We start from the raw sequence: 207,249 nt of genomic DNA on the forward strand, positions 1-207,249 counted from the left end.
ATGGCAGAACATGGACATTTCTGTCTTGCAGGAAATCATGCACAGAACGAGCAGTATGGCTGGTGGCATTGTCATGCTGGAGGGTCATGTCAGGATGAGCCTGCAGGAAGAGTACAACATGAGGGAGGAGGATGTCTTCTCTGTAATGCACAGCATTGAGATTGCCTGCAATGACAACAAGCTCAGTCCGATGATGCTGTGACACCTCCCCAGACCATGACGGACCCTCCACCTCCAAATCGATCCCGCTCCAGAGTACAGGCCTTGGTGTAACGCTCATTCCTTCGACGATAAACGCAAATCTGACCATCCCCCCTGGTGAGACAAAACCGCAACTTGTCAGTGAAGAGCACTTTTTGCCAGTCCTGTCTGGTCCAGCGACGGTGGATTTGTTCCCATAGGAGACGTTGTTGCCGGTGATGTCTGGTGAGGACCTGCCTTACCACAGGCCTACAAGCCCTCAGTCCAGCCTCTCTCAGCCTATTGTGGACAGTCTGAGCATTGATGGAGGGATTGTGCATTCCTGGTGTAACTTGGGCAGTTGTTGTTGCCATCCTGTACCTGTCCTGCAGGTGTGATGTTCGGATGTACCGATCCTGTGCAGGTGTTGTTACACGTGGTCTGCCACTGCGAGGACCATCAGCTGTCCATCCTGTCTCCCTGTAGCACTGTCTTAGGCATCTCACAGTACGGACATTACAATTTATTGCCCTGGCCACATCTGCAGTCCTCATACCTCCTTGCAGCATGCCTAGGGCACGTTCACACAAATGAGCAGGGACCCTGGGCATCTTTCTTTTGGTGTTTTCAGAGTCAGTAGAAAGGGGGAAGTTTTCATAACTGTGACCTTAATTGCCTAACGTCTGTAAGCTGTTAGTGTCTTAACGACCATTCCACAGGTGCATGTTCATTAATTGTTTAAGGTTCATTGAACAAGCATGGGAAACAGTGTTTAAACCCTTTACAATGAAGATCTGTGAAGTTATTTGAATTTTTATGAATTATCTTTGAAAGACAGGGTCCTGAAAAAGGGACGTTTCTTTTGTTGCTGAGTTTATGACTGGAAGTTGTAAAGTTGAAAGTTGGTAGCATGCAGCTACAGTATTTGGAAGTTGCTCTCAAAACTCATTGTGCTATGGCTAATTAGCAACAAACATGTCTTGTGGTAGTGGGGGGGTCCTTTGGCCCTTTAGAGATTATTTTAGTATCCCATGAGGCCATCTTCCTGGAGGGGCATCCGCCACAGCTTTGACTAGAGGATAGACAATGGTCACTCCTCTCCATGATTCACCGTCTGCTAGCCTGAAAAATGTATTTTCATTTCAGATCTGGGACATGAAAAATAATACCCGAGCCAAGAATACACATTTTGTCTACACCTGGTTTAAACTCTGTTTCCAGCTGTCTTCTCATTCAGGTCCCATGGCGCCAGATTTAGACTGTAACGCTATTACCAGGGGAGCCTGCCTGGGTCTAATTGTGTTGTTTTCATATGCTGCCTGGCATCCTGAGGTGGACACCTGCAAAGATAAGAGATCTGTTGATAAGAGGTAATACAAGTAAAGATGAAGGTTTAAAGTGATTAAAGATTAAGATACATATCTAGAGACTGAGAAAGATACAGTACAGTCATTGGATTAGTCCGCTGTTACAAATCAATGACATTAACGTTCATGATTAGTTTCGAGGTAATTCATTTGGCTACGGACAATGACATAGTATCCAACATGTCTTTTTTAATTAAGCAATGTAATTAAATGGCCAATCAGAGCAATAGTGCTGTGAATTTGCATCTCTACTGAACAAACTGCACCTTTTCTTATTCAGACAGTTTTTAAGCAGCAGGTGAAGTTAAACAGTGAAGATATAGTGGATGATATCAGACTGGTGAATATATCTCAGAAGATGTATCTCAGGAATCTCTGTAATCTCTCTGACAGGAAAGGTCCCTGTGTGGGATGACATTTCCCTGTGGAACCTGCGGGGCCTTCACGGGTCCTGTATCACCGGGCGTCTCCTGATGACCTCACATGAGGTCATGATAAAGGAAATGGCTACAGGGCCCACCACCCCACCGTTTAAGGAATATCCCCCTTTCCTCTGGACACAATCATGCTGGAAACACAAAGATGGATCCTCTGTCAAGAGTTTTATCAAATCCTACTTTATTATAAGGTTATCCTGAAATGTTTGCTTTAATCTCGCAGCACACAGTTTTATGACTACATCTCAGCTTGGACTGAAAATGTCTCCCCCCACCACAGTAAAAAAAACACGCCTTTTCTTTATCCTGAGACAAATCTAGTTGGAGCAGACATAATAGCATGCAAAGCTTTGTTTATAGATTAGTCTATATTGTTCCTAAATACCACAATTACCAGCCGTAATTGATGGTTGATATGGGTGTGTGCCGCCGACATTAAACACCACTAAACCAATATATGGATCCCAGCCCAGACTTTATAAGTTGTGCTTTGGGGTCATTTTCCAATGGGCTCTATGAGTGGTGACTCGTGAATGCAGTACTGGCATCACGGTGAGAGAGACGCTAATGTAGAAAAAGTTCCAGCGCCTGCTCCTGCATTGCACATATGATCAGAGATACACTATGTGTGAAGACATAGGTTATTTTATAGAGGACTTGATAACAACAATATAAAGTCTGGCTCGGGGTAAATATCAATACCATTTATCTCAATAAGAGCGGCTTTGGTGAGGTTTTCATGTAGCCATAAAAAGCAGAAGATTGAGTTACACACGTGCAGTAACCTGCCCTTTCTTTGTAGTGGTGGCCTTGTGTGGGAGGATGGAGTGGGTGCATGGATGGGTGGGGTTGTTTGTATTGGGGGTGGGGAGGGATGCTGGGGTCAAGGTTTCCTGGAAGGGGTTGGATGGTAATGTGGACACACAACATATTTAATCTCCGGGCCCCCCCTCTCCACCACCTCCACTCCACCAACCCCTACTCAAAGCCCCTGGGGTCGTCCTTTATTCTTATTTATGAGCAATCGGACACTCTTCCAGCACTACCGCAACCACATCGATTCCTCAAGGTCGAAGAGGAGCTGAGCTGCTGTCGTTTGTATGTACAGTACTGTATGCATGAGCACACTTGAAAGGGGGATGGGAGGGGGGATAGACCTGCTAGGTGCCAGGTTGATGGGGGTTCCGTGAAGTTTCTTTCTGTCCACTAAAAGTGACAACTCATGGTGGGGGCATGTGGCATATGGCAGATCTATGGCAGATCAAGTCCAGGACGAGGCTTCCCCTGCAGGCTGCAGAGGCACAGAGATACACCCTGCCTGGAGTGAACTTCTGCCTGGTAAACACTGGGCGGTTGGTGCAGATTCTCTTCCTTCTGACATCTTTCTGGTGCAGAATCTCCTCCTCCTTCTGACCTCTTTCTGGTGCAGATTTTATCCTTCTAACCTCTTTCTGGTGCAGATTCACCTCTTTCTGGTGCAGATTCTCCTCCCCCTGACATCTTCCTGGTGCAGATTCTCCTCCCCCTGACATATTTCTGGTGCAGATGTTCCTCCTTCTGACTTCTTTCTGGTACAGATTCTCTCTTTCTGACCTCTTTCTGGTGCAAATTCTCCTCCTTCTGAACTCTTTCTGATGCAGATTCTCCTGCTCCTGACGTGTTTCTGGTGCAGAGTCTACTCCTTCTAACCTGCTTCTGGTGCAGATTCTCAATTTCTGACCTCTTTCTGGGGCAGTTTATCCTCCTTCTGACCTCCTTCTGGTGCAGACTCTCCTCCTAACCTCATTCTGGTACAGATTCTCCTCCTGATGTCTTTCTGGTGCAATTTTCCTCCTTCAAATGTCTTTCTGGTGCAGATTCTCCTGACGTCTTTCCGGTGCAGATTATCCTCCTCCTGACCTCATCTGGTGCAGATTATCTCCTTGTGACCTCTTTCTGGTTCAGATTCTCCTCCTGAAGTCTTTCTGGTGCATATTATCCTCCTGACCTCTTTCTGGTGCAGATTATCTCCTTCTGACCTCTTTTTGGTGCAAATTCTCCTCCTTCTGAACTCTTTCTGGTGCAGATTCTCCTCCTTCTGATCTTTTTCTGGTCCAGATTATCTCCTTCTGACCTCTTTTTGGAGCAGATTCTCCTCCTTCTGACCTCTTTCTGGTGCAGATTCTCCTCCTTCTGGTGCTGATTCTCTCCTTCTGACCCGTTTCTAGTGCAGGCTCTCCTCCTTCTGACCTCTTTCTGCTTCAGATTCTCCTCCTTCTGACCTCTTTCTGGTGCAGATTCTCCTCCTTCTGGTGCTGATTCTCTCCTTCTGACCTCTTTCTAGTGCAGGCTTTCCTCCTTCTGACCTCTTTCTGGTTCAGATTCTCCTCCTTCTGACCACTTTCTGGTGCAGATTATCCTACTTCTGAACTCCTCTGGTGCAGATTCTCCTCCTTCTGACCTCTTTCTGGTGCAGATTCTCTCTTTCTGACCTCTTTCTGGTGCAGATTCTCCTCCTTCTGAACTCCTCTGGTGCAGATTCTCCTCCTTCTGACCTCTTTCTTGTGCAGATTGTCTCCTTCTGACCTCTTTCTGGTGCAGATTCTCCTCCTGATCTCTTTCTATTGCAGATTCCCCTCTTTCTAGTGCAGATTCTCCTCCTAACCTCTTTCTGGTGCAGACTCTCCTGCTCCTGACATGTTTCTGGTGCAGAGTCTCCTCCTTCCAACCTGTTTCTGGTGCAGATTCTCAATTTCTGACCTCTTTCTGGGGCAGTTTCTCCTCCTTCTGATCTCTTTCTGGTGCAGATTTTCTCCTTCTAACCTCTTTCTGGTGCAGATTCACCTCTTTCTGGTGCAGATTCACTTCCTCCTGACTTCTTTCTGGTGAATATTCTTCTCCTTCTGACTTCTTTCTGGTGCAGATTCACTTCCTCCTGACGTCTTTCTGGTGAATATTCTTCTCCTTCTGACATCTTTCTGGTGCAGATTATCCTCCTACTGTATTAATTATGGTATTGGGATGGGAGGCTGGATTGTCCCATTTTACTCCCACCCATGACCTGCCTCTCTCTGCTCTGCCTCTCACTAATTCAGTTCCCATATGGTACACTGGCCCCTTGATCTGAGACATCCTGGCACAATGCAAATTACTTCCTTAGACATTCATATACTGTTTGTCACATGTTAGCTTGGTACACTATGAACTGGAGAACAAAAATACCATCAATCTATGAGGGAAACTTTAGTCCCCTCTTGAATAAATGACAAGCCTATGTCAGGGGTTAGAAGATGTGGGAAAATAAGACAGGAGGGACTGTGCTTCTAACCAGGCAAGGAGACACATCACCTGGGCAAGTCCCTGTCTACTGGCCCGAGAGTGGCCTGGATGGTGGGTGATGCAGAGGCCACACTGGGCAGAGGAGTTGCTCCTGAGGGTCTTAGTAATCTTCTGAGGGTCATGGCTTTCTGAAAACATCCCCTGCCTCTGACTCATCTTACCCCCATCCTCCCAACTACAGCTTCCCAGAAATATATTTTATTTCAGTCCCTGGTGACTTTTCTGAAGAGCGTCATCCCTCCCATGGAACTTTTAACCATTAAAGGTAAGAAGAAGGTCACCCTTAAACATTAAAGTTAAAGATCTCTAAATGACAGTAGTAACACTTGTATCATGAATGACGCAATAAAAATGGCCAACTTACCATAGCTAAGGAAAACACTCACAGAATAGTAGCGGAGCAATTTACCATCAAGCCCAGCTACATGTACTATTCCCTCATCACCTCCCTTTTCTTTATTTCTTTCTTGGCTCTTTATTCATCACTGAACATGTAGTTGCTGTTTCCCATATTTTCATTAAGTTACACTTTCTTCTGATTTGCCATGCATTCCACTCGAATGAATACTTCAACATGAAGCTGTAGATCAGATCATTATTCTTGGATGGGCTGTGGGGGCCTTTGTGCTGTTCAGTACCTCTGATTCTTTCTGACTGTGTCTGGGTCGTGGCCTGCTGGTAATGTTTTGTATTGTAGGGCTGGTAGCAGATGCATCTTGGGTCGCCTCTCTTTGAGGGCACCATAGATTCCTCAAAGCTCATCAATAAGCTAAGGACCCTGGGATAAACACCTCCCTCTGCATCTGGATCCTGGACTTCCTGACGGGCCGCCCCCCAGGTGGTAAGGGCAGGTAACAACACCTCCGCCATGCTGATCTTCAACACAGAGAACCCTCAGGGGTGCGTGCTCAGTCCCCTCCTGTACTCCCTGTTCACTCATGACTGCATGGCCAAGCATGACTCCAACACCATCATTAAGTTTGCTGACCACACAACAGTGGTAGGCCTGATCACCGACAATGATGAGACAGCCTATACGGAGGAGGTCAGACACCTGACCGTGTGGTGCAAGGACAACAACCTCCCCCTCAACGTGATCAAGACAAAGGAGATGATTGTGGACTACAGGAAAAGGAGGACCAAGCACGCCCCCATTCTCATCGACGGGGGCTGCAGTGGAGCAGGTTGAGAGCTTCTTGTTCCTTGGTGTCCACATCACCAACAAACTAACATGGTCCAAGCACACCAAGACAGTTGTGAAGAGGGCATGACAAAACCTATTCCCCGTCAGGAGACTGAAGATTTGGCATGGGTCCTCAGATCCTCAAAAGGTTTTACAGCTGCACCATCGAGAGCATCCTGACGGGTTGCATCACTGCCTGGTATGGCACCTGCTCAGCCTGCGACCACAAGGCACTACAGAGGATTGTGCGAATGGCCCAGTCAATCGCCTGGCCCAAGCTTCCTGCCTTCAAGGACCTCTATATCAGGCGGTGTCAGAGGAAGGCCCTAAGAATTGTCAAAGACTCCAGCCACCCTAGTCATAGACTGTTCTCTCTGCTACCAAACGGCAAGCGGTACCAAAGCGCCAAGTCTAGATCCAAGAGGCTTCTAAACAGCTTCTTCCCCCAGCCATAAGACTCCTGAACAGCTAATCAAATGGATACTCAGACTATTTGCATTGCCTCCCCCCCTCTTCTACGCTGCTGCTACTCTCTGTTATTATCAATGCATAGTCACTTTAATAACTCTACCTACATGTACATATTATCTCAATTACCTCGACACCGGTGTCCCCACACATTGACTCTGTACCGGTACCCCCTGTATATAGCTCCGCTATTGTTATTTACTGCTGCTCTTTAATTATTTGTTATCTCTTACTTTATTTTTTGGTATTTTCTTAAAACTTCATTATTGGTTAAGGGCTTTTAAGCAAGCATTTCTCTGTTGTATCCGGCGCATGTGACAAATAAAATTGCCATGATTTGATAAAGTCCACTGGAAAGAGAGGACATATGTACTTTATACATGTATACATAACAAGCATACTGTATGCCTGAATGTGTGTGTCTACACCAACAGCATCCTTCCTTTGCACCAGACCCCAACACACACACGCAAACACACACTTTCAACTGTGGCTGAATTCTGCTGTAACATGTTTCTATCTTTCTTCATTACAACCCAAAGCGGTTGACTAGCGCTCTGCTCTCCGTTTTCTAACTGATTCATGCTCGGCTTGCTGCACCAAAGAAATCACGGCTGGGCTGTTGAGCTGTGGCCATTGAATGAGTGTTGAGGGGATGTCAATGCATTGGTCAATAATTACAACTAACAGAGCAATTAAGAGCATCTATTAGGAGACAGGTCTCTAAGGTATTCATTGAGAGTGCATCTGTAACGAGGGTCGTACAAAGGGGACCAAGGCGTGGCGTGTAAAGTGCTCATATTTTACTTTAATGAAAACACTAAATCAGAAACAACAAAAACCACTGTCAACAGTTCCGTCAGGTTACAAGGAACAAAACAGAAAACAACTACCCACAAAACCCAAAGGAAAAAAGGCTGCCTAAGTATGGTTCCTAATCAGAGACAACGATAGACAGCTGCCTCTGGTTAGGAACCATACTCGGCCCAACACAAAGAAATACAACACGTAGAATGCCCACCCCGAACCCTGACCTAACCACATAGAGAAACAAACCCTCTCTCTCAGGTCAGGGCGTGACAGCATCATTCCATCAATCTAAACAAGCCCTAAATAATATTGAAAATGACAGAGTAAATCTCTTTTTCATGAACGTATCTAAAAAGCATGGCTCAGAAAGAAATGAATTGTTCCTCAGCTGGGAGGAGAGATAGCGCTTGCTGGCTGTAAATATGACTTAATTATAAAAAGGTCTCAATATCAGCAACTCCCTCTAGTGTTTAATTACTGAAGACAGAGTTCGACCCCTGCTCTGCTGATGGTGTGTGTGTGTGTGTGTGTGTGTGTGTGCACGTGTACTGCAGTAATGCAGATCGGGAATGGAAGAAGACCTTTTCAAGTGCTAGTCAAGAGCTTGTTTTTGGATCAAAGCCACTTAGTACATGAAGATACAACTTATACTCTCCTGAAGCTCCTTAGTGTATCTAGTGTATATTGTAGATTCAACACAAATATAGCATGCGCTTATACTGTCATCCAATAACAATACGTTATTGTTTACAGAATGCTCATGGATTGTACCAATCCCACTGGGATTTGATAACATGCTTCCATCAGCACTCTGTAAGTGTCAAGACTACTCAGCCATTCTAGCTCAGCTGTTGTGAATTTGTGGCAATCGCTACTTCATGTCTCTGGAAAGGTGATGATATCATTCCATGATGACATAGCTATGACCTCTGTGCCACACACACATAATGTGAGATGGGGTTGCTGAGGAGGGTACGCGTCTTGTCAGTTCCTGCTCGACTTGCTTTTTTATGGATATTTTTGCCTTAATTATTACTTTGTTTGCTCGGAATGTTCGTGCAAACTTTTCCGACGACGGACAAACATTTCCTACGACGGACAAACATTTCCTATGACCGACTAACATTTTCTACGACCGACAAACATTTCTGGATCATGAATCGGAAGCTAGACACATCTCTCAGCCTCCCAGATCTGGAATGCAACATTGGCTACTTTGTTCCCTGCACAGCGGGCTTACCTGATGCTCCTGGCCGAGATGACCTAAGGCTTCACCTCCACGAAGAAGAGGAAGGAAAGGGGGACTCCAAGCTGAAAAGACGGGCTACACGGTCTCCCCTCCTAGTATCCTGATAGCAAATGTCCAATCGCTGGAAAATAAACTTTGTGAACTCAGTGCAAGGCGTCACTACAGACCCTGGTTCGATCCCGAGCTGTATCACAACCGGCCGTGATTGGGAGTCCCATAGGGCGGTGCACAATTGGCCCAGCGTCGTCCGGGTTAGGGGAGGGTTTGGCCACAAGCAAACACCATGCGGGCTCTGTACAAGATCAATAGCCAGCAAGAATCCTCTCACCCGGAAGCGGTCTTTATTGTCACGGGTGACTTTAATCAAGCCCGTCTAAAACACATTTTCCCAATAATATCACCAACATGTATCCTGCCCCACAAGAGGATCCAGTGTGCTTGACCATGTATACACAAACATCCATGACGTATACAAAGCCATCCCCCACCCCCACTTCAGCCAATCCGATCACGTCTCTGTTCTTACAAGCAGCAACTCAAGAGGGAGCTACCAGAGAATAGTAAGGTGCTGGACAGAGGAGACAGACTCAATGCTGCAGGATTGTTTTCAGAAAACTGATTGGAATATGTTCAAAGATTCATCCACCTAAGACTCATTCATCAACATTGAGGAATATACATTGTCAGTCACAGGATTCATTAGGAAATGTGTTTATGATGTATAGTACCCACATCAAACTTGTTAGGGATCGGAGTGCGTAAACCTGTATTTTTTATTAGCATAGCATTTTTGTATATTTTCTATAGTTATGTTCTTGAAAATTTATCAATTTACCAACTTTTCACATATACTCTTTCCCTCTTGTGGACACCATCTAAATTACCTGAAGCTTCCTAGCTGAATGTGTGACCTTTCTCTTGCATTTCAAAGATGATAGTAGAAAAAAAATACAAACGGTTTCTGTTAATGTGTTATATTCTCCTACATTAATTTCACATTTAAACAAACTACAAAGTGTTACCTTTCAAATGTTAACAAGAGTATGAAAATCCTTGCTTCAATGCCTGAGCTACAGGCAGTTTTACATTTTAGGCAAACATTTAAAAAAGGGGCTGATCCTTAAAACCTCTTTGGGCTAGGGGGCAGTATTTTCATGTCCGGATGAAAAGCGTGCCCAAAGTAAACTGCCTGTTACTCAGGCCCAGAAGCTAGAATATGCATATGCATGATAGTATTGGATAGAAAACACTCTAAAGTTTCTAAAACTGTTCAAATAATGTCTGTGAGTAAAATAGAACTGATTTGGCAGGCGAAACCCCGAGCACAATCCATCCAGGGATTTTTTTTTTTAGGTAATTGTGTTTTCCAATGCTTTTCTATGGGAAACTGATTTATTAGGGCCCAAATTGCAGTTCCTATGGCTTCCACTAGATGTCAACAGTCTTTAGAAATTGTTCAATGTTTTTCTTTTGAGAAATGAAGAAGTTGTCCTATTCTTTCCATGTGTCACTCAGATGGACTCAAGTCTTTTGGTGCGCGTAAACAGGAGAGCGCTCCTCGTTATTTTTCTCCGGTATTGGAAACAGTTTATCCCGTCTTAAATTTGATCGATTATTTACATTTTAGGGTACCTGAGGTTGGATTAGAAACATTGTTTGAAATGTTTGAACCAAGTTTACAGGTAACTTATTAGATACTTTGTATTCATGTTGGGCGAGTTGGAACCGGTGTATTTCTGAATCAAACGCGCCAAATAAATTGACATTTTGGGGATATAAAGAAGGAATTTATCGAACAAAACGAAAATTCATGGTGTCACTGAGACATTCGGGATTGCAAAAAGATCTTCAAAGGTAAGGCATTTATTATATCGCTATTTCTGACTTTCGTGTCGCACCTGCCTGGTTGAAAAATGATTTTCATGTTTTTGTATGCGGGGCGCTGTCCTCAGATAATCGCATGGTGTGCTTTCGCCGTAAAGCCGTTTTGAAGTCTGACACAGCGGCTGGATTAACAAGAAGTTAAGCTTTATTTTGATGTATTACACTTGTATTTATATGAATGTTAAATATTCATATTTCTGTAGTTTGAATTTGGAGTTCTGCAATTTCACCGGATGCTGTCAAATCTATCCCGGTAACGGGATTCGAGCTTAAGGGATCCCTAAGAGGTTTTAAGAGGTTTTTAACAATCCGGACATACCGCAACCAAAAACACTGGATGAACTGAGATATCTGTAGAATTCTGAGTGCCCGTACGGAAGCATTCAGTGTCAGCAGAACGAACTCCAATGACTCGGTGGTCCGCGACGCATCCATGGCAAGCAGGTACGAGCTCCGAAAAACAATTAGTAATGCAAAAGACAATACATACTTAATCTTGAATTGATCTTTGAGAACTCAGACTTGCGAACCATGTGGCAAGGAATACAGACTATCACAGACTACAAAGGCAAATCCAGCTGTGTGGTGCCCACTGAAGCCTCCCTCCCAGATGAGCTTAGCACATTATATGCTCACTTCGAGGCAAACAATACCAAGCCATCCAAGAAGACTCTCACTGCTCTGCACAACCAGATGCTTTCGCTCTCCGAGGCTGACATGAGGAAAACTCTCAAAATAGTGAATACACACAAACCCTATATGGCATCCCTGGCCGTGTCCTTAAAGTTTGTGCTGATCAGCTGGCGGGCGTCTTCTCTGACATCTTCAACCTGTCCCTGTCCCAGGCTGTAATCCCCACCTGCTTTAAGAAGACAGTGCACAAGGAAAACAAGGTGACATGCCCAAATGACTATCGCCCCATCGCGCTCACCTCAGTCATCATGAAGTGCTTCGAGAGGCTGGTCATGACCCACATCGAGGCACACTGGATCCACTCCAATTTGTCTACCGCTCCAACAAATCCATGGAAGATGCCATTTCCATTGCTATTCATACAACCGTAACACATCTGAACAGGAGGAACACGTACAATATCTGAGAATGCTGTTCATTTACTACAGTTCAGCATTCAACGCTATTGTTCCCTCTAAGCTCGACACCAAGCTCAAAGCCCTGGGTCTGGACACCACACTCTGCAACTGGATCCTGGACTTTCTGATGGGCAGACCACAGGCTGTGAGGATTGGCAACAATTCCGCGTCAACACCTCATCAGCCCCCCCAGGGATTTGTCCTCAGTCCTCTGCTGTATTCTCTGTTCACCCACAAATGTGTGACTTTGCACGACAGCAACTCCATCATCTGGTTTGCTGACGACACCATGGTTGTAGGCCTGATAACCAACAACGACGAGTCAGTCTATAGGGAGGAGGTGAGTGAACTGGCATTGTGGTGTCATGACAACAACCTCTTCCTTAATGTCAGCTAAATAAAAGAGTTGATTGGTGACTTCAGGAAGCAGTGGAGGGAACATGCCATGATCCACAACAACGAGACAGCAGTAGAGAGAGTCAGCAGTTATAAGTTCCTCTGCGTCCACATAAGAGGACTTGACATGGACCAACAACACCACCACTCTTGTCAAGAGGGCGCCACAGTGTCTCTACTTCCTAAGGCAGCTGAAGAAATTCAATATGCCGCCCCGGGTCCTCTCCAAATACTACCGCTGCAACATTGAGAGCATCCTGACCAGTTGCATCACGGCCTGGTACGGGAATTTCTCTGTCCGCGAATGCAAGGCCCTCCAGGGGGTGTTGAAGATGGCCAAAGACATCACTGGGACCTTGCTCCCACCCATCCAGGGTTCTATGAACATTTAATGGAAAGACAAAGTAATGAAATTATATATGATGGAATATCAACAGGGGTACAGTGTGTGTCAGAGTCCGCAATAAAAAGACGTTGAGGGATAGGAAGCAATTTCAGTAATTAAAAGTTTAGCTAGCTAGTTTTATTGACAGCAATAACAATGCTAAAGGACTTAGTCACAGTTCAGGACTCGTAATGTGAGGAAAATGACTATAAACACACTGACGGTTGTTAAACCTGTGTGTAATTGGATTTTTAATCCGCTGTGTAAGCGCTCAATAAAGGTGCAAAACGAAGTTGAAAACGAAGTTGAATATAAATATGTCATGGAAACAATCAAGTCTTTCTGCTTTATGTAAAGGTATGTAAAGCTGGCACAACAATAGCTCTGCCGGGTGGTGGGAAAATCAGGCCCCAGTTTATGTTCCGAATTTAAACAACTAATTAGTGGTGTTTTAGAAGGAAAAAAAATCTATATCTTTCAGCTGTATGTAACACATACATTGGCCTGGACATGTATTGATCTTTGGAGAAATTACCAGAAAAGAAATCAATAGCTTTTACATGAATGCACAACAGGCAGTTTCAGCGCATGGAGGAGAGGAGAGAACTCTGAGAGAACTACTACACACACACACACACACACACACACGCACTCAAGCACACAAACACACACATACCACTGGAGTCCAGAGTAGCAGTAACCTGCTATGCCAGCTATAGGGTTGAACCCCTTAAACCAACCATTCACAATAGTAGTAGACTGACATTAAAAGTTGAGCCACTCCACTCCACTCCACACTGGCTGTGCTCCACTCTGTTCAGAATTAAGAGCCATGGATTAAACCGCAGGGATTTGATTTCTTTGTGAGAATTAGGGTTGACAGTGACTTAGGTTCACTGTGATACAGAAACATTAAAACTATCAAAATGCATTCTCTCTCTGTCACGCCCAGACTTTTTACCCGCCTGCCTGACCATTCTGCCTGCCTTGACCACAAGCATGTCTGCCACTCTGTACCTCCTGGGCTCTGATCTGGTTTTGACCTTTTTGCCTGTCCAAGACCATTCTCTTGCCTACCTCTTTGGATGATTAAACATTGTAAGACTCCAACCATCTGCATCTGGGTCTCGCTCTGTGCCTTGATACTCTTTCTCTGGTATTATCATTTATCCCTGTGTGACTTTATAGTAACTTCCACAGCAATCCAACCAGAGGCAGACTAGGGTTAGGGTTAAATTACATATTATTACTACTGACCAATTGTCAACCAGCCGGCCTTACGCACCAAAAGATCTACAGCTGCCAGCTGCTATGCCGAGTACCTGAATAATCTGCAGACCTCATCATAGAGCCAATCAAATGGCTGCTCTGGTGGAGTAACGTAGAAGTTGTCCCCCCACGGTCAAGCTTAGTATTGGGGGGTAAACTGATCCCAGATCTGTGTAAATTGGCATCTTCAATCTTAAGCACTGGGCAATAGGCTGTGGGTGTATAAGGGTGGGCAATGTGACAAGGCCTTGGGCATGGGAATGGGCACTGCCACCTGGATGGCACATCAAAGCCTCTTCAAACTTACAGTAATTATATAGTGTGTGTGCGTGTGCGTGTGTATGCATCTGCGCAGGTTTGCTCTGATAATACCAGCTTTGAGAGGGAGACACACACACAGCTGCCTATTAGTCAGTCCACTAAGGCCTGGTAGCCTGGTAGAAGCTGTCATAGGAAACCAATGTCAAAGCCCAGCTCAAAAACCAGGAGGTAAGTCACAATGAGCCATGGGGGCAGTCAGACATAAAGAAGAGAGGAGGGGGTGGTACAGAACAAGTGTCCCAGAAGGAGAGGGGGGGATGAAAAAGAGCCAGAAGTAGAGATGGACAGAGATCATGACCCTGTGGAGGGCTTGGGGTCAGGGCTGGGGGCCAGAGGTGAGCCAGCATGCCATGTCCTGTGCACAGGGGGAATGAACATCTCTGTCTCAGCCTTCACTAAGACTGACAACCGGCATGGCTGGGTTATGTAACAGCTGAATCAGTTTGCTTTCTTATCATGCCTCCCACAGTAAGATGATTGGGGTCTGGGCTCTCATGCTTGGCTGATAGACATTTAAAGTAGACACCTACTGTACTACACTATACTGTATCGTATCAAAGAATAGACTGAACATACCGTAGATATAGTTGACTCAAACATTCTAACAGTCTAAAATATATTTCATATATGCTCATTATTTGGTTGTGTTTAGGAAGGTCTTGGGTAACATCAGAATATTTCCCCCCCAAAAAAAATATTCAAAGAACACAATAGCATTTTCATCAGGTTATGTTACTGTAGGCTATCTGTTGCCACATGCTGAGGTGTTGAGTTCATGGAATTGTGTTTATTTTTGGAAAAGTTATATCTCTACACTATACTTGCTCTACGCTATATTTTTGCAACCAGGAAATGTCAGAGCATATTCTTTAAAACTGATTATAACACAATTTTTTACACCCGTGTGTTAAATTGTTGTATTTAGTCAAAGAAGGAGGGGTGCATGATTTTGAAAATGTTTTATTCATATTTAGAAAACCCTCTGATCTTCTAGTGTTAATAGATTTGATTAGTAAAACACAAACCCCTGATATAACCTGTCACACCAGCATTCACCTCATATCTTAATAGAACTCCAACCTATTCATAACTGCAGTGGTGGAAAAAGTACCCAATTGTCATACTTGAGTAAAAGTATGGATACCTTAATAGAAAGTTACTCAAGTAAAAGTGAAAGTCACCCAGTAAAATACTACTTGAGTAAAAGTCTAAAAGGCAAAGGGTGGCTATTTGAAGATTCTCAAAAATGAAATATATTCAGAATTGTTTAAACACTTTTTTGGTTACTACATGATTCCATATGTGTTATTTCATAGTTTTGATGTCTTCACTATTATTCTACAACATAGAAAAAAGTAAAAATAAAGAAAAACCCTTGAATGAGTAGGTGTGTCCAAACTTTTGACCAGTAGTGTATCTTGCCAACCTAGCTCCCTCTTGCATGTAACTATTTCCCACTCTGTGAGCTCTGCTACAGCGATCCACTTCTAAACACACACCAAAGCCTCTTATGTCTATGTGGCAGGCAGGGTCAGGCGCCAAGGTTATATATATTCTCTCTCTCTCTCTCTCTCTCTCTCTCTCTCTCTCTCTCTCTCTCTCTCTCTCTCTCTCTCTTTCTCTCTTCTCTCTCTCTCTCTCTCTCTCTCTCTCTCTCTCTCTCTCTCTCTCTCTCTCTCTCTCTTTCTCTCTTCTCTCTCTCTCTCTCTCTCTCTCTCTCTCTCTCTCTCTCGCTGCACCTCACACAAGCTGCACCTCACACAAGCTGCACCTCACACAAGCTGCACCACACACAAGCTGCACCTCACACACACACACACAAGCTGTACCTCACACACACACACACAAGCTGCACCTCACACACACACACAAGCTGCACCTCACACACACACACACAAGCTGCACCTCACACACACACACAAGCTGCACCTCACACACACACACAAGCTGCACCTCACACACACACACAAGCTGCACCTCACACACACACACAAGCTGCACCTCACACACACACAAGCTGCACCTCACACACAGGAGGACTGGACAGTTCAGAGGAGTGTTTGCCATTTGTTGTTGTCTTGTGAGGGGCCAACCTCCACCTGAGAGAGAGAAAATAAAGAACAATGAGCTTTACCCAATAATGGCTAGCCTATCACACGTTCCCCCCCCCAGTCCTTCATCAGATCAATCTATCCTCATTAAAAGCGTCAAGTCTCTCACTTCACCTCACCTGCTGCCATTATTAAATGGACATAGGATACCAGCGTGTGATCTATCCATCATACAGTGTGTGCCTGTGTCTCTCAGACAGCTGACCAGTGAGCAGCTCAAGGACTCCAACAGAGATGATGCATGGCTAGCAGTCTCATGGAACACATCAGCTACATGCACATCACCTCTGGGGAGATTGGTGGCCCCTACTGCCCCTACACATGAAGTGTGTGTGAGGTGTTCTTCATGAGGATCTCTTACTATAACCAGCCTGCTGGTATGCAGTCAATCTGACGAGCCAACACCCTGTCCTGCTGTGTTCACACTACTGTCGCTCTCCCTCCGTCTCTCTCCCTTCCACTCCCCTCCCTACCTCTCCCCACCATCTCTCTCTTTTTTTCCATCACTCTCCCTCTCTTACCCTTCTCTCGCAGCTCCTCCTGACCTCTCCCTCTCTCATCACCTTGTTCACTACTCTGAGGTTACTGCAGTAATCTGATAGTGTGTACGTGTGTGTGTGTCATCTTGCAAGTGCACAGCATGCATGTCGTTGTCAACAGTGTGTGCATGTAAGTTGACAGGGCCAGGTTGCAGGGGAGAATGATAATTAACAGCTTAAAGGTTGATGCAGGCCAATCAAAAAGCTGTTAGGCTCTACAGGGATCCTCTATGACAGGTAGATAGATACATGATGATGCAGTGGCTGCAGAGATTAGAATGACTGCTTTAGATCATTTTATACACAGTGTGTACAAATAAAGAGACAACATTTTGTTATAAGATAGGAGGTACAGTATATGAAGACAGGTTTTTTGTGATATTTTTTTGTGATATTTTGCTGCAGCAATTCTGGCAATTTGTGTGGCAATATGCAATGATTTTGTCAAATTTTTTGCTAAAATGCACAGGCGAGGGAAAAAGTTTGTTGACATGTGGCTTGATTGAACCATATTATGCGGAAATAGTGCTGTGATTGTTCAAATTTGCAAGCCCTCGCATAATATGCAGGGAATTGTTGATTTTGCAAAACAAAATTGCAATCGCGGAATCCTGGAGGGACTGGATATTGACGCTTTTGCGAATACAATACGTGGTTCTCTTTAGGTTGGTGCATGGTGATGTAAAGCCACTGTCTTCTTTTTTCTTTCATGTTTTCTTATGTTACTGAGAAACTGATGAGACCGTTGACAAACACCCTCTAATCCCAGCAACAGGGAATTGGATACAATTCTGTACACTAGTACAATATGTCAGATCTAAGACCTTGTTTTCCTAATAGGGCTATGCTAATTTCTCCATGACACAACCCTAAACCGTACTAAACCGTTGACATAAAGCTAGAGACCTAATGCGCTAATTTCCTACTCCTTCTCTCTAACCCATGGCTACAAGGGGGGCTTGACTTGAAATTAATAGTACCAAATCTGTGTTAATGACCCTAAAACCGCTAATAGGCTAACATTAATCCTCTCTAACTGCCCTCAGAGAAGCACTTCTCATATCTGGAAAGCTCTGAAAAATCTCTGTGAATGTTTTCTACATTACTGTAATCAAAACTTTAGGGAAGATTTAAAACCTCTTGGGGCTAGGCGGCAGTATTTTAACGGCCGGATGAAAAACGTACCCAATTTAAACAGGTTTCTACTCTGGCCCAGAAAATAGAATATGCACTGTTTGAATGGTGTCTGTGAGTATAACAGAACTCATATGGCAGGCAAAAACCTGAGAAAAATTGAATCAGGAAGTGGGAGAAATTAGAAATGTAGGTTTTCTTTTGAATCCCTTGAAAAACTACAGTGACATAGGATTTACGTTGCACCTCCTAACTCTTCCATTGGCTGTCAACAATCTTTAGGAACTAGTTTCATCCATCACCTGTTACTGGGCAGAAAATTGTGGCTCAGTCAATCACTGGCCAGTCTGAGGACAGGTGTCTTATGACGCGCGTGCACGTGACTTCGTTGTTTTTAATTTTTCTTCTGGGATGAATACCTATTGCCCGGTTGTACAATTATCGCAATTTTACGTAAAAAAATACCATAAAGGATTGATTGTTAACATCGTTTGACGTGTTTCTACAAACGGTAATGGAACTTTTGACCACTTCGTCTATGGATTTGCGTCCACGCCACATGGCATTGTAAAGTGTTCTCGATGGGTCAACAAAACGGACGTATTTGGACATAAATGATGGACTTTGCAGAACAAATGAACATTGAACAAATGAACATTGAACAAATGAACATTTCTTCACCCTTCAGAGTGCATTCCGCCGAAGATCAGCAAAGGTAAGAAAATATTTCGAACATATTTTTAGAGATTTGTCGACGCCGTGGTTGTAGGCTAACTGTATAGCTTAGCATTGAAGGCTAAGTTCTGTACTCAGAATATTGAACAATGTGCTTTTTCCCTAAAGTTATTTTGAAATCTGACAAAGTGGTTGCATAAAGGAGTAGATTATCTCTAATTCTTTAAATAATTGTTATACATTTTGTCAACGTTTATGAGTTCTTCTGTAAATGTATGTGCCTATTCACCGTAAGTTATGGGGAGAAAACATTTTCTGAACGTCACGCGCCAATGTAAAAATTGGGTTTTTGGATATAAATATGAACGAACAAAAAATGCATGTATTGTCTAACATGATGTCCTAGGAGTGTCATCTGATGAAGATTGTCAAAGGTTAGTGCTTAAGAATTATAGATACAGAACTCCTTTATGCAATCGCTATGTCCGATTTTAAATAGCTTTTCGGCAAAAGCACATTGTGCAATATTCTGAGTAGATAGCCCAGCCATCATGGCTAGCTATTTTGAACCCCACCAAGTTTGGCCCTCACCAAACTCCGATTTACTATTAGAAAAATTTGATTACCTTTGCTGTTCTTCGTCAGAATGCACTCCCAGGACTTCTACTTCAATAACAAATGTTGGTTTGGTTCAAAATAATCCATAGTTATGTTCAAATATCCTCTGTTTTGTTCGTGCGTTCAAGACACTATCCGAAGGGTGACGAAGGGTGACGCGCCCGACGCGTTTCGTGACAAAAAAATTCTAAATATTCCATTACCGTACTTCGAAGCATGTCAACCGCTGTTTAAAATCAATTTTTATGCGATTTTTCTCGTAAAAAAGCTATAATATTCCGACCGGGAAACCCTGTTTACGTTCAAAGACAGAGAAAATAAAAACATGGTGTCGCCTCATGCACGCGCCTCAGTCTCATTGTCCTCTGATCGACCACTATCCAAATGCGCTAATGTTTTTCAGCCAGGGGCTTCAAAGACATCATTCACCAGTTTGCCGCCTTCTGAGAGCCTATGGGAGCCGTAGGAAGTGTCACGTTACAGCAGAGATCCTCAGTTTTCAATAAAGAGAGTGTAGAAGCCCAAGAAATGGTCAGAGACGGCACTTCCTGTAAGGAATCTTCTCAGGTTTTTGCCTGCCATATGTGTTCTGTTATACTCACAGACACCATTCAAACAGTTTTAGAAACGTTAGGGTGTTTTCTATCCAAAGCCAATAATTATATGCATATTCTTGTTTCTGGGCAGTAGTAATAACCAGATTAAATCGGGTACGTTTTTTATCCGGCCGTGCAAATACTGCCCTCTATCCCCAACAGGTTAACACTTTTTTGGTTACTACATGATTCCATATGTGTTCTTTCATAGTTGTGATGTTTTCTCTATTATTCTACAATGTAGAAAATTGTACAAAATAAAGAATTACCCTTGAATGAGTAGGTGTCCAAACATTTGACTGGTACTGTATATATTTTTTAACTGTTATCTGAGGGAGTGGAAAATATAAGAGAAACATTTGTGATAAAAATAGATTTATGGCTCTCTTATTTATGATCCACTAATTCCCTTTATTTCAGATAAATGTGCATACTTGCATACTGTGATCCCCTACCTTTATACACAAGCACACCCTCTTCTGAAAGTCATCTAATACAGGGGGATAGTAAGGCAGAGGGGCAGCCCAGGCGTTCCTCTGCACAAGTTCCTCGTTAGATAAAGCACTGTAATTAAAATAATTAAACAGTCATTTCCCACTAATTGGTGTTTGTGCCTGTGAATGAGAACAGCCATGAGCCATCTCCTCTGAAGAGAGATACAAGGGTGATAGCACATCACCAACGTCCTTATTTACAACCACAGAGACGTTCTAACCATTTACTTTTAATGAGACAGCCAGTGGGAAATTAAAAACAAACACAATGTAGGTATAATACCATACTCATGACTATTTCAATTAGATATAGTGGGCTATTTCAGTCAGAGGAGGAAAATGCAGACATGCCCATATTGATATATATAGGGCAACCACAATACTTGTAAAATAATTGTTTCTAATTCAACGGAATGCAATGGAGCCTGGAGGGTAAGACTGCATAAACAGTTCTTCTTTCTTGCTAATTGGAGATGGAGATTCTGATAGTGGTTAGCACTCCACTTTACTTAGCTTGTCTCTGGTACTGAGAGGAGGAGAGGAAAAGGGCAATGTGTTATCCTTCCAATCTTGACTTTAACTTGTACTGAAAATATTTCATATTGTTTGCTGATAGAAGTAAACATATACAGGTCTCAACAATGTTAAAGCTATAGTCTCAATGTTCTCATCTCCTCTGGTTCATCTGCAGTGATCAGATTTTAGGTTAAAACCAGCCCAATGATAAGCATCTGCCGTATTGCTTACACCTGAAAATGCAGCTGGTTTTCATCCTCTAAGCCTTAACCCTTTATACAACAACTAATTTCAATTATAGATCAATGGGGTGTGTCAATCTGCCTGCGTATGTATGACTTACAAGTCCATAGGTAAAAGCATGGAAAAAGGTATCTGTGTTTGAATGTCAGACCTTCACCTTTTAAGCACAAATTCAACTAATCCTCCACTCTGACTATTGAAAAGGCAACTACGTACTCAACCCAAACAGACCTCATCCTCATATGAATAAATCTCTGAGACAGCCACTGACAGAGACTTGGCAGGGATCAGTGATGTCTAAGCACTGACAGCAGCAGTCATGTCTCAAGGGCCTGCCTAAATCCTGGAGCACAGAATTGCATAATGACTGATCTAAAGTCAGCACCCTCCACCCTGCAGCCCAGAGCTGCAAACACCCTGTGGGTGATCTAAAACTCAATGACTGATCTCAAATCAGTGCCTAGTGCGTCTGACACCCTATCCAACTCCAAGCTGACTCACTGGGGCTGTCACAGCAGTCTGTACACTAGCACTGCTCTGCCAAGGACACAGGAGCATGCAAACACACACACACACACACACACACACACACACACACACACACACACATGATCATGCACACAAACACACACATGCAAACACAGATGGGCTCTACGCAGGGCACTCCAGAGGGTGGTAAGGTCTGCACAACGCATCACTGGGGGCAAACTACCTGCCCTCCAGGACACCTACAGCACCCGATGTCACATGAAGGACAAAAGATCATCAAGGACAACAACCACCTGATCCACTACCTGTTCACCCCGCTACCATCCAGAAGGTGAGGTCAGTGCAGGTGCATCAAATCTGGAACAGAGACTGAAAAACAGCTTGTATCTCAAGGCGTTCAGACTGTTAAAAACAGTCAACACTAACACAGAGGCTGCTGCCTACATACAGACTTGATATCATTGGCCACTTTAATAAATGGATCACTAGTCACTTTAATAATGCCACTGTAATAATGTTTACATATCTTGCATTACTCATCTCATATGTATATACTGTATTCTATACTATCTACTGTATCTTAGTCTATGCCGCTCTGACATTGCTCATCCATATATTTATGTGTGTATTAGGTATATATTGTTATTGTATTCCTTTACTTAGATTTGTGTGTATTAGGTATTTGCTGTGGAATTGTTAGATATTACTTGTTAGATATTGCTACACTGTCACGCCCTGATCTGTTTCACCTGTCCTTGTGATTGTCTCCACCCCTGCAGGTGTCGCTTATTTTCCCCAGTGTATTTATCCCTGTGTTTCCTGTCTCTCTGCGCCAGTTCGTCTTGTATGTTAGTCAAGTCAACCAGCGTGTTTTTCCCATACTCCTTTTGCTATTCGCATTTTGATAGTCTTCCTGGTTTTGTCCCCTGCCTGACTCTGGACTACTTTCCTGCCTGCCTGATCATCCTTCCTGCCCGGACCTTGATTCTGCCTGCCCTTCGGTACCTTTTGGACTCTGATCTGGTTTTGACCTTTTTGCCTGTCCACGACCATTCTCTTGCCTTCCCCTATTGGATGAATAAATATTGTAAGACGCCAACCATCTGCCTTGTGTCATGATATACACTCGCAACAACATCTGCTAACCATGTGTATGTGACCGATTTGATTCGCGTGCACACACACACGTGCACACACAAATACACAGTTATCACCAAGGAGAACACGCTACCTGACCGCGGCAGTAAGTGCAGACACACTAACGTAGATAAACACACACACTGGTGTGAATGCCCTCTATGTGTAGAGTCAGATGTACACACCTATTACCTCCTAGAAACATGACCAAGGGGAAAACACCTCAGATAAACAAACACCACCTCACAGACCCATTACCAAGGGGAAGTCACAAACAAACTGTGACACTGACCACCCACCCTCTACCCTGGTCAGCAGTATATCCAGGTCATCATGGTTCCCTCGAAAACACACATTTTCACACAATCCACCTCTTCCCTCAAAAAGAGCGTGATTTGCTCTGGGCATATACAGCTCACATGTGCCAATGTGATGTTGACCTATGACACAGCATTTTTCTGACACCTTCCATCTCCGTAGGGTGCCAGGTCAGGTTTGGTATTTGGTGTATGTGACGACTCGTCCTGTCCTGCCACCCTCCCCTGCGTCAACACATCGTCAAGGTCACAAATCAGAGGGAGACATTTTGAAAGATTAAGGACTTGTTGGGAAAAGAGACATTTTTATCTCTAATAGCCATCTCCTGGCCACGGCTAAAGTTACAAGGTTATAAGGAAATTTGAGGCTGGATACTGTCCCTTTGATCGATAGAGACCAAACAGCCATCAGCCAGACTCATCATCTGTCTTCAACTCTACACGTTTCTCCCCAGAATTACAGAGCCGAGGGGCGTGAAAAAGGGAGGGAGAGGTGAACGAGGGAGAGAAAGAGAAAGAAAATTGGTAGAGAGAAAGAGACCACACTGGTCTTGTCTGACAGATGCCCACTCAGGCTCGTTCCAGGGAGGCGCAGTCTTAAGGTGACAGGGGTTGCCATGGTGAGCAAAATTGATAATGCTGTATGGCTACTCAGGACCAGCGGAGGAAATCCAGTCACGGAGTGATAAACCAGGAATAATCTGCCTGCCGGCTTTGTAGGAGATTGTTTTACTGCCATACTAGATTGTTTTCTAGGGGGAAGGAAGAGAGAGTGAGAGAGAGAGAGACTGAGAGAGAGAGAGACAGAGAGAGAGAGAGAGAGAAGGTGGCGGCACTGCAGGCATGGCTGCAGTACTGATGATTCCTCTCCTCCCTCTTCTTCTCCCCTCGTCTGGCACATCCCTCACTCCCTTAGCAGAGATTTTACGAAAACACACAGTCCAAAGTGGGGACATTGGCTCCAGTGTTAAGCATTCAAAGTGTAAACAGGTTTACAGGTACAGTGCATTCGGAAAATTTTCCGACCCGTTACATTTTTCCACATTTTGTTACGTTACAGCCTTATTCTAAAATGTATTAAATTATACCCCATAATGACAAAGCCAAAACAGGTTTTTAGAAAATGTTCTACCTGAAACATGACATTTAAATAAGTATTCAGACTCTTTACTCAGTACTTTGTTGAAGCACCTTTGGCAGTGATTACAGCCTTGAGTCTTCTTTGGTATGATGCTACAAGCTTGGCACACCTGTATTTGGGGAGTTTCTCCCATTCTTCTCCGCAGATACTCTCAAACTCTGTCAGGTTGGATGGGGAGCATAGCTGCATAGCTATTTTCAGGTCTCTCCAGAGATGTTCGATCGGGTTCAAGTCTGAGCTCTGGCTGGGCCACTCAAGGACATTCAGAGACTTGTCCCGAAGCCACTCCTGCATTGTCTTGGCTGTGTGCTAAGTGTCATTGTCCTGTTGGAAGGTGAACCTTCACCCTGAGCACTCTGGAGCAAGTTTTCATCAAGGATCTCTCTGTACTTTGATCCGTTCATTTTCCCTCGATCCTGCTAAAAAACATCCCCACAGCATGATGCTGTCACCACCATGCTTCACCGTAGGGATGGTGCCAGGTTTCCTCCAGACGTGACGCTTGGCATTCAGGCCAAAGAGTTCAAACTTGGTTTCATCAGACCAGAGAATCTTGTTTCTCATGGTTTGAGAGTCTTTAGGTGCCTTTAGGCGAACTCCAAGCGGGCTGTGCCTTTTACTGAGGAGTGTCTTCCGTCTGGCCACTCTACCATAAAGGCCTGATTGGTGGAGTGCTGCAGAGATGGTTGTCCTTCTGGAAGGTTTTGCCATCTCCACAGAGGAACTCTGGAGCTCTGTCCGAGTGACCATTGGGTTCTTGGTCACCTCCCTGGCCAAGGCTCCTCTCCCCCGATTGCTCAGTTTGGCCAGCTCTAGGAAGAGTCTTGGTGGTTCTGAACAATGATGAGGCCACTGTGTTCTTGGGGACCTTCAATGCTGCAGAATTTTGTTGGTCCCTTTCCCCAGATATGTGCCTTGACACAATCCTGTCTCGGAGATCTACGGACAATTCCTTTGACCTCATGGCTTGGTTCTTGCTCTGACATGCACTGTCAACTGTGGGACCTTATAAAGACAGGTGTGTCCCTTTTCAAATCATGTCCAATCAACTAAATTTACCACAGGTGGACTCCAATCAAGTTGTAGAAACATCTCAAGGTTGATCAATGGAAACAGGATGCACCTGAGCTCAATTTCGAGTCTCAAGGGTCTGAACACTTATGCAAAATAAGCTATTTCTGTTTCTTTAATTTTTTTCTGTTTTCTCTTTGTCGTTATGGGTTATTGTGTGTAGATTGCGGAGAATTTTTAAAAATTTTAGAATAAGGTTGTAACGTAACAAAATGTGGAAAAAGTCAAGGGGTCTGAATACTTTCCGAAGGCACTCTAGGTTCTTTATGAGGACCTGGGCTGAGGAGAAAATTGGGGACTCTATTCCCTCAGTAGTGGGAGGAGGAGCAGGCAGGCTGGTGGGGTGCAGTGCGGTAAGAAGTTATTAATTTAGGACTTACAGCAGCAGTCGGCTGCGGAGGTTAGACTTAAATGGAGCGAGGCCGTGCTACAGGGAGAGGCTTAATTGTTTGATTGATTGGTTTAAGCTGCGAGGCACATTTCTGAAGCCCTCTGCGCCGATCAGTGTGTGCCTCGCCAAACCCAGCAGCCTCCTTATTAGATTGGTAACATATATTACATACAGTATTGGCCACAAATCGAGTTACCTCCCTAATCTGTCATTAAAACAAATTATTCCAGGCTGTGATGCATCAGCAGTATCACTCCAGTCCAGGGAGGGAGGGAGGGAGGGAGGGAGGGAGGGAGGGAGGGAGGGAGGGAGGGAGGGAGGGAGGGAGGGAGGGAGGCGCTAATAGAGACACAGGAGAGACTGACAATTCGGCAGGGGAATGAGGGAGAGAGGGGGAGGGATGGAGGTCGGGAATTGGAATATGTGACAGCGAAGGTGAGGCAGGGAGGAGGAGAAGGAGAAGAAGGAGAAGGAGGAGAAGGAGGAGCAGGTGGAGCAGAGGGAGGGGGACACTCAGGGTTTTAATGGAAGACAAGAGAGGGAACAACACTGCAGATAGGAAATCAATGGTCCTCTCTCAGCAATTCACTGACTTGACCCCGAGAGAAGAAGAGTAGGAGAGAGAGGGGGAATGAGGGATGAAAGCGAAAGAGATGGGGGAGAACTGAGAAGAGAAAGAGACTGATTTAGAGAGAGTAGGGAGATGGAAGGGGGGTTGGGGAGAGGGATGGGCAGAGAAAAAAAAGACGGGACAGTAGGAAATGTGACAAGAGAGGAAAGGGGAAGTGAATGATCGGGATGGTTGAGAAAGCGCGATAGAGGGGGTAAGGAATAAAGGAGGGGAGGAAGAAGGAACGGAGTAGTGTAAGAAAAGAGAGAGAGGGATGTAAGAGAGATGTGAGATTCACGGCAGCCATATAAAGGTACCAGCTGGACTAGATGCAGGAAACATTGTAAAAAGGACAAAGACAAATTGAGGCAGGTGATTGGTTAAGGTCAGGATCACAGCTATACGCTATATTACTGTAGATTTACTGTGGAATCTGCTGGAAGCCATACAGGGAACAAAGACACTGAGACACATATAACATATACAGTCCATATGGGCCAAAATAAATATACGGTAGTCTTCTTCAGTTTTAAATCATAATTAGACCGTGTACATTTATTTGATCATACTTTTGAAATGTACAACAGCTCAATATAGGACAGCATTTCTGTGTAACTGGCTCCCAAAAACAGGAAAGATTGTAACGATTAAGTGAATGTTTTTATGCTGATAGAATGTGAAGGAGTGACTCTGCTAGTGTAAGTCAGAAGTGTGGATGATGCCGTAACAGTAGCTGGGCTGATAGAGACTGGGCTAGACGAGCCATGAGCTCCCGTCCCAGTGTTACTTAACACACCCACACATAGCCACAATCACACATCGGCCTATACATACTCACGTACGCACACATAGTCTATGCACACATAATTGCCTACGTTAATGCACACACACACGTGTGCTTAGAGATAACACACACAGGTAATTGCAATTAGTGCAGCAGGTGACTGAACAGCCCTATATGATTTCCCCATGTCTTAACATGCTTTATAAACTGGGAAAACAAACCGTGACCTCAGGAGGCAGAGAACCCAAGTCACTGGTTCTTTCAGAGTCCACCACCAAACTATGCCGTCGATTCCATTGATCCCCATGTAGCCACATACAACATTTGTGAGCATTAACATGTGTAAAACTGTTGACAAGAGAAGACTCCCCCTCTTCACACACACCTCAGAAGCCATTACATCAGAGAAGACGGCCTACCCCCACTCCCTATGACAGGTGTGTCTCCTTAACATGACCTCACAAAGATAACCTTACGTCAATACAAAATGTGAAAAAAAGCTTGTTGTACAATACTGTATGATGGAGCCTACTGTGACATGACAGTATGCTAGGGAAGGGAAGTTTCTTCTCTACAGCCTGGTGTTCTAGAAGGTTTTCTTCTCTACAGCCTGGTGTTCTAGAAGGTTTTCTTCTCTACAGCCTGGTGTTCTAGAAGGTCTTATTCTCTACAGCCTGGTGTTCTACAAGGTCTTCTCTACAGCCTGGTGTTTTACAAGGTCTTCTTCTCTACAGCCTGGTGTTCTAGAAGATCTTCTTCTCTATAGCCTGGTGTTCTAGAAGGTCTTTTTCTCTACAGCCTGGTGTTCTAGAAGGTCTTCTTCTCTACAGCCTGGTGTTCTAGAAGGTCTTCTTCTCTATATGTCACGCTCTGACCTAGGAGAGCTGTGTTTTCTCTGTTTAGCTAGGCCAGGGTGTGATAGGTGGGTGGGCATTCTATGTTGTGTGTTCTATGTTTTGGCCGGGTATGGTTTCCAATCAGAGGCAGGTGTCTATCGTTGTCTCTGATCGGAAGCCATACTTAGGCAGCCTGTTTTTCCTTTGTTGTTTGTGGGTAGTTGTTTTCCGTTTTGTCAGTGTACCTTACGGAACTGTTGTCAGTCGTTTTATTGTTTTGGTTCGAGTGTCTTCATTAACAGTTTAAATATGAGCACTATACACGCTGCGCTTTGGTCTACTCATTTCGACACCTGTGACACTATAGCCTGGTGTTCCAGAAGATATTCTTCTCTACAGCCTGGTGTTCTATAAAGTCTTCTCCTCTACTGCCTGGTGTTCTAGAAGATCTTCTTCTCTACAGCCTGGTGTTCTAGAGGGTTTTCTTCTCTACAGCCTGGTGTTCTAGAAAGTCTTCTTCTCTATAGCCTGGTGTTCTAGAAGGTCTTCTTCTCTACCGCCTGGTGTTCTAGAAGATATTCTTCTCTACAGCCTGGTGTTCTATAAAGTCTTCTTCTCTACAGCCTGGTGTTCTAGAAGATCTTCTTCTCTACAGCCTGGTGTTCTAGAAGATCTTCTTCTCTACAGCCTGGTGTTCTAGAAGATCTTCTTCTCTACAGCCTGGTGTTCTATAAAGTCTTCTTCTCTACAGCCTGGTGTTCTAGAAGATCTTCTTCTCTACAGCCTGGTGTTCTAGAAGGTCTTCTCTACAGCCTGGTGTTCTGTGCTGGGTGAGAACTCCACACAGGAGCCTTGTCCTCATTAAGGTCTTACACACATGCTAATTGGCCCCTTTCATAGACTTTTCTCCCCAGATACACTGCTGGCTTTGAAGTCTGGCCATGAAGGCAAACACACAAAAAACATTGTTCTTCAGAAATCACGACCAGGAGCGCTGGTGCACAAGCAGACACACACAAGCAAACACACACACTTGCTACAGTGCCCGCTGTTTAATGCCTCCCTTTTCCACCTGCACACCGGTAATCACTATGCGTCCCCTAACATTACCACACGCCCTCAATCCATCTCCTTAACCATGGCTGAGTCACTAGTGAAACATCAGAGGTGGAGCACACACCTCTGCAACCCAGTCATTACTCTGTTGCCTGCCTTGTGGGGTACAGAAGTTCCTAACCTAGTTTCAGAGGGGAAATAAAAACAACTCTTGGTTCAGACTCTTCACCCTGACTAAAAGAAGCATGGCTCTCAAAAAAAATCCACTTTTCAGCGGGAGAGAGAAACATTATCTCCCCACACAAACACATACTGTAAATCTCATTTATCTTAATTGCTGAAGACTATTGCACTCAATAACTAAAACCTGTCATAGACTGCTATTCTCTGTGTCACGGCGCTGCAGCAGACCATCTTTACTGAACAGACAGCTCAGAAAGCCCCGCTAAGTACTTACAATCTCTGACTGGGGTACAAAGTCATTCAGTTACATGCAAAATAAGCCACAACATTGTGGATATGAGGATATTTGTATGTGTGTGTGAGAGAGTGTTTGACATACACTGTACAGTATGTGTTCTGTTACAGTATAGGCATATACAAAATATATATTGTGTTCCATCCAACCAATCTATCCATCCATCCCAATAGCCTCTAGCTAAATATCTGTTGAAATATGTTGTCAAAGACTGACCAGCCTGGCCATACTGCCGTGGCGCTCCAGTGGTCACAGTGTTATTAGAATGGGCTGTGACATGGGGAGAGGTGAGGGATTAGGACTCCAACGACAGGAAGCTGCCATCCAGGCTGACAGTACATTAGGACATCTAGCTTCTAATACCCTCTCTGGCCTCTCTCTGTTGACCCAATGACACAACATAGCGGATATTACCACACTGCTCTTAGATTAAAAAGCTTCAAAGTCACTGTTATATTTACCACATTGACGCATTTGTTCACCTGCTGCCCCGGTTCTCATGCTAAAGTAATGTGTGAGAGTGAGGAGAGCTTTAAGGGCTAATGCCCAATGGAAAGCACCTGTTAGATCTGTATAAAGGGGGTAAAGCTGCCTGGATGTACAGGACACTACCATTGGGTATAGAGTGAACCGGCAAGATGGAAATGAATTCATTGCTTTGTGTTTGCATGCCGCAGTATGTCACTGCATTATGTAATCTCCACTTAGTGGTATGCCTGTAGGCTATGTTGTGTTCTGTAAATGTGTGGGTATTCTGTATAATCCATACGGGTGAATGTTTGTGTACATATGCAGGCTAGTATATGAGTGTTTGTTTATACTGCATCTAAAGTGCCTTCAGAAAGTATTTACACCAATTGACTTTTTCCACATTTTACAGACTGAATTTTTGTCACTAGCCTATACACAATATCCCATAATTGTATCAAATGAATTAAAAATGAAATGCTGAAATGTCTTCAGTCATTATGTATTCAACCCCTTTGTCATGGCAAGACTAAATAAGTTCAGGAGTAAAAATGTGCTTAACACGTGACATAATAAGTGGCATGGACTCACTCTGTGTGCAATAATAGTGGTTAACATGATTTTTGAATGACTACCTCATCTCTGTACCCCAAACATACAATTTTCTGTAAGGTCCCTCAGTCAAGCAGTGAATTTCAAACACAGATTCAACAACAAAGACCTGGGAGGGCATTGGTAGATGGGTTAAAAAAAAAAGCTGACATTGAATATCCCTTTGAGAACGGTGAAGTTATGAATTACACTTGGATGGTGTATCAATACACACAGTCACTACAAAGATACAGGTGTCCTTCCTAACTCAGTTGCTGGAGAGGAAGGAAACTGCTCAGGGATTTCACCATGAGGCCAATGGTGGCTTTAAAACATTTACAGAGTTTAATGTCTGTGATAGGAGAAAACTGAGCATGGATCAACATTGTAGTTACTCCACAATACTAACCTAATTGACAGAGCGAAAAGAAGGAAGCCTGTTCAGACTACAAATATTCCAAAACATGCATCCTGTTTGCTACAAGGCAGTAAAGTAATACTGCAAAACATGTGGCAAAGCAATTCACATTTCGTCATGAATACAAAGTGTTATGTTTGGTTCAAATACAACACACATTACTGAGTACCACTCTCCATATTTTCAAGAATAGTGGTGGCTGCATCATGTTATGGGTATGCTTGTAATCGTTAAGGACTGGAGAGTTTTTCTGGATAAAAAATGTACTGAATGGAGTTAAGCACAGACAAAATCCTAGAGGAAAACGTGGTTCAGTCTGCTTTCCACCAGACACTGGGAGATTAATTCAGCTTTTAGCAGGACAATATAAAACTCAAGGCTAAATCTACACTGGAGTTGCTTACTAAGAAGACAGTGAGTGGCCGAGTTACAGTTTTCACTTAAATCTGCTTGAAAATCTATGACAAGACCTGAAAATGGTTGGCTAGCATTGTTCAACAAATCATTTGACAGAGTTTGAAGAATTTTGAAAAGAATAATGGGCAAATTTTGCACAATCCATGTGTGGAAAGCTCTTAGAGACTTACCCAGGAAGCCTCACAGCTGTAATCACAGCCAAATGTGATTCTAACATGGGGGGGTTGAAAACGTATCTAATCAAGATACACTACCAAAAGTATGTGGACACCTGCTCATCGAACATCTCATTCCAAAATCATGGGCAATAATTATGGAGTTGGTACCCCCTTTGTTGCTATAACAGCCTCCACTCGTCTGGGAAGGCTTTACACTAGATGTTGGAACATTGCTGCGGGGACTTTCATTCTGCCACAAGAATATTAGTGAGGTCGGGCACTGATGTTGGGCAATTAGGCCTGGCTCGCAGTCGGCGTTCCAATTCATCACAAAGGTGTTCGATGGAGTTGAGGTCAGGGCTCTGTGCAGGCCAGTCAAGTTCTTCCACACTGATCTCGACAAACCATGTCTTGTCCAGACGTTTGTTGTTTTAGCTGCATTGCAGTCATCCCATGCAGTACCCATATCACTGGGGAAATTAAGATTAAAGGAGGCAACTGAATGCCTCAGGAAGTAATTCTACTGGTGGACATTGGGGGGCAAATTAAATCAGATGAAACCGTTGGTGTATGGGAGTTGACCTATAAATCTACAAGTGGGCTGCGCGTGGGCAGGGGAGTTGGAAGTGAAAATAATGGGGGCTAGGGAAGAAAATAAAATAAAGCTAGAAAAAGAAAGGGTTCAAGAGGATAAAAGTGAAAGACGGATAAAGAAACGAGGTTAAACAAACTCTCCCAGACGGCGAGGTCTCACACCACGTTTGCCCCCTGGCCCAGTTTTACCCAGGATCACCTGAGAGGGGGCCTAATCCACTTCCTGACACTGACATCATTCCTGCTCCTCCCCTGCCCCATGCAAATTAGATTTTTTATTTCAATATCATGACAAGTTGAAGGGGAACCACAGTCAGAGATGATCTCTCACGGCATGGTGTTCCGTGCATTCCATAGTTTTTTTTGTACGTTTTTTTTTCCCAATATAGAGCTTTTAAGTAACGAGTTAGAGAAAAAGAGAGGGAGAATTAGAGGGAGAGAGGGATAGACATAGTTAATAGAGCTAAATAATCCCATTGACACACGTAATTGGATGGCTTCAGCAGAACACAGAATGAGAGAAAGTCTTGTTGGAAACCTTTCTACCAGCTTTGCTCAGACTAGTCCTCCCACTGCTAGTCACCGGTTAGGTATGGGTTTTCAAATGGTTCTCCAGGGGTTCAAATTTACAGTTGAAGTTGGAAGTTTACATACACTTAGGTTGGAGTCATTAAAACTCGTTTTTCAACCACTCCACAAATTTCTTGTTAACAAACTATAGTGTTGGCAAGTCGGTTAGGAAATCTACTTTGTGCATGACACAAGTCATTTTTCCAACAATTGTTAACAGCCAGATTGTTTCACTTATAATTCACTGTATCACAATTCCAGTGGGTCAGAAGTTTACATACACTAATTTGACTGTGCCTTTAAACAGCTTGGAAAATTCCAGAAAATGATGTCACGGCTTTAGAAGCTTCTGATAGGCTAATTGACATCATTTGAGTCAATTGGAGGTGTACCTGTGGATGTATTTCAAGGCCTACCTCCAAACTCAGTGCCTCTTTGCTTGACATCATGGGAAAATCAAAAGAAATCAACCAATATCTCAGAAAAAAATTGTAGACCTCCACAAGTCTGGTTCATCCTTGGGAGCAATTTCCAAATGCCTGAAGGTGCCACGTTCATCTGTACAAACAATAGTACGCAAATATAAACTCCATGGGACCAAGCAGCCGTCATACCGCTCAGGAAGGAGACACGTTCTGTCTACTTGAGATGAACGTACTTTGATGCAAAAAGTGCAAATCAATCCCAGAACAACAGCAAAGGACCTTGTGAAGATGCTGGAGCAAACAGGTACAAAAGTATCTATATCCACAGTAAAACAAGTCCTATATCGACATAAGCTGAAAAGCTGCTCAGCAAGGAAGAAGCCACTGCTCCAAAACCGCCCTAAAAAAGCCAGACTACAGTTTGCAACTGCACATGGCGACAAAGATCATACTTTTTAGAGAAATGTCCTCTGGTCTGATGAAACAAAAATAGAACTGTTTGGCCATAATGACCATCGTTATGTTTGGAGGAAAAAGGGGGAGGCTTGCAAGCCGAAGAACACCATCCCAACCGTGAAGAACGGGGGTGGGCAGCATCATGATGTGGGGGTGCTTTGCTGCAGGAGGGACTGGTGCATGTCACAAAATAGATGGCATCATGAGGGAGGAAAATTATGAGGATATATTAAAGCAACATCTCAAGACATCAGTCAGGAAGTTAAAGCTTGGTCACAATGGGTCTTCCAAATGGACAATGACCCCAAGCATACTTCCAAAGTTGTGGCAAAATGGCTTGAGGACAACAAAGTCAAGGTATTGGAGTGGCCATCACAAAGCCCTGACCTCAATCCTATAGAGAATTTGTGGGCAGAACTGAAAAAGCGTGTGTGAGCAAGGAGGCCTACAAACCTGACTCGGTTACACCAGCTCTGTCAGGAGGAATGGGCCAAAATTCACCCAACTTATTGTAGGAAACTTGTGGAAGGCTACCCGAAACTTTTGACCCAAGTTAAACAATTTAAAGGCAATGCTACCAAATACTAATTGAGTATATGTAAACTTCTGACCCACTGGGAATGTGATGAAAGAAATAAAAGCTGAAATAAATCATTCTCTCTACTATTATTCTGACATTTCACATTCTTACAATAAAAGTGGTGATCCTAACTGACCTAAGACACAGAATTTTTACTAGGATTAAATGTCAGGAATTGCGAAAATGTATTTGGCTAAGGTGTATGTAAACTTTCGACTTCAACTGTAGGTTTAGCATAGCATAAATTCATAAACTCCACTCACATGCTGTTGCTCTTACACCATTAAGGAGATTGACAGACTCGCCTTTCCTCTCTAAAAATCACAGAGAGAATACATGAATCATAGCCTGGTTGCCAGTCTATTTAACTAACATTCCATTCCTTGTACTCCATGTCATGTGTCATCTCTTCCCTCTCTCTCTCTGGGTGCAGTGTCCCACCTCTCCCGCCATATCCCAGGAGCATCTGAATAGTCTAAAGTCCAATAGTCTCCATCTTCTTTCCCTGCACTGATGTGAAAGAAACAGACTGATGAAAGCAGCTTATGTAGGGATCCACCATACTGTTTTCACCTACCCCATACTTTGAGATCAGTACACATGAAGGAGATAATATATAATAATATATGCCATTTAGCAGATGCCTTAACCCAAAGGAATTTGTGTGCATACATTTTACATATGGGTGGTCCTGGGAATTGAACCCACTACCCTGGCACTACAAGCGCCATGCTCTACCAACTGAGCGACAAAGGACCACATGATGAGGAGAGGATGTACATTAGAATATGGAGATGCACCCCAGGGCTCTGACTCCCTGCCTGGGACACCACTGTTTCCACGTGCATGAGTGAACTGTATTACCCAGGGAGTTAGGAGAGAGCAAAGCACCAGGGACCCTACTGTACTACAGCCTACTAACCAACCAACCACAGCTCCACCAACCAGACACCGGCTTAGAGAGAGCAGACAGGCATAAGTCAAGGATTTAATTTCTCAATGACACTTTGTTGGGGAGCGCACCCAGATGGTTTCATTGGTTGAAACCAGTCTCAGTTTAAAAGACAAGGGGAAAACAGCCAACTGTAAACTGTGGCCGTTGTGCATAGTTGTGTTTCTCTGCTGCCATAGATAGAGACCATACTGCTGCCATTGAGATAGACCATACTGCTGCCATAGAGAGAGACAATCCTGCTGCCATAGAGAGAGACAATACTGCTGCCATAGAGAGAGAAAATACTGCTATCATAGAGAGAGACCATACTGCTTCCATAGAGTGAGACCATACTGCTGCCATAGAGAGAGACCATACTGCTTCCATAGAGAGATACCATACTGCTTCAATAGAGAGAGACCATACTGCTGCCATAGAGAGACCATACTTCTGACATAGAGAGAGACCATACTGCTGCCATAGAGAGACCATACTGCTGCCATATAGAGAGACCATACTGAGGGAGAGACCATAATGCTGCCATAGAGACCATAATGCTGCTCTAGAGAGCGACATAATGCTGCCATAGAGAGACTATACTGCTGCCATAGAGAAAGACAATTCTGCTGCCATAGAGAGAGAGACCATACTGCTACCATAGAGACAATACTTCTGCCATAGAGAGAGACAATAGTGCTGCCATAGAGACCATAATGCTGCCATAGAGAGACCATACTGCTGCCAAAGAGAAAAACAATACTGCTGCCATAGAGAAAGACAATACTGCTGCCATAGAGAGAGAAACAACATTGCTGCCATAGAGAGACAATACTGCTGCCATAGAGCGAGACAATACTGCTGCCATAGAGAGAGACAATACTGCTGCCATAGAGAGAGACAAAACTTGTGCCATAGAGAGAGACAATATTGCTGCCGTAGAGACCATACTGCTTCCATAGAGAGAGACCATACTTCTGCCAAAGAGAGAGACATTACTGCTGCCATAGAGACCATACTGCTGCCATAGAGACCATACTGCTGCCACAGAGAAAGACAATACTGCTGCCATAGAGAGAGAGACCATACTGCTGCCATAAAGAGACCATACTGCTGCCATAAAGAGACCATACTGCTGCCATAGAGAAAGACAATACTGCTGCCATAGAGAGAGAGACAACACTGCTCCATAGAGAGAGAACATACTGCTGCCATAAAGAGAGACCATAATACTTCCATAGAGAGAGACCATACTGCTGCCATAGAGAGAGACCATACTACTGCCATAGAGACAATACTGCTGCCATAGAGACCATACTACTGCCATAGAGAGACCATACTGCTGCCGTAGAGAAAGACAATACTGCTGCCATAGAGAGACCATACTGCTGCCGTAGAGAAAGACAATACTGCTGCCATAGAGAGAGAGACAACACTGCTTCCATAGAGAGAGACCATACTGCTGCCATAAAAAGAGACCATAATGCTTCCATAGAGAGAGACCATACTGCTGCCATAGAGAGAGACCATACTACTGCCATAGAGACAATACTGCTGCCATAGAGACCATACTGCTGCCATAGAGAGACCATACTGCTGCCGTAGAGAAAGACAATACTGCTGCCATAGAGAGAGACCATACTGCTGCCATAGAGAGAGAAAATACTGCTGCCATAGAGAGCGACCATACTGCTTCCGTAGAGCGAGACCATACTGCTGCCATAGAGAGAGACCATACTGCTTCCATAGAGAGATACCATACTGCTTCAATAGAGAGAGACCATACTGCTGCCATAGAGAGACCATACTTCTGACATAGAGAGAGACCATACTTCTGCCATAGAGAAATACCATACTGCTGCCATAGAGAGACCATACTGCTGCCATATAGAGAGACCATACTGAGAGAGAGACCATACTGCTGCCATAGAGACCATAATGCTGCTCTAGAGAGCGACATAATGCTGCCATAGAGAGACTATACTGCTGCCATAGAGAAAGACAATACTGCTGCCATAGAGAGAGAGACCATACTGCTACCATAGAGACAATACTTCTGCCATAGAGAGAGACAATAGTGCTGCCATAGAGACCATAATGCTGCAATAGAGAGACCATACTGCTGCCAAAGAGAAAAACAATACTGCTGCCATAGAGAAAGACAATACTGCTGCCATAGAGAGAGAAACAACACTGCTGCCATAGAGAGACAATACTTGTGCCATAGAGAGAGACAATATTGCTGCCGTAGAGACCATACTGCTTCCATAGAGAGAGACCATACTTCTGCCAAAGAGAGAGACATTACTGCTGCCATAGAGACCATACTGCTGCCATAGAGAAAGACAATACTGCTGTAATAGAGAGAGACCATACTGCTGCCGTAGAGAAAGACAATACTGCTGCCATAGAGAGAGACCATACTGCTGCCATAGAGAAAGACAATACTGCTGCCATAGAGAGAGAGACAACACTGCTTCCATAGAGAGAGACCATACTTCTGCCATAAAGAGAGACCATAATGTTTCCATAGAGAGAGACCATACTGCTGCCATAGAGAGAGACCATACTACTGCCATAGAGACAATACTGCTGCCATAGAGACCATACTGCTGCCATAGAGAGACCATACTGCTGTCGTAGAGAAAGACAATACTGCTGCCATAGAGAGAGACCATACTGCTTCAATAGAGAGAGACCATACTGCTACCATAGAGAGAGACCATACTGCTGCCATAGAGAGAGACCATACTGCTTCCATAGAGAGATACCATACTGCTTCAATAGAGAGAGACCATACTGCTGCCATAGAGAGATCATACTTCTGACATAGAGAGAGACCATACTTCTGCCATAGAGAAATACCATACTGCTGCCATGGAGAGACCATACTGCTGCCATATAGAGAGACCATACTGAGAGAGAGAGACCATACTGCTGCCATAGAGACCATAATGCTGCTCTAGAGAGCGATATAATGCTGCCATAGAGAGACTATACTGCTGCCATAGAGAAAGACAATACTGCTGCCATAGAGAGAGAGACCATACTGCTACCATAGAGACAATACTTCTGCCATAGAGAGAGACAATAGTGCTGCCATAGAGACCATAATGCTGCCATAGAGAGACCATACTGCTGCCAAAGAGAAAAACAATACTGCTGCCATAGAGAAAGACAATACTGCTGCCATAGAGCGAGACAATACTGCTGCCATAGAGAGAGACAATACTTGTGCCATAGAGAGAGACAATATTGCTGCCGTAGAGACCATACTGCTTCCATAGAGAGAGACCATACTGCTGCCATAGAGAGAGACATTACTGCTGCCATAGAGACCATACTGCTGCCATAGACAAAGACAATACTGCTGCCATAGAGAGAGAGACAACACTGCTGCCATAGAGAGAGACCATACTGCTGCCATAAAGCGAGACCATACTGCTGCCATAAAGAGACCATACTGCTGCCATAGAGAAAGACAATACTGCTGCCATAGAGAGAGAGACAACACTGCTTCCATAGAGAGAGACCATACTGCTGACATAAAGAGAGACCATAATGCTTCCATAGAGAGAGACCATACTTTTGCCATAGAGAGAGACCATACTACTGCCATAGAGACAATACTGCTGCCATAGAGACCATACTACTGCCATAGAGAGACCATACTGCTGCCGTAGAGAAAGACAATACTGCTGCCATAGAGAGAGAACATACTGCTGCCATAGAGAGAGACCATACTGCTTCCATAGAGAGATACATACTGCTTCCATAGAGAGATACATACTGCTTCAATAGAGAGAGACCATACTGCTACCATAGAGAGACCATACTGCTGCCATAGAGAGATACCTTACTGAGAGAGACACCATACTTCTGCCATAGAGAGAGACATTACTGCTGCCATAGAGACCATAGTGCTGCCATAGAGAGACCATACTGCTGCCATAGAGAAAGACAATACTGCTGCCATTGAGAGAGACCATAATGCTTCCATAGAGAGAGACCATACTACTGCCATAGAGACCATACTGCTGCCATAGAAAGACCATACTGCTGCCGTAGAGAAAGACAATACTGCTGCCATAGAGAGAGACCATACTGCTGCCATAGAGAGAGACCATACTGCTGCAATAGAGAGAGACCATACTGCTGCAATAGAGAGAGACAATACTGCTGCCACAGAGAGAGACAATACTGCTGCCACAGAGAGAGACAATACTGCTGCCACAGAGAGAGACAATACTGCTGCCATAGAGAGAGACAATACTGCTGCCATAGAAAAAGACAATACTGCTGCCATAGAAAAAGACAATACTGCTGCCATAGAGATAGACCATACTGCTGCCATAGAGAGAGACCATACTGCTGCCATAGAGAAAGACAATACTGCTGCCATAGAGAAAGACAATACTGCTGCCATAGAGAGACCATACTGCTGCCATAGAGAGAGACCATACTGCTGCCATAGAGAGAGACCATACTGCTGCCATAGAGAAAGACCATACTGCTGCACTTCCATGTGTAAGAAGGTATGTCATGTACATAGGTGGTGCTAAAAAGAGACATATACATTCTCACTGGCCAATGATGATAAATGACCATTGTGAACACGTCCGGAAATTGGATTTACAAAATAAGAAGGATTACTTTATATTGGACCACAGATCGATAGAACACCTGCTGGTTTAACATTCAACAGTGAGACTAGAAAGATAGAGAGAGATAGAAAAAGTTGAGACGGGGAGTTTGGGTTGAGAAGTCGTACTGCAGTGGGTTGAAGAAGAGACAGCTCAGCAGATCTGGCCACCCCGGGTAACTTTTAGATGCTGGCACCGAAGTGAGCAGCTGACGCTGTCTCCAGTCCGATCCAGAAGTTCAAGTGGGTTCCACTGCCAGGGCTGAGGTTGAGCGGCAGCGCCTCTCAGTGGTGGCTTGCGGAAGTGCTACCTCTTCCACATGGCCACTGTCGTACTAGTCGTCCCTATGTGTAGGACAAGAGACGAGGAGAGCAGTAAAGGAGGAGGAGGGCTGGAGTCCTACTGCAGCAAAAAGTGCTTGTATAAGAAGAGTATGATGAAAGCAGGCTTTATAGTTCCCTATTGCAGGTGGCTCAAGTATTGTTGCAGCTGGAACTAAAGCTGCAGTCTGAATACTCAGAAGGCCAACCTGGTCATTAATGAACAAATGCAAGGATCTTCACCTGTCTTTACCTTGTAACCTGTAGGGCAGAGATGAGAGAAGGCAATTAAGACTCTATTAATGAGGTTTAGCCCAAGGTCAATCTATGCATCACAGGTAGAGAGGCAGAGAGATGGAGAGAGATAGAGGAAGAGAAGAGCAGAACATGAGCTAGGAGACAGAGATGGGTCTTAATCAATGTGATTCATTCGTGCTAATTGTTTCCTGGAAGCAGCAGTGATACAGCTATCATTATTTGCTGATACACCTGGTTTGGCCGACACCTATCTGCCCCACAGATAAATCTCCATTGTCAATACAGAGACAGATGTAGAGACAAGACACACTCTGCTACTGCAAACTCCTGTTACCTCAAGGCCTGGTTCATCCATCCCTCCCATAGCTTAATCCTCCAGTGATATTATGAAATATTAACAAGGCTGTGGTTGATGCATCAAAGACAAATGGCAAGTGACAGATTTAAGTTATGAATTCTCCCTCTGCATATTCCAGCTCAATTTAGTCTGTTCACGTTGCCTGCACTGCAAAACTGTGGGGTGTCGACTGAATATCAAATATCCAGGCAGCTCATACTTAGAGTTGATCGATTTAGAGGCATTTTTCTTTTAGTTTGAATATCCTTTACAAAGAAATAAGGTATTCAAAGGCACTGTCTGAGTATACGGTCAGGAACACACACAAGTATGGAAACACACATAGCACAGTGAAACCCACAAAGTTGATGAGACACAAACGCAAGCACTTATGCAACCCACACGGCTGGCCAAATGTAATCAGTGCTCTCACCTCTGGCAGTGGATCAATGTAAACAGAGGCTGACTGAGGCACACCGATCTATCTAAGGACGACTAATGACCAGCCATCCGTCACACACCACCAGAAGCTATTGAGAGGTGTGTGTAGACAAGGAGCCAATCAGTATCCGTTTGTCCATACTGCAGGTACCACAGTGGTCTATGTTTGTCCACACAGACACACACACTCAATAGCTTGTGGTGGTGTGTGACAGTTTGGCTGGTCATTAGTCATCCTTACATAGACAATGGTCCATAGTTAAAGGATCAGCTGGACTAAATCTCCACTGCTTTTTTATGGCCAATTCATTTATTACAGACACACACACTACATGTGAATATACACCCCTTCAAATTAGTGGATTTGGCTATATTTCAGCCACATCTGTTACTGACAGGTGTATAAAATCGAGCACACAGCCATGCAATCTCCATAAACAAACATTGGCAGTAGATTGCCTTACTGAAGAGCTCAGTGACTGTCAACGTGGCACCGTTATAAGATGCCACCTTTCCAACATGTCAGTTTATCAGACTTCTGCCCTGCTAGAGCCGCCCCAGTCAACTGTAAGTGCTGTTATTGTGAAGTGGAAACGTCTAGGAGCAACAACGGCTCAGCCGATAAGTGGTAGGCCACACAAGCTCACAGAACGGGACCACTGAGTGCTGAAGCAAGTAGCGCGTAAAAATCTTATGTCCTCAGTTGCAAAACTCACTACTAAAACTCACTGCTGTCAGCAGAAGAACTGTTCGTCGGAAGCTTGATGAAATGGGTTTCCACGGCCGAGCAGCCTCACACAAGTCTAAGATCACCATGCGCAATGCCAAGTGTTGGCTGGAGTGGTGTAAAGCTCACCGCCATTAGACTCTGGAGCAGTGGAAACGCATTCTTTTGCGTGGTGAATCACGCTTCACCATCTGGCAGTCTGATGGACTAATCTGGGTTTGGCAGATGCCAGGAGAACGCTACCTGCCCCGAAAAAAATTGTCTCAACTGTAAAGTTTGGTGGAGGAGGAATAATGGTCTGGGGCTGTTTTTCATGGTTCGGGCTAGGCCCCTTAGTTCCAGTGAAGGGAAATCTTAGCGCTACACATTCTAGACAATTCTGTGCTTCCAACTTTGTGGCAACAGTTTGGGGAAGGCCCTTTCCTGTTTCAGCATGACCATGCCCCCTTGCACAAAGCGAGGTCCACACAGAAATGTTTTGTTGAGAGCGATGTGAAAGAACTTGACTGGCCTGCACAGAGCCTTGACCTCAACCCCACTGAACACCTTTGGGATGAATTGGAACGCTGTCTGCGAGCCAGGCCTGATCACCCAATGCTCTTGTTGCTGAATGGAAGCAAGATCCCACAGCAATATTCCAACATCTAGTGGAAAGCCTTCCCAGAAGAGCAGAGGCTGTTATAGCAGCAAAGGGGGGACCAACTCCATATTAATTCCCATGATTTTGGAATGAGATGTTTGACGAGCAGATGTCCGCATACTTTTTGATCATGTAGTGTACTTTCTTATAGCCAATGCAGCAGAGCCCAATAAAGGGTAATTTACTACAGTACTATGGCCACTCTGGACCAGGTCAGGGCCGTGTGTCACAGTATGTAAACCACTTCACAGGCATCAGGGGACCCAAGGTCACAGTGCAATTTTCACCAGCACTAACATAATCTGTAGTAACGCCCTATTTGACATGTGGCAATGGAAGAGCCCACTGGTTCATGTAATGAAGTTGTGACTGGTATCTCTGTTGGGGGTTCCTCTTCTATGCTATGAGGGAGAGATTGGCTGTTGTAGCTTGTTTGGAGGCAATCTGAATCCTTCCCTGCAAGTCAATATAGAGCGCTGGCGTTAGCTGTATTCCTAGGAACAATGTCCTGGGAATATGGTATCAAATCATAGCTAGAGCGTTCTGGAGAGGGGGAGCTGGGATGGGGTATGGTGATTTTAGTGAGGGAAATTTGTAGCAGACAGATACATGCTTGCATACTCAGCTATGCAAGTCCACACACAGGAAGATATAATGCTCCAACACACACACACACACACACACACACACACACACACACACACACACACACACACACACACACACACACACACACACACACACACACACACACACACACGGAGTAGAATAGGTCACTGTGGCTCTTCTTTTTCCCTCTCAAATCCCATCTATCTCAAAGCCCGTCTCACTTCTTCTTTCCCCCTCTATCACCGTCTCCCTTCTTCTTTCCCCCTCTATCCCCATCTCACTTCTTCTTTCCCCCTCTATCCCCGTCTCCCTTCTTCTTTCCCCCTCTATCACCGTCTCCCTTCTTCTTTCCCCCTCTATCCCCATCTCACTTCTTCTTTCCCCCTCTATCCCCGTCTCCCTTCTTCTTTCCCCCTCTATCCCCATCTCACTTCTTCTTTCCCCCTCTATCCCCGTCTCCCTTCTTCTTTCCCCCTCTATCCCCGTCTCACTTCTTCTTTCCCCCTCTATCCCCGTCTCCCTTCTTCTTTCCCCCTCTATCCCCGTCTCCCTTCTTCTTTCCCCCTCTATCCCCGTCTCCCTTCTTCTTTCCCCCTCTATCCCCGTCTCCCTTCTTCTTTCCCCCTCTATCCCTGTCTCCATCTTCTTTCCCCCTCTATCCCCCGTCTCCCTTCTTCTTTCCCCCTCTATCCCCCTCTATCCCCGTCTCCCTTCTTCTTTCCCCCTCTATCCCCGTCTCCCTTCTTCTTTCCCCCTCTATCCCCCTCTATCCCCGTCTCCCTTCTTCTTTCCCCCTCTATCCCCGTCTCCCTTCTTCTTTCCCCCTCTATCCCCCTCTATCCCCGTCTCCCTTCTTCTTTCCCCCTCTATCCCCCTCTCCCTTCTTCTTTCCCCCTCTATCCCCATCTCACTTCTTCTTCCCCCCTCTATCCCCGTCTCCCTTCTTCTTTCCCCCTCTATCCCCCTCTATCCCCGTCTCCCTTCTTCTTTCCCCCTCTATCCCCCTCTCCCTTCTTCTTTCCCCCTCTATCCCCGTCTCCCTTCTTCTTTCCCCCTCTATCCCCCTCTATCCCCGTCTCCCTTCTTCTTTCCCCCTCTATCCCCCTCTATCCCGTCTCACTTCTTCTTTCCCCCTCTATCCCCGTCTCACTTCTTCTTTCCCCCCTCTATCCCCGTCTCACTTCTTCTTTCCCCCTCTATCCCCCGTCTCCCTTCTTCTTTCCCCCTCTATCCCCGTCTCACTTCTTCTTTCCCCCTCTATCCCCGTCTCACTTCTTCTTTCCCCCTCTATCCCCCGTCTCCCTTCTTCTTTCCCCCTCTATCCCTGTCTCCATCTTCTTTCCCCCTCTATCCCCCATCTCCCTTCTTCTTTCCCCCTCTATCCCCCGTCTCCCTTCTTCTTTCCCCCTCTATCCCCATCTCACTTCTTCTTTCCCCCTCTATCCCCGTCTCCCTTCTTCTTTCCCCCTCTATCCCCCTCTATCCCGTCTCCCTTCTTCTTTCCCCCTCTATCCCCGTCTCCCTTCTTCTTTCCCCCTCTATCCCCGTCTCCCTTCTTCTTTCCCCCTCTATCCCCGTCTCCCTTCTTCTTTCCCCCTCTATCCCCATCTCACTTCTTCTTTCCCCCTCTATCCCCGTCTCCCTTCTTCTTTCCCCCTCTATCCCCGTCTCCCTTCTTCTTTCCCCCTCTATCCCCGTCTCACTTCTTCTTTCCCCCTCTATCCCCGTCTCACTTCTTCTTTCCCCCTCTATCCCCGCCTCACTTCTTCTTTCCCCCTCTATCCCCATCTCCCTTCTTCTTTCCCCCTCTATCCCTGTCTCCATCTTCTTTCCCCCTCTATCCCCCATCTCCCTTCTTCTTTCCCCTCTATCCCCCGTCTCCCTTCTTCTTTCCCCCTCTATCCCCATCTCACTTCTTCTTTCCCCCCTCTATCCCCCGTCTCCCTTCTTCTTTCCCCCTCTATCCCCGTCTCCCTTCTTCTTTCCCCCTCTATCCCCGTCTCCCTTCTTCTTTCCCCCTCTATCCCCATCTCACTTCTTCTTTCCCCCTCTATCCCGTCTCCCTTCTTCTTTCCCCCTCTATCCCCGTCTCCCTTCTTCTTTCCCCCTCTATCCCCGTCTCCCTTCTTCTTCCCCCCTCCATCCCCGTCTCCCTTCTTCTTTCCCCCTCTATCCCCATCTCACTTCTTCTTTCCCCCTCTATCCCCGTCTCCCTTCTTCTTTCCCCCTCTATCCCCATCTCCCTTCTTCTTTCCCCCTCTATCCCCATCTCACTTCTTCTTTTCCCCTCTATCCCCATCTCCCTTCTTCTTTCCCCCTCTATCCCTGTCTCCATCTTCTTTCCCTCTCTATCCCCGTCTCCATCTTCTTTCCCCCTCTATCCCCGTCTCACTTCTTCTTTCCCCCCTCTATCCCCCGTCTCCCTTCTTCTTTCCCCCTCTATCCCCGTCATCCTTCTTCTTTCCCCCTCTATCCCCGTCTCCCTTCTTCTTTCCCCCTCTATCCCCGTCTCCCTTCTTCTTTCCCCCTCTATCCCCCTCTATCCCCGTCTCCCTTCTTCTTTCCCCCTCTATCCCCATCTTACTTCTTCTTTCCCCCTCTATCCCCGTCTCCCTTCTTCTTTCCCCCTCTATCCCCATCTCACTTCTTCTTCCCCCCTCTATCCCCGTCTCCCTTCTTCTTTCCCCCTCTATCCCCCTCTATCCCCGTCTCCCTTCTTCTTTCCCCCTCTATCCCCCTCTATCCCCGTCTCCCTTCTTCTTTCCCCCTCTATCCCCATCTTACTTCTTCTTTCCCCCTCTATCCCCGTCTCCCTTCTTCTTTCCCCCTCTATCCCAATCTCACTTCTTCTTTCCCCCCTCAATCCCCGTCTCACTTCTTCTTTCCCCCTCTATCCCCGTCTCACTTCTTTTTCCCCCCTCTTTCCTGTCTCCCTTCTTCTTTCCCCCTCTATCCCCGTCTCCCTTCTTCTTTCCCCCTCTATCCCCGTCTCCCTTCTTCTTTCCCCCTCTATCCACCTCTATCCCGTCTCCCTTCTTCTTGCCCCCTCTATCCCCGTCTCCCTTCTTCTTTCCCCCTCTATCCCCGTCTCCCTTCTTCTTTCCCCCTCTATCCCCACCTCACTTCTTCTTTCCCCATCTCCCTTCTTCTTTCCCCCTCTATCCCCACCTCACTTCTTCTTTCCCCCTCTATCCCCCGTCTCCCTTCTTCTTTCCCCCTCTATCCCCGTCTCACTTCTTCTTTCCCCCTCTATCCCCGTCTCCCTTCTTCTTTCCCCCTCTATCCCCGTCTCCCTTCTTCTTTCCCCCTCTATCCCGTCTCCCTTCTTCTTTCCCCCTCTATCCCCCGTCTCCCTTCTTCTTTCCCCCTCTATCCCCGTCTCCCTTCTTCTTTCCCCCTCTATCCCACCTCACTTCTTCTTTCCCTTCTATCCCCGTCTCCCTTCTTCTTTCCCCCTCTATCCCCGCCTCACTTCTTCTTTCCCCCTCTATCCCCATCTCCCTTCTTCTTTCCCCCTCTATCCCTGTCTCCATCTTCTTTCCCCCTCTATCCCCCGTCTCCCTTCTTCTTTCCCCCTCTATCCCCGTCTCCCTTCTTCTTTCCCCCTCTATCCCCATCTCACTTCTTCTTTTCCCCTCTATCCCTGTCTCCATCTTCTTTCCCCCTCTATCCCCCATCTCCCTTCTTCTTTCCCCCTCTATCCCCCGTCTCCCTTCTTCTTTCCCCCTCTATCCCCGTCTCCCTTCTTCTTTCCCCCTCTATCCCCATCTCCCTTCTTCTTTCCCCCTCTATCCCCCTCTATCCCGTCTCCCTTCTTCTTTCCCCCTCTATCCCCGTCTCCCTTCTTCTTTCCCCCTCTATCCCCGTCTCCCTTCTTCTTTCCCCCTCTATCCCCGTCTCACTTCTTCTTTCCCCCCTCTATCCCCCGTCTCCCTTCTTCTTTCCCCCTCTATCCCCGTCTCCCTTCTTCTTTCCCCCTCTATCCCCGTCTCCCTTCTTCTTTCCCCCTCTATCCCCGTCTCCCTTCTTCTTTCCCCCTCTATCCCCATCTCACTTCTTCTTTCCCCCTCTATCCCCATCTCACTTCTTCTTTTCCCCTCTATCCCCATCTCCCTTCTTCTTTCCCCCTCTATCCCTGTCTCCATCTTCTTTCCCTCTCTATCCCCGTCTCCATCTTCTTTCCCCCTCTATCCCCGTCTCACTTCTTCTTTCCCCCTCTATCCCCATCTCCCTTCTTCTTTCCCCCTCTATCCCTGTCTCCATCTTCTTTCCCTCTCTATCCCCGTCTCCATCTTCTTTCCCCCTCTATCCCCGTCTCACTTCTTCTTTCCCCCCTCTATCCCCCGTCTCCCTTCTTCTTTCCCCCTCTATCCCCGTCATCCTTCTTCTTTCCCCCTCTATCCCCACCTCACTTCTTCTTTCTCCCTCTATCCCCGTCTCACTTCTTCTTTCCCCTCTATCCCCGTCTCACTTCTTCTTTCCCCCTCTATCCCCATCTCCCTTCTTCTTTCCCCCTCTATCCCTGTCTCCATCTTCTTTCCCCCTCTATCCCCCGTCTCCCTTCTTCTTTCCCCCTCTATCCCCCGTCTCCCTTCTTCTTTCCCCCTCTATCCCCATCTCACTTCTTCTTTCCCCCTCTATCCCCGTCTCCCTTCTTCTTTCCCCCCTCTATCCCTGTCTCCATCTTCTTTCCCCCTCTATCCCCGTCTCACTTCTTCTTTCCCCCCTCTATCCCCCGTCTCCCTTCTTCTTTCCCCCTCTATCCCCCGTCTCCCTTCTTCTTTCCCCCTCTATCCCCCTCTATCCCCGTCTCCCTTCTTCTTTCCCCCTCTATCCCCGTCTCCCTTCTTCTTTCCCCCTCTATCCCCCGTCTCCCTTCTTCTTTCCCCCTCTATCCCCCCTCTATCCCCGTCTCCCTTCTTCTTTCCCCCTCTATCCCCCTCTATCCCCCGTCTCCCTTCTTCTTTCCCCCTTTATCCCCGTCTCCCTTCTTCTTTCCCCCTCTATCCCCATCTCACTTCTTCTTTCCCCCTCTATCCCCGTCTCCCTTCTTCTTTCCCCCTCTATCCCCCGTCTCCCTTCTTCTTTCCCCCTCTATCCCCCTCTATCCCCGTCTCCCTTCTTCTTTCCCCCTCTATCCCTGTCTCCATCTTCTTTCCCCCTCTATCCCCGTCTCCCTTCTTCTTTCCCCCTTTATCCCCGTCTCCCTTCTTCTTTCCCCCTCTATCCCCATCTCCCTTCTTCTTTCCCCCTCTATCCCCCGTCTCCCTTCTTCTTTCCCCCTCTATCCCCCTCTATCCCCGTCTCCCTTCTTCTTCCCCCCTCTATCCCCGTCTCACTTCTTCTTTCCCCCTCTATCCCCGTCTCCCTTCTTCTTTCCCCCTTTATCCCCGTCTCCCTTCTTCTTTCCCCCTCTATCCCCATCTCCCTTCTTCTTTCCCCCTCTATCCCCCGTCTCCCTTCTTCTTTCCCCCTCTATCCCCCTCTATCCCCGTCTCCCTTCTTCTTCCCCCCTCTATCCCCGTCTCACTTCTTCTTTCCCCCTTTATCCCCGTCTCCCTTCTTCTTTCCCCCTCTATCCCCATCTCCCTTCTTCTTTCCCCCTCTATCCCCCGTCTCCCTTCTTCTTTCCCCCTCTATCCCCCTCTATCCCCGTCTCCCTTCTTCTTCCCCCCTCTATCCCCGTCTCACTTCTTCTTTCCCCCTCTATCCCCGTCTCCCTTCTTCTTTCCCCCTCTATCCCCCGTCTCCCTTCTTCTTTCCCCCTCTATCCCCCTCTATCCCCGTCTCCCTTCTTCTTCCCCCCTCTATCCCCGTCTCACTTCTTCTTTCCCCCTCTATCCCCGTCTCCCTTCTTCTTTCCCCCTCTATCCCCGTCTCCCTTCTTCTTTCCCCCTCTATCCCCCCGTCTCCCTTCTTCTTTCCCCCTCTATCCCCCTCTATCCCCGTCTCCCTTCTTCTTTCCCCCTCTATCCCCGTCTCACTTCTTCTTTCCCCCTCTATCCCCGTCTCACTTCTTCTTTCCCCCTCTATCCCCGTCTCCCTTCTTCTTTCCCCCTCTATCCCCGTCTCCCTTCTTCTTTCCCCCTCTATCCCCGTCTCCATCTTCTTTCCCCCTCTATCCCCCGTCTCCCTTCTTCTTTCCCCCTCTATCCCCCGTCTCCCTTCTTCTTTCCCCCTCTATCCCTGTCTCACTTCTTCTTTCCCCCTCTATCCCTGTCTCACTTCTTCTTTCCCCCTCTATCCCCGTCTCACTTCTTCTTTCCCCCTCTATCCCCGTCTCCCTTCTTCTTTCCCCCTCTATCCCTGTCTCCATCTTCTTTCCCCCTCTATCCCCGTCTCACTTCTTCTTTCCCCCCTCTATCCCCCGTCTCCCTTCTTCTTCCCCCTCTATCCCCGTCTCCCTTCTTCTTTCCCCCTCTATCCCCATCTCCCTTCTTCTTTCCCCCTCTATCCCCATCTCACTTCTTCTTTCCCCCTCTATCCCCGTCTCCCTTCTTCTTTCCCCCTCTATCCCTGTCTCCATCTTCTTTCCCCCTCTATCCCCGTCTCACTTCTTCTTTCCCCCTCTATCCCCGTCTCCCTTCTTCTTTCCCCCTCTATCCCCATCTCCCTTCTTCTTTCCCCCTCTATCCCCATCTCACTTCTTCTTTCCCCCTCTATCCCCGTCTCCCTTCTTCTTTCCCCCTCTATCCCCATCTCACTTCTTCTTTCCCCCTCTATCCCCGTCTCCCTTCTTCTTTCCCCCTCTATCCCTGTCTCCATCTTCTTTCCCCCTTTATCCCCTTCTCACTTCTTCTTTCCCCCCTCTATCCCCGTCTCCATCTTCTTTCCCCCTCTATCCCCTTCTCACTTCTTCTTTCCCCCCTCTATCCCCCGTCTCCCTTCTTCTTTCCCCCTCTATCCCCGTCTCCCTTCTTCTTTCCCCCTCTATCCCCATCTCACTTCTTCTTTCCCCCTCTATCCCCATCTCACTTCTTCTTTCCCCCTTTATCCCCGTCTCCCTTCTTCTTTCCCCCTCTATCCTTGTCTCCCTTCTTCTTTCCCCCTCTATCCCCGTCTCACTTCTTCTTTCCCCCTCTATCCCTGTCTCCCTTCTTCTTTCCCCCTCTATCCCCGTCTCCCTTCTTCTTTCCCCCTCTATCCCCCTCTATCCCTGTCTCCATCTTCTTTCCCCCTCTATCCCCGTCTCACTTCTTCTTTCCCCCTCTATCCCCGTCTCACTTCTTCTTTCCCCCTCTATCCCCCGTCTCACTTCTTCTTTCCCCCTCTATCCCCGTCTCCCTTCTTCTTTCCCCCTCTATCCCCCTCTATCCCTGTCTCCATCTTCTTTCCCCCTCTATCCCCGTCTCACTTCTTCTTTCCCCCTCTATCCCCGTCTCACTTCTTCTTTCCCCCTCTATCCCCCGTCTCCCTTCTTCTTTCCCCCTCTATCCCCGTCTCCCTTCTTCTTTCCCCCTCTATCCCCATCTCACTTCTTCTTTCCCCCTCTATCCCCATCTCACTTCTTCTTTCCCCCATCTCCATCCCCTTGAATGGATTTTCCCTTTAAAACATTCTCATCTCCACCAGGGTCTTAAGCTGTCATTAACACTCAATCAAACACGTTTACCCACCGGCTCCCAAATAACTCACACCACTTATTCCTAGACATAGAACTGCCTGTTGTGGGTTGCTACACATCCTGTGTAGGTGTGTACAGTTAAACACACATATAAACAGGTTTGCCACCCACACACAGACACTAACCCAGATTCCCTCACACACAGGTTCACAGACAAACACATGCACAGTTGCAAACACAGACCATTGCATTATTTTTCACCTTCTGTAGGCGGGGACAGAGTAGAAATGGATGGATGGAGAACTGCAGAAAGAGAGCGAGAGATGGAGAAAAAGAGAAAGTGAGGGATGCATGCTGGATGAGGCTGTGGATAATAAATGATTACTCCAGCGTGGCTGACATTGCACACCACAGGAACCCAAAGGCAGAGAGGGGGGGATAAGAGGATGAGAGGAGGATGGGAGGGGCGATTTAGAGTTGAGCAGCTGTTCTGCACCTCGCCTCGCCTCACATCTGCCAAGTCACTGTGGGCAGGGCGCCGAGGTGACTTCTACACTACAGTACACCTTCCCCAATCACACACGAACGCACCAGTGACACCCACTAATCATTTATCAGAGAAGTCATGGAGCTCAAGCCTAACATCTAAAGTTCTTCCTATCTTGTGTTCTTAGACATAACAAAACTACTAACCAGGAATACTACATTAGCATGAAACCTGATTGTAAAATTATTATGGTGGAGTTGGTATAGTTAAAGCATAGCATAAGATGTACAGGCTGTTCACCACTCTGTATAACATTATCACTTAGAGTACACAGACAACCAAAATAATGACAAGCCCCCCCAAAACATTATCCATCAAAGCGAAAATCCCTGAAACTAAAAACCCAGATGAAAAGCATTAGGAAACCACTTGACAAAAACACCTCTGAGGCACAAGCAGATAATATCCTCCTGCATTTATGAACAATAATTTGGGTCAAATTCCTCTCCCAGGAAACAGAAATACCATTACTGAGAAAGGCGAATAGCCGTAATGAGAGAAAAAGAGGAACAACCCCTCACCTGTAGGTGTTGGGTTTAAGCGCGTTGGTGGAACATTGGGCAGGTTGCCAGATTAAAAAGTGGCCTGCAGGCAGGGCTACCACCCAGCTCTGAACTAATGATGTCCTCAACTGGCTGACTGGAATCTAAATGCATCATTGCTGATGACTCAACTCGCGTCTCTCTCAAGTGCTTAATATTGTACCTCGTATGGTATATTTACTTTTTAACCGTGTCAATGAAGAGAGTAACCACACACACATAATCCCACACATTACTTTAGGGGTGAAACTTCATTGCTTTCATATGATCTGTATAGAATCAAATGAAAACAGCTGAGTTCTAATTTTAGCTATATTTCACTATATTTGTCCAAAAAGAACAATGTTTTTTTTATCTCGGGCAAAATGGGACAATGCTAGTCTACAGTTGAAGACGGGAGTTTACATACACTTAGGTTGGAGTCATTAAAACTCGTTTTTCAACCACCACACATTTCTTGTTAACAAACTATAGTTTTGGCAAGTCGTTTAGGACATCTACTTTGTGCATGACACAAGTCATTTTTCCAACAAAGGTTTACAGACAGATTATTTCACTTATAATTCACTGTATCACAATTCCAGGGGTCAGAAGTCTACATACACTAAGTTGACTATTCCTTTAAACAGCTTGGAAAATTCCAGAGAATTATGTCATGCCTTTAGAAACTTCTGATAGGCTAATTGACAACATTTGAGACAACTGGAGATGTACCTGTGGATGTATTTCAAGGCCTACCTTCACACTCAGTGCCTCATGGGAAAATCAAAAGAAATCAGCCAAGACCTCCGAAAAACATTGTAGACCTACACAAGTCTGGTTCATCCTTGGGAGCAATTTCCAAATGCCTGAAGGTACCACGTTCATCTGTACAAACAATAGTACGCAAGTATAAACACCATGGGACAACAGCCATCATACCGCTCAGGAAGGAGACACGTTCTGTCTCCTAGAGATGAACGTACTTTGGTGCGAAAAGTGCAAATCAATCCCAGAACAACAGCAAAGGACCTTGTGAAGATGTTGGAGGAAACAGGTACAAAAGTATCTATATCCACAGTAAAACGAGTCCTATATCAACATAACCTGAAAGGCTGCACAGCAAGGAAGATGACACTGCTCCAAAACCGCCATAAAAAAGCCAGACTATATTTTGCAACTGCACATGGGGACAAAGATCATACTTTTTGGAGAAATGTCCTCTGGTCTGATGAAACAAAAATAGAACTGTTTGGCCATAATGACCATCGTTATGTTTGGAGGGAAAATGGGGAGGCTTGCAAGCCGAAGAACACCATCCCAACCATGAAGCACGGGGGTGGCAGCATCATGTTGTGGGGGTGCTTTGCTGCAGGAGGGACTGGTGCACGTCACAAAATAGATGGCGTCATAAGGGAGGAAAATTATGTGGATGTATTGAAGCAACATCTCAAGACATCAGTCAGGAAGTTAAAGCTTGGTCGCAAATGGGTCTTCCAAATGGACAATGACCCCCAGCATACTTCCAAAGTTGTGGCAAAATGGCTTAAGGACAACAAAGTCAAGGTATTGGAGTGGCCATCACAAAGCCCTGACCTCAATCCTACAGAACATTTGTGGGCAGAACTGAAAAAGCGTGTGCAAGCAAAGAAGCCTACAAACCTGACTCGGTTACACCAGCTCTGTCAGGAGGAATGGTCTAAAATTCACCCAACTTATTATGGGAAGCTTGTGGAAGGCTACCCAAAACGTTTGACCCAAGTTAAACAATTTAAAGGCAATGCTACCAAATACTAATTGAGTGTATGTAAACTTCTGACCCACGTGGAATGTGATGAAAGAAATAAAAGCTGAAATAAATAATTCTCTACTATTAGTCTGACATTACAAATTCATAAAATAAAGTGGTGATCCTAACTGACCTAAGACAGGGAATTTCTACTCGGATTAAATATCAGGAATTGTGAAAAACTGAGTTTAAATGTATTTGGCTAAGGTGTATGTAAACTTCCGACTTCAACTGTACATATAGTACATCCTCTTAGAACAGACCTACTGCTACAACTGCAGCTCAGTAGGTTCTCTGGAGTCATCTAGTTTTCACTGCAACTCCTCTTAATTCCTTCATCGACACAATTCAATTCAAATCACATTTTATTAGTCATATGCGCCGAATACAACATTTCAGTGAAATGCTTACTTACGAGCCCCTAACCAACAATGCAGTTACAGTTTCTCAATTGCTAAAACACAATTTCTGAAACCTTGCTCCATTTCCTGAATACATTAAACACAAAACCTCATCTTCAAGCACTATTTACATAATGTAACGGCTGTCGTGAGAGAGAGTAGACCAAGGTGCAGCGGAGTTAGTGTTCATCATTGCATTTAATAATAGAAAGAACACTATACAAAACAAAACAAAACAAGAAAAGAAAACCGACAGCCAAACAGTCCTGTCAGGTGCAAACACTAAACAGAAACAATTACCCACAAAACCCAAAGGAAAAACATGCTCCTTATGTGTGACTCCCAATCAGCAACAACGAACCTCAGCTGTGCCTGATTGGGAGCCACACACTGCCCAAAACAAAGAAATACAAAAACATAGAAAAAGGAACATAGAACGCCCACCCAATGTAACACCCTGGCCTAACCAAAATAAAGAACAAAAACCCCTCTATGGCCAGGGCGTTACACATAACCTATGACTCCTCTTGCAAAATGAAACATTCGCCTCAAAACAGTTTTACCTGTGTTCAAAATCAAACACTGTTCTCAAATCATAAACAAAGTGGTCAAAATTATATACACTCTCAAGCAGTCAGTAAACAATACACCAACAAATAGAAAACACATTGTTCAAAACATACAATTCTCAGGGAGAAGTACATTTTTAATCTAAAAAAATATTCATATTTTTCTGTCATTGTCTTTTGATGAACGAAAACATGTTCTATCATAGTAGCTCAAAATTGATCAGAAATTACTACTCTGCTTTGCAATTTAGTTTTTTGTTCTTCCTCCTCGTACCCCTATTTTTACAGTACTGTACCCTGCATTTCACAAACTTGTCCTTTGTCTCTGTGATACTGTAATTCTATTTCTTTGTTGATATGAACCTGCAACCAGTCAAAATCTATTGAGCAGTCAGTACTGTTATTAAATGGAAAGCACAATGTTCAGGGCCATACAATTTGTCCATTGTACAGTATACAGCCTACAATGCACTGTACTACAATATACAATACTAAAAGGGACAAAAATCAAAGGAGTAAACATGTGATCAATGTGCTTCTTCTTGTCTTTGGGCTGGGTCAGGCCAGAGCACTTCATCGACATCACAAGCAATATTGTCCCTCCTGAGGCAACGGGGGAAGAAGCCTCTTGTGTGCCGTATCCAGCCCTGACATGATTCCTCACCTATATCACCACAGGCTAAATCCATGGCTTGCAGCAGATTTACTCTGGTGTAGGGTTGTCTATCATACACTTTCCATCTCCAAGAGAAGAAAAACTCCTCAATCGGATTCAGGAAAGGCGCGTATGGAGGGAGGTACAAGTTCATAAACTGCCCATTGATGTTAAACCATTCCCTTAGCTGAGCAGCTCAGTGGAAACTGACATTGTCCAACACTATCACATAGGTGGGAATGGGATTCTCATTTAGCTCTTGACCCTGCTGCTCAAATAAAATATCTCTTAGATTGGCAATAAATCTTAGAAGGTGCTGGGTGTTATATGGCCCGAGTGTAACATGGTGATGTAGAACACCATGGTTGCTGATAGCAGCACAGATTGTGACATTGCCACCTCGTTGACCAGGGACTTCAACAATGACCCGCTGTCCAATCATGTTTCGGCCTCTCCTTCTCCTCTTTGTTAGATTGAAGCCTGCTTAAATCGACAAAGATGAACTCATGGGGTCTGTCCAAGGATTCCAAGTCAAATATTGTCTGTGTAGAAATACAATATACTGCATGTAGGATTTTGTAAGTCGTACAGAGACAGTGCTATACTGTAGAGTACCGTTAGGTCTACTGTATGCACGTCTGATTCACATACATTGTATATACTGAAGAGTAATGTCATTCACATAGTATGTGTTAGTACTGTAGACAATCTGGATTACAGTAAATGTTTCTGAATGTACACTTACTTCCACATACTGAGCTCGCAGTTTTCACCCTTGGTGAGTTGCGCTCAAAAGGTACTCTGTATACTTGTTTCATTCGCATCCTGTTACGATGGAGGACACTGTCAATTGTGGAAATGCTCACACTGTCGATTCCTTGGAAGTGTGTGTTGTCTTGTATCACTCGTTCCTGGATTTCTCTGAGTCGTATTGCATTATCTTGAAGGACCATGCCAACTATAACGGCCTCTTGCTCCCGAGTGAATATAGCTGTCCTTCCACCTGCATGTGGCAGCCTTGCAATTCTACAAAAAGTAGTTGTGCAGTTACAAAACATATTCATGCAGTACAATACATACAGTGATTAACTTTACAAATGTCTATTGAAACAGCTGCATAGTGTAGTACAGTAAATTTGCAATTACAAAAATACAGTAGTATCCTGTACCTGTTCTCTTCTCTGAATGTCCTTACTAAGGTGGACACAGAAAATCGGCTCAAATTGGTCCTGCTTCCCTCATTGTCAGTCCATGGACAAGAACATGGTCTATAACTGTTGCTCGATTTTCATCAGATATTTCCACTCTTTGTCTTCCTCTTCGTACTCCTCTTCCTCTTTCTTGACCTCCTCCTCCTCATCGCCCACGCACTCGTCCTCTCACATTGTTTCTTCTATCCATTCTCAGACTTTCTCCTTCCCACCTTCAACAACCTGTTTGCTCTCTGAACTGGCTTATATTGGTTGTGTCGCATCATTTGAAACAGGTTAAAATCAATTTTGAGTGGTTGTGTTCAATCAATGACATGTGTTCTCTATTTGTATTTGATTGTTGCCACTTGTGTTTACCAGTATGGATGACATGTGCATTAGAGTGCAGAATGTGTTTTGAGAATGAGAATGTGTTTAGAGTTTTGCTGAAAAGTCTAAGTGAGATCTGCAAATTGTGTTTTACCATGTGAAATTGTTTAAGGTATTGACAACAGACTGCATAATTAGCTAAATGAGTCCAGGCAACTGAGAACTTTGTTCAGCCAATGGGTTTGTGTTTTAGCAATTGAGAAAAACTGTAAAAAAATTAATAAATACAGATAGTGTCACGTCCTGACCAGTGAAAAGGGTCCTTTGCCATAGTACAATGGTCAGGGTGTGGCAGGGAGGTTGTTTTGTGTGTTTTGGTTTTTTTTGGTTCTAGGGGAATTTGTTCTAGTTGTATATTTCTATGTTTTGTTTTCCATGTTTGGCCTAGTATGGTTTGCAATCAGAGACAATTTCGTTGTCTCTGATTGGAAGCCGTACTTAGGCAGCCTGTTTTCCTTTGGGTTTGGTGGGTGGTTATTTTCCGTTTAGTTATTGTACCTGACGGAACTGTTGGTGTCATTTTGTTTAAAGTGTTCTCATAAAATAAATCAAGAATGAGCACTATACAGGCTGCGCCTTGGTCTAATCCTTTCGACGCCTGTGACAGATAAGAATAAAAGTAACAAGTAATTAAAGAGCAGCAGTGAAATAACAATAGCGAGACTATATACAGGGGGGGTACCGATCAACGTGCGGGGGCACCAGTTAGTTGAGGTAGTATGTACATGTAGGTAGAGTTATTAAAGTGACTATGCATAGATGACAACAGAGAGTAGCAGTGGTGTAAAGAGGGGGTGGGGGTGGGGGGGGGACTGCAAATAGTATGGGTAGCCATTTGACTAGATGTTCAGGAGTCTTATGTCTTGGGGGTAGAAGCTGTTTAGAAGCCTCTTGGATCTAGACTTGGCGCTCCGGTACTGCTTGCCGTATGGTAGCAGAGAGAACAGTCTATGACTAGGGTGGCTGGAGTCTTTGACAATTTTTAGGGCCTTCCTCTGACACTGCCTGGTATAGAGGTCCTTGATGGCAGGAAGCTCGGCCCCAGTGATGTACTGAGCCGTTCTCACTACCCTCTGTAGTGGCTTGCGGTCGGAGGCCGAGCAGTTGCCATACTAGGCAGTGACGCAACCAGTCAGGATGCACTCGATGGTGCAGCTGTAGAACCTTTTGAGGATCTGAGGATCCATGCCAAAACTTTTCAGTCTCCTGAGGGGGAATAGGTTTTGTCGTGCCCTCTTCAAGACTGTCTTGGTGTGCTTGGACCATGTTAGTTTGTTGGTGATGTGGACACCAAGGAACTTGAAGCTCTCAACCTGCTCCACTGCAGCCCCGTCGATGAGAATGGGGGCATGCTCAGTCCTCTTTTTCCTGTAGACCACAATCATCTCCTTTGTCTCGATCACGTTGAGGGAGAGGTTGTTGTCCTGGCACCACACGGCCATATCTCTGACCTCCTCCCTTATAGGCTGTCTCGTCGTTGTCGGTGATCAGGCCTAGCACTGTTGTGTCATCGGCAAATTTAATGATGGTGTTGGAGTCGTGCCTGGCCATGCAGTCATGAGTGAACAGGGAGTACAGGAGGGGACTGAGCACGTACCCTTGAGGGGCCCCTGTGTTGAGGATCGGCGTGGCGGATGTGTTGTTATTTACCCTCACCACCTGGGGGCTGCCCGTCAGGAAGTCCAGGATCCAGTTGCAGAGGGAGGTGTTTAGTCCCAGGGACCTAAGCTTATTGATGAGCTTTGAGGGCACTATGGTGTTGAACGCTGAGCTGTAGTCAATGAATAGCATTCTCACATAGGTGTTCCTTTTGTCCAGGTAAGAAGGGCAGTGTGGAGTGCAATGGAGATTGTATCATCTGTGGATCTGTTGGGGCGGTATGCAAATTGGAGTGGGTCTAGGGTTTCTGGGATGATGGTGTTGATGTGAGCCATGACCAGCCTTTCAAAGCCCTTCATGGCTACAGACAAAGGTTTGAAGTGATTCCACACATCAGATTTCCATTTCCTGTTAGGATTTGTCTCAGGGTTTTGACTGCCATATGAGTTCTGTTATACTCACAGACACCATTCAAACAGTTTTAGAAACTTTAGAGTGTTTTCTATCCAAATCTAATTATATGCATATTCTAGTTACTGGGCAGGAGTAGTAACCAGATTAAATCGGGTACGTTTTTTATCCGGCTGTGCAAATACTGCCCCCTATCCCCAACAGGTTAAAGTCCCTGGCTATTAGGAGCGCCGCCTCTGGGTGACCTTTTTCTTGTTTGTTTATGGTGGAATACAGCTCATTCAATGCTGTCTTAGTGCCAGCCTCTGACTGTGGTGGTATGTAAACAGCTACAAAGAATAGAATTGAAAACTATCTCGGTAGGTAGTGTGGTCAATTATTAGGTTTTCGAACATCCCTCAATCAGCCAGTGGTTCACACCTCTCCACTACAGTCAATGGTCATTGTGTCCACCAAAGACAAATCACACACAAATGTTTGTCTGTTGAGCAATAGGCAATAAAGTGAAAAGTATTAGCGTACTGTATGCCTGGGGACTGGAACATTTCTGATAGGGCTTTACTCCCTCTAGTGGTAAACTATGGAAGTACAATTACAACTCTCATCCAGCCCTTGGGCATACAGTATAATAAATCAGCCCACAAGGACCTCTGTTTCTCTGCACTGGGTTTGAAGTTCCTTTTCCTCAGAGACCAAATTCGATCTGGGGAAACCAGGTACAGATGGGTGCCCATTTCCAAATAGTCTCCTGACACCCTGGTTAGTAGCTAAAATCTAGCAGGCGATCAATGAGCAGCTGCAATGAGGACAGGGCCAGGTTTAGCTCGAGCATCGTTGTGAACTACCTGAAGTAAAATGTACTAGTGTGCATTGGGAGAGGAGAGGCTGCAGCCGACCCATCAGCCTTTAAAAAACAAGCCCAGGCTCCTTCATGACAGGGCAGGGATCAGGTGGGTTATTTGGAGGTTTTTAGGAAGGAAGGAATGGAGGAGAGAGGATGATTCAGTGGCTGTAGAAAATACACACATTACAATACAGTCAATGCCACTGTCATAGTGTCCCTATGGAGGGATTCCAGGGTCAGAGGCTGGTGGGAGGAGCTTCAGGAGAACCCGCTCATTGTAATGGCTGGAATGGTATAAATGGAACGGTATCAAACATATGGAAACCACGTTTGACTCAGTTCCATTTATTCCATTCTAGCCATCACAATGAGCTCGTCCTCATATAGCTCCTCCCACTAGCCTCCACTGTTCAGGCTTTCGGAAGGCTTCTATATAGGGAAATACAAAAAATGAAGGGAGGAATGGAGGGGAGAGGAGGAGGATTCAGTGGCTGTTGGAGGAGAGAGTTACGACAGGAGAGCCCCGCTCTGGAGATGTTTTATGGGGTACTTAGTTACCCTCTCGGGCAGTAAAAATAAATCATGTATTTCTACATCATTACCATACCCCACTCCCCTGCTTGTCAAAAAGACGGCATTATTCATTTTGGATTTAAAGCACTATTAGTGGGTGGGTGAGAACGGGAGGATCATTTTGATGCTGTCAAGATTTAAGACTTCATCTGGGAGTCTGGATTAGCGTTCCGTCCGCATTGCTGTTCTATTGTTGAGAGATTTAATTACTACATACACTTCTCCAGATCTGGTCTGTGGAATAACATGGATAATTCATCTGAATAGCATCACTAGAAACGTCCTCAATAGTTGAATCATGTTAATTTATATTTGCCCAAAATCTGAGTATTACATTTCAGTGATACTCAGAGAGTGACTTACAGTTAGTGCATTACTTTTAAGATTGATATGTGGTTGTCCCACCTAGCTAAGGCATAGTAGAGCTTGAAAGGGGGAAATTAATAGAAGTCACATTTGGGGCTAACTGCTGAGGGGGCTTTCTAGACAGAACAAAAATATAAATGCAACATGCAATAATTTCTAAGAATTCATATAAGGAAATCAATCAACTGAAATAAATTCATTCGGCCCTAATCTATAGATTTCACATGACTGGGCAGGGGCGCACCCAATTGGGAGCCAGACCCAGCCAATCAATGCATTTTTCCCTGCAAAAGGTCTTTATTAGAGACAGAAATACACCTGTTTCATCAGCTGTCCAGGTGGCTGGACTCAGATGATCCCCCAGGTGAAGAAGCCGGATGTGGAGGTCGTGTTTACATGTGGTCTGCAGTTGTAAAGCCGGTTGGAATTACGGACCAATTCTCTAAAACAAAGTTGGAGGCAGCTTATGGTAGAGAAATTAACATTCAATTCTCTCACAACAGCTCTGGTGGACATTCCTGCAGTCAGCAAGCCAATTGCACACTCCCTCAAAACCTGAGACATCTGTAGCACTGTGTTGTGTGACAAACTGCACATTTTAGAGTGACCTTTTATTGTCCACAGAACAAGGTGCACCTGTGTAATGACCATGCTGTTTAATCATCTTCTTGACACGCCACACCTGTCAGTTGGATGGATTATCTTGGCAAATGATAAATGCTCCCTAACAGGGATGTAAACAAATGTGTGCACAAAATCTGAGAAATAAGCCTTTTTTTGGCATATAGAACATTTCTGGGATCTTATTTCAGCTCATGAAACATGGGACCAACACTTTACATGTTGCGTTTATATTTTTGTTCAGTACAGACACTTAGACATAGAAGCCTGCACACATGCTGTGTCACCGTGGTAAGAATGCTAGCTCTACAACAGAGACCCCAGTAGTGGATAACTGGGTGATACACAAACTTCAATGACCTATACAGTATACATGCCCCTCCCATTATTTTTTCTAGTTTTTACTACAGAATTTCACATCCAAAAAAGCAAACGTCGGCAATCATTTAAAGACAGACTTGAGACTGTGTTTATTTAGATGGTATGTAATCTGATATAAACAAGGAGGTTTATAGGTGTGCACAGAGGTTTTGGAATAATTCAATGTGTGACCTTCAAACTCTAAAAAGTATTGGTCTGTGATGTTTCCTTGAAAAGAATGGTATAAGTCTGTATTAGATGTGCCTAGTATTGAGACCATCTATAATAACTACCTTTTCATTCCATTAGCCTATTCTACATACAGTACTGTGGCCTTCTGTATTCCTCACACAATCCACTTCCAACAAGCACCATACATCTTAAGGAACAACCCCCTCTTTCAAACCTGGTACAAAACATTATTGACCTTCTCCTTTTGGTTATCGATCTAGCAAGGCAGTGTTACCTTGGGTTACCATGAGTGTTATCATAACACATTCATACTGCTCAAGTCAAACTAAATGCTGTTGAAGTACTTATGAAACAGTACGTTTAAAAACACCGATATAGAACCATTGCACTAAGACTGTTTAGGGACCTTAGCTAGTCATATGAACTGTAAAAGGATGATGACTTCTTCACTGACCAATGGAGTGTAGACAAAATGACTAAGTAGCTTGCAATTGCAACAAAAACATTTCATAACCATCAGACAAATGACTTTCAATATTTTTTATTAAAACAATTAACATCCAAAATGTAAGGATGAAGCGGATTAGAATTTGAGGCAACTAGAATTTCAGTAAGAACTTAACAGTGCTCTCTGCAAGGTAAGGGTGTCAGTGCATTGTGACGGTTGGACAAATCCAAAATATAAGCGTAATAAACAAGACATATCCACACTGTGGGTGGTTTAGTTGCTTCAAATTGCTTGTAAGGAAGCCACGGTTACACACAATGAATGCAGACCAATATTGTACAATGCTGCTAGTGATGATGTGTCAATATGCTGTTTTACATATCAGAACAAAAAACTTTATATAAACACAAGTTAAACTATAAGTACAAAATGTGACCAAGGTTGGAGTTGAAAGGGTTACAATCAAAATTATATTTACAGGGATGATTCGACACCAATTACATTGTAAATTGTGGTAGAATTATCTGATTACAGTCTTATAAGCTTGTTACACTAGTCGAAGCTAATTTACAACGATATTGTAGTCTCTTACCTTACAATAAACCATCTGATCTCGTCCATACAACCAAGTGCTTCAATAACACTTAAGAAATGCCAACAGTGAAGCCTAAATGCTTGTTTTTTGTTTTATTCAACCTTTTGTAATGAAAGTGTATTTTGGTAGACCATGCACCTGAACCCTTGGTCACTTTAATGAATAGCTCACAGACTGTTTTGCAGAACATTAAACTTGGAAAACATACCATATTGGTTGAAATGTAAGCTTGCAGCAGTAGTTTTTAGAAGCAACATGAATGTCCTCCACACATTTGGCTAATACTATGTCTGAAATGAATGTATGCACCAATGAGCTTTTCAAAACAATATGATGCCAAATAGTCAAACGACAAAAGAGAGTGAAGAGCTCATCTCCTTTTGACAAGTTGATGTTCACATACTGGGGTGTACATTGCTGACTCTAAGTACAGTAAAATAGCCATCATATGATACGCATGTGTCATGTCATACACTCTGCTGCAGTTATATTCTCCTCTTCCAGCACCATATGTAAAGTCACTTCTTTGAGGGAGTTGAAGACCTGTTCCTTTTAGGGGGATTTGGACGGTGGTGGTGTGTGCGCGCGTGTGTGTGTGTGTGTGTGTGTGTGTGTGTGTGTGTGTGTGTGTGTGTGTGTGTGTGTGTGTGTGTGTGTGTGTGTGTGTGTGTGTGTGTGTGTGTGTGTGTGTGTGTGTGTGTGTGTGTGTGTGTGTGTGTGTGTGTGTGTGTGTGTGTGTGTGTGTGTGTGTGTGTGTGTGTGTGTGTGTGTGTTGGAGAGGGCAGTGACCATAGTCAGTCATTTCCATGGTGTTTCACAGTAAGGTCAAGGAGTACTTTGGGAGCAATAGAGGGAGTAAAAGAAGAGTTAGCCGTGAAACATTTGCTCTCAACTGTCTCATCTGTGTTCCCTCCCTCTTTCTCTCCCCCTTCCTCGTCATCAGATCTTCTTCATTAGAAACAAATAAATGTTACCTTCGTTACAATAAATACAAATAATGCAATCTGAAACCCGTCCTATGGCGTCTGGCACGCTTGGTGGACCCCTCTCCCCAAAGTTTAACACTTATGCTTCATGGCCAGCTGTGGAGAGGAAAAAGAGAGGGGAAGGGACAAAACGAGAGCACGTCAGCCATGTGGAGATATATAAACATCATGCAGTGACTAAGTGAAATGAGAAAGCAATTTAAGTGAACATTTCTTCAACACCCCCTATGGGGTTCCCCAAAATAATTGAAACAAAACACAATAAGATAAAAAATCATTTCTGGAAACTGCAAAAACAAAAATAAATTCCGAAGTTAGCTAGCACATTAAAATCCTACCACCAACAAATAGAAGTAAAAGAACCTCATTGATACTACTTTGTTTCCCACCTGGTGGAGGCTAAAGTGGTTGGCATGGTGAGTAGTAGAACAAGGACAAGCAGGGTCTATCCTCTAGGCAGAAAGGAATAATAGCTATTAGGGTGGTGTTATTCCCCAGGCGTTGGTAAGCGGCCCACGCCCCAGTGTTTTCATCAGGAAGTGACTGGTCACTCAGACTTCATCTCATTAAAGAGAGTTCTAGCGGGCTTGACTGGAGGCTCATTAAGGAGAAGGCCAGGTCCACCAATCTAAATCTCTCTCTCACACACACACACGTTTCAAAATAGAGGTGGGTGAAATCTTCAGAGCTAACAAGTGGGGGCAGCAGAGCTGCAGCACAGACCAGACGGCCATAGCTCCTTCTGTGGGGATGGTGAGAGCTCAACAGTGGCGCTAATGGACTGATGTCACACAGAGCCTCAGCAGGTGGGAGACACTGCAGAGACAGACTGACTGAATCTGCAGTGTTGTTTCCCGCTACAGGTCACCTTAACACTTATTGAGTCCACTACAAGATACCATATGTTCTCAACTTGAACTAAAGTATACTGGATCACAGGTAGAAAGAGGGAGACGTGGTGTCTTGTTCAATGGCATTTACAGGCGGGGAAAGTAACGCAGTTAGCAGATACAGGATGTTCCCAACTTTTACTTAACATCAACAACTGAAGAGGGGGAAAGATACATCTTTCAAAACATGAACTAAATATTGTTCAATGTTATGACCAGTCAGATAAGATGTTGCAGAATATATTTACTGTAGCTAGCTAACATCACCTTCCTACCGGTGGTTAACCATATACATTATAGGGTTGCATCTTTTAACAAACATGCTTTAGTGAGTGCAAGACTAAAACTGCAAGACAACTAATTAGTTAAATGGTTCACAAAATGAAGCATCTAATTGCTGGAGCTCAATGTGGAAGTGGATGGAGTGTCTTATCTGTATGGGGAGTTAGTGCCTTCAGAAAGAATTCATACCCCTTGACTTATTCCACATTTTGTTGCGTTACAACCTGAATTCAGAATTGATTAAAAAATCTCACCCATCTACACACAATACTCCATAATGACAAAGTGAAAAAATGTTTTAGAAATGTTTGCACATTTATTGAAAATGAAATACATAAATATCTAATTTACATAAGTATTCACACCCGAGTCAATACTTTGTAGAAGCACCTTTGGCAGCGATTACAGCTGTGAGTCTTTGGGTAAGTCTCTAAGAGCTTTGCACACCTGGATTGTACTATATTTGCCCATTATTCCATTCAAAATTCTTCAACCTCTGTCAAGTTGATTGTTGATCATTGCCAGACTGCCATTTTCAAGTCTTGCCATAGATTTTCAAGACGATTTAGGTCAAATCTGTAACTAGGCCACTCAGGAACATTGTCTTGGTAAGCAACTTCAGCGTAGATTTGGCCTTGTGTTTTAGTTTATTGTCCTGCTAAAAGGTGAATTAATCTCCAAGTGTCTAGTGGAAAACAGACTGAACCTGGTTTTCCTCTAGGATTTTGCCTGTGCTTTGCTTTATTCAATTTTCTTTTATCCTGAAAAAAATCCCCAGTCGTTGCCGATGACAATACCCATAACATGATGCAGCCATCACCATGCTTGAAAATATGCAGAGTGGTACTCAGTGATGTGCTGGATTTGCCCCAAACATAACACTTTGTATTCAGGACAAAAAGTTAATTTCCTTGCCACATATTTGGCAGTATTACTTAAGTGCCTTGTTGCAAACAGGATGAATGTTTTGGAATATTTTTATTCTGTACAGGCTTCCTTCTTTCCACTCTGTCAATTAGGTTAGTATTGTGGAGTAACTACAATGTTGCTGATCCATCCTCAATATACTCATATCACAACCATTAAACTCTAACTGATTCAAAATCACCACTGGGCTCATGGTGAAATCCCTGAGCAGTTTCCTTTCTCTCCAGCAACTGAGTTAGGAAGGACGCCTGTATAATTGTAGTGACTGGGTGTATTGATACACCATCCAAAGTGAAATTATGAACTTCCCCATGCTCAAAAGGATATTCAGCATTTCCTTTTTTATTTTATCTACCAATCGGTGCCCATCTTTGCGAGGCATTGAAAAACCTCCCTGGTCTTTCTGGTTTAATCTTCGCTTGAAATTCAATACTGGATTAAGAGACTTCACAGATAATTGTATGCATGGGGTAAAGAGATACGGTAGTCATTCAGAAATCATGTTAACCACTATTATTGAACACGGAATGAGTCCATGCAACTTATGTGATCTGTTAAGCACATTTCTACTCCTGCACTTATTTAGGCTTGCCATTACAAAGGGGTTGAATACTTCCAGAGCACATGCTCTCTATCTGGAACAGTGGGTCACCAAAGTTGGGTGATCCCGTTTTTACAGGAGGTTCAAGAAGCCGGGTCAAAGATAATTATAGTTACTTTAAAAGTTCGAATCACAGTCGTGAGTTAGAAGCGGAGCACGATTTGTATTTTTACTATTAATTTCCTTTACAACTTATTTCCTGTTTTTGCAGCAAAACCATATTATGATAATGGTATGGTTAATCAGCGGTTGATTAGTTCTCCTTGTGTGAGGGATACAGTTGGATTGAGAGGATGAGAGAAGCCCATGGAGAATAGCTGGGATAGAGAGAATAGATGGCGGAAGTAAACAATAAGTGAAGAGATGGGATTCTTAATAAGAACATCTAGCTAGTGAAACGCCCTGCTGGGCAGCCAGAAGCAACAAACTAACCACTTAGACTGAATCACCTGAGGATGGAGAACAGCATTTGATCTTTTTGCTGAGTTTAGAGCTCAAACTGAGTTTACAGAAAATCAGTGTGGGATGAATTGTTAGTGAAAGACAATGGGGAAATGTGGGTTACATAGTACCATTATGTGGTATAGCCTATACCTCTGGTAACATGTATTACTATTAAGGTTATTCTGTTCAGTTTATGTGGTTATGAAAAACTCCTCTAGCCCTTGTAATGTGGTATGATACACTGCATGGACAAAAGTATGTGGACACGTGCTTGTTGAATATCACATTACAAAATCATGGGGATTAATATGGAGTTGGTCCCCCCTTTACTGCTATAACAGTCTCCACTCTTCTGGGAAGGCTTTCCAATAGATATTGGAACATTGTTGCCGGGACTTGCTTCCATTCAGCCACAAGAGCATTAGTGAAGTCAGGCATTGATGTTGGGCAATAAGGCCTGGCTCGTAGTCGGCGTTCCAATTCATCCCAAAGGTGTTCGATGGGACTGAGGTCAGGGCTCTAGATCAAACCATGAAAAACAATCCCAGACCATTATTCCTCCTCCACCAAACTTTACATTTGGCACTATGCATTCGGGCAGGTAGTGCTCTCCTTGCATCCGCCAAACCCAGATTAGTCTGTCAGACAGTGAAGTGTGATTCATCACTCCAGACAAAGCGTTTCCACTACTCCAGAGTCCAATGGCAGTGAGGTTTACGACACTCCAGCCGATGCTTGGCATTGCGCATGGTGATCTTAGGCTTGTGTGCAACTGCTCGGTCATGGAAACCCATTTCATGAAGCTCCCGATGAAAAGTTATTGTGCTGACGTTGCTTCCAGAGGCTGTTTGAAACTCTGTCGTGAGTGTTGCAACCGAGACTAGGCGATATTTACGCGCTTTAGCACTTGGCGGTCCCATTCTGTGAGCCACTTCGCTGCTGTGCCTAGGTGTTTCCACTTCACAATACAGCACTTACAGTTGACCGGGGCAGCTCTAGCATTGAGGAACTGACTTGTTGGAAAGGTGGCATCCTATGAAAGTCACTGAGCTCTTCAGTAAGGCCATTCTACTGCCAATATTTGTCTATGGAGATTGCATGGCTGTGTGCACGACTTTTACACCTGTCAGCAACGGGTGTGGCTGAAACAGCCAAATCCACTCATTTGAAGGGGTGTCTACATACTTTTGTATATATAGTGTATGTGAAGCGTGACTATATACACTGCTCAACAAAAATTAAGGGAACACTTAAACAACACAATGTAACTCCAAGTCAATCACACTTCTGTGAAATCAAACTGTCCACTTAGGAAGCAACACTGATTTACAATAAATTTCACATGCTGTTGTGCAAATGGAATAGACAACATGTGGAAATTATAGGCAATTAGCAAGACACCCCCAATAAAGGAGTGGTTCTGCAGGTGGTGACCACAGACCACTTCTCAGTTCCTATGCTTCCTGGCTGATGTTTTGGTCACTTTTGAATGCTGGCAGTGCTTTCACTCTAGTGGTAGCATGAGACGGAGTCTACAACCCACACAAGTGGCTCAGGTAGTGCAGCTCATCCAGGATGGCACATCAATGCGAGCTGGGCAAGAAGGTTTGCTGTGTCTGTCAGCGTAGTGTCCAGAGCATGGAGGTGCTACCAGGAGACAGGCCAGTACATCAGGAGACGTGGAGGAGGCCATAGGAGGGCAACAACCCAGCAGCAGGACCGCTACCTCCACCTTTGTGCAAGGAGGAGCAGGAGGAGAACTGCCAGAGCCCTGCAAAATGACCTCCAGCAGGCCACAAATGTGCATGTGTCTGCTCAAACGGTCAGAAACAGACTCCATGAGGGTGGTATGAGGGCCCGCCGTCCACAGGTGGGGGTTGTGCTTACAGCCCAATACTGTGCAGGATGTTTGGCATTTGCCAGAGAACACCAAGATTGGCAAATTCGCCACTGGCGCCCTGAGCTCTTCACAGATGAAAGCAGGTTCACACAGCACATGTGACAGACGTGACAGAGTCTGGAGACGCCGTGGAGAACATTCTGCTGCCTGCAACATCCTCCAGCATGACCGGTTTGGCGGTGGGTCAGTCATGGTGTGGGGTGGCATTTCTTTGGGGGGCCGCACAGCCCTCCATGTGCTTGCCAGAGGTAGCCTGACTGCCATTAGGTACCGAGATAAGATCCTCAGACCCCTTGTGAGACCATATGCTGGTGCGGTTGGCCCTGGGTTCCTCCTAATGCAAGACAATGCTAGACCTCATGTGGCTGGAGTGTGTCAGCAGTTCCTGCAAGAGGAAGGCATTGATGCTATGGACTGGCCCGCCCGTTCCCCAGACCTGAATCCAATTGAGCACATCTGGGACATCATGTCTCGCTCCATCCACCAACGCCACGTTGCACCACAGACTGTCCAGGAGTTGGCGGATGTTTTAGTCCAGGTCTGAGAGGAGATCCCTCAGGAGACCATCCGCCACCTCATCAGGAGCATGCCCAGGCGTTGTAGGGAGGTCATACAGGCACGTGGAGGCCACACACACTACTGAGGCTCATTTTGACTTGTTTTAAGGACATTACATCAAAGTTGGATCAGCCTGTAGTGTGGTTTTCCACTTTAATTTTGAGTGTGACTCCAAATCCAGACCTCCATGGGTTGATAAATTGGATTTCCATTGATTATTTTTGTGTGATTTTGTTGTCAGCACATTCAACTATGTAAAGAAAAAAGTATTTAATAAGATTATTTCATTCATTCAGATCTAGGATGTGTTATTTTAGTGTTCCCTTTATTTTTTTGAGCAGTGTATATATATATACACATATATATATATATATACACATTACCATTCAAAAGTTTTGGGTCACTTAGAAATGTCCTTGTTTTTGAAAGAAAAGCACGTTTTTTTACCATTAAAATATGAAATTGATCAGAAATACAGTGAAGACATTGTTAATGCGCACCCCATTATTTATTTCTACTTTGCACTTTCTTCTACTACAAATCTACAATTCCAGTGTTTTACTTGCTATATTGTATTTATTTTGCCACCATGGCCTTTTTTTGCCTTTACCTCCCTTATCTCACCTCATTTGCTCACATTGTATATAGACTTATTTTTCTACTGTATTATTGACTGTATGTTTGTTTTACTCCATGTGTAACTCTGTGTTGTTGTACGTTGTCGAACTGCTTTGCTTTATCTTGGCCAGGTCGCAATTGTAAATGAGAACTTGTTCTCAACTTGCCTACCTGGTTAAATAAAGGTGAGAAATGTTTGTAAATGACTATTGTAGCTGGAAACAGCTGATTTTTAATAGAATATCTACATAGGCGTCCTGAGGCCCATTATCAGCAACCATCACTCCTGTGTTCCAATGGCACGTTGCGTTAGCTAATCCAAGTTTATCATTTTAAAAGGCTAATTGATCATTGGAAAACCCTTTTGCAATTATGTTAGCACAGCTGAAAACTGTTGTGCTCATTAAAGAAACAATAAAACTGGACTTCTTTAGACTAGTTGAGTATCTGGAGCATCAGCATATGTGGGTTTGATTACAGGCTCAAAATGGCCAGAAACAAATAACTTTCTTCCGAAACTCATCAGTCTATTCTTGTTCTGAGAAATGAAGGCTATTCCCTGCGAGAAATTGCCAAGAAACTGAAGATCTCGTACAACGCTGTGTACTACTCCTTTCACAGAACAGCGCAAACTGTCTCTAACCAGAGTAGAAAGAGGAGTGGGAGGCCTTGGTGCACAACTGAGCAAGAGGACAAGTACATTAGTGTGTCTAGTTTGAGAAACAGACGTCTCACAAGTCCTCAACTGGCAGCTTCATTAAATAGTACCCGCAAAACACCAGTCTCAAAGTCAACAGTGAAGAGGCAATTCTGGGATGTTGGCGTTCTAGGCAGAGTTCCTCTCTCCAGTGTCTGTGTTCTTTTGCCCATCTTAATCTTTTATTGGCAAGTCTGAGATTTGGCTTTTTCTTTGCAACTCTGCCTAGAAGGCCAGCATCCCGGAGTCGCTTCTTCACTGTTGACGTTGAGACTGGTGTTTTGCGGGTACTATTTAATGAAGCTGCCAGTTGAGGACTTGTGAGGGGTCTGTTTGTGCTTTTCTTTCAAAAACAAAGACATTTCTAAGTGACCCCAAACTTTTGAACGGTAGTGTGTGTGTGTGTGTGTGTGTGTGTGTGTGTGTGTGTGTGTGTGTGTGTGTGTGTGTGTGTGTGTTTCACCTTGTGTGCAGTGACGGCGAACTGCTCAGCACTATTCTTCATCTCCCCTGTTTTCTCCTCAGCCCTGCCTAAGCGCTCCCCTCGCTCGTTCAGCGCCTGGCTGGCCTTCTGTACAGCGCTGGTCACACTGTCTGCTGCCGAGTGGAGTATACTGTTACCTGGAGAGGAGGGCAATATAGAGACAGAGAGAAAGAGAAAAATGAGAGAAGGCGGGAGGGGATGGGATAAATATAATCAATTATATATTGCCTTCTATCTAATCACTATCAACAAAATAACTCTATGCAGCGCTACTGATATGAGTTTGGTAGAAATCCCCTGCTTTATAAGATAATGCTGATATTTCATTCAGCAACCTTGGCCGGACATTGATTATTGACAAGGAACAGGTAAAAAATAAGGTTACTCCAAATCAGGAATGCCAAGGAAGCCAGCTAATGAGTTTTTCTACAGAGATTGGTTTCCTGTGAGAAACGAGCCAATGAAATGAAAAACCTCATCACACTCCTCATTTGCAAAGCTTAGTCCAATGAGGTCTATCACGCCAATTCTCTCAAATTAAACTGAAACAACCTCACTACTTGAAAGTGTACCAAATAGCTCCAGGTGTTCCTCTTTTCTTTCGTAAAACTTTAGTTCTCTTTTCTTCCTCTCAAACTGAAGTGAGATAATGGCGGATAGGGGAGGGAGTGTGTCTGACAATCCCTGGCGGCACAACTGTGTGGATGAGAGGAAAGAACAGAACAGTCTTCCTCCGATAGCCCCGACCCTGCGGATGTTTCAAACTGGCAAGCTATTAATCTACACTCTGGACAGCGCGGCCTGCCGTCGACCCACAATGCTAACAATCGTTGCTTTTGGTCGGGGACCGCCGTCTCCTCAAAGCTTTCACTTCAGAGCCATTACCCTGACAGTGCTTTATAATTATCGCTTTATGTGGTGATATATCCAAGAGAGGCGCCAATTTAAACAGTTAAGCATTGTTTTTGCTTTGAAGTGTCTTCTATTGTTGACCTTGCTTGGGTTCTTTTGTTGTCTGGGAAGGAGGACAATGGAATTGTTTTTTCATCAGTTGTTCCAAAGTTGTGAACGAGCCATTCTTCAGCAGAACTGGGGACTGGTACTGCAATGTTCTGTATGCACAATGGACAAAAAGAAACACCCCAAAAATATATTTTTTTTAATTAAAAAGAGGCCAGCTCTAACAATGTGCTCCTCTCAACTTGCTGGCTGTGGAAGGAATAGAAATACAACGGAACTCAAAGTAACTGATGCTTTCACTGTTAGAAGAGGATGGCCTCTTGGGGTTACAGTTCAGGACAAACATCCCATGCAATGACACTTACAAATGTAGATCCTTCGAACAACAAATGCAGATCCTTTGAACACTCCCAAACAGGGAAACAGATCCCAATCAAAGGTTTATTCACATGCTCCACTAAGGCAGTTATTTATCTTATAACTTGTCCTTATGTGGGTAAAACGAAGCGTGAATTAAAAGTAAGAATCTCGGACAGTCATTTTAACATGTCTTCCCAAACGGAATCCACACTGTAGAGTGTATACAGGTAGGCTGACTGACTGATAGATAACTGGCAGAGTTGTGGTGCAGTGGGGTAGATGACAGCCCAAAGCAGATGGGATGCCAGCTGGTCTTACTCTCCTCTCTCCTCTGCTTTCCTTCAAAGGAAGTTAACTTGATAAAGTCAAAGCCGTCCACTCACACAGACCTACTGGGAGGAAGAAAAGCTTTCCCCGGTTTCTCTCCCAGACAGGCTAAATCACCAATAGATAGATAGCGGATTTGCCCTTCCCTCAAGGCTCTGGATTTCATTACAGTCCAGGGAAGGAGAAGTGTTTATTTAGCATCTTCCTCACAGTAGTGAAAACGAAGTACTTGTGTTGGGACACAGGTGTCAAGTCTTCCTCTATGTCTCCCTCCAATCCCTTAAAAAAACTCCTCTTCCCCTGAAAACAGAGAAGGAGGGATGAGAGATCTACTGAGAGAGAGCCCAGAGACATCCCACACACACTCTTCCGTCTCTTTCTTGCTTCTCACTTGTTTCCCTGGGCAGGGTGATTCCGGACTGGCTGCTGGTTGAGTCCCCTCCTATGGTGAATGTCATTAAAGAGAATAGCAGGGAGGCAGGTTGTGTGGTGACTGTATGGCCCTGGGTCTTTACTCTGTAGAGTTGATTTAGGTGCCGTCATGCTGTAAGGGGGATTTGTAGGAGTGAGGCATGGCATGGTGATTCAACACTGTCCTCGGATTCTGTTGAGATTTCTCTTCACAAGAACATGGGGGAGTGATGCCTTGCCTTTAACAAGCACCTCTGTTTTGTTTTTTTGGGAAACCAAGGCAATCTCCGCTCATTGCAAAATGCCACTTCAGTGTTAAAGTCGGGTGAGAGAGCTGGCAAAACAAATTTGGGCGAAGTGTTGCTTTGACATTTGTTTTGATAATGTACTTCTGTTTGGCTAGTGAGTTTTTCTGAAATGGGGCTTTCGTAAAGAATTAACTGACTATCCCTGTGAAGGAACCTGACCTTCCTGAGTCAGTGTTCTATGTCCCAAGGAACTACTTCAACAATGCAGGGAGAATGTGTTTCTACACTCCCATGATATCAACATAATCAGGGCGCGCCTGTAAAACAAAAGGGGACAGAACAAAAGACAAAACCCTTTTTCCGCAACAAAAGTGAAAGAAAAGTCAAATGCCCCATCAAGTGATCACAGGTCAGGCCAACACAATGTAATGTTGTGAACACAGAACGATTTTAATCGTCCTAATGATGAGGACTGTCAACCGCCATTTACTGTCAAAGCCTGCTTGATTGGTTATGTAACTCACCCAGTTCAGACAGTCACACCAATGCACACACACACACTCAGGCATATATTCTTACAGGGACACACATGCTTACAAGCTCAAACACACTCTTGCATAAGCCTACATATTTTCTATATCTTAAAAATGCAAGCTCAAGCAGAGTCAATTACCATCCAGTATGAATTGTGTGCCAGTACGCTGCCCTGAAGTCTCGGTGGGTGTTAAGAGAAAAGGGGCTAAGAGACACTCTCCTGTAGAGTAGCAGCACCATCTACTTATCTGTACATTATACATTTTATCAAACACTTTCCATAATAGTTATGACTAAAGGCCTTTGTTGTTGTTCACCTTAAACTAGTGCTACTTGAAAATGTAACAGTTGTGTACAGTAGGGTTGTCTTGGCTGTGTGCTTAGGGTTGTTGTCCTGTTGGAAGGTGAACCTTCACCCCAGTCTGAGGTCCTGAGTACTCTGGAGCAGGTTTTCATCAAGGATCTCTGTACTTTGTTCCGTTCATCTTTCCCTCAATCCTGACTAGTCTCCCAGTCCCTGCCGCTGAAAAACATCCCCACAGCAAGATGCTGCCACCACCATTCTTCACCATAGGGATGGTATTTTGCCAGGTAATGAGTGGTGCCTGGTTTCCTCCAGTTGTGACGATTGGCATTCAGGCCAAAGAGTTTAGACTTGGTTTCATCAGATCAGAGAATCTTGTTTCTCATGGTCTGAGAGTCTTTAGGTGTCTTTTGGCAAACTCCATGCAGCCTGTCATGTGCCTTTTACAGAGTGGCTTATGTCTGGCCACTCTACCATAAAGGTCTGATTGGTGGAGTGCTACAGAGATGGTTGTCCTTCTGGAAGGTTCTCCCATCTCCACAGAGGAACTCTAGAGCTCTGTCAGAGTGACCATCGGGTTCTTGGTCAGCTCCCTGACCAAGGCCCTTCTCCCCCGATTGCTCAGTTTGGCTGGGCGGCCAGCTCTAGGAAAAGTCTTGGTGGTTCCAAACTTCTTCCATTTAAGAATGAGGGAGGCCAATTTGTTCTTGGAGACCTTCAATGCTGCAGAAATGTTTTGGTACCCTTCCCCAGATCTGTGCCTCTACAAAATCCTGTCTCGGAGCTCTACAAACAATTCCTTCGACCTCCTGGTTTGATTTTTGCTCAACTGTGGGACCTTCTATAGGCAGGTGTGCGCCTTTCCAAATCATGTCCAATCAATTGAATTTACCACAGGTGGACTCCAATCAAGTTGTAGAAACATCAAGGATGATCAATGGCAACAGGATGCACCTGAGCTCATTTCAAGTCTCATAGCAAAGTGTCTGGAAACTTGTGTAAATAAGTAATCTGTTTTTTATTTGTAATACATTTGCAAACATTTTCTAAAAACCTGTTTTCACTTTGTCATTATGGGGTATTGTGTGCATATCGATCAGGAAAAAAATGAATTTAATCCATTTTAGAATAAGTCTAACATAACATTTGGAAAAAGAGGTCTGAATACTTTCCGAATGCACTGTACAGTATATCTACCACAGTCATATACCCTTGAAAGTGCCTCAGCTATGGCATGTTTGTTTGTCTGTAAGGAAACCTTCTCTGGTGATAGTTTCAAAGCGCCACTGAATAGGCATTTTTCTTGTCTGTAAAGGAATGCCGCTTCTGAAGCGGAAATAACGCCCATCACTAGGAGGACAGAACTGTCAATCCAATAATCTCGAGCAGCCTGCGCATAGACCACACTCTCCTAAGAAAGTACTTTAGAGTTTGTTAAATACCATGAATTCCCAATACATTTAGTAGAATGAAAAAATAGGAGAGAGAAGAAAGATCAACATAGACTGGGGTAACCAACACAGGATGAACTTAAGTGTCACCACCCAACAGGATGGTATCACACTGGCACACACCGCTACCGCTGTGCCCACCAAAACCCCCAGCTGGCAGCAGGGAAACCAACCGCCATACTATGCCCTCCTATACAGGTTAGGAGACAAATCAAATCGGATATTCCCAACTCCTCCTTCACGTATCTGCCATTTAATTCAAATGCAAATCCTGACATTAACTTCTAACCTGAGCTGCCCGCTGCTCTTAATACTGTGTTAATCCTCGTTCGACCCTGAAGTTAAAGTAATTAGGAAAAACAGGGAAGATTCTTCTGACATTATCAGCATGGAGGAGGGAATTTAACCTTGCTACAGTAGCTAGTAGGGCGGTTGCCCTTTCGTTTCGTCACTGCTCTGCTGATAGGGATGCAGCAGTCAGGAACTGGGGATGCTAATGGAAACAAACATGGAACATTCTGCCTCAATGTACCATAGAGACACTGTCTGTCTAATTGAGCAAATTGCCCACATGAAAGTTTAAAGAGGCGATAAATGTCAGTGTAGAACAATCTGGCCTTAATGACCATGTATTCTAATAATCTCCACCCGACACAGCCAGAAGAGGATTGGCCACACCTCAGAGCCAAGTTCCTTTTTAGGTTTCTTCCTAGCTTCATGCATTTCTTGGGAGTTTTTCCTAGCCACTATGCATTCACGTCTGCATTGCTTGCTCTTTGGGGTTTTAGGCTGAGCATCTGTATAAGCACTTTTAACAACTACTGATTGATTGATTGAGGGTTGCATATTATACTGAAAAACCATAACCCTGTTCATAATTGCCTTGTTAATATTAGTTCAAGAGGAATTTGAGCATTAATTGGTATTGAGGTGAATATAGAAATTCATGGTAATTTTGTGACTGTACTTAGGGCTGTAACAGTAACTGGATAATCGTGACATTGGCGGTCTTGGATGAAGACCGTCATGAAAATGAAATAACCATCAAAACTGTATAAAAAACATTTGTTTTGAATAAAATAAAATTATTAACTTTATTTTAATGTAGATATACTTTACCCATAGCGGGAGTGTTAACTATTGATTATATGTTATTGTTTTGCTAACTGTATACATCTCCTCGTCTTTCCAACTATCTTTTGATGCAACATAATCAACAAATCCCCTATATGCGGGGGTGGGGTGCGGATAGGAAAGAAATTGGGACCGGGGGTACCTATAGTACCTATCGATCCTATAGCCTACAGGGTGGGGTGGGTGGGTAGCCTCTGACCTTCACCTCTGGCCTTATCATTGTTACAGTAGATCGGAGGAGTGAGGTGTAAAACATTTGGGCACATTTTGGTTTCAAACCTAACAACGATGGAGAACCAGATGACTTGGACCAGCCTGTTTACAGAATATGTGCAAAAACAATTCCTACTAATAATTCCAGCACCACAAATCCTTGGAACCGCATGAGGATTAACCACCCTGCAGCCTATGCCAAACTTGGGTTAGCCACCACAGCTGCTGCTACTGCCACGCCATCCACATTTGGTCAGCGGCAACTCAGGGTGGCACAAGTCTTGCTCGAGTAACAAAATACAAAATCGGGACACTGATAAATGGCAAGCACTTACAGGCAGAATAATATGTACATTTGACAGAGTTACTGGGGAGAAGGTACAGTTGAAGTCGGAAGTTTACATACACTTATGCTGGAGTCATTAAAGCTCGTTTTTCAACCACTCCACAAATGTCTTGTTAACAAACTATAGTTTTGGCAAGTCGGTTAGGAGCGAGCAACAGCCATCGAACGAATCCTGGTCTTGGATCGTAAACATAATCACCTCATGGCAGGACAAGACGTCTTGTCATCCGTCCAAGCAGCATTGAAACCTGTGGCTGACTTGACTGATGTTCTCTCTGGTGAGAGTTACGTCACCGTCTCGTCAGTGAAGCCTGTGCTCCAGTTACTGACGGGAGATCTGCTGAAGCCCGACCTCACCAAAGACACCGACCTAACACAAAGCCTCCAAAAGATGATGTCCAGTGTCCTCGAGGACATGTACAGCCTACTGACAATAAAATAACTTCTGTCCATGTCTTCTCTCTTCGACCCAAGATACAGAGGTGAAGGGGATGATTTGAATGAGATGAGAGAAGGACTCCTAAAAGAGATGGTGGCGGGGGGGGGGGGGGGGGGGCGGAGGCAGGGGTGGTGGTGCTACTGGGACTGGGGGAGATGATGACTCGAACGATGCCAAGAAAAGGAATTTAGAGGGATCTCCTCCAGAACCGAAGGGCCCAAACCACTGCCTATGTAGCCCTCACAGTCTTTGTAGACACCAAACTGACTCGCTACCTACAGGAACAGCCTGACCCAAAGGATAATCCCTGACCTGGTGGCGAGACAACTAGACTTGCTATCGTTTGATGTGGAAGCTGGCACACAGATACATGAGCCCCGCATTAGAACGAATGTTCAGCACTGCAGGGAACATTGTTATCCCTGTCCACTCATGCCTCAAGCTGGACAAAGTCAATAAGCTCACCTTACTGGCACAAAAACTGGAGCTGGAGGTAGAAGATGATGCATAGATTGCATTTTATCCGGCCGTCGCCGTTTGCAATAAAATAATATCTATATTTAATGATTTTTGTTTTATTATAGGCCAATAGATCTACTGTTAATATGTGCTCTTACCTATTGATGTTGCTGCTGTTAGTAGTAATTTATTGTAGAAGTGCTAGCATATGGCACTTTAGTAGCCTGGACTTTCTTCAATACAATGCACATTTGTATTGCTTTATGTTAAATAAATAAATGGCTCTTAAAAAGATAGTGTGTGTCTGACAATTCATGAATTATTCAACAGCAAGAGTCCATATGCGGCACATCCATTAGGCTAGTAAACTGAACTCAATTGCAAAAATTATATAGTTAATTAGCCTACTCCTGTCTATACAGAAATACATAAAATCATTCAAAATAGGCTACTACACCAGAAAGCAAGATTTGGAGGATCAGAGGATCATTAGCTTATTTAAAAAAAACATGAGCTGTGGATTGTTTTTAAGGTCCAATGCAGCTGTTTTTATCTCAAAATGAAATCATTTTGGGGTAACAACGACAGTGCCTTCAGAAAGTATTCATACCCTTGACTTATTCCACATGTTGTTGTGTTACAGTATATACATATTTTTCTCTCACCCATCTACATACAATACACCATAATGACAAAGTGAAAACTTGCTTTTAGACATTTTTATAAATGTATTAAAAATGAAATACAGAAATCTAATTTGGATAAATATTCACAACCCTGAGTCAATACATGTTAGAATCATCTTTGGCAGTGATTACAGCTGTGAGTCTTTCTGGGTACATCTCTAAGAGCTTTGTGCACCAGGATTATATTTGCACATTATTCTTTAAAACATTTGTCAAGCTCTGTCAAGTTGGTTATTGATCGTTACTAGATAGCCATTTTCAATTCTTGCCATATATTTTCAAACCGATTTAAGTCAAAACTGTAACTAGGCCACCCAGGAACATTCAATGTTGTCTTGGCAAGCAGGTCCAGTGTATACTTGGCCTTGTGTTCTAGGTTATTGTCCTGCTGAAAGGTGAATTTGTGTCTGTTGCAAAGAGGAGTGAACCAGGTTTTCCTCTAGGACTTTGCCTGTGTTTAGCTATTTTCCGTTTATTTTTATCCCCCCAAAAAACCCTCCCTAGTCCTTGCCGATGACAAGCATACTGTACCCATAACATGATGCAGTCAACACCATGCTTGAAAAAATGAAGAGTGGTACTCAGTGATGTGTTTGCTCAAAACAAAGATTTGTACAGTGAGGGAAAAAAGTATTTGATCCCCTGCTGATTTTGTACGTTTGCCCACTGACAAAGAAATGATCAGTCTATAATTTTAATGGTAGGTTTATTTGAACAGTGAGAGACAGAATAACAAAAAAATCCAGAAAAACTAATGTCAAAAATGTTATAAAATGATTTGTATTTTAATGAGGGAAATAAGTATTTGACCCCTCTGCAAAACATGACTTAGTACTTGGTGGCAAAACCCTTGTTGGCAATCACAGAGGTCAGACATTTCTTGTAGTTGGCCACATCTCAGGAGGGATTTTGTCCCACTCCTCTTTGCAGATCTTCTCCAAGTCATTAAGGTTCGAGGCTGATGTTTGGCAACTCGAACCTTCAGCTCCCTCCACAGACTTTCTATGGGATTAAGGTCTGGAGACTGGCTAGGCCACTCCAGGACCTTAATGTGCTTCTTCTTGAGCCACTCCTTTGTTGCCTTGGCCGTGTGTTTCGGGTCATTGTCATGCTGGAATACCCATCCACGACCCATTTTCAATGCCCTGGCAGAGGGAAGGAGGTTCTCACCCAAGATTTGACGGTACATGGCCCCGTCCATCGTCCCTTTGATGCGGTGAAGTTGTCCTGTCCCCTTAGCAGAAAAACACCCCCAAAGCATAATGTTTCCACCTCCATGTTTGACGGTGGGGATGGTGTTCTTGGGTCATAGGCAGCATTCCTCCTCCTCCAAACACGGCGAGTTGAGTTGATGCCAAAGAGCTCCATTTTGGTCTCATCTGACCAGAACACTTTCACCCAGTTGTCCTCTGAATCATTCAGATGTTCATTGGCAAACTTCAGACGGGCAGGTATATGTGCTTTCTTGAGCAGGGGGACCTTGCGGGCGCTGCAGGATTTCAGTCCTTCACAGCGTAGTGTGTTACCAATTGTTTTCTTGGTGACTATGGTCCCAGCTGCCTTGAGATCATTGGCAAGATCCTCCCGTGTATTTCTGGGCTGATTCCTCACCGTTCTCATGATCATTGCATCTCCACGAGGTGAGATCTTGCATGGAGCCCCAGGCCGAGTTCTTTTGTGTTTCTTCCATTTGCGAATAATCGCACCAACTGTTGTCATCTTCTCCCCAAGCTGCTTGGCGATGGTCTTGTAGCCCATTCCAGCCTTGTGTAGGTCTACAATCTTGTCCCTGACATCCTTGGAGAGCTCTTTGGTCTTGGCCATGGTGGAGAGTTTGGAATCTGATTGATTGCTTCTGTGGACAGGTGTCTTTTATACAGGTAACAAACTGAGATTAGGAGCACTCCCTTTAAGAGTGTGCTCCTAATCTCAGCTTGTTACCTGTATAAAAGACACCTGGGAGCCAGAAATCTTTCTGATTGAGAGGGGGTTAAATACTTATTTCCCTCATTAAAATGCAAATCAATTTATAACATTTTTGACATGCGCTTTTCTGGATTCTTCTGTTGTTATTCTGTCTCTCACAACCTACCATTAAAATTATAGCCTGATCATTTCTTTGTCAGTGGGCAAACGTACAAAATCAGCAGGGGATCAAATACTTTTTCCCCCCTCACTGTATTCAGAACATAAAGTTTATTTCTTAGCCCAACATTTTTTTTCAGTTTTACTTTAGTGTATGTTTTGAATATATATATATATATATATTCTGTACAGCCTTCCTTCTTTTCACTCTGTCATTTAGGTTAGTATTGTGGAGTAACTACAATGTTGCTGATCCATCCTCATTTTTCTCCTATCACAGCCATTAAACTAACTGTTTTAAAGTCACAATTGGCCTCATGGTGAAATCCTAAAGAGTTTTCCTTCCTCTCTGGAAACGTAGTTAGGAAGGACGCCTGTATCTTTGTAGTAACTGGGTGTATTGATACACCATCCAAAGTGTAATTAATAACTTCACCGTTCTCAAAGGGATGTTCAATGTCCGTTTTTTTATTATTCTTTTTTACACATCTACCAATAGGTGCCCCTCTTTGCGAGGCATTGGAAAAGCTCCTTGGTCTTTGTGGTTGAATCTGTGTTTGAAATGTACTGCTCGAGAAATGTACTGCTCGACTGAGGGACCTTACAGATAATTGTATATGTGTGGTACAGCGATGAGGCAGTCATTAAAAAAATCATGTTAGACTCATTATTGCACACAGAGTGAGTCCATGCAACTTATGTGACTTGTTAATCAAATGTTTACTCCTCAATGTATTTAGTCTTGCCATAACAAAGGGGTTGAATACTTATTGACTCAAGACATTTCAGCTTTCATTTAATAAACAAAAAAATACAGTTTGACATTATGGGGTATTGTGTGTAGGCCAGTGACACAACATTTTAATTTAATCAATATTAAATTCAGGCTGTAACAACAATATGTGGAAAAAGTCAAGGTGTATGAATACTTTCTGGAGGCACTAAGCACCTTGCTGTGGCTGTTTTCAATTAAAATGAAGAAACAAAGATAGCTTCTTAGCGAAGAGCAATTTCTCAAGCAAAAACATCGTTAGAACTGTCTGAAAATGAAAAAAATATATCTGTTATTGGCAAAGGTTTGGAACTCATTTACCACCTAATGATGTTACCAGGCAGGCCAAAACTCCATCCCACCAAAACAGGCAGAAATTTCAGGCAGTCTTTTCAAACAGCTCTTACACTAAAAGGCCCTCGTCATAATTTTCACAAGTTCACAGTATTATTCCAACCTCTAGTATTATTCCAACCTAGCGTGGAAATGTATATATAAAACATAGAAACGTAGTTTTTGACTGCACTGGGCCTGTCGGATAGGCGCACAATTTGGGCAGTGAGCACAGCAAATAGATGATTGTTGAGTTGTGAAAGAGGCATTTCGCAATATTTCAAAATACAATCACAGGAAAACATAGTTTAGAAAGCAAATGGCTATTGCTGTAAAGAGAAGACAATGAAAAGACTGTCTTTTAGTTGTCAAAATAAAAAAAACGTACCCTATCTTATTGGCACCAGTGGAGCATCGGCCATATCCTGACTGAGTGTGCATATTCAATGTCTTTATTATTGGGTCAATGCCACTTGAAAGTCATATTAAAAAAGATTCTGCTAATCTCTCCATTCATATAAAGTGTAGTAAAATTCAATGCAATGTGTTGATAAAAGGCCACATTTTTCCCTTGCAAAAAAGGAAAAGAAATGTATATGATATAGCCTAGCCTACTCCATTACGTGCTGCATTGAAGTCCTTTTGCTAACAGTGATTAAATTATAGTATTAGCCTAAATTATCCAATTTCTCATCACATTCGGGATAGCAGTATTTTACATAAGTCTGCAAATGTGATGATGCATGCAATGCCATGACCGTCCCAACCCAAATGTTACTGTCCTTGTCAGATTTCAGATTGAGGGACTTAACTGCCTTGTTAGTAAAAGTATATATCATTTTAGTTGAATATATCATTTTTTTCTGTGCTTACCTTGTAAAAGTAGATGCCGACCTTGCCGTCGACTGTTTATAACAACTTCTTTCCTCATTCTGTTCAAAAAGACCTTGCAACGGAAAACGACTGAATCTACAGTTTCATCGTCTGTGACAAGAAAATGGAAAAGGAATGTCTCAATTTTGGTTTGTTTGCTTTTGTTATTTTATGTTGGACCCAAGAGATGACCAAATTTTGGATATTACTTGTTAATCCACAGTACAGTTTGTTGTAATATGGTCATTTTGGTTCACTTTGGTTAACGAATGTATGTACTTGTTATGTTATTGAAAGGGTTTCATTCTAACAAAAGGTATTTAAAAAAATATATATACATATTTAAATTTAGGGTAACTGGAATTGATTAGGGAAGTTAGGAGACAGTTTAAATAGAAATTAAGCTTTGTTTGTCATTAACTTGATGAAAAGGTAGCCAATATTCTAACAAGTTTCACTTGAGGTTAATTTGACTGCATAATGTATTAGTTCTGTATCCCATAAGATATCTCACAACAGTTTACAATGGAGCAAAGATGTCTGCTTGAAGTGCCATCCTGACAGTAGGCATTTGCATGACAGTTTCCAAAATGGTTCAATGGCAAGAAAATACTAGATTACCATTTAGCATCCTAGAATTTAAAAAGTGATAAAAGAAGCAGGCAACATTTTAAACTTCCTCTCACCATTCCAAAACAAGATCTGCCACTGAAGCAAAGAGGCCTGGGAGAATCATGGGGATGAGTGCGCGCTGCAGCTTGGCAGTCTAGCCTGATAACGAGGCGATTACCAAATTAGTCCAGCAATGCTGCTTTATTTCAGGCCCTATTACACGGCCCATCAAGTATCCCTAAACAAGTGCCTGGCTGCACATCTCCTCTACACAGATCTAAAATGCCTCTGCCTCGTAAATTGAGGGAAACTTTTCCCTCAAGTTGAGGGAAACACCTACACAACACTGATGAGGACAGAGACAACCAATGACACGTGACCGTGATGGAAGTCTGATGAGAAAAATATGCCTGTCTTTATTCAATCAATAGCAGTAAAATTGCACTCTGTAGTTTCAATTTCCAGTCAATGAATAAGAGAAACCAGTATTAGGTCTATTTCATGCTCTTTTTTGTCTCAACATCCATGGTGTATGTAGTTCATCCCGCTACCACAAGGGGAAGTACAGCAACGGAGTGCGCTGTAGAGCACCCCCCTCTTAAAGCCCACCTCTGTATTATGATTCCAGACCTTTCTTCAGATTAAGTACATCTGCCAGAGTGAATCAGCAGGTCTAATATGTCTCTTAGATAAAGGATGAACAAGGTTCCACATAAACTAACAGAATCCACAATAAGCCTGTCGACCTTGTCCTGTCCTATCAAGCCTTTACAATCTCCTCTCAGCCCATAACAACAACTGTCCCGGAAATCAGACCAGCCAATTAATATCATGTTCACTAAGACATGCGACTCTGCCGCATACAAACTGTGGCAAAGTGACAAGCTATTTCTTTGTGTTTTCACGGCTAACAAAGAGGACGAGGTATTGAGCGGAGATCTTGTGTAGAATAGATAATTGCCTGTCAGGATGATCCAGTGTAGAGTAAGTGTCTCTGTTCTGTTCATAGTTCAGTGTTAATAAAGGCAAATCTAATCAGCAAGAAAGGGAAATATCCCAGAATCCTCCAGTGGGTCATTAGCCCCTGTGTGTTCTAGCTGAGTAGTAATAAGATGTTATCGAAGGCATCTTAGTCACAACAAGTAATTTCTACAAGCCTTCAACAACAAGCACCATTATAGTGACCATGTCAACCCCAACAAGGTAGTGTGTAAACGACAACATGGTGCCTCTGAGCCGTTGACTCGATTTGTGTTCTTTGTGACAATCAGGTCAGGTTCAATGGGATGAACCTTGTTCATTGTTACATTGACTGATGGAATGTTCTTGTTATCTGGGAAGGTACAAGTCCAGTGTAGCTAAATTGATTTTACTACAGTACAGTCCTGTGCAATACAATACTGTAGTTGCACTAAAGGGTTGAGCTATACCTATAGCAAACGTTCTAATATATTACTGCATATGTGTATGAATCTTGACTGTCGTCCTGTTCCACTAAACTGAGAACTTTGTAGTTGGGTTTCTGTCATCCCCAGGTAGGTGAGTCAGAAGAGAGGCGTCCCACACAGTTATTGTCCCACACCTGAGCAGCGTCATGATTTTTGTTTTGCACTGGTGTGAGACTTAAACTGGAGGGGACAGTGGTGGCAGCACTTGGGCATCCTCTCCTGTCACTAGGTCTCTGGCTGGGCTGTCAGTCACGCTACTCATTATGGCATGTGAGATGAGAATTTCATGTAAGAAGACTGAGCAGGAAGGGCAATGTCAGGTCAATTTCTTTCTAAAGCCTGTTTCTAATATAACGTGTATTCAATTGATAACAGAGTCGTGGATCGGATAATGATAGTGAAACTAATCTCTTAAGTCAATTACCAGTTGAGCAGGTTGACATTAAAACAATGAATAACCGATGCCAAATACTGGAGCTACTGTTCCATAAGAAACCAATATTGCGAGTGCTTTGTGTAAAGGGTTTGATGTTTACTACACATGTATAGGCCTAGAGTACCAGTCAGAAGTTTGGACACACCTACTCATTCCAGGGTTTTTCTTTATTTTGACTCTTTTCTACATTTTAGAACACTATGAAAAAACACATACAGAATCATTTAAGCTTGTTGAGAGAATGCCAAACGTGTGCAAAGCTGTCATCAAGGCAAAGGGTGGCTACTTTGAAGAATCTCAAATAAAATATATTTTGATTTATATTTAACCAAAAAAGTTTAACACTTTTTTAGTTACTACATGATTCCATATGTGTTAATTCATAGTTTTGATGTCTTCACTATTATTTTACAATGTAGAAAATAGTAAAAATAAAGAAAAACCCTGGAATGAGTAGGTGTGTCCAAACTTTTGACTGGTATTGTATGTGTTGTTGCAGAAGGGTGAAACATTCACTGAGTATACCAAACATTAGGAACACCTTCCTAATACTGTGTTGCAAGCCGACCCCCCCCCCCCCCCTTCCCTTTTGCCCTCAGAACCACCTTAATTCGTCGGGGAATCGACTTGACAAGTGTCAAAAGCATTCCACAGGGCTGATGGCCCATGTTGACTCCAATGCTTCCCACAGTGCCAAGTTGGCTGGATGTCCTTTGGGTGGTGGACCATTCTTGATACACATGGGAAACTGTTGAACGTGAAAAACCCAGCAGCCTTGCAGTTCTTGACACAAACCGGTGCGCCTGGCACCTACTATCTTCACCTGTACAAAGGCACTTAAATTTTTTGTCTTGCCCATTCACCCTTAGGAATGGCACACCTACACCATCCATGTCTTAAGGCTTAAAAATCCTTTATCCCGTCTCCTCCCCCTTTATCTACACTGATACACAAGTGTATATAACAATAAGGGATCATAGCATTCACCTGGGTTCACCTCCTACGTCTATGTTATGGAACGAGCATAACATAATGTTTTGTATACTCAGTGTATATATTCATTTTATACAACGGGTGGGTCTAATCCTGAATGCTGATTGGTTAAAAGCGCAATCCAGCCGGTGTCTGATCCACAAGTTACCACCGGATAAATCTATGATGTTAAAATGTCTATTTACTCTGTTCCATTTGACTGCGCAATCCACTGTCTCATCAGCCCAGCCAGGGAAGTTATAAACTTGATCTCCACTATAAAAAGCATCTAGAAATTATCTCACATTTCTTTTAGACTAACATTTAGTTTTCAACAGCGGAGATTTGTATAAACCTTGCTGTCTGTCTCTCTGACATTTGCAACATTATTTCAATATTCAAATTCGATCTCCAACTGTCCCCTAGTAATGAACTTGTAGGGGTGGGGAGTCGGGACGAGAGAGAGAGAGAGGCAGGCAGTTTCTCTCAGCCCGTCAAAATCATTCATCATTTTTATGGCTATATACAAAGAAATGTCAATTGAAAAAAGGTAAAACGAAATGAAGTGCAGCTAGTTTGCAGTCTTAACAGCTTCAGTGTTTGATGTGATTGTGTTAGCTGTGTTGTTGGCTAGCTCCTCTGAACAACAGTGTCCTAACGAGAGAGCACATTTTCTATGCCAGGCAAAATTGTGCCTCATTAGCTCATTGTTATGGATATATACAAATAAATGTCAATAGAAAACAGCTTAAACAAATGCCGTTACTGTTGTTATTCTTTCTGCACTGTTTTACGTGACTGTAGGTTAGCCGTCGTTTGCTAGCTAGCAAGAAAGGGATAAGAATGTTGCCAGCCAGTATGGCAATGGAACATTTAGAACGAACGACTGGGTCGCGTCTCTGGCAACCGAACCAGTAGAACGAACGACCAGCCAGTTTGGGTAGCAACCCTAGATTTGTTTCGGGACAATATCTTGTGGAAGGATGAAATAGTATGAATAAATTCATCAAATTAACGTTTTTAATGAAAATATGTCAATCATTATTTGAGTATGTTGGTAACCCGAAGTATAAAAGTGATAATGCCCTCGAAGCTGGTGTTTGGAGGATATATTAGCACAGTTTGGGTAGAGACCATGGAGCTAGAGACCACTGGGGAGAGACCATGGAGCTAGAGACCTCTGGGGAGAGACATGGAGCTAGAGACCACCGGGGAGAGACCACGGAGGTAGAGACCACGGAGGTAGAGTCCACGGAGCAAGAGACCATTGGGCAGAGGCCACGGAGCTAGAGGCCACGGAGCTGGAGGCCACGGAGCTGGAGGCCACAGAGCTGGAGGCCACAGAGCTAGAGGCCACAGAGCTAGAGGCCACAGAGCTAGAGGCCACGGGTTCGGAGGATCAGGATGTGTTACCATTAATACCACCATGAATAATAAAATAACCTCAGTGTTGTTGAAAGATGAGGCTAGAGGGTCAATAGCTGATTAAGCTGATTAATAGCTGATTAAGAAGAGGAGCAGGGTCTTACACAACTCCTTGGAACACAGAGGAAACGTTCCATCTCTACCAGTACCTTCTGCCTGTAACTCTAACATGCTACACCCCAGAAATGACTACATATGGCTTGTGTAGGTTGCCAAATCATAAGGGAATTGGTTGCATTGTTAACTTAGGAATGTGAAGTATGTTTTTTTAACAAGCTTGTGTTTATGTTTAGTAATTAGAGGATGTGGGAGTGTGTTTTTATTCGTTGGGACAAAAGGTTAGTTCTCAGTGGACTGGCTTTTCCATCGTCTCAGGATAAATGATCCTCAAAATGAATATTCTGCAAAGCCAATGGGAATAATTACTCAGTGTCGTTATATAAATCAGAACTGAACATTCTCTACATACAGAATGAAGTACTTTCCAGTAGGATGCCTTAAAATGCAAGTTTTCCTTTTTAGAAGTCGAAAAACCAGTCCACAAACCTTTGAGTGAGAACACTAGCTCTGACACTTTCATACAGATAGCGAAAGACAGCACGAGAGAGAGATGGTGTGTCTTGTCACTGTATGTCTCTTACCTCCCAGCAGTTTGGGCTGACAGTTGACAAACTCTGGCTTGCTCTGAGAGCTGTAGCGCTGGCAGGTGTGGTGGAGGATCTGGATAAAGGTGCACTTCTCGCCGGCCGAACCAGCCACCCACTGGTCAAAGGCATTGTCGAATGCCAAGTCAAACTCCGGACAGTCCTTGGAAAAAGAGACAGAATGATAGAAACAAAGAGAGATAGAAAAAGACTGCACGCATGAACCAGTCTCTAGGGGGTGATTTGGAATGTCCTGCTGAAACAGTCAGGTCATGTGGTCAGGAAAAATGAATCCCTGGAGATAGAAGTTCAGTGTACTGTAAACTCACTCTGTTGGGGTCACAGCCGTTGACCTGTCTCAGCTGGTCGATGGTCCACATTGACCTCTTACTGAAGGACAAGGAGCCCTGGAACTGCTTCACCTTGGTGATGGACACATGGGACGGCTTCTTATTCGTCACTGTGGATAGAAAATAATGTAATATTTAGGATAAAAGTAATATTTAATGGAGAAAGTAGGCTGTTGATGGAATAAAGTTAGATGCCAAATGTTCCTAAAAAGGTGCCGTTTTGGACAGATTGAGTGACAAGTTTAGTCCATAGCAGCTGTGTTCAGGAATACAGACTATAGTTCCTTAACAATAGCCATTGGCTGCTTGTGCCAAAAACAGCATAGGCTTATCAGGAAAAGTAATAGAATATAACAACAAGCGCTTTTTTTCCTGAGAGAATGCCCTGCCTAATGTGGACTGGGCATTCTTGTGGCCGGGCCTTTGACATTATCATAGGTTACCCAGTCAAAATATGTCCTCTTATCTTTAATTTACTTCCAATTGGAGCTATCCTCTTTAACCCAACCACACAGTGTCTGACAGTATGATAAGCTGCAGTGTAACTCCAAGAAAATTAAAAGCTGACTTAATTGGTCTTGTCAGCGTCTGCGGTTATAGATTGATGACACCTTTTACACTTCGCCAGATGAAATTTGCACCAAAAAAAAGCAAAATCATTTCTTGATAAAGTGATATATTGCTTCCAGTCCGATGTCGACTAAATTAAAGTGGATATCAAAAATGCCTAAAACCTTGTGGTAGATAATCTTCTCTTAAAGGACTATCTAGAGAAAGAGGGAAAGTATAAATCAACTCAGATGTGGTTGAGCCAAAGAGGAACTCACTCATGGTATGGGCCTGGGCCAACTATCCCGTATCCATATCCTGCCCTGGGACACCACCACAATGTCCTGGGCTATTCCCCTCACCCCCCTACATTCCAGATGTGACTCTTTCCATGGATCAAAGCTCTGTGTTTACAGATCATCCTGCTCAGAGTTCCGTCATGTGTCCGGACCACTGCATGCGTGCATAGCTGGATCCAAGCGGCCAGATATCTTACGGAAGGGCCAACGTGCTTCTTTGTTGTTTTTGCAAGCCCAAGCACCAGACAAAAACCAAGCCATGAGGTCGAAGGAATTGTCCGTAGAGGTCCGAGACATGATTGTGTCGAGGCACAGATCTGGGGAAGGGTACCAAAACATTTCTGCATCACTGAAAGTCCCCAAGAACACAGGGGCTCCATCATTCTTAAATAGTTTGGAACCACCCAAACTCTTCCTAGAGCTGGCCGCCCTGCCAAACTGAGCAATGGGCGAGAGGGGCCTTGGTAAGGAAGGTGACCAAGAACCCGATTGTCACTCTGACAGAGCTCCAGAGTTCCTCTGTGGAGATGGGAGAACCTTCCAGAAGGACAACCATCTCTGCAGCACTCCACCTATCAGGCCTTTATGGTAGAGTGGACAGACCTCCTCAGTAAAGGCACATGACAGGCCGCTTGGAGTTCTTTTTTTTATATATATATATATATAAAAAAGAACTCCAAGCGGCCTGTCATGTGCCTTTATATATATATCTATTATTATTATTATTATTATTATTATTATTATTTATTTTTCATATTTTTTTTTTTTTCATTATTACTGAATATTAAAACATACAATCTACTTGCAATGAAGCTGCTCAACATCTACATCCCATTCAGTTATCTAACAGACTCGCACCAAGAGTGACCCACAGAAGCAACCAAATCGACAGATCTCACACAAGGTCAAAAACAGGGATCCAAACCAGCGACCTATCTGCCACCGGCCCAAGCTCCCAACCACCAGGCCACCAGCCCTCCTGACTCTTTGGCACTGATGCCCCGAAACTAAATTAAAAGTGTGAGCTGCTTGCTGATCAGAGGACAATCTCAAACTGTACACAGAAATGAAGAGGAATAAATAAATGGAGCTGAAAGTAAGCGCTCTAAAAGACAAGGTACTGGAGTTAAGCTGAAATGGCAGACTTACACTACATGGCCAAAGGTATGTGGACATCTGCTCATCAAACATCTCATTCCAAAATAATGGGCATTAATATGGAGTTGGTCCCCCCTTTGCTGCAATAACAGCCTCCACTCCTCTGAGAAGGCTTTCCACTAAATGTTGGAACATTGCTGAGGGGACTTTATTCCATTCAGTCACAAAAGCATTAGTGAAGTCGGGCAATGATGTTGGGCGATTAGGTCAATCCAATTCATCCCAAAGGTGTTCGATGGAGTTGAGGTCAGGGCTCTGTGCTGGCCAGTTAAGTTCTTCTGATCTTGACAAACCATTTCTGTATGGACCTCGCTTTGTGCACAGGGGAATTGTCATGCTGAAACGGGAAAGAGCCTTCTCCAAACTGTTGCCACAAAGTTGGAAGCACAGAATCATCTGGGATGTCATTGTATGCTGTAGCGTTAATATTTCACTTCACTGGAACTAAGGGGCCTAGCCCGAACCATGAAAAGCAGCCCCAGACCATTATTTCTCCTCCACCAAACTTTATAGTTGCCACTATTCACTGAGGCAGGTAGCGTTCTCCTGGCATCTGCCAAACCAAGATTCGTCTGTTGGACTGCCAGATGGTGAAGCGTGACTCATCACTCCAGGGAACGCTTTTCCACTGCTCAAGAGTCCAATGGTGGCGAGCTTTACACCACTCCAGCCGACTTTGCGCATGGTGATCTCTGGCTTGTGTGCGTCTGCTCGGCCATGGAAACCCATTTCATAAAGCTTCCGACGAACAGTTCTTGTGCTGAAATTGCTTCCGGAGGCGGTTTGGAACTCGGTAGCGAATGTTGCAACCGAGGACAGACGATTTTTTACATGATACGCGCTTCATCACTTGGCGGTCCCGTTCTGTGAGCTTGTGTGGCCTACCACTTCAAGCTTAGCCGTTGTTGCTCCTAGACGTTTCCACTTCACAATAACAGCACTTACAGCTGACCGGGACAGCACTATCAGTGCAGATATTTGACGAACTGACTTGTTAGAATGGTGGCATCCTATGATGGTGCCACATTGAAAGTCACTGAGCTCTTCAGTAAGGCAATTCTACTGCCAATGTTTGTCTACGGAGATTGCATGGCTGTGTGCTCGATTTTATACACCTGTCAGCAACGGGTGTGGCTGAAATGGCGAAATCCACTAATTTCATGGGGTGTCCACTTTTGTATATATAGTGCATATTGTGGAAAGAACAGCTGACTGAAGATGGGGCAGTCGGGCATTTGTGCAGTTGAATCCACTTCTACTGTAACATGAACTCTTAACAACGTGATGAAACTTTGTTTCTCCTTGCTGCAACAAGCAAGGTGTTGTTCCAAAGAGTCTTAGGTTGTCTAAGCAATGTCCGCCTACCTGCAGCAGCAGCACACACAGAAATAATTAATTATATTTCTATGGCAACACATGCAGGCAGGTGTGGAAGAGAAAATGTGCTATTCAAACGGTTATTACGCTGACCATGGTCATTTGGCTGGCTAATTACTATCATCCAAAATTCCATGACCGCCACAGCTCTTCTCTGTGCATACACATTTGAGTATATATCCCTCCACTACTGCAAACCCAGTCCTTCAGCCAAGCGTGACGACCATGTACAGTTCTCCTGCTTTCTCCTCACTACTTTGAACATTAATGAAGTTCCCCATTACGATGCGATCTGGAGGGATGTAGAGGACAAAGTGTTTATATTTTTGTATTTAAAAAAAAAATATTGAAAACATACAATATACTTGCAGTGAAGCCTCTCAACAACTACATGACATTAGTCATCTAACAGCCTCCCACCCAGAGCGACACACAGAAGCAACCAGGGTCAACGCCCTGCTCAAGGGCACGTTGACAGATGATGCAGTGTTGTTTGATCCGACCTGCAAGCCTTTTCATCTGTAAACGACTTCAGCTTGCTTGTCCCTAAATGAAGCAGCAACAGACAGCAACTCTCCAGTGAAATCAGGTGTTGTTTTGGTACCATGCATATTGGATTACCATGGTAACCCTCTCTCTCTCTCCAAAGTGGCACTCTGGAAAGCAGATCTGACTGGGAGACTGAAGGGTCTGATTTCTCAAGAGGGTCTCACCCACCTGGTCCGGCGAAAGCTTTTGAAATGCATCGTATAGAGTAGGAGAAAGAGAGGGTGCGAGAGAAAGAGTCAAACAGTGCAAATCAAAAATCCCTTTCATCTTCCAAGCCTGACAAGCACTTTATTTTCCTCCTCTACCTTTGTGCTTCATGGAAAGAGGGTTAACAAATTCAGAGCTACAGAAGTGTGTTCATGCACAAAATGTGGAGTGATTTTGAGTTCTGAAGCGGATCCAAGCATGAGGGGTAATCATGCTGTTTCAGAACCTCCTACAGTGGCGTGTGCATGTAAGGAGAAAATATTGGGTCCAACTCAGTCCCGTGGGCAGTAATGTGTAATCAAAACTGCCCTGTACCATTCAGATGTTTTTTTGCATCTCGATGTGGACTCCTTTAAGTCCATTTCTTATTTTACTTTACACCAAATTACTGAGGTGAGATACTGTAGGAAGTCCTTCATGATGTAGGTTGTTAACATAAGGACTCTGTAGTGTTATGCAACGGAGTTATAATATTATCAGTCTTGGTCACACTTGTGGGTGGTCCATCACATTCAACAAACCTTCATTGTCATAGGCTGGATCAGAACTCTCATTATGCATCCATAAGCTAACAATTTGGAATGGCCTACTGTAGATTACCTTGGATCATATTCGTTTTCTAAGGCTCTGTTTATTTAAATTCAAATGTTGTTCCAATGAAATGTTTTCCTAGCTATCCTCATACAATGGGAATTGTAGCGAAGCGGTATTCAAAACCTCAAACCTGCACACTTCTCACATGATTATTTGTGCATCTTGGCAATGTATGTTTTCGCTAGCATTAGTAACGTCACTCCTGTTGCCATCTCAGCAACCACAACAATATTTCCCTTAAGCGTAAGCTAAGTCTGGGAAATTTCCCTCTCGTGTCCCCTGTCTGCGTATGGTAGATGAGTTTCCTTCTGGCCACAGGACTACACAGCTAGGAACAATAAGCCCCTGACCCACTGGAGGGAATTAGATCGTGTCATTAGCAAGAGCATGTGAGAAAATAGGAACTCCCACTTGGTGCTTTCTCTCACATTGACTTTGGTTTGACATTTGGCCTAACACATTGAATACCTTTGGCTGTGTCTCCATGATGGTTGAATGGTATTTGGAAGGTTTCTCACTGAAAATGACTGAAAGTCTGCCATTGACATCAATTCATGATTTACATGGAAGTCTGAGTTGCGTGCTGTTCAATTCACTCTGAGTTTCATGATTGTTTGTAAAAACCCTTATCTCAAATATGAATTATCTGGTGGAACACTCGAGTCTCAAGTGAATGAGAACATAATCATGATAACATGAACCACCTTTAGGAGACATTTTTGTTTTATCACAATGTTTTGTTTAGTTTACTTTGACAATGGAGCCAAGGTCTCTGATGACATGTAATAATGTTAGGAGGGGAGGGGGATTTGCAACTTAACCCCCAGGGCATTAATGTAGAGCAGGGTTCACTATATACGAATGACAAAATACCCAGGAGGCCATCTTTGGATTTGAATTGCATGTTAAGCTAAATTCTGCATAGAGTTTGCTTACTTGGCACCAACCCAGGTTCTTGAAGGCTTGTTAACAGAATTAAAAAGTTAACATTCAGAAACACTGTGGTGAGTGTGGTCAAATGATTTTCAAAAAGCTGTATGTCCAAACACAGCTTAAAAGTAGGCTAATGTTTTGAAGATTCAAAAAGCTCTCTTGCTGCCCTTGAATCTATGTCCAAACAGGGGTAAACGAACAATCGAACTGACTGGGTTCTGAGTCAGGGAAGTGGAGCTGTCTTCACCATGCTCTAACTTGTTATTATAATGCTGGAACAGCCCATCTAAAACCGCTCTCTCTACTATATTACACTTGCTCTTTCTTGAATAAATTCCTCCAGTTCATTTGGTTTTTCCTTTAACTTATTCTGTACCTCTATGGTACAGTTTATATTGCTATCTATCTGTACTGTTAGTTCCTCTATTTGCTTTGTTAATAAGAACTATTTGGACCTAAATTGTTTTTCTTTTAAAGATGAGTATTGAATTGCATGTCCTCTAAAGGAAAATTTGAAAGTGTCCCATACAATAAGGGGATCTGCTGTACCTATGTTATGTAGGAAGAGTGAATAATAAATCATTCTTTCTTGGTTAAAAACAAGTTGTCATCCATTAGGCTTTGATTCAATTTACAATATACTGGCTCACATGGAAAATCTGTAAGATTAATGTGTATGCCAATAATTTGATGGTCCGGCGGCATTCTGTCCCCTATCAACACTTTTTAAGTGAAAGAAGTCAAGATGACTAGCTTGATTGAGTCTCCACCACATATATCTCACTTGGTCAGTATATTTAAGCATCAATATACAGTACCAGTCAAAATTTTGGAAAAATTCAGTCATTCAAGGGTTTTTCTTAATTTAAAAAAAATGTTCTACCTTGTAGAATAATGTAATAGTGAAGACATCAAAACTACGAAATAACACAAGGCAGACAGCTTTGCACACACTTGGCATTCTCTCAACCAGCTTTATGAGGTAGTCACCTGGAATGCATTTTAATTAACAGGTGTGCCTTGTTAAAAGTTCATATGTGGAATTTCTTTCCTTAATGTGTTTGAGCCAATCAGTTGTGTAGTGACATCAAGCGCTATGATGCAACTGGCTCTCATGAGGACCGCCACAGGAAAGGAAGACCCAGAGTTACCTCTGCTGCAAAGGATAAGTTCATTAGAGCCTTACCAGCCTCAGAAATTGCAGCCCAAATAAATGCTTCAAAGAGTTCAAGTAACAGACACATCTCAACATCAACTGTTCAGAGGAGACTGTGTGAATCAGGCCTTCATGGTTGAATAACTGCAAAGAAACCACTATTAAAGGACACCAATAAGACAAAGAGACTTGCTTGGGCCAAGAAACACGAGCAATGGACATTAGACCGGTGGAAATCTCTCCTTTGGTCTGATGAGTCCAATTTTGAGATTTTTGGTTCCAGCTGTCTTTGTGAGACGCAGAGTAGGTCAACGGATGATTCCGCATGTGTAGTTCCAACGGTGAAGCATGGAGGAGGTGGTGTGATGGTGTTGAGGTGCTTTGCTGGTGACACTGTCGGTGATTTATTTAGAATTCAAGGCACACTTAACCAGCATGGCTACCACAGCATTCTGCTGGTTTGCTCTTAGTGGGAACTATCATTTGTTTTTAAACAGGACAATGACTCAACACACCTCCAGGCTGTGACTGGGAATGTGGCAGAATACAAACAGTGTGGTCATTTACTCCATAAGGCAATCAAACAGGCAAAACGTTAGTATAGAGACAAAGTGGAGTCACAATTCAACGGCTCGACACGAGATGTATGTGGCAGGGTCTACAGACAATCACGGAATACAAAAGGAAAACCAGCTACGCCGCGGACACCGACGCCTTGCTCCCAGAGAAGCTAAAGACTTTCTTTGCCCGCTTTGAGGATAACACAGTGCCACCGACGCGGCCACCTACCAAGGACTGTGGGCTCTCATTCTCCGTGGCTAATGTGAGTAAGCCATTTTGACGTATTAATCCTCGCAGGGCTGCCGGCCCAGATGGCATCCCTAGCCGCAGTGCATGCGCAGACCAGCTGGCTGGTGTGTTTACGGACATATTCAATTTCTCCCTATCCTAGTCTGTCGTCCCCACATGCTTCAAGATGGCCACCAGTGTTCCTGTACCAAAGGCGGCAAAGGTAACTGAACAAAATTACTATCGCCCCGTAGCACTCGCTTCTGTCATCATGAAGTGCTTTGCGAGACAAGGATCATATCAGGTCCACCTTAACTGTCACCCTAGACCCACTCCAATTAGCTTACCGCCCAAAAAGGTCCACAGACAATGCAATCCCCGTCACACTGCCCTCTCATCTGGACAAGAAGAATACCTATGTAAGAATGCTGTTCATTGACTATAGCTCAGCATTCAACACTATAGTACCCTCCAAGCTCATCATTAAGCTCGAGGCCCTGGGTCTGAACCCTGCCCTGTGCAATTGGGTCCTGGACTTGCTGACGGGCCAGCCCCAGGTGGTGAAAGTAGGAAACAACACCTCAACTTCCCTGATCCTCAACACTGGGGCACCACAAGGGTGCGTGCTCAGCCCCCTCCTGTACTCCCTGTTCACCCATGACTGCTTGGCCATGCACGCCTCCAACTCAATCATCAACTTTACAGATGACACAACAGTAGTAGGCTTGATTACCAACAACGAGACAGCCTACAGGGAGGAAGTGAGGGCTCGGAGTATAGTGTCAGGAAAATAACCTCTCACGCAACATCAACAAAACAAAGGAGATGATTGTGGACTTCAGGAAACAGCAGAGGGATTTTGCTACACCCGCAATAACATCTGCTAGACACGTGTATGTGACAAACAACATTTGATTTGATCAAGGGCTACTTGACCAAGAAGGAGAGTGATGGAGGGCTGCATCAGATGACCTGGGCTCCACAAATCACCCAACCTCAACCCAATTGAGATGGTTTGGGATGAGTTGGACCGCAGAGTGAAGGAAAAGCAGCCAACAAGTGCTCAGTGTCTGATCGAACATCTCTGCAGAGATCGGAAAATAGCTGTCTAACGACGCTCCCCATCCAACCTGACAGAGTTTGAGAGGATCTGCAGAGAAGAATGGGCAAAAACTCAACAAAATACTGAGTAAATGGTCTGAATACTTACATAAATGTGATATCAGTTATTTATTTAATACATTTTCACGCATTTCTAAAAACCTATTTTTGCTTTGTCATTATGGGCTATTGTGTGTAGATTGAAGAGGGGAACATTTTTTTTTAATCAATTTTAGAATAAGGCTGTAACGTAACAAAATGTGGAAAAAGTCAAAGGGTCTAAAAATTTTCCGAATGTACTGTAGTTGTACCATGATATTTTCACTGTTAAGCATCCTGTAGATGCAACTAAGTAAACCTCCACTTGCCCTCCAATATTCCACCTGCTAAAACCTCCCCTCATCTCAAGTTGGGTTATCGTCCCAGTGACTGGCAGACCACCCCTGTACACATGGATCCTAGGTCCTTTATTAGATTGGGACCCATCCCTTGAAAAGAGCACAAAGTGCCACCTATGGAACTGAACCAGATTAGCAGCAAACAGCATTTCCAACACATCTTGTTTGCAAGAAGGCACTAAAGTAATACTGCAATTCACTTTTTGTCCTGAATACATAGTATTAGATTTGCCCCAAACACAAGCAAAGTGGTGGCTGCATCATGTTATGGGTATGGCTGTAATTGGAAATTGTTTTCCACCAGACACTGGGAGAATTCCCTTTTCAGCAGGACAATAACCTAAATAAAAAGTTTGTGAAAGTGTCCGAGTTACAATTTTGACTTAAATCTACGGCAAGACTTGAAAATGGTTATCTAGCAATGATTAACAACCAATTTGACAGAGCTTGAAGAATTTAGAAAATAATAAATAGGCAAATGTTGCACAATCCAGGTGTGGAGAGCTCTTAGAGACTTATACCCAAGAAGCCTCACAGCTGTAATCACTGCTAAAGGTGCTTCTACAAAGTATTGACTCAGAAGTGTAAATACCTATGTAAATTGGCGAGAATCTGTCTCCGCACCACGTGCTCTCACCACTGGTGTCCCCCAGGGCTCTCTTCTAGGCCCTCTCCTATTCTCACTATACACCAAGTCACTTGGCTCGGTCATATCCTCACATGGACTCTCCTATCATTGCTACGCAGACGACACACAATTAATCTTCTCCTTTCCCCCTTCTGATAACCAGGTGGCGAATCGCATCTCTGCATGTCTGGCAGACATATCAGTGTGGATGATGGCTCACCACCTCAATCTGAACCTCGGCAAGACGGAGCTGCTCCTCCTCCCAGGGAAGGACTGCCCGTTCCATGATCTCGCCATCACGGTTGACAACTCCCTTGTGTCCTCCTCCCAGAGTGCTAAGAACCTTGGCGTGACCCTGGACAACACCCTGTCGTTCTCCACTAACATCAAGGCGGTGACCCGATCCTGTAGGTTCATGCTCTACAACATTCACAGAGTACGACCCTGCCTCACACAGGAAGCGGCGCAGGTCCTAGTCCAGGCACTTGTCATCTCCCGTCTGGATTACTGCAACTCGCTGTTGGCTGGGCTCCCTGCCTGTGCCATTAAACCCCTACAACTCATCCAGAACGCCGCAGCCCGTCTGGTGTTCAACCTTCCCAAGTTCTCTCACGTCACCCCGCTCCTCCGCTCTCTCCACTGGCTTCCAGTTGAAGCTCGCATCCGCTACAAGTCCATGGTGCTTGCCTACGGAGCTGTGAGGGGAACGGCACCTCCGTACCTTCAGGCTCTGATCAGGCCCTACACCCAAACAAGGGCACTGCGCTCATCCACCTCTGGCCTGCTCGCCTCCCTACCTCTGAGGAAGCACAGCTCCCGCTCAGCCCAGTCAAAACTGTTCGCTGCTCTGGCACCCCAATGGTGGAACAAGCTCCCTCACGACGCCAGGACAGCGGAGTCAATCACCACCTTCCGGAGACACCTGAAGCCCCACCTCTTTAAGGAATACCTGGGATAGGATAAAGTAATCCTTCTACCCCCCCCCCAAAAAGATTTAGATGCACTATTGTAAAGTGGTTGTTCCACTGGATATCTTAAGGTGAATGCACCAATTTGTAAGTCGCTCTGGATAAGAGCGTCTGCTAAATGACTTAAATGTAAAATGTAAATGTAAATTTGATATTTCTGTATTTCATTTTCAATAAATTTGCAAAAATATCTAAAAACACGTTTTCAATTTGTCATTATGGGGTATCGTGTGTAGATGGGTGAGAGAGACAAAAAATATTTAATCCATTTTGAATTCAGGCAGTAACACAACAAAATATGGAATAAGTCAAGGGGATATACTTTCTGAAGGCACTGTATATTTCAGTGACAGGGATAAATCCCAGACAGGGTCTTTCATGGATTTTATCTCTTTTTAATCCCCCTATAATGATATATCCAGAGAGTATTTTCACAATGTGAAAAGGCCTTTGCTGTGGAGAGGAACAGAACTGTCTGATCCGTAAAAATGGAGATGAACTGACAGAAGCTGACCAAAATGCCCTTTTCATCTGACAGTGATGTTCCCTTTGTTATTTAAAATCAGGGCACAACACAACCCAGAACAAGATAGGCCTGTGAGTTTGTAAAAGAGAGATAAAATAATAATATTTTTCAATATTTGAACAGCTCCAACTGTGAGTGGATGAGGATGATATTAAACCCTTTTAAAACAGGAGAAGAGAGAAAAAGGAGAACATGTTATTCAAGTAAGTTTGATAGATGGTTAGGAAAATAGGGACATACTATTTTCTTTCCAGTTAGTTTCAGGTGTTTGTAGAAAATTTTTGTCTAGCTATATTTGAATGTATTTTGAATGTAACGTCCCATTACCCTCAAGCACAACATCAATTATGCCTCGATGCTAATGGCTCTGAGAGTGTGTAGCGTACGCATGGGGTAACCCTAATGATCATTACAATGACAACACCACCACAAGACGGATTGTCAGGGCATGTTTACTAGAACATTGAGATGTAATAATGTAATAATAAATTCCGTTTGTAGAGCGCTTTTCATTTACAGATGTAAATCAAAAGGTTCTTTAAAATGAAAGCAAGCATTAAAAGAAAAGAAAAAATGCTTTAATAAAAGGGCTAAAAACATTAGCCGACAAATTAAAAGATAGCTAGCAGTCTAGTACTATCCAAGATACACAAAATAATAAAGGTGACAAGGAGAAGACAATAGAACTTGAAACTAACATATAATACCAACTAAAAACACCTCAACATAGAAGACATTAAGCGAAAGCCAGTTTGAAGAAGTATTTTGAGCTCAGATTTAAAAGGCAGTGGTGGTCTGGGGCATGCGGAGGTTGGGGGGGATGCTCGGACAGAATGCTCAGTCACTTACTGTTTTTAGACGCGTTTTTGGAACTGCAAGAAGTCTTTGATCATATGATCCGAGTGAACGCGAAGGCTGTTTGGGGCTGAGGAGTTCACTGAGGTATTGGGGACCAGAGGCATTGACGGTTTTTAAAGACTAACAGGAGGATTTTGAAGTTGATTCTGAATTGGAAGGTTGCCAGTGGAGAGACTAGAATGGGGGTGATGTCAGCAGATCTCTGGGTTCCTGTGAGGAGCTGCAGCCTGTGGATGCATTTTGAGGGCAGGACACCAAGGTGGCGCCCTCGAGCACCAGAGAGGGAGAGCGGGAGCAGGCGTGACAGTATTGCGATTCAATACTGTGATTTTATTGAGATTCCATGTTCGACATATGCTGACCATATGTCTGCTGCAGATGGACAAGAGAGAGCCATGTGTCACGCTCTGACCTAAGAGAGCTGTTTTTTCTCTGTTTAGTTAGGTCAGGGTGTGGGCATTCTATGTGTTTGTTTTCTATGTTTTGGCTGGGTATGGTTGTCTATCGTTGTCTCTGATTGGAAGCCATACTTAGGCAGCCTTTTTCCCTTGGTTTGTGTGGGTAGTTGTTTTCTGTTTTGTTAAATGTAACCTGACAGAACTGTCGGCTGTCATTTTGTTTATTTTGTAAAGTGTTCGATTTTTCATTAAACTTACAGATGAGCACTCAACACGCTGCGCCTTGGTCTCCTTCATATGACGACCATTACAGAACTACCCACCAAGATTGGACCAAGCAGTGTGGATTAGAGGACTGGACCTGGGAAGAGATCCTGGATGGGGCAGGACCTTGGACAAGGCCGGGGGAGTATCGCCACCCGCAGGAGGAGATAGAGGCAGCGAGGGTGGAATGGCGATACTGGGAGGAACGGGCAAGAAAGCAACAGGAGCTCGAGAGGCAGCGGCAAAAACGTTTTTGGGGGAGGCACACAGGTAGATTGGCTAAGGCGGGTTTAAGACCTGAGCCAACTCCCCGTGCTTACCGTGGGGAGCGATTGACTGAACAAGCACCATGTTATGCGGTGATGCGTACTGTGTCACCCATGCGCACTCACAGCCCGGTGCGCTCGGTGCAAGCTCCTCACCGTTGTCGTGCTAAAGTTGGCACTCAGCCAGTAAGGAGTGTGCCTGCTCAGCATTCCTGGTCTCCAGTGCGCCTCCACGGCCCAGTATATCCTGCGCCAGTTCTACGCACTGTGTCGCCAGTTCGCCACCAGAGCCCAGTACGTCCTGTGCCTGCTCCTCGCACTCTCCCTCCAGTGTGCCTCCATAGCCCAGTACGTCCTGTGCCTGCTCCTCGCACTCTCCCTCCAGTGCGCCTCCATAGCCCAGTACGTCCTGTGCCTGCTCCTCGCACTCTCCCTCCAGTGCGCCTCCATAGTCCAGTACGTCCTGTGCCTGCTCCTCGCACTCTTCCTCCAGTGCGCCTCCATAGTCCAGTACGTCCTGTGCCTGCTCCTCGCACTCTTCCTCCAGTGCGCCTCCATAGTCCAGTACGTCCTGTGCCTGCTCCTCGCACTCTCCCTCCAGTGCGCCTCCATAGTCCAGTACGTCCTGTGCCTGCTCCTCGCACTCTCCCTCCAGTGCGCCTCCATAGTCCAGTACGTCCTGTGCCTGCTCCTCGCACTCTCCCTCCAGTGCGCCTCCATAGTCCAGTACGTCCTGTGCCTGCTCCTCGCACTCTCCCTCCAGTGCGCCTCCATAGCCCCTTCATATGACGACCGTTACACCATGAGAAAACAAGTTTTGATCAGTCATGTAAATAAAAGTGCTGAAATCAAATTGGCTCCCTATTTAAAAATAGGTTTTGAAGGAATAATACTGGAGTTTTGGTAAAGGCTCAGACAAATAGCGCAAAACTAATAATTGGCAAAATGACACGATATATCGTAAAAAATTATATCCCGACATGTAACTGTATCAATTTTTTCCCTCATCACTATTATCAATGGGTGTTCTAAGCATATCACATTGGCAAATTATTGCTATCAACTTTAAACTAGGCTAATCCTACTTGTTAAGCTAGGCCAGCCTATTACTCTTCCATGTTCTGAAGGTCATTTCTAGCCTCTTCTTCCCTGTGATACTGAACGTTTTACTCCCTAAATGAGCTGTTTAAATACAGCTCCTCTTGCCTCCTGTCACTTCTGTAATCCGTTCCAATTAAAACACTCTGCCACAGGCGGCACATTAAAGCGATTTAAAGGGCTTGGAGAATCATGTGTGTCTACCATGTAAAACCAATGGGAGAGCTGCTAAGTAGAGGCGGAAGAATTGAATTTATTTATTTTAACCTTTATTTAACTAGGCAAGTCAGTTAAGAACAAATTCTTATTTTCAATGACGGCCTAGGAACAGTGGGTTAACTGCCTTGTTCAGGGGCAGAACGACAGATTTGTACCTTGTCAGCTCAGGGATTCGAACTTGCAACCTTTCGGTTACTAGTCTAACGCTCTAACCACTAGGCTACCTGCCGCCCCAGAATGTAGGATGTCTTAAGAAAACAAGAAGGTCCGATTGCATTATGAGGAGTACAGGAGCTTATTGAACGAGGTGGAAGTTAATCTATCCTGATTCCCGTTGACAGGTTGTAATAGTCGCAGTGAGATGTTGCTGATCACTGGTTAATGAGAGATGAAGGTGGTGGGAGTCAGTATGCTGTTCCCAACAGACAAAGACACATCTGAGGAGTTAGCTAGGGCTGATGGGGGTTGTGAGTGACGAGCTGAGAACAGCCTGAAAAACGCCTGAAGAGGTAGAACCGATGCAATGAGGGACGTTTGGCCGAGCAAAGTTGTTGAGAGAGAGAAGAGATTAAAGGCAGCTCAAATCAAGGAGAAAAGATAAAAGGCAAAGTGAAGAAAGGAAGCAGATTAACTCTATTAAATTGTCATGTATATAATGTCCCCGAAAAAAAAAAAAACAAGAAAAAGCAATTTCCACGACAAGCCAGACTGCATTGAGGCTTAATGTGCCTTGTCTGACAGGAATCATTGTAAGGTCAGGGGAAATCTCCCTCTCAGTCGTAAAAGTGCTTTAAGTCAGGTGGGCCAAGACTTGGTAAGGTAAGCGCTTAGCTGTAGTGTACTTAGCTGGAGGGGCAGGGTGATTAAAATAATGATTCAAGTGGGCAGTTTCATTCCACTATAGCTTATTGTGACCCTGAGGAAGTCTGGCTTTGCACTTCAGATGGCCTCCTCTCATGTGCAATATGAGTTTGAGAAGACCAAGAGAACAATTGGACGGCTGCTTTTCAAAAGCAAAATAACCATATTCTTACTCCCCTATCAACAATAGTTCTCATCTGCAGAGGGGAATCAGTGAGACTGTGAAAAAAAAGAGGGGGCTGCTCAGCGAGACTGTTCTGTTTTTTTTCTTAGGGCCGACAGATCAGGTCAATGATAGAGAACAGTATTCTGCATGGTATTGTTGCATAGAATAGGAGAAGGGTTTCAGAGTTGTAACCGGTTACATAGAAGAGAGGGAGATTCAGAGGGAGTGGGGCGAAGCCACATTATCTCTCTACTAGTAGGGATGGGCATTTAACTTTGTCTTTACCCAAGTACTTGAGTGGGGGGAAAAATGTGCATTTTTCTACTGTATACGCCAACAGATCAGCAAAAATGCCTGATTTATAATAATCATTACAGATAACAATTCTTAATTGCTGTATTTCCCCATATAAATATATAGTAAATAAAAAAGCAAATGTCATTAAAGATGAATTTATTGAAACTGTAATATCAACTGGTTACATTATATTGTGGAACGCAATCTTCAAAAATGCAGCATTGTTTTGTTAATTTAGCAGACAAGACACTCTTATTTCCCAAGCCCTTATCACAGTCAAGACACACCTATTTTATAGTAAAAAAACAAAACACGTAATATAACAGAATAAAATATAACAGAATATTATTCCAAATGAAATAAGTGCCTGGAATAGTTATTCTCAGAGTGATAATTTGAAACAGGGCTCAATTTGGCGAGTTCAGGGTTACAAACCAAAAATCGGTCTTCTTTTCGATATACAGACATTCAATTTAGTTTATTCTGCCTGTTCTTTGGAATTTTCAAAATGGATGAACAATTCCACATTGAACACTGCATGGTGATGAATTACGGCACCAACATATTTTATACACAAATACGCAATTATTCCAAAACTGCAGCTCGTTGTTGGAACACATATTTTCCTACTTCAATCAACCAGTCCATTTCAAATTTTTTATAAAACTGTCGTCATTTGGCAAAGAATGTAGCTTGTGTATCCCATCAGCTAGATACGTTTTTAGAGGCATTTTTTTCTGTAGGACTAACGGGAGCTTGTGTGCACACTCAGCACACGTGTGAAAGGAGCAGTCTGAACGCAATTGAGTAAATGAGACATGGAGAGGAATTTAGGAAAAAGAACGGTGTGATGCTTGGCTTCTTTTTTGTTGTGCCCCATAAATATACATGTACAAATGGAACACTAGAGTCAAAGCAAATTAACGTAGTCTTCAAGACAATTTCAGCCACAAAGCGCATTCCACCAAATAGTTTTACAGTATTTGAAACAAAAACTGATCTCTGGTAAAAGATCAAGCTTTGATGTTTGTTCGAGTACTCATGCCCATCCCTAGTAGAGAGGGAGTCATGCTTCTGAAAATAAAAGATGAAACAATGACAACAAACCATTCAAATTGCACCGATGTACAGGTTCATACACAGATGCGCAAATACACTCACACTTCAGGCTCTGTGGATCTGTTAGTAACACAGCCCAGCCTTATGTCCTGTTGACTCTAATGGGGTGGGCCTGGCAACTCTTATCTAGTGTCCTCCTTGTTTAAGGGGCTAAGAATGGCGCCGGAGGGGATGGCTGCAGTTTCCAATTTTGATATTTTGTTGCATTGTTTGTAGCTTATTTTGTACATAGATGCTACCGTCTCTTATGACTGAAAAGAGCCTCTGGATATCAGAACAGAGATTACTCACTTCGAACTGGACAAAGATTTTATCTTGAATGAGTCTGACACGAAGGATATAATGTTGCTCCCAGACAAGACTCAAATCCCCGTCATTCGCATGAAGAAAATAAAGCAATACAGGGGGCGGACATTGGGGTGCTTTGTGAGAACCCGCCTCTACCATTCGTTCTATTGGCCAACGTGCAATCACTGGAGAATAAACTGGATGAGCTCCATTCGAGACTATCCTACCAATCGGACATTAAAAACTGTAATATCTTATGTTTCACCGAGCTGTGGCTGAATGACGACATGGATAATTACAGTTGGCTGGGTTTTCCGTGTATCGGCAGGACAGAACAGCTACGTCCGATAAGACGAAGGGTGGTGGTATGTGTCTATTTGTCAATAACAGCTGGTCTCAAGGTATTTCTAGCCTGAGGTTGAGTACCTCATGATAATCTGTAGACAACGCTCTCTACCAAGATATTTTTCATATCAGTCTATTTACCACCACAAACTGGCGCTGGCACTAAGACCGCACTCAACGAGCTGTATAAGGCCATAAGCAAACAATAAAATGCTCATCCAGAAGAGGCGCTCCTAGTGGCCGAGGACTTTAATTCAGGAAAACTTAAATCCGTTTTCTCTCATTTCTACCAGCATGTCACATGTGCAACCAGAAGAAGAAACAACAACCTCTAGACCACCTTTACTCCACACACAGAGATGCGTACAAAGTTCTCCCTAGCCCTCCATTTGGAAAATCTGACCATAATTCTATCCTCCTGATTCCTGCTTACAAGCAAAAACTAAAGCAGCAAGTACCAGTGACTCGCTCAATACGGAAGTGGTCAGATGATGTGGATGCTACAGGACTGTTTTGCTAGGACAGACTAAAATATGTTCCGCGATTCATCCATTTTACATTTACATTTTAGTCATTTAGCAGACGCTCTTATCCAGAGCGACTTACAGTAATGAATGCATACTTTTCAATTCATACATTTTTTTTTCTGTGCTGGACCCCCGTGGGAATCGAACCCACAACCCTGGCGTTGCAAACACCATGCTCTACCAACTGAGCTACAGGGATCCAATGGCATTGAGGAGTATACCACCTCAGTCACCGGCTTCATCAATAAGTGCATCGACGATGTCGTCCCCACAGTGACGGTACGTACATATCCCAACCAGAAGCCATGGATTACAGGCAACATCGTCACCTACCTAAATGTCGAATGTGGCAGGGCTTGCAAACTATTCCAGACTACAAAGGGAAATCCAGCTGCGAGCTGCCCAGTGACGTGAGCCTACCAGACAGGCTAAATGCCTTTTATGCTCGACTCGAGGGAAGAAACAATGAAGCATGCATGAGAGCACCAGCTGTTCTGAACGACTGTGTAATCATGCTCTCGGTAGCCGATGTGAGCAAGACCTTTAAACAGGTCAACATTTTTTATTTGATGTATTTCACCTTTATTTAGCCAGGTAAGTAAAGTTCTCATTTACAACTGCAACCTGACCAAGAATAAAGCAAAGCAGTTCGACACATACAACACAGAGTTACACATGGAATAAACAAAACATACAGTCAAAAATACAGTTGAAGAAAATCTATATACAGTGGATGCAAATAAATGTAAGAAATGGGAGTAAAGGCAATAAATAGGCCATGGTGGCAAAGTAATTACAATATACCAATTAGACACTAGAGTGATTGATGTGCAGAAGATGAATGTGCAAGTAGAGATACAGGGGTGCAAAGGAGCAAGATAAATAAATAAATACAGTATGGGGATGAGGTAGTTGGATGGGCTATTTACAGATGGGCTATGTACAGGTGCAGTGATCTGTGAGCTGCTCAGACAGCTGGTGCTTAAAGCTAGTCTCCAGCTTCAGTGATTTTTGCAATTCATTCCAGTCATTGGCAGCAGAGAACTGGAAGGAAAGGCAGCCAAAGGAGGAATTGGCTTTGGGGGTGACTAGAGAGATATACCTGCTGGAGTGCGTGCTACGGGTGGGTGCTGCAATGGAGACCAGTGAGCTGAGATAAGGCGGGGCCTTACCTATGAGAGACTTGTAGATGACCTGAAGTAAGTGGGTTTGGCGACGAGTATGACGCGAGGGCCAGCTAACGAGAGCGTACAGGTCGCAGTGGTGGGTAGTATATGGGGCTTTGGTGACAAAACGGATGGCAGTGTGATAGCCTGCATCCAATTTGTTGAATAGAGTGTTGGGGGCTATTTTGTAAATGACATTGCCGAAGTCATTGCAGAGGATCGGTAGGATGGTCAGTTTTACGAGGGTATGTTTGGTAGCATGAGTGAAGAATGCTTTGTTGTGAAATAGGAAGCCATTCTAGATTTAATTTTGGATTGGAGATGCTTAATGTGAGTCTGGAAGGAGAGTTTACAGTCTAACCAGACACCTAAGTATTTGTAGTTGTCCACATATTCTAAGTCAGAACCGTCCAGAGTAGTGATGCTGGGCGGGCGGGCAGGTGTGGGCAGCGATCGGTTGAAGAGCATGCATTTAGTTTTACTTGCATTTAAGAGCAGTTGGAGGCCACGGAAGGAGAGTTGTATGGCATTGAAGCTCGTCTGGAGGTTTGTTAACACAGTGTCCAAAGAAGGGCCAGAAGTATACAGAATGGTGTCGTCTGCAAAGAGGTGGATCAGAGAATCACCAGCAGCAAGAGCAACATCATTGATGTATACAGAGAAGCGAGTCGGCCCGAGAATTGAACGCTGTGGCGCCCCCATAGAGACTGCCAGAGGTCCGGACAACAGGCCCTCCGATTTGACACACCGAACTCTGTCTGAGAAGTAGTTGGTGAACCAGGCGAGGCAGTCATTTGAGAAACCAAGGCTGTTTAGTCTGCCGATAAGAATGTGGTGATTGACAGAGTCGAAAGCCTTGGCCAGGTCAACAAATATGGCTGCACAGTAATGTCTCTTATTGATGGCAGTTATAATACCGTTTAGGACCTTGAGCGTGGCTGAGGTGCACCCATGACCAGCTCTGAAACCAGATTGCATAGCGGAGAAGGTACGGTGGGATTCGAAATGGTCGGTAATCTGTTTGTTAACTTCGCTTTCGAAGACCTTAGAAAGGCAGGGTAGGATAGATATAGGTCTGTAGCAGTTTGGGCCTAGAGTGTCTCCCCCTTTGAAGAGGGGGATGACCGTGGCAGCTTTCCAATCTTTGGGAATCTCAGACGATACGAAAGAGAAGTTGAACAGGCTAGTAATAGGGGTTGTAACAATTTCGGCAGATCATTTTAGAAAGAAAGGGTCCAGATTGTCTAGCCCGGCTGATTTGTAGGGGTGCAGATTTTGCAGCTCTTTCAGGACATCAGCTATCTGGATTTGGGCGAAGGAGAAATGGTGGGGGCTTGGGCGGCTTGCTGTGGAGGGTGCCGGGCAGTTGGCCGGGGTAGGGGTAGCCAGGTGGAAAGCATGGTCAGCCGTAGAGAAATGCTTATTGAAATTCTCAATTATAGTGGATTTATCAGTAGTGACAGTGTTTCCTAGCCTCAGTGCAGTGGGCAGCTGGGAGGAGGTGCTCTTATTCTCCATGGACTTTAGTGTCCCAGAACTTTTGGAGTTTGTACTACAGGATGCACATTTCTGTTTGAAAATGCTAGCCTTAGCTTTCCTAACTCCCTGTGTGTATTGGTTCCTAACTTCCCTGAAAAGTTGCATATCACGAGAGCTATTCGATGCTAATGCAGAATGCCACAGGATGTTTTTGTGCTGGTCAAGGGCAGACAGGTCTGGAGTACTCCTGGTTCAAATTTTTTTGAATGGAGCATGCTTATTTAAGATGGTGAGGAAGGCACATTTAAAGAATAACCAGGCATCCTCTACTGACGGGATGAGGTCAATGTCATTCGAGGATACTCCGGCCAGGTCGATTAGAAAGGCCTGTTCGCTAAAGTGTTTTAGGGAGTGTTTGACAGTGATGAGGGGTGGTCGTTTGACCGCAGACCCAGTACGGATGCAGGCATTGCAACATTCACGGATTACCAGGACATGTACTCAGAGCATGCGCTGACCAACTGGCAAGTGTCTTCCCTGACCAAGTCTGTAATACCTACATTTTTCAGGCAGACCACCATAGTCCCTGTTCCCAAGAAAGCAAAGGTAACCTGCCTAAATGACTCCCTTTCTAGGGAGTTTTTCCTAGCCACCGTGCTTCTACACCTGCATTGCTTGCTGTTTGGGTTTTAGGCAGGGTTTCTGTACCGCACTTTGAGATATCAGCTGATGTAAGAAGGGCTTTATAAATAAATTTGATTTGACCATTAATATGCTGTCACTCCGCTCTTGCCAACTCTGGAGACATCATCTCCTCTTTCCTCAAAAAATCTTAACTAGGCCTACTCCGGCATTAGCAATCATGTGTCATTGTTGTTTTGTCTCTGGTGCGGACAAGGATTACTTGACTTTTGTCTGAGAGGATGCATTTTGTTGTCTGTTGTTATGCAGTGTATTCACATCTCCTTTTGAGACTGCGGGGGCATGAAGACTGTAATCCTCTCTCACGCTCACTAAGTAGGCATTGTTTCCAGGTCTAGAAATGATAAGAGCTCCATCTGAAATACTGTACCTTCAGCACAACCAGTAGGAAGGTAGACATTTCAGGTGAGGATAATATAACTCTCAGACAAAGTAAAAACAACAACTAGGCTCTATGGGGTCTTGAGCGCATTTTGGGCAACTTGATATGGTTGAATGAACAGTCTAATTTTCCAAATCAGTACACAATTCACTAATGTTCAAGTAAGATTAGGCTAACAGATATAGTAAACAGAGCCTTACGGGATGAGATCTTAAACATTTAGGTACAAATGTATCACTCCATCATTCAGGTGTCAGTGTGTCTTGCATCATTAAACATAATCACTCATTCCAATCAGGTTGACTTGCATGTTAGTATACAGATGTCATCTTTCGGGCCATGAATAATTAATCACATGCATGGCACCTGAAACGCTTCAACCTTTGACCATTCCTCCCTTCCTAAAGAGTAAATGATGGATGCTGTGTCTGTTCAGAGATGCAAGGTAAATTGCAGCGATCTGTCTTCCTTCCTCACATCTGTCAAATTTAGTCAAGAAGGCAGCCCAGTGAAAACCAGAACCTCCCTCTGCAGTCTAAACCAGTGATCAAGGTCATGCTTACCAGTTAAGTTCCTCTGATAAAGCCACAAACGGCCTCCATATGCCACTCTATCCTGCTGAACAGAAGGCTTCAAATGTACTTTAGGAACAGAAACGGATTCCAGGAGTTGTTAAAAGCATTTTGAATAACGTCTCAGATTGGTTCTCCTACACGAGATATAAAGCGGACTATACTAGGGACCATAAGGGCAGTCATTTCAGAGAATCTCCTGCATGAAATCCCTCTATCATCTCCATCAGTTTCACAGTTTCGATCCGGGCTTACGAGGAGAGCCTATACAAAATGGTTACAAGTTAATACCTTAAATGATGTAAGGGAAATGATGATGCAATCCATTTTGTAAGCGGACAGCTTTTCAAACACCAAATGCTACATTGGAAGTAGCCATACGTGTACTGTAGGGAGAGTTGCAAATTCCATTTGATTCAATTCAATATATTTTATTTGTCCCCGAGGGGAAATTGTAGACATGGTAGACCCTGGAAATGAGAACAACGTCTTCTTCTAATGTCTGTAGCAGTGACACTGACAACCTCATAAAAAGGCGACAGGTCGCCCATCTTCTTCCATGAACAATGCCTCTCAATCCTTCCACCCTTTTTTCCTCTCCTCTTAAGGACCATCTGTATGTGGGGCTGGGCTCCTTGTTTGGATGTGAGAATTAACAATACATTTTCCTCATTAAAGAGGGGGTCAGGGATGACTCAGACAGAGAGGGTGATGTAGACTCAAACAGGGGTCTATATACTGAAAATGTATGCAAAGTCAAATATAAAAATATGTAGAGGTTGTGACATGTGGCTCTCTACCCCATCCCAGGCCTGCGTCGGGGAGTTTATGACCACTGTCAAAGCAGAGCCAGTCTGATGAACGAAAGTGGGCGGCACACCAGCGGCTAGTTGGTGTGCCGCTTCTGGTGTCTATATTTCATCCGTGTTTTTTTAAAATGTTATTTGACGTTTTGAAATGCTATTTCAGCTTCATTTGATTGGGGTGGGTTTTTTAATTAACCGACAGTTAATAGGAAGAAGAGACAGAGTGAACATGCAAGAAAAGTAGCTTGGATAGGAGGAGGAGAGAGAAGAGGCACTGACAGGAATCATCCTGGAGCGCTGAAACATCAGCAAAACTCCCTCATGTATATGCTGACAAACCCAGAAGCAAATCAATACACCTTTCAAGTCTCCAATTAAGGAGTCTGGTTCACTCACTGGGTATTTATCCTCCCTTACAGTCCATTCATGGACTACAATGTCTGCTTGAGCCTGCCGTTCTCAACACAATACATACACCAGTGGCGGTCGGTGATGTTTAAGATAACCATGGCCTTATTTCTATTACAGCATATTGGATGACTGTCATTCATATTCCATTCACCCAGTTCAGTGTAACAGCGATAGGTTTAGGCTACTACATGATAATACAATTTTCCCTATACCCATCATGAGGTTGCTACAACCTAGCCTATGAATGAAAGTTCACAACGTAGGTGCATCCAGGTTGAGAGAAGAATTTGAGGCGACAGACAGTGACACATGGACAGACAGTGACACTTTGCACACTCTTGCCTGTATCTAGCTGACCTAAGGTGCAGTCATTAGTCCAACAGTTGCAAACAAGTTTCTATTGGACAAATTCAGGTATGTTTATCCCCGTTTCGTTCAGTTTGCTTCAGTTTAAGAAATGTTTTTCTAACAGAATCGGCAGAATGAATACACCCCTGATCACGCGTAAACAGAGTCTCAGCCTCCAGTATTTCTACTGCAAATGTTTGTGTCGGGGGGCTAGGGTCAGTGTTATATCTGGTGTCCTGTGTGAATTTAAGTATGCTCCCTCTAATTCCTTTCTAGGAATCCTTTTCCTAGCCACCGTGTTTCTACACCTGCATTGCTAGCTGTTTGGGGTTTTAGGCTGGGTTTCTGTACAGCACTTTGTGACATCAGCTGATGTAAGAAGGGCTTTATAAATACATTGATTGATTGACCTTCATAGCAGCTACGTTGTACTCCTATGCACTCTCCTCCTCTCACCTTTTTCCTTCACTTGTGGACTTCAATGGACAACACATCAGCTGTATGTGTCCAGGCAAAAACATTTAAAAAATCCAAGCCAAACCATATCATAACCGTTACACACAGCCTACATCGTTGTCGCCATATAAGCTAAAGTAACGTCATAGTCAACATAGCTACTATAACTAACGTGTTAGTAAAACGTTACATAGTCAGTAAGCAGTTTAGCACTTACACCGGCGGGCCCCGGTGGCAATAAATTAGTAAAACTAAAAGCTTACCTTGACTTGGAAGAGTTCCAGTGTTGTGTTGGATAGTCATAGCCAGCTAGCTAACACAGCATCGCTATGTTTGAGCAGGGTGTTTGAGTAGGCTAAACTAGCTAGCTGCATTTGCTAGCGAAGTATTGAAAGTAAATTTTTTTAATTAAATATCTCTCGCTCTATAGCTCTCTTGCTTCTCCTTCATTTTGGAAGAAATTAATGTATTCAAAACTGTTCAACTATTGTCTTTCTCTCTCCGAGTCAACTACTTACCCCCATTTTATGCACCGCAGTGCTAGATAGCTTTAGCTTATGCATTTAGTACTAGATTAATTATGTGATCCTTTGATTGGGTGGACAACATGTCAGTTCATACTGCAAGAGCTCTGTAGGGTACTGTTGAGGCTACTGTATACCTTCAATGCAAAAAAAGTGTGTTTTAATAAATTATTTGGTGATGTGAATGTATTTAGTATAGTTTTATCTAAAAAGGAGAATTAAAAAAAATGTATTTGTATGAAATTCACTGAGGAGGATGGTCCTCTTTTGAGTAGACTCCACTGACACACATGTGCGAGAGGCATTAAAAAAGTAACTTATCACCGAGGTTAGAAAAAGTACAGTTCTATTCTGTCACTCAAACAAAACAAACAGTCTGGCATGTCTAATTGAATCCCACAAATACAGACTATGGACAGGACACCAACTCAGTTTAGCAATCACACAAAGACATGCATATAATCCAGCATCTACTCAGCAAACTCAATCTCTTTTTTTCCCTTCAGACATCCCCTGGCGTGGCTCAGCTCGCCTCAGCCCGCCTCAGCCTAGCTCCTGTAGATCAGACTGCATTCCAGTGTAATGATTAGCGAGGGAGAGCCAGTGGGTAGACTCAGAGCACTGACTGGGACGACATAGCTAATATGTCCCTGATGGCCTTCCCTGGCCAGCCAGCAAACACACACCTTCTACAGAAATTAATTTCCATATGGCTTTCCAATGAGTGATGTTGATGTTCCAGAGTCCTGGAACAACAGTGGGCTGTGTGAATGATATAAAGCAATACTTTCTTCCTTTCCCGGATTGAAACCGAACCTCACAGATGAGAACATACAAAGACTGTACAAAACATCAGGAACACCTTAACTTATTAAATACTACATTTATCTAACGTTAGTGTCATATTTGTGTATGTAGGTGGCAGGGAAGTCAGGCGCAGGAGAAACCAAGTTGGTTAATTATGGAGCATCTAATTTTAAAAAAAACTCCAAAACCAAAATACAAAATAAAATGGGTAAAGGATACCCGTCGCACACCTATACACAAACCCACGTAACATAACATTCACCGACAAGGACATGAGGGGAAACAGAGGGTTAAATACACAAGTAATTAATGGGATTGGAAACAGGTGTGATGAAGACAAGACAAAACCAATGGATAATGAAAACCTGATCAATGATGGCTAGAAGACCGGTGACGTCGACCGCCGAGCACCACCCGTGCAAGGAGGGGCATCGACTTCGGCAGAAGTCGTGACAGATAGTTAATACAGAGATTCTTACCTTTCCCTCGATTGGGCAATCTCATTAGCATTTAATTTTGTGGACGGTAAATACAGGTGAATATATTGATAAAAGTAATCTTGTCCTAGAGAGATTTAAACGGTTATCAAAACGTTATGCCAGGGTAAGCCTACACCAAACACAGCCCTTATTTTAAGTGTTTCTAAAAAAAACTATGGGAAAAATTAATGGTGAAAAAACATTTGGAACCATTTCCCTGTTTGACCCCTAGGTTTTATGGGTATGACAACTCATACTGTGGTACTCTATAGCTTTCACCTGGATTCACCTGGTGAGTCTGTCATGGAAAGAGCGAGTGTTTCTAATGTTTTGTACAGTCAGTGTAAATTCTTCTTTGGAGTGTAAGACAAAATAGATTACATTTTCTACAGTAACTTGAAAATAGTCAAATTAATCTCAAAATGATTGAAAAGGCAATAATCTCTTCCAGTTTGTGTGTTCTATATGAATCAGAACGAAATTGCAAGGGCTTTGTGTGTGACAGTGTGTGGTTGGGTGTGTGCTGTCAGGCAGTCCACAGGGGTGCCCGTCCATGCCCTTAAGAGAGAAATACCATAGCGGAACACTCACAGGGACCCTAAGAGGAACCCCCTACCTGCTCCCACCAAAGGCCCAGCGGAGCCCTGTCACCAAGTCCATTCAGAGCGGAGCCGCCCGGAGAGAGACATGCCAAGATGCCAGTCCTCATCCTGTCTAACCTTCACAGCCCCTGGCCCTGTCTCACTCATCAGCTGGCTGTATGTGTCAGTCTATCCTGAACACTTAGTAGAGGAGACTGGGAGGGGGGGTATGCATGCTGTGTTACAACTCTAGTGCTGATGATGATCCACCACATATTAAGGGCCCTATAAAATCTGCGATTACAAATTCATTACTTATCCCAAGTTTAGCATAAGACAAACAGAAAGCATCAGTGATTCACATTTCCTGCAGTTTTCTGAGAGGTAACAAGAATTCCCCGTCTGTGTATGTGCGGTGCGTGCGTCTACCACTTTGTGTAGCCGTTAGCAGAAAAGTCTTCTGGTAGATGGAAAAGCTTCCAAAAAACCTTCTCAATTTAATGTTAACTACAAAGTAGCCTATGCTTACCTGGCAGAATAATATCAGGATTATTTTCATCAATCCAGTGGGTATTTGTTTTGCAAACTCTACTATCACACGTGCGCTACAAAAACACAGCTAAACTACAGCCCCTTGCAAGTGTGTACTGGAATTAAAGGGTAACTACACCCAAAAATAAAGATGTCAACAACAACAAAAGATCAAAAAGTGGTCTCCTGATATGGTTAAAACCGGCTGTATTTCTATATTTTGAAAGTTATATATATTGAAAACTTGATTGCTGACATGCAAAACATTTTGGGACTATATCAACAATGGACTAATGAAACAAATTTTAAGCATTGTTGTGGACTTAACATCCAATTAAGTTGTTTTTATAAATAAAATAAACTGTGGGGCTGCTGCTGTAATGCAGACATGCAGTGTAGATAGGGTGATGGGTGGGATCATTCCATCCCACCCCAATAATGACTTCACCTACCTTTCCTTCACCCAAAAGGAGGGCTGTGTGCCTTGCAGTTTCATAACAGATCCATACACCTCTGCATGGGTGCTTTGTGTGAAAGGTCTTTGTTGTCATATCAACATACCATAATAGAATCCTTGTTTGTATCTTGATGATTCAGTCAATGGGAAAAAATAACAAGAGTATCTATTTAGGTGAATAATGCTGTTTTCAGGGGACCGTAACTACTTGCCGAGCTATGGTAATGAGTATTCAAAGTATTTTCTACGAGCCCGGGGTGTACAACGGGGTTGTATGTTCACTCCTATCACTTTGCCAGAGCCTCAGAGCCTGGACGGTTTTTCAAAGAAGCAGTGCTGTGAGATGTGTTAGGTGGTGGGTGGGGAGCATATGGTGGTTTGTGGGGCCTGGTGAGACCCATACAGCAGGTCCCTGTGCTCCTGCAGGGTGTGTTGTGGGGACAGAGCGAGGGACTCCAGCTGCTCCTCGGAGTGACCTTCATTAGCACAATTAGCATGTGTGTCACTCAGAGACTGACTATGCTGGGTATGACACTGTACTGCATCTAGATAGGGGAAGACTAGAGCTGGGCAGTGGGAATGAAACAGCAGGCAAAACTGGGAGAGCAGTGTCATATCAGAGAGTAAACTCAGCACTCATGAGTGACAAGTTTGATATAGGCTTCATTTGCTGGCCTATGGAATTTCCCTGCTCATGTAAGTGTGTATAAACAATCGATGGAGAAGAGTTTGGTGTTTTGTGAACTTTGTAACAGAGGCAGGCAGGGGAGACGACCATCAGGTTAGAAGAGCATTAGTCAGTATACCCATCACTCTGATGGACGAATGGTCATTCAGTTGGCCTGGCTGACTGGTAAGATGAAATAAATGTTGGATTGATTATCGAGGAATCAATTCACATGCCAGAAATGTGTAATGTGTGTAAAATATGCATATCTAAGCACAGCACTAACAACACTGATTCAGATAATCAAAGTCATGATGATTAGTTGATTGAATTGGAATTCTGCATAGTAAATAAAGGACATTTTCCATTTGTGAATTAAGTACGGTAAGACTTTATTTAGATAGAACATCTACAGGTTGACTACAGACTAGTGTTCTACAGTATAGCGAAACTTCTGTACTTTTTCAATACTAGAACATGAAAAACGGTTTGGTACTAGAATTTGTTACTTTCAATACTTCTGTCAAATGTGTCTCACGTCGTCTACTGATTGGGAAAGGATCAAGTCTGTCTATCAGCACAGCCCAGCCCATGTAACACTAAGAGTGAGTGCTCCGTGCCTGCTCCACTTACTCATTGCTAGCTCTAGTCTGTCCTGAGGAACCACTGCACTCACTGGGTCTGGGCTGCACCACCACTTATGCAGTACAGCTGGAATAATGCAACACGGCATGTAGAAATGTTGAAGCTTTTATTTACTGTTTGCAAAACAATGTCCATTACAGGCTAGAACACTTTACAATGCAAGAAGATACCGGTAGCTTCCAGCTTTGTAGGCTAACTTTCCTTGCTAGCTTACAGCTGAAGCTAACATCTGCCTATTACCTTGTTTGTGATAATATGCAAACCATAACACAACATATTGCTGATTTCAAAGCTGATCTTCATCTCCCAGTCAAGATCATCTTTGCTCTAGCATCGAACTGACTGTGTGTGTGAATGACATCATGAGTCTTCGAGAAACAGCGAACACTTTAATAATATAAGTAATTGCTTCTTCTGTGTTGATCAGTATAATAAAATAAGTCCCAACTGGAAGGGAAACAGATTGTATTTCATCTGTAGCCGCATGAAAACAGCCAAAACAAGCTCAATAGCTCAATGCATGCAGACTCTTATTGAATATGCATTCACCTGTATTGTGAATAGAGCTAGGCCAAATATGTATTTACCCATTTTATTTAGAGATTTACCATTCAAATAAATGATTACCATTATGTTGTTATTTAGTTAGATGGGGTTTTAATAATGTCAAATTAATTGTATGATTGTATAATTGATTTGCTAATGTCTTTCTTTTTTTATAGTAAAATGTAATGCTACTGAATTTGAAAGATCTGTCTGGATTAAGTGCCATTCTGTGACTTTGGCTAAAATGCCCTTTTTTTTGCTGTGGTATCGTTTTGGTATCGAGTATCGTGATACTAAACCAGTTAGCGGTAAAAATTCTGGTATCATGCCAACACTACTACAGACTATCAGCAACATTTCAACTAACTAACTAACTAACTACTAATCCTAAACCTAGTTCCAACTCTAACCTTAAGCCTTATCCCTAACCCTTACCCTTATTCTAAACATAACCATAGTTTGTTGATAGTATGGCCATCTAGAGCATCTACAGATTTATTTTTATACCTTTATTTAACTAGGAAAGTCAGTTAACAACAAATTCTTATTTACAATGACGGCCTACCACGACGCTGGGCCAATTGTGCGCCACCCTATGGGACTCCCAATCACGGCCGGATGTGATGCAGCCTGGATTCAAACCAGGGACTGCAGTGATGCCTCTTGCACTGAGATGCAGTGCCTTAGACCGCTGCGCCAATCGGGAGCCCAACTATCCAGACTTTCCAAATAAAGTGACCAAATGCAATTCCACCTCTGAATACACTGAACTAAGATGTAATAATCCTCAACCCACTGTCTGAATAGAGCCATCCTCCAACTTCTAGTAACCTCCTCCCACTACAGTAACCCCTGATAGGAAAACGATCACACTGTGGATCACATTACAGCTAATGAGCACTTTATTCAGTCCCTTTGGTTAGAGATTAGTCTGGGGAAGAATCGATTCCTCTCCATGCTTAGAAAGAAAAGAAACAAAGAGGCCAGGCAAGGTGAACAAGACTGAGACCCTCATCTCCCTGCTCTATTCTGGTTCAGTAGACCACAGTCAGTGTCATCTGCATCTAAAACAGGTCCCTGAGTAGGGAGAACACAGAAACACTGGCCATCCTAATTGGGCATTGAACGGTGTCTGATTTGTAATGACAGATCAGAGCAGAGAAATATTGGCCGAGGGTTGTTTGGCCAGCAGATAGAAGGCATCCCACGCTGTGCATCGACCTGCCTGTCCCTGGAGCACAGATTACGGAGGTGGCTAATGAGGACTACTTTATCTCCACTGGGTGGTCATATGATAGGAGAGAGATCTTCGAAGTGGAGATCCCTTTATTAGCGCTGTGGCAGTCATTAAATGTTGTCAGCCGGTTATTGTCATGAAAAAGACTGCTGGTCTCACGGTAATTGGCCGTTAATTAACATAAATATGTTTAGCATCTCCAGGCCTCCACACATACAAGCTGCATCCAAGCCGCTGATGCGCACTTTTGGAACATCTACATTTAAAAACCCCTAATAAATCAATGTAATATACATCACAATAAATCCATTATTTATTTTTGTCAGGTCTAAAGAAACACGATATGAAGTAAATGTATTTATGAAGAACAGAATATGAGTTGGCCTACTGTATGTTATCTGGCTATACTCCATGACATAGAATGTAGGCTTGTTCATTAGGTAGACAAGATATGCTTATAAGTCCTGTCTCATTATTTTATATTATGTAATTTTATAGTAAGAATAATATAATTTAACTTAGCTAAATAATATATAAAGGATATTTTTCCGAGTATGCATATGAAGTGGCTATGTTGAGCGTAAACATGATCAATTGAAACAGGTCCTACAGTAGAAGTCGGAAGTTTACATACACTTACGCTGGAGTCATTAAAACAAATTTTTCAACCACTCCAAATTTTTTTGTTAACAAACTATAGTTTTGGCAAGTTGGTTAGGACATGTCTTGCACAAAGTACACAAGTAATTTTTCCAACAATTTTTTACATACAGATTATTTCACTATCACAATTCCAGTGGGTCAGAAGTTTACATACACTAAGTTGACTGTGCCTTTAAACAGCTTGGAACATTTCCGAAAATTACGTCATGCTTTAGAAGCTTCTGATAGGCTAATTGAAATCATTTGAGTTAATTGGAGGTGTACATGTGGATGTATTTCAAGGCCAACCTTCAAACTCCGTGCCTCTTCACTTGACATCATGGGAAAATCAAAAATAAATCAGCCAAGACCTCAGAAAAACAATGGTAGACCTCTCCAAGTCTGGTTCATCCTTGGGAGCAATTACCAAACGCCTGAAGGTTCCACGTTCATCTGTACAAACAATAGTACGCAAGTATAAACACCATGGGACCACGCAGCCGTCATACCGCTCAGGAAGGAGACGCGTTCTGTCTCCTAGAGATGAACGTACTTTGGTGCGAAAAGTGCATATCAATCCCAGAAGAGCAAACAACCTTGTGAAGATGCTGGAAACAGGTACAAAAATATCTATATCCACAGTAAAACGTGTCCTATATCGACATAACCTGAAATGCCGCTCAGCAAGGAAGAAGCCACTGCTCCAAAACCGCCATAAAAAAGCCAGACTACGGTTTGCAACTGCACATGGGGACAAAGATCGTACTTTTTGGAGAAATGTCCTCTGGTCTGATGAAACAAAAATAGAACTGTTTGGCCATAATGACCATTGTTATGTTTGGAGTAAAAAGGTTGAGGCTTGCAAGCCAAAGAACACCATCCCAACCTTGAAGCATGGGGTGGCAGCATCATGTTGTGGGGGTGCTTTGCTGCAGAAGGGACTGGGGCACTTCACAAAATAGATGGCATCATGAGGGAGGAAAATGATGTTGATATATTGAAGCAACATCTCAAGACATCAGTCAGGAAGTTAAAGCTTGGTCACAAATGGGCCTTCCAAAATGGACAATGACCCCAAGCATCCTTCCAAAGTTGTGGCAAAATGGCTTAAGGACAACAAAGTCAAGGTATTTGAGTGGCCATCACAAAGCCCTGACCTCAATCCTATAGAAAAATTGTGGACAGAACTGAAAATGCGCGTGCGAGCAAGGAGGTCTACAAACCTGACTCAGTTACACCAGCTCTGTCGGGAGGAGTGGGCCAAAATTCACCCAACTTATTGCGGGAAGCTTGTGGAAGGCTAGCCGAAACATTTGACCCAAGTTAAACAATTTAAAGACAATGCTACCAAATACTAATTGAGTGCATGTAAACTTCTGACCCACTGGGAATGTGATGAAAGAAATAAAAGCTGAAATAAATTATTCTCTCCACTATTATTCTGACATTTCACATTCTTAAAATAAAGACAGGGAATATTTACTAGGGTTAAATGTCAGGAATTGTGAAAAACTGAGTTTACATGCATTTGGCTTCCGACTTCAACTGTATATGCTAGATTTAGAATTAATTGGCAACTTTAGTTGTGAATCACTGTTTGACCCGATGGTCGTTAGCAAGTTGGGTACTGACAAAGCATGTTGAGTGCATAAGAGGAGATTACCATGACTCAACGGTCAAGAGGAATTTCTCTCTGGTGTTCTGTGTTTGCCTTGTATGGCGAGACAGCTGCTGGTATTTCACAGTATTGTACGCAAATGACAATGGATTTCTTTAGTGGAGTAAATTATTCAAATGGTCTGCCACAAGGTCAGACAATTGACCGTCTCCACATAGTGTACAGTGTTCATATTCTACAATGTCTTGACCTGCACCGAGCTTAATTGACATGCACTTGGACGCAGAGTAGTGCAGAAGTGTTTGCCATAGAGAGTAGCTTGACATCCTGACAATTAGAGGATGTAAAAGCCTTAAGTGGAAGGCTTAATTCTGCCATGCGTTCAGAGGGAGAGGGTAGCTAAGGAAAATGCACTGATGGCTCAGGTCGAATATTCAAAGAAAGTTCATTCCATAATCATTGGGAATGCAATTAGAAAATGACAACAAGTAACATGAAGAGAACTGAAGCGGTAACACTGTAGCATGGCAAGGTGAAAAAAATGGATTGTGTCATTTCTAATCATTCTCCTATTTGTCAAAGAATGTGGCAAGTATATTTGGCAAATATTTGAGAAATGTGTATTCAGTCCTTGAGTGTAGAATTCCTTTCCCCAAAGTCATACGAGCTGTGAAGAGAAGCCAATCAGAGAGTGATCGGGAGCATTTCATAACTTGTTCTACTTAAACTATGTCTGCTTGATAACACCCCCCCACACTATTAGATTTACACAAATGCACACTTTCACTCCCCCACACTGACACACCAACAACGTCCCTATCTCCGGCCCTCGTCCAGAGCTGCACTTCCTGTAATGGAAACAGCATTCATCTTCCTCAGCTTTCATCTCATCCCGGCCCTGCCATTTATCACTCTGTAGCAGCCTGGCACTGAGGAGACGAGGAGAAAGAAGAGAAGAAAATGAGGGATTATTAATTTTTTATTCATCATGCCCCCCCACTGCCCCAAGGGTCACGTATTGGTTTTTGCCCTAGCACTAGATTGTTGATTCAAATAATCAACTCATCATCAAGCTTTGATTATTTGAATCAGCTGTGTAGTGCTAGGGCAAGAACCAAAACGTGCACCCATGGCGGGCCCGTGTTTGGTATACTGTATATTCATTACTGAGGAGCCTCAGACATCTAGTGGTAAGGTTCAATACTTTGGAAAATTCTCCCAGGCCAGTTCATATCAGTGTGATGACAAAAGACATGATTAGAACGTGTTCTTTACATCATCTCTCTCTTTTGATCAATCCAGTGTACAGGATATAAGTATCATATAACAGTGTGATGAGAGAATGTCCTGTACAGGAAAATAACACATCTACAGGCCCATATTTTGATACAGCCCTGCTGAGCCATATTGCCAATGTTAGCCAATTATTTTGAGAGGTAACATTATGTTTTCTACGAAATCAAATGCCTCATGAGGACGCAACTCGAGGGAAATTGTTGTTTTGAGTCTCAATCCTATCGGAATATTACTCATTATTTTAGAAATAAACAAACTGCCCTAGGTACCAGTGGGAGTAGTGATGAACGGTTTGACTATATAGTCTGTAAATCATCTTTCACTGATCTGTAGTCAGCTAATAATCACATTCTCTACATAGTGGAGATGCTAGGGGCATTAGAGGTCACCATCAGGTAAACATATTACACACATGGCCTATAGCTGCACACACTTACGTTGATAGAGAGACTTGCATGCTCACACATGCGTAGAACACATTCTATAAATAGTAGGGTAAATATGATTGATACAATGGAGGGAAGTCAGAAGTCAGTCTCTCTCTCACACACACACACACACACACCCCTTCACAAAGACATCCTTTAGTAGCCATTCAAAGTGGAATACAGCCATAACACTTAAGCAGTTTTCTGATTAGGGTGTTTAGAATTAGTACCTCGATCCATCTAACATTTGACGTTGATCATGAATAAGACAAACTTCTGTTTCTAATTAGGTTTTTCTACACTTGGGCTGTGCTCCTCACTTAGATGGAGAGCAGCTGTCAGAAAATGGCAACAGATAAGAGGTAAAAGAGAACAATTGAGAAAACAAGCAAGAAATACAGGGTTAACTCAGGCGAAACCAGAATAACTACAAAAGAGGCAAACGTGTTGTAAAAACAGTTGAGTTGAGACAATAGGCTATAGACAAAAAAATGTAATGTTCACATTTTTGTCCAGACAAAGTGTCCACCTGTGACATCACAGTGGTGTCTAGCGCGAGCTTATCCTCTTCATTTTATAGTGTGATTAAGCCCTTTAATCTGAATCTGACTTTTTACCTTGACACTGCTAACCATTTCCAAAAGATAATCTTCCATAAAATCTAAGAAAAACAATGAAAACATTGACCCAAAACGCCATTCATCAAGACGAGCCTTTAAGTGGGCTTTTTATCTGATAACCATAACAATGAGTAATGTGATGCAATCCTCTTTTTCCTGGAATGGCCTGAGATTCCCCATAAGGTCCAATTACTCAAGCCCTGGACATCCTGAGCTGTCCTTTTCCATCAGTACTGATCCATCGCTCCGAGGCAGACCCAGACAAACGCACATATACAAACATACTGTAGCACTTCACACACACTTCTTAGAGGAAGATGACGGTCAATGGAGTGAGCCCCTGATGGTCTGCAAACGCCACACAGGCAACCAGCAAGAATCTGGTCCCGTCACTCAGAGCGTCTCCCCCACAGCTGAGAGTGATTGTGATCAAGCTGCCAGACTCAACACCAAAACTCCAGAACTCAAGCCAGGTCCAATCCAGGACAGCTGTCCACACTTCTACTTCTTCCCCAGTTCTAACACAACACAAGGGCAGTTATCTACAGATGCTTAGGTCTGGTATGGAGGTTTAAAAAGTATAAGTCTAAGTCAGGGATCTATAGAGGTTTGTTTGGACCGCTGCCTAGCTCCAAATGTAAGCACTCTGCAGGTTTAGGAAGGCAAAAATATATAGGGCTCCTGTAGGTTTATCTCAGAGTGCAGGTTTCAATGGGAACAATTCTATGCCTCCCAAGGTAAGTGCAATGTGCTGTAAAGTATTGGTTTAATAAAACATTTATCTTAGCTTTCCATAGGGAGAAATCTAGTAAAATCAATAGGCCTACTTAGAAATGCAAAGTAAATATGGTATGTAAATAGTACTGTTCTTTGTTACATTTTAGGTCCCTGCAGGCTGCAGTCTGTAAGCTTTGAAATATACAATTTACTGGACTGTAGCACTTCAAAAAAGCCTGCAGTGAAGTGTTGCTACAATCGAATGCCTACAAGCCTGGCTGAATACAAACATGCAAAAAACATGCTGAACCCATCTTTATCCGAGGCTGTGAAAATCTTGATTAATTCACTCTTACAATTGATAGTTAACTCCAGAAGCACTGGACTCTGCAAAATCCGTGCACTTTCAAAATCAATACGGCTTTAAAATGATATAAGAAACATCTGCTAGTGCGCTGGCACATCAGGCTGGAATCAGGTACTGTTATGAATTCATTACATCTATAGATACTGTATCAAACGTTGTGCGGCTTGTAAGAACATTCCCTCTGAAGCCGTTTCTATCTGGCTCTCCTAGTCCTCCTAAATATACGTCATCTCAGAAACAGCTGCACTCTGGCAGCCGGTCCACAGGGAAGGAGAGGGAACGACATCTACTCGACAGCCAGGGAAGGAGGACGGTTCTGGGAAGTTGGATAGAGACGTAATAAGTGCACTGAAATTATTATACCTCTATTTCAACAAGGAACACAGACTGAGACCAAGGTCTCTTTTACAGCTGGGCCCTGCGTATACATGTTTACACATACAGTTTAGGTACAATGATTAAGAAATGACAAGACAAACAAAACGATCACAGATAACACAGCAGCAGATTGCTACATTTACACACAGGTTATTCCCCTAATAGCACAAGAACTTGCATTACCCGAAGCAGTTACAAGCAACACAAAAATTAAAATCCTCCAATAAATGTTTAAAATGTGCAAGGGGGACAAGAGTCTCAAGTTTAAGTTTAGTCTGCAGGCTATTCCAAAAGCAAGGAGCGTAACAGGAAAAGGCAGCCATACCCAACTCTGTGGAGATCGCAGGGGCCTCAAGTATAATCCATGCTTGAGACCTGGTTGTATGAATTATAATTCTAATGTTGATGAGTGATGATAAATAAGAAGGTAGTTCCTTCAGAAGTGCTTTATAGACAAATTGCTAGTGATATATAAACACTAGAGGAGAAAGACTAATCTTAATGATGAAGCGATAAGGCTAAACACAGGTGCAGGAAACACAAGTGCAGGAATCTAGAGTTGAGCCACCAGGACAGGCATGTTTCAGTGCATTCAGAAAGAGTCAGACTTTTACCAGATACTTTTACGTTGCAACCTTATTCTAAAATTGATTAAATAATGTCCCTCATCAATCTACACACAATATCCCGAAATGTCAAAGCGAAAACAGGTTTTGAGAAATGCTTGCAAATTTCTTAGAAATGAAAAAATGAAATACCATATTTACATAAGTATTAAGACCCTTTGCTATGAGACTCAAAATTGAGCTCAGGTGCATCCTGTTTCCATTGATCATCGTTGAGATGTTTCTACAACTTGAAAATACAACAGGTAGACTCCAATTGATTTGACATGATTAGGAAAGGCACACACCTGTCTACATAAAGGTTCCACAGTTGACAGCGCATGTCAGAGCAAAAACCAAGCCATGAGGTTGAAGGAATTGTCCGAGACAGAAATGTGTCGAGGCACAGATCTGAGGAAGAACACCAACAGATTTCTGCAGCATTGAAGGTCCCCAAGAACACAGTGGCCTCCATCATTCTTAAATGGAAGAAGTTTGGAACGACCAAGACTCTTCCTAGAGCTGGCTGCCCGGCCAAACTGAGCAATCGAGGGAGAAGGGCCTTAGTCAGGAAGGTGACCAAGAACCCAATGGTCACTCTGACAGAGCTCCAGAGTTTCTCTGTAGATATAGGAGAACCTTTCAGAAGGACAACGATCTCTGCAGCACTCCACCAATCAGGCCTTTATGGTAGAGTGGTCAGACGGAAGCCACTCCTCAGTAAAACTCACATGACAGCCAGCTTGGAGTTTCCCAAAAGGCACCTAAAGACTCTCAGACCATGAAAAACAAGATTCTCTGGTCTGATGAAATCAAGATTGAACTCTTCAGCCTGAATGCCAAGCGTCACATCTGGAGGTAACATGGCACCATCCCTACGGTGAAGCATGGTGGTGGCAGCATCATGCAGTTGGGATGTTTTTCAGCAGCAGGAACTGGGAGAATGGTCAGGATTGAGGAAAAGATGAACAGAGCAAAGTACAGAGAGATCTTTCATGAAAACCTAATCCAGAGCGCTCAGAACCTCAGACTGGAGCGAAGGTTCACTTTCCAACAGGACAACGACCCTAAGCACACAGCCACGACAACGCAGGAGTGGCTTCGGGACAAGTCTCTGAATGTCCTTGAGTGGCCCAGCCAGAGCTCAGACTTGAACGCTCCCCATCCAACCAGACAGAGCTTGAGAGGAACTGCAGAGAAGAATGGGAGAAACTGGGGCAGCAGGTAGCCTAGTGGTTAGGCCGTTGGGCCAGTAAACGAAAGGTTGCTAGATCGAATCCCCGAGCTGACAAGGTAAAAATCTGTCGCTCTGCCCCTGAACAAGGCAGTTAACCCACTCTTCCTAGGCCGTCATTGTAAATAAGAATTTGTTCTTAACCGACGTGCCTAGTTAAATAAAGGTTAAATAAAATACTCCCCAAATACACGTGCCAAGCTTGTAGTTTCAAAACATTGGACATATGGACTATTTTGTATGCACTAATGTAGCCGATGTGTTGTATGTAACTACAGTGTTTTCACACAAAGTAAGGTTCCTGGGTAATATCATAAAATGACACGCTAAGAAAAATAGACTCAGTGTGAAACAAATAGGCTATACTATGTCAAACTTGCTTCACCACAGAATGAATGATTCATGAACATTTACATGTCTTCCACTGAGTACAAAGGACTTACTAACTCATTGTTTACATTGGAATTTTAAGTATTGACTGAAATGCGAGATTAACTTTTCAATGTTTATTCACAGCTACTGTAGATGCTGTTGCAAAGATGACCTTTCAAATTACATGTTAGTATTCCTCCTCCAGTGATCAGCTTTGTGAAGATGTAAATTGCATAAAAGCCTAATGTCAGCCAGCAGTATCTCCCCACCCTTACTGAAACTAATTGTTGACTCTGTGTCCATGGCAATGTGAGTGTAAGTGTTTTTTCATGTGCGTGTGCATACAGTTGAAGTCGGAAGTTTACATACACCTTAGCCAAATACATTTTAAACTCAGTTTCACAATTCCTGACATTTAATCCTAGTAAAATCCCCTGTCTTAGGTCAGTTAGGATCACCAATTTATTTTAAGAATGTGAAATGTCAGAATAATAGTAGAGAGAATAATTTATTTCAGCTTTTATTTCTTTCATCACATTCCCAGTGGGTCAGAAGTTTACATGCACTCAATTGGTATTTGGTAGCATTGCCTTTAAATTGTTTAACTTGGGTCAAATGTTTTGGGTAGCCTTCCACAAGCTTCCCATGATAAGTTGGGTGAATGTTGGCCCATTCCTCCTGACAGAGCTGGTGTAACCGAGTAAGGTTTGTAGGCCTCCTTGCTCACACACACTTTTTCAGTTCAGCCCACAAATGTTTTATAGCATTGAGGTCAGGGCTTTGTGATGGCCACGCCAATACCTTGACTTGTTGTCCTTAAGCCATTTTGCCACAACTTTGGAAGGATGCTTGGGGTCATTGTCCATTTGGAAGATCCATTTGCGACCAAGCTTTAACTTCCTGACTGATGCCCTGACATGTTGCTTCAATATATCCACATCATTTTCCTCCCTCATGATGCCATCTATTTTGTGAAGTGCCCCAGTCCCTCCTGCAGCAAAGCACCCCCACAACATGACGCTGCCACCCCCATGCTTCAAGGTTGGGATGATGTTCTTCAGCTTGCAAGCCTCACCCTTTTTCCTCCAAACATAACAATGGTCATTATGGCCAAACAGTTCTATTTTTGTTTCATCAGACTAGAGGATATTTCTCCAAAAAGTATCATCTTTGTCCCCATGTGCAGTTGCAAACCGTAGTCTGGCTTTTTTATGATGGTTTTGGAGCAGTGGCTTCCTCCTTGCTGAGCGGCCTTTCAGGTTATGTTGATATAGGACTCGTTTTACTGTGGATAAAGATACTTTTGTACCTGTTTCCTCCAGCATCTTCACAAGGTCCTTTGATGTTGTTCTGAAATTGATTTGCACTTTTCGCACCAAAGTACATCAATCTCTAGGAGACAGAACGCGTCTCCTTCCTGAGTGGTATGACGGCTGCGTGGTCCCATGGTGTTTATACTTGCGTACTATTGTTTGTACAGATGAACGTGGTACCTTCAGGCATTTGGAAATTGCTCCCAAGGATGAATCAGACTTGCGCAAGTCAACAATTTTTTTTCCTGAGGTCTTTGCTGATTTCTTTGGATTTTCCCAGAGGCACTGCGTTTGAAGGTAGGCCTTGAAATACATCCACAGGTACACCTCCAATTGACTCATATGTCAATTAGCCTATCAGAAGCTTGTAAAGCTGTGACATTTTCTGGAAGTTTCCAAGCCGTTTAAAGGCACAGTCAACTTAGTGTATGTAAACTTCTGACCCATTGGAATTGTGATACAGTGAATCATAAGTGAAATAATCTGTCTGTAAACAATTGTAGGAAAAATTACTTGTGTTATGCACAAAGTATATGTCCTAAACGACTTGCCAAAACTATAGTTTGTTAAGACATTTTTAATGACTCCAACCTAAGTGTATGTAAACTTCCGACTTCAATTGTATGTAGCTAGATAGTTCAGTCCTCCAGTTTGTTATCGAGAGTGAATGAGGCTTTCCAATTGATGGCTACACATTTCTTTCAGAAATTACACCTAGATTACAAAACCTCTGATATTGATCACCAATATTTACATTGATCACCAATATTTACACTTCCCAACAGACATACTGTAATCGTGGTGATAGCACATACGTTATCCCAAAATTGGGGCCGTTTATCACAGGACCACAGCATATATAATAGGGTTCCTTCGTGATCTCCAACAAAGATGTGACATTTCTGGGTGCATTACATAAATTCTTGCAGGAGTGTAGTGACACTGCATAGCAGTGCTAGAGGCGTCACTACAGACCCAGGATCGATCCCGGGCTGTATCACAACCGGCTGTGATCGGGAGTCCCATAGGGCAGCGCACAATTGTCCCCGCGTCGTCCGGGTTAGGGGAGGGTCGGCCGTCATTGTAAATAAGAATTTGTACTTAACGGACTTGCCTAGTTAAATAAAAGGGTAAATAATAAATTGTAAGTCCTTTTAAATAGTAGCTATAAACATTTTCACATATTTGTGACCATATCTCCTCAATTTCTTCCTTTAGATCTGTTTCCCATATTTTCCTGAAAGATTCTGGACCATCAGATAAGTTATATCAAGGGTTGATTGAAACTGGCAATCAATATTTTTGGCGTAGCAGCCTCTTTCAGTATTTTTTCTATGCTAGATGCCTTCGGCTCATCCAGATTCTATTGAAGTGATTGAATAAGATTTCTGAGTTGTAAGTACTTAAAGAAATCAGCCTTGGATAATCCAAATGTTTCTTGTATTTGATTGAATGACAGTAGAGATCCATCATAGTACACATGTTCAAAATTCATGTTGCCACCTTGGAATCAGGACGTTAAGGTCTTGTAATTAAACACTGGAAACTAAAGGTGCGATTATTCCAAATAGGGGTGCCAGGCGATATATGTGACCGACCAGCTCGATCTTACATAGCAAAATTTGAAATTGTGTTTTTTACATTGGATAAAAGTAGAGACTCAGAGCTAGACAATTGTATATCATATACTACAGTTGAGGAATGATGGGAAACGAATTATACTTGAAAGTTGGTAAACTTGTAACCCCACTTTTGATATATGGCCCTTGAATGTTTTGGCACACCTACTGGAGAGCTCTTCTTTGTCTACACGCATTCAGCATCGTTCACACCCCCTTAAGCCTTAGCCCCACCCATCTCTTTAAGGATTCACATGAGGCCATGTGCTAAATGGTAAGTATGGTAGTGAGTGTACTAAACAACCAAAAATGTCAAGACTAAAGGCTGGTTTATACGACGTCTATCGACATGTCTGTATACAGCTGTAGCAGTGACATCATGAACATTCTATTGTCGTTCGACATCAAACTTGTTATGAAAAATTATCTATAAACAAAAACGACAGGCAGCATGACATCAGCAGCCTGGTGGAGTAAAATAGCATAACTGCAATATTTTAACACCAACAAACACATCCGTTTAAAAATGAATTTAGTATATGTCAATCTAGCAAACTAGGCAACTAAAAGCAACTTTCTAAACAATGTTTTGGTTCGTTTCTAGCTTGTTATCTTGTTCAAATAAGGACCATATCATATACAGTGCATTCGGAAAGAATTCAGACCCCCTCCAAAATGTGGAAAAAGTCCAGGTGTCTGAATACTTTTCAAATGCACTGTAGCTGACATCTTAGCTTTAACTAATTTCTATTCATTATTACAGGAAAATAAACCCAAGCTAATTAGAGAAAAGTGAGTGTGAAGAAATAAAAGCAGGGTATTCTACTGGAGAGTTTTAGAACTTGGATACTGTCTCGTTGGCCTAACATTATATTCTAATTTTGACTTTGGTGCAGGTCACGATATCAAATAAAATCTGTTTATTTGTCACATGCACATGGTACAGAAGGTGCAAACGGTACAGTGAAATAGTGCAGTCTTTTGTTTAGACATGTAGCTAGCTAAACAATTAACCATAATCCCAACGCTTAATGTGACTACCCTGCATGAATCTACAGGTAGCTAAAGCTAAACACCAACTATGTTCAATGTTAGCTAGCTAGCCAACATTAGGCTATAACTAGCAATGCAAATGGCTCTGATATATGAATAATATTACTACACAGATCATACGCGTAACGTTAGCTAGCGAGCCAGCCAGCCAGCTAATGTTAGCTAGGTAGCAAACAGTACGCTTTAACTTGCAATGAAAATGCCTTTATGACCAAATTAGTAATGTACAATATTTGAAAATGTTGCTAGCTAGACTCTCTTACCCATATACATGGATGAATGCTTGTCCCTCTCTGTCATGGAGGCCGTGGTGGAAGGACAGAGGAAAGAGAGGAGGGAAGGAGCGCAGAGAGGAAGGAGAGGAGGGAAGGAGCCCAGAAGGACAGAGAGGAGAGGAGGGAAGGAGCTCAGAGAGACAGAGAGGAAGGATAGGAGGGAAGGATCTCAAAAGAGACCGAGAGGAAGGAAGGAGCCCAGAGAGCCAGAGAGGAAGACAGAGCCATAACCATCTAGAGAGGTTGTGACTAATTTAAGATGGCAGTGCTAACCTCTTCACCTCCTTGCTCTTTCTTGGTCTCTCCACTCCCTCTGTCACCAATTCCATGTGTTGAGACAGAGGTGGAGAGTGATTGTTCATGTTTTATCTGTGCCCCTGCAACTGCAGAACGAGCATGAGAAAGTCTATTGCTGGTGGGATAAGTTTGTCAAAACAAAGTGAAATCATTTTTTTTTTTTTATAACATCTGGACACACGTATAACATGCCTTTTTACGTCCTTTAAGGCAAACTCTGTGATTTACTGCTAGCTGAATCTACCATCTCTGTTCTGCACTGTTCCTTGCGTGACATATTCCTGCACAGCATGGCTCACCAAATTATATATATATTTTTTATTATATATATATATATATATATATATTTTTTTTTTATTATATATATATATATATATATATATTTTTTTTTATTTTTTATTATATATTATATATATATATATATATATATATATATATAATGCTTACACTCAGAAATACAAATGAAATTGGGAACATACTGCCAAGTTGGCTTTGTTTGGAAAGGTAGAAGACATGGCATTGTCCTTTACTGTGTAGCAAACTACAGAACACAGAAATCTGGATCAGTATTTGGTGAGTAACATTATATACTTAACAAAAATAAACGCAACATGCAGCAATTGCAAAGATTTTATTGAGTTACAGTTCATAAGGAAATCAGTCAATTTAAATACATTTATTAGGCCCTAATCTATGGATTTCACATGACTTGGGATGCAGATATGTATCTGTTGGTAACATCTCCTTCACATGGAGTTGATCAAGCTTTTCATTGTGGCCTGTGGAATGTTGTCCCACTCCTCTTCAATGGCTGTGCGAAGTTGCTGGATATTGGCAGGAACTGGAACATGCTGTCGTACAAGTCGATTCAGAGCATCCCAAACATGCTCAAATGGGTGACATGTCTGGTGTGTATGGAGGCCATAGATGAACTGGGACATCTTCAGCTTCCAGAAATTGTGTACAGATCTTTGCAACATGGGGCCATATCCGTCATGCTGAAATATGAGGTGATGGTGGCGGATGAATGGCGCGACAATGGTCCTTGTCATGGTATCTATGTGCATTCAAATTGTGATCGATAAAATGCAATGGTGTTTGTTGTCCATAGCTTATGCTTGCCAATACCATAACCCCACCGCCATTATGGGGCACTCTGTTCACAACGTTGACATCAGCAAACCTCTCGCCCACACAACGCCATATACGTAGTTTGTGAGGCTGGTTGGATATACTGCCAAATTCTCTAAACAACGTTGGAGGCGGCTTATGGTAAAGAAATTAACATTCAATTCTCTGGCAACAGCTCTGGTGGACATTCCTGCAGTCAGCATGCCAAATGCACACTCCCTCAAAACTTGAGACATGTGTGGCATTGTGTTGTGTGGCCTTTGATTATCCCCAGCACAAGGTGCACCTCTGTAATGACCATGCTGTTTAATCAGCTTCTTGATATGCCACAACTGTCAGGTGGATGGATGATCTTGGCAAAGGAGAAATGCTCACTAACTGGGAGGTAACACATTTGTGCACGGAATTTGAGAGAAATAAGCTTTTTGTGGGTATGGAACATTTCTAGGATCTTTTATTTCAGCTCATGAAACATGGGAACAACACTACATGTTGCGTTTATATTTCTGTTAAGTGTATATTCTCTCCTCAGGGTTTTGGAAAACCACAGACCTATTAAAACGCATTTGGGTAAAAATACCCCACTCATATTTTCCGCATCTGCAGCCTCTTTTCCAGTAAGGCCCATCAGATGCTGAGTCCCTAGAGAACATCCTCCATCTCTCCTTTCTCTTTCCCCAGTCTTCCTCCTATCTGGCCCGAGCGTGGACTTACCCTACAGGTTTCCATCAATATCCACACAGACCAAGGAGGGCGTTAAATTAGGTGTTTCCCAACATACAGTACCAGTCAAAGTTTGGACACACCTACTCATTCCAGGGTTTTTCTTCATTTTTTACATTGTAGAATAATATTGAAGACATCAAAACTATTAGATAACACATATGGAATCACGTAGTAACCAAAAAGTGTTAAACAAATCAAAATATATTTTAAATTCTTCAAAGTAGCCACCCTTTGCCTTGATGACAACTTTGCACACTCTTGGCATTCTCTCAACCAGCTTCATGAGGTAGTCACCTGGAATGCATTTCAATTAACAGGTGTGCCTTTTGTGGAATTTATTTCCTTCTTAATGTGTTTGAGCCAATCAGTTGAGTTGTGACAAGTTAGGGGTGTTATACAGAAGATAGCCCTATTTGGTAAAAGACCAAGTCCATATTATGGCAAGAACAGCTCAAATAAGCAAAGCGAAACGACTGTCCATCATTATTTTAAGACATGAAGGTCAGAACTTGGAACGTTTCTTCAAGTGTAGTCGCAAAAACCATCAAGCGCTATGATGAAACTGGCTCTCATGTGGACCACCACAGGAAAGGACGACCCAGACTCTGCTGCAGAAGATCATCCCATTAGAGTTAACTGCACCTCAGATTGCAGCCCAAATAAATGCTTCACAGAATTCAAGTAACAGATATCTCAACCTCAACTGATCAGAGGAGACTGCGTGAAATCAGGCCTTCATGGTCAAATTTCTGCAAATTGTCCTTTGGTCTGATGAGTCTAAACTGGTGAGGCCCCAAAAAGGTGACTTTTTTGTTGTTGCTAATTTCTTGTGCCTTTAAGACTGTCCCTTCTTGAAATGCAGGTTTTAACTGTGTACTAATTAAACAAATAATATGTTCTACATGATCAGTCTCTGTGTGTAAAATAAAAACGAATAGCTAAACATTTTAAGGAAAGCAATCAATGTTATTTGTTGCCTAGACTTTACTGCAAATGACACTCAATTTCACAGAATAAACAAAAGACTAATAATGCAGTTGGCCATGACAGCCTTATAATAGAACGCTTGTGACCACACACACACACACACACACACACACACACACACACACACACACACACTTAAGTGATAATGCCAGAGAAACCGGTGTTTGGAGGATATATTGGCACGGGTGTTAGGCCCGAGGGCTACCAACATGATGAAATAATCATTATTTTAGTCTTCCACAAGATATAGTCCCGACACAAATCTAGGCTTGCTACCCAAGCCGGCTGGTCTTTCGATCTATCGGTTCTGTTGACAGAGACGCAACAAAGTCATTCAGTGTTTTTGTTCTGTATCTATGGACGCGACCCAGTCGTTTGTTCTAATTGTTCCATTGCCATACTAGATGGCAAATTTCTTATCCCTTGCTTGCTAGCTAGCCAACTCACGTCAAACAGTACAACAGCAAAGTAGCTGCATTTGCATTTGTTTAACTTATTTGGGCTTGGGGGCAGTATTTTGACATCTGGATGACAAGTGTGCCCAAAGTAAACTGCCTGTTACTCAGGCCCAGAAGCTAGGATATGCATATAATTGATAGATTTGGATAGAAAACACTCTAAAGTTTCCAAAACTGTTAACATAATGTCTGTGAGCATAACATAACTGATATGGCAGGCAAAAACCTGAGTACAATCCATCCAGGAAGTGGGATTTATTTTGATGTGGGTGGTTTTCAATTGAATGCCTATTGAGTATCTAATGGGTTAGGACCCAGATTGCAGTTTCTATGGCTTCCACTAGATGTCAACAGTCTTTAGACATTGTTTCAGGCTTGTTTTCTGAAAAATTAAGAAGAATGAGACCTTTCTGTCAGGGGACTACAGAATCATGCAGTGCTGGTTTGCACGTGTGACTGTGTGCACACCCTTCCTTTTCCTTTCTATTGAATACGCTATTGTCCGGTTGAAATAGTATTGATTATTTAGACAATTGACAACCTGAGGATTAATTAAAAACATTGTTTGACATGTTTCGACGAACTTTACCGGTACTATTAGGATGTATTCGTCTGCATGTTTTGACCGCCTTTGAGCCAGTGGATTACTGAACAAAACACACAAACAAAACTGAGTTTTTGGGATATAAAGGGGGACTTTATCGAACAAAACAAACATTTATTGTGTAGCTGGGACTCTTGTGACTGCAACCAGATGAAGATCTTCAAAGGTAAGTGAAAAATTTTAATCGCTATTTCTGACTTTCGTGACTCCTCTACTTGGTTGGGAAATGTTTGTATGCTTTTGTAAGCGGGGCGCTGTCCTCAGATAATTGCATGGTATGCTTTCACCGTAAAGCCTTTTTGAAATCTGACAAAGAGGCTGGATTAACAAGAAGTTCATCTTTAAGCCGATGTATAACACTTGTATTTTTATGAATGTTTATTATGGCTATTTCTGTATTTTGAATTTGGTGCTCTGCAATTTCACTGGATGTTGTCGAGGTGGGTCGCTAGCGGCACAATTGGCATAATTGATCTCTTTCAGGCAGAGAGTACAATTGGCATACCCCTTTTTATCCACCTTATTGAAAAAGTGAGAAAGAGGGAAAGTGTGTGGTGTTCCTTTCACCTCTATAGTGGCATCCAGCTTAAGCCAGTCTAAGCTCCAGCTACACTTGGCCCCAGTGACATACTGGGCGGCCAGCACTACCATCTGTAGGGCCTTATGGTTTCCATACCAGGAGGTGATACAACCGGTCAGGTGCAGCTGTAGAAACTTTTGAGGATCTGGGGACCCACGACAAATCTTTTCAGTCTCCTGTGGGGGAAAAGGTTTTGTTGTGCCCTCTTCACGACTGTCTTGGTATGTTTGGACCATGATAGTTTGTTGGTGATGTGGACACCAAGGAACTTGAAACTCTCGACCCGCTCCACTACAGCCTCGATGTTAATGGGGGCCTGTTCGGCCCGCCCTTTCCTTCCACGATCAGCTCCTTTGTTTTGCTCACATTCAGGGAAAGGTTGTGTCTTGACACCACACTGCCAGTTCTCTGACCTCAACCCTATAGGCTGTCTCATCGTTGTCAGTGATCAGGCCTACCACTGTTGTGTCGTCAGCAAACTTGATGGTGTTGGAGTCGCGTTTGGCCACGCAGTCATGGGTGAACAGGGAGTACAGGACTAAGGAGGGTGTTGTAAGTACACACCCGAGGGGCCCCAGTGTTGAGGATCAGTATGGCAGACGTGTTGTTGCCTACCCTTACCACCTGCGGGCGGCGCATCAGGAAGTCCAGGATTCAGTTGCAGAGAGAGGTGTTTAGTCCCAGGGTCCTTAGCTTAGTGATGAGCTTCATGGGCAATATGGTGCTGAAAGCTGAGCTGTAGTCAATGAACAGCATTCTCACATAGGTGCTCCTTTTGTCCAGGTGGGAAAGGGCAGTGTGAAGTGCAATAGAGATTGCATAATCTGTGGATCTGTTAGGGTGGTATGCAAATTGGAGTGGGTCTAGGGTATCCGGGAGGATGCTGTTGATGTGTGTCATGACCAGCCTTTCAAAGCACTTCATGGCTACCGACGTGAGTGCTACGGAGCAGTAATCATCTAGGGAGGTTACCTTCACTTCCTTGGTCACAGGGACTATGGTGGTCTGCTTGAAACATGTAGGTATTACAGACACGGTCAGGGAGAGGTTGAAAATGTCAGTGAAGACACTTGCCAGTTGGTTCACACATGCTTTGAGTACACGTCCTTGTAATCTGTCTGGCCCCACGGCTTTGAATGTTGACCTGTTTACAGGTCTTGCTCACATTGGCTACCAGGAGCGTTATCACACAGTCATCCAGAACAGCTGGTGCCCTCTTGCATGCTTCAATGTTGCTTGCCTCGAAGCGAACATAAAAAGGCATTTAGCTCGTCTGGTAGGCTCGCGTCACTGGGCAGCTCGTATCTGGGTTTCCCTTTGTAGTCCGTAATAGTTTTCAAACCCTGCCACATCAGACGAGCGTCAGAGCCAGTGTAGTAGGATTCAATCTTAATCCTGTACTGCCGCTTTGCTTGTTTGATGGTTCATTTGAGGGCATAGCGGGATTTCTTATAAGCATCCAGATTGGTGTCCCGCTCCTTGAAAGTGACAGCTCTAGCCTTTAGCTCGATGAGGATATTGCCCGTTACCCTTGGTTTCTGGTTGGGATATGTATGTACGGTCACTGTGGGGATAACGTCGTCAATGCACTTATTGATGAAGCCGATGACCGAGGTGGTATACTCCTCAATGCCATTGGATGAATCCCGAAGCATATTCCAGTCTGTGCTAGCAAAACTGTCCTGTAGTGTAGCATCTGCGTCATCTGACCACTTCCGTATTGAGCGAGTCAATGGTACTTCCTGCTTTAGTTTTTGCTTGTAAGCAGGAGAATAGAATTATGGTCAGATTTGCCAAATGGAGGGCAGGGGAGAGCTTTGTATGCATCTCTGTGTGAGGAGTACAGGTGGTCTAGAGCTTTTTTTCCTCTGGTTGCACATGTGACATGCTTGTAAAGATTTGGAAAAACTGATTAAAGTTTTTTCCTGCATTAAAGTCCTTTGCCACTAGGTGCACTGCTTCTGGATGAGCATTTTCTTGTTTGCTTATGGCCTTATAGAGTTGATTGAGTGTGGTCTTAGTGCCAGCATCGGTCTGTGGTGGTTAATAGATGGCTACAAATAATATAGATGAAAACTCTTGGTAGGTAGTGTGGTCTACAGCTTATCATAAGGCACTCTACCTCAGGCGAGCAATACCTCGAGACTTCTTTAATATTAGACATCGCGCACCAGCTGTTTTTGATAAAAAGACACCCCCACCACTTGTCTTACCAGACATAGCTTCATCACTGTTCTGCCGGTGAATGGCAAATCCTGCCAGCTCTATATTATGTTTCATCGTTCAGCCACGACTCGGTAAAACATATGATTTTACAGTTAATGTCTCGTTGGTAGGATAATCGTAGGTTATATATTTTATTTTCCAATGATTGCATGTTAGCCAGTAGAACGGATGGCAGTGGGAGTTTACTCGCTCTTCTACGGATTCCCAGAAGGCAGCCCGACCTGCGCCCTCTTTTCTTCACACAAATGATGGGGATTTGGGCCTGTCCCGGGAAAGCAGTATATCCTTCTCTTCGGACTCGTTAAAGGAAAAAGCTTCTTCCAGTTCGTGGTGAGTAATCGCTGTTCTGATGTTCAGAAGTTATTTTGGCCATAAGAGGCGGTAGCAGCAACAATGTACAAAATAAGTTGCAAAAATAAATAAATAGCACAGTTGGTCAGAAGCATGTAAAACGTCAGCCATCCTCTTCGGTGCCATCTTAATTGACCAATGCACTTTGAGCAGTGTTCATTTTGTGTCTAATTACCTCATTGTTACTAGGGCTGTGAAGAAAACAGTATCGCAATATTTTTTCCATAGTAAAAATTCAAACATGAAGCAGACTCTTTGGTCCTTTAAAAACCTACTGCATGTAAAATATTGTGTGCTACAGGTTGGAAAATAAACATTAGGGCTTTTTCCTAAAATAGTTGAATCCACTTTGTGTTTTGTTTCCTTGCCACGACACCAACGAGAATTGTGATACTGGTATCCAGATGGAGCAAAAAAATATAAATGTGGGATGCATGCCAGCAAAGCAACTACACAACACTAACCAATTCATTAATTGCACTATAACAATGACAAACGGTGCTCACAAACTGTTAGGGTCCCAACACCTTACCACTGCTACACCTGTATCAGTGAAGCCTTGTCTGGCAGCAAAACAGTTCATTCAACCTCATCTTTCTACTGACAATTGAAATTTACGTCATTTAGCAGACGCTCTTATCCAGAGCGACTTACAGTAGTGAATACATACATTTCATGCATTTTTTTTTGTACTGGCCCCCCGTGGGAATCGAACCCCACAACCCTGGCGTTGCACACACCATGCTGGCGTTGCAAACACCATGCTCTACCAACTGAGCCACAGGGAAGACCTGATGTACCAACTATGGCATAAGGGGACGACATGCGGATAAGAGGCAATCCGTCATTTCGATTAAGACATGAATGAGCGAGCTAGGATGGATGTAGTCAATATAACTATTTGTTCAGCACTTTTGAAATGTACAGCGACATAATTCAGAACATGAGCCGTTCTTACAGTGTTCTCCCTGTACACAAAGTCAGAACCGTCAGATAAATAAAGGGGGCATATAAGCAGACAATGAAAGCTCAAAACGTATTTTCCCAGTCGTAGCTTGTTTTTTGTAACCGCCACAGAAAGCACTGAGCTAGGCTAATAATATAGCCTAAATAATTCATTTTTATTCCTTCTTAGGCTACCTGCCTGACTTCTGACCTACTTAGTCTTTAGATGCTGTTTAATAAGACATGTAGCCAATTTGAAATTAGTGCTTCTTACAGTCACCTTTTCATGTTGTTTATTAAAATACATTTCATTCAAATCACATGGTTTACTTTCAATACTTTAAAACCAAATATGACCCGTTTCAGGAAGCGAGGCATTTGAACACATCAAAATGTGTTTTTTTTGGGTCAGAAATTCCTTCTGGAACATGTGAACTTTCATGTGCCTTAATAACAAACTTCTACGCCATCTGTTAATACAAATAAAATTGTTAAAATTACAAGCCTAGTTGGTTTAGCCACGGAAAACACCAGGAACCTTCCCGATTGCCATGATTGGCCAAGGTAATGGATGGGCTGGACATGCCAAGAGATGAGTTCGGATTGGTCTGCCATGTAGCACGATTCTGTCTATAACATGAGCTGCTCAGTATGTGTAGATAATCCTTGCAACCGCAGCTTTTTTGAAAGACATCACAGTCAAGTCATCGGGCTGCCAAGTGGCAAGAGGATGAGCATGCTCTGTAATGGAGGATCTTGTATAGTACTCTGTGGCAAGAGGAGGGTGGTCTGTAATGGAGGATCTTGTATACTACTCGGTGGCAAGAGGAAGGTGGTCTGTAATGGAGGATCTTGTATACTACTCGGTGGCAAGAGGAGGGTGGTCTGTAATGGAGGATCTTGTATATTACTCGGTGGCAAGTGGAGGGTGGTGTGTAATGGAGGATCTTGTATATTACTCGGTGGCAAGTGGAGGGTGGTATGTAATGGAGGATCTTGTATATTACTCGGTGGCAAGAGGAGGGTGGTGTGTAATGGAGGATCTTGTATACTACTCGGTGGCAAGAGGAGGGTGGTCTGTAATGGAGGATCTTGTATATTACTCGGTGGCAAGAGGAGGGTGGTGTGTAATGGAGGATCTTGTATATTACTCGGTGGCAAGAGGAGGGTGGTGTGTAATGGAGGATCTTGTATATTACTCGGTGGCAAGAGGAGGGTGGTGTGTAATGGAGGATCTTGTATATTACTCGGTGGCAAGAGGAAGGTGGTCTGTAATGGAGGATCTTGTATACTACTCGGTGGCAAGAGGAGGGTGGTCTGTAATGGAGGATCTTGTATATTACTCGGTGGCAAGTGGAGGGTGGTGTGTAATGGAGGATCTTGTATATTACTCGGTGGCAAGTGGAGGGTGGTATGTAATGGAGGATCTTGTATATTACTCGGTGGCAAGAGGAGGGTGGTGTGTAATGGAGGATCTTGTATACTACTCGGTGGCAAGAGGAGGGTGGTCTGTAATGGAGGATCTTGTATATTACTCGGTGGCAAGAGGAGGGTGGTGTGTAATGGAGGATGTGGTATATTACTCGGTGGCAAGAGGAGGGTGGTGTGTAATGGAGGATGTGGTATATTACTTGGTGGCAAGAGGGTGGTCTGTAATGGAGGATGTGGTATATTACTTGGTGGCAATAAAAGCCATAGGAATAGAGTTGGACAGTGAAGGAGAAGAGGAAGGTCTAATACCAGAAGTTGATTGACAGCTTGATTTAGGTGAAAAGAGGCTTTGTGAAGGGATCTGTCAGACTAAGGTTAGTCTGATGGCTTATCACACACACACACACACACACACACACACACACACACACACACACACACACACACCTTCACTACTGGATGAAACAAGCTGTCTCTCTCGCTCCTATTAATGCACACCAGCACACAAATAAGGCCCTATAAAACCAGTAGTATTTTTTGCCTGACTGAGTTTTTTTTACACAAATTCCGTTTTCTCCGTTTTATTTTTCCAGGTTTCTGATTTCCCCTAAACTGGATGTTGTAAGTCCACAACAATGCTTAAACCACATGAGGAGACCACTTTTGAGATAGTTATCCTTTAACTCCAGTGTGCACCTAGGAAGATGCTGTTATTTAGCATTCTTTTTGTAGCACACATCCTAAACAAATACCCACTGGATTGATGCAAATAATCCTGATATTATTCTGCCAGGTAAGCATAGGCTACTTTGTAGTTAACATTAAATTGAGAAGGTTTTGTGAAAATCCTTTCCATCTACCAGAAGACTTTAAGACTTTTCATGAGCATCATCGCTAACAACTACACAAAGTGGTAGACACGTGAACCGCACATTCACAGACGGGGAAATATTGTTGCCTCTTCCGAAAGTTGCAGGAAATACGAATCACTGATGCATTCTGTTCCTGTTTTATGATAAACTTGGGCAAATTAATAAAATAAACAAATATTCCCTACTAGGTTCAATACATTTTTGAAGTCCGTTTTAATGTTTGGATTCCGTGATTCCATCCACGTACTCCACATTGCAGGTTTTATAGACCCCTACACATATCTCAGTCCAATACCACACACCTGAGCCTTTCAACCTTTCATCTTTCCAGCTCCACCCGCTTTGTGTGTGTATGGGTGTCTGTGTGCGTGTCTGTGTGCGTGCGCGCATGTGTGTACTATATAGTGACACCTGCTAAGAAAGAAGAGGAGGAAGATGGGTGAAATGGATCCTGACACTTTCCACCTTCCTTCCCTCCCTCCTTGAGGATTATCCGTCTATCAGTATCATCCTCCCACCCAGGCCTCTTAACTTAGCTCTCAGACTAACCCATCTCAGTTCACTCAGCTAGTTTGGGCTTTCTGAGGAGAGAGGCTCCTTTTCCTAGCTCCCTGCATGACAGAGGGATGAGAAGGATAGGGCCTGAGAGGAGCTGCATGATCTACAGCCAGGCTGGTTAATTACAGCTGGGTCTGGTGCATACAAATCTCACTAATGACCCAATTACTGGCATTGACACACAAGCATGAACACACAGGCAGACACATATATAGTCCTACACAGACAGCCATGCCCACAGAGACACATTCACAGACAGTCTCCCACCCACCCACAACAGTAAACACAGTCTCACAGAGGGCTTAGTTTGTAATATATTGCTTTGCCTCCTGCTGATGTTGCTGAGTGAGTAGAGTGGGCTGCATTATATTTCTATCGCCTCTGTAAATACTGAAAGCACAGCATGAATCCGCAGTCTCTGCTCTGCTGCATCATCAGCCTTGAGAGAAGAATAATAAATTCCTCAAAACCAACACCAGACCACCCACACCTGACCTCCACAAACATGCATCTGTCAATACATTGAGAACACTGACATTTTCAATGAGCTAACTACGAAATATTAGGCTTGGGCGGTATACCATATATACCAGAGTATTTGGAAAAAGCCACAGGAGGGTTTTTCAATACTGTCAATATTGTTGAAAATATTCCTTTGAATAATTTTTTGGACATTTTAATAAATTGTAGCTACTTTAACCTCTTGCGGATCATTGGGATGCTAGCGTCCCATCTGGCCAACATCCGGTGAAATTGCAGAGCGCAAAATTCAAATTACTATAAATATTTAACTTTCATGAAATCACAAGTGCAATACATCAAAATAAAGCTTTACTTCTTGTTAATCCAGCCGCCGTGTCAGATTTTAAAAAGGCTTTACGGCGAAAGCAAACCATGCGATTATCTGAGGACAGCACCCAAATGCATAACAAATCATTTTCAACCAGGGAGTTGCGACCCGAAAGTCAGATATAGCGATATAATATATGCCTTACCTTTGAAGATCTTCTGTTGGCACTCCAAAAGGTCCCAGTTACATTACAAATGGTCCTTTTGTTCGATGAAGTCCTTCTTTATATCCATAAAAACTCAGTTTAGGTGGCGCGCTTCAGTCAATAATCCACTCGGTTTCCCTCCAAAATGCATACAAAATGAATCCCAAACATTACCAATAAACTTATCCAATCAAGTAAATCAACGTTTATAATCAAACCTTAGGTACCCTAATAAGCAAATAAACGATCAAATTTAAGACGGAGAATCGTTATTGCGCTCTCTCGACCATGCGCTTAAAACTACAGCCAAAATGGGAACCACTTAGAAAAACTACAACTTCTCCCTCATTTTTCCAAAAACCAGCCTGAAACTCTTTCTAAAGACTGTTGACATCTAGTGGAAGCCCATTGCCTTCCCTGTAGCTCAGTTGGTAGAGCATGGTGTTTGCAACGCCAGGGTTGTGGGTTCGATTCCCACGGGGGGCCAGCACAGAATTTTTTTTAATGAAATGTATGCATTCACTACTGTAAGTCGCTTTGGATAAGAGCGTTTGCTAAATGACTAAAATGTAAAATGCAGTCGGGGACGATTTCGCCCTATTATAAAAGTGCCAGCCATGGAAATCAGCGGTATGCTGAATTTCTTTTTTTGTTTTTCATGGTTTGTCCTCGGGGTTTCGCCTGCCATTTCAGTTTTGTTATACTCACAGACAGTATTTTAACAGTTGTAGAAACTGTAGAGTGTTTTCTATCCAAATATATAAATTATATGCATATCCTAGATTCTGGGCCTGAGTAGCAGGCAGTTTACTTTGGGCATGCTTTTCATCTGGATGTCAAAATACCGCCCCCTATCACAAAGAAGTTAAGTAAATACCTGCAGTCAAATGATATAATACGTTAGGAAATAAACATTTCATTCTTCATTTCACCTGTCACATTATGAAGAAGCTTAAGGTAGTCCCAAATCATCTTTTGGAAATCACAAGTGTAATACATCAAAATAAAGCTTAACTTGTTAATCCAGCTGCCGTTTCAGATTTCAAAAAGGCTTTATGGTGAAACAAACCATGCGATAATCTGAGGACAGGGCTCAGCACACCAAACATTACATACAGTTACCAGCCAAGTAGATTAGTCATGAAAGTCAGAAATAGCAATACAATTATCCACTTACCTTTGATGATCTTCATATGGTTGCACTCACAAGACTGTTACACAATAAATGTTCATTTTGTTCGATAAAGTCCCTCTTTATATCCAAAAACCTCCATTTTGTTGGCGCTTTTGTTCAGTAGTCCAATGGCTCAAATGCAGTCACAAGAGGCAGACGAAAATTCCAAATAGTATCCGTAAAGTTCGTATAAACATGTCAAACGATGTTTATAATCAATCTTCAGCTTGTTTTCAGCCTAAATAATCTATAATATTTCAACCGGACAATAGCGTCATCAATATAAAAGAAAAACAAGAAAGGCACGCTCTCGGTCGCGATCAGCAAAGAGCTCTGAGGACATCCCACTATCCACTCATTGAAACTGGTCATTCTCCCTCATTTTTCAGAATAAAAGCCTGAAACAATGTCTAAAGACTGTTCACAACTAGTGGAAGCCATAGGGAATGGAATCTAGGTCCTATCCCTTTAAATGGTGGATAGGCTTTCATTGGAAAAACAGCCATTTCAAAGTAATGGCCCTTCCTGGATGGATTTTCCTCAGGTTTTCACCTGCCATTTCAGTTCTGTTATACTCAGACATTATTTTAACAATTTTAGAAACTTGAGTGTTTTCTATCCAAATCTACTAATTATATGCATATCCTAGCTTCTGGGCCTGAGTAGCAGGCAGTTTATTTTGGGCACGCTTTTCATCCGGAGGTGAAAATAGTGCCCACTACCCTAGTGAGGTTAAACTCCCCAGCTACAATAAATGCAGCCTCAGGATATGTGGTTTCCAGTTTGCATAAAGTCCAGTGAAGTTCTTTGAGGGCCGTCGTGGTATCGACTTGAGGGTGGGATATAGACCACTGTGGCTATTATTGACAAAAATTATCTCAGGAGATAGTAAGGCCTTCATTTGATTGTGAGATATTCTAGGTCGTTGAACAGAAGGACTTGAGTTCCTGTATGTTATCACAGTTACACCATAAGTCGTTAATCATAAAACATATACCTCCACCCTTCTGCATCCCGGAGAGATGTTCGATCCTGTCGGCGCAATGTACTGAAAACCCAACTGGCTTCACAGAGTCAAACAGTATATCTTGAGAGAGCCATGTTTCCGTGAAGCAGAGTATGTTACAATCCCTGGTGTCTCTGAAACGCAACTCACCTTGAGCGCATCAACTTTATTATCCAGAGATTGGACATTAGCGAGTAAAATACTCGGGAGCGGTGGGTGGTGTGCACGCTTCCTAAGTCGGACCAGAAACCCGCTTTGAGTACCTCTCCTCCGCCGGCATTGTTTTGGAACAGCCTCTGGAATAAATTCAATTGCTCTGGGGAGAGCAAACAAAGGATCTGTTCCAGGGAAGTCGTAATCCTGGAAGTCATGGCGAGTTACTGCCGCTCTAATATCCAATAGTTCTTCCCGGCTGTACGTAATGACAAAACAGTTCCTGAGCTAATAACTTAAAAAAATGGTACATAAACAAACAAAATACTGCAATTTCTTAAGAGCTAGTCGCGATGCTGCCATCATTGTATCTATAGTTATCTTTATTTGTTTTTAATCCCATCCTTCATCTACCCTCATCCCCTCCCATTTATCTCTGAAGACAATCCAGTTTGATTTCTATTTGCCATATGTTTTTAACTGTGCCGTTTAACCTGTCTGGGCTAGGGGGCAGTATTTTCACGGCCGGATGAAAAACGTACCCAATTTAAACAGGTTACTACTCTGGCTCAGAAACTAGAATATGCATATTATTAGTCGATTTGGATAGAAACTTCAGTGTTTTCTAAAATTGTTTGAATGGTGTCTGAGTATAACAGAACTCAAATGGCAGGCAAAAACCTGAGAAAAAAAATCCAACCAGGAAGTGGATTGTAGTTTTCAAGATTGGGCCTATTCAGTATACAGTGACTTAGAAAGTGCAAATTGAACCCTAAGGCTTCCACTAGATGTCAACAGTCTTTAGAAGTGTTTACGGCTTTTGCAGTCAACAGAGAGCTAACAAGACCTCCTGGAGTCTGATGACCGAGAGAATGACAGGCCACAATTACGCACGTTCACGTGAAGAGGTAGCTGTGTTCCAAAACGTTTTAAAAGACACTGGAATCGTCCGGTTGGAATATTATTGAAGTTCTAAGTTAAAAAGGCCCTAAAGATTGAGGTTTTACAACATTTGACATGTTTCAACTAACGTAAATATAACTTTTTGTCGTGAAATTTTTGGCGCGCTTCCTACATTTGGAGTAGCTTACTGAACGCGCAAACAACAAGGAGTTATTTGGACATAAATTATGGACTTTATCGAACAAAACAACATTTATTGTGGACCTGGGATTCCTGGAAGTGCCTTCTGATGAAGATCAAAGGTACGTGAATATTTCTAATGCTATTTATGATTTTAGATGACTCCAAAATGGCGGGTAGATCAGGTTCACACTTACTCAGGACCTAAAAATAACTTTTTGGTCCACCAGCTACTGTGGCAGGTAAATCTACAAGCCACTCAGATTTTTTTACCAGACAAAATATTTTTGCCATAATTACATCAAAAACCACAACAAAAAATGACCATGCTTTGTACTTTTTGTAAAACAAATGTATTAGTAAGAAGTAAATGTGGTATACTGCTCAATTTCATTTCAGTTTTTGTGACTTGAGTCATTTAACACTAGAAACGCCAAGACGGTTTTCAATTTTGTAATTTCAATAAAAACCTTGAACCCACCTGTCCTTGACTTTTTTAAATATCTGTATTTTACACTCTTGCTGTAGTTTCAGACAAATGTCATCAAATCAAAACTTGGAGCATTTAATCCTCAAAGTGCCATGACTGTCAAAATGACCATATGCATATTTAACAGTAGAATAGCCAGGCCTCGAGGAGAAACAATAGCCACATATGCATATTTAACAGTAGAATAGCTGGGCCTCAAGGAGTAACAATAGCCACCAGTCTAATTAATCATTTTAACTAGAAAAGCCCAGGCCTCATTGGACCCCCCCCAATAATTATAGTCAGTTATTGGACAAATCATTTGTAACCTCAGTCGTGCTTACAGTATAGTATGCGTCTTCATGCAACAGATAGATCTCATTTAGCTGTTATCCCTTGTCCTAACAGTCACTACAAATCTTCAATACTTTCACATAATTGCAACACTTCCCAAAAACAAGTGGCGTGCATCTGATCACCTTGCAGTTCCTCCTCCCTAGGAGCTGTATGCAATTTTGCTCATGCAATGGATCATCGGGCAACCTTTGCTGCTGCCTTGGCCTTTATGTCTCTCATGTAGCCTGTGTGCCAGACTCATGATGAAGTCTCTCCTGCTATTGGGTAAGGTTCATGCACTGCTTGAACAACACGTGTGCATTGATAGCAGTCAAGTTAAGCATGTTGTAGAAGACAGCAACAAGCCAGCGCCTGGTTCCTCCTTTCACCTAGTACAGCGATCCGAAACAATTTTATTTATTTCACCTTTATTTAACCAGGTAGGCTAGTTGAGAATAAGTTCTCATTTACAACTGCGACCTGGCCAAGATAAAGCAAAGGAGTGCGACACAAACAACACAGAGTTACACATGGAATAAACAAACATGCAGTCAATAATACAATAAAAAAAGTCTATATACAGTCTGTGCATATGAGGTAGGATAAGGGAGGTAAGGCAATAAATAGGCCATAGTGGCGAAATAATTACAATATATGAATATAATATGAAGCGAGTGCCAGTCAACGAGAGCATACAGGTCGCAGTGGTGGGTAGCATATGGGGCTTTGGTGACAAAACAGATGGCACTGTGATAGACCACATCCAATATGCTGAGTAGAGTGTTGGAGGCCATTTTGTAAATGACATCGCCAAAGTCAAGAATTGGTAGGATGGTCAGTTTTACGAGGGTGTGTTTGGCAGCATGAGTGAAGGATGCTTTGTTGCGAAATAGGAAGCCGATTCTAGATTTAATTTTGGATTGGAGATGCTTAATGTCAGTCTGGAAGGAGATTTCACAGTCTAACCAGACACCTAGGTATTTGCAGTTGTCCACATATTCAAGTCAGAACCGTCCTGAGTAGTGATGTTGGACGAGCGGGCGGGTGTGGGCAGCGATTGGTTGAAGAGCATGCATTTAGTTTTACTTGCATTTAACAGCAGCTGGAGGTCACAGAAGGAGAGTTGTATGGTATTGAAGCTCGTCTGGAGGTTAGATAACACGGTGTCCAAAAAAAGCGAGTGGTATACAAAATGGTGTCATCTGCGTAGAGGTGGATCAGAGAATCACCAGCAGCAAGAGCAACATCATTGATGTATACAGAGAAGAGAGTCGGCCCGAGAATTGAACCCTGTGGCACCCCCATAGAGACTGCCAGAGGTCCGGACAAGAGGTCCTCAGATTTGACACACTGAACTCTGAGAAGTAGTTGGTGAAGGCAGTCATTTGAGAAACCAAGGCTGTTGAGTATGCCGATAAGAATGTGGTGATTGACAGAGTGAAAAGCCTTGGCCAGGTCAATGAATACAGCTGCAGAGTATTGTCGCTTATCGGTGGTGGTTATGATATCGTTTAGGACCTTGAGAGTGGTTGACGTGCACCCATGACCAGCTCGGAAACCAGATTGCATAGCGGAGAAGGTACAGTGGGATTCGAAATGGTCGGGGTGATCTGTTTCTTAACTTGGCTTTCGAAGACCTTAGAAAGGCAGGGTAGGGTAGACATAGGTCTGTAGCAGTTTGGGTCTTTAGTGTCCCCCCTTTGAAGAGGGGGATGACCGCGGCAGCTTTCCAATCTTTGGGGATCTCAGACGATACAAAAGAGGTTCAACAGGCTAGTAATAGGGGTTGCAACAATTTCAGCGGATAATTTTAGAAAGAGGGTCCAGATTGTCTAGCCCGGCTGATTTGTAGGGGTCCAGATTTTGCAGCTCTTTCAGAACATCATTGGGTGAAAGAGAAATGGGGGAGGCTTGGGCAAGTTGCTGTGGGGGGTGCAGGGCTGTTGAGCGGGGTAGGGGTAGCCAGGTGGAAAGCATGTTCAGCCGTCGAAAAATGCTTATTGAAATTCTCAATTAGCAAGGATTTATTGGTGGTAAAAGTGTTTCCTAGCCTCAGTGCAGTTGAGCAGCTGGGAGGAGGTGCTCTTATTCTCCATGGACTTTAGTGTCCCAGAACTTTTTGGAGTTTGTACTACAGGACGCAAATTTCTGTTTGGAAAAGCTAGCCTTTGCTTTCCTAACTGCCTGTGTGTATTGGTTCCTAACTTCCCTGAAAAGTTGCATATCGCGGGGGCTATTCGATGCTAATGCAGTATGCCACAGGATGTTTTTGTGCTGGTCAAGGGCAGTCAGGTCTGGAGTGAACCAAGGGCTATATCTGTTCCTGGTTCTACATTCTTTGAATGGGGCATGCTTATTTAAGATGGTGTGTGTCAGGGGTTCACCTTGGGTCATGATAGGGGCTGTACCAAATGTTTGATGTATTATAATAAGCATAATAAATGATGTTGTATTAATAGAAGGGGAGGGGTTATAAGACCCCTCCCTCCTTACATTTATAGGGTCCTAGACTACAGACTAACTAAATATATATATATATATATATATATATATATATATATATATATATATATATATATATATATATATATATATATATATATATAATAAAGGTTTAAAATTTTAGACCAATTTTTGCCGCAGCACATCCAAAAATGAATCTACCAGCACAGTGCGCAGAGCTCCCCAGCCAGGCAGTGTCGCTATGCGAGGTGTGATATAGGCTTCATATTTATTTTTGCGATTTGTGGCTATGAAACAGAACGGCAGAAATACTTCGAAAACAGTTACTGCAGCATTGTTCTGCTATAAATCGCAGCACGTACATATGCTCATACTTGACTTTGACAATTTTTATTTGCAAATGGGAATACAATGCTCTCACTGTAGAGCGCTGCAAATTGTCCCCCCATTGCTGCCAATACATCATCTACTCACATTTTGGCAGGTGGTGGATGTTAATTTGAGGCCCTGCATTTACACACAGAGGGTTGGACTGCTGGAATGTGGACACACACACACACACACACACACACACACACACACACACTAAACATGCAACCATAGTCACCCACATGGATGAACACACACGCTCATCATGCATACAAAAGCATGCGAATCCCACACAAACAAATTACACCTGCATAAGAAGATAGCATACAAACACACACACCCCCACTCACAGCACCTGCACACACAGAGATGCTATTTGTTTGTGAGGCATGGCAGGGTCTAGTGTTGCTGTGTATTGATCAGACAGACGAGAGATATTGTAATGTCAGAGGCTGGTGTTCCCCAGCACGGCACCATATCGCTGCCAGACAGACAGCCTGCGCCTCATTTCCTGCCCTAAACTCCCCTCATTCCCGACTGGCCCCCAACCTGTGGGTTTTGGCCTGCTGCCGCACACACACGCTGATTACCATGCAGACATGGCAAATGTGTTACAGATGCTAAGTGCAATGGATAACTGCGTGGAACAAATTTATGGAGAAAAAAAATTGCTTTACAGAAAAATGTATGCATGTAAAACATCTCAAACTGCACTGCTCCAAAATGGTGGTAGTTCACACTTTCTTTACACTGTACTTTGTCAATATAGTCTCCTAGACTTGTTGAGCTGTCATGGCCACAACATCTACTTACTGCGTCCTAACTTCTTTGACTACATTTCTACCAATTCAACCCAATTTTATAGAAAGCAGTAGAAGAGATCCAGCCATTATACAGTGTACATCACCCTGTTTAACACACTCCTTTAACGCCGACTGTGCAGGGTTCGTAAATCTTGATTGATTTGAGGCAAACAATGTCCCAGACTCATTGCGCAATGGAAAACGAACTCCTCTACAGGGTATTAAGAAACATTATTCCAATGGATGATCCCACAGTACAGGGAGTCATTTCTGAGTTCTGGCCCTCCTGGCCAAACAGTCAAGTGAGCGAGCATTCGTGTGGTTCCTGCCTAGACAGAGAAGTGAAAGAAAGCAAGGAAAAGTGCCATCACAGCATCTTGTCCAGGCCTATTGGGTTTAGTGATGCACCACCAGTACAGCTCCCTGAGAACAACGGAACAGCCAATTCATACACTCTAAACTCCCACTCAGTAAACACACACACACACACACACACACACACCTTTAAACTCTGGTCTTTCTAGTTGCTACATGGCCAATTGAACAAAATCATGGTATTGAGTGTGAATTGACTGAAGATTGGCTGAATGTTGTAAAGAAGACATTGTCATGACCAATCTTGGCAGTAACTTTTTTTCACACTGCTTTGAGGACCATTCAATTATCAGATAAATATGAGGGGGGGGGGGGGGCTCTAAAACAGAGGGGCCCCCCTGACTAAATATTATTTTAAGATTAGGGCAAATAACCTCAAAAGCAGCTGGTGTCATAAATGCATTCATGTTTGAATGGACGTTGTCAATCGTCATATAAGTAAGCACCCATGACCCACGCGCTAGCTCCGCTTCTGGCTACTTGGTAACATTTTGTACCCAAGTATTAAAAAACAGTTGTGATGATAAAGAGCGCTGTATGGAAACATAACATTCAGTCATGAATGGTCTGGTTATTTGAGAGACCTCTTGCATAGCTTGAATGAAAGGATGTTCTACTCTCTGTTTGAGTAGACATGTGGAGGGCACTAGAGCAGTAATGGACTGAACGGTGTCCATCTTGCCTAGGGTCACTGGAAGTAGTAGTACACTATGTTCAGTGGTCAGAAAGAGTGAAGTACAGGAGAGCCCTCTGGGAACACTGATCCTAGGTCAGTATGGTGGCCAAAGGTTTTTTTCTATTGCTTATTGTGTTAGAGTCTATAATAAACCCTCCATATTGCCATGGCCCCTGGGCCTTACTGCCTACTGTACCACTGGCGCAGCAGTCATGGGATTGTCAAAGCATCCTTGGGGACTTCCCACACACAAGCAGGCACAGAAGTGTACAAACTACACACACACAGAGAAAGGGCAAAAAGAGAAGTAGGGCAAAGCTGGGTGGCTTCAAGGGCATCCTTGGGCAATATCAAACCCCCACCCCACACACAACTTACCCAGCATATTGCTGGCTGACTTCATGGGCGCAACATACTCAAACAACTACTGTCGCTCCATGCCTTTTGCCTTTTCTCAACAACCCCCAAGCAACGCAAATCCGAGTCAAAGGCGCTGCTACTAGGCAGAACACTGTGTAGAGTTATAGCACAGTCGGTAGTGAAGCGCCTACAGGCTAATGAGCCATATAGAGGGACAGGATCTGTGATGCTCCACAAAGCAAAATCCTGACAAGACGTAGTAGTAGACCTACTTAGTGCCTTCGGAAAGTATTTACACCCCTTGCCCTTTTCCACATTGTCACGTTACAGCCTTATTCTAAAATGGATTTAAAAAAATCCTCAGCAAACTACACAAAATACCACAATGACAAAGAGAACATTGCTTTGCCACATTTTTTATAGTATTACTTTAGTGCCTAGTTGCAAACAGAATGCATGTTTTGGAATATTTGTATTCTGTACAGGCTTCCTTCTTTTCACTCTGTCAATTAGGTTAGTATTGTGGAGTAACTACAATGTTGTTGATCCATCTTCATTTTTCTCCCATCACTGCCATTAAACTCACCATTGGCCTCATGGTGAAATCCCCAAGCGGTTTTCTTCCACTCCGGCAATTGAGTTAGGAAGGACGCCTGTATCTTTGTAGTGACTGGGTGTATTGATACACCATCCAAAGTGTAATTAATAACTTCATCATGCTGAAAGGGATATTCAACGTCAATGTTTTTAAAATAAAACATCTACCAATAGGTGCCCTTCTTTGAGACATTGGAAAACCTCCCTGGTCTTTGTAGTTGAATCTGGGTTTTAAATCCACTGCTTGACTGAGGGACCTTACAGATAATTGTATGTGTGGGGTACAGAGATGAGGTAGTCATTCAAAAATCATGTTAAACACTATTATTGCACACAGAGTGAGGCCATGCAACTTATTATGTGACTTCTTAAGCATTACTCCTGAACTTATTTAGGCTTGCTATAACAAATGGGTTGAACATTTATACTCAAGACATTTCATATTTAATTCATTGTAAAAATGTCCACCGACATTATGGATTGGTATTGTGTGTAGGCCTGTGACAAAAAAAAAAATCTCAATATAATCCATTTTAAATTCAGGCTGTAACACAAAAAGTATAAAAAAGTCAACGGGTGCAAATACCTTCTGAAGGCACTGTTGGTTGTTACAGTGAAAGTTAAATAAATGAATGACACAGAAGATAGCAAGCATCCATGCCCACAACGACATTGTCTCTAGAGGAGAGCAGAAGAAGCTACAGTACCTCAGAATGGTTATGTAAAATGTAAATGAAGACAGGGAAAAAAAGTATATTCAGTTTCTTCCCAGTGCTCACTTGGGGCCTATTCCCACTACGAGATATGAAGGAGAGACTGGGGAGCAGGGTGGCGAAAGACAATTCTACTTTTCAATTCACATTACATCCTTGCCTTACCTTTGTTGTGGCTGGCAACGTGACATTCTTAAATATCACAGTAGCCACTAGCCAGTAGCCAGTAAGCACAAACTATTCAACAATGACAGACAGCCCCGGCCTACCCCCTTGCCCTCGCCCCTTCGCCCCCCCCCCCCCATATAACAGCTTGTCTTCAAGTAATGTGTCAAGCTATCAAAAATTAACGATTGACCCTCTCATACGAAAGTACAGTAGGCCTACAACAAACCAGGCTTTATTTTTTTATCAATATCATACAAAACATTACGTGGTAAAAGCAAATTGCGACTGAAAATGTAAGTATAAGTGAATTCATCGCGACGATCTGTTTTATATGGAAGACCATACCCACCACCCAAAATGTTTTATTAAATAAAATGCCTCATGATTTGTCAATGTGCACAATTAGTCTGTGCTTCAGTCTGATCAACTGTAGCCTACTGATAACAACCACAGATGCAGGTAGCCAAGAGAAGCTTATGTGCTCTGATCCCATCTGGGCCTGGCCAGGGGAAACGTAATGTCATGTTTTTATAGCCTACACCAGGGTTTCCCAACTCTCTCCTTGGACCCACCCCCAGACATTTCACATTTTAGTTTTAACCCTAAAACTGGCACACCTGATTCAATTAGTCAAAGACTTGATGATATGTGAACTAAAATAATCACCTCTACCAGTTTAGGGTAAAAAAAAAGAAAAAAAGAAGTGAAACGTGTAGGGGGGCCTGAGGAGAGGGTTAGGAAACCCCGGTAACCTATGCATTTATAACCTAAAATAGGCCCATTTATTTGTGCAACCGCGGGTCCTCGATTGGTCAACTTTGAACTTGAATCATTGTATCAACTGGGACCAGCCCACAGCTAGATGGCAAACTTGCAACATTGTATTAACTATTCTGGGCCCTCAGAGTTTCCTGTGAAAGTGAGCTCAGGACAGACACAGCTGTATTTGTGCAAGGGATAAGAAGTAATCAGGTATTTTATGATGTTTCCACTGGATCAGAGCATGACATTTTTTCCTTTCACATCAAGGCTTGTGGTTATCAAAAAGGGAGAGAGCTGGAAAGATTTTTCAAATAAATTGAGGAACCATTATTATTCTTGATGGTTGTATGAACTTGTTTACTTGCTGTTTTGAGGTGAAGAAAAACATACTTTGAGAAGCTCCACAGCTCATTAGTGGCAAGTTCAGGAGCGTAATGGCAGAATCTATGAAAGCCAATTAATCAATCAACACAATAGTGATGACATACTGTATGAGTGTCTTTTTAAATTACAGATGCAAAAGACCTACATGATGCAACTCAGCATACAGCGAGCTCAGCCCTGTTCGTTTTTGTCCAATTACAGTTGTCTGTCTGTGTAAAGGGTTTTAATATTTTCATCCTCCCTAGGGCCAGGAATTTTTCTAGGGGGGGTGGGGAATCTGTTCCAAAGTATTCCCACGAATAAAAAAAAGAGACGTGATTGTGTCTTAATGTAATCAAGGTATGAAAATAATCTCTTTTGGGATTAGTTGTGGTCAATTTTCAGTGTGCAAATGATTATGTTACTGCTCCCCCCCCAACATCTGCTCAAAAGTCAGCCCACGGCTGAATCTAGTTGCCTACCTCTGCTATTGCTTGTTCTCCATCTTCTTTCTCCATTGTGAACTAACATATTTTCTGCACTTTTATTTCCATCAATGTACAAAACGAATTTACTCATGCTCGCTCGTCTCTCTTCAGCAAACATAGCGTGAGCAATATGTTTAGAACATCAAATCGCAATAAAATCACAGTATCGAATCTCCATACATATTGGCACCTAAGTATCGTGATAATAACGTATTGTGAGGTTCCTGGCAATTGCTAGCCCTAGCAGGCACGCACAAAATCAATACCTTTAGGGATTCTATTACAGACCAATTTCTATATGCAAGAGATGCAGATCTAGTCTAGTGGTGAATACTGATAAAAATCACTTGTTCCAAACCTTCCTCACATAAAACCAATGTACAATATTGGATCATAAACCCATCAATATAAGCAAACCACTTCAGTCCAGTACATGGTCTGTCACAGCATATCGCTGCTTGATGAAAGCCGTTCACTTGAAGCTAAAAGAATAAGATGATTTATGGATTTCAATTATGCCAGGTAGAATGAACTGTTGGCACGTACACCACACTGAAGAGACTTAAGAGAGGCCTAACACTGATAGGGGCAGGGGTGGAGGATACTGGGAATGTGATAGTGGGAATGTGATACTGGGAATGTGTAGCAATAGCTACAAAAATAAATTGATATTCATTACTGAGGCACAGGCACGACTTAATCAAAAACATTCTTAAAAATGTTTACTTTTCCGACTGATAGGGAGGTTGTGAAGAGGGGAGCGAAGTACAGTACTATAGACATCATGGTAAATATTATGTAAACTGTCATATTGGCCCATGTTCAAATTACTAACTGAGAGACTACCTTGAGTATTTACTATGTGAAACCAGCAGGGTAGTTCTGGTCTTCAAGGTTGTGTGTAACTGATACATTAATTCCTACACTGCACATATTAAATGAGTTGAGACCTTGAGATGGCATGATTTGCTGCCAAATAATGGTTAAATAGGACTGCAGAATGGGTTAAAGTGTCACTCAGCAGCAAAGGGAAAGTGGTCTGTACCGATTATTATGTGTCTCCTAAATTAGAATACATTACTGATTGAGTTAGAGTGCAATATTTCAGAGGATAAACAAATATTTCATTAATAATTTAAAACCAAATTTCAGTTAAAAAATTATTAAATTCCAAAGCAAATGTAATCCATGTAAAAGGCTTTGACACTAAACCAAGCCCTAAATTGGTTTAGTGTGCCACTATATTGGCTCAGCAACACTAAACATGCTCTTCAGAGAGCGAATTACAGTGGCAAGAAAAAGTATGTGAACCCTTTGGAATTACCTGGATTTCTGCATAAATTGATCATCAAATTTGATCTGATCTTCATCTAAGTCACAACAATAGACAAACATAGTGTGCTTAAACTAATAAACAAATTATTGTATTTTTCTTGTCTATATTGAATACATAATTTAAACGTTCACAGTGTAGGTTGGAAAAAGTATGTGAACCCCTAGGCTAATGACTTCTCCAAAAGCTAATTGGAGTCAGGAGTCAGCTAACCTGGAGTCCAATCAATGAGACGAGATGTTGGTTAGAGCTGCCTTGCCCTATAAAAAAATTAAAATCACAAAATTTGAGTTTGCAATTCACAAGAAGCATTGCCTGATGTGAACCATGCCTCGAAAAAAAGAGATCTCTAAAAGCCTTGATGTTCATCAGTCTACGGTAAGACAAATTGTCTATAAATGGAGAAAGTTCAGCACTGTCGCTACTCTCCCTAGGAGTGGCCGTCCTGCAAAGATGACTGCAAGAGCACAGCGCAGAATGCTCAATGAGGTTAAGAAGAATCCTAGAGTGTCAACTAAAGACTTCCAGAAATCTCTGGAACATACAAACATCTCTGACGAGTCTACAATACATAAAACACCTAAAAAGAATTGTGTTCATGGGTGGACACCACGGAAGAAGCCACTTTGCTGCCTCAGGTCCTGGACAGCTTGCTATCATCGACGGAAAAATGAATTCCCAAGTTTATCAAGACATTTTGCAGGAGAATGATAGTCTATCTGTCCACCAATTGAAGCTCAGAAGTTGGGTGAGGCAACAGGACAACGACCCAAAACACAGAAGTAAATCTACAACAGAATGGCTTCAACTGAAGAAAATATGCCTTCTGGAGTGGCCCCGTCTGAGTCCTGACCTCAACCCGATTGAGATGCTGTGGCATGACCTGAAGAGAGCAGTTTACACCAGACATCCCAATAATATTGCTGAACTGAAACAGGTTTTTTTTAAAGAGGAATGGTCCAAAATTCCTCCTGACTGTTGTGCAGGTCTGATCCGCAATTACAGAAAATGTTTGGTTGAGGTTATTGCTGCCAAAGTGTGTTCAATAAAGACATGAAAACATAATTGTTTGTGTTATTAGTTTAAGCAGACTGTGTTTGTCTATTGTTGTGACCTAGATGATGAGATCAAATTTTATGACCAATTTATGCAGAAATCCAGGTATTTCCAAAGGGTTCACATACTTTTTCTTGCCACTGTAGATGGTGAATTTAAGAGGATGTGTGTTGAAATGTGACTGGGCATGTTACAGCAATTCATGTTAGCATGTTACATCAATTCCAGGCTAATAAGACTGACAGTGAGGATAACTGCTCTGGGCATGCCTCGCACAGCACACCCTACTCAGGCCAGCAACACACATCCATACAAATATACACAAACACACACCACTGCCCTCAGGAAGCTTGTCACTTGAAGGGACATTATGACCACATGCAACAGCCATGAAACCTGTCAGAGTAGAGCAGGTCACCGTCAGTACAGAAGCCAGAGGCCCAGTCATAGCAGTGGTTATCAGAATACTCAGCAGGCACATGAAGGGGAAGACTGAATAGAGAAGAAAACCAGAGGGGAGGAAAGGATAGGACAGGAACAGAGGAGAGGGAAATGCCAGGAGAAGAAAGGGAAAGAGGAAGGTAGAGGAGGTTGTAGTACCTGAGAGGCAGATGAAGGTCATGTAGTCTCCCTGTCCTCCAGTAGCCAGGAAGGGGATCTTCTTCTTGGTCCTCCTCTTCACCTGCACGGCCACCAGCATCTTCTCATCGTGGGGTGTGAACACCTCTTTGTTGATGGCTGACTTGGCACTCATCTTAGGGGAGGTAAAAGTCAGAGAGAGGGGGGTAGGGGAGGTTGTTAGCTCTTCTCTGTGGATGGGAAGAGATAAGAGCTCATTAGTGAGTGTTAGAGGTTAGACATTGCTGAAATGGGTAAGTTATCCCAACAGACAATGTAAAGGGCTTTGAGTTTCAGTATCACATTGGTATGAGGTGTCGGGAGACAGGCGCAGGAATGCGTAATAGGAATTTTTATTTTCACCCAAATTACGGCGTGCCATGTAAAGGCATGGGGACAAAAACCAAACAAACACTAAACAAAACACAGGGTTGAAACCCAAACAAAAGTGTGGAGTACCTCGAATAAATAACATAAGTGCACAATGATTAACACACGGCACGAGACCTGTAATCATCTGTGAAATCCACAATGGAACGAAAGCCAAAACAAACAGCACAGGTACTCACACGAACCAACGGACTTTTTAACAGTCTACAGGACAATGGTAAACCAAGGACACACTTATACAATTACTAATCACTGGGAATAGGGGCCAGGTGTGCGTAATGAATGTTCCGGAGGGATCCGTGACATTCAGAAAAGAGCAATTAATTGAGGCATATGCCATTCATTTTGACTTACGCACACACAGAGCTCAAACTTTCACATAAATGGAAAGTTTCTCAGGAACTTTCTAGCTTAAAATCAACAGCAGTCTGGCCAATATCACTAAATTCTTGTTATTGTGAAGGTGAGAAAGACACTGGTAGAAACAATATGGTTACGTGCACATTATAATGTGATTATTGTGGATAGTCAGATTAATATAATAGCTTGATTAAAATGTTGACATGCTTTGCAAGAAGAACGATTTCCCTAATAATCCTGTTTACATGGACATCTGATATCAGGCTACCTGATGGCACTCTAATACACACAGAAAATACCCAATCAAAATAAACGTTCTACCACAGAGAACATGTTTTTGGGATGCATATTTGATTCTGAGTTTGGACATATAAAAGTTTGTATGTGAAAACTTTAGGTTATGACTGTAACCCTGGTTCTCTAATAGTATGAGTTAGGTATTTCACTTATGGGATACGCCCCCAGCGTATTCGTCAGAAGCCTTTGTTACACTACGCCAGCCATGATTGGCTGGACATGGAGGCGTGTGCATCTGGGAAGGGTGTCCCTCCTACCCTATAAAAAGGTCCAACGCAGCATCGCACTATTCAAAAATAAGCAACACATCTTCCTCGCTCATGCAAGGAGGGGGTGGTCTGGTGAAATACCTCACTCATACTATCAGAGAATGGGGGTTACGGTTGCAACCTAAAGTTCTCTTTCAAGTATTTGTTTCGGTATTTCACTTATGGGATATACTGAGTCCCGTATTGCCAGACAAGCTTAACCTGACGACCAACTGCCCTGTGCTATATATCACACAAATGGGCTATGCCCCCTAGAAGATCCTACACGTAAAACAGTATGCACCATCAAGCCTATAAAACTTTGCAAATGTATGAGGCAAAGCCCAACTCGCTGGATAGATATGCCCTTAAATAAAGCCTAGGACATAGCCATTCCTCTAGTGGAATGAGCCCGTAACCAGTAGGAGACTGAAGACCCTTACTTGTGTAGGCAAAAGCGATAGCCCCCACTATCCAGTGGGAGAGGCATTGTTTAGTGAGCGCTTTACCTGTGTGAGTTTTCACCCAGGAAACAAACAACTTCACATTTTCTAAATCCCTTAGTCCTGTCCATGTAGATGCGCAGAGCGCATACTGGGCACAACATATGCAACCGTTGATGTACAGGAGAGGAAAACAGTGGGGGATAAAAAGCTACCAGCTCAAGGAGAAGACACATTTCAAAGATGGTTAATAATCTTAGGGGTAAAGGTTGGGTTAGGCCGCAATGATACCCTATTGTTACCAGGTGCAAATGATGCACATGACGAGTGCACTGACATTGTGTGAATGACACTAACTCGCATGGCGGAGGCCAATGCTAGTGATAGCGCAGTCTTAAATGAAAGAATCTTCAGTTCCACCTGATCCAGGGGCTCAAAAGGCTGTTGGCATAGAGCATCCAAAACAATTGATAAATCCCATGATGGGGCAAGCTGTCTGGACACCGGAAGCAAACGACGTGCACCCTTCATAAAACGGGCGACAAGGGGGTGTTACCCCACTGTCGTGCTCCAAAAACCCACATGACAAACCGAAATAGCTGCTAGATATACTTTAATAATAGAAAAAGCCTTTCCTTTTTCTACTAATTCCTGTAGAAACGACAGGATTACAGGGGCAGAGCACTGGAATTTAGTGCACCATTCCTCAAATAGGCACCATTTACAATTATAAAGGGACCTGGTGGATGAGGCTCTAGCACTATGAATAGTTGAAATTACATTTTGGAGGAAGCCCGGCAGTGTTCAAGTTGAACCATTTACGGGCCAGGCCCAGAGTGCCAACCATTCCGGGTGAGGACGGAAAATCTCCCCTCGCGCCTGGCAATGTAGGTCCTGATGCGGGGGGAGGGGCCACGGATGACAGCATAGTAGTTGAGTGATCTCCGGTAGCCAATATTTCTCTGGCCAATGTGGTGCTAGTAGTATGAGAGAGAGACCATTCTCCTGCACCCTGGCTCGGGTGGGGGAAATCAGGGCCAGTGAGGATAATGCATACAGGAGGACATGTGGCCACTCATGCGCCAACTCCCATCGGTGCATCCCGATCCCTCGGGGAAAAGAACAGTAGACACTGAGTATTCTCCATTGATGCATAAAGATCCACTGCTGGCATGCCGAAGTGTATCCAAACCTGATTGGCTACCTCTGGGTGGGGCTTCCACTCTCCGTATAAAGGGTTCCTCCCCTGGCAAGTAAATCTGCCCCCAGATTCAGTACTCCTGGTACATGAGTAGCTCTCAGTGACTGGAGATGCACACTGCTCCACATAATCAGTATGTGTGCCAGTGTGTGTAAGTGAGGGGATAGCAGTCCCCCTTGTCTGTTTATGTAAGCCACAACAGTGGTATTGTCTGTTCTGACTAGAACATGACAACCCTCCAGAAATGGAAAGAACAACTTTAATGCTAAGGACACTGTAAGGAGCTCCAGGCAGTTTATGTGAGTAGAACGGAAATGGGGTCCCCACACCCCCGTTGACTGTTCTGCCCTCATGAGTCGCACCCCAACCCGAGAGAGATGCGTCCATTGTGAATCCTTTTCTGGATAAAACAGTGCCCATCTGGGCACCCTGTGACAGAAATGTCTGGTGTCTCCAGGAGTGCAGTGCTACCATGCAGTCTATGGAGATCTGTACACGGTGATGTTTGTGACGTACTGGGCTCAGACCTAGAGAAGAGACCCAGCATTGAAAGATTCTCATATTCAAACTTCCTAATGGGATGACTACTAAAGCCGATGCCATCAAACCTAGCAGCCTCAGGCATGTTTTGAATGAGACCAGGTTCCGTCTGCGAAACAGTGCTAGGCCATCTTGGAATGTTCTTATACGTTCCACTGAAAGGCAAGCTTTGAATGATACCGAATCTAGTACTAAACCTAGGAAAGAGATTGTCTGCGTGGGAATCAGAACACTCTTTACTGTGTTTATTCTGAAACCTAGAAATGTCAGGTGTTCCAATAGTAGCTGACTGTGTTCTAGGACCTCATCTTGATTGCGCGCACAGCAGCCAATCGTCTATGTACGTCATCTGCCGAATGCCCCTCTCTCTGAGGAGGGGCTATGGCTGCATCGGTACACTTCATAAAAACACGAGGTGACAGTGAGAGGCCGAAAGGGAGTACCAGAAATTCATAGACTATGCCTTGATTATTGAATCTGATAAATTTCCTGTGAGGAGGGTATTTTCAGATGTGAAAGTAAGCATTCTTTATGTCGATGTATACGAACCAATCACCTGTGTGCACAGAATGTAGCAGAGCAGTGTGTTTCAACATTCTGAAAGTGTACTTACTCAGTGTGAACTGACATTGGGGAGTGTTTGTGAGACAAGAGGGGGGCCTTGTAGGAGCATCTACCTGAACATTGTCTCTTCTCCTCTTTGGGCTGTACCCTGTGACCCACCAACTTGGACCAGGTATGCCGGAAGAACAGAGGTGCCTGGGAACTTGCACCATGGAACAGGCTCAGGCTTGGCGGAGGAGATAAAACTGGGTTTGGGGGAGGCCGTTCTCACCTCTTTGGCGATGGGGACATCACTAAGCCATCCGCTTCTTTCTCCTTACCCCTTGGGTGGGGTTAGGGGCAGGTGCCATGAATGGGAAGGGAGGCTTCTTAGACCAGGGGCCCTTAGGGTCCAATATTCTTTGCAGCCCTGGGCTCAATGCCTGGGGGGCTGGGTGTCTGGGGATCTTAAAGGTCGAGGAGGGTCGACCTGCTGCAGCCTGGGCAAAGGTGCGGCGAGGTACATGGGAGGCACTGGGCTGTGTCTTCCTGGGCAGACAGAGCTTCACCCTACTACTTTTCTCCTCGCACCGTTTCTGCATCATCTCGACAGTGGGACCGAAAAGGCCTTTATGGTCTACTGGAGCATCCAGGATCTTCAGCTTCTCACTATCGGACACCGTAGATAGGAGAGGGCAAAATGGCTCACTGGGATATCATTAGCCCCATCGCTCTTCCTGACGCCTGGACAGCGGCTTTAAGCAGATGCAGGTTGAGGTCTGTGGCAATACAGATCTCATCCCACAGTCCCGGGTCCAGTGTGACTGCTAGCTCCTCCTGTAGCTCAGCCTGGTATGCCGAGAGCATGGAGCTGGTGCTGAAAGCCCTCACCGCTGTGGCGACCGACCTGTAGTCCTCTGTCACAGAGGACTAGAAGCACTCGTACTTGGTTGGTAAGGTGGGGAGAGTCGAGGTCATGGAGGACTTCTGGCTGGGGTTTAGATGGGAAGCCACCAGGGGTTCGATGGGGGCATGTGGGCAAGCCCAATCCCCGCCATGTCAACGCAGTCCAACACTGACCCACCATGGACAGGGTTCTCGGAGGAGAAAGGTGTACTCCGGGTATGGGTAACCTCCTCCAGGCATTCTGGGAAGACTGGCAGTAATTGCCTGGCTGCCTGTTTGGCTTTGGGTAGCCTTTTACCCTCGTAGCGGGACGTGATCTCTGCTACTGCATTGGGCCAGGGAATCACCAGTTTATTCACAGCGCGTTTGCACAGGTCCTGCAGGTCCACACCGAGAACTGGTGGGGATGGCACCCCACCTGCGTGTCTGGTTTCAGATTCCCTGGCCGGAGGCTTGGTCTGAGGGGATGAAGGAGTCTTCGTTTCCATCCGATGATTCCAAAAGGAGGCTGTCGGAAAACCCTGTGGAGTCATTATCGTCCCCAATCAGGAATACCGACAGAGAGGCCGCGAGGTTGTTGCTGAAGTCCTCAAACAGCGGGGCAATGGCGCCGAGCTGGTCGCCCCAGCTAGCGCAAGCCGTCGCTCCACAATTCCCTGTGGGGATATCCATTGCCTCTGGTGACACATCGGGGGCGCTGGCCCCCATGTCAGGGTCCCGTTGACTCAGGCTAGCTTGGCGTGCTATCCTATCTTCACAGTGAAGAGGGTACAATGTGGACAGGAGCCACCGGAGGCTTCCTGGGCATGTTGCTGCCCAAGGCAAACGGAGCACACCGAGTGGGTGTCTTTGGCCGATATCGTGTTTCCACAGGAGCAGATTCTTCACAGATGCTTTTGTCACCATAGCATGGATGCTATGCTTTAGCTGGCAGAAAAAAACTAGAATGGTCCGATAGCTAGCGATTAGTGGCACTCGGTGTGATGGCTCGATACCGTTTCCGAAACAACAGATTAGAAATGATAGCTTGGTGTAGCTAGTAAAAGCTTTTCTTGTTGAAGTAAAACCACAAAAGCTAGCTAGCTTGCTAACAACTAGTCAATGTTTGGATACAGCTAACTTGGTTGTGAACAAGTTAGCCGTGTCACAGCTGTACCTGTTCCTCCCTCAAATACTTTTCCTGTAACTATGGTGAAGTAAAAGGAAAATTGTCACCACCGCACAGTCCAGAGAATAGGGCCCGGCGAGCGAGTTGTAAGATCACGTCTCTGGACAGTTTAGCTATTTCTGGAAAATGCAGTCGTGTTGAGGTAAGCTTTCTGATGAAAAGCGAGAACAGGTGTTTGAATGACTCAGAGACGCTGCGTTGGAAATTTTATAGGGTTGAAGGGACAGCCTTCTCTGACACACGTCTCAACGTCCAGCCAATCATGGCTGGCGTAGTGTAATAAGGCTTCTGACGAATACGCTGGGGACGTATCCCAATAGTGAAATACCGAAACGAATACTTGAAAGAGAACTACTTCTAAGATGCATATATTCAGTTGTTCCGGACACACTTCACTCGTGCCAAAGAGGGCGGCTCGCTCAGCTGGTGCTAGCACATGCGCAGATCAAACACACAGCTGGATCCCCGATTAAGGGTGTTTAAGATGTCCTAATTCAAAAGATTACTGAGAAAACCAGGCGTTTTAATTGGCGTATGCTTACTTCAATTTGACCTTGAGCCGATTAAGAAAAGCAGAGTAAGGTATTTACATAACTATTGCATAATCTGCCTACTGCCATAACCAGTTTAATATCTAATTATTAGTGTACATGTAAACATACTCAATGTCTTTGTTACATGTCAGGAGAAATCACATTGCGAAAGCAGAGACATCAGTCCCTGAAGAAATAAAAGCAAAATAGCCCCGACATCTGACTGCTCTGTGCTTTCCAGTCCCCTCCACTGCAATCTCATTTCAGAGACATTCTACTCTCTAAAAGAAACGGCCCCATAAAATAATGTAATGCCACAGTGAGCAACTGCCTCCAATATCGAAAATGGGCTGTCATCTCTGTGTGGGGCAAATATCGGTGGCAGGTAGCCTAGTGGTTAGACCGTTGGGCCAGTAACCGAAAGGTTGCTAGATCGAATCCCCGAGCTGACAAGGTAAAAATCTGTTGTTCTGCCCCTGAACAAGGTAGTTAACCCACTGTTCCTAGGCCGTCATTGTAAATAAGAATTTGTTCTTTACTGACTTGCCTAGTTAAATAAATAAAATTACATCTCTCTTACTTCGCAGGCAATGTTCCTTCCCAGATCTGCTGCAAAATGTAAATGACTTCAGTTGGAAACTTTTTTTTTTAATTCTCAGTGAACAGCCATTACATTTTCCATTATTGCAAACATCTTTTCAAATGTTACTTTGAACATTGACAGTTCCTCAGACAATGGAATTGGAACACCCAGGTTCCAAACACTGTGTGCTTTGCTGATAGTGTCAGAGAAAGCAGTGCTGAGGCAGTGCAATTGTGGCTACAATAAATGCAGGATGCGGTCATAAACAATAGTGTTTTATTGGGTCCAAATGCTCTCCGGAGAACTATGGATGGAGTTTAATCATTGTCTCAACCACAGACACAGAGCGGTGGTGATACACCAATCTGTCACTCACGACAAATGCTAAAGGAATTACAGAGGAACAGCACACTGAAAAACAATGCCCTTATCAATTTGGATTGCTAATAAGCAGGCCAAATATACTTGTTTTTCACAGTGCAGTGAGTTTCAAAAAAAGTAATTGGCTGTTGAGGAGAAGCACGGAAACTATAGTTTCACCGAAACATAACCCGCAGTATTTGACGATTAGCCTTGCTATTACATAAGTCTGCTTATACTTTAAACTTGAAAAGCTGTTAGTGTTTCCCCTACTATTAATTAGTCTTGGCGGAGCCAAAACCTAGCCGAGCGCTGTAAAACACTGAACAGCTATCTGGCTTTGTCCTCAACAGTCCAGCTTTCAAAAACATTAGGCTACTGTATGTGGCCAGCAGAATATTCTGGGCATTCTTGAAAACAATACATATAGACAGGTATTTCTGAAATGTCTAGAGAGATCATGATTTGATCCACAAAAGCTAGTTGTTTCAGACATTTTAAATGCTGAATCATGAATGGTGCAGCATCTGGTGAGAGTTAGTTCTAAGCATTGGCTCAGAGTCCGTTTCTACTTCTAGGTACTCCTATCCACAGGGTAAAGTTAGGTCACAGTGAACACTATGGTAGTACACACTCACTTACACCACAGGGACTCAACTGGCCATAAAAAACAAATAGTAGCAAAACAATCCACCTCATTCAATGACATATCACAACATCACCAGATGATAAAGCTCTTAACAAAATGGGACTGAGTAAACAAAACACAAGCAAAGATTTATTTGAAGAGTAATTAGCCAACAAAAACGTATTGGAATGTTTAAAACATCCAACCCCTAAATCTACTGACTCTAGACATACAGTACCAGTCAAAAGTTAGGACACACCTACTCACTCAAGGGTTTTTCTTTACTTTTACTATGTTCTACATTGTAGAATAATAGTGAAGATATCAAAACTATGAAATAACATCTAGGGAATCACATAGTAACCAAAAAAAAGTGTTAAACAAATCAAAATATACACTGCTCGAAAAAATAAAGGGAACACTTAAACAACACAATGTAACTCCAAGTCAATCACACTTCTGTGAAATCAAACTGTCCACTTATGAAGCAACACTGATTGACAATAAATTTCACATGCTGTTGTGCAAATGGAATAGACAACAGGTGGAAATTATAGGCAATTAGCAAGACACCCCCAATAAAGGAGTGGTTCTGCAGGTGGGGACCACAGACCACTTCTCAGTTCCTATGCTTCCTGGCTGATGTTTTGGTCACTTTTGAATGCTGGCGGTGCTTTCACTCTAGTGGTAGCATGAGACGGAGTCTACACTCCACACAAGTGGCTCAGGTAGTGCAGCTCATCCAGGATGGCACTTCAATGCGAGCTATGGCAAGAAGGTTTGCTGTGTCTGTCAGCGTAGTGTCCAGAGCATGGAGGCGCTACCAGGAGACAGGCCAGTGCATCAGGAGACGTGGAGGAGGCCGTAGGAGGGCAACAACCCAGCAGCAGGACCGCTACCTCCGCCTTTGTGCAGGGGAAGCACTGCCAGAGCCCTGCAAAATGACCTCCAGCAGGCCAAAAATGTGCATGTGTCTGCTCAAACGGTCAGAAACAGACTCCATGAGGGTGGTATGAGGGCCCGACGTCCACAGGTGGGGGTTGTGCTTACAGCCCAACACTGTGCAGGACGTTTGGCATTTGCCAGAGAACACCAAGATTGGCAAATTCGCCACTGGCGCCCTGTTCTCTTCACAGATGAAAGCAGGTTCACACTGAGCACGTGACAGACGTGACAGAGTCTGGAGACGCCATGGAGAACGTTCGGCTGCCTGCAACAACCTCCAGCATGACCAGTTTGGCAGTGGGTCAGTCATGGTGTGGGGTGGCATTTCTTTGGGGGGCCGCACAGCCCTCCATGTGCTCGCCAGAGGTAGCCTGACTGCCATTAGGTCCCGAGATGAGATCCTCAGACCCCTTGTGAGACCATTTGCTGGTGCGGTTGGCTCTGGGTTCCTCCTAATGCAAGACAATGCTAGACCTCATGTGGCTGGAGTGTGTCAGCAGTTCCTGCAAGAGGAAGGCATTGATGCTATGGACTGGCCTGCCCGTTCCCCAGACCTGAATCCAATTGAGCACATCTGGGACATCATGTCTCCCTCCATCCACCAACGCCACGTTGCACCACAGACTGTCCAGGAGTTGGCGGATGCTTTAGTCCAGGTCTGGGAGGAGATCCCTCAGGAGACCATCCGCCACCTCATCAGGAGCATGCCCAGGCGTTGTAGGGAGGTCATACAGGCACATGGAGGCCACACACACTACTGAGCCTCATTTTGACTTGTTTTAAGGACATTACATCAAAGTTGGATCAGCCTGTAGTGTGGTTTTCCACTTTAATTTTGAGTGTGACTCCAAATCCAGAGCTCCATGTGTTGATAAATTGGATTTCCATTGATTATTTTTGTGTGATTTTGTTGTCAGCACATTCAACTATGTAAAGAAAAAAGTATTTAATAAGATTATTTCTTTCATTCAGATCTAGAATGTGTTGTTTAAGTGTTCCCTTTATTTTTTGGAGCAGTATATTTTAGATTTGAGATTCTTAAAAGAAGCCACCCTTAGACATGATGACCGCTTTGCACACTCTTGGCATTCTCTCAACCAGCTTCGAGGTATTCACCTGGAATGCATTTCAATTAACAGGTGTGCCTTGTTAAAAGTTAATTTGTGGAAATTCTTTCCTCTTAAATGGGTTTGAGCCAAACAGTTGTGTTGTGACAAGGTAGGGGTGGGTATACAGAAGATAACCCTTTTTGGTAAAAGACAAGTCCATATTATGGCAAGAACAGCTAAAATAAGCAAAAAGAAAACGACAGTCCATCATCACTTTAAGACATGAAGGTCAGTCAATGTGGAAAATTTCAATAACTTTGAAAGTTTCTCAAGTGTGGTCGCAAAAACCATCATGCACTTTCATGAAACTTATGAGGACCGCGAAGGAAAGAAAGACCAAGAGTTACCTCTGCTGCAGAGGATAAGTTCATTAGAGTTACCAGCCTCAGAAATTACAGCCAATAAATGCTTCAGAGTTCAAGTAACAGACACATCTCAACATCAACTGTTCAGAGGAGACTGCGTGAATCAGGCCTTCATGGTCGTATTGCTGCAAAGAAACCACTACTAAAAGACACCAATAAGAAGAGACTTGCTTGGCCCAAGAAACACAAGCAATGTACAGTAGACCGGTGGAAATCTGTCCTTTGGTCTGATGAGTCAAAATGTGTGATTTTTGGTTCCAACCGCCGTGTCTTTGAGAAACAGAGTAGGTGAACGGATGATCTCCGCATGTGTGGTTCCCACGGTGAAGCATGGAGGAGGAGGTGTGATGGTGTGGGGGGTGCTTTGCTGGTGACACTGTCTGTGATTTTTTTAGAATTCAAGGCACACTTAACCAGCATGGCTACCACAGCATTCTGCAGCGATACGCCATCCCAACTGGTTTGCGCATATTGGGACTATAATTCATTTTTCAACAGGACACTGACCCAAAACACACCTCCAGGCTGTGTAAGAGCTATTTGACCAAGAAGGAGAGTGATGGAGTGCTGCATCAGATGACCTGGCCTGCTCAATCACCCGACCTCAACCCAATTGAGATGGTTTGGGATGAGTTGGACCGCAGAGTGAAGGAAAAGCAGCCAAGTGCTCAGTATATGTGGGAAATCCTTCAAGACTGTTGAAAAAGCATTCCATCTGAACCTGGTTGAGAGAATGCAAAGAGTGTGCAAAGCTGTCTTCAAGGTAAAGGGTGGCTACTTTGAAGAATCTAAAATATATTTTGATTTGTTTAACACTTTTCTGGTTACTACATGATTCCTTGCGTGTTATTTCATAGTTTTGATGTCTTAACTATTATTCTACAATGTAGAAAATAGTAAAAATAAAGGAAAACCCTTTAATGAGTAGGTGTCCAAACTTTTGACTGGTACTATAAGTGTACACATGCCCTGAAATGGCTGTGCAGAAAGTTGTTTGCCTTCTTCAGCTTCCTATAAAAAACAGAAATAGCTTTGTTCTACCGCCATCACAGTCCACTGGTGCACTACCAATCTCTCTACAAAGGAGTCTTCTGATACAAGGTGCTGGATCAGTAATTCAATGAATTGAAGTGAGGACAATGCTCTTCATTACTCTTCTTCTCGAATGAATAAAACCTATGAAAACCTTGATTTGTTTTGAGTGGGCCTCGAACAATCATATGAAGACAATAGGAAACCTGAATGCAAAAAGTCACTAAGACAGGGGTAGAGTCAGAGAAAGCGAGAGAAAGAGTTAAAGAGAGAGAGCTTCCTAGCAGTGAATCTCTCCAATAGCTCTAATCCTGGGAGTCCCTACCGATCCACTACAGTTCTCCAGCTGAGATAGAAGGTTCCCCCCTGTGTCTCTCCAAGCTGTCGACAGACAGTGGGGAGTCCATATCCTGCTTCAGGTGGGAGACTGAAGCGTGAGGGATGGAAGGGAAGACTTGAGAGATTTAGGGATAGGAGGGGTGGATTTCACTTTTCAGGAATGGCGGTGAAATGACTGATGTTTTGAATTACATCAGCCTCATGTCCCGGCATTGCTTGGCTATGGTGAAAATGACACTCATGCTGTAGCCCTGTCTGTCACCCCATTTTCCAGTGCCAATCCCCCCCTTTCCCAGCAACACTTCATTCACTGTACCTTGCTAAGCAGTGAAAGGAGGGAGCAGTGCAGAGCGCGGCCTTTCCTCTTGCCCAGCGTGTTAATGTGAAATCTGCTCACAGCTCTCCAGAGGCCACTTCAGAAAGGGGGATTTGACTTAGCACCACAGCCAACACTTTAAGCACTCCCCTCCAACCCTTTCCCCATTTCCTTCTTCACACAGGCCAATATAAACCAGGCACAACAGCCAGGCTAAGGAGAGAGCTTCACAATGACAGGACAGGTGCAGTACTTTCTGCCACTCAAAGCCAGTTCAATTAGTTCAGCATCTTATATAATTGCCAAACACTGATAAAAACTACCAGAAACTCAAGAAACAACTCATTCCAAGTTTAATCTTATATATAGAGAAAAGGAAAGCTGTTGTTACAGCTACTTTGCTCAGAAATGTATAGTAAATGGAGAAAGGTTAGGGTTTAACAGCCCATTGAAGAAACCTTCAGAAACGGGAAAGATCTGAAGTGCTCGATGCAGGTGTGAGCTAATCAATCCACAACGGGAACGTACGCTGCCTGCTAGGATGCCAAGATGTTGGGTTTCTCGCTCTCTGGGCCGTGTCCAGTGTTTTCAGATGGCAGTTTGTGGATTGAGCCAACGAGACGGCGATAAGAGGGGGAATCACATTCCTGGGGCTTATCTTCCATTCATATTCCTTAGAGAACGCCCAACACTCAGCAGGAATTAACAGCTACTCTTTAGCTCAACTAGAGTATGGGTGAGCGTGTGTGTGTGTAGAGGGGGTGCCTCTAACAGAGTAGAGTGCAGACAGGATGTTGAGAGTGAGCAAGCTTCAAAACAGTTGCCTTTCAGAGGAATGAGAATTTTAAATGATGGAAAATAGGATTTATTCCAAAAAGAATACAGATTTTACAGTGGGCTAGCATATGGCAGGGAACACATTGCTGCTCAAAACGGTTGCAGTACGTAGAAGATAGGCCTACACTAAGTTGAAATGTTCCACAACAGGTTTGTGATAGAGATGCAACAAATGGAACATTTTGCTTAACGTTTAAACTGCAATTTTTTTAAAACTAGTTTTCCATTAAAATGATAAATAAATCCAAGTCATTTCACCATGCAGATAAATGGTCATATTACAAATGTAATGTAGGCTATGACCGCTAGCACCGGGCAATGAAGTTATACAGACCCCTTGACCTTTTCCACATTTTGTTACATTACAGCCTTATTCTAAAATGTATTCAATTGTTTTTATTCTTCTCATCAATCTACACAAAATACCCCATAATGACAAAGCAAAAACAGGTTTTTAGAAATGTTTGCTGATTTATTATAACATTTTTTATTATGACATTTACATAAGTATTCAGACCCTTTACTCAGTATTTTGCGAAAGCACCTTTGGCAGCGATTACAGCATAGAGTCTTCCTGGGTATGACGCTACAAGCTTGGCACACCTGTATTTGGGGAGTTTCTCCCATTCTTCTCTGCAGATCCTCTCAAGCTCTGTCAGGTTAGATGGGAAGTGTTTTTCAGGTCTCTCCAGAGATGTTTGATCGGGTTCAAGTCCGGGGTCTGGCTGGACCACTCAAGGACATTGAGACTTGTCCCGAAGCCACTCCTGCGTTGTCTTGGCTGTGTGCTTAGGGTTGTTGTCCTGTTGGAAGGTGAACCTTCACCCCAGTCTGGAGGTACTGAGAGCTCTGGAGCAGGTTTTCATTAATGATCTCTCTGTACTTTGCTCCATTAATCCTTCCCTCGATTCTGACTAGTTTCCCAGTCCCTGACGCTGAAAAACATCCCACAGCATGATGCTGCCACCACCAAGCTTCACGGTAGGGATGGTGCCAGGTTTCCTTCAGATGTGACGCTTGGCATTCAGGCCAAAGAGTTCAATCTTGGTTTCATCAGACCAGAGAATCTTGTTTCTCATGGTCTGAGAGTCCTTAAAGTGCCTTTTGGCAAACTCCAAGTGGAATGTCATGTGCCTTTTACTGAGGAGCGGCTACCATTCATGCATGATTGGTGGAGTGCTGCATTGGTTGTCCTTCTGTGGAGATGGGAGAAAATTCCAGAGGAACTCTGGAGCTCCGTCTGTGACCATCGGGTTCTTGGTCACCTCCCTGACCAAGGCCCTTCTCCCCCATTGCTCAGTTTGGCTGGGCAGCCAGCTCTAGGAAGAGTCTTGGTGGTTCCAAACTTCTTCCATTTAAGAATGATGGAGGCCACTGTATTCTTTGGGACCTTCAATGCTGCAGAAATATGTTGGTACCCTTCCCCAGATCTGTGCCTCGACACAATCCTGTCTCGGAGCTCTACAGACAATTCCTTCGACCTCATGGCTTGGTTTTTGCTCTGACATGCATTGTCAACTCTTGGACCTAATATAGATAGGTGTGCGCCTTTCCAAATTATGCCCAATCAATTGAATTTACCACAGGTGGACGCCAATCAAGTTGAAACATCACAGATAGGGGCGGAATACTTAGGAGAAACTCCCCAAATACAGGTGTGCAAGCTTGTAGCGTCATACCCAAGAAGACTCGAGGCTGTAATCACTGCCAAAGGTTCTTCAACAAAGTACTGAGTAAAGGGTCTGAATACTTATGTAAATGTGATCCGTTTTTTATTTTTAATACATTTGCAAAAATGTCTAAATCTTTTTTTCTTTGTCAGTATTGTGTGTAGTTTGATGAGGACTTAAATGTTTTTTTTTATACATTTTTGAATAAGGCTGTATGGCATATCATACTAATTTTGTCCAGACAGCAACAGATACATAGGCTACATATAGTAAGGCAGAGGTGCACTGCTTCGCTCACTCAGATGCCTTCTCCGGTGAGATACTGTAGTTTCAGCCACTTGTGAATTGAAGGAAAGTTTGCAGTGCACTGTTCGGATGCTGGAATTATTTTTGATGAACGTGTGAAGGTAACCTTCTATTTGAAGTGATTTGTTTGACAATCAGATGAAAACTTTTTAATGTGCCATGAACACAACCAGTTAATATATTTTTACAGTTAAATGACATGGAAAACTAGCCTCTGCCTGGGGCCTCCAAATCACCCAGTCCACCCCTGATTTGGCCTATCTATTGGCAATCAAAAGCTGTATCTTGACATTTCTAGGCTTGCAATGTCTCGCAACTTCAGTAAAGCAGGGCCTATCATCAATGAATAGGCTAGGATATTCTACACGCAACAGACTGAACACACACTTGCAGCATTAGCAAAGAGAAAGAGCAGGCGAGCCAGTTGCACTGTGATTAACATTTTATGAAAAAAGAAATAAAAACTGGTTATCCTTTCGGGATTTTTCTTAATGTTAAGGATCCCAATTTTGTTTAAACAATCACACCCCTAGTTTGTGAAATGTGTTCCAGGTGATTTCTTACAGTAAAGGAGGGTTTACACAATGGTGCCTGCACAATGTTAAAAAAAAGGAAAAAAAGAAGAAAAAAAAAAGAGGTGAAAACGTTCTCCATGCTACAGATTTATTGAATGATCTAGGCCTAAGGTGAGAAATAAATAAGCAATGAAAGTGTTCACTGCAAACAGAGGTGGCATAGAGTTATCTGGAATAATGAGAACTATCACTATTTCATACCTAGTCTCATATTTATGAACACACAAGGTGAGAAACACTACAAATTACATTTACATTTTAGTAATTTGGCAGACGCTCTTATCCAGAGCGACTTACAGTAGTGAATGCATACATTTCATGCATTTTTTTGTACTGGCCCCCCGTGGGAATCGAACCCACGACCCTGGCGTTGCACACTCCCTGCTGGCGTTGCAAACACCATGCTCTAGTTTGGGTCAGGGTACAGCTGGGACGATAAACTGACAATTATAGACACCAAACATACCGACCACTTATTGCAGGCTTTTTGCTGAGTAGCCTATCCTAGAGAAATTTGAAATGAAATAAGTTTGCTAATATGGGTGATTGTGAATGGGACAATTATTGGCTACATCAATCAAACTAGTAGTAGATTACAGGGTAAAAAAAAATTGCGGTGCACAATAATATAAACTTATAGTTCAACTTATCATTATCGCATCAATTCAGGCATTTTATTGTGATATGGATTTTTGTCCATATCGCCCAGCTCTAGGTCAAGGCATATTTTAGTAGGCTTACTCCTCATACCATAAGCAGTGAGGAAATACTGGCACAGTGTAGTTTCACAAAAACACCATGATCCTCTTGGCAGCAATTCATCCTCCGAGATCTTTCCTCTGCCCACATTTAACTAACCTTGACCACCCTCCCTTCTTCCGTCCCTTCCTCAATTCTCGTCATCTCTGCCACAGTCCACAGACATGAATGGTTTCTTTCTTCCTTCCATGGAACATTGTTTCTCTTCAACAATAACAGTGCATCGTCTGATGCTTTCAAGCATGTCTTTCATGTGAGCTTGAATCACAGAGTGTACTTGACTCTTTGTAGGTGCTTTAACCCTTTACACTCATACCCGTATGCTGGTTGAAAATGGCTGATTTTGGCAATGACAAGCAGTGTTTTCCATAAACTCAAGAGTAGCCAGCCAGATAGAAAAAGTAACCAGTCAGGCTCCCCCGGGTGAAGACATTTTTTCCGAACAAGCTCTATTTTGGTGGCCTCTGGTACATTCTAATGATAGTTGCTTGTTGAAAATACAATCTATCAGGAAATAACACTGAAAAAAAATTGCACACTGACAGTGTTAGCTTCATCAGCTGTATATCATAAAACACAGGAAAAAATATTTGGACTGCACTGGGCCTTTAAAACAATCCTGTAAGACTCTTATCTTCCACAGGCTTCAAGTTTCTTTTTAACCTGTTAGGGTATAGGGGGCAGTATTTTCACGGCTGGATAAAAAAATGTACCCGATTTAATCTGGTTACTAATCCTACCCAGTAACTAGAATATGCATATACTTATTATATATGGATAGAAAACACCCTAAAGTTTCTAAAACTGTTTGAATGGTGTCTGTGAGTATAACAGAACTCATTTGGCAGGCAAAACCCTGAGACAGATTCTGACAGGAAGTGGATACCTGATGTGTTGAATTGACTTTAAGCCTATGCCATTGAAAAACAAAGGGGCTGAGGAATGTTTCGGCACTTCCTATGGCTTCCACTAGATGTCACCAGCCTTTACAAAGTGTTTTGAGTCTTATACTGTGAGATCTGACCGAATAAGAGACTTGGAACGGTGATGGCCGATTAGACCCCTGGCGCGCGAGTTGATGGTGGGTACTCTCGTTCCGAAACGTTTTAAAAGAGATCCCAATCGTCCGCCTTGAATTTTATTCATGTTCTGGTTAAAAAAGGCACTAATGATTTAAGCTATACAACGTTTGACATGTTTGAACAAACGTAAATATATTTTTTCCGTTCGTGAAGTGAAGTGAAGTCCGGCTGGCTTAGATCATGTGCTAACAACACGGAGCTTTTTGGACATAAATGATTAGCTTTTTTGAACAAAACTACATTCGTTATGGACCTGGGATTCTTTGGAAGTGACATCTGATGAAGAGAATCAAAGGTAATGGATTATTTACATAGTATTTTCGATTTTAGATCTCTCCAACATGGCGGTTAGTCTGTATCGCAATGCGTATTTTTCTGGGCGCAGTGCTCAGATTATTGCAAAGTGTGATTTCCCAGTAAGGTTAATTTTAAATCTGGCAAGTCCATTGCGTTCAAGAGATGTAAATCTATAATTCTTTGAATGACAATATAATATTTTACCAATGTTTTCTAATATTAATTAATTATTTTGTCGTCATGACTTGACTGCCGGTATTGGAGGGAAACGATTTCCTGAACATCAACGCCATAGTAAAACGCTGTTTTTAGATATAAATATGAACTTGATAGAACTAAAAATGCATGCATTGTCTAACATAATGTCCTAGGAGTGTCATCTGATGGAGATTGTAAAAGGTTAGTGCATAATTTTAGCTGATTTTAATGGTTTTGGTGACGCCTGTCTTTGAATCGACAATACATTACACACAGCTATTGTCAATGTACTCTCCTAACATAACCTAACTTTATGCTTTCCCCGTAAAACCTTTTTGAAATCGGACAACGTGGTTAGATTAAGGAGATGTTTATCTTTCAAAGGGTGTAAGTTAGTTGTATGTTTGAGAAATTTGAATTTTGACATTTATTTGGTTTCAAATTTGCCGCTCTTGAAATGCACCTGCTGTTGATAGGGTGCGCCACGGGTGGCACGCTAACGTCCCACATAGCCCCAAGAAGTTAAGGGACTCTTTCTCAGCTATCTGCAATACAGGTATTATTTTAGCTCTTACACAGGTGTTGAACATGAGCCTTGATACACAGAAAGCAGCTGTTGACTCCTCCATTGTCAAAACTTTGATTAAATAAGTAGACCTATATCCATATCTTTGAAAATACAATATAAGTATCATTAGCTTTTAAAACAATTCAATCTGTTTTCTTGTATCATATTTTGTACCAGAGTGAGGCTCTCTTCACTTGCCTACCTATTGTTCATGCAGTGAGAAGGATTCACCATCTTCATAAAATGTTTTCATAATTTACTTGCAGATAAATTGCCCAAAAGCCTACCAGTATGCAAATTAGGGAGCCAAATGAACAGCTCTCTTACCAATATAATTCGGTAGGCTACTGACGAGTCATTCACTTTAATGTCACTGTCTGGCAAGTCATGAAGGACTTCATATTGACAATACAAACAAGATCTTTAGTTTACTTGTCACGATGCGATACCATGGACATATAACTACAGTAAGTTGTATGATTTATGAATGGCAAGGATATGAGATTGACTTTATTCAGTCAGTTGACACATTTTATAAACTAGTCAAGCTTGTTGTTTGTCAAACAAAACACAAATGTTGCTATTACACAAAAGCTGTGTAATAGAATTTAGCATTACAAGTCATTACTCTATTCTTTAGAATTGCATTGTATTAATTGCATGAATTGCTTTCTAAAGTATGTCATTTTGAGAAGATTTGAAAATAGGAACATGCCACTTTAAGACAAACGTTCAAAAAGTGATATCAACATGGCTACTTTATATAAGACGTGCAAATTCTTGCCCTCACCCTCCGTGTAAAGACATTTGACTGCAACACACACACACAGGTACTGAGAGGCAGGAAAGACAGCAGAGTGTCAAAGCTGTGTTTCCCTGTCCTCACTCACTTTATGACTGACAGGTGACTGTCCTATCAATAGATCGCTAGAAGATTCATATTGTTTATTTTAGCTGGAGAGGTCTCTGTAGTCTTTTTTCTGACTAGCGATTGAAAAGTAGCCTAGTTAATTTATGTGTAAAAAGTATGCGGCTGAAAATGAGTAATCAAACCGGCTGCGTAGCCAACAACCGGCCCTAGTGGAAAACACTGGATAAGTGCCTAAATTGAAACACATTGGCTGTACAGTAACATGCTATAAATTATGTCAGTTTTGACTGACAGACATTCTGAACTTAAGTACCGCAAATGACAGTAAGTTGTCGCCATCTCTCCCTCTAATTGGGCAACTTTTGCACGTTTTGTTGTCCGAGTGAGGGAAATGCTGTAAATTAAGAGGACACAATGTACACTGAACAAAAATATAAATGCAACATCTTGAAAGATTTTACTGCGTTACAGTTCATGTAAGGAAATCAGTCAATTAAAATAAATTCAATAGGCCCTAATCTATGGATTTCACATGACTGGGAATACAGATACCCATCTGTTGGTCACAGATACCTTAAAAAAATGGTAGGGGCGTGGATCAGAAAACCAGTCAGTGTCTGGTATGACCACCATTTGCCTCATGCAGCGCAACATCTCCTTTGCTTAGAGTTGATCAGGCTTTTGATTGTGGCCTGTGGAATGTTGTCCCACTCCTCTTCAATGGCTGTGGGAAGTTTCTGGATATTGGCGGGAGCTGGAAGACGCTGTCGTACACGGTGATCCCAGAGCATCCCAAACATGCTCAATGGGTCACATGTCTGTTGAGTATAAAGGCCATGGAAGAACTGGGATATTTTCAGCTTACAGGGATTGTCTACAGATCCTTGTGAAATGGGGCCGTGCATTATCATGCTAAAACATGAGGTTATGGTGGTGGATGAATGGCACAACAATGGGACTCAGAATCTCATCACGATACCTCTTCATTCAAATTGCAATTGTGTTCGTTGTCCATAGCGTATGCCTGCCCATACCATAACCCCACCATGGGGCACTCTGTTCACAACGTCGACATCAGCAAACTGCTCGCCCACACGACGCTACACACGTGGTCTGCGGTTGTGAGGCCGGTTGAACGTACTGCCAAATTCTCTTAAACGACGTTGGAGGCGGCTTATGGTAGAGAAATGACCATTACATTTTCTGGCAACAGCTCTGGTGGACATTCCTGCAGTCAGCATGCCAATTGCACACTCCCTCAAAATTTGAGACATGTGTGGCATTGTATTGTGTGACAAAACTGCCATTTTAGAGTGGCCTTTTATTGTCCCCAGCACAAGGTGTACCTGTGTAATGATCATGCCATTTAATCAGCTTCTTGATATGCCACACCTGTCAGGTGGATGAATTATCTTGACAAAGGAGAAATGGTCACTAACATGGATGTAAACATTTTTATACATTTGAGAGAAGCTTTTTGTGCATATGAAACACTTCTAGGATCTTTTATTTCAGCTCATGAAACATGGGACCAACACTTTACATGTTGCATATATAAAAATGTTTGTGTATTTTGAAAGATGAGACATTGAGGATTTTTATAAAATACTGCTGTGATGTCAAGCAAGCCAAAACATCAGTGAGCCAAATGTGCACTTCACATTTCCATATCATGAAACTCATGTCATATACAGTGTCAGTGTCTCTGATCACAATGTTTGATGTACAGTTACAAGATGACATGGCATCACACCCTGGGTTGATCTGAACAGAATGAAGATATGTTTGTCTATTGTGAAGTAAATTAGTAGCGAAACACACCCGAATCCACTTTTCTATGCGCACAACAATTGTGATCTGTTTATCGGAATTGCCCTGTGAAAGCCTAACACTAAGATTGTATTTTATACCTTAGCAATGTTGGCAATAGAATAACAAGCTTTCAAATGATGTCCACCTGCCCAGATTGCGATTTATAAATGGGCCATTTTTAGATTGCGTAAACAACAACAGTAATTGTGTGATGGTGGGGATGTAGTGCTATGTTCCAAACAAAACAAGTGTGCTTGCTCTAGTTCCTCAACTGCACAGCTAGGAGAGCTAACAAAAAGCACCATATAGTTGAAGAGTCTTCTTTGAGTCATAAAAGTGCATTGAAATTACTTAGGAACTGTGCGTGTGTGGCCACTTGGGAGACACCAGTTAGTCCTCTCATTCAAACACTTGTCATTGTTTTGTCTTATGTTGCACCTACCTCACATTTTCTATTTTTGATTCAGTCTTGTGTCAGGTGAAGGGTTGTGTCCCAAACTTTGGTTTAATCATTTTGCCATAATCTCAAAACTGTTCCCTTTCAATTGCTACCAAGCGTATGCATTTGTTTTCATATTTCTTCTGTAAGAAACATTCAAATGTATCCCTATCCATATAGCCAATTCCCACGAGTGTAAAGGGTTAAGAGTGAGACAACAGTAACACTTTGAATAGAGATCCCACATCAACACAGATGGTGCTTGTTACCCCACATAAAATTATAGAGTGACCGCACCATCCACCCTGCTGGCTTGGGGCTGTCAGTGCCAGCTAATGATGCATCAGCGTTTAATTCAGGGGAACAGGGTGAAGGTAAAGATGCCAAAACCACAAAGAAAAAAAAACACTCATCCTCAGTAAATTATTATTAGCTTGGGTGTCTATATTGGTTGATAATGTATACTGTTTAGATGTTGACAAAAGCTATCCGTCTTATTTTGGGAAGTAGACATGCTGTGAAAAGATCTCACTGACATACTTGAGGATATATTTTAAAGCAGAAGGATGATGTGAATAATACAGAACACGGTTGCTTTGAACTCTGAACCTGAACAAATCTGTGACTTGAAGACCTTTTGCATCCATACATACTGTCATGGATGCACAGTCGTTCTGTTTCACACACCTTTTCCCCCTGAGCTCGCAAATAAACAAGCAACATCATGGACTCAGCAGCCCAGTCTCTTTGGAAACAATACAGAAGGAGTCTTCTTTGGCAACAATCCACCTGTTGGGCCAAATCCCTTGTGGAACACCAATCTCAGGGCAAAAAATGCTACATTTCCTTAAAGGTTTTCTTCAATTACTGACGCCTGTATACTTTAGAGCTGCCACTGCAACTCATTTTGTAATGGCATATCTCTGCCACAGTACACTGAACAGAAGCACATAAACCTCTCCTCTCTCTGCACAGGGAGGACGGACAGGAGGATTAATCCATTTTACTGGGTGAATCAGCTGCAGTTGAGATGAGGGCTGCATGATGCCAGCCAGACATGGGCCAGCCATGAATCACACAGCAGAAAGCCCCCAAAATGATCTCATTCTTTATAGCCTGGCACCCTGTGACAATAAACCACTTTGGAGAGGGAGCAGTAGGCTAGACAAGACCGGGCGGAATTGATAACCAGAAAAACAACAGTCAACAGAACTTTCTAAATGGTCTGCAGAAGAGCTTCCATTAGTTTTAGCCTACAGGTAAGACAAATATGAAAATTACAGCAGTGTTTACATAGTTTTAAAGGGAAAGATCCATAGAAGCTAACAAGGATCCAAACTCGCTGACATAAGCGAAAAGAAAACCCGTTATTCAAGCAATGGATCACCTAAAATGGCCCTAGCTGTTTTGGTTCTGAATGAATATGCAGAACCAATGATGATGTATACACCATGTGTAAATTAATAGATAGTCTAATCATCTCCAATAACCTATATTTTGTGATGTACTCCAGTAGCCTAAATTATACAATAAACTACTTCATGGGAGTGTGGTGTGCATTTGGAGTTAATTGGGTTGGTGAACAGCGATGCTATAAGGAGTAGTATTAAGGAGAGCAAGATCTGAGGTGAATGAGGTTGAGGCAGCAGCCCTGCAAGGCCCCACCCTGTAAGACAGACTCCACACTACAGAGATGGGTGGTAATTGCTCATTGCAGATAAATCCTAAATGCATTGCGTTTTCCAAAGGGCTTTTTCCACCTTTGGCTCAAATACAAACTCCAGCTCAAGGCCTTTACAGACTGTACGTCGGATTCAGTCTTTTACGATTATCACGTCACACTGCGATGTTACCAAATAAAATATTGATATTAACTTGGCCAGATTGTACGATTAGATTCAGTTCTGTCGTCGCATTCTGCGATTGGCTTGTGAGGCTACATCAGCAAACGGAGACTACATCAACTGCAGCAATGTATTTGATCTGTGCATGTGCCAGCACCAGCAGCACAAGCCTCACTCTACGCTTATGCACGGCTGAAGTGAGTTTGGAAAAACTAAAAAGTTTTCACATATAAAGTCTGATGTCTGAATTCAGAATCAAATAGGCTTCCGCAAAATAACACGGTCGCTGTGGTAGAACATTTACTTTGATTGCCGATTTTCTGCATTGATCAAAATCCTATCAGGTAGCCTGATTTCAGATGTGTCAAGTAAACAAGATTATTAGAGAAATTGTTCTTGCAAAGCATGTAAATGTTTAAATCTAACTTATATTAATCTGACTATTCATTCACAAGTGAAGGCCAAGTTCCTATTGGTCAGTCACCAGGATTGACTCGTAACACCAGCCACACTACACGATGAAGACAAAAAAATTCTGACACTACCAGAACTTTGACAGAGCCTAAGACTGCACGTAGTGGTACTTAAAAATGGCAGACCTAGACCCTGTCATAATGAACAAGTCAAGATGTCCAACAAGACCTAACAATTTTCCCACAACTATGACATTTTGAGACACCAAAATCGTGGCATAAGACAGCTAAAATCATAAAGTCTGTGGGGGGCGTCAGCTCTAGCTGGTCACTATGGAACTAGGCAAACAAGGATTTTCAGAGGTAAATTATTTTGTAACCGTCTAATTTATTTATTTTGTATTTTTTGGGGGGGGGCTTTACATTAGGTTTATCTCATGCCAGTTGAGTAACACTGTAGGCTAACTACCCTAGTAACAACGCTAACATCTTTTTAGACTTGCTACATAATAATTTGACATAAAATTGTGTTTTTTTTAGATTATACCAAATCCAATACGCTAGGCTTTAAGTGGTGACATTCTAATATTGTGGGTTGGCAAGGATACAGTAACAAGCACATCTGCATGAACTAATGACCAGTAAATTGCAACACACTGGGTTCTTTGGTTTTGGAGTGGGGCCAACAAGCCCTGCGAAATAAGGTTTCCACAAGTGCTTCAAAACATGTATTCCATAGATTCAGTTAGCCAAGTTTTAGGCTGTTTTAGGGTTGGGCGGTATCCAGATTTATATGGTCACACCGTCCTTCTCTCATCCCAGGATTTATAGTTTTAGTGACTTAGTACACAAGGGGGCGCAAAAACAAAGGCAAAAACGACCATTGGGCATCTTACCAGAATGCTAACAAAATTTGCATAAGTAATAGCGAATTTCTATTGTGGCTGCTAGCAAAATAATGAATCGCAAATACAGGCAATGCAGCTCAAGTTATACATATATAGGTAGGAGCTACTGAATGTAATTTTTGTTGAGTTTGGACATTTTCAAGCGAATGTGAATGAGAGACATTGTGCAAATGAATAAAGTTGACGCATGCTTGTCTGAAGGAAGAACAGCACTGGCTCTGAAGCAGCATGTGTACACGCTGTGTCTGTGTGAAGTCTGGAGTCACTAGGGCAACAGGCCTGCCTGCTCTGCTCAGAGAAGATGGGGGAGGAGCAGAAAAACGAGAACAGAGAGGAGAAAAAAATGCAAGGAAATCAAAAGATGGCACTGGCAGCTGTACATTTAACTCATCCAAAGGGCTTAGACTTCTCAAACACGGCAGAAAGCTTAAACAATATGGTGCCCCATCACCTTATTCAGTAACTTATTTAGATAACTAGCAAGTTCAAAACTTAGGGGTTGCGTTAAAGTAGAATTCTTCATTTTTCTTTCTGGGAAAATATAGAAAACGCATAAGAAATCTCTTGCTGCGTTTTGTAAACACAGATCTAAATTGCTTCCCATTGTAATTTCTGCTCGGCATCAGACTACTTTTGTGCTTAAGTTGCACTTCTTCACTCGGAGGAGAATTCACAAACAGGCATTCTATTAGCAGACAGCATTCTGACTGATGTGTAGCTACTTCTCTCTGGCACTTTTCTCAGTGTAGCCAGCCTACTTTTCTCTAGTAAAACGCAAGATTAACTTGAAGCAAAACATTAGGAAATGTAGCTGGCTACATTCTTTCTATGATAAACATCAGAAATATGATGACTATGCATACAATGGCAAGAACAAGTATGTGAACCCTTTGGAAATACGTGGATGTCTGCATATATTGGTCATAAAATTAGATTTGATCATCTAGGTCACAACAATAGACAAACACAGTCTGCTTAAAATAATAAACAATTTTACGTTTTCATGTCTTTATTGAACACACTGTAAACATTCACAGTGCAGGGTGGGAAAAGTATGGGATTCCTTGGATTTAATAACTGGTTGACCCTCCGTTGGCAGCAATAACCTCAACCAAACGTTTTCTGTAGTTGCGGATCAGACCTGCACAAGAGTCAGAAGGAATTTTGGACCATTCCTCTTTAAAACAAAAAAAACTGTTGCAGTATAGCAATATTCTTGGGATGTCTGGTGTGAACTGCTCTCAAGGTCATGCCACAGCATCTCAAATCGGGTTGAGGTCTGACGGGGCCACTCCAGAAGGCGTATTTTCTTCTGTTGAAGCCATTCTGTTGACTTACTTCTGTGTTTTAGGTTGCTGTCCTGTTGCATCACCCAACTTCTGTTAAGCTTCAATTGGTGGACAGATAGCCTAACATTCTCCTGCAAAATGTCTTGATAAACTTTGGAATTAATTTTTCCATCGATGATAGCAAGCTGTCCAGGCCCCGAGGCAGCAAAGCAACTCCATCCACCATACTTTACAGTTGGGATGAGGTTTTGATGTTGGTGTGCTGTGCCTTTTTTTCTCCACACATAGTGTTGTGTATTCCATCCAAACAACTCAACTGTAGTTTCATCTGTCCACAGAATGGTTTTGCCAGTAGCCCTGTGGAACATCCAGGTGTACTTTTGCAAACTTCAGACGTGCAGCAATGTTTTTTTTGGACAGCAGTGGCTTCTTCCGTGGTGTCCTCCCATGAACAACATTATTTTATAGTGTTTTACATATCATAGACTCGTCAACAGAGATGTTAGCATGTTCCAGAGATTTCTGTAAGTCTTTAGCTGACGCTAATATTCTTCTTAACCTCATTGAGCATTCCGCGCTGTGCTCTTGCAGTCATCTTTGCAGGACGGCCACTCCTAGGGAGAGTAGCAACAGTGCTGAACTTTCTCCATGTAGACAATTTGTCTTACTGTGGAAGAGATAGTTTTGTAACCCTTTCCAGCTTTACGCAAGTCAACAATTCTTAATCTTAGGTATTTTGAGATCTTTTGTTCGAGGCATGGTTCACATCGGGCAATGCTTCTTGTGAATAGCAAACTCAAATTTTGTGAGTGTTTTTTTATAGGGCAAGGCAGCTCTAAACAACATCTCCAATCTCGTCTCATTGATTGGACTCCAGGTCAGCTGACTCCTGACTCCAATTAGCTTTTGGAGAAGTCATTAGCCTAGGGGTTCACATACTTTTTCCAACCTACACTGTGAATGTTTAAATTATGTATTCAATATAGACAAGAAAAATACATTGTGGGTGTTATTAGTTTAAGCACACTATGTTTGTCAATTGTTGGGACTTCAGATCAAATGTATGCAGAAATCCAGGTGATTCCAAAGGGTTCACATACATTTTTTTGCAAAACTACAGTGGCAAGAAAAAAGTATTGCTTTTATATTGTAAGCTCATGTACTTGTGTAGCTGCCAGCCAAATACCGTTGCACTTTTGTTGTCATTTGTTGAAAATGAAGCTATTTTCTGCCGAATGAGTTGCACTAATGTATTTTCTGTGAAGGAAAACTATAGTTGCACGTCCCTGATCACTCTATTGAAGCAGGTGAAATGAAGAACGTGATCTGCTTTATCGCCTAACGTATTGCACAAGTTGACTACAGATATTTACTTAAAAAGTAGCTACAAATATGAAAATGTATTGATAAACATTAAATAAATAGTTTCAATGGAATTGATGGTATTAAAAAAACATCCCGTGGCTATTTCCAAATACCCTGGTATATACGGTATACCGTCCAAGCCTACTATGTTGTACATTCTCCTTATTGTAATATTCCATAGGGTCACCCTTTGTGGTTCCCTATTGTATTTGAAGTGTAAATGTGGAAAATATCTCTGTGTGCATGCGTGAGAGAGAGCGAGATGAAGGAGTCAAGGTACAGAAGCACACCCTTTTCAAATCAGCTGTCGAAGTTGCATTGTTACTCCTACACAATAGCATCTGGCCATCAGCTCTGTAAATATTATGTTTTTCCTTGTGGAAAAGCAAACCGCCTCCCATTACTGCTTTCAACACAAGAATTTCATATGAACAGGACATCCTGGGTTTTCATATTTTTCAAAGTCAAATACAAAACATACAATGAAGACTCAAATGGCTTTCCCTTTGTTTGGGGGTGGTATGAACCAACTGTCATACACATCAAATCCCACACATTAATTGCTTTATCAATAGCCTGACTTTGATATTTGATAGTTTGACAGTTAATGTCTTAATATACAGATGAGCACATAACAATGAGCTTCAGGTTATATGAAAATATAGTTCTTATAATAAAGCATCTGTATATGAAACTAGCATGATGCACATGCATGCCAATTATTTGCAGGTAAACAATCAATAAGATAAATGTTTTAATGAGATATTGTCCCTTTGTACAATACAGGTGCATGCAGCTGCATAATACTTGCATTATGCAATATAGCCTAATTGAAATATTGTCCATGCCATTCCATATACACACAAAAGTATGTGGACACCCCTTCAAATTAGTGGATTAGGCTATTTCAGCCACACCCGTTGCTGACAGGTGTATAAAATCAAGCACACAGCCATGCAATCTACATAGACAAACATTGGCAGTAGAATGGCCCGTACTGTAGAGCTCAGTGACTTTTAACCTGGCACCGTCATAGGATGCCACCTCTCCAATAAGTCAGTTTGTCAAATTTCTGCTCTGCTAAAGCTGCTCTGGTGAACTGTAAGTGCTGTTATTGTGAGGTGGAAGACTAAGAGCACCAACTGCTCAGCCACACAAGCTCACAGAACTGGACCGCTGAGTGCTGAAGCAGTAGCACGTAAAAATCGTCTGTCCTTGGTGGCAACCCTCACTACTGAGTTCCAAACTGCCTCTGGAAGCAAAGTCAGCACTATTCGTGCTTCTATTTCCTGTTTCAGCATGTCAATGCCCCCATGAACAAAGTGTGGTACATACAGAAATGGTTTGTCGAGATCGGTGTGGAAGAACTCGACTGGCCTGCATAGAGCCCTGACCTCAACCCCAAACAACTTTGGGATGAATTGGAACGCTGACTGAAAGCCTGGCCTAATCGGCCAACATCAGTGCCCAACCTCACTAATGCTCTTGTGGCTGAATTGAAGCCCAGGCAGCAATGTTCCAATATCTTGTGGAAAGCCTTCCCAGAAGAGTGGAGCCTGTTATAGCAGAAAAAGGGAGGACCAACTCCATAATTAATGACCATGATTTTGGAATGAGATGTTCAACGAGCAGGTGTCCACACACTTTTGGTCATGTAGTGTAGCTTGTGACAAAAGCCCCCCTGTTTCAGAAAATGAGATAAGATCGCAGGCTACTTGAAGGTTGAACAATTATGTATTTTAGCTAGTGTTCAAAACACCAGCTCAAGCTTCATCTTCAAAACTGTTAGCAAGGCTTCAGACTTCAAAATGTGGTATTTCGAAGCCGTATTTTGCAAGACTCTACTGCGATGTATAATTTGAACAGACTTCACTCTGACAGTGAGACGTTTAATGAAATACAATTAGTCTCAGCCTTCATAAAACCCTAAATACTATTTACTATAACACAGCTATTTATTTGACATAAAATGAAGTATTCAAATCATGAATAATCCATTGAATGAATCATTTGAGGTGCGCAACAGTTCGTAAAAAAAGTGTTTAGCCTTTAACTGTAGCAAGTTCTGGGATATATTTTGCTGATTGTAACAGACACAGTGGAGACGGAGCAACACGCGCAGCCTGTCTGACTGAAAATGTTGGCGCGCGTACACACACAGGACTCCGCGCTCGAATGTCAATAGTTGGACTAATATAAATCTAAAACGTAGGTAAATTATGACAGCATTTGACCTTGCTATAATGTGTATATCAAATTCGTATCCTATGAAAACCCGAGAGTAAATAGAACAGATCAAAGGAATTCGCAAGTAACTCACCACTTCTCGTTTGACACTGTTCCAAGTGTCAAAGCCTCAGCAAAGGTTATCACCATGAGTCAATGTACTTTTACTTGACAATTCGTTCCTGTTATCTAATAAAATTAAAAGGTAGCATTTCGTTTTTGACATGGAAGTAGCCTAATTTCGCTCAACAGTCGTATTTCAAGGACAGACAGAGCGTCTCTATCGCTCGCGGAGCTACTCGCGCGCCACAACTGCAGTCTCAATAGAAAAGCAGCAGCAGGTTCTCAGCAAGTCTTCCAAACCGCTAGTCACGTGGAGTAGACGCGAAGTAAATGCAATGTGCATTTTATTTGACTCTCTAACATAAGTAAACAAATTATTGCCATGATAGGGAATTAAAGTTGTTGAACTTTGAATTAGATTCCTTGCTATGTCCTTCCATATTTCGTTGCTTTGCTTAATATCAAATCTGATATTTTAATTTTATTTATTTAACCTTTATTTAACTAGGCAAGTCAGTTAAGAACAAATTCTTATTTACAATGACGTTTACAATGATGGTCTACCAAAATGCCTCCTGCTGGAATGGGGCTGGGATTAAAAACAAATAAAACAAAATATAAATATAGGACAAAACACACATCATGACAAGAGACACAACACTACATAAAGAGAGACCTAAGACAACAACATAGCAAGGCAACAACACAGCATGGTAGCAGCACAACACGGTACAAACATTATTGGGCACAGACAACAGCACAAAGGAAAAGAAGGTAGAGACAACAATGCATCACGCAAAGCAGTCACAACTGTCAGTAACACTGTCCATGATTGAGTCTTTGAATGAAGAGATTGAGATAAAACTGTCCAGTTTGAGTGTTTGTTGTAGCTCATTCCAGTCGCTAGCTGCAACGAACTGAAAAGAGGAGCGACCCAGGGATGTGTGTGCTTCGGGGACCGTTAACAGAATGTGACTGGCAGAACAGGTGTTCTATGTGGAGGATGAGGGCTGCAGTAGATATCTCAGATAGGGGGGGCAATGGCTAGGCCTATACATCCATTATAGTGCTTTAGGTATCTTTTTTGGTACTGAAGTTCTTTCAAATGTTGGCTATAAACTTTCATGAAGCAAGTGTTTGCAACACTTTTCGCCTGGATTATTTATTGGAAAATGTTGTATTTTTTCCTTGACCAACTGCACAAAGTTCTGCACAAATTCACATTTCCCCTTTTGACTGGTAGCCTAAAAGGCTAGTTAAATGTTCTCAATGTGCACACCACATGCCCTCTTTCCCCAAATGCCAGCTGTTGCCATCCTGCCTGCTGATGGAGAAGGTGGAAAGCTTAAAGTTCCTCGGCGTACACATCACTGATGATCTGAAATGGTCCACTCACACAGACAGTGTGGTGAAAAAGGCACAACAGCGCCTCTTCAACCTCAGGAGGCTGAAGAAATTCATCTTGGCCCCTAAGACCCTCACAAACTTTTACAGATGCACAATTGAGAGCATCCTGTTGGGCTGTATCACCGCCTGGTACGGCAACTGCACTGCCTGCAACCGCAGGGCTCTCGAGAGGGTGGTGCGGTCTGCCCAACGCATCATCGGGGGCACACTGCCTGCCCTCCAGGACACCAACAGCACTCAATGTCATAGGAAGGCCAAAACAATCATCAAGGACATTAACCACCCGAGCCACGGCCTGTTCACCCCGCTATCATCCAGAAGGCGAGGTCAGTACAGGTGCATCAAAGCTGGGACCGAGAGACTGAAAAACAGCTTCTATCTCAAGGCCATCAGACTCTTAAATAGCCATCACTAGCCGGCTACCACCCGGTTACTCAAGCCTGCACCTTAGAGGCTGCTGCCCTATATACATAGACATGGAATCACTGGCCACTTTAATAATGGAACACTAGTCACTTTAATAATGTTTGCATATTGCTTTACTCATCTCATGTGTATATAGTGTATTCTATTCTACTGTATTTTAGTCAATGCCACTGCACATTGCTCGTCCTAATATTTATATATTTCTTAATTCCATTATAATACTTTTAGATGTGTGTATTGTTTTGAATTGTTAGATACTACTGCACTGTTGGAGCTAGGAACACAAGCATTGCGCTACACCTGCAATAACATCTGCTAAATATGTGTTTGTGACCAATACAATTTGATTTGGTGTATTCATTTCCATAGCCATGCCAACAGCATGCTGTTCTATAGGATTTCCCACACATTGTACTGTGTGTTAGATTTTCTGCTTGGCTGAGTGAGTCACCAGATTCCTTAGAGACCTCTAACTAATAACTATTTTCCTGACAGTTTTTCTTTTATACACTGAAGACAGGGAGAACCGGCTTACAGTTTTTTCACCCACTTTGGTGCAATTTTCACAAGTATGTGGTACATTTTGACAGCTCTAGGCATAAAATTCTAAACAGATGACCAAAATGGCTCATGTTTCAAAACTCACATTTTCAATTGACTGAGTACAACAAACAAATTCACTAAGTAATTTGTTCACTGCACCAAATCACTCTTTGAATTTGGATCTTAGTATCTGCTTTTCAAAATGTAATATTCACTTTACTTTTGATATGATTTTCTTATAATTTGTTAACAGTACAATTATTTGGAATTGTAAGTCGGGAACTCGGGCCTCTTTCTAGAGCTACAACCTGCTGATCACTGACGTTATCATGATTCAACTTTGTTTTTTTCCAGGGTTCCCAGTTGCCTTGAAACCACCATAAATCCAGAGAATGCCAGACTTTGATGACAAAATTTGCCCATGAAGGACAGCCGTGCTACCTTCCTGTTCAAGTAAGCACAGCACAACAAGGTGAGTCCAAAAATGTCTTGTATGCTGCTGCATTACTGATGTAATATACCAGGGAGATATGTATACTGTAGCTAAGAAAGTAATACTAAGTGTATGTTGTGTAGTAAGATGTTAGTAGCCCATGTGCCCCCTAATAATTTGGTCTATTTCCCCCTGTTAATTATACCTACTGTTCTGACTTGGTGGTGCACATGTAGCCTATAACCTGTTTTAGAGAAATGTAATCATGGAATATTGTAAGAGCTTTCATTGTCTGCTTATATGTCCCCTTTATTTATCCTACTGTTCTGACTTGTGTACAGTGAGAACACTGCAAGAACGTCCAATGTTCTGAATTCTGTCGCTATACATTTCAGAAGTGCTGAACAAATAGTTATATTGACTACGTCCATCCTAGCTCGCTCATTAATGTCTTAATCAAAATGACGGATTGCCTCTTATCCGCTTGTCGTCCCCTTATGCCATAGTTTGTACATCTCAATTGTCAGCAGAAACCACATTTGTTTAAGCAAGTCAGCCATATCTGTCACGCTCTGACCTAGAGAGCTGTTTTTTCTCTGTTTAGTTAGGTCAGGGTGTGATAGAGGGTGGGCATTCTCTCTCCCGCTACTCTCTCCTCTTCCATCCTATCATCTCTTCCCTCTGCTCAAACCTTCTCAAACCTATCTCCTGATTCTGCCTCCTCAACCCTCCTCTCCTCCCTATCTGCATCCTTTGATTTTCTCTGTCCCCTATCCTCCAGGCCGGCTCGGTCCTCCACTCCTGCGCCGTGGCTCGACGACTCACTGCGTGCTCACAGAACAGGGCTCCGGGCAGCCGAGCGGAAATGGAGGAAAACTCGCCTCCCTGCGGACCTGGCATCCTTTCACGCCCTCCTCTCTACATTTTCCTCTTCTGTCTCTGCTGCTAAAGCCACTTTCTACCACTCTAAATTCCAAGCATCTGCCTCTAACCCTAGGAAGCTCTTTGCTACCTTCTCCTCCCTCCTGAAAACTCCTCCCCCCCTCCTCTCTCTCTGCGGATGACTTCGTCAACCATTTTGAAAAGAAGGCTGATGACATCCGATACTCGTTTGCTAAGCCAAACGACACCGCTGGTCCTGCTCACACTGCCCTACCCTGTGCTTTGACCTCTTTCTCCCCTCTCTCTCCAGATGAAATCTCTCGTCTCGTGACGGCCGGCCGCCCAACAACCTGCCAACTTGACCCTATCCCCTCCTCTCTTCTCCAGACCATTTCCGGAGACCTTCTCCCCTACCTCACCTCGCTCATCAACTCATCCTTGACCGCTGGCTACGTCCCTTCCGTCTTCAAGAGAGCGAGAGTTGCACCCCTTCTGAAAAAGCTACACTCGATCCCTCCGATATCAACAACTACAGACCAGTATCCCTTCTTTCTTTTCTCTCCAAAACTCTTGAACGTGCCGTCCTTGGCCAGCTCTCCTGCTATCTCTCTCAGAATGACCTTCTTGATCCTAATCAGTCAGGTTTCAAGACTGGGCATTCAACTGAGACTGCTCTTCTCTGTGTCACGGAGGCTCTCCGCACTGCTAAAGCTAACTCTCTCTCCTCTGCTCTCATCCTTCTAGACCTATCTGCTGCCTTTGATACTGTGAACCATCAGATCCTCCTCTCCACCCTCTCCGAGCTGGGCATCTCCGGCGCGGCCCACGCTTGGATTGCGTCCTATCTGAGAGGCCGCTCCTACCAGGTGGCGTGGCGAGAATCTGTCTCCGCACCACGTGCTCTCACCACTGGTGTCCCCCAGGGCTCTGTTCTAGGCCCTCTCCTATTCTCACTATACACCAAGTCACTTGGCTCGGTCATATCCTCACATGGTCTCTCCTATCATTGCTACGCAGACGACACACAATTAATCTTCTCCTTTCCCCCTTCTGATAACCAGGTGGCGAATCGCATCTCTGCATGTCTGGCAGACATATCAGTGTGGATGACGGCTCACCACCTCAAGCTGAACCTCGGCAAGACGGAGCTGCTCTTCCTCCCGGGGAAGGACTGCCCGTTCCATGATCTCACCATCACGGTTGACAACTCCCTTGTGTCCTCCTCCCAGAGTGCTAAGAACCTTGGCGTGACCCTGGACAACACCCTGTCGTTCTCCACTAACATCAAGGCGGTGACCCGATCCTGTAGGTTCATGCTCTACAACATTCGCAGAGTACGACCCTGCCTCACACAGGAAGCGGCGCAGGTCCTAGTCCAGGCACTTGTCATCTCCCGTCTGGATTACTGCAACTCGCTGTTGGCTGGGCTCCCTGCCTGTGCCATTAAACCCCTACAACTCATCCAGAACGCCGCAGCCCGTCTGGTGTTCAACCTTCCCAAGTTCTCTCACGTCACCCCGCTCCTCCGCTCTCTCCACTGGCTTCCAGTCAGCTGCGTTCATCCACCTCTGGCCTGCTCGCCTCCCTACCTCTGAGGAAGCACAGTTCCCGCTCAGCCCAGTCAAAACTGTTCGCTGCTCTGGCACCCCAATGGTGGAACAAGCTCCCTCACGACGCCAGGACAGCGGAGTCAATCACCACCTTCCGGAGACACCTGAAACCCCACCTCTTTAAGGAATACCTGGGATAGGATAAAGTAATCCTTCTAACCCCCCCCCCCCAAAAGATTTAGATGCACTATTGTAAAGTGGTTGTTCAACTGGATATCATAAGGTGAATGCACCAATTTGTAAGTCGCTCTGGATAAGAGCGTCTGCTAAATGACTTAAATGTTAAATGTTATGTTTGTATTTCGATGTTTTGGCCGGGTATGGTTTCCAATCGGAGGCAGCTGTCTATCGTTGTCTCTGATTGGAAGCCATACTTAAGCAGCCTTTTTTCCTTTAGTTTTCGTGGGTAGTTGTTCTCCTTTTAGTTGTATGTTGCCTGACAGAACTGTTTGCTGTCGTTTTGTTTCTTTTGTATAAGTGTTCGTTTTTTCATTAAAATATATTATGAGCACGCAACACGCTGCGCCTTGGTCTCCTCTATACGACACTTGTGACAATATCAGCTATTTTTTTTTAAAGGCAGTAAATGAGGAAGGCTGTTGGAGGAGGCTCTGTCCAATCTCAGCATGGAGAAAGCCATGCAATTGTTGTGGGCAGTGGCGACCCGTCATTCAGGGCAGTTTCACTGCCAGACAAGGCTCCGCTGATTGCCAGGTGTAGCAGTGGTAAGTTGTTGGGACAGCTGTTGGGACTCTGCTGTTGGTACAGCTTTATGTAGGCCCTAACAGCTTGTGGGCACCATTGTCACCGTTATAGTGCAATTAATGTATTGTTTAGTGTTGTGTTGTGGCATTGCTGGCATGCACCCACCCCCCCCTCCCAAAAGAAAATGGTTTGCCCCACCAAGATTTACATGCTAAAATCACAACTGGTTGTGGGGATGACATGGGAGCAGTGATGTAGTCATGTCGCTAGCCCTCGATGTCCAAGTCGCATCCTGAGTCCTTTGGTAGCACTAAAGCTGTGGTTTAATAATTTAAGCTACAATTCAACTCTAGCGGTACCGCAATAGCTAGCTAACATTTGCTGTTGTAGCTACCATGTTGAAATAGGCAGGAAACAGCGACTTTCTGACAAGTCACCACTGGTCCAGGGAAGGTATCAGAGCTCCAGTAGCGTGCCAAGTTGGACTGGCCATGTTGAACTTTGTTGAACTTCAGTGAATGAGCCGAGTCATCCATGCGACCATTTCTACAAGTTTTGCACCACACGGCCAGGTCTCTATGTCTGCCGGAATGGCTCATCTGGTGGAGTCGAGAACTATCAGAAGGGACCGCAGGGAAGACAAGAGGTGTACCGTGAAGGCAGGGTGTGCTGTGGTGGCGGGAAGTATATCATGGCGGTGCGCTGTGGAGAACACATTTCAAACATTACTTTAATTTCCACTCCGTGACAAGAGTCATTACAGACAAAGCCACAAGAGGGTAGAACACATTTCAACGTTGCGTGATAGAGGGAGGTAGTTGCAGAAACAATGGAATGGTTTAGTCGACTTCCTCATTGGTAGCCATAGGAGTGGCGAGGGAGGAAGAGGGAGGGGTGATAGTGACCGAAAAGGAGAGAGGTGCGGCGAGAGGGGTGATGGTGGTCAAGAAGGCGAGAGGAGCCGCGAGGGAGGATTGAAGGGGGAAAGTGTGCGAGAAGGCGAGAGGAGCGGTGAACGGAGGGGTGATAGTGGGCGCAAGGCACGGTGAGGGAGGAGGGGTGTTATTGGCCGAGAGGAGTGGCGAGGGAGGAGGGGTGTTAGTGGCCGAGAAGGCAAGAGGAGCGGCGAGGGAGGAAGAAAAGAAGGTAGTGGCCAAGAAGGCAAGAGAAGCGGCGAGGGAGGAGGGGTGTTAGTGGCCGAGAAGGCAAGAGGAGCGGCGAGGGAGGAGGGGTGTTATTGGCCGAGAGGAGTGGCGAGGGAGGAGGGGTGTTAGTGGCCGAGAAGGCAAGAGGAGCGGCGAGGGAGGAAGAAAAGAAGGTAGTGGCCAAGAAGGCAAGAGGAGCGGCGAGGGAGGAGGGGTGTTAGTGGCCGAGAAGGCAAGAGGAGCGGCGAGGGAGGAGGGGTGTTAGTGGCCGAGAAGGCAAGAGGAGCGGCGAGGGAGGAAGAAAAGAAGGTAGTGGCCGAGAAGGCAAGAGGAGTGGCGAGGGAGGAGGGGTGTTAGTGGCCGAGAAGGCAAGAGGAGCGGCGAGGGAGGAGGGGTGTTAGTGGCCGAGAAGGCAAGAGCAGCCGCCATAAAGGCGAGGGGAGCCGCCGGTAGCGGTGTTTTGCTATGTCTTCCGTTTCTCCTAAATGAAAGGGAGAGAAGAACAAGTCTGGGTAAGCTGAGGGCGGAACCACAGTAATGGACCCCGGCAGTGAGGCAGCATGCTGGGCCAGCCACAGCAGGAGCCATCGAGCGTGGTGAGGTGACGGACATGGAAACCAGATCGAGAACAATTCAACAGGGTCATCATAGGCACATCTGCTTTGCAATGGCTCAGCATGAACTTGCAGTACGGACTGTTTGTTAGGCAGATTTTGCTGGCTGCGCCACTTCAGCAAGTCAAATTCCGGGTATGTGGAAATGTACTCAGCGAATAACGTGATTCAGATATAAAGTGCTGAGCCCAAGCACTTATAGCCCTAGATATGTAATAGATTTTTTATCATTTGCAGTCATAGAACTGAACTAAGGCAGGTCAAGATCAATATGATTACTTATTCGGATCTGTAGTAGGATTATGTTCAACTGGAAACCACAGAGAAGAAAAGTGCAAACCGGTACTAATACACTGACCCAAAAGGAATAACAGACATTGAAATGAAATCTTGCTTGGCATACCACAGCAAAATAATAAAATAACAATGCTCCATATTTCTCTGGCCTTCAAAGCTTCCTCTGGACCAATTTCCAATAGTTTACATGGTTTTGTGTTGCGTTCGTTGAATGAATTCACATTTTGACCCTGTAAGTCATGGGAGTCCACTGAGACTCACTGTATTATCGTTCATGCCTCTGCAATATGATTTACTGTGGCTTTATTATTGCTAGTACATTTTAAGCTGTATGTTGTATAGTAGAGGTTTGCTGCTCTATCCCTGAGCCAACTGGGACAGTACATCCCTGAGCCAACTGGGACAGTACAATGTAAAGACAGGGATATAGTAGAGTTACTGTATGTCTCTATGGTACTCCACTCAGACAGACTCAAACTAATGAATCATATTTTCTCCCATGTGGAATAAGTGTGTGTGTGTGTGTGTGTGTGTGTGATAGAGAGAGAGAGTCTAGGGCAGGGGTATTCAACTCTTACCGTACGAGGTCCGGAGCCTGCTGGTTTTCTGTTCTACCTGATAATGAATTGCACCCACCTTATGTCTAGGGGGTTAGAGAGGGGCATTAGGTATTTCTGCCGGCGAGTCTGGGAATTTGGGCAGCTGTGTGTCTCTGGGGAGGGACTGGGATTTGGGCAGCTGTGTGTCTCTGGGGAGAGACTGGGCTTTAGGCAGCTGTGTGTCTGGGGAGAGACTGGGATTTTGGGCAGCTGTGTGTGTGTCTGGGGAGAGACTGGGATTTGGGCAGCTGTGTGTGTCTGGGGAGAGACTGGGCTTTAGGCAGCTGTGTGTGTCTGGGGAGAGCCTGGGCTTTAGGCAGCTGTGTGTGTCTGGGGAGAGCCTGGGCTTTAGGCAGCTGTGTGTCTGGGGAGAGACTGGGATTTGGGCAGCTGTGTGTGTCTGGGGAGAGACTGGGATTTGGGCAGCTGTGTGTTTCTGGGGAGATACTGGGATTTGGGCAGCTGTGTGTCTCTGGGGAGAGACTGGGATTTGGGCAGCTGTGTGTCTCCGGGGAGAGACCGGGATTTGGGAAGTGGAGTCGATGAAAGAAACAAAACACAAAAGCTCAACTTATCACTCAAACTGTAGGAGAGGATTTCTCAATAAATTGAAAAACAGAGAGTGGTTATTGCTCAATTCTGTAAGACATTGTTAATAGGTGTTTTGGACACCACACCACAGAGACCAAACTGATGCCACATCTTCAGTTGGGTAGAGGCTATGTGGACGTGTCAGATGGAACGAAAAAAAGTTGCCATAGTTGTTATCTATCTATCTATCCACTGTAGGCCTGGAATTTCGTGGTTTTAGGGGCAAGGCCATTTGGCCTTCAAGAGCTGCCCAATCTGCCAGGGCACCAAGGCCATCTGGTAGGGCACTAAGGCCATTAACCAAAATAGCCAATTAAATTGATTTGAAAAGAAAAACATGTGTATGTAAACACAGTGAGACGCCTAAGACAGCGCTACAGGAGACCGGGTGGACAGCTGATCATTCTCGCAGTGGCAGACCACGTGTAACAACACCTGCACAGGATTGGTACATCCGAACATCACACCTGCGGGACAGATACAGGATGGCAACAACAACTGCCCGAGTTACACCAAGAATGCACAATCCCTCCATCAGTGCTCAGACTGTCCGCAATAGGCTGAGAGAGGCTGAACTGAGGGCTTGTAGGCCTGTTGTAAGGCAGGTCCTCACCAGAGATCACCGGCAACAACGTCGTCTATGGGCACAAACCCACCGTCGCTGGACCAGACAGCACTGGCAAAAAGTGCTCTTCACTGACGAGTCGCGGTTTTGTCTCACCATGGGTGATGGTCGGATTCGCGTTTATCGTCGAAGGAATGAGTGTTATACCGAGGCCTGTACTCTGGACCAGGATCGATTTGGAGGTGGAGGGTCCGTCATGGTCTGGGGCGGTGTGTCACAGCATCATCGGACTGAGCTTGTTGTCATTGCAGGCAATCTCAACGCTGTGCTTACCCTTCCTGTAGGCTCATCCTGACATGACCCTCCAGCATGACAATGCCACTAGCCATACTGCTCGTTCTGTGCGTGATTTCCTGCAGGACAGGAATGTCAGTGTTCTGCCATGGCCAGCGAAGAGCCCGGATCTCAATCCCATTGAGCACGTCTGGGACCTGTTGGATCGGAGGGTGAGGGCTAGGGCCATTCCCCCCAGGATCTTGCAGGTGCCTTGTTGGAAGAGTGGCGTAACATCTCACAGCAAGAACTGGCATATCTGGTGCAGTCCATGAGGAGGAGATGCACTGCGCTACTTAATGCAGCTGGTGGCCACACCAGATACTGACTGTTACTTTTGATTTTGACCCCCCCTTTGTTCAGGGACACATTATTCCATTTCTGTTAGTCACATGTCTGTGGAACTTGTTAGTTTTATGTCTCAGTTGTTGAATCTTATGTTCATACAAATATTTACACATGTTAAGTTTGCTGAAAATAAACGCAGTTGACAGTGAGAGGACGTTTCTTTTTTTGCTGAGTTTACATGTACATAAATAATTACAAGTCGAAGTGTAGGTGATAGCCTATAATGTCCAGCCTGTAATGTCCAGAACGATTCTGACATGTGGGGGGTGGCTACTTTGAAGAATCTCAAATATAAAATATATTTTGATTTGTTTTTTGGTTACTACATGATTCCATATGTGTTATTTCATAGTTTTGATGTCTTCACTATTGTTCTGCAATGTAGATAATAGTAAAAATAAAGAAAAACCCTGGAATGAGTACAGGTGTGTCCAAACTATAGGAATGTTAAGGGGATTATTTCATAAACACTTCCTCATATGCCATTGAAACCATTAGGGCCTATTTCTCTCATGTTTCTGTCACGCTTGTTGCATCTTTAGATCTTCCCTCTATCTACATTTCTGAAGGTGTAACGCCCTGGCCATAGAGAGGGGTTTTTTGTTCTTATTTTGGTTAGGCCAGGGTGTTACATTGGGTGGGCGTTCTATGTTCTTTTTCTATGGTTTTGTATTTCTTTGTTTTGGGCCGTGTGTGGCTCCCAATCAGGCACAGCTGAAGTTCGTTGTTGTTGATTGGGAGTCACACATAAGGAGCATGTTTTTCCTTTGGGTTTTGTGGGGGGATTGTTTTCTGTGGTGTTCATTTTGGGACCAGACAGGACTGTTTGCTGTCGTTTCTTTTCGTGTTTTGTATAGAGTGTTTATGTTCATTAAACTCTTTAATAACACATCCTCCGCTGCACCTTGGTCTAATTCTAACGACAGGCGTTACAGAAGGATATTTTCATCTCTGTCATATGAAACTGTTCTCATTTGCTGTGCACTTTTGAGAATGATGTTTTCCCACGAATTGCATTTTGGAACATTTGCGCTTATAGCCTACCCTTAACAAAAAGGGTGTGTGCATTTCTGCGTTTATAATGTGAAGAAATAGGCTAATAGTTTATCAACATTTTAAGCTAAACGTTCTGTTGCATCAGCCTCATTGCTTTTATTTATTTTTTGCACGGTGGTTGTATTAATTTGGGATCTATCACTTTCCATAACTGTCCCAAAAGTACAAGCTGACCAATAGAATAGGTCAGGGTTCCCCAACTGGCGGTCCACAGGGGATTTTATTTGGCCCCCCAAGTTTTCTGAGCAAAAATACATTTAAAAAAAGTATTTTATTGTTGGACATAAAACACTATAAAAACACCAGCAAAACAGCTCCAAGTGATTTTAATTTTGGAAATCTGTTCCAAGGTATTCCCACGCATAAGAGAGAGATATACAGTATGTGATCGTATATAAATGTAAGCAAGGTTTGAAATTATTATGTTTTACTAATATCTGTTTTGGCTTCTTGTGGTCAATTTGCAGGTTGCAAATTATTTGTAATTATGTTCCGGCCCTCAGAACATCTGCTCATGAAAAAATATCGGCCCACGGCTGAATCTAGTTAATGATCCCTGGAATAGGTAAACTTTTATACTATGGGGGATAGTACATTTACATAGGCTAGTGCTTTTGCTGTTCTTTACTCATCTTGTTGGCTGCCAAAAAGTAAAATGTGGATAGTTCTAACTATCCACATTTTCTCGGAATTCAATAAGAAGGTTGCGCGTCGTTACATCCCCGATGTGTCGGGCTTCACTTGTAGCCTACTTCGGAGCTGTGATGCCTGTGAGAAGGATCCGATCACATCATGGGCATTGGCTAATAAGAATTGAGATATCTGAGTGAGAGCCATGTGAGTGAGAGGTGCTTCGGAGGAGGCTACGGTGATTGTCAGCCGGGAGAAGGGAATTATAATTATTATATTCAGCACAAGGGCCACTTTTTTTTTTTGGAGGGCCACACAAGGGGTCATTGACGGCCACAGCTGCCGATGCCGCAGAGAAATTCGAACCCTGATCCACTGTATCCATCTGTCTTATATAACTTTGTGAGAGGTTAAGGAGCAGTATTGCAGACCCTATCACTCCCTCTCTCTGGGTTCCATCACCCTGAGCCTGCTTTTGCCCCTCCCACACACAAACCCGTCACACACACACCTCACAGTGGAAAACAAACACCCTTCCTGCCCATGACATCACTGTGTTGGAGCTGGGCTCAAGGAGAGGAGGGTGAGGAGGGAGAACAAGGCACCCCAGTCCCTGTGGAGAGCAGGGTAAACAGAGAGTGGGGTAGCAGAACGGCCGTACCCTCTGCTCTGCTCCTAGCGCGGACTGCCTCTCATCTCCCCATGCAGCCAGATGGCTGCCCGCACATCCTCTCAATACACACACACACACCCACACAAACACACACACAGCGCTCAGTCCTCTGACTGATCAAACGCTCCATTCAAGCAGGGCATTCATGTGGCTTGTTGTTTATTCAATCAGTATGATGAGTTGAAATCGTGGTCATTGCAGTGAAATATGATTACATCAGATGCATGAGAACATAGGTATTTTATGATCTGATGGGTGGGAGAGTAGGACATTAGATCTGCATGTAAGATTCACATATATAGTTCATAGCGGATGACGGCTTTATTTCCACTGTGTTTGGTTGTGTACCTCTTTGAACCAAACAGTGGGAGTACATCAAACAACAGCATGTTTTATTTGATTTCATCAGAGTGCTTTACTGGCTCTTGTTAGAGCTGGACTTTGTTCAAGAAGTCACTTTGCATTTTCAACAGAACTGTGAGATGTGTGTGTGTGTGATGGTGTGTGACAGTGTGTGTGTGCAATGTGCATACGCAAATCAATTTCTTACGATTCAAGTCAACCTATGTGAAGTGAACAGTAAGCTAGTGTGTGTGAAGCCATTCATCTCCCAACCCTTTATTGACTTTTAAAAGGAGAGGGCCAGGCTGAATGTCTGTGATACGTTACCCTACAGCCAAACCATTTATTTTTGTCACCAACTGGGTTGTGACCTGACTTGCATGATGAAAAACCAAAAGGTGACAAAAAGATTGTTGTCAGAGACCTTTTCCTGTATTGTGCATGATGTCTACCCATCTCCATGGTTCCCTGCTCGAGGACGTCTCAGTTTAATACCCAATCATAATATTTTATAACACCACACTCCCTGAAGTAATTAAGCTCTGTTGTAGCTTGCAGAATTGGATCATATTCAGTATGGCAATACGACTGTGCATTCCTAAAGAAAACAATGTTCAGAGTGAAAGTCCAGTATGCTTTACAACTACATTAGTTTTAAATGCATACATTAGGAAGAAATAGGACAGAGTATGTGCACATACATGCACTGGCTATGTGCAGGTGATGGATATCCCAGTATGTTATATAAATCATGTTTATCAGAAAAGGAGAAGAATCTGCACTCCAATATAAACTCACAAATGAGTTTGAACATTATCACAATAAACACATTTGGGAGAATTTACATGTATTGCAGAGCAATTACATACAGTATAGGCCTACTGAATAGTGGGGCACCACATTGCAGTGAAGAACTGATGTTAAACTGGAAGAAAGCTTTACATGTTGCCAGTGAGAAACATAAAACACTTGTTTGTTAAAGTTAATCATCTGTCCCCATTTGATTAGAAAAAAACAATAGTTAATTAAAGAGTGTGGTTGAGGGGAGGAGAAAGTGTATTGGCCAGTGCTGCAATTTGATTCCATTTTAATTGAGCAAAACCAGATTCCCCACATTTTGACCTTCACTACAGTAGACCTATTTTGACGTAAGGTCAACAAAACACTTCTACACTTCCTTGAGCTTAAAATATCGCAGCTGTGTACTACTATTTGTATTTCTTTCCTTGCATAGCCTACTTTCCTTCATAATGACCACTATTGATAGTTAAACTGGATAGCTGTCCACCATATTACTTCTGCATAACAAGCTCTATTTGATCAGTGGTCCTATAGGAATTGAAACAAGGAGAGGAAGCTACATACAATGCGGTACATCTCAAATCAAAAGCTGGTTCTCTCTCGTCTCCTTCCCTTGATCTAAAAACAAATTTAGTAGGTTAAAGCAAATGAAGGAAAGGATATGAGAGGCCTCTTTAGACTAATGAGACACACCCTCCCAGAGTTTCTATCTCCTCATATTCCCTCTCACCTGCAGTGCATAGTGCCAACACTGCGAAAACCATTCATCTCTCTCTTTGCCTGAAGGCAGCAGTTTAACTTGGACGTGAAAGCTGGAATTTCAGAGGAAGAGTCCTGCCTGTATCAAAGTTAACACTCAGCCACGTCTTGCAGTAGATTATTACTTCTACAGTGCTAGCTAAATGGGCTATGATGCATCCATCATTAGTTATCACTAGGGACGTGACCAAGAAAAACTCATAACAGTAGACTTATATCCAATGTACTCCTCTAACAATCAAACTGTCCGGGACGAATGAGATCCTTAGAAGATTGCACTGTCTATACAACGCAGTTCTTATGATGGCTTTTCCTCTGCTGTCCCTGTTTCAATGGCAGACACCTCATTTTCAATATGTCACACCAGTCATTCAGCCAGAGGTATAGGCTTACATCTCCCAGTCCCCAGCAGGCAGCAACCCACTCAGTTCTGTCCCCTTTTATTGTTTTGCTGCCAGATAACTGGCCGGCCAGCTAATTTAGCAGACCAATGGCCAGACAGCCCCTGGGTATAATAAAGAGCTGAGGATCCAATTCTATTTTCCAACATCCAATTTGGTCTTTATTGCAGGTGTCACATCGAGATGTTCTCATATCCACACTGCAGGGGGCTAATGTAAGACAGACACAGGGTGCTGGAACCGGGATGAATGGTGGAGACTGAGCTTATTGCCTATTATGTTTCGATGGAGGGGGCTGTTAGAGAGGTTTCTGGATGGAAAGGGGCAGATCATGCATCATAGATCATTGGAAAAAGATGATCTGACACAGGGGAGAGTATAGTATTGAGGTGGCAGCATAGCCTAGTGGTTAGACCGTTGGACTAGTGACCGAAAGGTTGCAAGATCGAATCCACGAGCTGACAAGGTACAAATCTGTCATTCTGCCCCTGAACAAGGCAGTTAACCCACTGCTCCTAGGCCATCATTGAAAATAAAAATTTGTTCTTAACTGACTTGCCTAGTTAAATAAAAGAAATAGACCCAGGTGGTCGGCTTTGACAACTAGAATAAATGTTTGACTCAATGTTTGACTCATTCTCAAAAAATGAAAAGTTGCTTTTTAAGGGCAGTCGCTCTTTAATGACAATGCAATCACTGTATTTACTAAGGGAGCATCTGAACAACAATAAAAACATGTTTCCCCAATATGGGAAGTATTGTAAGATGTGAAATAATCAGTCCCATGTGAAACAATTGACCAGTTCCAGAGAATTACTGTTAACTGATCTCTGGTTTGTCTATAATGGTCTGGTGTAGGTCTATTGACATAGTCATGAGGGAATGTAAGCAGTACACACATTGGAAACACATCAACTCAATGCGTGGGAGTGTGTGGAGAAAGCTGAATATCTCCAGCCAGCTGATAACAGAAGTTAAGCATGCTGATGAACTTATCTAAAGTCAGGTCTGATACGTAGAATAACCTACAATAAAAACGATGCTATACCTGTAGATGTTTCATAAAACTAGCTTACCAGTACAATTTGCTTTCTAGGCTAACAAATATCTTTCAACCATTGATTGTCAGTCAAGTTCCAATGAGTCAACCCTTATGTCCATTACCTTAGCCAGGTATGAAGACAGCTGAGGAGATATGCTTCTTAGAAAGTAAAGAACAGTGGAAGACAGCTGGCACATCAGTGTTACAAGAGGTCCCAGATATTGTCTGTGTGTTATTGAATCCAAGCAGTTTAAATCATTTAAAATCACTTCAAACTCAACTGAATATTTTCTTTGAGCGTCCTACTCCTTCTGCTCTTATCGTGGTGGACGTCACCCCGTTGTCCCATGAGGTCACAGGAGTTCCTTGACACTAACTAGGTGGAGTGGCGACTGGTTTTGGACAGCCACTTCCCATTCAGCGTCACACACAATGGAAATGCTCCCTCTGGAGAAGACCCAGGGAATGTCGGGATAGGAGTCAGGATAGATGCCTCGTTTTGAGATGAGGACAGATTCATGCAGAAGATTCAACACACATGCATATACACAGATAGTAAGCGCACGCTCTCTCATACATGTACGCGTTAACAACTTCTACTTTAGTTAAGTGAGAGACATGCTCCCAACATCTTAAATAAGCAATGAAAGTGCATTGAATAGTTCTTGAAATGCTATTGACACATCTCTTACAAGGACAGGATGTTCCTGTAGATTTCATTGTTCCCAGAGCTTCACCATTAACACCACACACCTCAGCACTGGATTGGAGGGTGGATACCGTACCAGTTGACAAGCAGAGAGATACTGAATAAAATTTGATTTGAATGTAATTGCCCAAGAGGGCCATCTCAACAGTCACCATAAAGGATATGACATGCTCAGATCTTACTGTGATGCCATGAACATGCTAGACTACGGAACGCTACACATTTTGTTTTCTAACTTTACCGCATGATGTGCATGTTGACGATTTAAACAAAAGAAATGTAGAATGACAATGTATAATCAAGAGACATACCCTGACACACAAGCCCTCTCACCATGTATCCCCCATGTCACCTGCCTGAGTCACAGCCCACCACCCCTCTCTACAAGATGCCAAGACACCATGGGCACCAGGTGGCCGGAGTGCCATCTCCATGGCAACCCTGTCTCCCTGGCGCGGTGGGGATCGGGCGCCAAAAGCCTGGCTACAGAGACGGACGGTAACACTGTAAACATTTCATCTCCCCATCAATCTGCCGCTATGTTTCTGATGGATGCCAAGTAACGATGGAAGCTGCTTTAAGAACAGTGAGAGTAGACCTTTAGAGTAGTTTGGATCCAGTCCTGGATGTTACTGCAGCAGAGGGTGGAATAGGGGATGGTTACATACTGCCCTCTGGTGGAGACAGGGAAC

At 43.4% G+C, this 207,249-nt stretch overlaps 1 protein-coding gene across 4 annotated transcripts; it reads right to left on the bottom strand.

Moving 5' to 3' along the window:
• Window positions 1-62,294: 62,294 nt before the first annotated feature.
• Window positions 62,295-189,925, bottom strand: LOC115162162 (syntaxin-binding protein 6). 4 transcript variants are annotated; one of them, XM_029713192.1, is made up of 7 exons: window positions 189,678-189,921; window positions 159,801-159,954; window positions 89,001-89,131; window positions 88,669-88,834; window positions 83,135-83,245; window positions 71,179-71,336; window positions 62,295-63,894 (listed from the first exon to the last, which is right to left on the bottom strand). In XM_029713192.1, the coding sequence occupies exons 2-7, from the start codon at window positions 159,952-159,954 to the stop codon at window positions 63,871-63,873; spliced, it is 744 nt and encodes a 247-aa protein (XP_029569052.1). In that variant the 5' UTR covers window positions 189,678-189,921; the 3' UTR covers window positions 62,295-63,870. The 4 variants fall into 4 exon arrangements, with proteins under 4 accessions (XP_029569052.1, XP_029569051.1, XP_029569054.1 ...); XM_029713191.1 differs by having other exon boundaries at window positions 159,801-160,009; window positions 189,678-189,920; XM_029713194.1 differs by lacking the exon at window positions 159,801-159,954 and having other exon boundaries at window positions 189,678-189,925.
• Between the last annotated feature and the right edge of the window lie 17,324 nt (window positions 189,926-207,249).

Source organism: Salmo trutta, chromosome 25 (assembly GCF_901001165.1).
Source record: "Salmo trutta chromosome 25, fSalTru1.1, whole genome shotgun sequence".
Lineage (NCBI taxonomy): Eukaryota > Metazoa > Chordata > Actinopteri > Salmoniformes > Salmonidae > Salmo > Salmo trutta.

Excerpts from the sequence above, each read along its gene's own strand:
- LOC115162162 (XM_029713192.1), bottom strand. The coding sequence starts at position 159,954 with ATGAGTGCCAAGTCAGCCATCAACAAAGAGGTGTTCACACCCCACGAT. Across the intron at positions 83,246-88,668 it reads TCAGCCCAAACTGCTGGGAG|ACGATGAAACTGTAGATTCA; the intron begins GTAAGAGACATA and ends TTCTTGTCACAG. Across the intron at positions 63,895-71,178 it reads TCGCCGTCACTGCACACAAG|CTGGCCATGAAGCATAAGTG; the intron begins GTGAAACACACA and ends TCCTCTCCACAG.